General features: G+C 41.4%; 2 protein-coding genes across 3 annotated transcripts; both read left to right on the forward strand.

Annotated features, from left to right (window-relative positions):
• Positions 1–7387: 7387 nt before the first annotated feature.
• LOC148017584 (uncharacterized) lies at positions 7388–128725 on the forward strand. 2 transcript variants are annotated; one of them, XM_087662929.1, is made up of 11 exons: positions 7388–7753; positions 7835–7937; positions 8126–9017; positions 9135–9475; positions 9796–10062; positions 10292–10582; positions 68741–69097; positions 69313–70164; positions 113357–113698; positions 126536–126829; positions 126922–128725. In XM_087662929.1, the coding sequence occupies exons 1-11, from the start codon at positions 7689–7691 to the stop codon at positions 127534–127536; spliced, it is 4419 nt and encodes a 1472-aa protein (XP_087519055.1). In that variant the 5' UTR covers positions 7388–7688; the 3' UTR covers positions 127537–128725. The 2 variants fall into 2 exon arrangements, with proteins under 2 accessions (XP_087519055.1, XP_087519054.1); XM_087662928.1 differs by having other exon boundaries at positions 8126–9475; positions 10292–10576.
• A 36298-nt stretch (positions 128726–165023) lies between these two features.
• Positions 165024–165841, forward strand: LOC148017585 (uncharacterized). The gene is given in 2 exon segments (XM_087662765.1): positions 165024–165241; positions 165325–165841. Coding segments are annotated over 2 exon segments (735 nt in total).
• Positions 165842–288358: the final 122517 nt, after the last annotated feature.

Here is a 288358-nt window from a genome sequence, read left to right on the forward strand (position 1 = left end):
ATACATTTGAGGTTTGATCTTTTGGGTTGGTAAAAATGAGTGTGTCTCGAGAATATGCCTATAATATGGATGTGTGGTTGATGAGGACATGAGGGAAAAAAATACATTGATCCCCTATACTTTTCTTTCTTTTTTGATATCTTGTGGACTACTAAAATTGGTAAGAAAATCAGTATAGGTATAAACTCAGTGTGATGGCATCACCCTCCCTTCCCCTTGGTTCTCTCTCTCTCTCTCTCTCTCTCTCTCTCTCTCTCTCTCTCTCTCTCTCTCTCTCTCTCTCTCTCTCTCTCTCTCTCTCTCTCTCTCTCTCTCTCTCTCTCTCTCTATGTGTGTGTGTGTGTGTGTGTGTGTGTGTGTGTGTGTGTGTTAGAAAGACAGATCTAGAACATGGTAGGAGCTATGAAGGTTGGAAGATGAATACAAGACTCATGATGACATAGACAATCGATTGACTATTACACAAGTGAATTAGGCTCCAAGATGGAAGCTTGGACTCATAAACACAATCTTGTGTAGGAGATTGACAATGACAATGACACTAATTGAAAGAAGAAAGCATCATGATATATTGCATTCAACTCTTGAAAGTGATAGTCAAGTACAATGCTTTATAGTAGTTGGATAGTAGCATTCTCACTGTGCATATGGGATTTAGGACATCTCTTCCTGGAGCATACATCATTTTTCATATCTTTCAACACCTTCAAACTATGGAAGCCTAAAAACTAATTGTCTAGATTGCATCTATTTAAGTCTTTGTAAATCGACACGTCCAATCCTTCTATGTTAAAAAGACGGATCTTGAGCAACGGTTTAGCTATGCTAGTTGGAACTCATAGACTAGAAGCACGATGATTGAGAGTATTACTCAAGTGAATTAGGTTCCAAGATAGATTATCTTGGACTCATAAACAGAATCGACATGGGACCACCCCCCCTCCCCATGACATGGCACACCCTCCCCCCTCAAAAACCCATGCTCTACCCAATCCCCCCATGACATGGCATACCCCCCCTCCCTCGCTCCACCCAGACCGTGGCACCCCTCTCCCCAAAAACCCCACTCCACTCCACTCCACCCCCCCACCTCACCCACACCCCCCCTGCGACATGGCACACCACACATCCCACCTCACCCACGACATGGCACACGCCCCCCGTGAGACATGGCACATCCCCCCCCCCCCCCCCCCCCCCCCCCCAAAAAAAAAAAAGAAACTATTGCATCTTTGATGTCAGAGGTACAGTGCAATACATCATCAGATAGTCCCCATACAATGATGCCTAGAGCCTTGTTGTTTATCTTTTTCCACTCTTTTGCCTTGAGCTAGACTTCTTCAACAAACCCGTCTTCATCATCTTCCTTCTTGCCATCTACATCTCTTGTATCAACCTCAAAATAGATCCCAAAGGTCTTTCCTCATGAGATGGTACATTGTCTTTTCTTTCTAGGCATGAAAGCCTTCACCATTGAATTTGGCTATTTGCTCAAGTTCAAACATTTTGAAGGAGGTCTTACCTCGAGTATACTCAGGTAGTGTCTATCCTTTTACAATGAGATTGAGGCTTACAAGGGATTTAATCAATTCGGCATTCCACATTAAAAATCTTCATATTTGTCATTGGTATGACTAGGAATTAGCATCCAATGACTGAGTATAGCCAATAAGAGAGTTGAACTTGAAGTGATAAAAAGCACAAGTGCCAAGAAGCACTAGGTTAATATCAAGAGATACTAGCTTGCTTTCAGGCTTCATGTTGCTTGATTTCAGGTGGTCTTCTTGATCTTCAGTTGGATTGCTTGAATTTAGGTGGGTTGCTCCAAATCCTCTTCCTGAAGTTTGACTTGTTGGAAACTTCAAATATGAGTGACAAAACCTTCAGTGTGCTAGAACCAGTGAGAAAATGAAGTGGAAAAGAGCTTGAAGAGTAGTTGGCTATGGTGGATTAGGGTTGCACGACTGGTTTTTTAGTCCATTGCATCTCGTAGACGCAATAACGTGTCGAAATATTTGATGTGCAAGAAGCTTATACGCCAAGATTCAAATGCCCTCTACTCATCACAAGAGCAATGGCGGCTCACAAAAGGAGAACCAATTGTACGACTGGAATCGAGCACAAAATTGACATCAAGCTGAAATTTTCGAAATGACAAGGCAGGGAACGTGTAATGTTGACCTTTGATGTGATGCAGTGATGCACCTGAGCAACAGAGGAATAAATCTCTAGAAGAGAGCTAGTTGAGACAGGCTCTGCTTGAGGAGATCCAAAAACTCCAAGTAGACATGATCCTATAGGCTATGGCTACCATGAAGAGTAAAGTGAAGATAGAGGTGGAAGATGAGACCCTCAGCTGTAACTAAGCTGACCAGAGATGAAGAGAGACTAGAGGAGCGGAGTAGAGCTAAGCCATGCTCAACTAAGTTTTGATACCATGTTAGAAAGACAGATCTGCAGCATGGCAGGAGCTATGGAGGTTGGAAGATGAATACAAGACTCATGATGACATTGACAATGGACTGACTATTACATAAGTGAATTAGGTTCCAAGATGGAAGCTTGGACTCATAAACACAATCTTGTGTAGGAGACTAACAATGAAAATGACACTAACTGAAAGAAGAAAGCATCATGATATATTGCATTCAACTCTTATGAAAGTGATAGTCAAGTACAATGCTTTATAGTAGTTGGATAATAACATTCTGCCTCACTGTGCATATGGGATTTAGGACATCTCTTCTTGGAGCATATATAATATCTCATATCTTTCAACACTAAGTTTAAGGACACCACATTCGTTAAAAAAATGCACAATACGTATAAAATGTTCCTCATTGAACTTGTGAGTCTTACTTCCCATGTGTTGGGGTTTAAGTCCCTAGTACACTCTCAAACTCTCCAAGTGAAGATTGAAAACATAATTTGAGCTATATCGTCCCTATGAAAGAGTGGGAGGACTTGAAATTTTTCATTTGCAATATTAATTATTCTCTATTTTATGTTAATGCAAAGAGTTTGAACAACTAAATTAGTTGCAAGACTATGATATTAAGCATAATGAGCACACATATTGTGCCACTAAGATGTTGCCATTGCCATCATCGGTCATGAGAGTATAAGAGAGAAAATGAGATCTTGGATTATGTCAACTTCATATATAGATAGATAAAAATTGCTAAACTCATTGCATTGCCACAAGAGAAGCTCATGGATGTCACCTATCATGAGGGTCAGCTACATGGAGCCTGTGGAAGGAGAAGATGGAGACACATGGCAAAGCCCTAATCCTATTCAGCCACTCATGTAGGTGCATGTGTGTGGGGTGGAAGGGCATAGGGTAGGGCATAGCCTATAGCCCTACAATCATGGGCACGTCCAAGTTATAACCACCAACACAAACATCAACACAAAGCTCTCTCCAGTCATTCGAGTATCAACCTTCAACATTTTCTTGAGTAGACCACAAGGTGACAAGTTGGCATCTGTGCATGGTGAACGAGCTGTTCTCTTTCCAAAAGGAGTACTACGCAAAGAGATAGGCTAATATGACATCCTGGTCATGCTACATGTGGAGATTAGTGGATTGAGGGCTTTGGAGAGGCGAAAAGGGGGCTATTAAGCTTGTGGGATTAGTTGTTGGCATAGTAATACCTTAGCAAGGAGGCGAGATAGCTAGCCGTGCACTCGCCTCATGCACCCACATACTACCATCATCCTACTCCCATCCCATGAGTTACCTGTAACATTTCACATTTCCCCCTCCCCCCCAACACAGTGTGTGAAATGGGGGACTTGGGGAGGGGGGATTAATAAAACAAAAAAATGAAAAAACTCAAAAAGCCACGTCACTCATTAACTGTCAATATCATGCCGCTATGCTTTCCCATTGCCACCATAGACATCATCTCCCCCTCCAGCACACAGATTGGGCAAACCTCCCCACCATGCCCTATGATAATTGCGAGAGAAAGAGCAGAGGGGAGGGATACCCCCCTCTAAGGCTATATAAAGTCTTAATGCTATAGGCATTAACATTACCTTAGGCATGTCACACTACTCCTGGAGCCGTAGTCTCTTTTATCATTGAGTATGATCATCATCAATAGCCTCTTGTCTAGTCATTTGCTTATATAAGCCACCATTAAGACCCATTTATACTCTTATTGATTGTCTAAACCACATTTGGACTATAAATTCACCATGGCCTTAATTGCCTCTCTCTCTCTCTCTGTGTTTTTCATCACTGGAGGCACAATTGCCATAATGTCCCTCACCCTCTATGGTAAGCACTTCTTTGCAATCTCTTTCATCCTTCCAAGTACAATCTCTATCATCTTATCCTACAGGAGCCCTCGGTCCTCCCCCTTGAACTTAACATTTATTATTATCTTATCCCCTACTATCACCGTCCCTTGGAATGACCATTGTTTCATCTTGCTTTACATGACAACATACGACGTGGTGTAGGAATTTGTGGTTCTGATGTCTATAGTGATGGCAAGCTACCCTTTGATCATCGATGTAATGCATGAATTTGTGGCTCTGATATTTATAGTGATGGCAAGTTGCCCTTTGAGCATCGATGTCTATAATAAGAAAGCTATATGAGGCTTAGATAATATATGCATCATAAGATATGCTTGAAGTCGAATACACTCATGCGATGCATTCAATTTAGCATGAAACCCTATCAATAATGTGGCCCATCTTGAATGCACCACATAAGTGCGTGTGTGGCACAGAGAGAGAGAGAGAGAGAGAGAGAGAGAGAGAGAGAGAGAGAGAGAGAGAGAGAGAGAGAGAGAGAGAGAGAGAGAGAGAGAGAGAGAGAGAGAGAGAGAGAGAGAGAGAGAGAGAGAGAGAGAGAGAGAGAGCTTTTTGTGTATTATAGTAAAGGTAACTTTAAAGGGTATAGAAATAGGAAGAGAGAAAAATAAAAAATGAATGAATATTCATTGAAAAATCATTTTAAAGGCTTGAGAGCATTATCTAGATGTCACCTAGTATAGATAGTCTATTATGTATATTATTTTTTGCTTTGCCTTGGGAATTTTGAACGAACAAGAAGGCTCCAAGCCTATGTACCACAAGGAGGAGTTTGGTATTTAAGAAATAAAAATGGCATTTTTCTGAAGGGCGAGTGGGGATTATATTTATTTTCTATCATCTCCCCCACCAATTAAACACACGTATATACACATGCTCTTTCTCTTTTTCTCTTTTTTAGTTAAATATAGGATATGATCATGGAAAGGGAAAAGTGAGTCTTTGAAAAATTGTATGTGACAGAGGATGATTTTTAAAAAAAATTAGACATATAAAATGATATGATGTTTTAATGATTAAACATGTGTATTCAATGTGTACATGCTCTGAAACATCCACAAATGCATATAAACTATTTAAAAAGAGTTGATTTTTAAAAATTGAACATTATAAAATGGTATAATAATTTTAATGGTTGAACATATTCATGCAATGTATATATACTCTCCGACCACATACAAATGCAAACAGACCATGAACAATATATGCACACATGTACACATGTGCACATACACACACATATGAGATAAAGAAAGATGAGATATAGTAGTAAGAAAAAGAAATGATAGAAAATAAAAATGATGAGAGGGAGAGAGAGAACACACATTTATAAGACTACACACACACACACACACACACACACACACACACACACACACACACACACACACACACACACACACACACACACACACACACACACACACACACACACAACATATGAAAAACAAGAATAAGCAAAAATAAAAAAATGTATGTGTGTGTGTATCATTCATACACATACGCACACACACCTACACTTGCATACATACATTGATTACATATTAATAATTAACTATTAATTGTTATTATGTAAAATCACACTTAATATATAATCAATACATATATGTATAGTTAATATTAATATTATATCTTTACACTCGATTATTATGTATAATTATAATCAATTTATTATTTAAATTAATTATCATTATAATATATATTATAATTATTAATATTTATATGATGTATATATATACATAATATATATGTATAAAATTTTAATTATATGCATAATTATATTTAATATGCGTAATAATAAATAATAATATTGGTACAATTATATATTGATTTAATAATATATTAATATATTAATTATAGTTATTAGTACAATTACATAATTGATTACCTATTACTTAATAACTATTAATATGTTAATTAATTGTTATATATATATATATATATATATATATATATATATATATATATATAATGTATGTTAATGTTTATTTATAATTTATAATATTTATTAATATATACTTATTTTAACTAATATTTATTATGTAGAATTATTTTTAATGTATTATTCATATTAATGATAATTGTAATATACATAATATAATTATTAATAATTTTATATGATTGATTGGATATTAATAATTAGTTATTTATACATCAATTAATTCTTAATCAAAGATGTATAATTGTATTCAATTAACGCATTATACATGCATAATTATGAACATATGTTATTAATTATTAATTATGAGAGAGAGAGAGAGAGAGAGAGAGAGAGAGAGAGAGAGAGAGAGAAGAGAAGAAGAAGAAGAAGAAGAAATTATTCTCAATCCTTACTATATGTTAAGGGGAGGTCGGGGGCTGCTGCCACGTGGCAGCCCCGACCCCCCTTCCCTTTCGGCGGGGGTGCCACGCGTCGGCACCTCCGTCGCCCGCGATTCGCCCGCACCCTCACTCGCCCGCTGCCCTCGCCACGGCTTGCGTGGCCCGCGTAGATCCTCGCCTCGGCCTGCGTTGAAGCCTCCTCGGCCTGCGTGGCGCCCGCGCCTAGTATAGTTTATATAGGTCATAAAATTTATGTAGTGTTTTAGCTCAATATGTGATATAAATTTATGTAATGTTTTAGCTCAATATGTGAGGATAATATGCACGCCATGATATGCTCCATGTCAATAGAAATTGCCATTAAATAGGCTTGATCTTGTTAATGCTGATCTTTTGTTTTATTTTATATACATTAATGAGTGCCATATCCCCATATTTTGAATTTTTGTGCATTCAATATTGTATTAGTCTAAGTTACTAAAGCTTTCGAAATTCGAATTATGTTTCTTATATCAACCTTTAAAAAACCCTCTTTCCATATGAAATATACTTTCAAATATTAACGCAAAATGCCTTGAGAATCTAGACTAGGAGCACCTCGTATAAATTATAAAATAATACAAATAAATAGTATAGATGGAACAAGTCACCATAAAGGTAACCTTAAGAATAAAAGAGAAAGAGAGAGAAAAGAGAGAGGGGTAAGTACTTTCTTGATTCGGGTGGCCAACAGTCTTGGAGTTCACTGGTCCAGGACTTGCAACTGTCAACCCTGCCAAACCCTAATCTTGCACGATCGAAGGGAGAGAAAGAAGAGGAAGAGGAAGAAGGAGAAGAAAGAACAAAGAAATAGGAAGAGAGGAATCAAAAAGCCCCTGTAACATGAAGCATGGAGACCAGAAATGCTTCATATTTTGCCTGAGATGGCTTCCCTTTGACCCCCATCACAGGCTCCCCCATGTGGTCTCCAGGTGAAAACCCCTCCCTTCGCATATTCAATGTTTTTACGGCCTCCTTCACAGCTCACGTAGCAAATGGAATATCCAGGGAGCTGTCAACCAGGGACTCAGAGTGAGGCCGCTGCAGTCCTCTCCCAAAGGTTAGCTTCCGTCAATACAATGGAAAATATCCCATAACACAGGTACTTTGGCATCCATCTCATCTCATTTTTACGTTGCAGGAAGAGGTCCACAGACTTGGTTAGGCAGGCGCAGTTTGCAGCATGCTCTTACCTTGGATTTGATCCTTATGAGGAATTGAATAAAAACGGTCTTGCTCAACAGGTGTGCTTCACTTTTCATCTAGTCTGAAAATTTTCGAAAACATTTTTTCCTTGCATGATCGGTACTCTTTGTAGTTGTATTTGTATATTTGAAGTGCTTGCAAACACGTGCAAGCATGATGAAGGAAATCACAGTAATCACTATGCGTCTTGATTACTTAGCCTGATGTTTAATCTGGCATGACACAGGTGCCGGTTTCCGAGACTTCAGTCCCAGTTGAGTTGCATCTGCATCATCACCACCATCACCATTGTAGAGAGAATGCAGAAATTTTGAAGAGGCCATCCCATATGCCAACTAACACAGATGCTCCTCTTGGAGTTGGGAGTTTACTCTCAATCTGTGATCATATTCAATTGTTTCAAGATGCTTGGCAAGGTCATGGAAAAGTTGATGAAAGATCACATAAGTTCATGTTGCATGGATCGTTGATCAAGAGGGACAATGCATATGCTGGTTGTGAAGGAAGCATTCCATCACACAATGGAAAAAAGGATAAAGTAAGGGAACGAAATGTCCCAAGTGTGGAGAGGTATTGGAATGGGCATAACCCCGGGATAGGTCAGCCCATCTTAGGTAATGATCACCAACAGGTAAATACTACTGCTAGAATTTCTCATTGGGAGTGCAGTGTCATTCAAGAAGAAAAATTAACAAAGGGTTCAATAGGACAGCCAGAAAGAAGCAGGAGTCTGTCAGTAAGTACCGAGTCAGAGAGAGGTCAATGTATGTCATTGAGCAGCATTGAAACAACTGACAATGTGATCCCAAGTGATTTTTCATGGGGTCCCACTTCAAAGTTTGGTTCTTCATGTCAAGTTAACCCAACACCTAATAATCCTAAACCAGAAAGGAACGTTCTGGGTGATTTTAACACACAAAGCAGCAGCCAAGTTCCTTTTTCTGTGCCAGCAAGGAAGTTTGGATCAACTGTTAGCAAAAGAAAGAAAAGTTCTGATGATGCTGACGCCTATGACAATCAGTCATTTTCAGGATCTTCAGATGCAACACCAGTATCTAAGATGTGTCTGGATTCAAGAAAGGCCAATCATACAGGACAAATAGAGCAAACATCTGGAGGTATGAAAAAATTGGCAGTGACAGGGCAGCCTTCCAATTTTCCGTTGCATCAAGGTTGTGAAGTTCCACTCCATGAACAGGAGCACCCAAATACTGACTTGATCTCTCCACATGTAGGGAAAACAACTCATTTCCTACATAAACGTGTCTCATCAAATTGTGCAGAGTGTACTTGCCAACAATCACTTTCAGACCAGTTGTCCTCTTTTGATGAAAAACAAGAGGGTGTGGGAGTTGCTCATGGTATGATGAGGGATGGAAAAGATGATTCAGATTCATCAAGTATAGGAGGTAAGCAATCTTTTCTCAGTGAGAAGATAATAAGTCTGGATGACAGTGAAAATGGTGAAACAAATGGCATGTACATGATGAACAGGCAAGACATGGCTTCACTGAAGAAGCAGGATCAGGTTATACCTGGAAAAAAGGAACTTCACACATCAGCCATGTCTATCAAGGTTAGAATGTTACTAGAGACTCCTTGCTCACTTGTAAAAGAAACCAGATTCATGAACTGTTTTTCCCCTTTTCTGGGTTTGCACTAAAGATGGAGGCAAAGCATTAGACTGAGATTGTTTGCCATTCGCATGGGAAAATCCCTCTTAAGTATGTTACTAGAGACTCCTTGCTCACTTGTAAAGAAACCAGACTCATGAACTGTTTTTCCCCTTTTCTGGGTTTGCACTAAAGATGGAGGCAAAGCATTAGACTGAGATTGTTTGCCATTCGCATGGAAAAATCCCTCTTAAGTATCTCACCAATTTCAAAATTATAACAGGCTGGAGAAGAGTGTGCAAGTAATCCAGTGTCTGCCAGCCTCATATGGGATGGAACACTGGAGAAAAGAGAGTATCGATCTTCTAGAGAGAATGGCATAGGGAAGCATTTCAATAAGTATTCTACAAACGAAAATGTTGAGTTAGAGAATGGCATTTTTATGGAGACTCAGCAAGGCTCACCAGCATTGAAAGATTTGCTTCCTAATGCGACAAGAAGAAATGGGTTTCATGACAGCATACTACAAGGTTGCAGCTTAGCACAAAAGGTCCAAGTTTTTTCTTGTACAGTGCAGTGCATGAAGCGTTTAAACAAACATAAGAAGAATACGTTTTCTTTTGTGAAACTGAGCAAAAATCCCTTGTTTAGAAGGCATGAAAGGGCTTAACAGAGTTATTTTGTAAAACTTGTCAACATGTATCTTGGCTTTTCCTGAATGACAAGCTTGATGAGGTTTTTGTCTGATTAGAGTTGTATATTGGCTATATTTATGAAAGGAGGGAGACCAGCTCAAGACCAAGCAGGATGTAGGAGTCCAGATACAAATTAAGGATGAAGAATTGATAGAATGCAATGCAGACAGGAAAGCTCTCTTACAAAAAAAGTATGACAAAGTGATTCATTCTCAGAAAGGTGCATGTATGGAATCTGCATTTGAAGATTTAAGACACAAAGTGTCATGCCTACCACCAAAAGTACAGGAATCACATTCGCTAAACAAAAAGATGCTGTCAAGTCAAATCAATCATGGCACAGTGGGAATATCTGAGGATCTGATTCAGGTTGGAGTAAGTCTTATCATTTAGGCATAAATTGTGAACTCAAGCATTATTTGAGCAGAGAGTTGTGGGTTACTCAAAAGGCAACCACGTTCTGTTTGTTCCCATTTGCATGTTTGTTAGTTTAGAAATTGCAAACCCTAATATTCTTTCTTAAAAAATCATTTGGAGTCCTCGGCTGTTAATATAATTGCAGCATGCAAGACTGTTTCCAGGTAGTCTGTTGGTGTAGTTCTTTCATGGGACTTAAAAGTTTGCATTGAAACATCCTTGTCTTATTTTTTTCAGCATTAAGAGCTGATTCCATGCAGTCCTCTAGAGTAGTATTTTTCCCCCCAAAAAGAAAGCATTTTTGATCCAAAAGGTATTTGTTTTGTCCCTTTTGTATCATATGGTGGCCACTGGTCATCAGCAAAGGTTGCCAGCATTTAGTTATTCCTATCTTTTCCTCTTGGGAAATTGTTCACTTGCCCAAGTGCCCTTTTACAAGGACGAATTAAGTAATGAAAATGCAATGGATAGATACAACAGGAAAGGGATGCCAATATATATCGAAGACAATGCTGAAACCTGCATGTACCATGTGGGGAAAATTACCCCCTCTCAAACTTTGTATGTTGATGCGGAAGGAGGAGTAGGCTCATGTCAGCTCATGGTGCCTAGAAGCTGATGAAGAAGTCTAAGTAGAAAGCTGGAAGAGCTATGTCAGACAAAACGTCATCGTGGTAGCATCAAGGGATGCGTGAAGCTCAGCCTTGAGAGGGGAAGCTCCATGCATGTTGAAGAAATAGAGTTTAACCAAGAGAGAATATGGAGCCACCAGGGAGTGACCATCAAACTGTGTCTCTAGCCCAGTCAGGATCGATGCATGCTTGCAATGTAGTAGTCCTTAACTAAAATACAAGGCCAGCATGTAAGTACAGAAAAGATCAAATCTGCATATTAGGGCTTCATATCAAGATGTGCTAAGGCTAAGAAAACAATACCAAGCTAAAGTAAGAGGATAATTGAATGGAAGACCTTAAAAATGAGTAGGTATAGTGGAAGAGAAGAAAAGTCCAAAAGGTAATTAGCCTAAGGACAAGTTAGCCTATGGCATTGACTGGTCTTAGCCTATAGAGCCAAGAGTAGGTTAAAAAGCTGGGCTAACCAAAGGATGCACTAGCCTAACATACCCTGGAGGATCTATACAGTTCTAACATAAGGGTAGGGCCACCATCCTGCCCATACTTTTGCAGGTCGTTCCCAAGGGAAATTGTGATGAGGAGGAGAGGCCACAAGGACCATGGACATATCATGAGCTGTAGTAAGAGTGGTTAAATGTGCATGTGGTTTGAAGTCCAAAGCAGGTGGCCCAGAAAGACTAGTCAGTTTTATCTTTAGTTATCTTCAAAGGTGCTGACAGAGGGAGCTGTCCAAAAGCCACATTATGAGCAGGTTGCACTAGGGTGGGTGGAAACTAGGAGAATGGGAACATGTGCTGGAGCAGAACCCCCTCTTGGTTTCCTGGGGGAGTGCTGCCTGGGGGTGTACCTGAGGTTCTCTCTCTCTCTCTCTCTCTCTCTCTCTAGCATGCCAAAAGTGTTTCCTGCACAGTTGGAGCATAGGAGGGCTAGCATGCCAAAAGTGTTGGAGGCACATAAAGAAGGCAAGTGTGCTGTGTATAGAGATGGCAGAGTAGTCATAGCAGAACGGAGGTCACAATGATAGTACGAGCCTATGAGATGCTAAAGATGTCCCCTTGGAATTGTAATGGTTCAATGAGACTTGATGCAGGTTATTTTGAGGACACTTTTCGTGGGATAGACATGGCTATGTATACAACGACACATCAATGTATAAATTCTAGATCACCGAATGTTGTGGGATACAAATGGTGTGAAGGAAACTGCTAGGGTTTGCACTGAGGACACACAGAGCGTACGACCATGTCAGAAACACAAAGAGACAGACACAGACATAGAGGGCAAAACTCAAACCCTAAACGCAAAACTCAAAACTCAAACACAAAAACTCAAACACAAATAGAAGAAGGGAGAGAGAGAACACAACTTTGAAGTGAATGAATGCTGTAAATGAATGTAAGAGTGTACAGTGTGCTCAAGGGTAGAGCAATGTCGGAGTGTGACGTCCACTGAAGACGGATCCCAAGTCTATGACCACCAGTCGGAGTGTAGGGGTGCTGAATAGTGAATGGTAGCAGGCTGGTCACCAAAATGCAGTAGTCTGGAGGCTGGAAACTGGTTAATGCAGCAGTGTACCACCGATCGGAGGCTGGAAACTGTGCACAGTTTGCTATGAACAACAGGCTGAAATAGTGTCCGAGAGTGTTAGGGTCTGCAATGCTGAAAACGCAGGCTGGCTGACCCTGGAGATGATGGACAGCAGGTTGAATAACAGTCTGGGACAGTCTGAAGCAGCCGCTAGCAGCTGAGAGCTGTCGCCTACAGCAATGGACATGCTGAAGATAATGTGGCTGTAGTCGATGATGGCTGGACAGCAGATGGAGGCGGGCTGAAGGCTGGAAACTAGGCGCCAATAGCAGTAGAGGGTGTGTGGGGTGGTGTAACCTGCAAACAAGGATGATAGCTGAATGGGGGCAGCCTGCCTATTTATAGATGTGGAAGGGTGCCCCAAAAATTAGTGTTTCCACTAAACTCTCTCAAACCGCTCCCTGTTTTAGGGTTTCCACTGAACTCTCTCAAACCGCTCCCCGTTTTAGGGTTTCCACTGAACTCTCTCAAACTGCTCCCCGTTTTACTCTAAAATAGCATTTTTAGTGTGTTTTGGGGCTGTTTAAGAGGCTAATTAGCAAGTAATGCATATTTTAGCTCAACATCCTCTCTTAGGCCCAAAATTGAGCTGAAAAGTTAGGCCAGCCATTGTGATGTTTATGTACCCCAAGGCGTCCCACCCCAGAGCAATCAAGGCATCGGACAAAGGGTGCACATTGGCTGCCTAGTGGCCTACCAAGACTACAGAGGTGATGGTTATCTTACCAAGGGAATCCAAGTAGTCACCCCAGAGAGGATAGGGCATTGGACAAAGGGTGTACGTCGGCTGCCCAGTCGCCTACCAAGCCCTACAAAGGCGGATGGAACTACATGGATTTTTTTTTTTTTGGAATAAGTAAAGTAAATTTGATGGGATGTGGCCGATTGAGTAAAAGTGACCTAGAAGACGGGAGTAGGGAGGGTACATCTAACACATCACAAAATAGTACAAGCTAACCCATCCACTCAGGGTGTCGATGATGAGGAAAAATAGGTGATGAGGTATCCATGTGATGAAGAAGGATGGTGGTGTGGTAACAATAGCTGTCGGTGGAAACAGCTTAGGATCCGCGCAAGCGGTGCTCTGGATAATGAGATGCAAAGTATGCTACATACTGAAGAATGCTTATGCAACAGGTGCTACTTGGACAGTCTCCCTCGTGGGGAAATTGTTCACTCGCCTAAGCGCCCTAGTACAAGGATAATGTAATCAGACAATGCAAAGGGTAATGTACAATAGGGGGAAGAAGCCGATGTCGAAGACAAAGTGCTGAAGCCTGTAGAATACCAAGAATGGTAGGAACCGCCTCTCAACCTAGATGTAGATGCCAAAGAAGGAAGATGAGCCTGATGTTGGTCTTCATATGGTGTCGAGAACCATAAGGAATGAAAGAAGATGAAGTGGATGAAGTGGATGAAGCACCCCGCTAGAAGAGCAAGGTAGAAAGTCACCGCCATGAGAGCATCGAGAGAGATACTGCACGATCCACCTCGGGAGGGGAAACCGCCATGCTGGAAGAAGAGGAAGCACTCCTAGGATGATGAAACCATGAAAGGAACGGTGCGCATCCCCACGTCTCTAGCCTAGGGAGGATCAAAGTAATCTACAAGTTAGCCCTACATTGAAAGACAAAACCCTGCAAAAGAGATGAGAATTTGCAAACACAGAGGTTAGTGGTGAGATGCTCCAAAGCAAAACAAAATAGAAAGAAAATCTAACTCAAAGTAAATGCAATGAATGTGTATGTGTGTGAGTAAATGCAGTGGAAGACAAAAAAATGGAAAAACTAAGGATAATGAATCCTATGGGCCCGACTCTAAGAGTGCGAAAAATGAATGCTAGATTGACCTAGGGTATTTGAAAGGACCTAGAGGCATGCGAATTGAAGAAGGTGGCTACCATCACATATATCTAGTAGCAGGGCTCTGCTAAGGGAATGCCTGACGAGGTGGAGAGGAAGGTGAGATGGATGCATGAAGTGCAACGGGATTGGAACCTGCAGACCAATCAGCCAATCCCTCAGGGGTAGTGAAAGAGATAGGCCGCTGAGGTTGTACTCAAGCCACATGTCCAGTAGCAACAACGGGTGCTGAAGGAGCAGATGAAGCAGGAGCGGAAGGCATAGCCCCACTGGACTGTGTAGTCGCAACAGTATGCTGAGGATTTTTAGGTGGAAGACCTTGGGCCTTGGAGCGACACTCCTTGTCCACATGGTCTGGTCTCTAGCAATGTGTGCAAAACTAGTTTTTCTTAGGGAGTTGCTGCCAGATAGGTCTAGATTCTTTGGTTCCATCGGAGGAAGAGGAGTCACCCTTTGATTGGCTTGCCTTTGCATCTAGCGAGTTCTTGCCACTAGTGGTTGTCCCTCCCGAAGAAGAGGCAACCAACCCCCTCTGCTCTGAATAAGGCTGTGATGAGGATTTTTTGTGGACTTGATCATACAGCCTCGCACAACACAAGAATTGGCACTCAAACTCGTAGAAGGTTGGCAATCTAGGTTGGGAGATGATGTATTGAATGAAATTGAATGCTCCGAATAAGGCTGTGATGAGGATTTTTTGTGGACTTGATCATACAGTCTCGTGCAACGCAAGAACTGGCACTCAAACTCGTAGAAGGTTGGCAATCTAGGTTGGGAGATGATGTGTTGAATGAAATTGAAGTACTTGTCAGGCAACTTATTCAAGAAGAATATAACCTGATCGTCATTTGACTTTGGAGAGCTAGTAGTGGCGAACGCGGCAAGTAACCACCTATATTCAGCCAGCTTGACTTTCAGATCATCCTCTTCCTTAATAGAGAACTCTTGAAGCTCAAAGTTGAGTTTGATGCGCCAAGTACGATCACGAGCTGCATAGCGGTTGAGAAGGTGACTCCAATGCTTTGACGCCAGCAGGAAGTTCTGCAACTGAGAGTGAAACTCAGGAAGCAATCCCTGCATGAACTCAACATTGGTTGTGGCATTGTGGGCTCTCCATTGACGGATGTAATCAGGGTGAGCTAGTCCAGGGTTCGGCATAGGCTCTAGACCAATGCCCTGAGACTCAAGCACTTACATGAAATTAGACCAAGCGGTGAAATTTGACCTGTTAAAACGTGTCTTATTCGTGAAGGTATTCTTGGCCGTTGCAACAAGAGTGGTATATCTCGGAGATGGATAGTGTGAAAAAATGTAGTGTGGGTAGGATGGGGGAGTGGAGTACACTTGGGAATGAGCCCCAGAGTGCCCACCTGGCATATGTGTAGTGTGCAAGGTGGATCCATAGGTAGGGATGGGTTGACTAGGCATGGGCATGGTAGCCACATGAGGAACCCAAGGAGGTGGGAGGGGAACACGGTGAGCAGAAGATGGGAATCCCTGTGTAGGTGTAACCCAAGGAGAGTGTGAATATGCACCATAAGTTGAGGATGGAAACCTCTGCGTATGAGTGGTCATAGGATATATGAAGTTAGGGATAGTGAGGGGGATGCCTATCACAGTCGTCCCAGGAGTTATGGGTGTGCTCATGTGTTGAAAGGTGAGAGACACTGCGTTAAAGGGTGGCATTCCCCCTAACGAAGTACCATGGTGCGAAGAGGTAGAGAATGGGGTGGAGAAGGAAAAGGTGCTAGGAGCGGAGATGGAAGATCCAACCCCTAGAGTGTGTGATGTAGATGTGAAGTGTAATCTAAGGTTTTGGAAAGATGATGAGAGGTGTGATATAGAAGAGGGTGGGATGAGAGGAAAGTGAGAAGTGTGTGTGATATGCTCAAATGAAATAGAAGCTGTAGATGTACCTGAATTTTGTCTGCTTCGTGAGTCCCCTCTATTGAAGTTCACATACACAAAGCCATCCGGATCCTGTACCTTAAAAGAAGAAACATGCGAGGGTTTTGATTCATGCAACAAAAAAGAATTGTACAAACCTGACACTTGACCTAGCTGAGATGATGAAGATGGATCGTTAGACGTTCCGAATGCCATGTGTCCTCCATGATCGGAGAGGTGGCCAGCCTCACCAACCGGTTCGGATGTGGTAGCAAAACTGGTAGGAGGGGTGTAAACATCACCATACTTGTTGTGATAGTATTCCTCAAAGTCCTCCTCTGTCATGTTAGTGAAATTTGGTGAAGGTGGAGTGTCATCCTCCTTACCGAGTCCATAATGCCATCTTAGAGCCTTCAATGATAGAGAAGCTTGATAAGACATCATAGGAATTGGAGAAGAACGTGTCTGGGACATTGTGATTCGGTTACGACTCGTATTGTGTGCCTCGCACAAAGACTAGCTCTCCACAATATCTGCAGGATACTCTTTACAAGAGCACCGGCTCTGATGCCATGTGAAGGAAACTGCTAGGGTTTGCACTGAGGACACACAGAGTGTACGACCACGACAAAAACACAGAGACAGACATAGGCACAGAGGGCAAAACTTAAACCCTAAATGCAAAACTCAAAAACTCAAATCCTAAACGCAAAACTCAAAACTCAAACACAAAAACTCAAACACAACTAGAAGAAGGGAGAGAGAGAACACAACTCTGAAGTGAATGAATGCTGTAAATGAATGTAAGAGTGTACAGTGTGCTCAAGGGCAGAGCAATGTCGGAGTGTGACGTCCACGGAAGACGGATCCCAAGTTTGTGACCACTAGTCGGAGTATAGGAGTGCTGAATAGTGAATGGCAGCAGGCTGGTCACCAAAATGCAGTAGTCTGAAGGCTGGAAACTGGTAAAGGCAGCAGTGTACCATCGATTGGAGGCTGGTAACTGTGCACAGTCTGTTGTAAACAGCAGGCTGAAATAATGTCTGAGAGTGTTAGGGCTTGCAATGCTGAATATGCAGACTGGCTGACCCTAGAGATGATGGACAACAAGCTGAACAGTAGTTTGGGACAGTCTTGAGCAGTTGCTAGCAGCTTAGAGCTGTCGTCTACAGCAATGGACAGGGTGAAGATAATGTGGCTGCAGTCGATGATGGCGAGACAGCAGATGAAGGCGGGCTGTAGGCTAGAAATTGGGCGCCAACAGCAGCAGATGGTGTGTGGGCTAGTGTAACCTGCAAACAAGGATGATAGCTGAATGGGGGCAGCCTGTCTATTTATAGATGTGGAAGGGCGCCCCAAAAATTAGGGTTTCCACTAAACTCTCTCAAACCGCTCCCTGTTTTAGGGTTTTCGCTAAACTCTCTCGAACCGTTCCCTGTTTTAGGGTTTTACTCTAAAAGAGCATTTTTAGTGTGTTTTGGGGCTGTTTAAGAGGCTAATCAGCAAGTAATGCATATTTTAGCTCAACAAATGAGAGAGCGTCTATAGACCTCAACCCCGTAGATTAGGAGGAACCAGGGGGTCAGGTGGGGTGGCTATTCTTTATTGTGAGTGCCTCCAAGTCATGATTCACGTGGTGTCAGGAGATGTGCATGCTAGATATATGTGGGTAAGGCTGAGGATAGGGCACCCGAGGGATCTATATGTTGCAATATGTTACTTTCCACGTGCCTCTTCAACATTTGCTATTGGGGAGGGATCACCATTTGAAGTACTACATGAGGATATTACGAGATATGCAAGCAGTGGGGAGATACTACTAGTGGGAGACTTTAATGCTCGAATAGGAAGTGAGTAGTCCGCCTTCTATGATACTGAACATGAAATGTTTAAGGAATTGGCATTGGATGAACTAGGGCTTGTCAGGACATCTCAAGATAAGGAGGTGATAGCATATGGATTGTTGGGTATTTGACTCATGCCTCACTTATGCCTACGCTCATATGGGAGTGTCGGTGATCAGTAGGACACTGGGGCACTTTTTGTTAAATGATGTGGATCTAGGACATGACACAAGCTATGGTGGATCAAAGATGTAAACCAAGTTCATAATGACATGGACAAGTAGAGACAAACTATTACACAAGTGAATTAGGTTCCAAGATAGATTAGCTTGGACTCATAAACACAATCTTGTGTAGAATCGACAATGACAGACACTTAACTGAAAGTACAAAGCATCATGATATTGTGTTCATTTCATAGTCAAGTACAATGCTTTATAGGCTTTGAGTTGTTCCACGCTCCTCACTGTGCATATGGGGTTCAGGACAGCTCCTCTTGGAGCATACATCATTTGTCTATTTCTCAACACCCCCCCTCAAATGATGAGTCCCTACACTTACTGGCTTTTGCCCCCCCTTCATGATAACATGGCCCGGAAGACTAGCTCATAGGCAGCCTAGTCAAGTTAAAGCTTGAGACTTTACATCTTGGCAAGGGTTGTACAAATCAAATTCACTAAGAAAAAGAAAGATCCACTATGGGAAAAACATATGAAAGATACAATGAAAGTTCTTCAAAACAATCTGTCAGAGTTGTTGATGGTAGTGGAGGCATATTCTTCTTCTTCTCCTTCTTCCATGAATTGGTTCTGGTGATGCTCACTTTGCAATTATTGGGCTCTCTTCTTGTGGAAACATTCACTGGCTACATGGCCAGTCTTACCACAATAGTGACATGTAATCCGATCCTTGTTATTGTTGTTGATGAATCCTCGACCTCTTCCTTTAGGTCCAACAGCTCCTTTGGTGTACAAAAGATTGTCCCTAGATGATGAGACATTGTCTTTTGCATTCTTGGTTTTTGCTTTGCCTTCTTCATCGAGTAGTGAGTGCTCAATATCTTTAAGTGTGAGGCTTGGAACATTTCTCAAAGTGGACACAAGATTTTCATATGGATCCTTGTTTACACTTGCAAGCAGTACGGCTACTGCTTCATCTTCCTCAATATTCTTTTTAAGGGATGCAAGTTGAGTTTTTAAACTCTTAAACTTATTAATGTGTATGGTCATAGAAGCACTGTCTTTGATATCCAGTTTATAAAACTGCATGAGAAGTTTTACCTTTGAATTCTTTGCTTGAGTACCAAACCTTTAATCAAGTTCCTCCCAGGCGGTTTTAGCATTTCTAATGCCAGATATATGATGCAGCACATCATCACTTAATCCCCAAGCAATAATGCCTAGTGCCTTATTATTCATCTTCTTCCATTCTTTGGATTTGAACTGGTCTTCTTCAACGAACCCATCTTCATCATCTTCTTTCTTGTTATCTGCATCATCTTCAAACAAGTCCCATAAGTCCTTTCGCATCAGGTGGTACATGGTCTTTTCCTTCCAGGCATGGAAGCCTTCTCCATTGAACTTTGCTATTTGCTCAAGTTCTGCCATGTTGAGCAGCTCCAATAATCTGAGAAAAGACCAGCAAGGGGGATTTGTGAAGTGTCACAAGGAGGTTAGTGTCAACTGACACTAGTTGAGTATCAATAGATACTATTCTTGAGCTTAGTATTGAATGTCGGTGCTTGATCTTCTTCTTGCTTGTTGATTTGAAGTGTTAATCTTGCTGGGAACTGAGTTCAAACTCAGATAAGAGTGGCAGTGTGTGCCTAAGTTGAAGGGAATGAGAAATTGAAGAAAAAATGAGCTTGCACCTTGATGGCTATGGCTTCCTGGATTAGGGTTTTGACCCAGGCCTGGTTTTTTTCAGATATCTAGAGCTAGAGTTGATCATTTTGAAAACTTTTTTTATGGAAATGTAGCTTACTCCATGCTCTACAAGAGCCCCATGTTAATCGTCAAGATCGGGTACAACAGTATGCGCGCAGATCAGCGAAACGTAACCAGGCGCAGTTATGGCAGCGATGTCGAATTTCAGCAATGCCAGGCTTGTAAGCATCCAATATCAGGCTTAGATGTGATAGGCAGAAGCTCTTTGAGTAGAAGAACAATCCTCCTGAAGAAAGCACACTGAAATATTGCCTGATTTGAGAGATATGAGAGCTCAAAGTGAGGTATGTCCTGCAGGCCACAAACTGGGGCTATGGCAGCAACTGACAATAGTGACAATGCTGAGGTCCAGATAGCCAAATCTCATGGATTGATGTGATACAGGGAAGCTTTGTGAGGTGGGAAACAACTTTCCAGAAGGAAGCTCAGAGAGATTTGGTATGTGGAGTGAGATACAGGAGCTTCAAGATGACAGGGTGCTGCTGGCTATGGCTGCCACAAGGTCCAACTGAGATTTGAAGTTGAAACTGAAGACATGAGCTGAATGTGGGCTGGTTAGAGATCACTAGAGATGAAGGGAGACTAGAGATTCAGAGTGTGAGCTGTGCCATGCCCAACTGGGCTCTGATACCATGTTAAATGATGTGGATCTAGGACATGACACAAGCTATGGTGGATCAAAGATGTAAACCAAGTTCATAATGACATGGACAAGTAGAGACAAACTATTACACAAGTGAATTAGGTTCCAAGATAGATTAGCTTGGACTCATAAACACAATCTTGTGTAGAATCGACAATGATAGACACTTAACTGAAAGTACAAAGCATCATGATATTGTGTTCATTTCATAGTCAAGTACAATGCTTTATAGGCTTTGAGTTGTTCCACTCTCCTCACTATGCATATGGGATTCAAGATAGCTCCTCTTGGAGCATACATCATTTGTCTATTTCTCAACACTTTTTACTTTCGGTAGGAGAGGTTTTTCCCCCAGACTTATAGTCTTATTTTCGTATGTGCTTATGTGCTTATGTTACACACTTATGGGCACTTACCGTGTTCGGGTGTGAACACCCCCTACAACCCTAAGGTTTAAGGGTTGTACTTTGTACTTTCATTCTACACTCTTTCAGTCTATTGGATTGGGTGTCGTGCTTCACTCTGTCTCTCTCACTCTCACACTGTCTGCTGCACTCTTAGCTGCACCTCGATCCTCTCACTCCCTCACATTTGGTATCAGAGCAGGGATTCAGCTCAACCTCTCGCCTTGTTCACTCCTATACCAGCAGCACCCAAATTCGCTGAGCTCTTGGTTAGCTTCAGCTTTGTCTGCTGCCCCAACTGTTGGCTATTCAGACTTGCAATCTCCACCATCAGCTCTAGGTTTACCAGCGTGTCCTCCTGCAGCTCGCCACCGCCTGTCAGTCCGCCAACGTGCAGCTCCAGACGCCCTCAGTGCCACCTGTCCCAGCGCGCCACCTGTAGACCCCGTCTGGACCAGTGCTCACCTCGTGTGCTGCGCCACCTGCCTGCGACGCCTTTGTTCAGGCATTGTCAACGACTTCGGCTCCTGCCCGCACGAAACACATTGAGATCCATTATCACTTTGTCAGAGAGAGGCTACATGCAGGTGATATCAGCCCTGTCTATTGTCCTACCACCAGTAATGTGGCAAACATCTTTACCAAAGCTCTTCCTCGTGACAAATTTGAAGCATTTCGCGATGCTTTGAATTTGATATCCTTTGGTGGCGGATGATCCTTGTACTCTTGATCACTCTTCACTCCAGGGGGGTTTGTTGGGTATTTGACTCACGCCTCACTTACGCCTACGCTCATATGGGAGTGTCCGTGATCAGTAGGACACTGGGGCACTTTTTACTCTCGGTAGGAGAGGTTTTTCCCCCAGACTTATAGTCTTATTTTCGTATGTGCTTATGTGCTTATGTTACACACTTATGGGCACTTACCGTGTTCGGGTGTGAACACCCCCTACAACCCTAAGGTTTAAGGGTTGTACTTTGTACTTTCATTCTACACTCTTTCAGTCTATTGGATTGGGTGTCGTGCTTCACTCTATCTCTCTCACTCTCACACTGTCTACTGCACTCTCAGTTGTACCTCGATCCTCTGACTCCCTCACATGGATCCCATTTACTAGCTTTAGGAAGTGATCACAAATTGGCTATATTCAACGGTCTATTAAGATGGCCGGGGGTGGATGTGTTCACTTGTTGGAACAACAAAAAAGGGGCCAATATTGTGGACTATGTAATGGGCTCGCCAGTGTTAATCCCAGAAATTAAGCATTTTGAGATATTTGATAAGCCGATTGGTATATAGCAGCTGACCATACGATCCTAAAATTTACTCTAACATGTAGTTAGAGACAAGAAACATGCACATAGTTACACACATTCCCACATTATGAATTTCTAGAGCAAATGTCGTATATCTATAGTGATGCAGTACGAGATGGCTTAAGCCAGCTAGACCAACATGAACCACTAGAAGATGTTACTAGATCTCTAGCGAAGGTTTTACATGTTGTAGCTTCAGAGGCATTCCCATGTAATATGGGCTCTACAGCAATACACAGATGTATTGCCCCTCAAAACGCTTGGTATGATGATGAGTGCAGACAGACTAAGACCCTCCTACAGAGGGATATTACACTAGAGACATGCACACACAAATAAGCAAGGAATATCTTTCATTGTCTTGTGTGGAAAAAGAAGAGAGATTATTTAGCCAAACTAGAGTCAGAGATGTATCAGCTCTTTTTGAGTAGGGACACTAAGAAGGCATGCAGGAGATTTCATGGGAGACAAGCCACAATTCAGTTGACATCACCTATTGTTACTAAATTGATTGCTTATTACGCATTCTCTATTTAGTAAATTTATGTTAATAAATTAATGAATCCCTTTTCTTTTAAGTGTTGATGATGATCTAGCGTGGCCATGAGACCATTTAGAGACCAGTATTCTTAGTGCATCACTTAATGGGGGTGATCAAAGCATTGTGATGGGCATATCTGGTACAGGTAGTACAAGTTATGAAGGGGAAAGGAAGTGTCTGCCAAGTGTAAGAGTGTACACAAGAACCAAGGAGTTACACATAAATGAAGATGGATTGAGTTCCAAGAAGAGGAAGTGCATTAGCATTGTGTATATATATTTATGTGTGCATCCGGGGATGCTTGAGAATGTTTACTTGTGTGTAATGAGCATTGCATTCATTTGGGGTCATCCTCTCCCTTACAAGTCAAGGTTTAAGGTCTTTTTTCTCTTAATGAATTAAGGAGAGAAATAATTCTTTCACTAAGAAAGACGAGAGATGTGATCCTCTGGAAGTGAGGAGAGAAGTGATTTTCTCTTTCTAAGATCTAAGATGACACAAGCTTTTATGTGGAAGTCAATCTTAAGGTTGAGGCCCAAGGCAATCTAATGAACTCTCCTTATCTATGGCTCAAGGTGGTTGCATGGACCATAAGTTAAGAATAGAGTTTAAAAAGTTGATTTTCTTAAAATAGACATGGTGAATCCATCTTTAAAATATCTCGCAATAGAAAGCCGATCTCTAAAAACGGCCCACGAATGACTCTGAAGAAGACCATAAAAGCCAGAGAAAGCAGTCGGGATGAATGAGCACGAGTGATTCCTTTCACCTCCCAGCCTTGCCTAGTATATTGCTGGCCAGACCATCGTGATCCGATTGCCAGCCGTCAAACCTTGGTGAGTCCTACTATTCTTGGACTCTCTTTAGTTCTAGGCTCCCCTTAACCCCGTTCGGGCGCCCAAGAGCCCGGACGGTCATCCTCGTGCGTGTTCCCCTTGATTTACCTTAATGTCACATTAAATGTCACTTTAATGTCACATTCAATGTTTGTGACCTTAATGTCACATTAAATATCACTTTAATGTCACATTAATGTCACATTTCCTTCCCCTTAAGAATTGGTTTCGTCCTCGAAAACGATACTTGGAAGGTCTAACTGTAAATTGGGAAACTTTTTCTTTAAAGTACTTACTCGCTCCCATGTTGAGCTTTCTTTTGAACAATCTTTCCACTTAACCAAACATTCTTGATAAATAGTTCCTTGTTCGCCTATTACGAACATTTAATATTCTTTCTGGTTCATGTGGATTAGATTGGTCATTTAATAGCTCCTCAATGTCATCATTTAAGATTAGATTATCCAAATCACCCAGCTTCTTCCTTAATTTACTTGCATGAAAAACTGGATGTATTTTACTACTAGCAGGTAGTTGGAGCTTGTAAGCCAATTCTCCCACCTTTTTAAGTATTATGAAAGGACCACAATACCTCGGTGAAAGCTTTGGACATTGTCCCTTTTTCATAGTTTTAGTTTGTTCAGGCACCTTAAGATAGACCAATTCTCCTTCTTCAAAGGAGATGTCTCTTCGGTAAGGATCTGCATATGCTCTAGCTCGATTTTGAGCCTTTTTAATATTTTCTTGAGCAAATTTTAACATACTATTCATATCCTCCAAAAAGTCTTTAGTTGCCTGAACCTTTTCCTTATGCAGTCCTACTGCAAAAGGAGCTCTGGGCTGAAACCCATACATTAACATAAATGGACTATATCCAGTGGAAGAGTGCTTGGCACTGTTATATGCAAACTCTGCTATCGGTAAATACTCTTCTCAATTAGTTTGCCTTTTACTTACATATGCCCTAAGCATATCTTCAAGGATTTGGTTAATCCTTTCAGTTTGCCCATTTGTTTGCGGATGATCCGCCGTACTCATGCTAAGTTTAGTATCCAATTTCCTAAATACCGCACGCCAAAATTGGCTATCAAATTTTCTATCCCGATCAAAAACTATATTTGCCGGAAGGCCATACAATCGGTATATGTTCTCTACAAACAATCTAGCCAATTCTGGTGTTTTAACATCAGTTGAAGTTGGAATGAACCTAGCCATTTTGGTTAACCTATTCACAATCACCTACACAGAGTCGTGCCCCCTCTGTGTTCTGGGTAAAGCAATAATAAAGTCCATGGAGATACTCTCCCATTTGCCCGAAGGAATCTCTAGTGGATGGAGAAGTCCTCCCATTTTCAATCTTTCAGCTTTATTAACCTGGCATTTATTACATTTGATCACATAGTCAAGGACATCCTTATTCATTCCAGGCCAATAGAACTGCCTTTTAATAAGACTATAAGTCTTATTAACTCGTGGATGTCCTGCGCTAGGGGTATTATGACACTCAAAGAGTATCTGGCGCCTTATTTCTATATCTTTCGGGACACATACCCTATCCTTGTAGAGTAAATAACCATTATCAATTGTAAAATTCTGCCACTTGAATCCAATTTGAGCAATCCCTGATGCTCCATTTCCTTGTTGAACATCGTCAGATATTCCTTCCTCAGTAGAAGCACTTTCATTTGGATCCCCATTTTTTATTGCTTCCCATATATTGGAATATGCCAGATCAACCTGGCATTTTCCTTTTAAAGATTCAAGCAAGTTGGAAGTGAACTGAGTAAAACTCAATTCATTAATGATGGGCATTCTGCTGAGTGCATCAGCTACTATATTATACTTTCCTTTTCTATATCTTATCTCATAGTCGAACTCTTGGAGGAGTTCGGCCCATCTGGCTTTACGACCATGTAAATCCGGTTGATCATTAAGCCTCTTAATGCTTTCATGATCCGATAAAATCAAAAGTTTGGCACCGTACAGATAGTGCCTCCATTTCTTCATTGCATGTACTATTGCATACAGCTCCCTCTCATAAACAGAATAATTCTGTTTTGCACGGTTTAATTTCTTGCTTTCAAAAGCAATTGGTCGACCTTCTTGTAATAAGATCGCGCCTATCGCCTTATCACTGGCATCAGCTTCAACCAAAAATGGTTTATTGGGATCCACTATTAATAATACTAGAGCTGTAGCAATAGCTACCTTAAGTTTTTGAAAACTTTCATTTTGGTCTGTTCCCCAATTAAAACTTTTTCCTTTCCCTTTAAGTTGGTCAGTCATTGGAACAACTATTTTGGCATAATCTCGAATGAATCTACGATAAAATCCAGATAAACCTAGGAAGATCTGCAGCTCTTCCAGGTTCCTTGGAGATGGCCATTCAATAATTGCCCTTACTTTTTCTGGATTCATGTTGATTCCCTCTTTCGAGATAATATGCCCCAAATATTTGACCTCTTGTGCAAAGAATTCACATTTAGTTTTCTTCGCATAAAGGGAATGTGTTCTTAACAGTTGGAATACTAATCGTAAGTGTTCCAAATGTTCTTCTCTTGATTTACTAAAGATCAAGATATCATCCAAGAAGACTACTACAAAATGTCCTAGATAGGGCCGTAAAACACTATTCATCAGCTTCATAAAGGTAGCTGGTGCATTAGTGAGACCAAAAGGCATCACCAAAAAATCATAATGCCCGTATCTAGTACGAAATGCTGTCTTGGGAACATCTTGTGCTTTAATTCTTACTTGGTGATAACCTGATCTTAAATCTATCTTTGTGAAGAATTTTGTCCCTTGTAATTGATCAAAAAGTTATTCCATTCTGGACATAGGAAATTTATTCTTTACCGTTATTTTATTAAGTGCTCTATAGTCAACACAAAGTCGCATAGAACCATCTTTTTTCTTTACTAATAAAATTGGTGAAGCCCAAGGTGAATTACTGGGTTGTATAAACCCTTTATCAAGGTAATCCTTAATTTGTCTTTCAACTTCTTGATGCTGTGTTGCACTTAACCTATACGGTGGTTTAGAAATAGGGTTTGCATCTTTATTTGTGTCAATTGGGTGATTTATATCACCCCTATCTGGTGGAAGGCCACTTGGTAAATCAGAAGGAAACACATCTTTAAAATCATCTAACAAACTACTTAATTCATTATTTACATTCAACTCACAAACATAAGAAAATTGTTGCTTTATATTACAGAAAGTGAAAGTGTTCTGTACAGGAAGAGACCATAACATATATACCTCACAAACTTCCTTCTTTATCAACTTCTGAACTTAACTAGAATACATCAAAGGATTATCAGATACTTCATGTTCACCTTGAATGACAAAAGTCTTACCATCTCTTTCAAATTCCAATGTATTATGATGGTAACTACGTTTTAAGGATGGTTCCAATCCCCATAGCCACTCCCTCCCTAGAGCAATATCAGCTCTTTCCATGTTCATAATTTGGAAATCAAGTTTATCTTTATATCCTTGAATCTCAATTTCCAAATTGGATACCATTGTATCCCATATTTTATTGTCTTGGCCTTGCATCATACGAACAACATATTGATACCCACTCTTTTGTTGGGGAAGTTTCAATTTTTTGACAAGTGCATAGTTAATAAAATTATGTGTAGCAGAGTTATCAATCATGACTCTAACTCTCTTTCCAGCTATCAATCCATGTACTCTAAGTAAATCATGTGGCCCAAAAGTAGGCTGCTACATAGAAGTTGACATACAACACTTGTGTTGTACATCCATGTGCAAGACCTCTAAAGATTTGTACTTTTCATGCCCCTTTAATTCTAAGGTCTGCACTACATGGATTTGTTTTTCTTTTCCCTTGCCCTTGTCCTTATCCTTTCCTTTGTCTTCCCCCTTTTTCTTTTGAGGGCAATTCCAAGCAGCATGGTTAGAGGATAGGCAATTGAAACATAACTTTAATTTTTTGGCCTTATCAAAGTCATCAGGACTTAACTTTGGCCTCATATATGGTTTCTTTTTAAAAGGTTGTTTTTTACCCTTAAAGAATGGCATTTTCCTTTTAAATTTGCCCACAAATTTTGAGGTTTCCAATTCCTTAGACGGGCTCCGTATCAGTGAGACTAGTGAGTGTACCTGGACGCACATTATCTTCATTGATTAATGCAAATTTAATTGCCTCTTCCAGCGTCTTAGGTGAACTCCTTTTTACTTCCTTTTTACAGGCTTTATCTAGTCCCCTAATGAATCCTCTTGTTTTTTGAAATTCATCTATTCCTTCCAATTTGAGGATTATCTCACGATATTCCTCCAGATATGTCAGCAGGGGTCTTCCCTTTTGTCTGACATAATCCCAATCTTCCCAATTTCTTTCCATTTCATTTTCAGGAAGGAATTCTTTCAAAAAGACGGATTCAAATTAAGCCCAAGTTTCAGGTATTTTATTTGCCTCCTTTAAAGTTCGCCACCACTTATATGCTTTGGGCCCCAAAGTTAAACTAGCCTCCAGTGCTTGGAGATGCGGTGGGGTATTTTAAAGTTTATGTAAATCTTCCCATTTTTGGAGGAAATTAAAGATTGTATCTTTATTTCTATCTTTTTCCTCCCCGTGAAACTGAGGGGGTTTCATATCCTTTAGAACTGGATTATCCCTCAACTTGTGGTGGGGTTCCTTAGGATCTCGCATAGTCACATCTAAATCTTTCGATGAAGATGGGACATCCGAGGTTTCTATTTTATTTTTATCTCTTTCTAACAATAAAGTTAATTGAGATTTTATTTCAGTGAGTGTTTGGGTTAAAAATTCCATTTGAATCCCCTGAGCTTGCACACGAGCAGTAAGATCATCAAATTGTTCTCGTGTAGCAAAAAATTCTTCCCATTGTTCTTCTTGCATCTCTGGTTCATGGGGATCTACCATAGGGTGGTCCCCAGAACTAAAACCTTCCATTACTCCCTCTTTTCCTTTTTCTGCCATTAATATAGTGGAATTTGAAAGCAAAGATAAGAAATTTGCATACAAAGTAAAGTACTTCCCTGGTTTTAATGACAGGGCAGCTGCTGCTGGATTTATTAGTAAGCCCGAAGAGTGAGGAACAATCCTTATCTTCCCGGACTAGACCAGTCACGCTGAAAATGAAGTTCTTCGGCAGAAAACGGGACGATCACTTGGACCACAAATATGTCTTTTATATGTGTGACAAATCTGACTGATTTCAGTCCGTTGGTGGCAATTTAAATGCTGGCTCAGTCGGGAGGAAACAATATTACTGCAAAATTGCTCTTTGAAGATAGCTGTGTGACATATATAGCCTGAATGCTATCTGGTACTTATCATCACGACTACAGCAGTCGTCTTCATGTTTCGCCTCACAGCTGACGCCTTTTTTACATTTCGCCTTTCGTTGACCACAATCGGATCCCTTTTTGCCTCACGCCGGGTCGTTTTGCCTCACGCGTGGTCGTTTCGCCTCACGTCGGTCGTTTCGCCTCACGCCTGGTTGTTTTGCAAAGCGTCACACTTACATGACGTGGCACACCACAAGTGACCACTTCGAAAAAATCTTCGACGGCTCACGAATGGCGGGCGACTCTCAATCGATTGGCGACCTGGCGGGTGACGGGTGACCTGACGGATGATGGACGACCTGACGAGTGACAGACGACCTAGCGGATGACGGATCATGTCCGTTGATCCATAGGCTCTGATACCAATGACAGATGACTCTGAAGAAGACCATAAAAGCCAAAGAAAGCAGTCGGGATGAATGAGCACGAGTGATTCCTTTCACCTCCCAGCCTTGCCTAGTATATTGCTGGCCAGACCATCGTGATCCGATTGCCAGCCGTCAAACCTTGGTGAGTCCTACTATTCTTGGACTCTCTTTAGTTCTAGGCTCCCCTTAACCCCGTTCGGGCGCCCAAGAGCCCGGACGGTCATCCTCGTGCGTGTTCCCCTTGATTTACCTTAATGTCACATTAAATGTCACTTTAATGTCACATTCAATGTTTGTGACCTTAATGTCACATTAAATATCACTTTAATGTCACATTAATGTCACATATCTGGTGCTAGTTGTTGGCCTAGGTCATCCATTTGGCCATAAGTGTCAGTTGGTGACACTAGAGAAGTGGCGTTTAATGGTACCTAACACCAATCTGATGGTCAAAGATGGCGCAAAGACACTCGCGAATGGAAGTTGCCTAGTCAATTTAATTATTGGACAGTCATTATTTTTCAGGGCACCAAAATAATTATTAGATTAATATTCAGTATTTAAAGACTGAAAATTAATATTTAATTATGAAAAATGCTGAAAAAACCATTTGGGAAGGTTGCCATTTATAAAAAATGCCCATGCAAGACTAGAAAACATCTTTAGAGGCTGGGGAGAGGCATTTTTATAAATTCAGCCTGCAAGAGAGAGGGAGGAGAAGCTGCTGGTTTGATTTGCAGCCATTGGAAGACCTTTTGAGGCAGCCAGGGGTAGAAGAAGACGAATCAACAGCAGGAGACAACATCTACAGGCTGTTGAGATAGGGCAACAGTAGTAAATGACTGATTTTCTTTAGTTCTTTGCATCTACAAGCTGTTCCGGTAGGGCAGCAGCTGCATTTGACTGATTTTCAGTCATTCTTCGCGACAAAACTCTGAATTTTCTCTCTCTACAGCTTTCCCTCTCATCTCCTTGCCATTTCACAGCTTTTCTCCGAAGATCTCAGCATTTGGACCCTTGGAGACTGAGAAATTTCAGATTTCTCTGCTGTAAGCTCTAATCTGCAACAGAAATTAGGGTTTAGCAGTAGCCTCGGGAAGCGTGTCAGAAATTGGAAGCTCCAAGACTTGGGCTCAACAGGGCTGAAGCTGTTTTTAGCCTATTAAAGTGGAGGGACCAATAAATAATTGAATTTGGGGCATTTTCCATCTCCATCAAAGCAGGTGAAGGCCAATTGATTGCCCGAATCAAGGGGCAAATTAGATTGAAGACTTGCTCGTCACTTTGGACAGCAAGGGGAGTTGAAATAGTGAAAGGGATTGGGAGAATCCCATTGTAAATCAACTTTTTCTTCAATGAAGCTAAAGAAATACCGAAAGGGGCACCAATTTTGGGGCCAATCAAGTGTGCATTGTCCAAGATCAGTAGGTAAATTTGTATTTTCAGATTTGCATTTATTGTTTGCTGCTGTAATTAAGTTGTAATTAGTGATTTACCACCCTATGTGAGGAGGAAGGCTGGTTACAATCAACCCTTTCAATCTTGGCACTCAAGTCTCTCTTCAAGAAGAGAAGCACTTGGAGCCTATAAAAGGGAGGCTCGAGAAGGAAAAGGAAGCATCACTTTGCATGCATGCAAGAGGAGGAGAGAAGGCGGTTCGAGTCTCACAAAGTACTGCGGAAGCTCTACTGAAATCACGCACCAAGATGAGAGCCCTACACATATTGTGTAGGAGAGAAGAAGAGAAATCAAGAAGATTAAAGGAGCCAATTTCCAAGTTGTGCAAGTGGTCTTGCTGGTTGTATACCGTGCAAGGATTTGTTTAAGTTCACGCTTACCAACCCTTGAGTTGTGCAAGTGCTGCGGAAGCTCTGCTGAAATCAGGTTCCAAGAGGAGATCCCTACACATTTGTGTAAGAGAGAAGGAGAGACTCAAGAAGGATCAAAAGGTGCCAACTTCCAAGTTATGCAAGTGTTAGCCGGTTGTATACCGTGCAAGGAACCGCGATCTTGTTCCCAAGATCTACAAGTTAAGAACTGGTTTATGTGTAACGGAGGAGCTTGCTCCTTGTCAATATTATAACTCCACAAAGGGGGGGGGGGGGGTTTACTGGCCCATCTCCTAGTCCCTAATGTGTTGTCAATCTCTCTATCTCTCTCTCTTTCTCTCTACATCTTTCTTTTCTCTCATCTGTTCTCTCTTTGCGCCAGCATGATATTCACCATATATCTTTTAAGCATATAATAAGGTCGAGTGTGTATCTCGGATCTTATAACACCTATGGTATGGCATGAACCTGATAGGGCACTGTATGATGTTTCATCACAAGAGTAGATACCTTCTCCATCAAACTCTAGGCCAACACAATGTGGTTTCTTTATGGAAAAAATGGTGGGATATGCTAATTGGAGGTTGAAGAATGGGAGAGCACATGATCAAGATGGCCTTGTGGTAGAGCATTTTGCACATGCATGTTAGGCATTGGCCCCTATCTTGGCGAATCTCTTCAATAAAGCCGTATGTGAGGGTTTTCCCTGTAAGTTGGTGTGACCACACAATAGTGCTGATTTTTAAGAGTGGAGATCCATTGGTCGCTAATAACTACCGTGCTATTATGATTGGCCACATGCTAGCAAAGATATATGCCTCTATTGTGGAACATGAGTTGAGTTGGTGGGCTGAAATAAAGAAAATACGGTTTGCAGGACAAGATGGCTTCCGCTGTGGATACAACAAGCTAGACCATATATTCAAGCTAAGGGCCTTGATTGAGGAGGGACGATCACGGAGACAAAAAATCTATTGTTGTTTTGTGGATTTTCACAAGGCTTTTGATATTGTACCACGTGTAAGACTCATGCAAAGGTTGCGAGCCATTGGGGTCCTAGAGGATATGCAGGGGTGTATTCATGCATTGTATGAAACTGTAACAGGGAGAGTATGAGTGCCTGGAGGTACAAGAGACTCAATGTCTAGCATGGTTGGTGTAAAGCAAGGCTTTCCCCTCTCTCCTTTACTGTTTGGACTGTATATTGATGAGATTTTTGATTACATACAGAGATGGGGTGGTATAGGAGCCAGCTTGGCTGGGGTACTGATACCAATTTTGTTATATGCAAACGATATGGTGCTCATCTCAAATTCACCCGAGGGACTACAATGACATCTAGATGCATTGCATGTGCTCTTTGAAGATAAAGGTCTCAAGGTTAATCTTGGAAATACTAAAATTATGGTCTTTAACACCTTGGCAGCTTGGGTGACACATTCAGAGCATTACTTTATGTATGACGGTCAGCCTGTGGAAATGGTTAGACAATATGTATACCTTGGGGTCACTTTCAAAGGGCCACAGTTTTCATGGAAGGAAACTTCAGAGGCTAGGCTTGCACTGGCGTATGCAGCTTTGGGTACCCGAGAGCAGCAGTGTGCACACATATAGTTTTAAGAGCCTCGTACCAAATTGTGGCTTTTTGACACTTTAGTTATGCCCACACTACTCTATGGGGCAGCCATTTGGAGCCCAGGACTTTATCATACTAGACGGATGCCACTAATGGACTATGATGGACCGGAAGCACAACATTATGATGGTTGGGAATATATGGAGAGATCGCTGGTCATGATGATAGCACGTATGATAAGGGCAAAAGCCTCGGTACCACAGGAGATCATCCAAGCAGAATTGGGCGGTGCATCCATGGTAGTTGAGGCATTATTCCAAGCAATTACTTTCCTCCAGAGGATATGGCAGCTCCCTAAAGATCGATACCCTAGACTAGCCTTGGAGTTTTCAAGACAGCTTGCAATAGAGAGAGATAGACAGTGTTGGTATGCACATACGAGCATGTGGCTGAACTTACATGGCATGAGTACAATACAGCTTGCAATAGAGAGAGATAGACAGTGTTGGTATGCACATACAAGCATGTGGCTGAACTTACATGGCATGAGTACAGACAGACTGCCACCGTTTGATTACAGCCTTGATTGCCCTACTTTGAGTCTCAGCTGTGTAGAGCTGAATAGTGTGATTAGAGCAGATATCACTAAAGTGGAGACAAGAAGGACTTGGTCCAAGCCCCCTTTCCCATTAGTCATGAAAATGGTACAATACCAATGCCACTTCTTGCAACTCTCTCATGATGGTCTCATAGTGAGGCCAAGATACATGGATGCTCAACTCTCCCATGGACTCCGAGTTGCTATTGGTCAGATTCGCACCTCATCGCATCAGTTGTTGATTGAGATAGGTCGATGGAGCCATATTGCAGCCAATGAGAGAATGTGCCAACTTTGTGGATGGGAGCCAGAAACGGAGGAGCACTACATCTGCAGATGTATTGTATACTATGATATCCGAGGGCCGCTATCATTGCCTCTTTAAGGAGGGCTTTGGACCACTAAGACGGGTGATGGACTATGAGGACCAAAGATGTTTAGGTCTTTTCTTATTGGAGCTCTAGCGGCGTAGAGTTGTATTGTTACGGGACAGGAGGTGACCCCAGCCTCATCCACCCCTCCAGAGAGCAGACTTTTTCAGTGTAGCTGGACCCCTAGCTGCTGCCACCCCAAACACTACATCTCCTACTGATAGGCGTCATCGAGGGACATCATCAGGCGGCATCACAATTGACAGAGCTACAGCATTACGTAGAGCACGACGCCCTAGAGTACCTACTCGGCGACATAGGCATGCCCATATGCGTCACATTCACATCATGATTGCTTGTCATAGATGCAGATTGGCGCGCTGACTCAGTCGGAGGTAGCTTGCAGAGTCTTGGTGGATTCCATAGACTGAGGAGAAGATACTTTACACGCTTTTAATCTTTTTAAACCTAGTTTTTTCAGCTTTTTCAGTTCTCCATACTTCTTATACCTCTCATCCCAATCCACCATGTAGACCTACACATTTATCTCTATCTCTTCTTCTTTGATGAGAGATGATGATACCAATTGTATTGGTTATGTTCTCATAGGCCATTCTAGCCTTTTAGAGACGTTAATAGATCTTATCTTCTCTCTCTCTAGGTTCTTTTCATAGTATACCACTAATCATCTATTAGCATGTCACACTTGGATACCTAGTGACAATCAATATTGTACATGGTTTTGTCTCATAGGCTGATTTTGGTCTCAAAACACACACACACACACATACACACACATACACATATATATATACACATACATATATATGTTGTCGCATTTATGGTGTAGAAAGTGTTCCAAGCCATTTTTTTTGGACTTGCCTTCTGGTCTTAACAGTTCTTATCACCTTCAGATTTTCCCTCTATAGAATTGGACACTAGAGTCCCTTGTGAAGTAGGCGATGTGGATGAGGAGGTCTTTTTGTGATTGTTGGATTGGATCATGCAGCTGAGTGCAACATTGTAGTTGGCATTGAACTCATACAAGGTTGGCTCTTGAGGCAATGAAATAATTTGCTGCATAAGATGGAAGTTTTTAGGTGGCAGCTTGTTTACAAATGATAGTAATCTGACCTCAATGTGCGATTGGCGGTGAGCACACACCTATATTCAGCAAGCTTGACTTTTAGATCATCTATGTGGAGAAAACTTGGAGCTCATGATTGAGTTGATTTGTCAAGTTCGATCTTTGGATGCATAGCAGTTTTAAAGATGACTCTAATGATAAAAGGCTAGGGAAAAGTGTTGTAATTGTGAGTGAACTTAGGTAGTAACCCTTGCATTAACTTGAAATTTACTTTGCCATTGCAAGCCTTCCATTGATGGATATTATCAAGGTGGAGAAATTATGTTTGAAGGTGAAGTTTTTATGGCAGGTTGGGGTATATGTGCCCAATGATGCCTCACATCGATGTGATCTATGGGATTGTTTGAAAGCAAGCTTGTTCCTTGGTACACCGGTCTTGCTCATGGGTGACTTCAATATGTGTGTTGATCCTTCACAGTCTACCTCTGAGCACTCAATGATGGATGGATCAGAAGGTTGTGTTGGGTTGTGGGTTGACTTTGCATTGGCAACTCTCAAATAGGATCTTTGATCTTGGCTTTGTCCCTTAGTTTCGGGATTTTCCTTTCATGCAGCTCAGTATATATTGTCTTGGATTTGCTTGATTGTATGTATGTTATGCAGGATGATGCTTTCTTATTGGAGATTTTGGAGATGAGGGTGTTGCAATAATACACTCTATCCAATCACTTTCCTCTATAGTTTGACATGCTTAGACAATCTATTAGCCCCTTCATACGATTTTTGGGTGGCAGGCTTGGAAAAGGTCTAGTGCTGCTCTCAATGTAGGCGCCTTTGGGTGAGTTAGCCCCCTATCTGGCGGTAGTGCTATGCAATGCCCCTAGAGATTCAAGAGAAAGAGACCTAGGCAACTTTGGTCCTCGTACTCTATAACACGGTGAAGAGTTCAAAGCTATCACAAAAGAGGTGGTGCCATCATCCTCACATGTGATAGTATACTATACATGTGTATATGTTGTGCTCCTTTGTCTTGGGCTTTCAGACATGAGGCTAGAAATCCTATCTTCCAATGGGATATTTATCTATCTGCTTGTGTCCATATGTAGCATGTGAGAGGAGGTGCAAATCTACCCAATATCAGCCCCTATGCTATGAGAGAGATGGGTTTCCATATGGCCAAGTAGTGAATCCATTAGTAGAAAGTCACAAGAAGTGACTTTGGTAAAACTCCATCCTCAATCCTAGAGGGAGTGGTGGATGGATTCATGCCCACTTTGCCTCAATCCTCAAGATATCAACTCCCATGGTACTATGAATCCTCTTTGATAGTCCCCTGTCAGAAGTGGAGCAGCGGTGGAAGCATAAACATGTGCTGAAATAAACTGCTGAAACACAAGACAAAAAGAGAAAAGAAAAGAACACGATACAGATGAGAACTCAGATGTATGCACGGGAAATGGAATCCATATATCTGAACACGAGACAGTCGCATACAACAGTGAGTCACTGGCTGCGTGGGCACTGGCACTGGCTCCTCTCTCCACAGAGTCTGCAGATGGTGAAGATGAAGTGACTGACTCAGGAGGAGCCACTGAGTATAAATAGGCTGAAAAAGTGGGGAGCAATAATACTGGTCGGACAGCATTTAATGCTGGCCGACTGGTGCATAAAATGCCCCGATGGCATAAAATGCCACACCAGAAAAATACCTAAAATACCTAATAAAAATGCCCAGCCCAGATCAAGCTCAGACTCACACATGAGCTGACAAATACTCTGCTAACACCCTCTCTCAGATCATGAGTAATCTGATACAATAGAATAGTACAATGAAAAGGGATCAGAAACTATACAACATAGAACCACCAAGTAGAACCATGGATACCCAAGCAGTGGGTGATCAAGCCACCACCAAGGTGCCTCGGAGAGAACTTGATGTCGATGTCGATCGTACCAAACACCTGAAAATAGAGAAGATCATAGCATGTCTCTGTGTCCATCACCAATGTCTCGTAGTAGCATACAAGACCATCCTGTCAAAAATGCCTCTGAACATAGGTGACCATGGATTCCCTGCCTTTGGCCAGACCGCCAAAGTGTCCCCTCATGTGAGCTCCAGACGAAAGCCTCCCGCTCTCTGTCAGATAACCAGCTTAGCATGAACCTGGATGTCAACCCCAGCTCCAGGATTTGATTCCGCCAGACTGAAGTCGATGCGTCAGGGACGTCCCTCTCTGGAACCTGTGCACCTGTATAAAAATATAGATGAGGCGCGGTTGCCCCATCTGAACACCCGCTCACACTCCCTCTCTGGCACAAGAGAGTCATGAGGGATGACCTCATCACCACCACTAGAAAGCAGCCGAGGAAGGGGCCACCAAGCCCTTCCCGCGATCCGAAGAAAAGGATCCCTTCCGCGCCTTGGACTTCACCTTGGTCGGAGGATCGGAGTCGGAGTCTGATGAAGGAGAGAACTCATCGGTAGAGTCAACATCCCGCTTCGTCTTCTGCTCCTTCTTCCTGGAAGCCGCTAACTTCTTGTAGTCCTTCCGCAAATGTCTCTTCTTGCCACAGTGGTAACACTGGGCCTTCGACTTCTTCTTTCCGTCACCCCTCTCTGAAGCTATATAAGCCTCACCTCCATAATGTGCTGGAAGCCGCCCCTGTAATCTCAAGGATGTCTCATGCAACTTAGCATCAGGGGAAGTGCACGGAGGAGCCATATGGAGAGGATAAGAAGAGAAGTAGAGAAGAGATGGAATTTAGAGAGGAAACACAGCCAAAACACAAGCACAGACTATAGAAAAAGAGAGTTCACATGCAATATAACCCAAAATCTGATCAATAGAAGACAAAATCTGCTGCAGAAAGTCAAAAAATCAGTCAAAAACTGCCAAAAACAGAGAAAACGGCCTGAAGGAACAGCCACCCAGCCACGAGAGATGCTGAATCAGCAAAACGCAGGCTGTAAACTGGAGAAAAACAGGTAGAAAACTGTCGCCAGCAGCTGCAGATGAAAAACGCAGGCAGCAGAGGGTGCGTAGGCAGTAGAGGGTGCGGAGGCAGCAGGCGATGGCAAAACTGCAAAAAACGCAGGCTGAAAACAGCCCCAAAACAGGTCGCCTGGCTGCGACAGCAGTCGTCTAATCAGCAGGGGTACAAAACAGTCCTGAAATCAGCAAGAAAACACAGCAGAAACACACATCCTGAAAACTGATACCATGTCAGAAGTGGAGCAGCGGTGGAAGCATAAACATGTGCTGAAATAAACTGCTGAAACACAAGACAAAAAGAGAAAAGAAAAGAACACGATACAGATGAGAACTCAGATGTATGCACGGGAAATGGAATCCATATATCTGAACACGAGACAGTCGCATACAACAGTGAGTCATTGGCTGCGTGGGCACTGGCACTGGCTCCTCTCTCCATAGAGTCTGCAGATGGTGAAGATGAAGTGACTGACTGAGGAGGAGCCACTGAGTATAAATAGGCTGAAAAAGTGGGGAGCAATAATGCTGGTCGGACAGCATTTAATGCTGGCCGACTGGTGCATAAAATGCCCCAATGGCATAAAATGCCACACCAGAAAAATACCTAAAATACCTAATAAAAATGCCCAGCCCAGATCAAGCTCAGACTCACACATGAGCTGACAAATACTCTGCTAACACCCTCGTGCCTGTACATGGCTTGTCATTATCTCATATAGTGCAACTGCCCATTGTGTGCCCTTTGATACTCCAATATCCTGTAGTTTGTGCATGATGCGTGTACGAGGCACTGTATCAAATGCTTTGCAGAAATTCACAAAGTAGCAATAGATCCTCTTGTGTCAGGCTTGACCCTCCTTGATAATGGATTTGAGTGTGAGGATTTAGTCTATCGTGGTGTACTCATGTTTGTCCTTGTGCTCTCTTACTCTGCATCTCGGCCCACTCAGTAAGCTCATGATCCAATAATGATCATGGCCAATGTATAGCTGATTGTGATGGTTCTGTCATTGCTAGGGATCAAAGGATTGCTACTCTTAAGGAGTGAGATTATAGTTTTGTCTGACTAGCTCATAAAGAACCCCTTAGATATTGCTCTATTGAACATGTATGCCAATATGAGTCCTAATATATCATAAGCATGTGTGAAATGTTTTGCCACTAGGCTATTGTTACATAAGGACATATATTTTTGAAATTTCACTTAATATGTGGATTAATTTTTAATCACATGGTTAAGTAAATGTTGCACATGTGAGGTGTAATTGGAGTTAGCGTAAATTTACGAGCGCGAGGCTCGAGAAAATTACGAGATGTCAAAGGCAAAAGTTGCTATAAGTTATGCTGTATAGGTACTTGGTGGTTTTTGGTGCCAGTTGTTGGCCTAGGTCATTCATTTGGCCATAAGTGTCAGTTTTGGTGACACTAGAGAAGTGGTGTTTAATAGTACCTAACGCCAATCTGATGGTCAAAGATGGTGTAGAGACACTTAGAAATGGAAGTTGCCTAGCAATCTAATTATTGGCAAGTCAGATTATTGTTCAAGGCATCGAAATAATTATTAGATTAATTTTCAATCTTTAAAGACTGAAAATTAATATTTAATTATAGATAATGTTGGAAAAACCATTTGCAAAGGTTGTCACTTGTCATGCAAGTTTGAAAAACGTCTTTAGAGGCTAGGAAGAGGCATTTTAGTGCATTCTGCTTGCAAGAGAGAGAGGAAATGCTACTGGTTTGATTTGCAGCCATTGGATAACCTTCTGAGGCAGCCAGGGGAGGAGAAGACCACTCAAAAGTAGGAGAAAGCAACTACAGGCTGTTGAGACAGGACGACAGCAGTAAATGACTAATTTTCTTAAGTTCTTCACGAAGAAAGTTTAAATTTTTTCTCTCCCCAGCATTCTTTTTCATCTCCCAGCCTTTCTATAGCCTTGCTCCGAAGATTATAGCATTGAGATCACGAGAGACTGAGAAATTTCAGATTTCTTTGCTATAAACACTAATCTGCATCAAAAATTAGGGTTTAGTAGAAGCCTTGGGAAGCATGCCAAAAATTGGAAGCTCCAAGACTTGGATTCAACAAGGATGAAGCTGTTTTAAGGCAAATTCAAGTGGAGGGACTAGCAAATCAATGAATTTGGGGCATTTTTCATCTCCATTAAAGCAGGTGAAGGCCAATTGGTTGCTGAATCAAGGGGCAAATCAGATTGAAGACTTGCTGGTCATTTCGGACAGCAAGGGGAGTTGGAATACCAAAAGGGATTGGGAAAATCCCACTATACATCAACTTCTTTTTCAATTAAGCTAAAGAAATACCGAAAGGGGTGCTAGTTGCGGGGCCAACAGGGTGCCGATTGTCCAAGATTGTAAGTTAGCATTTCTCAATTTTGTAATAAATGTTGCTATTGTAACTAAGTTGTTATTAGGGAATTACCACCCATCCAGGGAAGAAAGGCTGATTTCATGGCTCCATTGTTGGGATACTACTCAATCTCTTGATTTGGTGGGCCCAAGGCACTTGATTGCAAACCAAAGCTTTGCGCCAATGCTGATTTTTATTCTCAACTAAGAAATTACAACAATATGTCTTCATACAATAAGATGGACTCAAGGGATGATGCCTCTCAGTATGAACATTCACATGGGAATGAAGGAAATGCAATGCCTGACCTTGAACAAGGCTCAGACCATGGACAACAAGTTGAAAATGTTGCTATTAGGCAAGAGGCATGGCCTTCAGGGCATAAGGAGGCTAATGACCAGCAAAGTGAACATGAATACCAGTTCATCAAGAATTGGATGAGGACAGTAGCAAATCTCTTTGGTGAATTGGCAAAGGATCCTCAATTACCCGATTTTTGAATTCTTCGGAGAAGGATAGCAAAGACAAGAAGAAGAAGACGTCTTCAACACCTTTGGGATAGCAAGGTGCACCGAAGATAATGCCAAACCCTTACATTTGAAGCTTCCAAAGATGCTAATGAAACAAAACAATTGGTACCTACGGGGCAAGGAATGCAAATGCAAGCCCATCACAGAAGTGCCAATTCAATGGATTTTGGACAACTAGGCATGCATGCTATTATGGGACAACCAAGATATTTTGGTGGAAGCACGATTTTTCATGCTATGGTTGGACAAGAACCGCATATGGGAATGTATGGCACAAATCCCTACGGTATGCAGCAACCAATGCATAGTGTACAAGGCCCAATGTATCTGGGTATGGGTGAAAATATGCAAAACCCTATGTATGGCAGTATTGGCTTCATGCCTGGGGCACAAAGTAGCATGCTTGGTATTGCATTTGCACCCCCGAATGCTTATGGAGCTTAAGGAATGAATGTTGGTCATGAAATGCTTTGTTTGGTAGTGGTTTTGATGTAAATTCAGCAAATGCACCCTTTTTGCAGCAGCTAATGTATGACAAATTGACACCCAAAGGGGCAGCAAAAGACTATGATGAGGATGGAAAAGCAGTGAAGTTTGAGCCTTCAGTGGTACACAAAATAGACTAAAAGCTTTGACTTTCATTCAGCGGGTTGATGCAACCTATTCAAGAGTCAACTTCATTGAGTCCTCAAAGATTCGAAAGGTAGCCACTTTCTTAAAAGGGAATGCATTACTGTGGTGGTCCACTCTCTTGATGCAAAGTAGAGCATCGTCAAGGTGGGTACAATTTAAGCAAATATTTTCATTGAATTTGTTGATCAGTACCTTTGAGGTGGACATCATGACAATGTAGAATAAGCTGGATGCTAAGGAATGTAAGAATTTGGAGTAATATAATAAGAAGTTTTAGGATGCATTGTTGCATATTACTTTTTGCATTAAATCCATTGTGTCTAGCATGTCTAGCTTATAGAGAGTGCTACTACAGCTGGTACTTTGCTGCATGGGAAGGATTTGGGCTTCCTAGAGAGTGGGGAGAAACCTAATAAAAAGTTGTTTAAGGCTGAGAAAAGGGGCAGATCTGAAAATTAGCATGAAAAGAGGCCAAAATAACAAAGAAGGGGCTTGAAAACATTGGCCCAACGTAGGGAATTGATGGTTGCAAATAAATGTTTTATTTGTGAATAGGAGGGTCACATTGGAAGGGACTATCCCAATAGGTAGCATGCTGGAAAATCAGGGATATTCTAAAGGAAAGAAGCCCAAAACATCAATGGATTGGTGCCCGATGTTGTTAGTGATCATCCCAATGATGATGCTATTGAGCTGTGTAGAGCACGGGGCAAAATTAGGAATTAGCATGGATTGATTTTCTTTAATAATGGGCACGAGCCAACTTCATCTTTGTTGACATGGCATCTCGTCTAGGCAGCTTGTCTAGGTATCAAAGAGGATGAGATGGGACCCATGGGGAAAGTTGGAATGGCATGTAAAGGCTATGCAGAGCTTGTTACACTACTCATTGGAAAGCTTTGGTTGCATATATACGGAAAGATAGACAACGAAGAGTTCTTCATTGCTCCACTTGAGGGTTGTGATGTATTGCTTGGTATGCCATGGTGTCACCGCATGTATACAATGATTGATTCTCGTGCAAAAAAGATCACTATTCAGAACTGAGGATCATTTGCCAATTGCATAAACATTTCAGCTGCTGTCCTCAGTTGATCTTTTTTTTTTGCAAATAAAGTGTGGCTAATTATATTACTTTAGAGAAACCTTGAATACAAAGAAGTGCTCTTGCTCAACAGACTAGTTGGAGTTGATACAGAGTCATAGAAATATCAAATATACAGGCCTCTTAGGGCAGTCTAGGGGGGATGGGGGCAAGAAGCCATGGAGGGGGGGTGTATTGCCATTTGGGGTTGCCTGCCTGCATCATGGAAAACAAGTCCTAATAGCCCAAAGTGCGCATGAAGTGAAGACGGAGCTCCTGATGAGCTCGAGACTCGCCCTGCATTTGGTCCCATCGGCCGTAGAAGGGGTTGGATAATGGAGGTCGAGAGCTCTACCAAAGTCGCATGTATAGCAAGTCTCTCTCCTCCAAAAACCTCTTGATACTGCGCCTTCCCGATATGCCATACAATGAGACTCCCTACGATCTCCCACACCTCAGAGCGGTCTGTTGTGGGCTCCAGTACCTGGCGGATGGGTAGAGCCTCCAAGTCGGCTACTGCGCATGACCCAATCTCAATAAGGAAGATCGTGTCTTGCATCCCAATCTCATATAGAAGGTGGTGGCCTTGGTTGACTGCCTGCCAGCAAAAAGCTCCCCCATGAGATACATCCAAGGCTGGGTGCTATGCGGTAGAGGATGCGGCATGCTCCTCTCCGCACTAGCTGCGCCGCCTCACAAGACTAGAGGCAGTGCTTTGGAGTTTCCAGAAGTTGCTGTGTGCAGTGTTTACATCCTCCATCCTTTTTCATTTGGGTTAACCAACTCTCTACCGCTAGGCCTCCATGTGCCACCAGCCATACAAAATATGCTACCCTCCTTGGCCTGCAACTATCCCATAGGCGGCGCCAGAAAGTTCATCGGAAAGCATCTGTGATGCTGTTCTCTGCCCAGTAAATGCTACGTGACGGTGCCCAGTCCATGTCCTCCTGCATCAGCATGTGTTTGCCAATCCTGACTGTGTACTCTAGGAATTGTAGTGGCTTCTTGGCGACCGCAGTGACTGGCTATAGCCACTCTCTTGGATCCCACTCTAGCTCGTCAAGTGGTTTGCCCTCCCAAATCCTGAGGCGCCACTTCTGGAGCTCCTCCCAGAAAACATAGGGGTCCAGTCGCCATGTCTTCCCCTGAAGGCCCACCACCTGAATCCTCCTCCATGAAAGAACAGCTATCCCCTCATCCTGCTGCCCTTTGTGAAGGGCCAGCTGCCCCCCCTCCTGAACGGTGAAGAAAGTCCCATGCGAGGCGCCGCTCACTCTACTTGCCACCTGTAGAGGGATACTTGTCGGTGAAAACTTAGCAGCCCATACCTCCCCGAGCTCTACCGGCTCTCGTACCGGGGGGCCAAGCCACTCCTGAGGTATTGCTGCGTCAATCTCCCTTCTCCTTAACTTGACTCCTCTTTGACAACTTGAGGCCCGTTGCAATACCTCCTCGTCCACCAACTTGTACACCTCCTGCCAGGTCTGATGGTGTGAGCCGGCGGGCCGGCCTCCCAATCGGCCCATTGGATGTGGGGGTGCTCGCCGATCTGTATCCCCTCTTGATCTTTGACCTGGGGGTTCTAGATCATCGACTGACGGTCTATCTCCTCTTGGCAACCTGGGGGGCTTTGAATTAGGGCCTTACGGAGGCCTTGCCGTACACGAAGTAAGCTACGTAGGAAGGGGGATCTGGGGGGCATGATCTGGGCCGTCGTGAAGATCCATCTCAAGGACAGTCTCCAATCCCCGCCAAGCCTCGGTCTGCACTCTTGGAGACCCTCTTGTAATAGGACCTTCCAGCTCTGCCCTCTTGGTGTGAGACCGCGAACTATAAGCTTGCCCAAAAGGGTCATACTTTGATACTTTGGGTCAATGATCCCAAGCCCTCCCTCTGATTGATGCCCGATGATGGTCGCCCACGCCACCTTGGCCTAAGAGTCCCTAGAACCGTCCTACCCGGCCCAGAGGAAATTCCGTACTAGGTGGCGAAGCTGAGCAACATAGGACAAGAAGAAGCACCAACATGAGGTGATGTACCAAGCCGTCGCTAGGAGGACTTGGTTGACCACCAGGGCTCGGCCCGCTAGGGAGAGGCGAGCAGTACTCCAGTAGGTCAGCTTTCTCCGAATAGAGTTGAGGACTGGGAGAAACTACTGGGTGGGGGTGATGTCGAGTCTCACTTGGAACCCTAGGTAGCGGACGGTTTGCCCTTTGCACACCCATCTAAATCCCAAGTGGACGCCCCACTCTGTACTAGAGTCTGGGTCTGTAAAGAAACCAACCGACTTCCGCTAGTTGATTTTCGCTTGTGCTGTAGTACAAAACACCTCGAGAGCTAATCTCACTCTCTCCAGCATCAACTCATCATTCTCTATGTAAAGTGCTGTATCATTTGTATACTCTTGAGTCTAACAGCTCCGTCTCCTCTCTCACTGGAAGTTGGAGGCCACATAACCCACTCACTCGTGATCTGAGGAAGTGAGACATCGCCTCTGTAAAGAGTAGGAATAGATACGGGGCTAGTGGGCAGCCTTGCCATACCGATCTCTCCAACCGAAACTCCTCCCCTCTCCTGCCACCTATGAGAACCCTGCTGGTAGCTGATCTGTAGAGTGCAAAGATCCCATGGATCCATGCGTGGGGAAAGCCCAACCTCTCCATGGTGCCCTCCAAGAAGTCCCAGTCCACCCTGTCATAGGCTTTCTCAAAATCCAAGAGTAGTACAACCAACCCCTGCCCACTGTGCTGGGCTTACTCTGTCGCCTCAAAGAAGGTAAAGACATTGTCTAGGATGCTTCTATCCCAGACAAAACCTGTCTGTGTGTCATGAATGATGTGTGGAAGCATAGGGCGGAGTTGCCTACCAATCATCTTTGCCAGTGCCTTATAGGCAACTGGCGATAGGGTGATCAGTCTCCACTGGGATAGCTCCAACCAGTCTCCCCCTTTGGGGAGAAGATTGATAAGACCTGCCGATAAACTCCCTGGCATCCGACCTGAACTGAAAATCTCTTGGAAAGCTAGTAGTAAGGGGTCCTTTAGTACCTCCCAGAAGGTGATGAAGAAGGCCTTAGAGAGGCCATTCTCTCCCGGGCATTTCTGCCTGTCCTGTGTGTGGAAAGACTCCTCTAATCTCTTCTCTGTGAAGGGGGCTAGGAGGGAGCGTCCCATCTCCTTTGTGATGAGGGACGAGACGTGATCCCAGACCTGCTGTTTGCAATGCTGTCCTCTGACTGAGGTTATCTTCTGTTGGAAAAGGCATCTATAGTAGTCGGTGACAATCTCCATCACCTTGTCTGGGCTAGAGGGAATCCTCCCATACTGATCCTGAAGGCTGCGTATTTGCTCTCTTGAGGTGCGGGGCTGGTGTGCCTGAAAGAACTCCCTGCACATCGTGTCCCCCTTCTGCACCCAGAAGGCTGTTGAGGTGCGGAATGAGAACTCCGAGCACATGTCCTCTAGTCCGGCGATGGTTGCTCTTGCGTGCACCTCCTTTGCGTGGAGGATGGGATCCCTTGGTGTCTCCTATAATAATCTTTGCGTGGTTGCTAGGTCTCACCAGAGTGCTCTCTCCTCCTCCTAGCACTGGTACCTTGCCTGTAGGGCTGCCTCTTGTAGATACTGCTCCACTCGGCTAAGACCTCTGCAACCTCCTCTGCGATCCGGTCCCTCCTGCTCCACTCCCTAGTCCAAATCTGCTCAATCTGTCTCTTCATCTCCTCTCTCTTGTAGATCGAGCCAGGGATCTGATAGGATCGTGTACTTAGGAAAGATGCTTGGGGATCAAGTGTCACGAGGACCGGGCAGTGATCGGACAGAGTGGTGCTAGCCAAGTGCCCTATCCGGCCTCCACGAGAGCATCCCCACTCTCCCACATAAAACCTATCCAACCGCTCTAGCAAGACTCTGCCTGGCCTCATGTATCCCCACGAGAAGTCCAACGACCTTTCCCTCTTGTGGAAAGCTGGGTCTCTCCAAGCATCGCGAGCTTATATAGCCAATAGAAAGACCTCCCATACCTCCTACTCCTCCCCAGCCATGCCATGGTAGTTTCTGCCTCTACCTTGCTGGTCCTCTAAGGCCTTCAAGTTGTTGAAGTCTCCTCCAACAATCCAAGAGTCCAAATTTGGGAGTCCTGCTGCAATCTCCACCCAAAACCTGCTGTGTGCCCTGACCTCAGTGGGGACATAGACATTGAGGACTCCGAGGCATGAGTCCCCAATATCCAACGTGATCCATAGAATCCTCCTTGCCACAATCGCCCCATGATTCCATATGTAGGCGGTAAGGCTCAGGCCAATAAAGGTGCATACGCCTTCACGCCTGCCGTAGGCACCGATGGCGTATTCCCAGTAGGTGTGTGACCTGCTTGGGAGAACCTTCTCTACCCGATGGGCTTGGGCGGGGGTGAGCTTGCGTTCTTGCAGAAATAGGATGTCTATCCGTTCCGCAAGGGCCGGCTGCAACTCTTGCCGAACAATCAGCTTCTTGGAACCATGTGCCCCACTGTAGAAGAGACTATTCACATTCCAGGACGCAAGGTGTAAGCTCATGGGGAAACCTGTGACTGACCAAATAGGCATCTGTTCGGTGTGGAAGCTGCTGATGAGGAGGAAGAAATATGGGGCATGCAAGTATACTTTGCCGTAGGCCTGGATGGCGAACTCGATGGTGGCCCTCGGGCAGACCATAGGGGTGATAGATGCTCCAGGTGGTACTACTAATGCATCTATTAGCCATGCTGAGAGTCGTGACTTTGTACACTGGTAGAAACGGGCCACCCATGCCAAGGGCTACTCGATCACATCCATCGGAGCTCTCCACTGTGTAGGGGCTTGAAAGATAATGCTCAAGTGTGGGACCTCAGCACCAGCCCACCAGTTAATGTCCATCATGCAACGTGGCCACTGCCGTGCAAACAGTGCTAGTCCTCCCATCCACTGGGAGATGTGGTCCGTCACTTGACTCTTCACCTCCTCCTCTATCTGTGTCCTCGTCCAATCCCCTGAGTGAGAGGAGTGAAGGAAAAAAGTGTAGTTTGGTCCATCCAATGGTGCTAGTAGATGGACCTTGCCCCTCCTTGACTTACAAACCACAAAGATCCCCACCTCCAGAGGTAGTGGAAACTCTCCGTGCTTTGCAACTCTTAGGTAGGACCATGGGCCACTGCGGAAGAACTCCTGTGGTAACAATTATGCCTGGCTCGGGAAAGTGTGATGGGCGGCAGGGGCAGATGAGCTGGTGGCTGTGTGAGGAGGGCAAGACTGCTAGTGCGAGGAGGATGTAGGCGTGTGTGGCTCATCACCTCTTGTGGGAGAAGGGGGGGTGGGTTTGGGGGGGGTCACCTATACCGAGTGCGGATCAGGGGGGGTGCTTGGCAGGGGAGGTGGTGGGGAGAAAGAAGATCGAGGGATGGTGGGGTGGTCGGAGGTACGTGGTGGGTGTTGGGGGGGGGGACTAGTGGCCTTGGAAGAGGGGGGCGTGGCCTAGTGTCAGTGGGGGATCCATGGGAGGTGGGGGGGGGGGGGGGGTTGGGTGTGGGGGTTGTGGAATCTCAGGTGAGGTAGTCTGTGGCGTGGGTGGTGGATGTGGGGGACTGCGGTCCTACCAGGTGGGGCGGGCAGGGGGGGGGATTGCAGAGTGCTCTGTCGGGGGGTCGTCGCTCGCCCTCTCACTCCTTGCTATCGAGGTTGTCTTTGAGGAGCTGGCCGTAGCCCCCCTTGACGTCTCCCTCTTTGTCGTCTCTAAACTTGTGTGAAGCCGTCACTGTCCACCTATGGGCCTGTTAGCGGAGCCGCCTTGGCTCTAAAACGTGTGCAATTTGCTACCAGATACCCAAAGTCGTGGCAGCGCAGGGACTGCCCTAGTTGCCCAGTCACAATGACCTTCTGCCTCAATCTCCAGGAACTTTGGTATATTCTGTGTCCCTTCATGGCCACTCATACCTTTGGGACTCCTGCAGCTGTCACTGCATCAGTAAAGGAGGTAGAAAGAATTGCGCTGAAGAGTTGTCCAAAGTCCTCCACTAACTGGCGGTACTCTACCGCCAGTCTGGGGAAAGGTAAGGTGACTGGATGTCTGAGAAATCTGTTATGGAGCTCAAATGTCTCCACTGTGAAGCCGCCATACCAGGGAGCCATGTAAGTGACCCCCTTCGCAGAGGCATAGGGTGAGCTCTCCACTAACTCACGAGCTGCGTCCGCAGAGGTGAGTCGAACCATGAAGATCCCTTGGCCCATGTTGATTGCCTCCAAGATCTGGGATGTGCCAATATGTAGCGTGGAGTGGAGCCAATCTTGTAGTTGGGCCCTCGATGGGGAGTGTCCAATGACCTGACCAAAGATCGCTGTTTCTTTCAACTCCAGCTCTGTGGCACGGACGGCTAAGAGCTATTCCTCAGAGAGGATGATGCGCAAGGTGTTTGACTGGGGGGCATTCGCAGAATGCATCGGCGTCTGACTAGAGGTTTCCATTGCGCGTCCCTGCTGAGAACCTACCTATCACATTGCTGTGCTACTGGAGGGGGGAGTTGCTGCAGGGGGAGGGAGCAATTGGAGGGGGGGGGGGGGGGGAAAGGGAAGTTGCTGTTTTCAAAAACAATGGTATGTCTGCCTGGCCAGGCCTCAAGGCGGAGGAGGCAGGGGCAGCGCACGGGGGGGGGGGTGTGTCAGAGTGCAGTGATGCAGAAGCGTGGGACCAAGACTGAGAGAGAAGAGAGAGAGACAGTGGAAGATGAAGATCTGCTGTATAAAGTGTGCTGTATACAAAGATATGCAGATATGTATACGGATGCAGTGCACGGGACTGCGTGTCTCCACCTCGACGATGCAACTTGCTGTTCACCTCGAAGTCCGCTGCAGTCTACATGATCTCCAACCTGAAATCTGCAAACAGAGATGTAATTTGCACGAGCCTGCAGCCTGAAACCTGCGATCAGAGATCGGCTATAAATAGCCAGAAAATGGGTGCCAAAAATAGGCAGGTCGTCGGACTGCCATGTGGCAGTGCGACTGATCAGTCGACCTGTACCTGGTCAGTCCGACTGTACGGACAGGATCTGATCGCTAACACCCCCTCTCAGAGCCTGGACGGGGCAAAAGCCTGAGGGATCTGGCATGTCTCCAAAGTAGAGCCTGGGGAAGCGCCTTCGTAAACAAATCTGCAAGATTGTTCTCCGTCTTGCAGTACTCCACAGCGATGGTCTCATCCAGAAGCTTCTCTCTGATGAAGTGGTACTGGATTTCTATGTGCTTCGTTCGGGCATGGAAAACAAGATTCCGTGCCAAGGCAATGCAACTCTCATTGTCGCATTGCAGCAAAGTAGGCGAGGCTGGGGGCAGCCAAGCTCCTCCAACAATCTCCGAAGCCACACAGCCTCACATGTGGTGGAAGACGCGGCCCCGATACTCCGCCTCAGTAGACGAAAGGGCTACCGTGGGCTGCTTCTTGCTACTCCATGGATAACACCTGCACCCAAGGTAAAACAGTAACCTGAAGTAAACCGCCGGTGGTCCACATCACCAGCCCAATCCGAGTCGCTCCAACCTGCAAGTACAAGATCTGAACCACCTGTGCTTGCTGGATAATGAATCCCTAAATCAAATCTCCCCCTCAAATACCAAAGTATCCTCTGGGCAGCCTGCCAATGCACTGTCTGAGGTTCACTCATGAACCCCGCCAAGAGCCCAACAGCAAAACAAAGATCAACACGAGTGTTGAGGAGCCAAATCAATGATCCAATCAACTGACGGTAGCGGGAAGGATCCGCCATGGGAGAAGCTGAATGTGAAGTGGCATTCTAGACTCTCGCCCTGAAGCAATAAGGGCGGAGTAGAAAGCACCGAATCGTGGCGGCAACTAGGACAAAAGTGTGATCGCCATGTCTTCGGAGGAAATCGGCTTCCCTGCATTCTGAACCTGCATCTGAAGCTGTCTAAGCTTGTTGATGTGCTCCCGCAACGAAGAAGACTTGTTCACGGACAAGGTCCTTATCTGCACCTCCAAAGAAACCCGCTTCATAAGGGTCATCCGGTTATACATCTGATCAAGCTCCAGCCATATCTCCCGAGCCACCGTCAAGTGCTCGATGTGGGCTATCACGGCTGTAGTACAAGACAGAAAAAGAAAAGAACAAATCCGGGCATTCACTTTGTCCCAGTGAGACTGTGCCTTGGCCAACTCCGCACGAGCATCGGAAGAGAGTTTGGACTCATCTCTCACCGAGGGCCGGTCCATCTCCTCCTGTACAAGCTCCGCCAAATCGTAAGACTCAAGGATGGCCAACATCATCACACACCAGATGCGGTAATTGTCGCCATCGAGCTTTTGATCTGCGGGAAGAGCCGGTAAGATAGGCACCTTCCGGTCCATGATCGTCTGGAACTCCAAGTCAATCTCTGTAGACATCTTCACCTGTAATGCCTTCACAAACACAAAAGCAGCCCCCTCTGACTATGAAAACACAGGTTGCTAGGGCTCTTTCTTCCGCGTCCCGAACCTTCTTCACCCCCGCTGGAGGCGATGAAAAAGCAAAACCTGCACTTGAAGACTGAAAACTCAGCCTTCCTCCTCTTCAAACAGCAATAAACAGCAGCAAATCCACCAACTGGACTCCTTCCCCGCGCGCCCACGCTCGCTTCCGCCTTGTTCTGATGCGCAACCCTCCCGCTCGCCCTCGAACGCTGGAAACACAGCCTTGTGTCGCGATGGTATCTCCTCTTCAGGTTGGTTCTTCACTCAGTCAACCCTTCTACACTGCTCTGATACCATGTCAGAGTGCAGCGATGTGGAAGCGTGGGACCAAGACTGAGAGAGAGAGAACGCAGAGAGAAGAGAGAGAAAGAGACAGTGGAAGATGAAGATCTGCTATACAAAGTGTGCTGTATACAAAGATATGCAGATATGTACACGGGCGCAGTGCACAGGACTGCGTGTCTCCACCTCGATGATGCAACCTGCTGTTCACCTCGAAGTCCGCTGCAGTCTGCATGATCTCCAACCTGAAATCTGCAAACAGAGATGTAATCTGCACGAGCCTGCAGCTTGAAACTTGCGATCAGAGATCGGCTATAAATAGCCAGAAAATGGGTGCCAAAAATAGGCAGGTTGGCTGCATTAAATGCAGCCGACTGACTAGGTACAGGTCAGACTGCCACGTGGCAGTTCGACTGTACGGACAAGATCTGATTGCTAACAGGGTGAGGGCGGGGGGTGGATGGCAGAGTCTTGCTTGGCAGGGGGGCAGCTATGGGTGTAAAGAAGGCAGAGCGGGGGACATGAGGGATAGGCACAGGGGGATAGCAGGGTGGGTGGGCGGGGGGGTAGGGGTGCAGGGTGGGCGCAAGTTGGGGGGGGCTGGTTAGGGGGGGCAGCTGGTTGGTGGGCGCAACTGGAGAGGGGGGTGGTCGGGCATAGGCGGGTAGCAAGCACTGGCGCAGTGCAGGGGTAGGTCGGGCGTAGGCGGGGGGGGGGGGGGGGTGGGCGTAGGCAGGGGGGAGGCCGGGCGTAGGCAATGGTACAGCGAAAGCGGGGGCAACGTTGGTGATGTGACGTTAGGCGTGCTGCGGGCTGCGGATAGGAGACGATGAGGCGGGAGCAGAGGCGCAGGTAGGCGGGATATGGTAGGAACGGTGGGGGATTGGCACGAGAGAAATGGCGGGTGTGGGACAGCAGATGCGACGCCACGGGCAGGGAGTTTTTCCTTCAATTGATCTTTAAACTGGTCTCATCAAATTTCTCTTCCTCTTGCTGATCATTAGCTTCTAAAGGCCTAGAAGGATCCACATTTTGGTCTAAACTAACATTATCGACATGCTGTCCATCTTGTGTGTCTTGTCCCAGATTAGGCATTGCATTTTCCCCAACACTTTGCAAATTTTTAGATCGAGAGGCATCAACCTTGATCCCATCTCATTATCTAAAGACATTCTTAATGTAATTCTCAGCTGAAAACAATTTCAGCACTAGAGCAAAGCTTTTGATCTTCAATCAGGTGCCTCAAGCCCACCAATTTAAGGGAATTGATGGTATCCCTACAATGCAAACTTGAAACCAGCCTTCCTTCTCGGATAGGTAGTAGATAACCTAATTTAACACTAATTACAACAAGCATAAAATTCACATAAACTGAAATGTGTACTTTACCACTTAAATCTTGGACAATGGACAGCCTAATTGGTGGCGAAGGCCTGGAAGCGATGAAACTCCGAATCATTGGTAGTTGGCTCGATAAGAAAATGCGTCATGTGGTAAAGGCCATTAGGTTGTGCCTTGTCGCTAGCAATCACTAAACTAGTTTGAGATTCAAGGATCTCGGCTATGGTCCCTGTGAAGAAAATTGCTCACCCCAATTGGTAAAGCGACTGAATAGACAATAAGTTCACCCCAAGCTTGGGAACATGATAGACATCATCCAGCGAAATGAGATCTGGATCGTGGTTAGTGGAAAAATTGATGCCATTGTGGGCTTGAATCTTGACCTAAGAGTTATTTCCTATGCGGACTCTCCCTGTTGCAGGGGCTTGGGAAAGGAAAGTGTCCTCTATAGGGGTCATGTGATGAGTGGCTCCACTATCCACAAGCCAAATAGGTGCTGATGTGCTCGGTTGTGATGAGTATGCCTCTGTAGTCACCTCGTTGGCAGGCAATTCGCAGATGTGAACGAGACTTGCATTCAATGTCTCTAAGGAGACGGTGTGGGCCTTTGTAGACCGGTTAGACAAACCCTTTGGAGTTGAGTAGTTCATCGACTGTGATGGTTGACCGGTGGTAGTGTGGGTTTGGTCTCACCATTGCCCTTGCTGGGGGTTGCCACCGCCTCGCTTTCTTTATTGGGGGTTACCCGACTAGGGTGCAAGGGTCTGATTCTTGGATTTGGGCTGTGTGCCTCTTGCCTTAGATTGTCACTCCTCGTCATAATGCCCAACCTTTTGACAATGTTGACAATACCTATTTTTCTTAGGTACATTTTGCCATCTAGGTTTGAGAGTTGATTGCATGGTTCCTTGGGATTCACTAGCCTTATTTTGATTTTGATTTGAATTGGAATTTTGTATGCCCTTGCTCTGCTGCCCTTTTGAGAAGATGCAACAAAAGCCCCCTCTATTCGACGACGTGTTATGAAATTGATCGAATAACCATGCGTAACGCAATAACTGACACTCAAACTCATAAAATATACGCATCTAAGGCTATGAAATCACCTACTGCACAATGGAAATATTTTCGTGGTAGGTTGTTAAGAAACATGGTAATCTTATCATTAGAGGACTTAGGAGCCCTAGTGGTTGAGAGCTCAACGAGGGGATGCTGATACTCAGCCAGGTTGACTTTAAGTTATCCTTGTCTATGATTTTAAAATTTTGTAGGTCATGATCTAAATTGATGGGACAGGTCCCATCCCGAGTTGTATAGTGGTTAGTCAGGTGTGGCCAACTCTCGGATGCTAAGTTGAAATGCTGAAGTTGAGAGTGAAACCGAGGCAATAAGCCTTGCATAAGATCGATAATAGCCATGAGTGGACAACCTTGTCTGGAACAAGTGGGGAATTAGATTGGGGTTTCAACCCTTGCACTAAATCCCATACATTCTAAGAGTCTAAGACATCCCTTATCAAGTTTGACCAAGTGGTGTAGTTTGAGGTGTTGAAACATGTCTTTTCATTAAAAGCATGCTTGGTAGATGAGGAGCTAAACCATTAGGTGTTTGGGAAGGTGGATAGGTGGGGTAGGGTGGAGGATAAGATGGTGGTGGGCATGGTAGATAAAAGGGAGGAGAGGGTAATGGTGAATAGGCAGAATGGGGCTGCTGATGTTCAATGAGTGCCGATTGATGCGCATGTATCGAAGTTACTATAGTTCCATATGGTACCGAAGGTGGAGGTGGAGGCATTGGGACACAATATCCCTATCCAAATGTTAGTTGGGGCACAATGTAATGACGGGATGGTCCACTAGGTAATGCCATAGAGGCAAACTACAGTACCAAACGATCCACACTCGAGTATGTCTGGGATGTACTCCTAGAGGGATAACCTGAAAGTGTATGGGAGGTCGAGCCTCCGTCACAGGTTCACCACTCGGAAATGGGTATGTAGAGGTCCTAAAGGTTGTGCCTAAGTGTGTAGTACCCCTTGGTGTGATGTGTGGTGGTAAATGTGGTGTAGTTAATAGAAGTGGAAAGGAAGGTGCAGTGGAATTTGAGGTAGGGATGGGTGGGAGCCCAAATAGATTAGTAATAGATGTTGTGGGAAATGTTGTTGGTTCCTTTTGTCCATTAAATGCATTAAAATGCACCTACTTCAAATTGACCATGAGAAACAAAATTGTTTAAAGAAAAAGGAAGGGAAGGAATACTTACAAATTCTTATTTCAGCTTCTTACCTAGTTTTGAGTTTATAAAGAAATATGTTGTAGGAGAGAGAATGAATGCAAAGGCAAGCACGATGATGATGGCGACATCTCCTACTGATGGTGATTGGATGTAGATGTTGGCAATAGTGTAAGGATGTCTTGACAGCAACAAATGCAAGCTTTCTAATGATGGCGACAGTTGTAGGAGGTAAGTGACAGGTGGAGGAGATGGGAATTAGGTGCTAGATAGATGCAGACTATGATGGGAAGCTCTAAGTGCGATGTCATCTATGAACGGGGTGTGGATAGTGGAGATAAAACTCTTGAAACTTGCAAAAAGGAGATTGAGGGAGAATGGTGGATTGCATGTCTATTCATAGAAAGTTTTTGGGCATCCAAAATCGGGTTTGGCATGTGGGACACAGTAACTCTCTGGGATCGTCTTTCTTTTTAAAATTAATAAGGTTTCTTCATTAGTTAAGTGTGTTTTGGGGCTATCAAATTCAGGCTAATGCATTTTTAGATCACAAAGTTTTTGATCCTCTGCTCTCTATGTCCTTATTCCTCCACCCTGGACTCCTTAAGCAGTTACCATGCCCACATTTGGATCCACTGTGCACACTTCTTGTATGCATAGTGCACACTTTGAGATTCCTTCCCAAGTCTACTGCACTTCTCCACTCTATCCCCTCTATCCACCCAACCCACATTACACATCTCTACCTCTAGCACTACCACTCTTGTTGCAACAGCCAAGAATGCCTTCATAGATAAGCAATGAGTCGAATTTCACCACTTGGTTGAACTCCATGCAACAAGTGCTTGAATCTCAGGGTCTTTGGGACCTTGTTATTGGTATCGAGGACTCTTGATTAGCTGACCTTGATCACATTTGTCAATGGACAGCCTGCAATGCAACGATCAATGTTGAGTTAATACAGGGGTTGCTTCTTGAATTCCATTATCAGTTACAACATTTTCCCCTTACATCTCAGCTTTGGCATCATCTCATTGACTGTTATGTGGCACGAGATTGCACTCAATGTATCAATCTCGATTTTGAGCTTCAAGAGTTTTCCATTAAGGAAGGGGCTGATTTGAAAGTCAAGTTGGCCGAATATCAACGGTTACTCACCAACTTTGCTACTATTGGCTCCCTGAAGTCAGGCGACGGTGAAGTCACGTTTTTCTTGAACAAGTTGTCAGACAAATACTTCCATTTTATCCAACATATTATCTCACTACCTAGATTATCAACCTTCTACGAGTTTGAGTGCTAGTTCTTGTGTTACATGAGGTTGCACGATCAAGTACACAAGAAGTCCTCCATACACATCCATTTAGACGGGTGATGGTTAGTTGCCTCTTCTTTGAGAGGAAAAACCAACAGTGGCAAGAACTCGCAAGATGCGAAGGCAAGCCAAAACAAGGATGACACCCTTCCTCTGATGGAACCAAAGAAACACGACCCCTTTGGCAACAAATTTCTAGGAAAAATAGGTTTTGCACATGGGCCATGTGGGCAAGGAGTGTTGTAGGAAGACCCAGGGTCTTTCACCTAGAAAACCACAACAGATTACTCTGACTACAGCTGGTTAGTCCAAGAGGGCTATGCCTCGTGTTGCTGCACCAGCTATTGCACTTTACATATCCATTCCTAGGGCATCCATTGCCTCTTCTAAGACCACTTCACCATCTCGTCAAGCGTTTCATTGGCAGAGCCTTGGTAGTGGGCGTATGCAAGGGTGGCCATACACTTACCCTTTCTCTTTTTTAGACTTTCGCTACATCCTTACATACTCATTGCATTGCCCTTAGCTTTGCTTTCCTTTATTTTTTGTTTTGTTTTTGAGAGCATCTCACTACTCAACTTTGTGATTGTAGATTTTGATCTCTTTTGTAGGATTTTGTATTTCAGTGTAGGGCTAACATGCAGGTTTACACCAGTCCTTCCTAGGTTGGAAACAGGAGCTGTGCACCATTCCTTTCATGGTTTCATCTATTTGAAGTTTTTCTCTTTTACCAGCATGGAGGCTTCCCCTCACGTGGCCGATCCTGCAACATCTCTCTTGATGCTATCATGGCGGTGAATTCTATCCTTGCTTTTCTAGTAGGGATGTTTCATTATCTTCATCCATATGGTTCTTGTCACCACACTAAGTGTGACATCCTTAGGCTTATCTTTTTTCTTTGGTATCGACATCAAGGTTGAGAGAGGGTTTCTACCCTTTCCGGTATTCTATAGGTTTCAGCACTTGTCTTTGACATTGGCCGTCCCCCCTTGTTATACCTTCCCCTATGCATGGCATGATATCATTATCTTTGTACTAGGGCACTTGGGCAAGGGAACAATTTTCCCAGGAGGGACAATATTCAAGTGGTACCTACTGCATGAGTATTCTTTAGCATGTAGCATACTATGCATCCCATTGTACAAAGAACCATTGGACAGATCCTAAGCTGTTTCCACTAGTGGATTACACCACCCTCCTTCTTCACATGATACTTCATCACCTTTCCTTGGTCATCGACATTCACGAGCGGATCGGTAAGCTTGTATTGTTTTGTGATGCATTGGGTGTACCATCCCTACTCTTGTCTTTTGAGTCACTATTACCTAACTGGCCGCCACCCATACAATTAACTTTTCACAAAAAAAAAAACCCAAAACAAAAGTTTACTGTGGTTTCATCTGCCTTGTAGGGCTTGGTAGGCCATTGGGCAGGCAACTGACAAGCACCCTCTGTCTGATGCCATGTCTTCTATGGGGTGCCTACTTGGACTCGCTTGGTAGGATCACCATTGCCTTTGTAGTCCTGGTAGTCCATTGGGCAGCTATTGTGCACCCTTTGTCTGATGCCTTGGCTGTTTTGGGGTGGGACGCCTTGGGGTAAATGTGACTCGACTTCCCCTTTAAGCTCAATTTTGGGCCCAAGTGGGGGTGTTGAGCTAAAATACACTTTACAACTATTTTTGATGTGTGGTTTGAGAGAGTTTTAGTGGTCCCCCAAAATCCTAATTTTTGGGGCACCCTTCAACATCAGTAAATAGACAAGCTGCCCACCATTCAACCTTATCCCTTTGGTGTAGGTTTTCACTCTCAGCTACGTGTGATCCATTTGCCATTGGCAGCCCATGAACTCCCTCCTTTTTCCTATGTTCGGACTCCCCATCAGCCAGGCAATAGGTGGCAGCCCTCCATCATCATCAAGTGTTAGCCCTGTAGTCTACGTTTGGCCTTTTCTCCCACAGGTGGCATCTCGCAACCATCATGTACCTGTTGGCAACCTTCTTCTCCCTGGTGGTGGCCATCCTACAGCTGCATTTGCAGCTTCCTGCTGCCATCTTTTGCTATAGGCATCATTCTTCCTGTCACCTCTTTGGAATAATGCCTCAACTACCATGGGTGCAACACCCAATTCTGGTCGGATGATCTCTTGTGGTGCCGAGGCTTTTGCCCTTATCATACGTGCTATCATCATGACCAGCTATCTTTCCATATGTTCCTAGCTATCATAATGTTGTGCTTCCGGTCCATCACACTCCATAAGTGGCATCCGTCTAGTATGATAAAGGCTTGGACCCAAATGGCTGCCCCATAGAGTAGTGTGGGCATAACTAAAGTGTCAAAAAGCCACAATTTGGTAAGAGGCTCTTGAAATTGTATGTGTGCACACTATTGCTCTAGGGTACCCAAAGCTGCATATGCTCGTGCAAGCCTAGTCTTTGAAGTTTCCTTCCATGAAAATTGTGGCCCTTTGAAAGTGACCCCAAGATATACATATTGTCTAACCATTTCCAAAGGATGACCGTCATGCATAAAGTGATGCTCTGAGCGTATCACCCAAGCTTCCGAGGTGTTAAAGACCATAATTTTAGTCTTTCCAAGATTAACCTTGAGACCTTTATCTTCAGAGAACACATGCAATGCATCTAGATGTCGTTGTAGTCCCTCACGTGAATTTGAGATAAGCACCATGTCGTCCGCATATAACAAAATTGGTATTAGTAACCCAGCCAAGCTGGCTCCCATACCACCCCATCTCTGTATGTAATCAGAAATATCATCAATGTATAATCCAAACAACAAAGGAGAGAGGGGACAACCTTGCTTTACACCAACCGTGCTAGGCACTGAGTCTGTTGTGCCTCCAGACAATCGTACTCTCCCTGTCACAGTTTCATACAATGCATAAATACACCCCTGCATATCCTCTGGGACCCCAATGGCTCACAACCTTTGTATGAGTCTTGTATGTGGTACAGTATTAGAAGCCTTGCGGAAATCCACAAAACAACAATAAATTTTTTGTCTCTGTGATCGTCCCTCAATCAAGGCCCTTAGTGTGAATATATGGTCTAGTGTGTTGTATCCACGGTGGAAGCCAGCTTGTCCTGCAGACCGTATTTTCTTTGTTTCAGCCCACCAACTCAACTCATGCTCATATGGCCAATCATAATAGTACGGTAGGGTTTAGCGACCAATGGATCTCCACTCTTAAAATCGGCACTATTATGTGGTCACACCAACTTATTGGAAACCTCTCATATACAACTCTATTGAAGAGATTTGCCAAGATAGGGGCTAGTGCATAACATGCATGTGCAAAATGCTCTGCCACAAGGCCATTTTGATCATGTGCTCTCCCATTCTTCAACCTCCAAATGGCATATCTCACCATCTTTTTTGGAAAGAAACCACACTGTGTTGGCTTAGAGTTTGATGGACAGGGTATCTGCTCTTGTGATGGAACATCATACAGTGCCCTAGCATTTTCTTGCCATACCATAAGTGATGTCAACTGAATTGGGGGCTCTCTCCCATGAAATTTCCTCCATGCCTTCTTGCTGTTTCTGTTCAAAAAGAGCTGATACATCTCTGACTCTAGTTTGGCTAAATAATCTCTCTTCTTTTTCGGCACAAGACAACAGAAGACATTCCTTGCCTGCTTGTGTGTGCATGTCTCTAGTGTAATATCCCTTTGTAGGTGGGTCTTAGTTTGTCTTTACTCCTCATCATACCAAGCATTTTGAGGGGTAGTACATTTGCGTATTGTTGTAGGGCCCATCTTACATGGGAATGCCTCTAAAGCTGCAGCATGTAAAACCTTCGCTAGAGATCTAGTGACATCTTCTAGTGGTTCATGTTGGTCTAGCTGGCTTAAGCCAGCTCTTACTGCATCACTATAGTTATGCGACGTTTGGTCTAGAAATTCATAATGCGGGAATGCGTGTAATTGTATGGATGTTTCTTGTCTCTAACCACATGTTAGAGTAAATTTTAGGATCGCATGGTCGGCTGTCATACCAATCAGCTTATTAGATATCTCAAAATGCTTAATTTCTGGGATTAACGCTCGCGAGCCCATTACATAGTCCACAATGTTGGCCCCTTTTTTGTTGTTCCAACAAGTGAACGCATCCACCCCTGGCCATCTTAATAGACCATTGAATATAGTCAATTCGTGAGCACTTCCTAAAGCTAGCAGATGGGATCCATATGAGAGAGAGAGAGAGAGAGAGAGAGAGAGAGAGAGAGAGAGAGAGAGAGAGAGAGAGGAGATGCTCAATGGCCCACCCTTGTAAGGTGCCACCAATGATCCATGGTGCTCAACATTGTAAGGCCCTCATTATGAGGAGAAACCATGTGTGAGCCCGGAATCCCAAAGTTTGTTCTGTACATGTGTCCAGTCCGGACATTGGTAGAGTCTTGACTTATAAGTTGGATGAGGTGTATGTGACCATATGGCAAGAAGGTGACTGTTATAGGTCTAGTCTTTGTGTTAGATAGAGTAGTTAAGCTGGTAGCAACTCGAGACACACTACATTGAGTTGTGGGGAGTAGGAGTTATCAAAGACTCTGGGGGATCCCAGGAGGGTGAGTAGCCGCCTTGACAGGGGTGAGGTGGCAGTGCCTCTAGCCTAATGGTAAAGAGAATATTCCCTAGCTGACTAAGGAAGGTTCATAATATGGTCGGATAGGCCGGCTATACTACCTTCTTGGGCCATAAAAGAAAGACCCCTCCAAAGCCATCATTAACCTATCTTTCACTCAATCAGAGTTCTTTTGGCTAGCATTAAGTTCTTTGCCTATCATTTGTCTAGATCACCATCTAAGCTTCACAGTGGAAGCATATGGGTAGACAAAGCCATCTTCGTATCAACTTAGCTTTTGTTTGCTGCACCGTGTAAATTTTACATGAGAGAGAGAGAGAGAGAGAGAGAGAGAGAGAGAGCGAGAGAACTTCTTCTCCTGATGGCTTAGTGTCATCAACTATCTTGTAATCAAGTAATCTTGTATTTTTTCGTAATTAATACAATTACCTTTTACGAAAAAAAGAGAGAGAGAGAGAGAGAGAGAGAGAGAGAGAGAGAGAGAGAGAGAGAGAGAGAGAGAGATTTTACGAAAAAAAAGAGAGAGAGAGAGAGAGAGAGAGAGAGAGAGAGAGAGAGAGATTGATTGCATCCTGGCAGGAGATCTTACGTTTTTCAATTTGACGCCCTCCTGAGATTCACAAGGACGCGAATTCATTGCAAGGAGAAGTTTTGGCCTCCTCCAGATTGTTAGATTTGCCGGACAAAGATTTGCACAGACTCAAGTTTAATCGGATGGCTCGTTTGGGGTTGCAGATAGAATTTGACGGTGTTATTCTTGGGCAGTCCCGGCTTTACTCTTTTCGGCGTATTTGTTAACACTTTCGGGGACCCGGAGGATATTGTGACATCTAGTCATCCATACATGTCAAACTTCAAAGGTTCTCTCCTTTACCAGTGCTACAGCCATTGTATCCATGGCATGACTGGAAGTTTGTGATACCGGATGATTTTGAGAAGAGGTTTGCTAACCAGATATACGATTAGATGGTGGAGGCCAAGAGATGGGTCACCAGAAAAGTGAATAAATTATGGCATATTAGGGATGGCAAAAAGAAGTGGCAGGAAAGATTCCTTCAGCTTTGGAAGTCCAAGGTTCCCTATCAAGGGAAAGTCTTCTTGTGGAGACTGCTGATTGGTGGTCTTCCAACTGGAGAGGTGCTGCGTGCTTGAAAGATCTTTGTTGGTCGTTGTGTATTTTGCACTACATGTAATGAAACATTGCTTCATCTTTTTGCCTCTTATCTAGTTGCGCGATAGATTTGGTGTTTTATTTCTCGCGTGTGGCTCTTGGCGACTTAGCTATGCATAACAACCCATTCATGGATTGTGGGAAAGCTGCCCCTCATGCCTTCTTTGCATTCTGATCATTCCTGCCTGTTCCAGCTCCTAAGATGGACTGCCTTGTGGCATATTTGGCATACTCGGAATGCCTTTATTTTTGATTCGGTCTCAGGCATCCAAGGTCATGTGGCATGTATTTGAGGTTTAGTGCTATGGTAGATTTCTTCTATGATAGCAGGTCATGTGGCATGTATTCGAGGTTTAGTGCTATGGTAGATTTCTTCTATGATAGCAGCCCTGACCTCGTTCCTCCTGACATTGCTGCCTCCTGGCTCGCTATTGTTCGCTCTACACTAGCAGTGTGATTTTCTCTTTGTGTTAAAGTCCTGATAGTCTTTCATCACTTTCTTGGATGACCTGATGGTCTGATGTAAGAGAATGTAAGAGATTTAGTGAGAATGCTGACCAGATGGTCTGATGTATATATTTTTCAGAGAGAGAGTTCTAAGCTGACCTGATGGTCTGATGTAAAATATTTACTTAATTTAATTATCTTCACGAAAAAAAGAGAGAGAGATTCCTTGTGGATACCGTGACTTATGGGGCTAGATTGAGAGGGTGGTGTAGCCTATGCAACCCTTTCCTGCATGTGACTCTGATTTTCCTCGGCAAGTTTGAGATCTTGCTAGCCATCTTAATCTTCAAAAGGCCTTGGCCAATCAGGTATATCATCTCATGATTAAGGATCATCATTGACTGGTGACCAAAGTCAATTTGGTTTGGGGTATACATAAATCTAAGACTTGGTGAAAAATGACTGTGATGGAAGGTTGGTTGAACAAGACTACTCAAATGTGAGGTTTTTCTTTGGAGAGTGCTCATTGGTGGACTTCCCCTTGCCTCAGCTCTTTCAAAGTACTAAATATTGAATGCAATTACTTTTTTCGCACGACCAATGTGAAATCCTCGTCATAGATTTATTTCCTGTCCTTTAGCCGGGGAAATCTGGATCCTCTTGTTGGATATTTTGAGAGCTGTGGTTGGCATATCGCTATGCCCCTTTAACTATGTTCTTGCCAGGGCTAAATATCCCACTCCAACATAAGCACACATGAAGATTTTGTTCCATTTTTTCAGATTTTGGGGTTGTTGGCATAATTGATTCACTTGGAATGCTTTCATCATTGACTCCACCATAGGCATCTAGGGACATGTTGCTAGTATCAAGGGTCTTCTATATAGGAAGTTAGATCTCGTTTAGCATGTTGATATTCTCCCTAGGGAGGCATTAGCTTGTTGGCATATGGCAATCTCTTTTGCTTCTCTGCAATGACTTTTATATCTTTCTTGTGATTTAACTTTTGTACTCTTGTGATTTGATACGATATGATATAAACACACACACACACACACACACACACACACACACACACATTGAGAGAGAAAGAGAAAGAAAGAGTGTATTAACGTCTTTTAAAGGCCAATGTGGCCTATGAGACCAAAGCAATACATACAATGATTGTGTGTTTCTCATCCGAAATGAGAAAAGATGAAAAACATGCCTATAAGATTGAAAAGTGAAATAATGTCCTATAAAAGGAAAACATGTGGATGATCTAAAAGTAAATGTAGGAGAGAGAGAGAGAGAGAGAGAGAGAGAGAGAGAGAGAGAGAGAGAGAGAGAGCAAACTGACGTAGCTCAATTGGTTAAGTTGAATGCATGGTGACCGTAAGGTCTTGAATTCAATTCCTACATTCTATGTGGTCACTCAGTGTAGAAACAGGGAGATTTGAACCTAGGCTAGTGGGTTAATAAAATAAGTGACGTGACTCACCACTAGGGTAGTCACTTGATTACACACACACACACACACACACACACACACACACACACATACACACACAGAGTTGAGTACGCAAAGAGAAAGAGGGAGATACACACATACACACACACCCCAAATAGTTCTCCATGCTCTCATTTGGTGGACACGGGACAACTAGCTGGTCTCTCTCTTCCCTTTGGCAAACATTTTGTGAGCCAATCGTTAGTAGATAACACGTTCATGATCCTCAAAGTAGAATGAGAGAACCTCCACAAGGCATTGGATGTATGGAAGCTTTTTGGGCAAGCCTTTGGTCTTTGTATCAATGCAGCCAAATCCTCCCTCATCAGCTGTCCTAAACCAGATTTGCAGTCTTTGCAATGGCACGATGGTGATCCCTTGTGGGAATGTTATGCGGCATCTGGGTTACCCCTAGGCATTGATTCTCAGCCCAAGCAATTGTTGCAATGGATTTCTTAGAAATTGGAGGCGAAGTTTCTTTACTTGAAATGGTAGGCCTAGCCTTTCCATGCCTACCTTAAAGTGGCATAGTCCGTCATGCTTCCCACGCTTATTTTTTGCGGCTCTTGCCTTAGACTTCCTCCACCTTGAGGGATCTTACTAGACACATTTGCTTTGTGCTTTGGAAAAAGGAAAATTTGCATGCGGATATCTCGTGGATCTCTTGGAGCCATGCTTGCACTCCTAAAAGAATGGGTGGTGAGGATATTCTTGATGTGCGCACTTGCATGGTTGCTCTTTGATAGTCTCTCTTTCGTGCCACAAGCATTGATTGACACCTTTGGGTCTTTGTTGCCTGGTTCTTTTTGGAAGAGCAGGGCATGGTTCATGGTTATACGATCATTTGTGGTTCTTGGTGGTATATTCTTAATAATGATGCTCCCTTTTCCTTATCCTCTTCCTTCTTGATCGCTCATCTCATCTACTTGTGGAAGTTGGTTTTTCAAAAGGCCTAGGGGCACCTTGCGGAGGATCGTTTGGTTGCTAACCCTTTTCAAATGGAATTGCTTGTAGTGTCCAAGTTGATTTTATGGGATGGGAAGCAAGAGGCTTATCCTAAATTTAATTGTATGGTATGACTGGGCTTATCTTTAATTTCTAATGTCACTTTGGTGAGTTGCCGGGGGTTGATGTCTTTTCACACTGTTAGGCGGCTTTTTTGCATCGCTTGAGGTTATAGGGACTTGTGGGACCACCTTTTGATGATAGTGCAGCCTAGAGAGCCCTTTCTTGCCCTTGTTTTTTATCATCCTTGGTAGGGTTGGGACCTTGAAGGTTGATTCCATCTTTAAGTGCATCTACTAGTGTTGAAGTAAAGAAAAAGGAAGAAGAAAGTGTCAGATGTGGTAATGATGTATCTACTAGTCATTTGGGATTTGACGAAGACTCCATGGAAAAGGCTTCAGCTAATCAAGTGGGCCACCTTATGATAAAGGACCAGGTCACTAAGGCCAATATTGTCTGGGGCCAAGTTATATTAACGTCTACAAAAGGCCAAGTTGGCCTATGAGACCAAAAGGTTACATACAAAATGTATGGGAAGTTTTCCAAGTCCCACTAAAGCTACTATCTAGTGTTATGGTGAACTAGGTGAGTAGGTACAAAATGGTATACAGACTTGATACAATCTAGATGCAGTTCAAGTGCAGTGTGGAACTGCTCATGGAGCATGGTCATCTTAAGATGTCCCGCATGGGCTTGTCTAGAGAGAGAGAGAGAGAGAGAGAGAGAGAGAGAGAGAGAGAGTTGGTAAGATTGGATGCTTAATGGTCTGTTGTGTTTAGGCAACACATTAGTGAATCAAATACACCACTTGCTTTTATGAGACAAGGATTGGTTGGCTGAGAAGGGCAACAGTACTTGGGGTCTTCATAAAAGTAACACTTGGAGGAAATTTGTGGTGATGGTGGGTTGGCTCAAGTAAAAACCCTTTAAATACAACGTCTTTATCAGCCAAATGTTGGTTGGTGCTCTTCCTCTTGCCTCTACACTCTTGAGATGTCATATCTTGAATGGCTGCTGTTTCTTTTGTACAACATGTGAAGAAACGTCTAGTCATTGATTTCTTCCTTGTCTGTGGCAAGAAAAGTTTGGTCTTTGTGTCTGCTATTTGGTCTCGAGTGGTAGGGATGTCGATGTCTCTAAAGGACTGGGTTTTTGGACTGCACAAGCTCTCAGATCCTGTGCAGCTATATATGAAAGTTCTCTTTCACTTTTTGCACTTTTGGGATTGTTGGCACATGTGGACTATGTGGAATGCATTCATTTTTTATTCTGTAGAGTAATCTTCTCAGACAACCTCCTAGTGCTCGTACTCCAGACTCATATAGTGCTAGTATTCCCTATCTCATCTCAGTCAGAACCTCCGGGATGGGCTTCAATTTTGTGGGGCGAGAGGTGAGTGGGGTGTTGTGCTACCGTGAAGGGTTTTGGGGTTGCATCACTGCATGAGCACCAGAAAAGATACGGTGACATAGTGAACTCCCTGCCCATTGGGGGGAGGTGTTAAGGTGGACTGTTGTGATGTGTTGGCTTGGCTTGTAACAAAGCGATACTGTGTCGTGCTGACTTCCATGCTGCATAACCGTGTTGAGGTGGGTTCCTAGCCGAAAGGGGGAGCTGTGATGTTCTGTGTCGTGGCGAGTTGTGGTGTCGTGTCTACTTGAGATGCCGTGTTGAGATGGTCGGTGCGCAATGCTTGAGGCTAGGACCGAGGGGGATCCCTAACACAACTCTTGTAGTCTTTGCATGAGTCTAGCATGGGGTACGGTGTCAAAAGTCTTGAGAAATCCACAAAGTAGCGGTATACTCACCTCCCTTGTGCTCTACTCTCCGCAACGATGCCTCGGAGTGTGAGGATGTGATCAAAGTATGAAATATCATGTCTTGAACCCTGCCTGTCCACACGTCCTATGTTGGTGCTTCTTTACCCATTTGCACACTACCATGGGGTATGGTGTCAAAAGCCTTGAGAAATCCACAAAGTAGCAGTATACTGACCTCCGTTGTGCTCTACTCTCCACAACGATGCCTCGGAGTGTGAGGATGTGATCAAAGTATAAAATATCATGTCTTGAACCCTGCCTGTCCACACGTCCTATGTTGGTGCTTCTTTACCCATTTGCACAACTCATGCTCTAGTATAGATCCATAAAGCTTGGCTAGCACGTCTAACCATGACCGTCCGATAGTTTGTAGGGGAACATGGGGTCTCCAGATTTTAGGACTGGTACTCTAGTATTCTAATAGGGAAGTGTGCTTAGCTACTCTTTACAGAGTTCCTTGTACTTTGTATTTGGCCTTAGGGTTTTTTCTCCTAGGCATTATTAATAGAATTTTCTTTCTTTGAAAAAAAAGAAGAGATCAACCATAGCCTCCATGGGAGATGGGAGAGCCTTTAGTATCTCATGGCTTTCCTTTCTCCTTTATCAAACTACCTCAATTGCACCTTGCCAATGGAAGTATGTTGGTGGTGTTATAAGAAAACTCCATCAAATACCGTTTCAATTTTGATATATAGCATTTCAAAAGATCCTAAAAGTACTAAAACAGTGGTTTCAAAACTTTTGCAGTGTGCCAACCTGAGTGCATTCTGCAATGCAACACATATTGTGCAATGGTGCATGCATGGTTGGCTAGAACTTGACCGTTAATGCATATACCTTGTCTCCAAAAAATTGACACAGCTTTCCTCATGTATGCACTATGATTAGTCCCAACTCCCTCTAGTCCATGCATTGGTCACTGCCCGAAAGAGTGGTGCTCAAAATTTACTGCTTGAAGGATCTTACTGGACCTTTTCACTATCCTGTACTGCTGGCTGCCATGAGCAAGGGCCTGCTTTGCTTGTAGTTGGCAACCACTCTGATGCTTCTATGGATTGTTTTACATTCATGCAGTCCATGCATTGACAACTTACTGAAGAAGCACACCTTTTTAATTGCTTCAAGATTGGTTGCTTGCAAGATTCAACCTTTGATCACACAAGATTCTCAATGCCAGTATCTGTGCCACCTGCCATGTCCACTTTGGTGTAATAGACATCATCACTTAAGATAAATTCTGGATAATTTTTTGCAGGCGAATTTTTACTGGTTGAATGGATGGGTGTATGCATTTTACAGGAATTAATAACACATTAGCAACAAGGATGATGCAACACAATGTCAATTACAATCATGATCAACAGCCCTTCAGTTACTCTGAATAGGAGTAGATTGTGCCAGTTTCTTGCACTGCATATTTTAACTGTTGAATTTAAGGCGCGAAATATTTCCTTGAAGCATATCAAGATGCCCGTCTGGTACAATGATGGTGCATCTAGGAAAAGAGAGGGGTGGTCATCCCCCATAGCCAGCTCAGCAGCAGCAATGAGGGCAGCACAAATGATTGTTTACTGTTCTGTGCATAGGATGATTACTAAAATAAACAGAAAAGCTTGTTAAGTCAAATTCTTTTATTAAAAATTGGCTTAATTTTTTTAGGCTTGTGACACTGGAAACTTTGTGCTGGAAAGTTTAAATTCTGAGACAGAAATAATCTATAAAGAGTCATTTCCACAAGCCATAAGTGGTACTTTGAGAGTGCATCAGCAGCTGGAGCTAGAAAAATCCAGGCATGAATCTTCAAAAAAGGATCTGGAACAAGTGAAAAAAGATTATGATGAGTTCTTGAGAGACTTGGGAACACCGAATTGTATGCAACGTTCAAGTCTTGAAAAGGAGGCTTCTCCAAAGCACCTTTTATCTGTTCAGGAAAAGGATAAGAAAAGACTAACAGCTGAAGTGGAAGCTCGTCTTGCTGCAGAAGAGAAGGCAAGGTTGTATGAAGTATCAGCAGAGGTAAATGATTCTTTCAACCTGAATGCAACCTCATACATCTCTAATTGTATCAGCAAGCCTACGTGAGTGTGCACATTTATCAACATGATTCCACTTTATATAACTGAAATAAACTACTTACTAGATCATTGGAGGAAAGACAGTTTTACAGGATAAAACATTGGTTGAAATGGACCGGTTATGCTTTAACAGATGCTTTATGAAAATCTTGTCAGGCTGCAGAGAGTAGACTTTTACAGTTGCTTGATGAACGTACCAAACTACACTTGAAATTTGATGAAGAACTAGAACAAAAAGAGGCTGAGAGGGTCAGATTACAAGATCTTTTTGAGAAAGAGAAGCTAAAAAGCGAAGCTGCCAAAAGAGAGCTGCAGGAAGTGAGGGGCAAGTTTGCAGCTCTTATTAGTAGAACACCAGCCTCTCCCAAAAGTCTGCAAGAAGTAGTTTGTGAAAAGGTGCTCACACCAAGATTGCCTTCCGATGTTGTGAGTAGACAAATGGATATATTAGAAAAACATGAGATACTAGAGAAGAAAGAGGAACAGTCGGGCCCTTCTGGTAAATGCTCTAGACTTTGGAGGAGCTTTGAGATCTTGCAAGATGGAAAACATTTCTTACAGGGGAGAAACACATTATCGAAAGAGGAGGGATGTCTACTACTACAAGTGCGACAACGAGAGTTACAACTGAAGACTGCAGAAGATGCTTTTCAGGAACTTGAGAGAAAACTAAAGAGAGTAGAGATTGACAAAGGTGCAGTTAAAGGAAACCTAGAATCAGCACGAAACCACAAAGATGTGAAGCACGTTGAAAAGGCTATCCAAACTAATTGTTGGGATGATGGAGTGTATGAGAAATATAGTTACGTCTACCAGTCCCCTATTTTTGAACATGCAAAGCTCACTACAAGCAAACCCAGAAAGATGGATCCCGAAGCTTTATCCGAAGTAGACACTGATGGCAGAGCATTGAGCAGGAAGGAAGTAAGCGAAGATCAGACGGACATGGAAATCCGACAGCTTACAGAAGAGCTCAAAATCATAGGGGCAGACATGTTGAGTCACAAGGTATAATAAAATAACTAGGCTTACAATTGTTGGTTTCTGTCAACTCAGCTTAACTGTACACCTGCAGAGTATATTTTATAACCAATAATTGGACAGCTAAGATATGAAGCATATGTGCCGACTTAATTATCAATCAAGATCCACATTCATGCATGTACATGTATTAGCAGCAACTATGCTTGCAATTATCCATCCACGTTCTCATGTGTGCACATATGTGTCCATCTATACATATATGTTTAAGCACATGCATACCTGGTAATCCAGTCATTTCAGTGCTACGGCCACTTTTGCAAATGCTGTAGAAATTCTTATATAATAGCTATAAGCTCGGTGATGCAGATGCTTCTTGTCTTGATCTATTTCACCTCTGGTTTTTAACTCTTTGGAGTAAACATTGCTATGAACTATTCTCTTTGTACATTTGTGATATAATGAACATTGGTTTTGCAAAAAGAAGCATGTGTTTATGGATGCATGCATGCATATGGGTAGTCTATCCCCCACGTGCATGCACGAAGAAATATGGACTCATAAATCATCTCACATGTGGTATGCTACTAGCTAGGGGCTTGCCCCATTTGGGGTCTCCTACATGGTAACATAAAATCATTACAGAATGGAGGGAAAAAAAGAAAGAAGTAAGGTGTATAATGTCTGCAAAAGGCCAAAATGGCCTAGGAGTCCTCACTCTTTGAACATGGTACAATTGAAGATGATGCATAGGCTCTCTACTGCTATTGTCACAACCACCTTCACTGCCTTGCCACTTGCTCCTGGCAGCTGCCCGTGTTGCTGTTGCCTTATCCACCTGCGTCTCCCCTACTGCCTCTCTTGATCTGCCCCTCTCTGCTCCACCTGCCTGTCATGGTCTTTATCCTCCTCTTTGCCCTCTTCATCCTTGCTGCCATCTCACCGCCACTGCCACATGACTGCCTTCCTTGCAGCTAGCTCCACGCCTGTGGTGACAGTCTGCTGCACTCCTTTTCTGCTTCTTCATGCCTCTCCACCCCCATCCCTGATTTATGTTCTTGCAGCTCTCCCCCTTTGTAGCAGCTTTCCCTCCTCTTGGTTGGCCGGTAGCTCACTTGGGAGGTCCTTGGAGAAGTGTATGCAATGGAAGCCTCGGGTACAATGTTGGGTTGCACCCAAGCCTAACACGTTGTGTATGGTTGTTTTTGAGGAGCAGCTCTGAATGGTTTGGGCCACAGAGAAGTTGGAGGACTCAGGAGAGGGCAATCTATGGACAGGTTGTGGGTCACTCACTTTCTTGGGCACAACTTCATGATTGCTCGGCCCTACCTTTCATATTAGCACTTTGTGTATAGTTGAGGTTGTGCTGATGGGACAAGGTATCTTTATGGTTCGTCTCACTTCTACAGATTTAGCATAGGAGCTAGTTGATAGCTCACTTGTGGTTTCTGCTAAAGAGGCTATTAACACGGTCCCAATAATATAATGGTTTCACTGTCTCTAGTTTTGGATTTGTATCCTAAGTGCCCTCAGCACCCTTCTCCTCTCCTCTTTCCAGGCCTTGCGGTGGAGTATCAGTATTTGGTTGACTTCAGATGTCGCTTTTGCACCATGCTCCCTGTTCCTTTTGCAGATGTAGTGACAAGTGCAAGGGTACTGAAGGTATATGTGGTGGTCTCCAAAGCCAAGAAAATACGTACAGAGTTGCAGATTGTGGCCAGTAACTCCTCACTTGGACATCAGATAATCATCAGAGGGCAGCCGGGTTAATGTCTTAGTTGTCATGCTTTTGTACATCAGCTAGTAGAGTGTATTCAGTTTGGGTGTCGGCTTGGCAAGAGGCCACTCGCTACATGAAGTTGCACCTAGCAGCCTGTCCTACGCTTCCGCATTGCTGCACTCTAACATGCTATCAGAGCAGTGAAGATGGACTGACTGAGGGCTGAACCTATCTGAAGAGGAGATTTCAGCACGACACAAGGCTGCGTTTCCAAGATTCGAGGGCGAGTGGGAGGGCTGCACATCGGATCAAGGCGGAAGTGAGTGTGGGCGTGCGGGAAAGGAGTCTAATCGGTGAATTTGTTGCAGGTTATTGCTGTTTGAAGGGGAGAAAGGCTGCGTTTAAGGCCTTCCATTGCAGATTTTACCTTTTCATCGCCTCCGGCGGGTGAAGAAGGTTTGGGCAGCAGAGGAACCAGCCCTAGAAGGCTGTGTTTACACAATCAGAGGGGGATTGGTTTTGCGTTTGTGCAGGTATTGTAGGTTAACATGTCTACAGAGACTGATTTGGAGTTCCAGGCGATAATGGACAGGAAGATGCTTGTCCTACGGGCTCTTCCATCAGATCAAAAGCTTGATGGTGACAATTACTGCATCTGGCGGGTGATGATGTTGGCCATTTTGGAGTCTTATGATTTGGCAGAATTGGTGATGGAGGAGATTCACAGGCCCTCGGTGAGGGGTGAGTCTAAACTCTCTTCCAATGCTCGTGCGGAGTTGACCAAGGCCCAGTCTCATTGGGATAAACTGAATGCCAAGATTCGATCTTTTCTGTTTCTGTCTTGCATCACAGCCGTGATAGCTCACATCGAGCACTTGACGGTGGCTCAAGAGATATGGCTGGAGCTCGACCAGATGTACAACCGGATGACCCTGATGAAGAGGGTTTCTTTGGAGGTGCAGATGCGGACCTTGTTTGTGAATAAGTCTTCTTCGCTTCGGGAACACATTAACAAGCTTTGGCAGCTTCACATGCAGGTTCAAAATGCGGGGAAGCCTATTTCCTCTGAAGACATAGCGATCACTTTACTGTCCCAGTTACCACCACGATTTGGTACCTTTTATTCCGCTCTTATTGCATCAGGGCGGGAGTCGACTCTTCCCACCGAAGAGTTGGTTCCTATGGTCTTGTACTAAGAGAAACAATTGAAGGGACAAAATGCTTCCAAATCGGACGCTTTGGTTGATCAAGCCTCTCAGAAGAAGGGGAAGGACCAAAAGAAGAAGGAGGACAACAAAGCCAAGAAGGACAAGGAGAAGGAATCGACTTATCATATTTGTGGTAAGACTGGTCACTGAAAGAAAGATTGCCCTGACAAAGATAAAAAGGACACCAAGAAGAAGGACACGAAGGATTCTGGAGTAGTGGCTGCACCCTCATCAGCTGCTTTTCTACACTTAGCAGTCATTGAGGACTCTATTTGAAGAACTCTGATGATGCGATGACAGCTCTCGAGTCCCCAAGCTCGAGAGTGGATTGTGGACAGTGGTGCCTCATGGCACATGTCTCCTTCCGATGGTGTTGCCCATTTGCGACCTTGGCGTGGGCAGATTCTCATTGGAGACAACTCTTCTGTGTCTATTGCTGCGCGGGGTGAGATGCAGCTTATTCCAGATGGATGTGGTGGTACCCACACTTGCGAGGTGTTGCATGTGCCAGGCTTGGGGTATCATTTGCTTTCGGTCCATAAGATTTGTACTCTTGGTCTCTTGGTGGAGTTTGATAGCGATACTGTTTGCGTCCTTGATCGTGGATCGAGGAAGGTTCTCTCTACAGGGTATGAGGAGGATGGCATCTACAAGTTGAAGCCTTCCACAGCTCTTACCTCTCTTCTTCTTACCTCTTAGACACAGTCCGAGCTTTGGCATGCTCGGTTTGGCCACTTGAACTATGAGTACCTTCAGAAGGCATCGCGGGGATCGTTTTTGCCGGACATAGTGGTGAGCCATCAGCCATGTGTCTCTTGCATTCGTGGGAAATTGCATCGAGATGCGATTCCCAACAAATCTTTGCGGTGGTCTACTTCACCCATAGAGCTTGTATCTACGGATCTTTGTGGCCCGATGAGGATGGAGTCCTTGAAGGGGAGTTTGTACTTCATGTTGATCGTAGATGACTACGACAGGATGACTTGGGCCTATTTCTTGACTTTGAAGTCAGAGGCTTTCTCTCACTTCAAGGATTGGCTTCTCTTTAGGGAGAACCGTTCTGGTCGGCGATTGAAGACCTTGTGTTCAGACAAGGGAGGTGAATTTATGTCTAATGAGTTTGCTCGTTTTTGTGCAGATAGGGGCATTCACGAGGAGTTTGCTAATACCTGCACTCCCCAAGAGAATGGCATTTTGGAGCAGAAGAACCAAAGTGTGATTGAGATGGCGCGCACCATGATGGAGCATCGACAAACACCTCAGTTTTTGTGGGCCAAGATAGTGGCTACTGCAGTTCATATCCTCAATCAATCTCCCACTTTTGCCGTTGACAGGATGACACTTTTGAGGCTTACTTTGGGACTAAGCGTGATGTCTCTTATTTCAGAATCTTTGGGTGTGACGCTTATGTGCACATCCCGAAGACACATCGTGACAAGTTCTAGGCGGCTTCTCGACGACAGGTTTTTGTTGGTTACAACTCCTATTCCCAAGGTTATCGTCTGTTTGATCCCATCAAGTGGGATGTCTACATGAGCCGAGATGTGTGGTTCGTGGAAGTTCCGGCCACAGAGGGAGGTGAGGAGCACCCCGTTTTTGGAGATCCAGGGGAGAGTTGGGCTCCCGAGACAATTCCTTTGGAGCTAGAGTCTTTTGATGGAGATTCTTTTTCTGATTTAGAGTCTTCACTTCCCCCGGCCACCCCCGAGGAGCTTCCGCTGGTTGATGTTCCCGAGTCTTCAGCAAACGGAGAGCGACGGGGAGAGGTCCGGCCTCCTCCTCGTTGGGCCCATGACACACTCCGCGATTCAGGGATCGAGGGGGTCCCTGAGGAGTGGGAACTGCAGGATGGACTGCGGAGGTCACTAAGAAACCGGGCACGTTTTTCAGAGCTTGTTTGCTCCAACTATTGTTTGGTGACCCGTGTTATGCAGGATCGTGAGTCCACTTCAGTGAAGGAGGCTTTGCAGTCTGATCATTGGCGGAAGGCTATGGAAGCCGAGTTGGAGGCTATTGTTCTTGAGATCCCACAGCCCCCACACCTATCCCCACATCCCATGCTTCTCCCCCCTCCCCCCCCCAACACACACACACACACACACACCCGCGCCATGCACCTCCGTCCATCCCACCATCCCTCGATCCTCTTCCCCTCCACCACCTCCCCTACTGAGCACCCCCCCTGATCCACACCCGGTTCAAGTGATCCACTCTAGACCCACCCCCCCTCCTTCCACAGGAGGTGATGAGCCACACACGCCTACATCCTCCTCGCACTAGCAGTCTTTCCCCTTCCATACAACCACCAGCTCATTCGCCCCTGCCGTCCGTCATACTATCCCAAGACAGGCACAACTGTTGCAACAGTTCTTCCGCAGTGGCCCATGGCCCAACCTAAGAGTTGCGGAGCGCGGAGAGTTTCCACTACCTCTAGAGGTGGGGATCTTTGTGGTTCGTAAGTCAAGGAGGGGCAAGGTCCATCTACTAGCACCACTGGATGGACCAAACTACGCTTTCTTTCTTCAGTCCTCTCACTCAGGGGAGTGGACGACTACACAGATAGAGGAGGGGTTGAAGAGTTAGGTGGCGGACCACATCTCCCAGTGGATGGGGGAAGAAGGACTAGCATTGTTTGCACAGCAGTGGCCTGGTTGCATGATGGACATTAATTGGTGGGCTGGTGTCGAATCCCCACACTTAAGCATTATCTTTCAAGCCCCTCCATAGTGGAGAGCCCCGAGGGATGTGATTGAGTGGCCCCTGGCACAAGCGCGTTTCTATTGGTGTATAGAGTCATGACTCTCAGCATGGTTGATAGATGCATTGATAGTACCACTTGGAGCATCTATCACCCCTTTGGTCCGGTCGAGGGCCACCATGGGGGACCGGAGTTCGCCATCCAGACCGGCGGCAAAGCGTACTTGTATGCCTCATAGTTTCTCCTCCTCATCAGTAGCCTCCACACCAAAAAGATGCCTGTTCGGTCAGTCGTCATAGGTTTCCCCATGAGCTTACACCTTGCATCTTGGAATGTGAGTAGTCTCCACTACAGTGGGGCACGTGGTTCCAAGAAGTTGATTGTGCGGCATGAGCTACAGCCTGCCCTTGCCGAATGGATCAACATCTTACTTCTACAAGAGCACATGCTCACCCCCACCCAGGCCCAACAGGTAGGGAAGGTACTTCCGGGCAGCTCGCACACTTATTGGGAGCACGCCATAGGTGCCCACGGCTGGAGTGGAGGCGTATGCACATCTATTGGCTCGGGTCTCACCGCCCGTGTACGAGATTGTTGGGATATAAAGGCCCGGTAACCTCCGTGTATAGTACACACACATTGTACATGTGAACGCACCCTTTACGTGCCCTAAGTATAAATACATTTTATTCTTTGTGTACCAACACATTGTTGGTACACTCTTATCGATTCGTACTTTCACTCTGCTCACACTCTCTCCAGCCGTCACACTCACACTCACTCCTACTCGACCTCCATCTCTCTCAGCTGTGCCCCTCTCTTCCAACAACTGGTATCAGAGCCCAAGGTATGCTTCTCGAGAGCAAGGCATAGCTGACACGTCGTGGAGGTAGCTCGAGGTAGAAGGCCAGTGGAGTCCAGCTGACTAGGCACCAGAGAAACCAAGCAGCAACGGCCAATGGGCAGTGGCAGGTCAACGGCCTAGAATTGACAGGCAGTCGTGTGTAGGGTAGTCGGGCGGCAGGCGACTCGGCATAAGAGTGGGCTAGTCAGTCTTGACTAGTAGACGCAGACGAGAAGACAGGTGTTAGTCACTGGTTGGCGACGGGCAAGCAACGACAGACGAGCAGCGACCAGGCAGCAGATGACCCAGCGAAAGGTGTTGCGTCAGTCGTGACGTGACGGACCGCAGGTCAACGGACCCCCTCCCTTCGCTTTAAAAAAAAAAATCCCTTTTATCCTCTTCCTCTAGTCAAGACAGTTGATGGGAAATCCAAGTACAAGGCAAGGCTAATTGCCAAAGGTTATGCACAAAAGGAAGGAATTGACTTCCAAGAGGTCTTCTCACCTGTTGTGAAGATGACCACTTTACGTGCGCTTTTTGCTCTTACTGCTGTTTTGGATTTAGAGTTGTATCAAATGGATGTAAAAACAGCTTTTTTGCATGGTGTCATTGATGAGGAAATCTACATAAAACAACCCGAGGGCTTTGTAGTTCCTGGAAAAGAGCAGATGGTGTGTAAGCTAAAACGCAGCTTTATGGGCTGAAGCAAGCACCATGGCAGTGGTACAAAAAGTTTGGCACTTTTATGCTATCTCATGAGTTTACACACAACTATGCAGATCATTGCTTGTACATGAAAAAGGATACAAATGGCAGCCCCATCATACTTGTTTTGTATATCGATGATATGTTACTAGTTGGGAAAAGAAAGACTAGCTTGGATGCTCTCAAAAATCAGTTGAAATCAGCTTTCTCCATGAAAGATTTGGGAAATGTAGAGCATATTTTGGGCATGAGGATTCGTAGAGATAGAATACAGAACTTGTTGTTTTTATCTCAAGAAAAGTACATTGGAAAGGTACTGGACAGATTTAACATGGTTAAAGCTAAGCCTTTTGGGGTACCCTTACCTACTTATCTCAAGCTTAGCAAAGCCAATAGCCCGAAAGATGACGTGGAAGCAAATGCTATGAAGGGAGTTCCTTACGCATCAGCTTGTGGCTCTCTTATGTATGCTATGGTTGCTACTCGTCCAAACATTACTCATGCAGTAGGAGTTGTTAGCAGGTTTATGTCAAATCCTGTCAAAGCACATTGGGAGGTTGTTAAGTGTATTCTTTGATACCTTAAGGATACACAAAGAAAAAGTATTTGCTATGGGCAGGGTGCACTTAGTTTGCAGGGTTATTGTGATGCAGACATGGCAAGTGACTTGGACACTCGTAGGTCCACCAATGGGTATGTCTTTACAGTTGTTGGTGGGGCTGTTTCTTGGTGTTCCAGGTTGCAGAACATTGTTTCACTGAGTACCATTGAAGCTGAATACATATCAGCTTACTGAAGCTTCTAAGGAAGCTATATGGTTGAGCAGACTTGCAGATGATCTCGGCATGTCTATGGATATTGCAGTTTTGGGATGTGATTGCTAGAGTGCTGTGTATCTGGCTAAGAATGCCATGTATCATTCACGCACAAAGCATATAGATGTGCGATATCACTTCATCAGACAGATTCTCGAAGATGGTCAAATCACATTGACCAAGATTAAAATACAAGATAACCCTGCAGATGTTCTCACTAAAAGTCTAAGCAAAGCTCAGCACGAGCATTGTATTCGATTAGTGGGAGTTGGTTAGCTAGAGGTTCATATCGGACCTTAAGTGGGAGGTTGTTGGGATATAAAGGCCTGGTAACCTCCGTGTATAGTACACACACATTGTACATGTGAACACATCCTTTACATGCCCTAAGTATATATACATTTTATTCTTTGTTGGCACACTCTTATCGATTCGTACTTTCACTCTACTCACACTCTCTCTAGCTGTCACACTCACGCTCACTCCTGCTCGACCTCCATCTCTCTCAGCTGTGTCCCTCTCTTCCAACAGTGACCATGGGACGATAGTGGAAGGGAGGGTTCTATGGATCAGATTGGATATTGGAGACTTGTGCCTTGGAGTCCTCAATATCTATGCCCTTACGGAGGTTAGGGCACACAACAAGGTTTGGGTGGAGATCGGGGATGGACTCCCAGAGGTGGACTCCTGGATCATTGGAGGTGACTTCAATAACCTGGAGGCTTTGGAGGACCAACAAGGCAGAGGCAGAAACTACCAGGGCATGGCTGGGGAGGAGCAGGAGGCATGGGAGGTCTTTCTACTGGTAGTAGGAGCATGCGATGCATGGAGAGACCCTGCCTTCCACAGGAGGGAGAGATCGTTGGACTTCTCTTGGGGATATAGGCGGCTAGGTGGAGTCTTGCTAGAGTAGTTGGATAGGTTTTATGTGGGAGAGTGGGGAGGCTCTCGTGGAGGCCAGATTGAGCAGTTGGCAGGCACCACGTTGTCCGCGATCATTGCCCGGTTCTCCTGACACTTGATCTCCTAGCATCCGCCCTAGACACACCATCCTGTCGGATCCCTGACTCGATCGATAGGAGGGAGGAGGTGATGAGATAGATTGAGTAGATTTGGACTAAGGAGTGGGACAGGAGGGACCAGATAGTAGAGGAGGTTGCAAAGGTCCTAGCCGAGTCAAGTAGAATCTGCCAAGAGGCAGCCATACAGGCTAGGTAGCAGAGCTGGGAGGAGGAGAGAGCACTCCGGTGAGACCTTGTAGCCACGCAGAGATTATTATAGGAGGCACCAGGGGATCCCACCCTCTACGCACAGGAGGTGCACGCGCGAGCAGCCATTGTTGGCATAGAGGATAGGTGCTCGGAGTTCTCTTTCTGAACCTTGGCAGGCTTCTGGGCGCGGAAGGGGGATATGATGTGTAGGAAGTTCTTCCAGGTTCACTAGTCTCGCACCTCAGGAGAGTAGATACGCAGCCTTTGGGATCAGTATGGAAGGACTTGTTTTAGCCCAGATGAGGTGATGGAGATTGCCACCGACTATTACGCGCGTCTTTTCCAACAGGGGATAGCTTCAGCTAGAGGACAGAGATGTAGACATTAGGTCTCGGATCGCATCCCGTCTCTCGTCATAGAGGAGATGGGATGCTCTCTTCTAGCCCCCTTCACAGAGGAACTAGAGGAGGCTTTCCATACACAGGATGGGTAGAAATGCCCGGGAGAGGATGGCCTCTCTCAGGCCTTTTTCACTACCTATTGGGAAGTGGTGAAGGACCCTACTGATGGCCTTCCAGGAGATTTTCACTTTAGGACAGATACCAGGGAGTCTTTTAGCAGGCCTTATCAGACTTCTCCCCAAAGGGAGAGAGCGGTTGGAGCTTTTCTAGTGGAGACCGATCACCTTATTGTTAGTGGCCTATAAGGCACTGGAAAAGATGATTGGTAGGAGACTACGCCCCGTAAATGTATTTACCTTCTTTGAGGCGACAAAGTGGGCTCAGCACAGTGGGCAGAGACTGGCTGTACTACTCTTGGATTTCGAGAAAGCTTATGACAGGGTGGACTAGGATTTCCTAGAGGGCACCATGGTGAGGTTGGAATTCCCCCAGGTTTGGATTCGCGGGTTATCCGCCCTTTACAAATTGGCCACTAGCAGTGTTCTCATAGGCGGAAGGCGAGGAGAGGAGTTTCAGCTTGAGAGATCGGTTTGACAGGGCTGCCCCCTGGCCCCATACCTGTTTCTACTCTTTGCAGAGGCGATGTCTCACTTCCTCAGGTCACATGTGAGCGGATTACGCGGCCTCCGACTTCCAGTGAGAGAGGAGACCGAGTTGTTAGACTCAGAGTAAACAGATGATACAACACTCTACATTGAGGATGATGAGTTGATGCTGGAGAGAGTGAGGTTGGCTCTTGACATGTTCTGTTTTGCAGCGGGAGCGAAAATCAACTGGTGAAAGTCGGTCGGTTTCCTCACAGACCCGGACTCTAGCACGGAGTGGAGCGTCCACCTGGGATTTAGATGGGTGAGTAGAGGATAGACCGTCGGGTACCTAGGATTCTTGGTGGGACTTGACATCACTCCTGCCCAGCAGTTTCTTCTTGTTCTTGACTCTATTCGGAGGAAACTGACCTAGTGGAGCACGGCTCGCCTCTCACTAGCCGGCCGAGCCCTGGTGGTTAACCAAGTCCTCCTAGCGACGGCCTGGTACATCGCCTCGTGTTGGTGCTTCTCCTTCTCATGCGTAGTGCAGCTTCGCCGCCTAGTACGGAATTTCCTTTGGTCAAGGTCAGATGGTTCCAGGGATTCCAGGGCCAAGGTGGCGTGGGTGACCATCATACGACATTGGTCAGAGGGAGGGCTTGGGATCATAGACCTAGAGTATCAGAGTATGGCCCTGTTGGGCAAGCTAGTTGTCCGCGGCCTCACACCAAGTGGGCAGACCTGGAAGGTCTTATTGTAGGAGGGTCTTCAGGACTGTAGATCGAGGCTTGGCGGTGAGTGGAGGCCGTCCTTGAGATGGATCTTCACGTCAGCCTAGATCACCCCCCAGATTACCTTTCCTACGCAGCTTACTCTGCGTGTGGCAAGGCCTCGGGAAGGCCCTGATCTACAGCTCCCCAGGATGCTAGGAAGAGATAGACCATCAGCCGGTGATCTGGAACCCCTAGGTCAAAGATCGGGAAGGGGCATAGATCGGCGAGTGCCCCCACACCCAGTGGGTTGGTTGGGAGGCCGGCCTGGCTCATACCATCAGGACATGGCGGGAGGTGTACAGGATGGCGGATGAGGAGGTGCTGCAGCGAGTATCAGGTTGCCAAAGAGGAGTGGAGTTGAGGAGAAGGGAGATAGATGCAGCCATATCTTTGGAGTGGCTTGCTCCTCCGATACGAGAGCTGATAGAGCCCAGGGAGGTATGGGCAGCTAGGTTTTTACTGGCAAGCTTTCCCCTACAGGTGGCAAGTAGAGTGGGCGGCACCCTGCAGGGGACTTTCTTCGCCGTTTAGGAGGGGGGGCATCTCAGAGGGCAGCAGGATGAGGGGATAGCTGCCCTCTCGTGGAGGAGGATTCGGATAGTGGGCCTTCAGGGGAAGACATGTGAACTGGACCGCTATGTTTTCTGGAAGGAGCTCAAGGAGTGGCCTTTGGATCTGGGAGGGCAGACCACTTGATGAGCTGGAGTGGGATCCAGGAGAGTGGCTATGGCCGGTCACTGCGGTCGCCAAGAAGCCACCGAGGTTTCTAGAGTACACTCCTACAATTGACAGACACGTATTGATGCAGGAGGATATGTATTGGGCGCCGTCACGTAGCAGGCACTGGGCGGAGCACAACATTACGGAGCCTTTCTGACAGACCTTTTGGTGCTACTTATGGGATAGTTGGAGGCCTAGGAGGGTGTCGTATTTCTTGTGGCTAGTGGCACATGGAGGCTTGGTTGTGGGAAGTTGGCTTGCCCAGATACAGGAGGGAGGTTGTAAGCGCTGCACACAGCAGCCTCTGGAAACCCCAAAGCACTGCCTTTGGTCATGTGAGAGGTGCAGCTTGTGTGGAGAGGAGCATGCCGCATCTTTCGCCGCATAGCACCCAGCCTTGGATGTATCTCATGGGGAGCTTTCTGTTGGCAGACAGTTAGCTAGGGCCGTCACCTTCTGTATGAGGCTGGGATGTAGGACACGATATTCATTATCGAGGCAGGGTCGTGCGCAGTGGTCGGTTTGGTGGAGGCTCTACCCATCTGCCAGGTACTGGAGCCCATATCAGACGGTTCGGAGATATGGGAGATCATAAGGAGTCTTACTGGATGGCATATTTGTAAGGCGTGGTGTCAGGAGGCTTTCAACGGAGAGAGACTTTTAGTACAGGCGACCTTAGCAGAGCTCTGGACCTCCATCATCCACTCCCTCCGCAGTCGTTGGGATCCGGTGCAGGGCGAGTGCAGGGCTTGATAGGAGCTCCATTGTCATTCATGCGCACTTGGGGTGGCCAGGACCTGTTTTTTGTGATGCAGGCAGGCAACTCCGGTTGGTGATACCCCCCCCACCCCCACATGGCTTCTTGCCCGCATACCCCCCTGAGAATAGCTGCCACATCTTCCATAGCTCCTCCAGTGAAATTGGTATCTTCATCCATTATTGCTGCCCAATGTTTGGCACCCTCCCTCTGGTTGCGTTCGGCATCGTTGTCATTGCTAACCCCTCTTGTTGCTTGCGTTTGGACTCTACAATCCCAAGTTTCAGGTGGCAGCCCTTCGTCTGCGTCAAGCAACAGTTTGCAACCTGCGTTTGGTCCTTCTCTCCACCTAGTAAAAGCTGGTGACTATCTCTATCCTTCTGCTAGCAGGTTCATTGCTACGCTTGCAGCTTTCTCCTGCCACCCACATCATATAGGCATCATCCACTATTGTCGCCTTAGTATCCTAACCCGCTGGTGATCAACGTTCAGTGTTTTCTTTGTCTGTTGCACTCCGACTAGTGGTCATAGCACTTGGGATCCGTCTTTGATGGATGTCACTTTTTGACACTCCATTGCTCTGTCCTTGGTCATTCTGTACACTCTTACATTCATTTACAACATTCATTCACGTCAAAGTTTCTTCTCTTTGTGTTTGAGTTTTACGTTTTGCGTTTGTGTTTTACGTTTTGCGTTTAGGGTTTGAGTTTTGCTTTGTCATTGTCAAAGTCTTTGTGTTTCAGTCGTGGTTGTACATGCTGTGTTTCCTCAGTGCAAACCCTAGTATATCTTCAGATGGTATTAGAGCTAGTGCTCTTCCAAAGAGTATCTTGCGGTGATTGTGGAGGCTAGTCTTTGTGCGAGACTCACACGTTACTCAATTTTGACTCATAATGTCTCAGGTACCTTGTTCTAGTAATCCTATTAAACCCGATTAGGCTTCTCCATCATTAGAGACTCTCAGAAGGCATTATGAACTTGAGGAGGAGGTTCACTCCACCTCTTGCCACCCTTTGACAATGTACCTTACATATAACCCCACTTTACCATATCCTTACACTCTAGGATGGCTATGATGGGCATCCCCCTCAGTACCCTTTGTTGTGCTAAGAAATGCATTCCATGTTAATTAGCCACTTAAACAGCCCCAAAACAAGCTTAATTTAATGAAAACCCTAAAGGGGGGAGCGGTTTGAGAGAGTTCAATGAGACCCTAATTTGGGAGGGTCCATCCTCATCTATAAATAGATAGGTTGCCCCCATTCAGTCTCAATTCCTTTTTGTGCAAGTTTCTCACCCTTGAGTGCAGATTTTAGCCAGCAGTCCACACACAGGTGGCTGTCCAGCCCTAACAACTACTGCCACACCTTCCTCTACATTCAACACTCCTCCATGAGCATTGATGACATTCTTTTATCCTCCTCTACGTGTGATTGGAGCTGGCTGACATTGGCGACAACATCCACAGTTTGTGTTTGGTGTCCTCCACATCAGACGATAGTTTCTCCATCAGGTGACAACATCTTCCACATTAGGCGACAACTGCTAGCCCTCTTTCACACTTGTCTTGCTTGCGTTTGGTGCTCAAGGCCCTCCTCACACTTGTGTTTGCAGCATCCTCTTCATCCTACACTCTGATTGGTGGTCACAAACTTGGGATCTGTCTCTGGTAGACGTCACTCTCTGATACATTGCTTTGCTCTTGGGCACACTATACACTCTCACATTCATTTAGAGCGTTCATTCACTTTAGAGTTATGTCCTTTCTCTTCCTTTGTTTGTGTTTGAGTTTTGAGTTTTGCATTTAGGGTTGGAGTTTTGCTTTGTGTTTGTATTTGTCTCGTTGTGCTTTTGACGTGGTCATACACTCTGTGTTTCTCTTAGTGCAAACCCTAGTGGTGCCTCCACACTTTTCTTCACACCCTTGGACACCCACAACCACCCCACATGACCTTGTAGACGTAGGGATATCCATCCTCTGCTTATGGACTTCCATTACACATCCCTTGGGTCACTCCTACACAAGAATTTCCATCCTTTGCTCCACCAGTCCTTATTGCTTCACCCTGGGCTTCTCATGCGGTAACCATGCCCATACCAAGTCTGTTGATGCCCACATTTGGAACCATTGTGCACACCTCTCGTATGCATGGTGGACACTTTGGGATTACTTTCCAAGTGTACCCCACTCCCCCACCCTATCCACCCTATCTACCCTACCCCCATTACACATATTCTCTATCTCCTAGCACTACTACTCCTGTTGCAATGACCAAGAATGACTTCACAAACAAGGCCGGTTCTAATAGGTCAACTTTTACCACTTGGTCAACTTCATTCAACAAGTGCTTGAATCTCAATGACTGTGGGACCTCATCGTTAGTATCGATTTTTAGGACCTTGGATTATCTCATCCAAATCACATCCATCAATGAAGAGCCTGTAATGTTGCAGTCAATGTTGAGTTAATGCAAGGGTTGCTTCCTAAGTCTCACTCTTAGTTACAACATTTCCCCTTGCATTTGAGCACTAGACTCATCTCATTGACCTCTATGTGACACGAGATCGCACTCAATATATCAGTCTCGATGTTGAGCTTTAGGAGTTTTCCATTAAGGGGGGATGATCTGAAAGTCAAGTTGGTTGAATATCGGCGGTTACTCGCTGAGTTTGGCACTACTAGCTCCTCAAAGTCAGGTGAAGATCAGGCCACGCTCTTCTTGAACAAGTTGCTAGACAAATACTTCCATTTTATCTAGCACATTATCTCACTATCTCGATTGTTGAGCTTTGATGAGTTTGAGCGCGAGTTCTTGTGTTATGCGAGATTGCACAATCAAGTCTACAAGAAGTCTTCCACACGCATCCAGTCGGAGGGGCAAGGGTTGGTTGCCTCTTGTTTGGTAGGGAAAACCAATAGTGGCAAGAACTTGTAAGATGCAAAGGCAAGCCAAAACAAGGGTAGCACCCCTTCCTTCAACAGATCCAAAGAAACAAGACCCCTTTGGTAGCAAATTTCTAAGAAAGATAGGTTTTGCACACATTGCTAGAGGTTGGACCATGTGGATGAGGAGTATTTGTGAGAGTGCACAATAGACAGAGGAAAGTGAACACAGAGAGAAGACAAAAAGAATATAGGAGAGAGAAGGAACTGTGTGACTACAATGCTTGAAGGTACTAGGCTGCAACAGTCATCCCCAACATGTAGCTCTACGCGTCAATGTGGGTACTAGATGGTAATAGGGGGATGAGAAAATGAGGATAGCTAGCTGATCATGAAGGATTAATGATGGATAATGAGAGTGGGAGGGTAGACCATCTATACATAGGCAACAATAGGGAAAATCCTAAATGTGGTCAAACCCTTAAAAAATAGCCAAAAGTGCACAAAAAGAAATGCACTAATATGCACTCCATCTTACATGTCCAAAATACAAAAAATGACAATATTAGAGCTCCTTATGTCCTTATCTGATTCAAATTGAGGCTCCCAGCCAGGAGATGACCACATTAGACACACATGACTGCTAACATCCCCTCTTAGATCCTCGATGTGGTGGAAGGTCAAAGGAGATGTGGATCTGAGGGTGGCAAGAAGAGTGCCAATTCTGATGTAGTCAGTTGATGAAGAAAGCGAGCCAAGGAGCAAGACCCCTCTCCATATAAGAATTTGAGCAAATGGAAGGCCACCAAAGGACAGAGGTAATGGAGAGGCCTCGAATGGATCACGCTAGAAAACTCTAGTTGGGAATGGGTAAGCCAAGCCTCTAACCCAACTATGAGACGATAGTGAGGAACTATCAAAGGTGCCATAAGCTGCATAGAAACAACAAGGACCAAGGGCCAAGTGGGAGGGGATGGTGGCTTGATGATGAAGAAAAGGGGTAACTGTATAAAAGAAAGGCCCAAAGTAGAGTAGAAACCTTGAAGAAACTCCTCACGATCCTTGAAAGCCCCCTTCAAAACACAAAGGGTTAGGAAATCCACAACTGCATCACCAATATCGTCCCCCTCTAAAAGGAATGGAAGGTAGGAGGAAACCTCCAAAGGAGATGGTGGAGGAGGATGGGATGGAACACGTGGGATAAATGGTGCATAATCAGGAATGGGTGCAGCCATAGAAAGCTGCCTCGGAGGGCCTTGCACAATGGAAGGGGAATGGATCATAGATAGCCCCCTTCCCTACCAACGTGTCACAAAATTAGCTCTTGTAGAAGAACTTAATAAAGATGGCCGGCTTGGTGAGGATAACACGGGTCTCGAGTCTAGAAGGACCATGGACCGAGAGGAGAGAAGCCCAAATACAGAACAAGTAGGGTCTCAAAAATGGAGCTCAATGGACGGCTAGACAATAGAGGAAAGGTGCCAACACCACTAATAGGCACTGAAGAAATGTCATCAGTAGTGATGATATCCTTTGACGGATGGAGATCCTATAATGAATCACCTTGGGGAGTCATAGGACTTGATTAATCACTATCAATGAGCCAAGGCTGCTTAGAAGATGAGACAATCGAAGAAGGCTTCTCCACCTAATAAATGTGTAGAAACATTGACTCCGTGGAAATAGTAGGTGATAAAGTAGAGGTAGACCAAGGCTGTGCTGTAGATCCACCCTTCGCTCTCGGATGAAGGTAAGGGTATATCCTCTAGTACTTGTCCTCAGGGTGTAAGGTATTCCCGCAATAAGGACATGTTGGATATTCTCTACACTTCCCCACAAAATTTGTATTAGAGTCAGAAGATGACTCCAACATCTTCCCTTTTCCTTTCTTTTGCTTGGCTTGTCCTATACCTGTAGATAAATCTGCATAAGTATGGCCATGTGCATGGGCTCGAAAGAATCTATCTCAGTGTGATTCGCATCCTGCTCAAGCACCAATGGGACTAGCTCCTCCCAACAAGTGAGAGTCTCCCGACTACAAGAAGTGAGAAGACTAGTGTAGAGCACATCGTATATTGGTGACAAAAGATGTGAGCTAAGTGTCATAGCTAAGGCCTCTGAAGAAATGCATGTACTAAGAAATGAAAGCTCATCCTGAATCTCCTCCATCTTGTTGATGTGATTCCTTATCGTAGCGGAATCTACGACAGAGAGCTCAACTCAAGAGATAATTGATGCCCAAATGTTTGGATCTAAAAGAGAAATGCTAATCTCCTCCAAATCTCTGTAGTGCCGCGGAGATGTCTAAGATGCATGAGCATGGAACCTGTATAACTCAAAAGGAGAGAAGAGCGGGCTATTGCATCAACCAATCCCATAAAGTTGTTGAATTCGGGGTCACATCATCATGAGGATCCATGGTAGGTCAGGGTATTGGGACAATAACAAAATCCCAAAGGTCGCAATCGTCGAGGAGACACTCCATGTGGTTGGACCATAGAGGATAGTTCATCCCATCTAGCTTGTTGGATGTGGAGAGAGAGGGCAGGGCTAGCACTTGCTTAGGAGATGCCATCAATGCCAATCGGGGACTAGAAGCCCCGGAAGAATATAACAGGAAAGAGTAATAAGATGGTGGTCGGTCTTAATGATCCCAAACTACATGATCCTCCATAGCATACATGTCAGCCATAGATGTCCTCCAATTAAGTACTTGCAAGAAAACAAAGAAGATGCTGCATCAAGCCACGGTATAGAAGAAGACTGATAGAGGCAAGGTAGATGGGGAGTATTTGACACCCAAGGGAGCACACAATGTGGGTAGAGAGAGGGAGCAGTGAATGAAAAGGAAAATAGGTTTTCAACTTGTAAATGCAGCCAATCCAGGGGCTGGTAAAGGACTCGGAGTGCCCAGAAATTGAGTCCCTGCAATAAACACAAATCTGCCCTGATGTTGGGTTGCAATGGAGGCTGCCCCAATGAAATATGATGTCATCCAGGTCAAAAGAACCTCTCCAGTGTGAAACACAGTAAAACTGCCCACTTGTCTAGCCAAGAAGCTGCCACCTAGGTCTGAAATATGGCACCCAAGTTTGTAATATGGCCGCTTAGTCTGAATAATGGCTGTCCAGCACAGAAAACAGGCCGCTTAGTGCTGAGGACTGCCCGGTAGCCAATAACACAAATTTGAGGGGGGGTCATCTGCATAAAATGCAGCTCAGAGGCTGCAAAAAATGCTGCCCAGAAGTAGAGGAGTGTCACCTGGCTGAAACACAGGCTAAACTTGCTGCACCTGTGTTGGAGGAGGGGCTGCCTGCAAAATGCAAATGGGATATACCAAAAAATGGGCCGTCCAGCGCTGAATAATGGCTGGCCAGCCTGCTAGAAGGCTGCCTAGCCTATCAGAAAGCAAAACACAGGTTTGCTGCCCCCCAAACTGGCGATGAAGATGTCTGGAACCACGAACAGGGTGCTCCTCTTCAAGATCCCCGGCTCCCACGCATGGCTTTGATACTATGTGAGATTGTGCAACAAAAAGAGGAAAGTGAACACAGAGAGAACGAGACAATGAGAATGTAGGAGAGAGAATGAACAATGTGACTGCAAGGGCTGAAGGTATAAGGCTACAATAGTTAGCCCCAACACACAGCTCTACGCATGATTGATCATGAAGGATCAATGATGGATAATGAAAGTGGAAGGATAGGCTGCCTATATGTAGGCGAAAAAGAGGGAAAACCTTAAATGTGGTTAAAGTCTTAAAAAATAGCCAAAAGTGCACAAAAAGAAATACACTAATGTGCTCTCCATCTAAAATGTCTAAAACACATAAAATGACAAACAAAGATGACGTGAGAGCTCCTAATGTTCTTGTCTTGACTTTGACTCAGGCTCACAGGTAGGAGATGACCACACGAGACACATGACTGCTAGCAGTGTTGTGCCAAGGCCCAAGGTCTTGCATCTAGAAAACCACATCAGACTGTTGTGACTGCCGTCACTCCAACTAGCCGGTCCAATGGGGCTATGCCTCGCATTATTGCACTATCTGTTCCACCTTCGTGACATACCTACATATTGCTTGCATCGCACTTTGCTTTGCTTTCCTTTACTTTCAGTTTTGTTTTTTGAAGCATCTTACTACTTATCTTAGTGCTTCTAGATTTTGATCTCTTTTGTACGGTTTTGTATTACAGTGTAGGTCTAATATGCACGTTTGCACCAATCCTTGAGTTGGAGACAAGAACTATGTGCTCTTTCTTTCATGGTTCCATCTATTTGAAGTTTTGCTCTTCCAACATGGACGCTTTCCCTTCCACGGTCGATCGTGAAACATCGCTCTTGATGGTATCATGGTGGTGTCTTCTACCCTTGCTCTTCCAGTAGGGATGCTTCATCATCTTCCTCCATATGGTTCTCCGCACCACGTGATGACCGACATCCTCAAGCTCCTCTTTCTTCTTCGATATCAACATCTAGGTTGAGAGGGGGTTCGTAACCTTCTTGGTATTCTACAAGTTTCGACATTGATTTTTGACATGGGCCTTGCTCCCCTCCTCCCTCCCCCCCTCCCTGTTGAGCTAAAAATGCATTAGATTGACTTTAAAAACCCCAAAATACACTTATTTAGTGAAGAAACCTTTCTATTTTAAAAAGAAACGCGATCCTAGAGTGTTACTGTGTCCCATATGAAAAACCCTAAATTGGGTGCCCCAAACTTTCTATAAATATGCATGTGGCCTACTACTCTCCCTCGATCTCATTTTTGCAGGTTTTAAGAGCCGTATCTGAAACCAACCTTTCTTCTTGGAAAGTGTGGTAATTCCTTGATTAAGCTCTTAACTACAACAATCAGCAAATGAATATAACTTGAAATACACAAATTACCTTAATAATCTCGGACATTGGACACCTTGTTGGCCCCAAAACTGGTACTCCTTTTAGTATTTCTTTAACTTGATTGCTAATGGAATAAGTACAAGCTGAGATTCACAATCTTCTTTGTTGTTTCAAAAAGTCTCTTTGTTGTAGCAACAATCAGCAATCAATTCGGGCCAATTGCCCCTTGATTTTTCACCTAGGAACCACCAACTGTCCAAATGCTGCCCCAAATTACAATGAATGGGCTGACATCTGAATTCCCTGATAATTACACAAATTTTAGGTGCTGAATTCAGTGTACAATGCCTTCACCAATTGGCGTCTCGAGGTAGCTATCAAACCCTAATTTCTATAGGAAGTAAGGATTTATAGCAGATATCTCTTTGCTGTCCACCAAATTTGACTAAGATTTACTCAAAATGATTGAGAAATGTTGAGACCTCTCAAGAATGGGTTGGAGAAGGTGAGAGAAAGCTAAGATGAGAGAGAAATCTGATTTTCTTCGCAAGAAAACCCTAAATTTTGCCTGTTGCTTGCTCTAACTTGCATTTAATGCAGCTACCTATCGTCAAGCACTTGCTAGACACCTCCAAAATGCTATCACCTGATAAAAAATGCTATTGCTAGCCCCTGGAAGGTGACTCCCTACTATCCCCTGCTTGTCGAGGTCCCCAAATGGCTGTCTTCTGTAGCAAATTGTTGTTCTCTGATCAGAAAATGGACCAGCAGCTCTCTTCTTTCTCTCCCAAGCTATGAACTGACTAAATGGCTGAGACCCAGCCCCCAAAAACGTTTTCTCAATTTGCATGGGTTTTTTTGCCAAGTGGCTGTTAGCAGTCATGTTTGTCATGCCTTGGCATCTCCTGCCTGTGAGCCTCAGTCTGAGTCAGACGAGGACATTAGGAGCTCTGACATGTCTGTCATGTGTTATGATGGGGGAGGCTAGTCACTCTTGACTGGCTGTCTTAGGTTGTGTATTTCTTTTTGGCCTCTTTTAGTGGGCAGCCACTGGCTGCCCGGCCACTTTTTGGTCACTGTTGTGGGGCGCCCATTTTAGGGCACTTTTAGGGTTTGCGCCCATTTTAGGGTTTGCGCCCATTTTAGGGTTAGGGTTAGGGTTTGTCCGTTGCCTATATATTGGCAGCCCCCCTCCCCACTTGGTCAGTTGTCTTCTTGCAGATTCCGACACTCCTTCTCCCCCGTGGTGGTGCTGCCATCGTCATCAGCCTGATCTGGTGCCCTCACTGACGCTGTGGGCTGCGTGCAGGGACTGATCAGTCCATTTCAGTGTATTCAACATTCATTTCAGTCAGTGCAGATTTCTCTTCCTTATTTTCTGCTTTCTCTCTCTCTCTCCCTCCGTGTTCGTATCTCCTCTTCCGTTGCGCACTCTCACATGGTATCATCGCCAAACTGAGAGTACACGGAGCTGAGTTTTACGCGGGAGAACACCCACAACTCTGCGTTTGCTGGTCAAGACGCCTCCAACAGCTGAGGCGTCATCCTCTGCACCATCTCCTTGATCAGGGCGGCCTGTTTTGGTATCAACAAATTTGCGTTTGCTGCTGGCGCCTTCTCCAGTGGCTGCCACGTCATCACCACCCTCTTCCTGCCTGCGTTTTCAGCCTGGGCGGCCCTCCTCCAGCTGGGCGACACCCTTCCAGCCTGCGCCTTGTTGTTCCATCGTCCGGCGGCTCTTTTCCTGCTGGCGACTTCTTCCCAGGCTGCGTTTTCAGGCAGGCGGCTGTTTTTCTGTGGTGATTGCATCATCAGCATTTGCGTTTGACATCATCCTTGCGTTCTGTGCAAGGCGGCCAGCTCAGGAGCTTCTGGTGTTTGTGTTTCGGCACCGGCAACCTTCCCTTGTTGTGTTTTGGTATTTTGCAGGTTTAGAAGATGTCTTATCATCAGTTTACAGGTTTTGATGACTCAGATGATGAGCTTTTGTCTCAACACTCATCTGAATGGAGGCGTGATTTTTATCGCGAGGCTCGTCATACGGAGTCTATTCCTCGTTCTCGTCCCCGTTCTATTCATGTATCTCGGCAAGCCCCTTCCAGTGGGCCAACGATGCAGCCTTTGGTACCCCCTGTACAGGAATCCGTACTTCCTCAGCTGCCCAAAGAGGACCGGTTGGATGGCTCCAACTTTTCTCTATGGTCCTGCAAGGTGGAGTGTATCTTGGACTCCTTCGATCTTTGGGAGCTTGTTTCTGTTCCTATTCCCTGGCCTGAGGTGGATCTCGCAGATGGGACATCTATGGATCGTGCAGCCTTATGGGATCGGCTCAATTCTAGAGGCAGATCTTTCCTCTTTCTGAGTTTGCAGGATTCTGTCCTTGTTCATGTTCACAGGTTGAAGACTGCAGCGGACGTGTGGAGAAAGCTCGCGTCTCTCTATAAACAGAAGACGTTTGCCCACCGGATATCTCTTGAAACGAAGTTGCGGATGCTCGCTATTGATGATAGTCCTTCCATGAAGGACCACATCAACAGATTACAGGATATGAGGGACGAGCTTGCATCCCTCGGTCGGACGATATCTTCTGAAGACATGGCTATGATTCTTTTGACTCAGCTGCCATCGCCTCGGTTTGATGTCTTCTACACCAGCCTTCTTACATCGAGGACCCGTGAGAAGCTTCTATGGGAGGAGCTATCCCCGCTTGTCTTGGAGCATGACGAGCGACTCAGAGAGGTCAGTGCTAGTGGATCCGACTCCACTAGAGCTTTTGTTGCAGGTTCGGGAGGACAGAAGAAGAATAAAAAGTCAAAGGCTAAGAAGAAGGACAGTTCTTCAGGCTCTGACTCAGATTCAGAGCGACCGAAGGGCCCACACTGTGAGAAAGGGACACATCCCAAGGAGAAATGTTGGAAGAAGTACCCTCACCTTCGTCCGGGAGCGAAGGGTGGATCTACATCGGAGCCTTCCTCTACCTCTACACCAGCTGTTACCCATGAGTCAGTGTTCCTTCATATCCATGCTTTGGAGGAAGATCTTTCTTCCGTGGCTGCAGTGTCTTCTGCGCAGCCTTGGTTAGTGGACAGTGGTGCTTCGAGTCATATGACTCCCCGAGGTGATTTGTTACAGGATCTCCGTCCATCAGAGGGTTCAGTCACTGTTGGTGACATTTTATCGGTGCCTATTAGTGGTGTTGGCACATTGCCTTTGGTTACCGACCGACCTTCGAGCTCCTTTTCACAGGCCCTACATGTTCCGGATTTGGGCCTTCCCCTCCTCTCAGTTTATGGCCTTACGAGGCTTGGCACACGAGTGATCTTCACCGAGCATGCCGTTGTTATTGAGGATTCTTTTACAGGAGCTGTCTTATCTACAGGTTGGCAGGAGAACGGGCTTTACAGGCTCCATTTCCCTTCTTTGATGCAGGGTCCTCCGAGGCAGTCTATTGCTACACCCGTTCCCGCTTGTGCACCTTCTATTCCACAGGTTTCTTCCCATCCCCCACCTTATCCTCCGGTGGTTCCCTCGTACCCCCCATTCCTTTCAGAGGGGGACGATCTCGGTGATGCGGCTGTGGATTCCCTGGCCCCTAGTGTTTTAGAGGGGGATTCCCAGGATCGTGAGGAGCTCCTTCAGCGGCAGTCTACATCGACGGACTTCATCGACCTTGGCATTCCTCTTGCCACCCCAGGATCCGTTTCTCCCTTGGCCTTCAGCCACATCCAGGATCTGAGAGGGGGTGTTAGCAGTCATGTTTGTCATGCCTTGTCATCTCCTGCCTGTGAGCCTCAGTTTGAGTCAGACGAGGACATTAGGAGCTCTGACATGTCTGTCATGTGTTATGATGGGGGAGGCTAGTCACTCTTGACTGGCTGTCTTAGGTTGTGTATTTCTTTTTGGCCTCTTTTAGTGGGCAGCCACTGGCTGCCCGGCCACTTTTTGGTCACTGTTGTGGGGCGCCCATTTTAGGGCACTTTTAGGGTTTGCGCACATTTTAGGGTTTGCACCCATTTTAGGGTTAGGGTTAGGGTTTGTCCGTTGCCTATATATTGGCAGCCCCCCTCCCCACTTGGTCAGTTGTCTTCTTGCAGATTTCGACACTCCTTCTCCCCCGTGGTGGTGCTGCCATCGTCATCAGCCTGATCTGGTGCCCTCACTGACGCTGTGGGCTGCGTGCAGGGACTGATCAGTCCATTTCAGTGTATTCAGCATTCATTTCAGTCAGTGCAGATTTCTCTTCCTTATTTTCTGCTTTCTCTCTCTCTCTCTCCCTCCGTGTTCGTATTTCCTCTTCCGTTGCGCACTCTCACAGTGGCAACCTTCTAAACCCATTTTTCAACATCATCTAACCATTTAAATAATTTTCAAAATCAAATAATCTTGAAAATTAATTTTGTCTTTATGACACTATCCAAAATTAAGTGTGTCCATCCATAATTAAATTGGCTAGGCCATTTGCAACCTGGAGTAGTCCCCAATCTTTGTTGACCCTTATATTGACATTAATTAATCAATTAATGCTAGTCCCTAGTGTCATTATGGACACTTATTGGCCAAATAAGTCTCCCAAGGTCAAAATTGACACCAACTGACCCCCAAAGGCCAACTGACATAACTTATTATAACTTTTGCCTTTGACACCCATTGCATCCTTGGGTTCCTTGGCCTATTACCATGAAATGATTGCTATATGTATCACATGTGCTAAACAACCTTGTATCTTAATCAAATGTTATCAACAAGATTAAAGTATCTCAAAATTTCATGTTCTCGTGATGATATCTTTTTTGTCCACACCCATTCGTGGAGGACATCATAGTCAGAGTCTTCTTTCGCAGTTTGCTATCACCGGGCACATGTTTCTAGCCTTTGTACTTGTCGTCTATTTTCTAGAGCTATTGTCAACATTAGGGAATTTGTGTTTGCTGCTACTAGGGCCAGTCGCCATCAGTAGGAGCTATTGCCATCATCATCCTACTTGTATTTGCAGTTAGTTTCTCCCCTCTAGATATCGCCATTAGTATGTGCATTGCTGCCACTAGTTTCCACTTATAGCCTAGAATAGTCAACTTGCGTTTATCTGTTCTGCACAGTCGTTATCTTTTCTCTCTTGTCAAATACTGGCATTTTTAGTAATTCTTTCTCCTTTATTGTTGTTTGCATTAGATCGAGTCTTCCTTGGTTGGGTTTGCTCGTGTTCGACACTTGAAGGCACCTTTGCTGTAATTTGTGATCCATTCAGAGTACGATACACTCTACAGCTCATAACCTCTACCTTGATCCCAGAGATAGGACAGTTTGATGTTCATTATTTGCTGTATAGTGTGTTTGTTGTATGAGCATTGTATATTTATTATTTATTTACTTTATTATTCATTATGTTCATTGCCTTTGAGTTACCCTAACCCTAACCTTAATCGTGTTCTCTATTTATCGGTTTGTGCTTTGTTGTACAATTGGTTTCTTGTTTTTGCGTTAGAGCATTTCTTCACATGGTATCAGAGCTAGGTAATCTCTGAGAAACCTTGGCCTTTGATCAAAAAGCTCATCTGTGAAAGCAGGAACATAGAAGAGTCAGATGACTTCGAACACATTCATAACACCACTCCAATCTCCACAAGCAAACATGGAAAAAAACAATCAGGAGTGGGCCTCTTAGCTTGGTACTACTCAATCTGATATGGGTGGAGAATTGTGACATTAATGTGACATTAAAAGTGACATTTAATGTAACGTTAAGGTCACAAATATTGAATGTGACATTAAAGTGACATTTAATGTGATATTAAGGTAAATCTAGGGGAACATGCACGAGAATGATCGTCCGGGCTCTTGGGCGCCCGAACGGGGTTAAGGGGAGCCTAGAGAGTAAGAGAGTCCAAGAATAGTAGGACTCACAAAAAGTGGACGGCTGGCAGAGGAAACACGGAGAGGGGTGCCAGCACTTATCTAGGCGTGGTTGGGAGGAGAAGGAGGACTCGTGCTCAGAGAGGTTTCATCGTTTTTTTTTTCTGTCTTTTCCGAAGCCATCTTTCATTGGTATCAGAGTAGTGTGGATTCCTGGAGATTTTCAACAAAAGGGCAGCGACGGACCCGTAAAGCCAGAAGTGCCTGCGATCTATTCAGTCGACAGTCGACGGGTAGCGACGGACCCGTAAAGCTGTTGGTCAAACATCGAGTGCCCCGCTATCTATTTAATCGACAGTCGACGGACCGTGAGCTGCTAGTCAAACGCTACGTGACACGTCACGTAAAACTTGACGTGACGTGTAATTTTGGTCACGTAACGTATCGAAAGGATAGTTTTTTTTTTCACGCCTGTTTGAAAACGCGTAATCTGATCGTGGGCCACCGAATCCTGACCACACTTGTCTGTGAATGCCCTCCATGAACACACCAACAAAACACGCATCCTTCTCCTTTTCACAAGCTGAACTTTAAATTATTTTCTGATACATGTTTGATCAGTCGACTGCGTGTTCGGAATTCTTCTTTTCAGCCTCGACTGTATTTATATCACAAGTACAGGTTCAGCAGAAAGCAAATTCAGGAAAAGAACATTGATGGTCTGCGTGATTATTAAAGAAGGGAGCTGAATACTAGTCGTTCTGCAAAGAAGCTCCATTTTCTGCGTGACCGACTTTGTTCGGACTTTGTTCGGGCGATAAAATTTGTTCCTTACTCTTCGGGTTTCTTTCCAAACCAGCAACCACTGCCTGCCATTAAAATCAGGGAAGTACTTTACTTTGTATGCAAATTTCTTATCTTTGCTTTCCAATTCCAGTGTATTAATGGCAGAAAAAGAGAAAGAAAGGGTAATGGAAAGCTCTAGTTCTGGGGACCAACCTATGGTAGATCCCCATGAACCAGAAATACAAGAAGAACAATGGGAAGAATTTTTTGCTACACGAGAGCAATTCGATGATCTTACAGCTCGTGTGCAAGCTCAGGGGGTTCAAATGGAATTTTTAACCCAAACACTCACTGAAATAAAATCTCAATTAACTTTATTGTTGGAAAGAAATAAAAATAAGATAGAAACCTCGGATGTCCCATCTTCATCGAAAGATTTAGATGTGACTATGCGAGATCCTAAGGAACCCCAACCTTATCATAAATTGAGGGATAATCCAGTTCTAAAGGATATGAAACCACCTTAATTTTACGGGGAGGAAAAAGATAGGAATAAAGACACAATCTTTAATTTCCTCCAAAAATAGGAAGATTTACATAAACTAAAAAATACCCCACCACATCTCCAAGCATTGGAGGCTAGTTTAACTTTGGGACCCAAAGCATATAAGTGTTGGCGAACTTTAAAGGAGGCGAATAAAATACCTGAAACCTGGGCTCAATTTGAATATGTCTTTTTGAAAGAATTCCTTCCTGAAAATGAAATGGAAAGAAATTGGGAAGATTGGGATTATGTCAGACAAAAGGGACGACCCTTGCTGACATATCTGGAGAAATATCGTGAGATAATCCTCAAATTGGAAGGAATAGATGAATTCCAAAAAACAAGAGGATTCATTAGGGGACTAGATAAAGCCTGTAAAAAGGAAGTAAAATGGAGTTTACCTAAGACGCTGGAAGAAGCAATTAAATTTGCATTAATTCATGAAGATAGTGTGCGTCCAGGTACACTCACTAGTCTCACCGATACGGAGCCCAAGTCTAAGGAATTGGAAACCTCAAAATTTGTGGGCAAATTTAAAAGGAAAATGCCATTTTTTAAGGGTAAAAACAACCTTTTGAAAAGAAACCATATATGAGGCCAAAGTTAAGTCCTGATGACTTTGATAAGGCCAAAAAAGAAAAGTTGTGTTTCAATTGCCTATCCCCTAACCATGCTGCTTGGAATTGCCCTCAAAAGAAAAAGGGGGAAGACAAAGGAAAGGACAAGGACAAGGGCAAGGGAAAAGAAAAACAAATCCATGTAGTACAGACCTTAGAATTAAAGGCCATGAAAAGTACAAATCTTTAGAGGTCTTGCACATGGATGTACAACATAAGTGTTGTATGTCAACTTCTATGTGGCAGCCTACTTTTGGGCCACATGATTTACTTAGAGTACATGGATTGATAGCTGGAAAGAGGGTTAGAGTCATGATTGATGACTCTGCCACACATAATTTTATAAATTATGCACTTGTCAAAAAATTGAAACTTCCCCAACAAAAGAGTGGGCATCAATATGTTGTTTGTATGATGCAAGGCCAAGACAATAAAATATGGGATACAATGGTATCCAATTTGGAAATTGAAATTCAAGGATATAAAGATAAACTTGATTTCCAAATAATGAACATGGAAAGAGCTGATATTGCTCTAGGGAGGGAGTGGCTATGGGGATTGGAACCATCCTTAAAACGTAGTTACCATCATAATACATTGGAATTTGAAAGGGATGGTAAGACTTTTGTCATTCAAGGTGAACATGAAGTATCTGATAATCCTTTGCTGTGTTCTACTGAAGTTCAGAAGCTGATAAAGAAGGAAGTTTGTGAGGTATATATGTTATGGTCTCTTCCTGTACAGAACACTTTTACTTTCTGTAATATAAAGCAACAATTTTCTTATGTTTGTGAGTTGAATGTTAATAATGAATTAGGTAGCTTGTTAGATGATTTTAAAGATGTGTTTCCTTCTGATTTACCAAGTGGCCTTCCACCAGATAGGGGTGATATAAATCACCCAATTGATATAAATAAGGATATACATCCTATTTCTAAACCACCGTATAGGTTAAGCGAAACACAGCATCAAGAAGTTGAAAGACAAATGAAGGATTACCTGAATAAAGGGTTTATTCAACCCAGTAATTCACCTTGGGCTTCACCAATTTTATTGGTAAAGAAAAAAGACGGTTCTATGCGACTTTGTATTGACTATAGAGCACTTCATAAAATAACGGTGAAGAATAAATTTCCTATGCCCAGAATGGAAGATCTTTTTGATCAATTACAAGGGGCAAAATTCTTCACAAAGATAGATTTAAGATCAGGTTATCACCAAGTAAGAATTAAAGCACAAGATGTTTCCAAGACAGCATTTCGTACTAGATACGGGCATTATGATTTTTTGGTGATGCCTTTTGGCCTCACTAATGCACCAGCTACCTTTATGAAGCTGATGAATAGTGTTTTACGGCCCTATCTAGGACATTTTGTAGTAGTCTTCTTGGATGATATCTTGATCTTTAGTAAATCAAGAGAAGAACATTTGGAACACTTACAATTAGTATTCCAACTGTTAAGAACGCATTCCCTTTATGCAAAGAAAACTAAATGTGAATTCTTTGCACAAGAGGTTAAATATTTGGGGCATATTATATCGAAAGAGGGAATCAACATGGATCCAGAAAAAGTAAGGGCAATTATTGAATGGCCACCTCCAAGGAACCTGGAAGAGCTGCAGATCTTCCTAGGTTTATCTGGATTTTATCGTAGATTTATTCGAGATTATGCCAAAATAGCTGTTCCAATGACAGACCAACTTAAAGAGAAAGGAAAAAGTTTTAATTGGGGAACAGACCAAAATGAAAGTTTTCAAAAACTTAAGGTAGCTATTGCTACAGCTCCAGTACTATTAATAGTGGATCCCAATAAGCCATTTGTGGTTGAAGCTGATGTCAGTGATAAGGCAATAGGCGCGGTCTTATTACAAGAAGGTCGAACAGTTGCTTTTCAAAGCAAGAAATTAGACCGTGCAAAACAGAATTATTCTGTTTATGAGAGGAAGCTGTATGCAATAGTACATGCAATGAAGAAATGGAGACACTATTTGTATGGTGCCAAACTTTTGATTTTATCGGATCATGAAAGCATTAAGTGGCTTAATGATCAACCGGATTTACACGGGCGTAAAGCCAGATGGGCCGAACTCCTCCAAGAGTTCGACTATGAGATAAGATATAGAAAAGGAAAGTATAGCTGATGCACTCAGCAGAATGCCCATCATTAATGAATTGAGTTTTACTCAGTTCACTTCCAACTTGCTTGAATCTTTAAAAGGGAAATGCTAGGTTGATCCGGCATATTCCAATATATGGGAAGCAATAAAAAATGGGGATCCAAATGAAAGTGCTTCTACTGAGGAAGGAATATCTGAGGATGTTCAACAAGGAAATGGAGCATCAGGGGTTGCTCAAACTGGATTCAAGTGGAAGAATTTTACCATTGATAATGGTTATTTACTCTACAAGGGTAGGGTATGTGTCCCGAAAGATACAGAAATAAGGTGCCAGATACTCTTTGAGTGTCATGATACCCCTAGCGCGGGACATCCAGGAGTTAATAAGACTTATAGTCTTATTAAAAGGCAGTTCTATTGGCCTGGAATGAATAAGGACGTCCTTGACTATGTGGTCAAATGTAATAAATGCCAGGTTAATAAAGCTGAAAGATTTGAAAATGAGAGGACTTCTCCATCCACTAGAGATTCCTTCGGGAAAATGGGAGAGTATCTCCATGGACTTTATTGTTGCTTTACCTAGAACACAGAGGGGGCACGACTCTGTGTGGGTGATTGTAGATAGGTTAACCAAAATGGCTAGGTTCATTCCAACTTCAACTGATGTTAAAACACCAGAATTGGCTAGATTGTTCGTAGAGAACATATACCGATTGTATGGCCTTCCGGCAAATATAGTTTCTGATCGGGATAGAAAATTTGATAGCCAATTTTGGCGTGCGGTATTTAGGAAATTGGATACTAAACTTAGCATGAGTACGGCGGATCATCCGCAAACAGATGGGCAAACTGAAAGGGTTAACCAAATTCTTAAAGATATGCTTAGGGCATATGTAATAAAAAGGCAAACTAATTGGGAAGAGTATTTACCGATAGCAGAGTTTGCATATAACAGTGCCAAGCACTCTTCCACTGGATATAGTCCATTTATGTTAATGTATGGGTTTCAGCCCAGAGCTCCTTTTGCAGTAGGACTGCATAAGGAAAAGGTTCAGGCAGCTAAAGACTTTTTGGAGGATATGAATAGTATGTTAAAATTTGCTTAAGAAAATATTAAAAAGGCTCAAAATCGAGCTAGAGCATATGCAGATCCTCACCGAAGAGACATCTCCTTTGAAGAAGGAGAATTGGTCTATCTTAAGGTGCCTGAACAAACTAAAATTATGAAAAAGGGACAATGTCCAAAGCTTTCACCAAGGTATTGTGGTCCTTTCATAATACTTAAAAAGGTGGGAGAATTGGCTTACAAGCTCCAACTACCTGCTGGTAGTAAAATACATCCAGTTTTTCATGTAAGTAAATTAAGGAAGAAGCTGGGTGATTTGGATAATCTAATCTTAAATGATGATATTGAGGAGCTATTCAATGACCAATCTAATCCACATGAACCAGAAAAAATATTAAATGTTCGTAATAGACGAACAAGGAATACTATTTATCAGGAATGTTTGGTTAAGTGGAAAGATTGTTCAGAAGAAAGCTCAACATGGGAGCGAGTAAGTACTTTAAAGAAAAGGTTTCCCGATTTACAGTTAAACCCTCCAAGTATCGTTTTCGAGGACGAAACCGATTCTCAAGGGGAAGGAAATGTGACATTAAAAGTGACATTTAATGTAACGTTAAGGTCACAAATATTGAATGTGACATTAAAGTGACATTTAATGTGATATTAAGGTAAATCTAGGGGAACATGCACGAGAATGACCATCCGGGCTCTTGGGCGCCCGAACGGGGTTAAGGGGAGCCTAGAGAGTAAGAGAGTCCAAGAATAGTAGGACTCACAAAAAGTGGACGGCTGGCAGAGGAAACAGGGAGAGGGGTGCCAGCACTTATCTAGGCGTGGTTGGGAGGAGGAGGAGGACTCGTGCTCAGAGAGGTTTCATCGTTTTTTTTTCTGTCTTTTCCGAAGCCATCTTTCAAGAATCATCAGACTACCATGGAGTCCACATAACATATCAAATTTTTGCCACTGAGTATAATCTCATCCTTATGTATAGAGCTCAGCAAGAGGTTGAAGATAAGCCTGAGTTCTCTCCTTTAGATTTGGTGCACATAACTAATGATCTTTCAGGACCTTTAGAATCTCCACTACAAACTGCCGCAAGTGGAACTTGGCTCTGATTACACATCACTTTCACCATACTTTTCTCCAATGCCAAGTACAAACCCCAATTGTTTTAGATTCTATGCCAACTGATTTTGTATTTTTTGTTGGATCAAGGGTTGTCAAGAAGAGACTCTTGAAAACAGGCTTTGGTTTTTGAGTAATGAGGAAGATAGATACTTCTTCATGAACTCAAAACTAGGTAAGAAGCTAAAAGAAGAACAATATTCCATCTCTTCCTTTTCCTTGAAATGATTTTATTTCTAATGGTCAATATGGAGTAGATGCATCTTCATCTAATGCACTTAATGGACAAAAGGAACCAATCATGTTTTCCACAACAAGATCCATCACAAATCCATTTGGACTCCTAGCCATCCCTCCCTCATCTTCGAGTGCACATTTCTCTCTGTTTCCATTAAGTGCACCACATTATGCACCAGGCACCACACTAGGGGATTCTACATTGTTACTCTACATACTCATTTCTGAGTGGTGTACAAGTGACAAAGGCTCGACCTCCCACAGACACTTTCGAGTTATCCTTTTGGGAGTGCATCCCAAACATACTAGAGTGTGGATTGTTTGGTATCACAGTTTGCCTCTATGGTATTACCTAGTGGACCATTCGATCATTACATTGTACCCTAGTTGACATTTGGACGAGGCTATTGTATCCTAGTGTCTCCACCTACACCTATGGTATTATATGGACCTCGTTTTTGTACCTCCGCAACAATCGACACTCATTGGACATCAATGGCCTATTTTTTTCTATCCACCTTTACCCCCTACTCCTTTTTATCCACCCTCACTACCATCATCTTATCCTCCATCTTATCTGATCTATCTATCTTCCTAGACACCTCATGGTTCTAGCTCCTCATCTGCCAAGCATGCCTTTAATGACAAGACTCGTTTCAACGGGTCAAACTACACGACTTGGTTAAATTTGATGAGGCATGTCTTAGACTCCTAGAACGTATGGGATTTAGTGCAGGGGTTGGAACCCTAACATGATCCCACTCTTGTTTCATATGAGGTTGTCTGCTCATGGAAGGTTCGTAACACCTCCACTATTGTTGAGCTTATGCAAGGCTTATTACTTGAGTTTCACTCTAAGCTTTAGCATTTCAACTTAAGCATCTGAGCGTAGGGCACACTCGTTGTGTGGCTCGGGATAGGACCCATTGCATCAATCTGGATCATGAGCTCCAAAACTTCAAAATCACAAACAAGGATGACTTGAAAGTCAAGTTGGTTGAGTATCAACCTCTCCTTGCGGAGTTCTCAACCACAGGGGCTTCTACGTTCTCGGACGATAAGGTTACTATATTTTTTTAACAAGATGCCATGAAAATATTTCCATTTTGTGTAGGAGGTGATTTCACAATCTCAAATGCCCATATTTTTTGAGTTTGAGTGTTAGCTGTTGCGCTATGTACGATTGTTCTATCAATTTCATAACATGTTATCGAATAAGGAGCCTCTAGTTGTATCTTCTTAGAGGGCGCAATAGGGCAAGGATAAACAAAACTCAAATCAAAATCACTCAATCTACATTGAAAACTTGGATGGCAGAGTATACCTAAAAACAATACGTATTATCAACATTGTCAAAAGGTTGACCATTATGACAATGAGTCTATCTAAGGAGAGGCAAACAACCCAAATCCAAGAATCAGACCCCCGTACCCTAGTCGGGTAACCCCCAACACGGGAAGCAGGGTGGTGGCAACCCTCAGTAGGGACAGTGGCGAGGCCAGACCCACCTTGCCACCAATCAGTCATCACAATCGGCGGACTACTCAACTCCAAAAGTTTGACTGGTTTGTAGAGGTTTACATTGTCTCCTTAGAGACATCGGATGGCGAGTCTCGTTAACATCTGTGAGCTGCCTCCTAACAAAATTTTTGTAGAGGTCTATTTGTCACAGTCAAGTACGCTAGTACTTGTTTGGCTTGTGAATAGTGGAGCTACCCATCACATGACTCCTAGAGCGGATATTTTCATTTCCCGAGCCCCTGCATCTAGGAGTATTCTTGTAGGAAATAACTCCTCAATCAAGATTCAGGCCTATGGTCACATCAGTTTTCCATTGATCTGGGTCGAGATCTCACTTCGTTGGATGATGTTTCTCATGTTCCCCAGCTTGGGATGAACTTGTTGTCTGTTCAACAACCTTGCCAGTTGGGACGAGCAGTTTTCTTCACAGTGACCACAATTGAGGTTTTAAGACTCTTAGACTGGTTTAGTGATTGCTTGTGGTAAGGTACATCCAAATGGCCTTAACCACATGACACACTTTCTTATTGAGCCGACTACCGATGATTTGGAATCTAATCACTTCCACTCTTTGGCCGTCATATGGGAGCCCACAAACTCTGAGCATCTTTGGCATTTTTGCTTAGGACATCTTGGCTACTACTCTCTCTATGAACTGTCGCGTCAAGGGATGGTTAAGGGTCTTCTACGCCTAAAACTATCTCAAGAGGTTTGTAAAGCATGTCCTTGGTAGTCTATCACTCATGTTACTAAACCCCTTAGGCTCATTCATGTAGATCTTTGTGGTCCCATATCCACTGTTGCCTTAAATGGTGCATTGTACTTCTTTTTGATAGTGGATGATTTCTCTAGATACATGTGGATGTACTTCGTCAAGCATTAGTCGGATGCTTTCACTTATTTTAGTGCTTGGGTGTTACTGGATTCATAACTAGACTGGTCATTGTGTGGATACTATGAGGAGTGATTTTGGTGGCGAGTTTATCTCCCACGATTTCTATAAGTTTCTACAAGAGTAGGGCATTGTATGCCAACTCACCTCTACCAACTCTCGTACACAAAATGGAGTCATAGAGCGTAGGAACTGGATAGTCTTGAATATGGCATGCTCTATGTTGTGCGCAATAGAGCTCCTTGAGCGGCTTTGGGTCGAGGTTGTTAACATATTAGTGTACATCCTCAATTGATGCCCGATTGCGGCGGTACCTAAAAGACTACGTACGATACATTTTTTGCCTCTCGACCTGTGATTTCTCACGTTAGAGTTTTTGATAGTTGTGCTTATATGCACACTCTTGGTGACAAGATAGAAAAGCTCATCCTTCGAGCAGATCTCTTGATTTTGTGAGCTATTTGTTCCAAGTGAAAGCCTATCCTTTGTTCGATTCTCGGATGAACAAGGTGATTGTTAGGAGGGATGTCATCTTTGATAAGAGGGGCATAGTGTAGTCCTTTGCATGGACTCTTTGTCCTCACCTTCACTCACATCATTTGAGATCATTCCTCGAGCCGGATCTATTGCCCGCTCTTGATCTTCCTACATCAGATTTCACTCCAAAGGGCCGCCTTGGAAGGTTTGCTCAGCTCGCTCCATAGGCTTCATATGCATCACTATTTACAGTTGATTACATTACACATTCTGAGTTAGATAGTGGCAGAAGGCTTTCTAGGCTTCTCTGTGGTGTAAGGCTATGGAGAACGAAGTGGATAGTCTTGATTGCAATGGAACTTGGACATTGGTGGATTGTCCTCGTCATAAACTGGTCATTGGGACAAAGTGGATTTTTTAGGACCAAGCTAAAGGCTGATGGTACTTTAGACAAATATAAGGCTCGCATTGTAGTGCAAGGTTTTAGGCAAAAGGACGGCATTGACTATGAAGAAACCTTTGCATCTACCACTCAATTGATATCATTTTGTCTGCTGGTTATGCTTTCCCGCTCACTACGGTTGGCTGATCCATCGGATGGATATCAAATTACCTTTCTAAATGGTTATTTGGAGAATGAAGTCTATGTAGAGTAGCCTCCCGACTTTTCTTCCGCTGACCAAACTGACAAAGGTATTTCATTTGCGGAAAGCTCTTTATGGGCTGAAGCAAGCACGGAGGTCTTGGTACCACAAGATGGATGAGTTCTTACGGACTTATAGATACCATTCTACCTTCTATGATCCAAATCTACATGTGTGCACCACTGGCACCCCTTGGACATGGCATATGGTAGCTCATTACCATTTCACTAGAGAGCATGTTGATCTAGGTACCGTTTGCCTAGATTTTGTACTATACATTGATAACTTAGTAGATATTTTGACCCTATAATATTTTCTATTGCGGATTGACTTGGGTATACCCTCCTCTACTTCTTCAGATTGATGGAGAGAAGGTACTCTCCTCTTACTTCTCCTTCTAGTTTGAGAGGGGGCGGTTTCCTTCTCTTGATAGTGATTGTGATGATGCTTACGATTTTTCACTTTCAGACATTTATTTATTTTGTGTTATACATTATGGACATTTATAACTTCATCCACACTGTCAGGATGACATGATTGTAAAAGAGTGCTTAGACAACTAAACATTCCTCTGCGAGGGCACTATCTAAGTGCACCGTTGTATCGCGTTCTGTATGAGCATGGATACTTGTATCTTCCTTTGCATTATCCCATGCATTTGCATTCTATTCATGTAAACGTGTATCTGTGCATATTGATCCTTTTCGATTACCCTTGGAGTGGTCGACTTCGGATTCATCATATTCGTAGCATTGCATATGGTAGTCTCTAAAGGCAATTCTTTTCTGTGCTTGTATACTTGCTTTGCTTGTCTTGCTTGCTTACCTGTCTTGCCTTTCTCTCCACATATTCTTCATATGATTGGCACACATACACACACACACACACTTAGAAATCCGTAGGTATCTATCCTAGTAGTGTGTGGGATTGTTCTACTTGTTTTATGAAGGCAGTGGGACTATTCATCATTCTTTTCCTGTACTTTGAGACACATTGACTCCTTGGGATGAAAATTGATTTGGAATTATCACTTAATGCTAAATCTTTTGTATAAATTACACCAAAAGCTCTCAAAAAAACACACACATATACACAAAGTCTACTGTTGATTCCATTCTCCTTGGTAGGACTTGGTAGGCCCCTGGGCAGCTGATGTGCACCCTTGGTCTTATACCCTAGCCTCTTTGGGATGATCACTTGGGCTTCCTTGGTAAGATAACTATCGTCTCTATAATCTTAGTAGGTCATTGGGCAGTCGACGTATACCCTTTGCTTGATGCCTTGGCTACTTTGGGATGAATCGCCTTGGGGTACAGAAAATAAATATCAAGGGATTATTTCTCATGGCTCAGTTTTTGGACCTAAGAGAAGACGTTGAGCTAAAAATGCATTAGCCTGACTTAAAGAGTCCCAAAACACGCTTAATTAATGAAGAAACCTTCTTATTTTAAAAAGAAATGCGATCCTAGAGAGTTATTGTGTCCCATATGCTAAATCCTAATTTGGGTGCTCCAAACTTTCTATAAATATAAATGCGGCCCACCACTCTCCCTTAATCTCATTTCTATAGGTTTCAAGAGCAGTATCTCTGCTGTTCCCACCCCATTCGCAGAGGACATTGCAGTCAGAGCCTTCCATCACAGTTTGCTATCATATGGTGCCTGTTTGCACCCTCTCTACCTGCCGCCTACCCCCTGGAGCTATTGCCAACATCAGGAAATTCGCGTTTGTTGTTGCCAGGGCCAATCACTATCATCTGCATCTAGTTGCCATTAGTAGGAGCTATCGCCATCATCATCCTTCTTGTGTTTACAATCAGTCTCTCTCCTCTAGCTATTGCCATCAATATTTGTGCTGTCACCATTAGTTTCCACCTGTTGCCCACCACAATCAACTGGCATTTACGTATTCTGCACAATCACCAACTTTTCTCTCTTCTCGAGTACCTGCGTTTGTTCTCTCTCTTGCACTGCTGTTTGCATTAGATTTAACCTTCCTTGGCTACGTTTGCAAGTGTTCGACACTTGAAGGTTACCTTTGTTGCGATTTGGGATCCATTCGAAGTACAACACACTCTATAGCTCATAACCTCTGCCTTGATCTCAAAGATATGAGAGTTCAAGGTTCAATATTCACTACATAGTGTGTTTGTTGCATGAGCACTGTATATTTATAATTCATTCACTTTATTATTCATTGTGTTCATTGTCTGTGAGTTATCCTAATACAAACCCTAAATCTGTCCTGTATTTATCAGTTTATGCTTTGTTGTACAATTGGTTTTGTGTTTTTGCGTTTAGAGCATTTCTTAACACCATTCGAGGGATTCTAAATTGTTTTCACTTATGGATTACACCACCATCCTTCTTCCATGATACTTTATCACCTTTCCCTCATCATTGACATCCTCGAGTGGATTGGTAAGCTTGTACTGGTTAGCGATTATTGGGTGTACCATCCCTACTCTTGTCTTTTGGGTCATTGTTACTTACTTGGCCGCCACTCTTACCATTAATTTTCAAACAAAAAAGAAAAAAATAGCCTAATGTGGTTTCATATGCCTCCGTAGGGCTTGGTAGGCCACTCAGCAGCTAACAAGTATCCTTTGTTTGATGCCCTCTCCTCTCTCAAGCAACTACTTGGACTTTCTTGGTAACATAATCATTGTCTTTGTAGTCTTGATAGGCCATTGGGCAGCTGCCGTGCACCTTTTGTCGGACGCATTAGCTGTATTGGATGGGACGGCTCAGGATAAAACTTGCTGGCCTCTTCTTTTGGCTCAATTTTGGGCTTGAGAGGGGGTATTGAGCTAAAACATGCTTTACACTTAATTAACATCTTTAAAGAGCCTCAAAACAAGCTTAATTAATGAAAATTGCAAAATTGGTGTGCAGTTCAAGAGAGTTTTAGTGATTCCCAAAAACCCTAATTTTTGGGGGCACCCTTCGACATCTATAAATAGACAATTTGCTCACCATTCAGTCTCACTCCTCTTGTGTAGATGTCAGCTATTGGCCTTTATCCACATGGCGGTCCTATCCTTGCGACCGCTGCCACACCTTCCATAGCTCCTCCAATGCTTGGCGTCTTCATCCATTGTTGTCACCTAGTGTTTGGCGCCCTGCCTCTAGCTGCATTCAGCATCCTTGTCATTTCTAGCCTCTTTTGCTGCTTGTGTTTGGACTCTACGGTTCCAGGCATCAGGTGCCAGGCCTTCCTCTGCATTAGGCGATAGTCTGTAAACTGCGTTTGGCCCTTCTCTCCACTTGGCAGCAGATGGTGGCCATCTCCATCCTTCTAGTAGCACCTCCATTGCTGCGTTTGCAGCGTTCTTCTACTGTCCATATCATCAAGCATCATCCAGTGTTGTTGCCTTAGTCTCCTAACCCTCTAGTGATCAGCATTTGGTGTTTTCTTTATCTTCTACTCTCCAACTGGTGGTCACAGTTCTTGGGATCCGTCTCCAGTGGATATCACTCTCCGACACTCCATTGCTCTGCCCTTGGATATTCTTCACACTCTTATAATCATTTACAGCATTCATTCATTTCAGAGTTTCTTCTCTTTGTGTTTGTGTTTGTGTTTGAGTTTTGAGTTTTGCGCTTTGCATTTAGGATTTGAGTTTTGCTTGTCATTGTCTAGGTCTTTGTGTTTTAGTTGTGGTCATACATGCTATATTTCCTTAGTGTAAATCCTAGTATATCTTGATAAGGAACTGCATACAGGGATGTATGACACAACTCCTTATGGTATGCAACAACTAATGCGTGGTGTACAAGGCCCAATGTAATTGGGTATGGTTGGTAATATGCATAAAACCCATGTATAGCAATGTTGGTATGATGTTGGGGCACAAAGTGGTAAGTTTAGTAATATATATATGTAGCCCAATGTGTTTGGGACTCATGGTATTAATGCTGGTCATGCAAATGCTCCGTATAGTGTTGGTCATGAGGGAAATTGGAGCTATCAATGCATGCAATGCATGGAAAAATATAACTTGGTATGGCTAGTAGTGTGCAAATTCCCATGCACAATCATATTGCAATGGTCCAAATTATGCAAACAAGAATGTTATCTAATGCATCTAGTGCTCCTAGCATGTTAGTTGGATATAATGTTACATATTAGTTAAGTTGGAATTGCAACAATGTGAAAGTATAAAGAATGGCAATGCTTCAGAGGGAAAAAGACCTAGAACCTAGTGGAGGTTTTGAGGCAAGTAAAGTTAGAGGTAAAGTTTTTATATGCTTCTTGGTGAAGCTTTAGCATTGTTTCACTTATGAAAGAATGCAACTGGATGGAGGAGGATGACCTGGTAGATTATCCTCAGTGATACACTTTACCTATTTTAGTTAGAGCCGATTTTGGATTGGGCTATTTCAAGTTTAGGAGAGCATAGAAGGTTCAAAGTATTGTCTCCTGCTGAATGGGAAGGTTGCATCTCCACCCCCTAGTGATGGACAACTTAGTTATGTAGTAGATCTTGGATGTACTTGGTGACAACTTTTTACCATTGGGATCACTATTCAGTGCGCTAATCATTATGAGTCCGTATACATATAGTATGGTTTGTATGTAGGCTCTGAAACTATACAATGGCAAGGTTATTGACATGTATGAAAGACATGAAATGTACATTTGGATGTGATATACACTTGCAAGACATGTATGGGATACATGGATGGCATGCAATGTACATTTGCATGTGATAGAAGAGAAGTACAATTGCATAAGTTACATGTGATTTGTAACTAATGTATGCTTTATATGACTATCATGTGGTACATCATTGCTATGAGGTGTTGTTTATGCTCAGTTTATGCATGATAATGCCTTAGTGATTAGAACAATGTTGGGTTTTGGCACGTGGATGCATCCCTTATGTTTGTGATAGTGGTTATGATTCATTTGTGTGGTTTGTAGCTTGTTTAAGTGATTGGAATTTCACATGCAAAGGGCATGAGTATGGTTAATTAATAGGTGCACATGTTGTTTGACTACGATGTCAGCATGTATTTTTAGTAGTGGCAATGGATGTTTTGGCACATTATAGTGTGATTTCAAGGATTTCAAAGGGGTGGTTTGTCACAAGGACGTGAAATTTTATTACTTTTCTTAGCATTTTATTAAAATTTAATTAAATGTACTAATGTGACTTGTACATGTGAGGTGCAAGCTAATTATTTCACAATGCGGGGCCTAGGACCATGAGATATTAGTTGGATATCAAAGGCAAAAGTTTTAATAAGTTATATTTGACAAGTGCTAGTTCGTACAGAGTCTTAGATTTGGGACTAGACTACTTTATTGGTCACTAATGTTAGTGGTTGTGGTTTACATGCTTCCTTTGCTAGTTAACATGTGGTCAAGCTGAGCAATTCTATAGGTGAAATGGTTATCAATCCTCAAGCTACTGTGCATATGTGCAGATATTACTTTATGAGTTTGCTTGGGCTGCAATAATCTCTTTCAGACAAAATTTTGGCATCCGTTATTTGTTTTGTGAATTGGTTAAAATTCAAGTTTTGCCAGATATAACTAAGCAATTAGATGTAGACGTATGAAGTCACTTGCCCAAAGGACAAGAATCCTAGGCAAGATGGTCTCACTAATGAGTTCTTTGAGACACATGGAACTCAATTAGCCATGCCTTTGACGGCTCTATGTTGGCATGTTTGGATAATGTGAAAGATGCCGGCCTCTTGGAAGGAGGGTGTTGTTAAACTAATACTCAAAGTACCGTTCCCTTCTACTTTGAAACATTGAGACCGATTTCCTTGATGAGCAGTGTGTAAAGATCTTTACGAAAGTCTTGGCTATTAGATTCCATGAGTATCTTCCTAACATTGATGGATTTATGAAAGGAAGGAATATTATCCATAGTATCTTGAATGTCCAAATGGGGATAGGCTATTCACATTGCACAAAAAATGAGTAATTGGTGATGGTTCAATTTGATGTGCTTTGGCTGATGAAAACTTTATATTTCTAAAGCCTGACCATGATAATATTCGGAGAGCAATAGAAACATGTGACTTGCTTGCCCTTGCTTCAGGGATTCACATTAATGCCTTCAAATTGGCTGTTATTAGCTGCACAGAAACTGAACTTCATGCCTTCTGCCTTGGGTTGGCAAGATGAGGTGGTTCCTTTGGAGACATTTGGGCCATCCTTTGGGGTAAATGTCTCTGCTAAGAAGTTGCTTGACTTGATCTCTACATGCATCATAGCTATGTTTGTATATTGGAAATTGCAAGCCTGGCCTTTCCATGTACGTTTGAAAGTTGGTCAGACAATTATGGTGCCAATGGTTTCATATTTTTTACAAGTGCTTCCTTGGTCAAAGTCTCGAATCTTGTTATGTGGGAAATCACTCAGCCTATTCGCTTCTTGATTTGGAAAAAGGTTACTACATGATTGGGCATTTCTTGGATCTCCTGCAATCACTTCTGCACTATGGAAAAAATGGAAGCTGGGGCTGTTTTGGATCTGGAGACACATATGATTGCTCTTCATTGGCCTCTGTTTTGGGCTGTGTGAGGGATGGCAGCCCTAGTCTTTGATTGCTAGGTTTTTATCATAGGTCATTATAGTTCTAGACTTCTTGAAGCTACAACTGCTGACCCCCTTTCCAAAAACCACCCTTCTTGTAGCCACATGTCTTGCCCAGTGGTTGCCACAATTTACGTTGCCACAACCTTTCTCGCTTCTCCTGTCTTGCCGAAGTCTTGGCTATCCAATCCTCACCTGTCATCAACTGTCAACACAGTCCTTGTGAACCTCTCCCTCATTAGCGCACACTCTTCGGCCTATTGTCTTTACCTGCTCATCCCTATCGTCACTGCTAGTGCTTGCCTTGCTTGGCTAGAATTGCCACTGTGCCACTCTCCCCCCCTTCTTTGTGCCACTTCCACATGTTGCAATAGCCCAGCTCTACGACATCCACTCTGTTGCTTATATGATTACTTAATTATGCACATTGTATATCACCTTTTCCAATCAGAGTTTTACTGATTTCGAGTGCACCATTTGACTTACAAGGGGTTGATTCTCAATCCAATGAAGGGTGGATAAAGTATTAAAAGATATTGGATTTTGCATTGGCGTCTTGAAAGATTTTTGATTTTCAAGGATCCTCTTTCAAGCTTCTTAATGATGTCTGATTGTACTAATACAGATCCAGGAAAGCAATTTAGATCTGGTCCCTGTAGGAGCTGATGGATCTAAACATCTCAACCTCTCATTTGATGCTGCAAATAAGCAAACAGCTGAGCTAGAAATTACCAACAAAGCTCTTAAAAGGAAATTGAAAGAAAAAAACGCCCAATTGAACAAGATGTTAACTCAACACACAAAAGAGCTGCAACGGCTTCAGAACTCCTCAAATCAGGCAGATCAAATGAACAAACAGTTAGCTAGCAATCTAGCCAGTACAGAAGCAAAGCTTTCAGAAGTTCAAACACATTATGATGGCCTGCTTACATCTGCAGAGTGTCAACTTAAGGAAGCATTAGCAGATGTAAGTAGCCTGATTTGTGAGTATTATTCTAGTTGTTTTGTATCATACACAAATATGCTTCCGTGATTGCATGCTTGCTCACAGATTTTTTTTTCCCAATAGCATTCTTGCTTTATTACTGTTTCTAAAGTTGAGGTCTATTCACATGCCATCTGCAGCTTTTCTGTACAATATGGGGCCAAAATATGTAGTAGAACATTTGCATCTTTGTTCTATTCATACCTGTGAATCTCTTCTTCATCATACAGATGAATTGGAAACAATATCATTTTAGCATGCAAGCATCAATGCTGCATTGGACATGCAAAAGGAGGGTCTAGTTGATTGATCTGTGGGTAGAAATGCATCAGGACTTTAGACACAAGACTTGAGTCCAAAAGTCATATATTTTAAAGCTAGTCCCATGACTAGCAGGGTTTTTCCTGGATCCATGGATATCTATTAGAGGAGTTCTAGGGTTTTGGCTTGGAGCAAAGACCATGACTGATACACAGGGTCAAAACTTGGTATTTTGGCAATGAAGGCAGGTGTATCATCATGGAGTAATATATGATAGCATGAAAAACCAAAAATTATGACTATGTGGTTGTTTTGAGGGTAATGAGCTTGAGGACCTAGTATCAATCCACTGGGATGGACTATGTTGATCTTCTAGAATGACTGGCATATGATGTGCTTTGGATTGAGAAGAAACTGATGATGTGGATTGGGGATTAGTGGCCCAAGCTAATCCTGATGTGGTAGGATGATGACATGGCAGCATGCTTTAAATCAGCACCAAAAGCTTGCATGCAGATAAGGTGGTGGAAAAGCATGTATGTGCTTTGCTTTTCGTGGAAGAAAGCAAAACAATTATGTGGATGACAACAATGAGGACCAAGAATCCAGGAAAAGCAAAAGCAATTATGACCTGTGCAAGGTGGCAGCTTTGGTGGACACCAACTTGCAGGCAGAGGAAAAACAGAAGACCTAAATATCCGGTGTTGCTTTGTTGAGGCTACCATGGCCTTGGCAATGATGAAAAGGAAGAGAAAGCTTAAGTTTTAAAGCTAGGGAAAAGCGAAGAGCTTTATGAGCATCCCAAGGAGTATAGATGGAGGCACTGCAGCTATGATGAGGGAGGAATCCACGAAGAATATGAGATAGAGGTGAGCTAGTGTGGCAAGAGTGTTCTGGAGGTGAAGAGGAGAAGAGAAGCGTGGATGTGCTGTGTTTAACGGAGCTGAGACAGCTGTAGGCCAGAGTGTTGAAGCTCAAAGATGTGAAGATCATGGTGGTGGTCTTGAAGACTGAGTGTGTGTGGAGTTGAAGAGTTTGAGGCGTGTTCATGGTGGTGTGGATGCAACACATGGAGTCGTCCTTGCAGATTGTGAGATTTTGGAGTGTTAGATCTCCCTAAGATGATGTGAGGATTCCTACTTGCCCACTTGATTTGGAGCTGCAGAGGATTCCGATGCTGATGCTCTTGGTATATGAACATTGGGTGGAAATTTTGATTATCCTGGATGAGGATTATGAGTACAAAGGTGCTATTATTTTTGATGTTGAGAGTTGCTTTGTGTTTATTGTGTCCAAAGAGAGGACACTATAATCCACAGATTGAGACCTAAAGATTATGATGTTCTACCCTGTTTTGAGCTACAAGGAGGCTATATGTATTTTTTAGCACTGGCCTTGTTTCCCGCTTCTACTGGTTTATGTGGTATGGTTTTTGTAGTCAATTGGGAGTTCTTGCATGACTAGTGACTTGGGTGGTGTTCTGTATCTCTTGTCTTTTCAGCATCACAGCGACATGTAAAATGATTGTGCCCCATCAACTCACTTGATCTTGTGCTCTCAAATAGACGTCAACATATACATTGGTTCTTTCTTAGCCTTTCTTCCCAAGTTACTTATAGCTATTTGCTTAGGCAGTTGGCTTGCATTTGATTCCACATATAGATTTTTTTTCATATGTTTCTAAAGGCAAATGTCGACACATAGCAAAGAATGATTGGAGTATGAGATGGACTCTATTGTGCAACTACTTGCAAATTACTTGCATAGAGAAGGGATTGAGGTAGTGGGTCTACCAAAGGAGGAGCACTTCAAAGATTGGATTAGGACCTTGTGAGTGGATTTGAAGGAACCATTGTTTGGAAAATCCAACTTCTTTGACCAAATTGTGGAGGATCTAGATGAGCAGGATTAGAGTACCACGTCAATGCTTGAAATTTGACATGGACAAGGGAACACTCCGACCTTTCTCATAAGCTTCTAGAGGAGACTAGGATGCCTTTAAGAAGAAAAACATTGCTCTTTTCATTTGGCTTCCAGCACATCGTTTTAGGTGAAAGAGAACTTTCTTTTGTTTGGCTTAAAGGCACAAGTTAAAGTAGGTGTGTGGTTTGGGAACAATAGAAGAATGGTCCCCTATTTCCTGTATTAAGACCCAAGTAAACCCAAAGAGGTTGCATTTACGATATTAGTTTTGCCTAAAAGGTATGTGGGAAACATCGTAGACTACTATTCGAACCACAAAAATTAAGGCATGCCTTAATGTCAAATTGGCATGGATTAATCCCGATTCCCTAATATAGACTCATTAATACAGCCCCAAAAAGCCATTAAAAGCATTTCCAAAAATAAGAGGTTCTATTTTGAACAGTGGGAGAAATGCCCAAAAATTCTCTATAAAAGAGTATATTGTGGGCATCCAGTCATCATCTCACACTTTTGTTCTTTCAGCCAGCCATCTCCACCTCCATCATCTGCTGCCATTTGCTATTCATGTCCCGTTAGGGGCTGTTATTATTGTTCCAGGCTGCTGTTCTGCCTCGGAGGTACCCCCTATGCTGCCGTAGCTGTCATCTGCTACTGCCTACACCTGCTGCCATTACACACAACCAGATTTGCTTTTTCAGCTAGATTTGGATACACACGCCACTGGAGACAGTCACCAGTTGTTGCCTCTGCAAACATCACCATGTGCTTCTGCGTTTTTGCTCAGTAGTCTGTGTTTTTACTGCCTGAAATCAGCATGTTGTCATTGGCATAATCTGCATGCTCTACCGCCAGTGCAGCTGCCATCTTAGTCGGAAAATGTTGCATTTTACTGCCCAGAGTCATCACCAACATCATGCTGTCCAGAGGATAGCGTTTTACTCCCTCTCCTACTGCACACAACATCATCAGTTGACTGATCCTTCTGCTGTGTTTTGGGATCCATCTCGGGTACAACCCTTGCTGACATCCTTCTCTATCTACTTCTGCCCCAATCCTTGAGAGACTCAAGTTCGAGGCCCCTCATTGAATCATTCATATTCTTCATTCATTCTCATTGAGCAATTATAGATCGCATTCTAGGATATCGATGGACATTATAGTACGTTGCATTATAGTAGGTCAAAATTGGTCTCTAATCTCATAGGCAAAGTGGGAGCTTATTGCTAGCGTCATAGTGGTACATTTGGATAGCTAGATGTTGTTGGTCCACTAGGATATCTATGGACATTATAGTAGGTCGCATTATAGTAGATCAAAGTTATTCACACACAAGATTATTCTTTACTCTATCCATGTGGTGCTGATACATTGCTGCATGCTTTAGTGGTGCAGGGCAAGCCGCAGCCTTCAGAGCTACAAATGAGTGTATGCAGCTCAGACAACTTGTTACCAACTTGGGTGTTAAACACTCATCCCCTACCACTATTTACACTGATAGTCGGAGTGCTTTGGCAGTTGCAATGAATCCAGTCTTCCATCCTCACAAAAAGCATGTTTAAGTGCATTATCATTTCAGCAAGATCAGCTTGGCGTATGTGGTTATGCAAGGTAACTTGGCAGATTTATTTATGGTCCTCACTCATGAGAAGCTTGAAACTTTTTACAAACCTTTGAACGTTCTATCCTTTCGAGCTTGCTTTGCCGTATCCTTGTACTTGTTCATGCCATTACTCTTGGAGGGATTTGTAGCATATCCTATGGGAATGATGTGTGGATGCACTTTGGACCATGTATTCTTTTGTATCCCCTTGTCTTTTAATATCTTTAATAAGAGAGCTATGAGCTTCTTTCTTGCTTCTACATTGTACTTCTGTTGTTTCTTGTGCTTTTGCTTCACACTCTTGCTACTGTTTCCAATTGGAGGGAGGAACTGCAAGGGCTTTAACAGCTAGGCACTGCGTGCAGTATTGTGCAAACTGGAGGGGGATGTGAGCAATGCATGTCCTAGGTGGAAGGTGGGCAGAAGGGATAGAAGGCTGTGGAACCAGTCCATGATGCCCGGTGGTCCAGATCAGCTACTTGTCATGATGTTGTGGATCAGCCAAACAGGTTTCTGTTCTGTGTATTCAAAAATGAGGGAGAAGGTGAACTATATGTCACGTAATGGAACGCTTGATTTCCACTTTGAAGGGTGACATTTCCTCACTGGTTGGGTGAAGGAGTGGTAATATGCACCAGTATAGTGAGAAGCTAAGATACCAAGTACTCGTCACTCTGGTACTAGTAGAGACAGGCCACCTAAGGAATTTAGCCACTCAAACATATCCATATGGAGTTGCCACTTCTAGGTAGATGGGGCTGACTTGAAATGTTCATCATGCACGCAAGCCACTTCTCGATGAGGATCTCTAGCCTACCCTTGTCTAGCCACTACAACCTGTGCTCTTTGGTCTGGGTCTGGCTCTGGCTCTTGATTTTGCCTCCACATCTGATGGAGTAATTCTGTCCAGTTGGAAGAGCCTGGCTCTGGCTCTTGATTTTGCCTCCACATCTGATGGAGTAATTCTGTCCAATTGGAAGAGCCAGACATTGCTCTTGAGTTGCAGGTGACAAATATCCCTACCTTCAAAATGGAGTGGGATCTCTACATGGTTTGCTATGCGTACATTTGACCAAAGTCCTTAGTAGAAAAAATCTTGCAGAAAGAGCTAGGTGCACTGCAGGAAACATCTGTACATGAAGCAGAGGACTCAGCAGATCACACAACTTTGCTTCTTCCCCCCCTATCCTAGAACAACGCTGACAAATAGAGGGAGGGTTAGATAAGCTGTAAGGTATGCTCCTTGATAAGGAAAGGAGAGCTAGAAGGGGGCAGGGAGGAGGAGAGATAGAGCTCGTTAATGGGATGGGGGAGGTGGAGGGTGAACAGGGAGTACAATTGCCACAGGGCTGTGCAACACTGACAGCCTGGCTTGCCACTGAGCACCTACCAAGCGTACTCTAATTCCTTGCCACTACCACTATGATGCTGGATTGTGGTGAATCCCTCGTGTGCCTCATATGGATAGGCTCTGCAAGATCTGTGGTCCCCTGCTGCATGGACTTCTTTTTTTTTTTGCAAGTAAAATGTGGCTAATTATATTACTCAGAAGGCTGAATACAATGAAGTGCACATGCTCAACAGACTAGCTAGAGCTGATGCAAATCACAAATCCATCATGTATACAAGCCTCTCAAGGCAGTCTGGGGGACATGGGGGCAAGAAGCCATGGAGGGGGGGGTGTATCGCCATGTGGGGTTGCCCACCTGCATCTTGAAGAACAGGTCATGGCCACCCCAAGTGCAACAGACTGTCTAGAGCTGATGCAAATCACAAATCCATCATGTATACAAGCCTCTCAAGGCAGTCTGGGGGACATGGGGGCAAGAAGCCATGGAGGGGGGGTGTATCGCCATGTGGGGCTGCCCACCTGCATCATGAAGAACAGGTCATGGCCACCCCAAGTGCACAAAAAGTGAAGCTGGAGTTCTTGACGGGCTCGAGACTGCACCTGCTCCCATGGACCGCGGAGGGAGTGGATGATGGAGGTCCAAAGCTCTGCCAAAGTCGCATATATTGAAAGGCACTCCTCGCCAAAAACCACCTGACAGTGTGGCTTCCAAATGTGCCATCCTATAAGACTTCCTATGGTCTCCCATACCTCTGAGTGTTTTGGTATGGGCTTCAATAGTTGGCAGATGGGTAAAGCCTCCAAGCCGACCACTGCACAAGACCTAGCCTTGATGAGAAAAATCGTGTCCTGCATCCCAGCCTCATACAAAAGATGACGGCCCTGGCTAATTGCCGGCCAACAAAAAGTCCCCCCACGAGATACATCTAAGGTTGGGTGCCACACGACGGAGAATACAGCAGGCTCCTCTCCACATGAGCTATGCCTCCTCGCAAGACCAAAGGCAGTGCCTTGGAGTTTCCAAATGCTGCTGTGCCAATGCTTACAACCTCCATCGTGCTGCATCTAGGCCAACCAACTAGACCCCCATGTGCCAAAAGCCAAAGGAAATACGACACCCTCCTTGGCCTCCAGCTATCCCATAGGCAACGCCAGAATGTCCAACAAAAGGCATTCGTGATGCTATGCTCCGCCCAATATCTCCTATGCGAAGGTGCCCAATCTATGTCTTCCTGCATCAATACATGTCTACCAATCGTGGCTGTGTACTCCAGGAACCTCAGAGGCTTCTTGGCGACCGCAGTGGCCGGCCATAGCCACTCTCCAGGATCCCACTCCAACTCATCAAGTGGCTTGCTCTCCCATATCCAAAGGCGCCACTCGCGAAACTCCTCCCAGAGCACATAAGGGTCCATTCGGCAGGTCTTCCCTTGGAGTCCGACCACACAAATCCTCCTCCATGAAAGGACAAATATCTCCTCATCCTGCTGTCCTCTGTCAAGAGCCAGATACCCCCCATCTTGCACAGTAAAGAAGGTCCCGTAGGAGGCACCACCTACTCTACCTACCATCTGTAAGGGGATACTTGCTGGTGAGAATCTAGCAGCCCACACCTTCCCAAGCTCCACCGGCTCTTGGATCGGGGGATCTAGCCACTCCTCAGGGATTGCTGAGTCAATCTCCCTCCTCCTTAGCTCAGCTCCTCATCCTTGACATCGTGATGCCCGCTGTAACACCTCTTAACCCGCCATCCTATACACCTCCCTCCACGTCCTGATAGTACGAGCAAGGCTAGCCTCCCAGCCAGCCCACTGGATGTGGGATCGCTCACCTATCTATATCCCTATCTATATCCCGTCCTCATCTCTGACTTGGGGGTTCCAAACCATCGGCTGGGCGGTCTATCTCCTCTTAGCATCTTGGGGGTCTCTGAACTAGGGCCTTGCAAAGGCCCTACCACACTGGAAGTAAACTGTGGAGGAAGGAAGATTTGGTTGGCGTGATCTAGACAGTCATGAAGATCCATCTTAAGGATGGCCTCCAACCCCCGCCAAGCCTCTATCTGCACTCCTGGAGACCCTCTTGCAAAAGGACCTCCAGGTCTGCTTGCCTGGTGTGAGACCACAGACCACTAGCTTGCCCAAAAGGGCCAAGCTTTGGAACTCTAGGTCAATGATCGTAAGTTCTCCCTCAGACTGATGCCGGATGATGATCGCCCATACCACCTTGGCCCGGGAGTCCCTGGAACCGTTTGAGCTAGCCTAGGAAAAATTCTGCACTAGGCGGCAAAGCTGAACCACACAAGATAAGAAGAAACACCAACAAGAGGTGATGTACCAAGCCGTCGCTAGAAGGACCTGGTTGACCACCAGGGCTCGGCCTGCTAAAGAAACTGTTGGGAAAGAGTGATGTCTAGCCCCACCTGGAACCCTAGATATCGGACGGTCTGCCCCTTGCACACCCATCCAAACCCCAAATGGACAGCCCACTCCGTGCTGGAGTTAGGATCTGTAAGAAAACCAAGCGAATTTCGCCAGTTAATTTTCGCTCTAGCTACCGTGCAAAATACCTCCAGAGCTAGTCTCACTCTCTCCAGCATCAGCTCATCATCCTCTACATAAAGAGCGGTATCATTTGCATGCTCTGAGTCCAACAGCTCAGTCTCCTCCCTCACCGGAAGTCGCAGGCTACGTAGCCCGCTCACTTGTGAGCGAAGGAAATAGGACATCGCCTCCGCAAGGAGTAGGAATAGATATGGGGCAAGAGGGTAGCATTGTGGGACAGATATCTCTAGCCAAAACTCCTCCCCCTCCTGCCACCAATGAGAACCCTGCTAGTAGCCATGCGTGGGGGAAACCCAACCTCGCCATGGTGCCCTCTAAGAAGTTCCAATCAACCCTGCCATAGGCCTTCTCAAAGTCCAGGAGTACTACCAATCCCTGACCACTATGATGAGCCAACTCGGTCGCCTTGAAAAAAGTGAATACATTGTCTAAGACACTCCTATCTTGGACAAAATTTGTCTAGGTGTCATGATGTCTAGAAGCATGGGGCAGAGTCAACTCCCGATCATCTTGGTCAGGGCCTTATAGGTTACTGCCAAGACAACAAGGTGATTGGTCACCACTGGGATAGCTCCAACCGATCTCCTCCTTTGGAGAGGAGATTAACAAGACCTGCCGATAAACTCCCTGGTATCCGTCCTGAGCTGAAAATCTCCTAAAAGGCTAGTAGTAGGGGGTCCTTTACCACCTCCTAGTAGGTAGTGAAGAAGGCCTTAGAAAGACTATCCTCTCCCGGGCTTTTTTGTTCATCTTGTGCATTGAAGGCCTTAGCTAGCTCCTTCTCTGCGAAGGGGTCTAGGAGGGAGCGTCCCATCTCCTCTGTGAGCAGGGGCGGAATGCAATCCCAGACCTGCTATCTACATCGCTGTACTCTGGCTAAGACTGCCTCTTGGTGAAAAAGCTGTCTGTAGAAGTTAGTGGCAATCTTGAACACCTCATATGGGCTAGAGTGAATCCTCCCGTATTGATCACAAAGGCTGCGAATTTGGTCTCCTGAGGTGCGAGGCTGATGCACCTGAAAAAATTCCATGCACATCGTGTCCCCCTTCTGTGCCTAAAAAGCTGTTGAGGTACGGAAGAACTCAAAGTGCCTGTCCTCAAGGCCGGCGAGGGCTGTCCGTGTGCGCACCTCCTGCATTTGGAGAGTGGGATCCCCTGGTGCTTCTCGGAGTAGTCTCTGCATGGCAGCTAGGTCTCGCCGGAGTGCACTCTTCTCCTATCAACTCTACTGCCTAGCATGCAAGGCTACCTCCTAGCAGATCATGCTCGACTCAGCTAAGGCCTCTGCAACCTCCTTTGCGATCCAGTCCCTCTTGTTCCACTCTCTAGTCCAGAGCTGCTCAATCTACCTCCTCCCTTCTATAGATCGAGTCTAGGATCCGACAGGATTGCGTGCCATGGGCTGAAGCGGGAGCATCAAGAGTGAGGAGGAACGGGCAATGATCAGACAAAGTGGTACCAGCCAGCTGCCCTACTTGGCCTCCGTGAGAGCACCTCCACTCTCCCACATAGAACTTGTCTAGTCACTCCAAAAGAGCTTTGCCCAACTGCCTGTATCCCCAAGAGAAGTCCAACAACCTCTCCCTTCTGTGGAAAGGTGGGTCCTGCCAAGCATCACGTACTCCTACTGTGAGGAGGAAGACCTCCCATGCCTCTTGCTCCTCCCCTGCCATACCCTGATAATCTCTGCCTCTGCCTTGTTGGTCCTCTAAAACCTCCAAGTTGTTGAAGTCTCCTCCAACAATCCAAGAGTCCACCTTTGGAAGTCCTGTTACGATCTCCACCTAGAACTTGCTGTGTGCCCTAACCTTAGTAGGATCATAAACATTGAGGACTCCAAGGCACGAGTCCCCTATATCCAGTCTGATCCATAGGACCCTCCCTACCACAATCATCTCGTGGTCTCCTACACAAGCGATGAGGCTCGAGCCAATAGAGGTGCATACGGCTCCACTCCTACCATGGGCACCGATGGAGTACTCCCAATAGGTGTGTGAGATGCCTAGAAGTACCTTCCCTACCGGATGAACCTGGGAGGGGGTGAGCTTGTGCTCCTAAAGAAGTAAGATGTCAATCCTTTCGGCAAGAGCAGGCTGCAACTCCTGCCGAACAATCAATTTCCTAGAACCACGTGCCCCACTGTAATGGAGGCTGTTCACGTTCCAGGATGCTAGGTGTAGACTCATGGAGAAGCTTGTGATTGGCTGAACAAGCATCTGTTCAGTGTGGCAAGTGCTGATAAAGAGGAAGAGCTATGGGGCGTATATGAGCCAAGATAAGAGGCACAACTCTGTACACTAGTAAAAGTGGGCAGCTTGTGCGAGGGGCCACTCGATCACATCCATTGGTGAACTCCACTGTGGAGGGGCTTGAAAAATAATGCTCAGATGTGGGACCTCGGCTCTGGCCCACCAGTTAATGTCCATCATGCACCCTAGCCACTGCTGGGAAAAAAGTGCTAGTCCTCCCATCCACTGGGAGATGTGATCTACAACCTGGCCCCTTACCTCCTCTATCTATGTCATTGTCTAGTCTCCTGAATGAGAGGTCTCAAAGAAAAAAGCATAGTTTGGTCCATTCGGTGGTGCTAGTTAATGGACCTTACTGCTCCTTGACTTGCGGACCATGAAGATCCCCACCTCCAGAGGTAGTGGAAACTCTTTGTGGTCCACAATTCTCAAATAAGACCACGTACCACTGTGGAAAAACTCATGGGGGAGCAATTGCGCCTGTTAAGGAAAGGTGTGACGGGCGGTTGGACCAGATGAGCTAGTGGCTATGTGGGGAGGGGGGGGGGGGTTGGGCTGCTAGTGAGGAGAGGCTATGGGCGTGTGGGGCCCGTCACGTCCTGTGGGAAGGGGGGGAATGGATGGGGGGGGCGGGGGGGGGGGGGGGGGGGGGTGGGGGGTGGGGAACACATGTACTGGGTGAAGATCGAGGGGGGGACTGATCGGTAGGGGAGAAGGTGGGGAAGAGGACGAGTAAGGGGTGGTGGGGGATTGGACATATGAGGCGAGTGTGAGGGGGGGCGAGTGGCCCTAGAGGGGGGAGGCTATGGGATAGGGTCACCGGGGGATCCATGAGGGGGGGGGGGGGGGGGGGGGCATGGGAGCTGGGGGATCTTGGGTGGAGAGGTTGAGACACCTCAGTGGGTGGAGGGGGTGGAGCCCTGTGATCCTATTGGGTGGGACGAACAGCAGGGTGCTGCGGGGTGTTCTGCCGTCGCTCGCCCTCCTGCTCTCTATTGTCGTGGCTGTGTTTGAGGGGCTTCTAGCTAAGGCCCCCCTTGCCATCTCCCTCTCTGTCTCGTCACTGGACCTGTATGAAACCGTCAACATCCACTTGTGGTTCTGCCGGTTGAGCTGCCTTGGCTACGAAACGCGTGCAATCTGCTGCCTGATGCCCAAAGTCATGGCATTGCAGGTACTGGCCAAGTTGCCCTGTCACAATAACCTACTATCTGAAAGAGTGTCTACGTGCCTCAATCTCAAGAAACTTGGGTATGTTCTTTGTATCTTTTACAGCCACCCATACCTTCGGGACTCCTATGGCTATCACTACATCCGTGAAGGAGGGAGGAAGAACTATGCCAAAAAGCCATCCAAAGTCCTCCACTAACTGATGATACTCTACTGCTAGTCCGGGGAATAGAAGGGTGACTGGGTGTCTAGGAAATCTATTGTGGAGCACGAACTCCTCCACTGTGAAGCCACTATAGCAAGGAACCATGTAAATGACCCCCTTTGTGGAGGCATAAGGTGAGCTATCCACTAGCTCACAGGCTGCATCCACGGAGCTGAGTCCAACCATGAAGATCCCCTGATCCATGAGAACTGCCTCCGCAATCTGCGTTGTGCCAATGTGCAGCATGGAGTGAAGCCAATCCCGAAGCTAGGACCTGGCTGGAGAGTGTCCTAGGACCTGTCCATAGATTGCTGTTTCTTTCAATTCCAGTTCTGTGGCATGGACGGAAAGGAGCCGTTCCTCAAAGAGGACGACGCGCAAGGTGTTTGACTGGGGGGCACTTGCAAAATGCTCCGGCGTCTGACCAGAGGTTTCCATTGCGTGTCATTACTAGGGGCTACCAATCTAGTTGCTGTGATACCGGGGGGAATGTTGCAGATGGAGGGAGCAACGAATGCCAGTGGTATGAACGTGCAGCATAGGATGGAGGCACCAGAGCAGATCGACTGGGGAGGTCTTTCGTGCGTGAGGCAGAGGGCAGAACCGCCACAGCAGGCCGCATGGACTTCTGCCTGAGTTGTCAGGCCAAACTCTTGACACCAGAGGGAGTGGTGTGCAAAATTCAAATGATCTGTGGCCAAGATTGAGGTGTCACCTGTCACAATCTCGATGGCAAAGGGATTTTGTGTAGGTCCATTGGCGCCAACCCTGGCTTTGGGGCACCTGCCCTGATTCAAGCATTTGCAAAAGAAGCAGGAAAAAACTTATTGATGAGGCACCCTTCGTCCTCTACTAGATGATTGTACTCCACTAAATCTAGGAAGAGGAGAGTGGCCAGGTGACAGGAAATGCTATGGTGCAGGTTGAATTGATCCACACTCAAGCCTTTGTACTGAGGATTGGCATAGACGACCCTGATGTAACTAGAGAAGCCTTGACCAACTCCGTAATGGTGGACCAGGAAAATCCATCGACCAAGCTCTCAGGAATGTATGAGGCGTGGATTAGAAAAGTGTTCTTGAGCCAATTGCAAAGATGAGTCTGTTAGGGTAGTGTCCCACAGATCTGTGCAAGGCTGCAGTCTTGGAGTACTGCTCCATGGCTTGAACTACCTGGAACCAGTCTTCTCTGTAAGGACAACATGCAAGGTAAATGACTCGGAAATGACGACGGTTTTGGCAACATTGAGCAATGCACAAGAGAAATGGGAATAGGAGAAGCCTGTATGGCAGGCAGGTGGAGGAGCTGAAACAATCATTCTTTAAATTTAAGTAGGTGTTTTGTAATCAACTAGCATTCAGTTCTGTTTGAGAGGTGTGCAGTTTTGTTGCATTTGCTAAATGCAAAGTTAATTTCAGTCTCATCAAGCCTCATGGGGTTTTGTTAAACATTTTGGTTTGGTGAATTCCTACTCAAGTACTGTTTCTGCTTAGACGGAGCTCTTCAAGAAGACAGTGGATGAACTGCACCAAAAACTTTCTGAAAGCGAGAAAAGATTACTGGAGTTCAAGGATTCAGCAGAACAGCAGGAGTGGCAGCTAACAGATTTGAAAAAGAATCTCCAGGAGTTGCAAAATGAGAAAGGTACTTTAGCAAAGGATAAAGCTGACCTTACATTAAAACTGCAAGACTTAAGCAAAGAGCTTAATGAGCAGACAGCTCGTGTCGCTGAGTATCTCAGTATCAACGAAGAGCTTTTGGAGTTTGCACAAAGGAAAGAAAATGAGGTCTGGTTTCAGCTGTTTAACTGTTCAGGTTTCTCTTATGATGAAAAGTGTTCATAGCACCAACTGAACAGATGTTAACTGCTTTATTACAGGTGAATTCTCTCAATCAGCAAGTTCAGATTCTTCAACAGCAGGTCACAGACAAGGGGAATGAAAATCTGAAGGTACAAAGTGACCTTGAAAAGGCAAGAAAAGAGATGAATGAGGTGCAAAAAACATACAACTCTCTTCAGTCTGAACACGAGGTTTTGAAGGCTAAACTTAGTGAGAACAACCTCCAACTGCTTCAACAGGAAGGGACAATAGGAACACTCACTAAGCAAATGGCTGATATAATGGAGGGCCGTGATTCAATGCTGGAAGAGGCTGCCCAGTTCCACGGATACCTGCAGAATGCCAAATACAAGGAGTTTGAACTTGAAAATGAGTTGAGACAATCCAATCTTGTCATAAAGGATCTTGAAGAAAAACTAAAAAAGATGGAATCTGAAATGTTGAAGTCAAAATCAGAATTGGCAGACACAAGAAGGCAAAATAGTGTTATTCAGAAACTAGCTGAAGATAAGGGTCAAGAAGCTCTGGACTTGAGGAAGTCTGTTAATGAGCTCAGAAAGAAAGTTCAAGATTTAGAAGAAGAAGTTCTGCTGAAGGAAGGACAAATGGCAATACTGAGTTCATACCGTGGGGATCCAGAGTCAACTTTTTAAGGGCCGCTTTGGGCTGAAGCTTGCCCTGTCACCGCAAGGAAATGTTTTCGTATACCCTCCATTTGTAAGCTTATCACAGCTGTTCTACATCACAGTTTTCTGTTTTTGCAGTTTGGGTGAATTCATCATGGGAACTGCAGTCCGTTTGTGATAAAAAGAGTGGAAAGCATGTTTGCTTGAAGGATCTTGTTCATCCAAATCGTGCAAGTATGAAGCTAATGTTGATGGCAATGTTCATAATCACCCAGCCATTGTACCCATCAAGGATATGGAGGAAGGAGAATGAAGCATGTGCATTACCTTCAAGATTAGCTGCCTACAACTGTTTAGCGAATCTAGCATGTGTGATTAGCAGAACGGAAGTGCCATTGATATTGTACAAGCTTATAGTTTCCTTGTTCAACAACAAAATTCATGAATGAGAAAAACTGGACGACTGCAAATTCTTCATATCAGTAAGGAACTGAAAAGGTTTACCTTAGGCGAGTCTCAAAGGTTGTAATTCTTGTAAAAGGTAGTGCAATGAACTTGCATCCTTCAAATCTTTGGACTACAACTCAGCTGTTTGCCATCACTCATGGTGTATGGTTGTGCATGTGCTCCATGTCTAAAGTCCTGGGGGACCTTGTTATATGTTAAGATCCTTTATTGTGGGTAGTGATCTCAACATTAGAACACATTTCAAATACAAGTACAAAGCAGCCCTGTAAGGGACTTCCATAGCCAAAATATACACAACATCAGAACCCATTTAACATAATGGAGTGGGCAATTGCAATGAAAATGGCACTGGCAAATGATGCAGGGAAGACGAAACTTCATGGATGTTCATCTGAATTTAGTGCCTTGCGTTCTTACTAAGCCTGAAAGCAAAACCGAAGTGCTTGAAAGGATTTCTGTACCATTCCTTTCATGGAGTACTCCACTCCCGTCATCCTAACTGCATCTACACTGCTTTTGAGCCACACCCGTTTGTATTCATAGCATCATGCAGGATCCAGCGAATGTCATGGTAGTGAGCCCGCCATACCCATACTCCATGGCTCTTAGAGTAGTGATTTGCTTGTATTTATTAATGGCTCGTCAGAAGGCAAAGTAGCAATGTCCTTGCTCAGAAATCTTACTGTATGGATTACACTGCTGGATATTTTCCATAGTCGCATCGGTCTCCATGTCTTCATTTCATCAAATGTCCCTTTAAATTGAAGCTCAAAACACTAATATAGTATTGGGTGAATCATGCAAACGTAAAATGCATATACAACAATGAATGTAATCAGCTATAGTTTTAAAGGGAAATATTATTTGAGTCTAATATAGTTTTGGGTGAATTATGCAAACGTAAAATGCATATACAACAATGAATGTAATTAGCTATAATTTTAAAGGGACATATTATTTGAGTCCAATATCAACACTTGCCATGGGTATTGTCGTGGCTGTTTTTCAAATGCGAGAGTGCGATTCTCCTTTTACTTGAACCAAGCTCAAAAGAGCGAATAATGAACCAAACAACAAATTCGACTATTGTCAACTTGTATACATGAAGATTGGCTATCTAACATGATCTTTATTGAGTATGCCTTCTTTGGCATGTCTTAGAAGCTAAAAATCCTAAACCTTGATGTAAACATGCAAAATTTAACATGGTGGTATTCACACAAAAATCGACAAAGGTGTATTCATTGTATATGTATAAGGAAAGGGGACCAAGTAGATGCATATGTATGTATGTACATAGTAGCTTTTGTGAGGCATTGTAAGATGCACTCATTCATAAATGTATGCATTGCAAACACACACACATGCATGTATCTACATGCAAGTATGATGTATGTATGCATCCATTCATACACTTTGTATATATAAGCTTTTCACAATGCACAACATCTTAATTACTATATGGAAGAGTTGTGTGACAAGGCGACATGTAATTCTTGTGGGTACTATAAATGTTTATAGCCACCTAGTTCACTCTACCCACAATAAGATGTGACACCTTCAAAAGTGAGCTAATCCTTCACAAGAAGGGTAGAAATGGAAGAAAATTAGTTTATCCCTTAGTCTCTTCTAACATAGATTTTGTGATTTTATCAATGTCATTCAACTTGAACAATTCGGATTGTCTTTCGAATTTTCAATATTACTTGGTTTACTATCATTAGGTGGAGGTAAGATCTCCTAACAATATTGTTTTGGGATGTCTTGATCATCGCATGATAAACACGATATCGGTTATATAGCTTTTTTGAAGATTCTCCTATTGGTATATTTGAACCTATGCAATGTATTATAACTCGTTGAGATTATTTTCTTATTTAATGCAATACCATTGATATGCTAAGGGCCCCCATTGATGTGAAGCAAATCAAGGTTTCTTATAAACTAGTTTTCAAGTATTTGTCTCCTTAAAATAAAACGTTTAAGTGTTTTTCGATTTTAAACCGTTTATTAAATCCTCTCACAATGCCTCATACAAGTAGAGCTTCTATGAGGTTGTCCTTGGGAATTGAACCTAGCTTCTCATAGAATCCACATAGATGCCTTATGACATCTCTAAACATTTTAGGGTAACTTTAGGCATTTTAGTTGTAAGGATACACTGTTGGGTACAAGAATTGACTAATTAGTTTTGATACTTTCAACCTCCGATTGGGGAGATCATATAGTTGCCCACTCACTGACTCACTCACTCAATCCCCAACTGTTGTCTTCTAGAATCTTGACAACTACTTCAACAACAAGGTTTTTTTGCTTGTTTATTTATGAACTATACATATTGCAAATTCCTATATGAAGCTTGAGTTCATCGTGAATACAACAATTTTTGAACAACCAATTTGTGTACCAAGAGAGATAATATTCAAAGTGCAAAGTGTCATGAGTGACGTGGTGGGGGGACTTGCTTGAGCTACTACGCCTAACACATACCATACTACAAGAGAAAGCTTGCTTAAGAACACAAGAAGAGAGATAGAGACCAAAACATTTTCTTGCTAGTTTCTTGTTTTTCTTTCACACAATACAATATACACAAAGTATAGATAAGATACAACATAAATGAAAGTGGTCTACTAAGTCAAATATTGCATAGCTAACTATACTAATAGGATGGTACTATAACTATGCCAATTGTAAATAGGTATAACAAATCAAATATAATAGGTGATAAGTCAATGACCATGTGAGGATCATAATGATTATCGACATGCTAAGTGTAGACGTGCAGATCCATCTAACCAAGTAGTCCATCATTAATGATTGCACGTGTTGAGCTTGCTATCTCACCACTCCCCCTCAAGCTCAACTACATCTTTGTAACTCCAAGCAAGCTTCAAAAATTTCGAAGCTTCTTTGCACCCAATGCCTTTGTGAAATGTCAACTATCTAATCATGTGTGTTGTATACCAAGTCACTCTCTCCTACATATACCTTCTCTCTCACAAAGTGGTAATACACCTTGATGTGTTTTGCCTTAGCATGGAATATTGGGTTTCTAGTTGACTATATGTTGCTCATGTTATCACAATCAATGACAACTAAACCATCTCCTTGCACATCTAAATCAATCAATAACTTTTGTAGCCATACCACCTTACATGTTGCCATAACAACATCTCTATATTTAGCCTCTATACTCGATAAATCAATTGTAGGTTACTTTTTGCTTTTCCACGTAATTGTTTTACTACTAAGAGAAAACATGAATCAGTTGGTAGATATTCTATCAGACTTGTTATCCCAATTTGCATCTATATATCCAAACGCTTATATATCCTTATCTGTCTTATTATTTTAAAAATTCCATAATGTAAAGTGGACTTCATATACCTCGATATGTATCTACTTGCATCTAAATGAGGCTTTCTAGACATTTGTATAAATTGACTGAGAAGGTTTGGCCTTGTCATAGTTATGTAAATCAGACTTCCTACTACTATCCTCTCGAACATAGTAGGCTTTTCTATCTCATCTCAAATATCAACACTCAAATTCACATTTTACTCCAATGGCATTGAAAGAGGCTTATATGATGTCATACCATACTTGGATAACGTATCTAAGTCACTACCTTTGGGACAATCATATACCACCATCACATTTGATCATCTTAATACCAAGAAAGTATCTCAGCTCACCCAAATCCTTCATCTCAAACTTCTTATGCAAATAGCTCTTGACTACAACAATCCCACTGTCACTACCACTGTCATCACCAACATAGATGACTATGATAACCAAACCTTCTTCTCACTTTCTCACATAAGGTGAGTGATCAACATCAGACACATTAAAGCCAATGTTGACAAGGTCTCTCCGATTTTGTTAGACCATACTCTAGGTGCTTACTTTAGCCCATGGAGCATTTTCTTTAACTCGCACACATATATGGGATACTCTAAATCCTCAAAACTTGATGGTTGCTCTATATACACCTCTTCTTACAATTCACCATGCAAAAAGACATTCTTTGCATCCATTTGCTGCAAACTCCAACCTTTGGCTACTTTCAAAGCAATCACGCATCTAACAATTGTGCGATTCTAACACCTGGACTGAGTATCTCTTCATAATCTATGCCGTATATTGAGCACAGCCTTTTGTAACCAACCTAGCCTTATACTTGCTAATAGAACCATTTGCATTATGCTTAATTTTGTAGACCCACTTACAACCAATAACTTTCTTCCCCTTAGGCAAAGGTACTAGATCCCAAGTCTTATTGGCTTCTAATGCAACCATCTTCTCATCTATTATGGCATCCCGATGAGCATGATCAACAGCATTCTCAAAACAAGTGGGCTTAACATTCTCAACCACCTTTACCATATAACCATAATAGTGGCCTACATAGCTTTCAAAATCAAATAGTTTAATATGGTATCTAACCCTGCTAGACCCGTGTATCACTTGATGACTTTGTGGAGCCTTTACATTACCATGTGCTCTCTGTATACCTAGTGTCCCAAGTGAAGGAATATCAAGCTCATCATCCAAAAACATCATATTGGGAAAAATGGGAATTTCCCATAAGTTTGAGACATGTGGTCAAATCTTTGGATTTTTCATAACTTGAACACTATAACTCCAAATTGAGCGCTCTATAGCTCAATAGATTCCATTTTTTAAGCTCTTTCCAATGATAGGTCACATCATATGGTTTTGAGAAACTTATGGGCATGTTATCCAGGTGCCACATTTTTAGTATTCAAAAAATGGGAATTGGGAGATTCCCAAACTCACTAATATTGTGTTCAAACTATCTGAACCGAAGGAATACTAAGCTCATCATCCAAACTATCTGAACCATTGGAATCTCCATCAAATCCCAAATGACTAGGAGATACATCATTACTATCTAACACTTTCTTCTTCCATTTTTCTTTACCTACAATACTTTGTAGATACATCTAAAGATGTGAGGCTACTCCTTAGTCTCCCTAGTCCAAGGGCTAATTGTATATATAGTACTAGATGACATTTCTCGCCCACTAAGACTTTATGATTCTTATTTTTCTTTTCACATAGCTATCATGATCATCAGCATCATCCAATGTATCACCACTAGATGCATACCAATTGCTGATCTTATCAAAGATAACATCACTGCTCACTTTGAACTCACCTATGATAGGGTTACAACAATAATATTATTTTCTGCTCTAAAGAGTATCCACTCTCTCTCACTATCCCATCAGACCTCAAGAAGTCATTGAACTCATTAGAGAGGTATTCTCCCCCTCCATCGAATCTCAATCACTTAACTTTCAAGCATGTTTTTTTTTTCAACAACATCCTTGAAGATTTTGAAGTGCTCAAATACATCACTGTTTTTCTACATAAATTACACCTTTAGCTTTCCTGAACAATCATCAATAAACATGACAAAATATTTGCTGCCACCAAGAGATATGTTTTGTGTAGGCCCCTAAAATTTTGTATGCACAATATCAAGTATATTCATGTTCACATCTCTATCATGCGAAAAAGCTTATCTAGCTTGCTTATTACCAAACTGACATGCTTCACACACTTTATAAAATTTGGTAACCCTAAAAGCAAGCAATCTTGTAACCAAGCCTTTGGACTACATTAATTTTAGCCTTTTCACATTTGCATGTCCAATACGTTTGTATCATATTTTAATGTCTATAACCACTCTTTTTCCTTTAGCATACATAGTAGCATTCACAATAGGAATTCTAGCATCTAAAGTGAAGATGCGGCCAACTCTACTTCCTTTTGTGACCAACCTGCAATTATCATTAAAGTCTGCCATAAAATAACATTTTGCATTAAATCAAACATACAGTCTTTACTCTACCATTTGATCAACATACAATAAATTCTTTGTGATAGATATACATGTAATACCATTCAGCATGACTGGTTATATGATTAGATGCACTTGAATCAACATACCATGTATCATCATGTGTCTCTTTTCCTATAGATAATTCATCATATGCTATATAATAAATAGACGCCATTTTTGTATTCATTCTATTGTGAAGATGATGCATAGTTTTCTTGTTGCAATTTACTACTGTGAATATCATCCTTCTTAGCACAACAATGGGCTGCAATATAACCTATTTTTCCACAATAATGACAAACAATATTAGAATTACTAAAACCTCTTCTACCATCCACTTCTTCCTCTAGATATTCCCGTGTCTCTAAAGTTTCCACAGTCTCTTGAAACCTGCATTTCATTGAACTACTAATTTAACCTTTTTTTTTTGTCATCACCACCATGTTCCATACCATGGCCTTTTGAAGAGGATCTACCACGTCTGCTTCTTGAAGTTGAGTAAAATACTTGGACTTGTTTACCACTTCTTTCACACGATTCACTCTGCATGTTGATCTCTTCAATGATCATGAGAGAGGCCAACACATCAAAATCTAGAAATGGCTTTCATACATATACATAAGTGACAAATGATTTGTAAGCCTTTTCATTATTAAGACCACCCAAAGTAGATGATACCAAATCATTATCATTATGTATTATATCAATCGTTGCCAAAGCATCTGCAGTGCTTCTTACCTTCAAAACATACTCATTGATAGACATTTTCTCTTTCTTTAAAGTATTTAGCTCTTGCTTCAGCTAATCTTTCATACATTTGTATTCACAGACACATATTTTCAAATGTAGTCTATGCTACATGTAAACTTTTTATAATTTTAATATACCCCAACATAGTATTATCAATGACTGCAAATAGCTAATACATCACCTTTTTATCTTTAGCATTTCATTTTTTCCACACTTTTAACTTAATTGCAGTCGAGGGTCAAAACTCTGGCTCCTTTTATTCACCTAAAACAAATTCTTCAGTTGAAACAAACTCGAAGAGGCCTTTTTCAATAAGGAAGCTTGTCACATTGAACTTCTATGATGGGTAGTTGTTCTTGTCCAGCGTCAAGCTTGAAGACTACATGATTCTTTGATAGGTCCAACTATAAATTAGCAATTGATTCTTGATTTCTAGGATGTTGTTTCTAAACTTTTCAACAACTACCTCCAATTTGCTCAAGCACATATGTAGTCAATAGACTCATCAATTCAACTTTTGGTTTATTTGTATTGGTATTTTGCCTTCATGTATGATCATTCTCATTCAGATGAAAAGCTAGTACCATAATTATGCATTAATGTTGAAATTGATATCAAATTTGAGCAATTGAATCTATTGTACTTTCATGCTCATTCTTATCCCACTATGTATTTGGTGTTATTGGGGCATATGTGTTGTCTTTAGTTTGTTAGAACCCTCCAATATATTTTACTAGATGAAAATTGTTCACTAGAATGCTTGAGAATTATTCAAGTGATGAAGGATAAATATGTACATTAAATTAAGAATTATCACTTCCTTCCATTCTCCTTCACATAAGGATGATGATTTTGTATTCCATTTTTCTTAATACAATCATCCTTTTCCTCTAGGGTGCCATTCAATCCATTGTTGTATGTATTATCAATGTCTTTATTGTGTTGATCTGGTCATTTCTTCAACAATAATTAAAATGTTGTAGACTAGCAAGTATTCCTTAAGTGATTGTATTTATACGTAGCTTGTTAGTAGAAGTCAAATTTAGATGTCTTGAATAACATGAAGATCATGGTGAGGTTGTGTGTTTTTTTGCATGGTGGTTTTAGAAGAAGCTAATCAAGATAGATGGTTTAGAAAAAAATCCAATTTTACTACTTTTCAAGGGTCATGAGGAATATCCTTACCTGTGTGGGGATATGTTGAGTTCTTGAAATGATTGTAAATTGTATGATTTTTCTTTTTATTTTTTATGATAAAACACGTGTGATATAGGTCAAGACATTAGTCAAGAGATCACCTAAATTCATTCTGCTAGCAACATGAAGTTCTTTCTCTATCAAGATCCTATCTAAGTATGGATTCAACAGGACATTGTTCTCTAATGGTTTGTTTCATGTCAAGGTCAGTACTCTAAACAAAGTTGGGGCCATATAGGTGGGGTCATATTCAGAAGTCTTGATGGCATGTTTTTGCTTTGCATTGATCATAATTTGACAATCCATGTGTTCCCATTGGATGCGAAGAGAGTACCATTTTTTGTAGGAAATTAGACTCAAATTCAGCTAGCTTTTTCAGCTCATCCAATTCGTTGGAAAACATTGGAACTTTGCTTTTCTTGAAGGACATGACTAGCAACTGGTTTAAGGAATTTTCTCAGGATGTTTTAGTGGCAATCAACTCATTTGAACTTGTGGAATTTTTTGTGAATATGAATTCAAATTCCTCCCAAGAACAAGGCAAAGAGCGTACATCATTTGCTATGTGTTCTTCAAGCATGCCTAGGTCCAAGTGTTCATAGCTTCTAGCAAATAGTGTAAAAGTTGAGTCTACTCATTTGATATAAGTCACTACATCATATTGTGTATTCATGGCAATATTGAATGCCAAATCAAGAATTGATTGGCATTGATAAGATGGTTTAAGGCCTATGGGGGTGGTTGTGGTTTGATTGGACTAAACTACTGAGCTATGGTGGTCTTTGCTATGAGTTGGCCATTGGAGTGTTTATTATTTGTTGCTTGTGATGGAACTTGCAGTTCAGGGGCTGTGTTTGTCTCTATTTGTATAGTGGATGGTGCATTGGAGGTATTAGGGAGATGCCTATTGGTAGTAGGTTTGACTTTTGGGTGATAGACCCATTGAGTATTCATGAATTGAGCATCTTCTTGCTCACTTTGGTTTTTATCTCATGCTAGCTCACAGGTATGTGGACATTGGTTAGAAGGTTGTAGTGGATGGGCAAGTGTGTTGTTTGTTGATTTAGGCAACCACACCAAGGTGAGGTGTTGATGTCATAGAAACCTTGGACACACAATAGGGCTTTTGGAACCCATCACGATTTTGTGTAACACCAGCTTTTTTGCTTAGGTCTAGTGTATGGGACATGAGAGCCATGAAATCTTGCGGATGTGCCCTTGTGGTAGGTTGCGATTTCTGCTTGGGAACCCGCTTGGTTATCTAAATTATAGCTTTGTTTGGGGCTTCCAAGTGTTGCAAGTATCTCCTATTGGATGTCTATGTGGGTTCACTATCCCCCTTCTTAGGGACGACACTAGGTTTAACTACTAGTGGTGCTATGGACTTTGATGAAGCCATGGTGTCCTTGCTGAAAGTCATGACTATCCTAACATTGCCTATGGCAAGGTGGATGCACCGAGAGTCATAGTTCACATTGCAGCAAGTTTGTTTCTTGAAAGCATGACCCAAAATTGATTCATTGGCAACATATTTTTTGTTAAATAGTACATAAAAGATGATCAGGAGGCTCTAGAAACCATTACTTTACACTTTCCTAATTGAGGATAGGGATACCCCCCAAATGGGCTGAGTTTGGCATTAGTTAGAGCTGACCAATGAGGGTCCAATGATCATATGTGAGGATGTTGTTGTTAGCTCTCCCTCATCGATTAATGTATCAAAGATATGTACCTTTTGGGAATTTACTATTATACACAAGTAGGTTGGTGCTACTATTTCTTTGTCGTCATCCTCTATGCTTGTGATTGTCGCCACTCTAACATTCATAGGTGGTGTTATCATTGGAGGCACGTGTAGTGGGTGTGATGGATGGTAGTACTTCTTGATGTGACTGCCGTTGAAAAAGCCTATACCCTCTCCTTTTAGGGTTTCAAGCTCCATGTTGCCTATTCTACTAATGTTGTAGACTTTGAAAGGTCCAAACCCCCTGAACTTTATTTTTTGTTTGTGATCCTTTATAAAGTATAACAACACAAAGTCTCCTCGTTTAAAGTTGCTTTGTTTGACAAGCTTGTCAAACCAACTCTTATATCATACTTTTTTACAAATTAGGGTATATATTGCAAAGAATCGGGTTTCAAATAGGTGTTCTAGTTCAACTATGCAATTTGTCCATGCTTCCTTACTATTCCATCTCTCTTGGATCGCTATTCTCAAGCTTGGAATGAAGAACTGTATTGGTAAGATTGCTTTAGTCCCAGAGGTCAGCTTGAATTGTGTCTATCCTATGGCCCTTTTATAGGCTGTCTTCTTGTAAGCCCATATTGCTACCATTAGCTTGTTGTCCCAATCACTACATGAGACAGAGACCACCTTAGCTAGGATAGTCACTAGGATTCTGTTTGTGGCTTCAGCTTGCTGTAGTGCTTCACAAACTTAGTTGCATTATGGAATAGTGTAGGCCACCACAATTGGGACTGGAGCACCTTACATGATGTAGTGTCCCCATTGAAGTGTCCTCCAGCAATTCCAACATGGGCTTCTACAAGTACATTATGCATCTCATGCTCATAGATGCATCTCCTCAATAGTCCATCCTATGCTAATCGGTAGAGTTGGCCGGCAATTAATTGATAGGGTTGAATCCTCAGAATTAGATGTTTTAGCCTAGCTTTCTCAATTGGACATTTAGGCAATCCATGTTCTAGGATGTGAACTATGTCATCTGCCCAATAAGGTGTAAGGCCTGCTCTAAACAAATCTCTTTTGTCGCATTGGGCATTCTAAACAAATGTGCGTCGGGTAGATTGTCTACAATGCCTTGTTCAGCCGCTTCTCCTCTGGTTATAGTCTCATGGCCATGTAATGTTGTTTGCCCTTGCATACTACCATAGATAAGTAAAAATCTAATAGCAAAAGCAACTATCAAGTAATGTGTCCCATTGCACAAGATTTGGCCACAAGATAAAGTAATGCTTGATGGTAAATAAAGAAAGTAAAGGGTGTAGCTAGAAGATAATGTCGAAATTTCATAACAGCAAACACCATAGCTTGCACTTCCCATTCTGCTCTGGAGTAGTTCATTTCCATCTCATTGGGTAATCCAAGTTATGCTCTACAAGTTGGCACAAAACTGCTCCCACAGGTGAACTTTGATGCATCAATGTGTACATGGAAGGTAATGGACCAATCTGGGACTCATAGAATATGTGTGATTGTTAGAGACTTTTTAAATTTTTTGTAAGCACCTTGATACTCCTTAGTCCACTCAAATACAATCAACAGCTTGTAAAGTGGTAATGCAATGAGTGCATAGTTCAATACAAACAATCGATAGTATCCCATATGGCCAAGGAAGCATTGAAGTCCCTTGTAGTTGGTTGGTGGCGATAAATGGACAATCACTCTAACTTTGGAAAAGTTAGTAGCAATGAAATTTTTTAAGACCACATTCCCTAGGATACATCCATGCTTTAGCAATTTGACTTCTTTAACTTTAGCAGGTCCTTCGATGGGTTTACTAGCCTGTCTTGCTCATTTGATGTCTATCAATACCACTATGTGGTCACCCTTCTTATACTTAGTGAAGCATTTGGATAGGTCATGTGGTTTCTTTTGTCATTCAATTTCAGAGGACTTGGACTATTTTCTTCTATGCCTTAGATGGACCAAGAGGTCATCTTTGGTGCATCTAGTCTTAGGTGGTTGTGGTGTTTCTAGATCAATTTTAGAGTTGATTTTTGACTCAGAGTTGAACTCACAGCCTTCATTGGAAGATGGAGTTTCCCATGGTGGCTGTAGCTCCAAGATTGATTCCATTCTAAGCAATGATGTAGCACCTGATTGCATTAAACTAGCTCACTCATGGTCCACTACGTCTAGGTGCTCTAAACACATATGAACACAATTTGCCTTTAAGAATCCTCTTTCCATTCTAAAGGTATTGGCCTCTTGGGGTTTAGAGTCTTCTCATATATGCTCAATCACTTATCCCTATGTGTCATATTCTAGGGTTTCAGATTCTTTCTCACTTTTCTCACCACTAGATCCACAATCTTCATACTCAGAACTGGAATCCTCATACTTAAGCTATTCATCGTTCCCATGACTCCTATTCATAAGATGTTTCTCATCCACATTGAGGGCCTAGTTGTACAATAGATTTAGGTTATGTACCTTAGTCCATTGCCACTCCGAATTCTCTATGAGATTCTTAAGAGGTTCAAAGTTTGTAGCTAGGTTACCAGGCTAGCTCTCTCATCAAGTACTCAACAATTCCATGGAGTTTCAGCTTATTATTCAATACATGGTAGGTGATAGTAGGTGGTGGTTAGGTGGTGGTACTCATGGCCATCATGCAGAGAGGTACTGATGATGTGGTATCATTCTTGGGTAACTTAGAAGCTATGACTCCATTGGGTTTGCTAGCTACTTCTACAGCTTGCCGATAGTCATCCTCATTGTTTGAGAATGGCAAGTCGATGGTTGCCAATACATGCATCCAATCATGCTCATCCTTAGGGAAAGGAATATACTTAGTTAAGTCTTCATGTTCACACTTTTCTTTTGAGTCACCTTTAGCATTGTAGAGTTAGCATCAAGGTTAACTAGTGAGGCTTTCCAAGTGTCCATCTCTACTTGGTTTTTGTTCTATTGCCCAAGAATATCAGTCCATTACCCCAATCCTCTATCACTCGGGCATTTCTCATCCACGACCTACCTAAAAAAATATCGTAGTCCACCCCTTCACGACTATGAAGTTAATTGAGAATTGAACTCCTTCTATCTTTAGAGGCCACTCTTTTCGCACTCCAAATGGTTTCATTCCATTTGCTATTGTAACATTAAACTGTGTAGTTTCCACTAGTGGGTTTCCCCAAGCTTGTAGAACTGCATGGCTAAGCACACTAAATCTTGCTCTTGTATCCACAAATACTTTCTATGTGGTATCACCTAATGCAATAACATGTAAGATTGCATGAATTTCCATGCCCTCCCAAAAGGCATTCACTTTTAGGGATCTAGATAATGGGTTCAAGGTTAAGCTTGGTATATGTGTCTCTGCGTCAAGGTCCTACAAGTTGGTCGCTCTGTGTTCATTGGGTCTTTCCACCCACTACTTCACCACTTACCATAGCATGGGGTTTTACCAAATCAATTCTCCTAATGGGCAAGGTTATAGAAGTTGATATCAATGTTGTGAGCAAATTTCCAACATTTCCTTTTCCCCTAATTCAAGGCCTTTCTACCAAAGCTCTTGGGTAGTTTGTCTGTTTGTGATATCTGGGTTCTGCTTGTGTGGTGCTACACGGGGTATTGATGTGCCTCTTGATCTTATGTGTGCAAGGAAGATTGGTGGACTCATGCTAGAGAGCTCGTTAATCTCATCCTCCATGTGCTTATGCTTCTCTCACCTACTATTTGACTTAGTCCATGACTTCTAATTGGTGTTTTGGGTTAGGATATTCTCCAACCTTGGCACTTCCCTTTGCCACTGTCTTAGGAGTGGGGGATTTTGCCTATGCATCCATAACTTGTTTCCATTTGGTCAATGTGGTGGCACTATCACTTTTGAGTGTTATCTTGGCATTCACCCCCTTCCTTCTCCTTCTCTATCTCTTTTTTCCCTCAAACATTACATCTAAGTTGCTAGGTCTAGATAATAAGATACTGGCTTGCTTTGTTTGGGCTCAAGTCATCATGACATTGAATGGGATTGGTGTGGCTTCATCATTAGGCATTTTGATGATAAAGAGTCCAAGAGGTACTAGTGGCACAATTGTTGTACTAGTGGAGGGTTTCCATCTAGGGCAATCAACATACAGGAGTGTAGTGCATTCCGTGAAGCTGAAGCACAAAAATTAGTCTTTTAGAAGGATGGTAAAATTCATGCAACCGAAACCGGGCTTCCTCTTGAGCCAAATTTCGGTAATGGTGGCATGAAGAAAAGAGTGGAGGATTTGGCAACAAGAACAACCTATGCAGCTGTTGATGCAGCTACCTATGGGCTGCAAATTGAGCCAACTAATGAAATTGTTAAAGCATGTAAAACTGATGCAAAATCTAAAGTGTGGATGCAGGCCTTAGATTGTATGGAGCAAGGCAAGGCAAGCAAAGATGATTTAACTATTGCTAGTCAATGCATCCGAGGAAGAACCGGATGGACTGAGCCAGTTGATTCATTTCCAGCTTTCGCTCGGTTGGCTGAAATTAATAATCATGAAGCTATGATAGAAGAAAAGAGAAGAAGAGATGAAGATGTTTCCGGTCCCTCCTCTTCGGGGCCAACTAAACGTGTGACAAGAAGTAAACCGGATCAACAGAAGGCTACTGAAAATCCACCACCGCCAGAGCTTGATATGGGAAATGCCCCACAAGCAAAGAAGACGAAAGGAAAGAGAAAAGGCAAACATCCCGGCTACAAGCTGCAGTCTGACATAGAGATTGCAACGGATCTCAAGCGGATCCTAGAAGAAAGGATTCTTGGAAGCAGAATTGAATTTACATTAGGTGAAATTCTCGGAATTGCAAAACAAGGATTTCATGATGTAATAATTGATGTAATTAAACGGAAAAGACAATATGTTGGTGAGGAAACTGAAGAATCTATGCATGCTTTTTTGCAAGCACTTCATGTGTATTTGCAAGATAAAGAAAAGCTAAAAACTAAAGGGATTCGATTGGAGGCAATCAAAGAATTGATTGCAGCCATAGAAGCCAAAGTTGAAGACATCTATGAAGCAGAAATTGAAGAAGCTATTGCAAAGAATGTTATGGTGGGGTCTTCTCAATCCAAAGAGCAACCCATGCATAAGAAAGAAGCTCATCTTCACAACATGCAAGAAGAGAATGATGCTCATTTTATTCCTAGTAGTCACTACTCCCGTACCCATTGGGCAAGGGCGACTACCAAAACCGTTGTCAAGATTGGAGAAAGAGAGACTCCATGCATTGCCCTTATAGACCATGGCTCGGAAATCAACGTCATGTCAAGAAGTCTCTACAAGAATGACGGATGGCCCATAGATGTGGACCCAGGATGGCCCATGAAAGCAGCCAATAACTCCTCTAGCAATCTCTATGCGGCATGTCCTTATGTACAAGTTACTATTGGTAATGTAAAAGATGAATTTCATTTCTTTGTTCAAGATTCCTACAGCTATCCTATCATTCTAGGTCAACCTTTTATTTCTAAGTCTCGTTTGGAGACAAAGGCCCTTGATGATGGTTCATCATATGCTCGGATAAGAAGTAAGGATAATGACAAAGCTGTCCAATTTTTGACTGTATGTGTAAATCATCACCGGAATAGAGATCGATTGAGAGATCATCTTGTACATCCTAATGCCCGAGAATTTAAGGGTTTTCAGGTAGCACTGATGTAAGTGGAGGCTATGGCGGTGCTTCATGTCATAAAAATTTGCCTCCGCATGTAAAGGGGGCTATGCCAAAAGCTGACTTGCAAGTTTTTACAGCCAATAGTGTGGGCTGTTATAAATAGTTTTCAGCCATGAATAGGGCTGAAAGAAAGCATTTATGTCATGTGGAACGAGAGCTGAAGCAAATTGATGTTTTGGGTGAAAATGAAGAAATTTCAGGGCTATTTCATGGGCTGATTTATAATGATACATTGACTGAAATACATGCAGCTATTCATGTAGAAAATCAAGCTGGAAATCAGTCCATACAGGTATCACATTGGATATTTATGATATAATTCAAGAATTTGCAGATCAAGAAGCTTTTGGACAGCCAAACAAGGATGAGGTAAGAGTAGAAACAAAGTATAAGATAGTTGACAAGAAGGTCAAGCCAGTGGCTACTCCACTATCTCCTGAAAGTGAAGGACTGGCAGAAAGGGCATCCAAACAGCCAAGCCTTCGTGATCCCAAAGATATTGGCCACCAATTTACAGTTGAAAGTTTACAAGAGCTAAAAATTGGTGAAGACTCTTTTCTCTTACCAGTTGAAAAGCAAATCTTCATGCATATATTAAAGAAACATGGAAAAGCTTTTTCATTTCAACCACATGAAATTGGCTGTGTGGATCCAAGTGTTGTGGCACCAATGGTGATCTTCACAATCCCACACGTTCCTTGGAATCTTAAACCAATTCCGATACCAAAGGCTCATTTTCCTAAGTTACTAGAGCTTTTAAATGAAAAGATAAAGATGCAAATATTGGAGCCATCTCCAGCTTCGTATTCCAACCGATGGTTTACTGTGCCTAAGAAGAATGGATCTTTGCGATTCATTCAAGATTTATAGCCTGTCAATAAATTCACTATTAGAAATGTTGGTTCGGGGCCAATTGTTGATGAATTTGCTGAGGCTTTTGTAGGTAGAGCAATTTATTCCATGGGAGATTTATATTCGGGTTATGACCAATTTTAGTTTTCTTTGGAGAGCCGAGACATTACCACAATGAAGACGCCTCTTGGTTTAGTCCGCATGTGTACTCTACCTCAAGGAGCTACAAATTTAGTAGCTCACATGATGAATGCCATGCATAAAGTATTGAGAGATTATATTCCCCAACTAACTCTTCCGTTCCTTGATGATATACCAATCAAAGGATGTGAAATTCGTGAGAAGAATGAAGAACTCAATGAGCTTGGATGCCGCAAGTTTGTTTCCGATCATATTAATGATTGTGCTCAAATCTTGTCTAAATTGGAAGAAGTCCTCTTACTCTTTCAGGTGCTAAATCTGTTTTTGGAGTCGAAGAAGTTCTTGTGGTAGGGCATATGTGTGGTCCATATGGCCAAAAGCCTTCTCCAACTAAGATTGATGCTATCAGCAAAATGCGGGAAATATGCACAAATGTTTTGGAGGTGAGAAGATTTCTTGGAGCATGTGTTTTCTATCTTATTTGGATCCCACATTTTGCTCATGTTGCTGAAAATCTTTATCAACTGCTAAGAAAAGGCCAAAGGTTTATATGGGAAAAAGAGCATACTCAAGCTATAATTAGAAAATTGAAGAAAGCTGATTTCTGCCCCCACCTTAAAGAGGGCTAATTACTCTAATGGACAACCTATCATACTCATAGTGGACACAATTCCTATTGGGATAGGATGGGCAGTTGTTCAAGATGATCTTGAGGGCAACAGATATGCAATTTGCTTTGGAGCGAAGGTTCTTAATGAACGTCAAAGAATGTATGCTCAAATTAAAAGAGAACTTTGGGGAGTTGTAACTGCAGTGAAATGTGACTGGGAGTACTTCATGGGTGCACATGTAATAGTTGAAACAGATTGTCTTCCACTCTTGGGCATGATTGCCAACTGCTCCACTCCCGACATAGCTATGCTAAGATGGATAGCCTATATTAAATCCTTAAATCTTGATTTGAAACATCTTGCAGGAAGAGATAATCCAGTTGTTGACATGCTTTCGCGTGCTAGATATAAGGATGAAGAAGAGATGATGGATGAGGAAGAATCAGAGTCTATATTTGCTAAAAATGATGTTGTAATTGCAGATTCAGATCTGAAAACAGCAAGTACAGTTGTACCTAATGATGGTTCAGCTGTCAAAAATGCAGGTACATCATTAATTACAGTAAGTACAATAGGTTCAGCTGCTGTAACAAAATTTACGGGGCAGCAAAGAAAGAAGAAACAACCATGGAAGGACGGTGGGAAGCTAAAAGACAGCATGCTCAATGTTTTGTAATGGTTTGTTCGCACTTTAAAGAAGAATATTATGCAGGTGATTGGCTAAAAATTGGCCAATTTTTAAGCACTATGACAAAGAAGGAAGATTGGACTAATGAAGAGTTCAAGAGAATCAAGAGAAAAGCTTATGGCTTCTTTCTCAAAGATGGCTACCTTTGGAGGCATGCAAAAAAGAAAGGAAGAGCATCTGTTCGTGTCTTAGGAGATAAGAAGACTCAAAGACAGGTCATGCAAGAATTTCATGAAAGCCTATTGGCTGGTCATAGAGGCATATGGGGCACTTTTGCCAAAATGAAAGAGAAATTTTGGTGGCAAAACATGTATAAAGACATTGACCATTTTGTTGAGTCTTGTCATGTTTGTCAAATGTACTCTATGGTTAAGCATAGAGATGGGCTTTAGCCTACCTTTCCTCTATCCATTCATTACAGATGGGTTATTGATTTAGTAACCATGCCTACAGGAATTTGGAACATGAGATATCTAGTACTTGCTAGAGAAGACCTCACAAATCAGGTGGAAGGAAAAGCCTTGACAACAAAGTCCACTCAAGCTGTTTGTAGATTTTTGCTTGAAGAAGTATTTTATAGGTATGGCTGTGTTGCCAAAGTAACTGCTGATAGAGGAGAATTGGATGCCGATGAGGCTCGCATTTCTTTGCTCAATTGGAAATCAAGCTATCTCTTACATCAGCCTACAATCCTGAAGGCAATGGTAAGAGTGAAAGAGGCCATCAGCCAATTCTCAAAGCATTGGCAAAATCTTGTAGAGGAAAGATAAGAGAATGGCCTAGAATGCTTCCATTCGCGTTATGGGCTGATAGAACTACCCATAGTGCAGTAACAGGTTATATGCCAGCTGAACTAATATATGGGCAGCCACCTATTATGCCTATTGAGGAGTCTATTGTCACATGGTGTATCTTGCCTTGGGATGAAGGCATAAATAGAGAAGAACTATTGATTTTGCGCATTAGGCAGCTTGAAAGAAGGCCAAAAGATGTCAAGACAGCCATTGAAAGGCTGAAGGCAGCAAGATTGAAGAATAAGGAGAGGTTTGACAAGCATTATCGACTCCGTCCAAGAGCTATTCAAGAGAATGATTGGGTACTTGTCTATGACAGCAGCTTGGACAATCAATATAGTGCTCATAGGAAGTTAGCCAAGCGATGGTTTGAACCATATGTGGTGAAAGTAGTACATGATAATGCTACTTATACTTTGGCTGGAATGGATGGGACCATGGTCAAGGTACCAATAGCCAGTAAAAGTATCAAGCTCTTCAAATGAAGAGAGCCTTCTACTTATGAGCTTGATGACTTGGATGTGAGCCATGTACTTGAAGACAAGAAAGATGAAGAAGACTTAGAGAATGAAGATGAAGATATGTCAGAAGAAGAGCCTCCTTAACCGCAATTTTATGAAATGGCACATGCCAGAGGATGTGCAGGTTAGGAGGGGGTGAATGTCAAAGAGTTTTTTGTAAATCATATAATTCTTATGTTTGCAGAAGAACTTATTAGGATTCACATGAGGAACTTTCATACATAATTCAGTCATTGTTACCCAATAACTAACTTAAATATCACTTAGTTTCATAAGTTCTTTTGTAACTGTCATACAATTTTCAATTGTACCATGTATATTGACAAAAATTAAGTCTATGGGAACCCACAACTTGATCAACTGGAGGTAATTGACAGTTTGCAGGCTAAGACACATTGGTTCAAGAGGAAAATTTGGTTAGAAATCAAGAGAAGTGCCAAAAGTCCACTAGGTTTGTGTGGGACCTGAAATAATGGTCTTATATGACTTATAAGTGACCTAAATGGTCAAAATGAAGAGTGGGAGCTGAGGAGGATGCATCCCACATTTTTCGGTGCAAAAAACGGGCCTGCATACCTGTGGCAGATGGAGGATGAGCTGTGGGCTATGGTGCATGCTCCAAAGCATGCAAACTCAAGGCAAACTAAAGCTGAAGAAGGAGATACAAACAAGGAAGGTAAGAGCTCTTCTTGCCCGTCCATTTGGTATGACGAAAATGAGTGGTATGACAATCCATATAAGGGGGAAACCTAAGAAACAGTATTCAGCCTACTCTTATGTACGTCTTCTTTCATTCTTTTACCATATTCATGGTCCAATGAAGCCTGTCTTGTACCCAAGTACTTGAGTGACTTTGGGGGCAAGCAAAGGGGAGGATTTTGAAGGTGTATGGGCTGTTTTGGATTGAAAAAACCAGTCATAAACAGGGTAGCCCACTGTTCTTGTCCATTTTGATGAGTAAATGAGTGATCTATGTGATTGTAAGAGAAGGAATTGACCTCTTAATATCAGGGCTTCATTTGTGAATGATTAGTGAAGCTTATTCTTGGGATTATGTGCACTTTTGGAGCTTGATTATGGGCTGGAAATTACTGTTTTAAAACAGGGCTGAAGTAAATTTTATGCTTTATCAATGCAATTCATTAATTTTTGATCTATGTCTTGGATGTACTTGAGTCTACCATCAAAATACTTGTATCTTGGAGTTGTTATCCATTCATGTTCATGAAATAGAAACCGTTTGAACTTGCATTTGGAATATGCATTTGGATTAAATATGAGATTATCCCTAAATATATGCATTTGATGTGATCAAGACAAAGTCTTTCATTCCATTCATGTATGCTAAATAAAAGAAAAAGCTTGAGATCTTCTTCTTCAACTAAGTCATCTTGAAAATCCAAATCTTATCAAACCCCAATCTTTTCTCCTTCTCCTAACCTTGAATCCCACACTCCTCTTTTGCTCTAAACCCCAGTGGAAGACCTTCAACCCCCAACACGATGACAACGGCACCATGATAATTCCTTCCCTCTATACTCATCTCAACCTGAGCCCACTTCCTCGTATCTGGACTCAATCTATCTAGAATGGATTCTTTGTTTACAAGACCAAACTTTTGGAACATGTACACCTCATGAGCAATATTTTGAATTACATGCACCCTAGAAATACTATTGGAAACAAACATAATCATAAATATGAGAATATAATCATAAATATGACAATGAGAAGCATAGTTTAAGGAAGAATACTTACACATTGGTGGTATCCAATGCGAGTAGTAGCTCTACTTCTCCATTGGCACCTCAATGAATTGGCATCGTACACAAATATGAAATTGAGCATTGTTGGAGTACTCTATAATTGAAAATCGGATAAAATAAGAATAGGATACATATATTCAATGCCCACATGTATAATGGAAAAAGTATAAATGATTACTTACTTTCTTTGATGCTTCTCCACCATGTTTTTGGCCTATGGTTTCCATCCCAAACCAAGAACTTCTTGCCCCTAAGATCTTGCCATTCTCTCCCAAGATCCATCTCAAACTTCTCATTTCTTTGACGCCAAATCGGACCCCAGTCAACTAGATTGTTGGCTGTCACAGGTATGGTCTCCCCTCTAGGACCCACAATTGACACAAGGAAGTGTCCCATAGTCTCTAGATAACTAGTAGAATCAAATGAAGGAATCAACCACTGAGTATCATCTGTGGCAGATCTGACTACCTCACGAGCCACCAATCTACAAAGAGGCACGATAGGATGCAATGTTCTCTTCTTGACATAAAATTGGCTTAGTACATCCTTCATCAAGCCTAGAGAGACTTGCTTGCCTAGTTGCCTTGAGCGCTTTTGTTGTTTTCCATCCTCGGCCTCCCCTTGAGCATTATCACCACTCATCTTTTCATTATCGTCCAGACCCTCATGGTGCACATTGGTCTCTATAAACACATATGTTAATAAACAACAATAAAAAACAATAGTAGCAAAGCAATTATATATATACCGATAAATAACAACGAGTAACAATAAGCAAGAGTGACATATAAATGAAATGAACATATAAGTGACTACTTGTCTGCTCAACAATCTCGTCAATGGTATTGGAGTCTCCATCTACTTGTGCTTCATCATTAATGAACACACATATTTTTGGAAAACATCCTATCTTCTTTGGAGGAGTGTCCAAAGGTCTCACACGTGATGATGCTTCCTAGTCGCCTAGGAGCACATCCCGAACGTAGCTTCATGTTGATCTAACATTTACTATGATGTGAGACATATTCCTTTCTCTTGCCAGGCACTCTTTTTGGTACCATAATATGAAATCTGAGCATAAACCACAAAGAAAATTAAAATTCATGATGCCATTATGTACTTCTTAATGTTTTTGGTATCCGCTTTTAGCAGAGTCACAAAGTCAGCACATATAAAAAATCAAACAACAATTCCATATAGACATACACATAGATTTTTCTCCACAAGATTACCAATACTAAGCCTATTCGAAAAATATTGTATTGTATTTATGTTCTAGGTTTCTCTCACACTTTGCCGGTGGCTCTAGCTACTAACAATGGAACAAACCTTGATGATTGGTTCTATCAAGAAGTCAAAGAAATCTTTTGAATCCCCTTAAAAGGTCAAAAGACTTAGGGTAGTGACTTGGATTTGTATACAAACCCAAAAGATGATAGCAATAGTGAGATAATGAGAATTTAGATGAGGATGATGGGAATAACCCCTAAAATAAAGGATAACATCAATAAATCATTAAATGGTACTCGCAAATGGTACTCTGTAGTCTCTAGCTATAGATCTACTACAATAACTCTCAAAATGCAAACCAAACTCTCATTAAGGCAATAATATGTATAGAGAACCTTTGTTCACACCGAGGTTGTGAATCTTTAACTTATATCATTTAGAACAATTAACTTGTGTGCATCACAATGAGATTAAGTTAAGATATCACAATGTCATAATTTGGGCAATGGGGGATATTGGCAAAAAGTTGTAAATGATAGCCACTAGTAGCTACATAGAACACATCTGGGCCAAAGACATTGAACAATCCCTTAGGAATGACTTTCAATGTCATAGGACTTAAGAGTATTAAATCATTTAATGTCCTAGACTATAGCTTGTGAAAGGTTTCAAGAACTTTCAAGTTTATAGAATTTAGGAATTTAAACTTGATGTTGGTCAATAGCCAAAACTTGGATAGGGCTAAGTATTTTTCTATGTATTGAATTAAAAGTAGCTAGAAATCTAGTTGTAAAGGCTGAGATTTCCCATGTAGATTTGTCATGTCAGAATGAGCCATGATCAAGGCACGCAAGGTTGGAAAGGGGCTTGTAAGAGGATTTGCAGAATGTGGCCTGATTTGAGTGACCATTCTGGGCAATCGACAGCAACTTCAGGATAATCTAGGACTGGTGATTACTGTAGGAGACGCATATTGGGCATGCGACCTGATTTGGAGACCCTTTCTCAATAGACAACAACTTCTGGATACTCCTTAGAGGCAGCTGACTGCTGTTGGATACTATTTGGGGTAGAAAAATAAACTCTCTCCTACATTTCTAGGGTTGAAGCCTTTCTCTATTGTATTTCAGCAACTTCTAGCATTAATAAAGAGAAACACCATAACATGCATCAAGATTAGATGTTAGGTTGTCTCTTTTCATGGAGTTTAGCCTAAAGTTGGTAAAGTGTTAAATTTATTTGGATTATTTATTTTATGTAACAACTACATGTTGCAATCATTTGAAAAATCAAGGTGCCACCACCCACCTCCCAAGAAAGACTAGTTGCATGGTTCTATTGCCAGCATACATCAACTCCCTTGAGTAAGTGGGCCAGTGGCACTTCATTACAAGCTAGATTGCAATTAAATTGCTAGAATTATTCTCACCTAGCATAAAGTGAGCAAGCATGTCTTCAAGCAATGAAGAATCTCATTGTGGTGATGTCTCTCTATTTGAGGAATCAGAAGACAATGGAAGTAATGCATTGCTTGATCATGGAATGAGCATTTAGTATGGGAAACATATTAAAACTGTAGGGTCTACCTACACAAAGGCACCAGCAAGGGGCCCAAAAATTTGCTAAAATAACATATAATCAAGAAGAGTACTCCTTGACAGATCTGTGAAAGCCAACATACTAAAAACTACAGGGTTTATCTGCACAAAGGCACCAGCAAGGGGGCCAAAAATTTGCTAAAATAACACATAATCAAGAAGAGTACTCCGTGACAGATCTCTGAAAACCAACACGATGAATTCCATGTCTAGGAGCCCGGAGCAGCCTCAATTTCCGAGAGGAGCTCAGCCTTCTTCCCCTTCAAAGAGGCTTCCAAATAGCAGTCTTCCACTTGAGCATGATGTTGAAGAGAAGATCATCAAGCAAACAATTAACTCAATAGACCGGGAAACATGTAGCCATCATGATGATGACCGGATCAGGCAATGGAACATTAAGCCTCAGAGAGCCAACATTAGTGCCATAATTAGGAGGCGCCTCAGCCTACTAAGCTGATAGGCTGAGCCCTTACACCTACTTGAGCTTAAAGTAGGGCTATTGAGTGCATCATAATATCATCCTCCCCACCAATTTTGAGGGCTGAATAAATTAGCAAGATAATAGCGGCTTACAAATGGAACTACTACTGATCTGAATGTGTGGATTCTCGAGTCTGACTATGAACCACACCTTGAGTCCCTGACGACACACCTTCATAGTGCCCTTACAGATGCATTGTGCCTTCTTCAAACCTCATTTGCTAAGGTTTCCAACCCCTCAGTGCTTCTATAACTCACAAATGGTCCGCTAGCCATGATTGTCTAAGTGAGCTTTCTGCACGAACTGTAAGAAGACCATCTCATCCAAAGAAGATTTCTTGATGAGAGGAAGGAGTTGAACTCACTTATCGTACGTGCAGACGATTTGGGCTGCTCTTGTGGTCAAAAGCCCTTTCCTTTCAAAAGTTGACCCACCAAATAATAAGGCCTTAGGGTCTACCTACACTTATGAGGACATTTGTGTCACCCACCCATTAAGGTTGCATTGCCTACAATCAATCATGTGCCTTTCTCTTCCAAATTCATTTGATTGTCCATGGTGCTAGAAAATTTCTTGATTGTCCATCGTAAAGGCCATCAAGGCCATTAAAATTGGCAATTCTCCAAATGCAAATTTTCAATTAGAATTCATCCAAATTTTTCTAATGGAAATTTCATCTAGTTAAAGATCTCTAGATTCACCTAAGTGTGATTCACATTAACTGATTCTAGTTAAAGATCTCTAGATTCAAATTTGACTGATTGATATTATGGTCAGTTTATCTAGGTCAAAAATCATTCAATTGAGGACACGTCTTGAAATTCATCAAATTTGCAACCTCCAAATTCATTTGGTCATCTGATTGAACAATTCCTAAAAGCAATGATTTGGTTTTTCTTACCCTTAACCATTAAATGACCGGATTAGGAAATAAACATTTGTCCCAGACTACTCAAGTTTGTGCATAGCAATAAAATAAAGGGTCTTCCAACAAGAGATATTATAATCCAAAACTTCATATAACCATTTTTTATAGAAAGGTAAAACTGATAACTACCTTCAACAATTATTTTTTATAGAAAGCTAATGCAATAATTATTTTTGTATAGAAAGCTAATGCTACTTTAAAACAAGAGTCTATCCTCGTTGCTTTACAATGGAGTCTATCCTCTGTAGCAAAATATGTCTACTTACACGTGCACACACACACTCTCTTGTATCCTGGCCTATGTGCTTGTCTCACCTAAAATGGTAATATGATCATAATGTGCAAATGATGGGACCTAAAATGGGCCGGCTCTGGCTATGGCACTAGCTAGACCTCATGCATACGACAGACAACCCCACCACATGGCCCCGCGGGCCAGGAGCATCTAAAACTCACTTTGCACTAAATGCTCATGACGATTTTGCGTTTGTACCCAATATGTAGTCCAATGTTCATCTTCCCTTCTTCTCAGAGGGAGATACCGTAACATATAGGCATAATGCCTTGTAATACACACATAAGGAAGCACCTCTTGGCTAATTGCCGCGGTTCCACTGCGACTCTCCTACACCTCGGGGATTGGCCCCAAGATGCATCACTAACACATATAACATTCGCACTGACTCCACTCTTTCATAATTCAGTGTTCTAGGATATTTTAATTTACCTCACAAAACTATCCCCAACGGAAGCACCCGTCTAAACATATAGCTTGGGTTTCCTATCCTCTCAGCATTGGTCAAAGGTTATCAATCAATTGCAATGCATTCCAAGAGATACCACGTGGCATGCTTGATGTAAGGTGTATGAAAATTGTGCACAGCCATTTTATGATTAAAAAACCAGCCATGTGAGGTGTGAAAAATAGCCCTTTCATGAATTTAAACTAGGCGTTATGTGCTGCGCTACTTTAGGGACTAGCACTGGAACTTCCATGCCACTAGTCGCCTATGTTTAATTATGGAACGATCCCTAAATGCTATGCACAAAGAGGGAAATCAAAATTTGTATCTTTTCTGCAATTAGATCATCACACAAACTTCATCCCCCCCTTACCGTTTAGGTGTTGCTGCGGTGCATAGGTGTAAATGGTTATTTTGTGTCATTTTTGTATGAAAAAACCAATAAACACATACTATAACACAAAGGACGAGGCCAAACTGAGGCTTGACCTCATGCTTTAACCTCACCAAACATTCACGCACATAAAATTTATTTTTTTATTTTTTTTGAGCGCAAAGACCCCAATTTTCTTTATTTTTTCCTATTTTTTTCTATTTATTATTCATGGAAAATAGGTATTTTCTGATTTATTTGTGTTGGCTTATTATTTTGACTAAAACTTAACATTTTCTCTGATTTATCCAGTTTCCACTCCTTTCTCCCAACTCAGAATCGAAAAGAACCACTAATTTCCATTAAAAATGACATTTTATGGGTTTTAAAGAATCAATAATGGCTCTAAATCATTACCGGTTCTGCATTTTAGTAGTTACAGCCCTCAAACATGATGCCAACAAGGTTCAAACAAAAATTCATCACATATGAATAGCATTTGGACCATGAAACAACAAAAACAATCGAATTTCTTTGTAAAATTGGAGCATACCGCATGTTTTGTGTGTTGCGGGTTTTTTAATAATTATTCTGGGCAGTCCGCGGACCGGACCAACAACCATTCTTTAGTGCTGAACCTCTTTCCTCAGCCTCCTCTTCATCTTGAAGCAATCCGATCATAGCCGAATAAGCATTCTTCAGCCCCTCTTCTTCTTGATTTCTTGCACATGAATTGCCTCTATGCAGGAGAGAGAGGGAGGAGAGAGAAAGGCTGGTTTTTTATCTCCACAACCAGGCAACCAATTGAGGAGCGGAGATCAGTGATGGAGAGTGAAGATCAAGGATAGAACAACCATGAGATCAGTTGGGGGGTTTGCTTGTAGGTGCCATAGCCCCCCTCCTCCGCAAATAGAATAATGGTGCCCTCTCCTTCTTCAGGCGGCGAAAAAAATGCCCTCCCCCCCCACGTTTTTGGATTTTGGGCTCCCCAAAGGGTCACATCCTTTGGGCTCTCCTAAAGTCCATTCTCACATTTACCATTTTGGCCTTTGGCCTTCCGGACACTCCCTTTTCCATGTCTGGTGTCCGATTCTTGGTGTGAAAAATCTTGGGCATCCATCTTGAAGCCTTCCACTGCCGAGAAACTCTCAAAGCCTCGTCTGTCATGCCAAAAAAGTATGAAAATTCTCAGATTGCCGTCTAGTGGCTCTTTTAAGTACTTTCCAAGCATTGGCTCTTAAAATCGTACCGATTGCCACTGGCGCCTTCGACGAAGCCTATTTTTCCCCTGAAATTCATAATTTTTGGCTATTTTTAAGCACTTCTCGACATCAAAAATCATCTGTCATTGGCGACTACGGGATAGGGCGACTCAGCCCGTCGAATCCCATGAATAGATCTGCACATAAACAACAAAAAGGAGCATCAAGCTGATCCAAAAAATACACAACACAACACATCACAGCTCATACCCGACCGCTTGATAAAACCAAGGCATGAAATCCACGAGGAGTAGGCCCAGCGTAATCTGTTAGAAGGCCCAAAGCTAGTCACTAACCGACTGCTCCAACACAGCCAAGCTAAAAAGAACTATCCAAGAGGTTGCCCTAAGTGGTGGTCTGAACTACCTACCTAACTAAGGACAACTCAACCACGAGCTCCTACTAAGCGAGGACTCCTATATCCTGATCAAAAGGTATTATCTTTTAGCACAGTTTTTCCCTTTTAGCGTCTGATTGTCCATACTCAGGCATGTAAAAAGGAGGGAGCTGAGCGTAGTGACCCAAGGAGAACACGGCATCGGCCTCAGGTCCTTGTCTCGGAACCCAAGAACCTACCAAGCCCTCGCAAGGTGACACTTAATCCTTTTCTAACACTCACTTTTATTTTTGCTCCAACCTTCATTTATTTTCTTCTTTTATGGCAAGATGTCATCCCAAGGAAGGGCAAGGGATTGGCCCCCGGTCTGACTCGTCCCCAGGAACCTACCAGGTCTTTGCAAGGCGATGAACTACTGCTCAAGGATTTTTTGTTATTTCCTATTGTTATAGGGGTTTAAACCCCTTTTTACACACCTCTGTATATTCATATATTGTCTTTCAGATCTTTAGGGTTTTGTCTCTTTCCATCATTATTTTAGTAGGCTTTTCTAACTGCCTCACAACTAACACGAACTCCTAGAACGGGACCCACAAAGTCAATGCCCCACTTCTCAAATGGAAGGATAGCCATGATAGGCGTAAGTCATCGCTTCCTATCCTCTCTACTGTCATGCCTTCGACAGGTATCACATCTCTTAACGTACTCAAAGGAATCCTAGAAAATGGATGGCCACCAATATCCATCTCTTAAAGCTTTCTGTGCCTTTAACCGCCCAGCAAAGTGCCCTCCACAAGCGGAGTCATGGCACTCTTCCAAAATAAAGGAAACCTTGTCAGGCATCACACATCGGCGATAGATATCATCAACACCCTGCCGATATAATGTACCTGCAATCAAGGAAAATTTCAATGCCTGCTGTTTAATTTTCCTCTTCTTTGATTTTGATAAAGTAGCTCTAGTCTCTCCCGTAGAAAGATAGTGTGTTATAGCAGCATACCAGGAGGGAATAGATGATGTATCAATCTTGAACAAAGTCTCCATGTCACTTCCTTCAACCACAACCTCTTTTGGCTCTCCGAAATCCACAAGACACTCTACAATGCCTTGAAGCTTCGGCGGCTTGCTCTTAATATCATAATCAAATTCTTACAAAGTGATTAACCACTTTGCTAAACGGTCAGGCGGTTGTAACTTATTCAACAACAATCGAAGCCCTTCCGCCTTCGTATAAAAAACCACCCTCTCATAAAGAATGTAGTGCTTGAACTTTTTGGTCGCAAATACCATCGCAAGGCACAACTTCTCCATATAGGTGTAGTTAATTTTCGATATTCCCAACTTTCGACTAGCAAAAGCTATCGGATGGTACCACTTTTTCTCCCAAATTTGGGCCAAACAGTAGCTAATACTATACATGGTTGCTGCTAAAAATATATAGAACATTTCACCCCTTTTTGGTGCTTTTAAAACAGGTACTTTGGCAAGCTCCTACTTTACATAATCAAAAGACACTTTGCAAGCATCACTCTATGTAAACTGACAGTTAAAAGACAATAGGTTTGTCAGCGGCAACGTTCTTTCTGCCAAGGCATTGATAAATTTCCGATAATACCCTATTGATTATAGAAAGCTATGCACTTCCTTTGGAGTACGTGGTGGACTCATGGTGACTATGACCTTGATCTTTTTAGGATCAGTTGTAATCCCTACAGAACTGACCACATGGCCTAACAAGAGCCCATAAGGGACTCCGAAGACGCACTTCCGTAGGTTAAGAGCTATGCCAAATTGTCTGCAACGCTCAAAACATTTCCGTAAAATGATCAACTGTCTATCCCTTACAGTGGCTGTCCCCAGATCGTCAATGAATACTTTCAACTCCTCTGGGGAGATGTCACCAAAGGTCTTGTCGGCTGTTCTTTGCCACGAACCAAGTGCATTACACAACCCAAATGCCATCACATGGTATGCAAAGGTACCGAAGACTGTAATAAATATCGTTTTTAGCTTGTCTTGCTCAGCAATCACCATTTGGTTATACCTTGCAAAGCAGTCCATAAATGAATAGATTTACCTACCTGCTAGTTGATCCAAAATTTGGTCAATAAATGGCAATGGGTAGTAATCTTTAATAGTCTGTTTATTCAGCTCTCTAAAGTCTACACAAAGATGGATTTGATTATTCTTCTTCTTCCTGATCACAACTGGTGAACACCATTCTGTATGTTGAACAGGGAAGATCAAACCCGCTTTCTGCAACTTCTGCAGTTCTTCGTACAACCCGTCCCTTAATTCAAAAGGCATACGCCTTACTTTTTGACGTACAGGGTGGGTACCTTCCTTTACAGAAATAGTATGCATAGCTAGACTGGGAGGAATACCCCGAAGTTCGTAATAGCTCCAAGCAAAGATATCGCGGAACTCTCAACGAATTAAGAACACATAATCCTCTCTTTCTTTCGAACTGAGCATGGACCCTAATTTAATTGGCCACGAATCATTTAGCGTACCAAGGTCCAGCTCAATAACGTCCATGTCTCTTATTCGATAATGAGGCTTTATCGACAGGTTATCTGATAAATATCCTCTGTAGTGGACCCTTCCTTAGATCCATCGCTCGATGATGTCTCACTACCAGATGGATCATCTACTATTTCTAGTTCAGTGGAGGATAGTGGAGCTCTCTCACTCTGAGGAGACTCAAGGTAAGCATCCACTATTACACAATGGACACCTCAACCTAGAATCACTCGACCAATGGGTATATTGACTTGATAGTCTGTTCGTAAGATCCACGGCCTATCTAATAAAACTCAATAGCTAGGATGTCCTGCAAACCTTATCACCCTAAAGTCCAGATAGCATTCCATGCTCGCAACTGTAACGTGGACCTTAGTAATGCAACCTTTTGGTTGTCTCAGACTATCATCAGCCATCCTAAGAAGTGTGGAGCCATCTTTTTGGATCTCTAGACCTAACCTCTCCATCAAGTCTAAACTTATGATATTGATGGAGGATCTAGTGTCCAAAATAGCGTGCTCCACTAATATTCCATCCACATATGCTGGAACCCTAGGACAATGCTTTTTAGCATGATCGAACCAATCTTCCCCCACTCTAGCTATGCCCAAAGGTTCTACTATATACCCTATACGTAGGATTTTCTTGAATTCCTTGTGTACTCTTGGAGAAAGTTTAATCAATTGCAGGAGATTCACGCCTGGTTTGACTTTGCAAAGGAAACTTGCTAGATCAAAGTCGTGATAATTAGCCAAAGTTCTCTTCTCACGCCAAACCATTCTCTCCTTTGGTCTTTCCATCAGCTTTGGTGCCTCTTTTTTAGCCTTTACCTTCTTTTGTGGCAATTCTTTATCCTCCTCGGGATGGACTTTACTACCAACAGGTCTTAACGGTCCACCTTCCATATCAGGATTCAGGACTCGCTTTTTCCTAGCATCTTGTTTAGGGCTTCCCTCGACAGGTTTTATAATTCCTTTGTCACCCTCTTTAATCTTTTGACCTCTTGTTATGGCTTGTAGATTAGAAGTTTCAGCATCATTGAAAGGTACAGCCTCAATAAGGCTGACTCCACTGCCATGAGGTAACTCCTCTACAACAGCCTTTCCTCTTTGCAGTATTTGCCTTGGTCCATCATCTTGCTGGAGATTATTCCATTGTGTGCGATGCTTAACTAGACCTAGTTGTTTATTCCCTTGTTGGAGAGAACTGATCTTACTCCAACAGGTGGCCGCTAAGTGGCCAGACTTCTTGCAAATATCATATTTGACATTTGGGCAATTCTTAGGGAAATGTTGGCCCCCACACCACTTACAGCTGAATCTTGAGGGGCCACCCTCTTCAGGGCGTCAGCTCCCTATCAAATTCTGTTGCTTCTTAAGAAAATTGACATCCACAGCTATTTGTCGATACTATTTAGAGATCATATCAGTGTAGTGCTTCATCATGTCCTTAACTTCACCAAGGACATTAGAAGCACTTGACTCATAGCCGCGATCGTCAGTCTGTCGCCCCATGGGCCTAATCACTTGATTAGGAATCAGCTGTGCCGCTGACCAATTGGGACAATATTAGGATTCATTGTTTGGTTTCCACCACTATTTAGTGAGGCCGCCTGACTAGCCATAGGCACAGTCATGGTAGGAGGAGCTAGTAACATAATAAAATTTGACATAATACTCCCTCAGCCACTCGTATTTAACATGGGGTCCCCTTGACTCCCATTGGTCAAGGCCAAATTATTACCATTCCAATTTATCCTTGCTACATAAGCTGCTTGCAAACATGACTCTACTCCTGCTTGGGTAATGGCAGTGTCAATATCGGCCAAAGCGGCACTACTCAGCTGCACTTGGATATTAAAATCAAATCCATGTAGAAAATATTGCAACTATGCAGCTGTTGGAATGGGAATATAAGCATTAAGTTTGCGAAGAACTTGCTTTAGTTTCTTGGCATATGCCTGGACATTCTCATTTGGCTCTTGGCGTGTTACGTTTAGAATACACAACCAATATTGTCCGCCCTTCTTAGGGGCAAACTCCCTACGGAAGTAGTAAAGAATTGGGTAGTGCTAGTTATGGTTCCGGCTTCTAGGCCCTGATACCACACTGCCGCTCTTCCTTTTAACATCATGTTGAAGAACATCATTAGGTGTTCTTCGTCTTGGATTCGATAGTTGAACATGAGCATTTGAAACTCCTTAATGTGGAGTTCTCCATCTTCTTCTGATAACCCATGGAAAATGGAAAATGGTGCTCCTAATGCCGCTAAATCCAATGTACCTGTTGGAATTGCAATAGGTTGTGCCATGGCTATAACCGGATTGATAACAGGAGTTTGTGTAGGCAACACTACACCCCCACTTGTTGTGGGTAGATTAATTGGAAATAGGGAAGTACCAAGACTTCCACTTGAACTCGAAGAGCTACTCATAACACCTAGGTTACTAGAACCATTGCCCCTTATGCGTAACGGGCTGGTCCTTTGAGGAGAATAGCATCTTACAATCTCCAACTGCCGTCTAGCCCTCTCAACATGTTTTGCTTTTTGTATTTCGGTTTGACGGTCCTTGTCAGAGGACATAAACCAACTATTTGGTCTCTAAAAACCCTAGATTCGAGAACCACCACATGTTGACGGCTCCCGATAGACGCACCACTGATGGGACCTAAAATGAGCCGGCACTGGCTATGGCACTAGGCGGACCTCATGCATACGACAGACAACCCCACCACATGGCCCCGCAGGCCAAGAGCATCTAAAACTCACTTTACACTAAATGCTTATGACGATTTTGCATTTCTATCCAATATGTAGTCCAACGTTCATCTTCCCTTCTCCTCAGAGGGAGATCCCATAACACATAGGCATAATGACTCGTAATACACAGATAAGGAAGCACCTCTTGGACCAAGATGCATCACTAACACATATAACATTCGTACAAACTCCACTCTTTCATAATTCAGCGTTCCAGGAGATTTTGATTTGCCTCACAAAACTTTCCCCAATGGAAGCACCTGTCTAAACATACAGCTTGGGTTTCTTATCCTCTCAGCGTTGGTCAAAGTTTATCAATCAATTGCAATGCATTCCAGGAGATACCACGTGGCATGCTTGATGCAAGGTGTATGAAAATTGTGCACAACCATTTTATGATTAAAGAACCAACCATGTGAGGTGTTGAAAACAGCCCTTTCATGAATTTAAACTAGGCGTTACGTGATGCGCTGCTTTAGGGACTAGCACCAGAACTTTCGTGCCACTAATCGCCTATATTTCATTATGGAACGATCCCTAAATGCTATGCACAAAGAGGGAAATCAGAATTTTTATCTTTTCAGCAATTAGATCGTCGCACAAACTTCATCCCGCCCTTACCGTTTAGGTGTTGCTACGGTGCATAGGTGTAAATGGTTGTTTTGTGTCATTTTTGTATGAAAAAACCAATAAACACATACTATAACACAAAGGACGAGGCCAAACTGAGGCTTGACCTCATGCTTTAACCTCGCTAAACATTCACGCACATAAATCTTATTTTTTCATATTTTTTGAGCGTCAAAATCCCAATTTTCTTTATTTTTGCTATTTTTTCTATTTATTATTCATGAAAAATAGGTATTTTCTGATTTATTTTTGTTGGCTTACTATTTTCACTGAAACTTAACATTTTCTTTGATTTTATCCCATTTCCACTCCTTTCTCCCAACTCAAAAGCGAAAAGAACGACTAATTTCCATTAAAAATGACATTTTATGGGTTTTAAAGAATTAATAACGGCTCTAAATCATTACGAGTTCTGCATTTTTGTAGTTACAACCCTCAAACATGATGCAAAAAATATTCAAACAAAAATTCATCGCATATGAACAACATTTGGACCATGAAACAACAAAAACAATCAAATTTCTTTGTAAAATTGGAGCATACCGCGTGTCTTACGTGTTGCGGGTTTTTTAATAATTATTCTGGGCAGCCCACAGACCCGACCAGCAACCATTCTTCAGTGCTGAACCTCTTTCCTCAGCTTCCTCTTCATCTTGAAGCAATCCGATCACAATTGGACAAGCATTCTTCAGCCCCTATTCTTCTTGATTTCTTGCACATGAATTGCCTCTATGCAGAAGAGAGAGGGAGGAGAGAGAAAGACTGGTTTTTTAATCTCCACAACTAGGTAGCCAATTTAGGATCAGAGACCGACAATGGAGAGCAAAGATCAAGGATAGAATAGCCATGAGATCAGTTGGGGGGTTGCTTGTAGGTGCCATAACCCCCCTCCTCCACAAATATAATAATGGCGCCCTCTCCTTCTTCAGGCGGCGAAAAGAATTCAACCGCCCCCCCCCCCCCCCCCTCCCCCATGTTTTTGGATTTTGGGCTCCCCAAAGGGAGCCCCAAAGGGTCACACCCTTTGGGCTCTTCTAAAGTCCATTCTCACACTTGCCATTTTGGCCTTTGGCCTTTCGGGCACTCCTTTTTCCATGTCCGATGTCCGATTCTTGGTTGAAAAATCTTGGGCATCCGTCTTGAAGTCTTCCACTACTGGGTATCTCTCAAGGTCTCGTTTGTCATTCCAAAAAATTTATGAAAATTCTTTGACCGCCATCCAGTGGCTCCTTTAAGTACTTTCCAGGCATTGTTGCTTAAAATCGTACTGATTGCCACCGCAGCCTTCGACAAAGTCTATTTTTTCCCAAAAATTCATAATTTTTGGTTATTTTTTAGCACTTCTCGGCATCAAAATCGTCTGTCAACAAAAAAAGACAGGTTGGCAGCCCCCCCATCCTCTCCATGCATGCAAATGATGGTAGGAAGCATATGCAAATGACAAGATCCTTAGTGAGTTCACATGTACACCTCCCTTATGATCTGCATATGATCTTGAGTGAGAGAGAAATACATACACATACATAGAGAGAGAGAGAGAGAGAATGTGTGTGTGTCTTGGCTTGAATCAATCAAGGTTTGAGAAAGAGGGGGGGGGGGAGACACAAAGCTTTGTGAGAGCGAGAGCAAGAGTAAGACATTGAAAAATCAAGAGTTCATGTTGAAAAACGTCTTCTTTGGGAAGACAACATTCTTAAGTAGGATTATATCGGGCTCTTGCTACCAAGGTAGTTGGCGGTGACTCTAGAGATTATATTACTAAGCTTGGAGGATCGTACTAATGAATGTGTAAAATGTCCTAGTAAACAATCCAAATATCCTCCTATGTCATTTTTATTACATCTCTCATGCAAGTCTCTCACTCACTCTAATGATTTTTTAGATTTATTGAGCCGTCACTACTAAACGTTCTCTATGATGTGTCATGAATGGATAGTCCTTCTATGGCTCTTAAATTTTGATGATTCTACTAATTCATTTATTAGTATTCTCAAGTTACAATGACGGCCATCCACTACAACTTTTACATTATTCAAACCCTCTCGAGACTTCCTCTATGATGCCCTTTTTCCTTTGCACCCTCCTTAATTCGAGAGTTATTGCCTTCTCTTTAACAAATCCACATTGTAAGCTCAATATAGAGTTGTCTTATTTTTCATCAATTTTCAACCCAACAGAGAGCACAACATGTCAAGTTTTGCCATTTTGTCATGGAGAATAGCTGGTGATTACATAGAGCACAGGGTTTCATTAAGAAATGGAGAGCTTGTTCTGAGGAGAACTACCTACAGAATCTATTGCCTCCAACACAAAAATTTCAAGGGTTGCAAGACGTTGTAGAGCATGAAGGTGGAGCAAATAAGGTCAATGTGTCTCCAAGATGGGATCATGAAGGGCACTACATGATTAGTAGTACACTATCAACCACCTACTCCATCATGGACTCAAACGATTGTGTGTATGTATCTGATAGTATTGTCAATAAAATGTGGTGCTGGTAGCAAATCAACTCTAGTGTCTCTTGATATACCCTAAGATGATAGCAAGGATTTGACCAAGTGATAATGTCAGAAGCTAAATACAATGACAAAGGTGTGCACATAGGGATGCATGACACAAATATTGACGAGGAGATGCATGTGGGTAGCAAAAGCAAGGATGTGTGTTCCTATGATAAGTCCATTGTGGCCTTCATTGAGGAGAAAGCTAGGTCAGGTAGATTGAAAAAATTACTAGCACTTTATGGATTTCTACAAAAGGTGGATGAGCTCCCAAGTGAGTGTAATGGTATGATTGCTTTTGAGCTTCTAGCTACACAAAGTAAGAAACGAATGATGGGTATGGAACAGAAATATGATGGTCACCTTTGTTCGCGGCCCTCACAAAAAAATATGGCAATAGAGTGCACAGTGTGTTTGCTATTGTCTTGGAAGTCTTCAATGTCCCAAGGTAACTTGTCCTTACTACATATTGAGAGAACATACAATGATTTTTTTTCCATGGTCATTTAGATAGACATGTGAGCATGGGCTATCCTGCGAGTGAGGGAAACTCCAAGATAACATGTCACTATTGTCAAAAGGTTGTTAGTTGTATAGCCATTTGCAGATGCTCAATATATTAAGTGTTGCCATTAGACCCTACAATGACATGGTTGATGATTCATGTTGGGGAGCATGCTCACAATGTTCAGCACGGCACAAGGAGGGAAACCATTGAAAAGGTACGGAGCCTTGTCCGCATAGTCCTAAAGATTGAAAAGGGAGGCCCACGAAAAATATAGATGCTAGTTGCTCGACAGATGTTGTTTGAATCTTTGACAAAAGAAGATGAATCATAGGCGACTGAGGTCACAAATCTTAATCATTTTTTAGAAGAAATGATGCCACTGGTGTAGAATAAAGGATAAGCTTGTGTATCGTTACTTTGTACTAATGTTGTATGCCTTGCATTTGAAATAACCATTTAGCAAACACATAAGTTCAAAGGTATTGTTTCATAAGAGAGAGCTAATCAAGTTTAGGTCATTGGTGATGGGTATGCCAACATACTTCTTTTGCAAAGATAGTGTGTCTTTCCATTTTTCCATGGAAGTAGATTTCCTAGGCATTCCTAGGCAAGGTCATGTCAAGAAGAAGTGCTTCTTGTTTAAAATTTCCACTAAGGGACCAGCATCAGGGGTGAACTTAGTGAATCGTATGAGGCGAATAGGAACTGAAGATCTACGAAGTGCATGGGTGCACTTCGATCACACCCATAAGGTTGATGGATGGGCAACAATGTCTTGTTCTATTTGTGATCCTAGGTATGCGATAACATTATTATAGCTTACATTAAAATTGAATTGTTGCTAGCAAATAGTATGCTAATGTATTAATCATCAACTAGCATGAGAGCATTGCATGTGATTGCAATATGTGAATTTAAAGAGGAGGACAAAGAGTCTCAAATCTTGTTTTGGGAAAAATTGAATTTCGTCATGGTTCAATGTGGTCATGATCCTCCTGACTTTGTTGGATTCATATCCGATGAGGCAAGTGCAAATTGGTTGGCAGTAAGGGTTGTATACAATGGAGGATTGCATAACATAATGGAAGGGAGATAGCGCTCTTGTCCTTTTCATTGGGAGTAAAGTTTACAAAGGCATACCAAGAAATTAGTCACTATAGATAAACAAATGCATCACATTGAAATGTGTGAAGCATGGAGGTTAGCAATGACAAGTCAACATGCATCTCTTCACGCCTTTGCTATCCGAGATTGGTGGGCACAAAATGTAAACAAGGATAACATTAAGGCTTTGGATAGGTGTGTGATTAAGAAAATCATTGCTATCAATTTTATGTCATTCGACGTGTTTTTTCCATTGCTACTCAGACGTTGCTACTCAGACGGCATCCCCTAGGCCTCAAACGGCCAAGTTCTGTAACCAATCCCACTCAAACAATCGAGTCACTTAAGTCCACCCAAACACAGTTACTCGGACTCGGAAAATCCACTCAAAGGGTCAAATCGGTCCACTTGGAGGACAGCCAAATTCGGGCTTGGATGGCCAAATCGTCCTCATGGACACATCTTCTCAGACTTGGATGAATGCCTCGTTCAAACCCACCATTCGAACAAGCAAAACCCACCACTCAAATGGCTGAATCTAGGACTCAGACGGTCAAAGACTTGCAACTTGAACATCCCAACTAGAAGATTACCAAGGCCAGGACACATTCTTAGGGACCATCTAGACCCCCCAAACATATCAAAGGCCTCTAACTAAATATTGAGTGATCATAGTTGGATCCCAAACCTCTGAGTGTGGCCCTAAAACTGACCAACACCAGAATTTTTCCCAAGGCCCAAGAATTGACCAAATTAGCCAATCACTTTGCAAGTTGCTATCCAATAGAGACACTATTTGACTACTTGGTGGGTGTGTGAATGATTTCATTGAAGGTTGGACATTGCATTGTATGCACTTGGGTGTATGAGAAAAGTGAAAAGCTTGATTGTGCACATCTCACCTTGCATTGCACCATCTGAGCGTGTGAGTAGGCATAAATTGGCGAAGTGATTTCATTAACAAGAAGCACACTAAAGGGAAATTAAGCTAAGAAATGAACCCACCAGTAGGACTTGTAACACCCCTAGGACCACAAAAACAAACCAATAAACCCATCATGGAGAAGTGAACAGCCTTAAACCACAATTAGGGACGTGTCCTTAACTGACCTAATCACCCTCATTGACCCCCTAGTGGTTGGAGAGACCACCAATATGGGAGGGACTAGCACGGACACAAGTAAGGAAGACCTCAATCCAGGTGATTTCTGAGTTGACATATAGCAACTCATATCATGATACGATTATCAAATGAAAATAATGCACCATGGAAGATTCATAGATAAAAGTATAGCTAATGAGAGGAGGATAGAAAGAGTTGCCCTACAATGCTTAACTAGCTACAAAGCAACGTGCTTAGAGACTACACCAAGAAATAGAGCTTAACGAGGCCCAATGGGTTCTTGCCATCGCACGCAAGAACAAAACTAGTGGAAATGCTGATAGGGAGAGAGTGTTAAGAGGCTAATCTTACATTGAGTGAGCTTCTCACAAAGTGACTCTGTTAGATAACACTATCGCAGAGCAAACTAGAGTAGCCCTAGCAACTTCATTGCTATAGCTATATTGGCCAAATGTTAGAAGCCATGTTAGAAGCCAAAATAAGATACCTATAATTGCAAAGAAACTTAAAAAGTATCAAGAGGAATTAGAGCAAGTGTGGCAGGCAAATAGTCTCATGGACCCTACTCAATGTGCTCAAGATTTTGGACTCTACCTAGGAGACAAGGAACAAACTTGGCTTACTAGCCTAGACAATGCTGAGCACAACAACTTCAATAACCTCAAGGATCTTTGCATCAAAATATTTCTGAGACCGGATATTTAGGCAACCTCATTGTCAGGCTAATGAATGCCAAACAAAAAGACAAAGAGGAAATCAGAGACTATATCACTCACGTGAGAAGTCTCTACAAGAGGATTCCAGCGGCAGAGTACCCCAATGAGAGAGAAATCTCCAATGTGTTTATCAATGGAATTCAAAATAAGGAGCTCTATAAGGCCTTAGCTAGGAACTCGAACTTGCAAAGGGATGTGTTAGCTAAGGTCTTTGAAGAGGCTGTACATGTGGGTGACCTACTGAGAGAGAGAAGCTCAAGAGCCACATTGCAAGAGAACAACACCTCTTAAGAATACTGAGAGAACCACAATCCTTACTGAGTGGTCAAAAAGCCATGGCATGCAAGATAAGGGAAAAAACATTAGCTGAAACCAAGAAATTGTTGACTTGAAGTTAGAGTTGGACAAGCTACAAGAGATGTTGAGAAGGCCAATGTGATCCCACATGCAATGTGTGCATTATGTGGAAATCATCTTCCAGCTGAATGTCCTGACCCCATATCATAGCATTGTGCTAACTACATTAGGTTTGAACATGATGCGTTGCCCTATGAGTTTCGAAGAAGGCTTCCATATCCAAAACCCTATACTCATCTCTGATATCCAAGGAATAGGCAGCCCAACTTTGGAAGGGGAGCTTCATTAGCTCTACCAACACCCTATGACTCGAAGCCAACTGCCCTTAGGATGGACATCAATCCCATAAGAATCCCAACGCCACCTGGACCCATAGTGACCCATCCACCAAGAAATTCTTTGATACACTTTATATAGGAGCCACGAGAGGATGAAATGTATTTGAACCTTTATGTCTCCTATGACGAGGAGGGTGATCCTATACTTATGGATTTTCAACTAGTGCCAATTATGGCTTTAGGAGGTGAAGAGGTAGAGGTCTAGGAGGTGGCCCAAACCAACAACCACTAGCATATTGGAATTGTGGACATCTCGGGCACATTTTATCTTGCTACTCTGAAAAGGAGCACACAATTAAGGACAAGGTTGACTTAAGATGTACACAGTGTGGAGATACATCATGTTGTAGGCTATCACACCACATACAACGTCTTTTGAAGCCTTCTCGTACGAGTCTTTGGGCAGTTATCCATCCTCTTTCTTCCACTTTCACATCAAGCCTTTCCACCTTGGAATTAATCTCCGTTAGATTAAGATGGAGATCCCACATGCTCTTGATCAGCTCGTCCATGACATCCTTCTTTGGAGGTGGAACATCAGGATTTCTTGGTTGCTTGGCCATAGAGACAGGAGGTCGAGATACAGGAACAGGCTCCTTCATGGATTCAATTGGTGCAGAGGTAGATCCCCACCTTAGACACATCCGCTCTCTTCAAGCAATCATATTAACTGCTTTAGTGGCATCACTCCAAGCAGTCTTCAAAATCAGAGTCAAGATCTTCAAGTCAATCAGTTAGCTTCTCTTGAAGAAAAGGATCCGCAACCTTTAGAAATAATTCAATCTTCTGGCTTTCCATACCCTGCTGATCATCGGGATCTAGTTGAGCAAATTTGCTTTCAAATTCACGGTGAAGAGTGAAGGCGGTTAGTCTCTTATTGGGCTTTTCAACCCATTCAGTGAAGACTTTCTTCGTCATGAGGCCAGAATCTTCAAGAAAAAATTCTTCTCGAAGATCCTTCTTGAATGCAGACCATCCCGCATCTTTTTGAAAAATACCATGAATCCGGTCCTGGAGCCATGCACGGCCAAACGGGCAAAGTATGGGCTCCAAGCATGATGAGGAACTCCAAAGAAGACCATCTTGTCAGTATAGAGGCGGATAAAAGAGGACACATTTTGCCCATTAAATTGCTTGAGCTCCTGCCCAACCGCTTCCAAAGCCTTAATGGCAGCGGCATCATTTCGCTCTTCATCTTGTCTCCGTTGTTGTTGCAGTTGCAACTGCTGCTGAAATTGCAATTGTTGTTGTTGGCTTTCTTGCATCAGATGAACCAACTTCTGCAAGGCATCTCCTCCCGAACTTGATGATTCTCCCGTTGTACTTCCTCTTCCGCAGCAGCTGACCTTCACGTCGGGTTCACCACTGTCGTCCTATTGGGGGTTGAAGGTCTTCCACTAGGGTTTAGAGTAGAAGAGGAGTGTGGGATTCAAGGTTAGGAGAAGGAGAAAAGATTGGGGTTTGATAAGATTTGGGTTTTCGAGATGACTTAGTTGAAGAAGAATATCTCAAGCTTTTTCTTTTATTTAGCATACATGAATGGAATGAAAGACTTTGTCTTGATCACATCAAATGCATATGCGAATAATAAGCCAATACATTTAGGGATAATCTCAGATTTAATCCAAATGCATATTCCAAATGCAAGTTCAAATGGTTTCTATTTCATGAACATGAATGGATAACAACTCCAAGATACAAGTATTTTGATGGTAGACTCAAGTACATCCAAGACATAGATAAAAAATTCATGAATTGCATTGATAAAGCATAAAATTTACTTCAGCCCTGTTTTAAAATAGTAATTTCTAGCCCATAATCAAGCTCTAAAAGTGCACATAATCCCAAGAATAAGCTTCACTAATCATTCACAAATGAAGCCCTAATATTAAGAGGTCAATTCCTTCTCTTACAATCACAGATCACTCATTTAATCATCAAAATGGACAAGAACAGTGGGCTGCCCTATTTATGACTAGTTTTTTCAGTCCAAAACAGCCCATACACCTTCAAAATCCTCCCCTTTGCTTGCCCCCAAAGTCACTCAAGTACTTGGGTACAAGACGGGCTTCATTGGACCATGAATATGGTAAAAGAATGAAAGAAGACATACATAAGAGTAGGTTGAATACTGTTTCTTAGGTTTTCCCCTTTTATGGACTGTCATACCACTCATTCTTGTCATACCAAATGGACGGGCAAGAAGAGCTCTCACCTTCCTTGTTTGTATCTCCTTCTTCAGCTTCAATTTGCCTTGAGTTTGCATGCTTTGGAGCATGCACCATAGCCCATAGCTCATCCTCCATCTGCCACAGGTATGCAGGCCCATTTTTTGCGCTAAAAAATGCGGGCTCCATCCTCCTCAGCTCCCACTCTTCATTTTGACCATTTAGGTCACTTATAAGTCATACAAGACCATTATTTCATGTCCCACACAAACCTAGTGGACTTTTGGCACTTCTCTTGATTTCCAACCAAATTTTTCTCTTGAACCAATGTGTCTTAGCCTGCAAACTGTCAATTACCTCCAGTTGATCAAGTTGTGGGTTCCCATAGACTTAATTTTTGTCAATATACATGGTACAACTGAAAATTGTATGACAGTTACAAAAGAACTTATGAAACTAAGTGATATTTAAGTTGGTTGTTGGGTAACAATGACTAAATTATGTATGAAAGTTCCTCATGTGAATCCTAATAAAGTTCTTCTGCAAATATAAGAATTCTATGATTTATATTATGAACAAAAAACTCTTTGACACCGCTCCATGGTATAACTCTCCTTGTAGTATGATATCTCAACTTGTATGGAATGTGCTTTTCTATCTCTGGCTATAATTTTATTTTTGTTTTGGTATGATAGGATAAATTCTGTGCCTTTATCTCAAAAGAAACTACGAAGGTTGAGGCTCTTGGTATAGATGAGGCAGAGAGGAAGAAACGATTAGATAAGTCTATAAGAGCGCAAGAGGAGTGCCTCAAAGATAGGGGTTACAAGTACTTATGCATTGCCAATCCCCAAAATGGGGATGATTTCTTTAAGTTTTTATTTAGGTAAGCTACGTTTTCTCTCATACAAGGTTTACATCAAAATCACTTCCTATATGTTATGACCGTTGTGTTTCTTTTTGAGAACATGACTATTCCCAAGTGGAATACATTCTCAAAGGGTCTGGGTACATGTTGCATGGATCTTGCCGGTGAGTATTTGGCCGACGAGGGATTCTTGGTTAGTATGTGCTTGGCAGAGCATATAGGTGAGTTCATTATGGATGCAGCGAGAGTGGCGCTTGTGCGTCACCGCAGTTGGATGCTCATGTATAATTCCAAGGCTTATCGGCACCCTATTACTAGAGAGGCAGTAAGAACAAAGTTGGATGCTTTAAACATATTATTATATGTTGCAAACAAGGTTTGATCACTTATTCTATTTCCACTCATGAATAGGTACTTGATCTTACAATGTGTCTTTGGCATCATGTCGGTCATGTTGTACCTTGCTACGATAGAGAGGTTGGGGAGAAGATTTCAGAGAGGTTTTTTCCAGCATATCCTAGCTACATGCTAGATGATTATGTCTTTCCCATAGATATTGATGGTGCCATCCTTAGAGGTGGGGTGGAGAGGTCTCATCTTTTTTATCGGTAAGTAGTTTTGTATGTTTTTACTCTTAGGTTTCATTGTATAGTTATTTCATTGTTTCTACTTGCATGGTCACAAAAATTTTGTATCGTAATTGGTGATATGGTTAGGTGGTTATTGGCTACATTTACAAAGCACTACGTCTATGTTTTGGATGTGTTTGCAGGGTGTGGTGGTTTGGCACAGGCCAGTGCAGAGGAGATGAGACACTGTGTGTGCCTAGAGCTAAATGACGTGCTCTATGGGGAATGTTTATCCACCCTTGTATGTGGACCAGTATTGTGGAGAGAGGGTTATCCACCCTTGTACTGTGCTGAGGGAGAGAGGGAATGTTTATCCATCCTTGTATGCGAACTTATTACATTGTTTAGTCTGACATTATGCTTTGTGGTTGATTGTGTTGACAGCATATCATTCAACTATATTGTTGGCATGTGACTATATTGGTTTTTCTTTCCCTATCATTACTTTAGCTAAGGGATCACATGCATTAGGATATTTGATTTCGTTGGATATGTTGAGAATATGCCATGTTGGTCTCATTTTCTTGATGTGTGTTCATGTAAATACAAATTGTCATACTATTTTAGTAATAATAAAGAATTAAAATTTTATTTTTATGCCACTTCATGTCTATAGTTTGTATGACTATGAATTAGTAATCATGCTATGAATGTATGTTGCACGAAAAAGCTCGAAAAAATGAAAGCTCACAAAAATAAAATCCCCCTTAGTCATCACCAATCTTCAGCAAGGTCTCATCGGTCCTCTATCTTCCCTCTAACAGTGTATGTATTTCTCCCTATCTCTTTTTACCAAAGACAATATTCTCTCTCTCTCTCTCTCTCTCTCTCTCTCTCTCTCTCTCTCTCTCTCTCTCTCTATGCTGTTGACAACTACTGTACACAGAAAGCAGCATCTACCGGCGGTTGGAACAACGGCCTGGAGCTAAAGACTGAACTAGGGAGGAATCAACAGCAGACAACATTAGCTGAGCCTAGAGCACGGACCTCAACTGCGACGTTGAAAGAGCATGGACCTCAACACTTCGCTGCGAGATCCGGGAACGAACAGCCTTAAAGTAGCATCGACCAGCGGTTGGAACAACGGCCTGGAGCTAAAGACTGAACTAGGGAGGAATCAGCAGCAGACAACATTGGCTGAGCCCAGAGCACGGACCTCAACTGTGACGCTGAAAGAGAACGGACCTCAACACTCCGCTGCGAGATCCGGGAACGAACAGCCTTGTGACAGAATTATCTTGTTGGAGCTTTCAAGTAGCCATGTACAGTCTTAATCAAGTTTACAGATGCAGAAACACGAAAGCAGGCCTCCATTCGTAAAGAAAATGGTCTCTCCTCAACATTTCCTATCTTTCACAGTAGAGAGACAGTAGCAGGGGAGGTGTGGATAGATCCATTGCCATGCAAGAGAGTGGAGCACTTGGGTGTGAAAGTTGAACTTCTTGGGCAAATAGAGTTGTATTTAGAAAGAGGTCATGTATACGACTTCACATCTTTGGGCATTGGAGGATCTGGCATTTCTGCTCTCGCTTTTCATGCTCTAAAACAGCCTGCCCAACCTGGGGTCACATACATTCAGATTCGTAGTGTGCAGGATTTTTCTGTTCTTCCAAAGGGTTACACATTGTCAAGCTTAGAGGCATTGCAGAAGGAAGGCTCCTGGAATGTGCAAGCTGGGACAGCATTTGTGGATGTGCAGTTTCAGGAGGAGGTGAAAAGTGGGAAACTTTCTTCATTGAAGGTGGTCTCTCTGACATTCAACAGGTCTATCGAGGGGGCTTTTTCCCCGTGAGGCGACATGCCTCTCGAGCTCCATAACGTGGAGCTTCTAATCAGCCAAGCTATCAAGGAGGTGAAGAAAGATTTCAAGAAGGATGCGGATAATGCCTTGAACCAAGAAACCCGCCGGCTCCATGAGAGGATCCGGCGACTGGAGGAGATGGTGAAGACACTCACGGAAGAGAAGAGGGATCTCAAAACCGACCTGGACAAGCTACAAACGGAAGTGTCACATCTACGGGAGGCAAGAGAGGACGCGGATTTCAAAGTGGACCTCCGAGAGGCTATCACGAAGGAATGCCGAGAGGACCTCCAGGTATGCATTAAAACCGAAGTTGAGGCTTCGAGAGAGGGATGGGAGGAAAAAATCAAAGCAAACATGAAGGAAGAATTAGAAGGGAATAAGGAGGGGTGGATTGAGGTAGTGAAGAAGAACATTAAGAAGGAGGTCCAGTAAGAAAATAAAAAGGAGGAGGTAGTTCGGGTTCAGGAGACCTTAGAGGAGGAGAGGCTCAGGAACGTGCGTAGATTGAACGTGCGTATTACCGGGCTCCCCGAAGGGGCCTCTTCGGAGGAGGACGCACGCGGGCTATGCACCCGACTAGGGTACACGAGCATGCCCTTTACTCAAGCATGGCGTGCAGGATGAGATACTACCAAGGTTAGAGCTCTGATATTACATATGAGCACACCGGAGGACAGAGCCGCTTTCTTTCGAAAGTGGATTTCGCTCTGAGGGATGACTAGGGCTCCCATCTTCATGGATGAGGACCTGACTCAGATGCAGATTGCACACAGACGAGCATGCATGCCACAGATACTCCAAGCACGTAGAGAAGGCCGTAAGGCCTTCTATCGAGATGGCCATATTTTTATAGATGGATGCTCCACCAAATAGGGGGGCGTGGCCTATGAGACGGGGCAGAGGACTGTACAGGAGACCCCGATACGTGTGGCAGTTTGGAACTGCAACGGCTCCCTATGGTCACGACCAGACAGACTTGAGGAGATTTTACTCGACCATGATGTTATATGCCTCACAGAGACACATGAGAGCCCAGAGAGAGGGCTCCCACGCATTATAAGATTTGAGTGGGTATCTACATACCGGGCTACTACTAGGCAGAGCACATCTAGGGGCTCAGGAGGGGTGGCAGTTCTATTCCGTCAGGGGATACAGAGACATATCCAGTTAGTGAGACGAGATGAGGAGGCCAGTTACATATGGATCAGAGTGCAGATATCAGATGAGAGATGGATCTATATGGCAGTATGCTACTTTTCACCACGAGGGTCCAGATATGCTACTACGCAGGGTGATATTCAGGCCAAAGATTCCCCCTCCCCTTATTCACAGCTCTTAGAGGACATTATTCTGTATTCTAGTTTGGGTGAGGTCTTCCTTATGGGGGACTTCAACGGGCGCACACAGAGCCGACTGTGTGAGAGTTTTGATATGGAGCAGCCAGAGATCATGAGAGCATTAGACCCTGAGGAGTTGGGGATCAGTAGGGAGTCAGCAGATACTGGGCCAGACGCCACAGGGTATGGAGGGCATTTACTTGAGCTTGGTAGTAGACATCATCTCGTTATTTATAACGGGATGGCACAATGGCCATATTCAAGAGGTCTTACATGCTTCCCACATGGGGGGGGCGAGAGTACTGTAGATTATCTACTCGGACCAATCAATGGGATGCATACTATCGAGTCCTTCGGCCTTGGAAGACTTCCACTCGATGCCGATCACACCTTTCTCAGTTTCTCACTCCTCACCTCATTACCATCACCACCTGCAGATATCATACCCCACATGCATACTACCATACACTTCACTCATGAGCTCTCACATGTTTACTCACAGCATCTGGAGGAGCACATCACGTCACTTGATCCATATGCACCCCTTGATACACTGACCACTGATATCACACGCATTCTGCATGATTCTGCTACACTCAGTTTTCCACATCACACATACACGCACCCCCCTCGGACCGGTACCATGCCACAGAACAGGTGGTATGAAGATGAGTGCAGAGATCTACGTCGACAGCTACGCGATTTAGAGGCCAGAGGAGAGATCACACACAGATAGGCGCAGAGACACATGCACCGCTTGACCCGCCGTAAAAAGCGGAAATGGGAGGAGGAGAGATATTGGGATATATACCACCTTCTTATGAGCAGAGATTGTGTAGAGGCATGGAGGCAGATCAGAGAACCACGCTCACCCACACCGATACATGACCCTGCAGTATGGCATGGATACGCACAGAGTTTATATCATGTACCCGCACAGCCGCTGATACCCACACCATGTACACCGAGACCAGGTATTTCATCCTTTTTCACCACTAGTATGGTGAAACATGCTATCTCACGGTTACAGCATGGCCGCGCTCGAGACCAGTTTGATCTTCAGGCAGAGCATATTATATATGGCAGAGACACATTGGCTCCACTCATTGCTCACCTCTTCAACCGTGCATTGTCTGAGGGGTTCCCTGACTCGTGGACAGAGCACACCATTGTACCTATCCACAAGTCAGGGGATCCTATGGATCCTAACACATATAGGACCATCATGATTGGGCCAGTTTTGTCCAAACTTTATGGCACGGTGATGGAGGAGGAGCTCAGCACACTGGCAGAGAGAGAGTGCATGCGCACACCCGGACAGGCAGGGTTCAGACGGGCATTTTCTACCATAGACCACATCTTCACTCTCCGTTGTCTGATCGACCAGACATGAGTGAAGAAATAGAGATTGTACTGTTGCTTTGTGGATTTCCGCAAAGCCTTTGACATGGTTCTGAGAGAGAGGCTTTTCAGATGCCTACTTGATCTGGGGGTGGATGATGACATGATGTGGGGTATTTATGCACTATATGAGCGGGTTACTGGCAGAGTCAGATGTCCGGGAGGTATATCAGATCCCCTTGTGAGCACCATTGGTGTGAAGCAAGGATGCCCACTCTCACCGACTCTATTTGGGCTATACACTGATGAGATAGCAGAGTTTATTCAACAGTGAGCCGGTGGAGGTATAGATCTCAGTGGAGCCACAGTTCATATCTTACTATATGCAGATGACATTGTATTGGTCTCAGACTCAGCTCAGGGATTACAGCAGCATTTATTAGCATTGGATGATTTTTGCATACAGAGAGGCATGACAGTGAACCTTGGTAAAACCAAGGTTCTTATATTCCATACATCAGCCCAGATACGTAGACAGAGTATTTTCATGGCAGTAGGAGGGAGTATTGAGGTCACTGGATCATATGTATATTTGGGAGTCACCTTTACAGCAGCTTCAAGGACTTTCTTGATGACACAGGCAGCTCGTGACCGCCTCACTAGAGGATACTCAACATTGGCTCTTATGGAGCGACAGTGTCATCAGGCACATTTCCAGGAGCCCCGCACCAAGAGATGGCTCTTTGATACTCTAGTAACTCCAGCACTGATGTATGGAGCAGCTATATGGGGGCCAGGCCTTGCCGATTATGTATGGACATTGATGGAGAGACCTTAGGTGATCATGATATCTAGATTGATTCGCAGCAAGGCCTCAGTCCCACATGACATTGTGCGAGCAGAGCTTGCCACACCGCCCATGCTAGTCGAGGCATTATTTCAGACAGTCTGCTTCCTACACAGATTTCAGGATATGGACAGAGATCGCATTGCATATAGAGTATATATGGCATCTCAGGAGATGGCTCAAGCGGGGGATACCACATCATGGTATGCACAGACTAGAGCTTGGTTTGACAGACATGGGCTGGACATTGATAGACTCCCACCTCTTCTATATGATACTTAGGCTCCCACTTACACCCTCTCTCTCTCAGAGAGGAACAGAGTCATCAGACAGGAGATATGGCATATTTATATACAGAGGACATGGGTCAGCCCTGCACAGCCACTGCCATCGAAGATGGCACATTATTATACACAGTTCTTGAGGATATTAGAGCAGGGATTCATAGAGATTCCGAGATATATGCAGATCTATATGCCACATCGATTGACAGCTCTTATTGGACAGCTCAGGGTATCATCACATCAGCTTATGATTGAGAGTGGCAGAGCCAGTGGCATCCCGCGGGAGGAGAGGATATGCCCCCTTTGCAGATCAGAGGTGGAGAGTGAGGAGCATTTTGTTCTCAGATGCCCGGCATACTCAGAGTTGAGATCTAGATACACATTGAGCAGCTCACTTCAGGGATGTATGACTGATATGGATCAGAGATCATTTGGTCGTTTTCTGGGAGAGGCATGGCACATCAGAGAGCAGAGCACACAGTGGGTCCCAGTTAGAGAGGGGCCCACCTAGACGACTATTACACAGTTCTTTCAGACAGACAGAGTGAGAGGTACTATACCAGCCTCCAGCCAGACCTCCGGGCTCACACTACAGCAGGTTGAGGACTAGCGTACCCAACGCTGCACGAGGATCCATGGGTTTCGGACCCCACAGCCACACCGACAGGAGATCCGGAGGATTCTTGATCTACATCGACAGCAGACTGAGATCCGACGACACTCGACACATTGGATCTCAGATCTCCAGTTTGCTCTTTCTCCACCGCCGATGTACCACATCCTGCATCCAGGAGGGATCACCTACTATTAGCGACTTCGACGACTGCTACTACATCCCAGGATAGTATATCTCCCTGCATCTGTTACATATACACATCGCACCACTTTATCACAGCCGACAGTTGTTCCCCTATCACAACCGACATTTGTTCCCCTTTTGTAGCCATTATCTGGAGTACCAGAGCTACATATGCACATACACATACACGACACTTATCACACTCACAGCACCGTATTTTTAGTTTCCAGTTTTTAGCTTTTCATTCAGCACTTTTATTTTGGATAGCTGGACCTCATCAGTTGTATCACAATTTGTCTCATAGGCCAGTTTTGGTCTTTAGAAGACGTTAATATAACTTTCTTTCTTTTCTTTCTCTCTCTCTCTCTCTCTCTCTCTCACATAAGATCTCTATGTTCCATGAACTCTTTCTCTCTTCTCCTCTAACACCCACACTTAGTCTACTTTGTACTCCCTCTCTATCCATCACATACACACACACACACACACACACACACTCTCTCTCTCTCTCTCTCTCTCTCTCTCTCTCTCTCTCTCTCTCTCTCTCTCTCTCATAAGATCTCTATGTTCCATGAACTCTTTCTCTCTTCTCCTCTAACACCCACACTCAGTCTGCTTTGTACTCCCTCTCTATCCATCACACACACACACACACACACACACACACACACTCTCTCTCTCTCTCTCTCTCTCTCTCTCTCTCTCTCTCTCTCTCTCTCTCTCTCTCTCTCTCTCTCTCTCTCTCTCTCCCCATGGAATCACATTATATTTTCACTTTGGTTAATGCATTGATTGCCCTCTCTCCCTCCCCCCCCCCTCTCTCTCTCTTAGGATTAAGAGTTGAGCACAATGATTAAGCTCTAATTAACATCTTATGTGATTTTATGCAAGTTTTCAAATAACTAAGCCTTCAGTATCTAGTCAGCAATAAGCAACGCTATCAAAATATTATCGAAATAGGAAATCCAATATACACAAGGTAACCAACTAGTCATTACAATTATTTTTTCAGGTGCACCAATCAATCCAATGGGTCTCTTTTTTAAAAAAATTGACTAGTAAAAATCAATAGTTTAAATTTAAATATTCAATTTATAGTGTGCACTTGGTTCTATTTGCATGGTTTCCCAACCCTTGTGTCAAAATTTGAATCCTAGTTGAAGGCTGTAGGAGTGGGAGGTGACAACTCTAATGTTCGAAAAGTAAAAAATTGTTTGTTAGAGATATACCTCTTTATAGTTAAGACGTAAATTCAAAATTCAAAATTTTAAGGTATTTAATAGTATAACCAAGAGATTTTGAATTGACTAAAGCTTAAATGTGATCATTGTGAGGTTAAATACTTTACACCATAAAATCAGGATCTTGAAAGCATAAAACATTGGGTTTGCACATGTGTAGTCAAACCTTCTCTCAAGCTTGACCACATGCTCATGCTTCTTCAAACTATCTTTTAGATAGAAGCTTGGTCCTAAGCACATGGAAAAGCTCTACCTTCTTAAAGATAGCCCACTGATAGAAGAAGTGCTACAGGGTTGACCACATAGCTAAGCTCTACCTCAAGGAGGAAAGAGAGTCAAACCCTATCTTTGTCTTTGAGACATCTTAGGAGATAGAGCTTCAGCACACACTAAAGCCCATAATAACCATCTCTTTTTAACACACCTTTGAGGTGTCTCTAGGATAGAGCTTAAGCACGTGATCAAGCTTGAATAAACCTCTCTTCCTTTTGGGGAGGAGGGGGGAGGGGGAGAGCTTGGTAAGAGAGAGCTTGGAGACATGACTAAGCTAGTGGTAATCCCTTCCTTTATTAAGTGGCTTTAAGATGTCCTTGTGCCACATCTTGTTGACCACATGCTCAAGCTTTCCCAACCCTTGTGTTGAAATTCAAATCCTAGTTAAAGCTTGTAGAAAAGGGAGGTGACAACTCTAATGTTTGAAAAACAAAAAATAGTTTGTTAGAGATGTATCTCTTAGAACTTAAAATGTAAATTTGAAATTCAAAATTTTGAGGTATTTAATAGTACAACCAGGAGACTTAGAATTGATTGAAGTTTAAATACAATCAATGTGAAGTTAAATACTTTACACCATAAAATTAGAATCCTGAAAGCATAAAACATTAGGTTTGCACATGTGTAGTCTCTCAAGCTTGACCATGTGCTCATGCTTTTTCAAACTATCTTTGAGATAGAAGCTTGGTCCTATATAGAATCACATGGATAAGCTCTACCTTCTTAAAGAGAGCCCACTGATAGAAGAGGTGCTACAGGGGCTTGAGCACATAGCCACAAGCCCTAGCTCAAGGAAGAAAGAGAGTCAAACCCTATCTTTGTCTTTGAGACTTCTTAGGAGATAGAGCTTGAGCACACACTAAGGCCCATAATAACCATCTCTTTTTGACACAACTTTGAGGTGTCTCTAGGATAGAGCTTGAGCACGTGATCAAACTTGGCTAAACCTCTCTTTCATTTGGGGAGGGGGGGAGAGGGGGAGGGGGAGGGCTTGGTAAAGAGAGAGCTTGCCAAGCTAGTGATAATCCCCCTCCTTTATTATGTGGCTTTAAGATGTCTTTGTGCCAGAGCTTGTTGACCACATGCTCAAGCATTCTTGACATGTGTTGAAATTTGAATCCTAGTTGAATCCCGTAGAAGAGGGAGGTGACAACTCTAATGTTCAAAAATAAAAAAAAATGTTTGTCAGAGATGTACCTCATAGTATTTAAAATCTATATTCAAAATTCAAAATTTTGAGAAACCCTATATTTGTCTTTGAGACATCTTAGGAGATAGAGCTTGAGCACACACACACTAAGGTCTATAATAACCATCTCTTTTTAAAACACCTTTGAGCCATCTCTAGGATAGGGCTTGTTGAAAGATAGGCACGTGAACCCTATATATACAAGGGTGGATAAGGGTAGCTAGGTGTAAATGAGCTGGAGGAAAAGGGAGCAAGGGGAAACCCTAACCCTAACTTCTCTAGAAGCTATATAAACTGCCTAAATATCACTCTCATAGTAGAGGAGAGTGTACTAGTTGTACTTGTGAACAACTCACTAAGCAAGATCTGCTTCTTGTACTTGAGCTCTCTCTCTCTCCCTCTTGGGCACACTCTCATGCTTCCACTCTGATATTCCAGCATGGTATCATATCCAACCCTGATCCAACAAGCTTCCTACAGCCATATCCTAACCTAAGTGCACAAGAAGACCTTTTGCCTTCTCATTTACCTTCTTCTCCGCCATAGCTAGCTTGACCCCATGACCTTGGAGGAGCTAGTGTGTGCAAAGAGGCAATAGTAGCTATTGATTTATTTTGGAGAATTCACCCCCAGCTCAAGGTGCTCCAGCACGATGTATCAAATGAAAAGATTGGGTGACGAGGAGTGTAGCATTGCTGAGTTCTCAAAAAATGGCACAGTCTTGGCAACATGATGTTTCAGAGCCTGGCACGATCAGTAGGCAGTGTAGCGCAATCACTCCAGCTACCATAGGACTTTCTTAGCCCCCTTAGTGGACCATTTCCCTCTAAGAGGGTTTGACCTAATTCCTCTCCTATTGTTTGCTATGATCAAAACCCTAGTTGTGGGTTTCCTAGGGCACCCATAGCCAGGAAGCTTCAAGCTTTTCTATTTTCACTTTTTTCAATTTGGGAATCATTAACAGTGATTCTAATCACTAAAGCATATGCTACGAAGTGTGTTCCTGATCTCTGAGCAACTCCAACACTCGGGGGATAGCATAATCTCATTGAGAAGCCAACTCTCAACACTGGTCCTCAGTCAAGTATTTCACTAAGCTTGACAAGGTAAAAACCTAAAAATCTCAAGTGGTCTTAATCTTGAGATGAGTTCTTTTTAGCATTGAAAAGGCATTTAGTGATAATAGTTGCTACTGCCTTATGATGAAAAATGAACATGGATGCAATTGAAATCTCCTCGGACTCTTCACCAAGTGTTGAAGTTATTGATCGACCATGCACAACCAAATATTCATCCATTAAACCACAAGGTGGGGAGGAGCCAAAGGTCCAATCAAAACTCATCTCATTGAAGCCCAAGAAAATAGTAAAACCTAAATCAAGGGTTTTCCAAAGGAAAGGACCACCAAAATCTTACCTTGAGGTACTACATATGTATGATTTTCAACCTTTTTCATCCTTACAGTTTTAAAGGTAGTTATCATTTGTAAGGCTATCATTTCTATCAGTTGGTTCATAATTGGCCATTTGTAAAGGACTAGACACTACCATTGCCTAGGGCAATTGGTAAGACCTTCCTATTATGGCCATGGCTTATGTAGATGTTAGGCCTCGAATCCACAAGTTTAATGAAAAAGATTTCCAGCCCTGGCAAGTCTTGGAGAAATATAAAATGATGGAATGGGGCTGCTGGCCCTTCATAAAAGGGACCAAAGTTATTGATCCATCAAATCCACTTAATGTAGACGATGATGAAAGATCTCAAGCCATCATCATGCTTCATCTAGATGAATCCCTAATTCATCATATTGGCCAACTCCTTTATTATGTGGCTTTTGTTAGAAATCAAGCTCAAGCTCTATGGTGCTACAGGGATTCATCCAGATTTTGTGGTAATCCCCTCCTTTATTATGTGGTAATCCCCTCCTTTATTATGTGGCTTTTGTTAGAAATCAATCTCTCAATATTTCCCCATCCTTCTTTATGTCATGTGTGACAAACCGACTCCAGCTAGATACAGTTGTTCATGTGTGTGTCATTGAATAATTCAGTGTAGGGTTAGTCTAACCTTAGTCGAGTATTGGTCAGTTAGACCTAGAGTAACACTTACTCTTACTTTGTGTTTTTTAGAGATTGTGTGGAATAACAAAAGAGTATGGAATATGAGCTTGAAGGCTCTTGAGTCTGCTCCACTCTTTGTCTGTCTCTACCTCTCTTCGAATATGGTATCAGTGCTTAGTCTGTGGTGGACTCTCAGGAGCAAGAGGAACTAAAGAAGATCTAAAGAAGTTGAAGACTCAGGTTTGTCAAAGGTCAAGCTAGCTGCCATTGTTTCTTGAAGGTATGCACTATAAGGTTGTGGTCTTCGTTGGATGAAATGCTGGCAATGGCTTGTTGGGGAGACTTGTAAGACTTCATTGAGCACATTATAGTGCCTGATCATCATCATTATCTTCATCATGTGGTGTTGGGACAAGATTATAGATCTGTGTGACTGTGCCTATTGTAGGCTGAATCTCCATTGCCCACAAATCAACACATTGGCTGTATTCTAAGTGATAGAATGCTTGTTTATGCCCTTTGGGAGGTGCTCAAAGATTGTAAAAAGAAGATGCACTGATGGGAGCTCATGTGTCAGCTGTAACAGTGATATACAGATCTGAAAATAGTGAAGACCTATTGTCAACAATGATAGGGCAGCATATACTTGACCTTGGTTGATGCATTGAAGTCATATGACATGTACCTTGGCCATCATTGAAGCATAGGCATTTACTTGAAAGACATATGTACTTGCTCCTATGCATTGAAGCTGCAATTTGTGACAAAATTACTATGATCTAAGAGCTTGTGACAGGCTGAAAAATGTCATGAATCTATAAGAAGCAAGCACTTAATGGTCTTGGAGTATTAGATGACTTTGGTTAGTACTATGTACCGGATGACCTGGCATATAGCTTGCAGATGTCTTGTGGATCAAGAAGGGAGTTGAATGCAAAAGTTTGAAGCTGGAAATTAGTGCAATCATATTGTATTGTCTGGTTATAAACAAATCATGTTCTATGCCATTGGTCATTGAAGACAGGAAGATTATGATTACCTGAATGCTCATGTATTGAACCTAGCACTTCAAGGTGAATGTATGACATGATTTGGGGCTGTGTTGGAGTTGGAAAGATGATTTCACTTAGTATTTGTTGATTGCAATCATTAAACAAGATATTTGACACTTGTACTTGGTGGTTATGCATTGATTTGTGCCCGTATGCTTATCTTTGGACTGCTACATGTACTAGAGGTTTTTTATGAAGGTTTGGGACATCTATGACATGTATATGACTCAATTTTGGTACTAAATAAGTTTACATACAGTCTGTAAGCTTACAGACTGTATGTATGCATTTTGACAATAAGGTTGTAGAAGATAAAGCTGAAGCAACTACATTGCGTATGCATTGACCATTGTACCTACAGGAGGGACTACCTATTTGTGGATGTTTTCTGAGTTGTCATTAGATTGAAATACACTTATTTTATAGTGAACTTGTTGCAGAAAAACTTTCATAAACAATTAAGGACTTCACTTGGTCAATCACACTTGTTGGTTTGCAGGAAGTTAGGCATTTGGCAAAAAAATTCTATTGCAACATGGCAAATTCATGGGGCAGTGACAACATTACACAGATTGTCGGTGAGAAGTTGGATAATAAGAATTTTTCCTTGTGGAAGTTCCTTATGAAGAATTTCTTGGTCGGCAGAGGATATCGGGACCTATGCATAGGTGATGAAGCTGAACCTGAAGTGCATGAGAGGAACCCAACCAATGATCAGAAAAGAGCTCATAAGCTATGGATGCAAGGTGTTGCACTGGTTTTCTTTATGTATATCTGATGCTATGGCAATACAAATCACTGGATGTGAATCCCTGAAGGATGCATGGGACATACTCATGAAGAACTATGGAAATGTAACACATGCAAGGAAGATTCAGCTGAACAGTAGTTCAACAACATGTCTAGGAATGCCAGGAGCATTCAGGTTTATACGACAAAAGTTAAGACCATAGCAGACCAACTCGCCATCATTGGATCAAAGGTGTCTGAAGATGATATGATTGTTGTCACACTGAATGGACTAGGCAAAGAATACAAGGCTTTCGATACATCTATTTCTATTAGAGTTGAACCCCCTGATTGGGATGAGCTAGTTGCTTTGTTATTGCATGAGGAGGTAAAGCTTGGATTGAATATAGGTTCTAGTGCATCTCAGGGCAGAGACATTGTTTTATACTCTAGCCAATGTGTGGCAGAGGTGGCAAAGGCCGTGGTTTGTTTTGAGGTCATGGTGACACTCGGAATACCTATAGACAACAGCATTAGGGTATTTGGCATGGCACAAATACATAGGGCCAGCATGGATCTAGCGGCTTTAGAGGCAGGGGAAGATCACCTCGTGGTATAGATGGTGGATTTGGTGGATTCCTGGTGGTCAAGAACCTTTGTTTACAGCCTCTGATCGCGAAGGACCGCCCTGTAACGGTGGAGGACCACTCCTACATCCTCTTCTCCAAGTCGTCTTCTTACAATAAACAGAGATAAGTTTCATAATCTCATAAGCTTAAAAGCTTTATATAAATCTTATAAAGCTTAAAGAAGATTAAGAGCTTCAAAATTTTGATTCGATGGCAGCAGAGCGGCCTTTCTGTGATTTTCGCGGTGTAAAAAACGGCCCCTCCCCTACAATTCGACGATTTTAATCACTAAGCTTAAAGCTTAGTTACCTAAGTACTAAATCACATAAAGCTCCACAAACTCTGCAAGTTTTGTGAGTCTGCAACTCTGCAAGTCCAGCAAGTAACCTGAAGTCAGAACTGACTTGTGCTCAAAACTCCTATAAGGACTGTTCCTACGCAGAAGCACCGAACTGCAAAGTTGTTCCCTGGAAGGCTCTGTTCGCATACACAAACTTGTTGAACCAGTTTCAGCATACCCAGAAGGTCAAAACACGGATTTTTCAAAGATTTCGAATTCCGCAATTGCCAAAGACGAAGATCGTGAAAGCCAAACAAAAATATATAAGCCTTGTACACCCGATCTTCAGCTACGCTCATCCCGCTAATTGGATTTTGAGAGTGTGAGGTCTTTTGAAGTTTTGCAGGATAACGGAACAAAATATGGATGATTTGATGGCTGAAGGCGATCTTCCTAAACCTATGATGGAACAAAAGTTGGATTTAATTATGATGTAGTTGGATGAAGAACAAAGAGCCCGGCAAGCATTGCAAGTTCAATTGGCCAATTTACAGAGATCGACTACCGATAAAGAGGAACCACAATCCGAAGATCTTATCCGACGTACCATTGATGCGACTCTCGAAGCTCAATCCATCCGCAAAGAAACAAAGCTAAGTAAAAGAAATTTCAAATTCCATACTTTCAATGGCACTCGAGATGGAAAAACTTTTCTTGCATTCATCAGTCAGTTTGATGATTACTTTCATGAGGAAACATACGCTGAAAAAGATAAAATCAAGTGTGTCACTAATCATTTAGTGGATAGAGCATCTCTTTGGTGGACCGTGGTTCGTAAGAGCATAGATTGTTCCACTACTTACGAAAAGATGATGAAGTAAATGGACCTTGATTGATTCTTCTAAAATTTGAATTGAATTGCTTAGAACCATAGTTACCATTTACTTGAAATTGTTGTGGACGCTTGTCTTTTCCTCGAAGCTTGTCTTCAGTGTCATGAGCTAAAGAAATTGCATCTTCAAGAGTTGTAGGCTTGAACATATTGACTTCAGCGTAGTAATGCCCAAGTAATCCAGACATATACTTGCGCTTGTGAGTCGCTTCAGGTATGTCTTCAAGCATGCGTAACTCGAGTAATGCATTCCAAAAGCGTTCGGTGTACTGAGGAATCGGCTCACGATCTCTTTGCTGAAGAAGGTCCCATTGCTTTATGGCTTTGAAGGAGGTAGGTAAGATGGAGGCACTTTGGCCGCAGTTGAGTGCTGAAGGGGGAGTGCAGATTCCTCGCACTCCTTGGGTTTTATCCACCAAAGAAGAGCGCATTGTAAAGCAAGTAATCAAGTCTATCCGCACTCCGATGGGTATGATGCGTTCTCTTAGGTCCGCATTTTCTAAAGATGACCAATTGTCGGGGCTAAAATCCCATGATTGGCATAAGATATGTCAGGTTTGTGAACAGAATGGATTGTAATTAGCGTGGGCATTTTGCAATTTGAAAAGTGGCCATTATTCATAATGCTTTCTCATTTGTGGCAGTTTCTTCTCTTGATTGCGATCGCAGGATGCCTTACTCCAGAAATTCGTGGGGCCATTTACAAGTTGTCGACTTTGGTGCAATGGATCTCACAGAAAGAGATTAAGACGTCCTCTATTGAATCCAAAAGGCAGGGAGCAGTGGAGACGGTCTGTCTCTTTGAGAAATACCTGCCCACTAGCATGCTCACAATACAAGTTCACCTTCTTGTGCATCTTGTGGACGAAGTGGAGATTGTTGGACTTGTCCATACGTGATGGATGTCCTTCCTGGAGCGCTTCATGAAAACCCTAAAAGGCTTTGCTTGTTTAATGTTTAAATCACTTTCTTGTTTGCTTGTTTAGGAGAGGAAATGAGAGAGAAAGAGAGAAAGAGAGGGAGAGGGAGGGGGAGGGGGAGGAAATGAGAGAGGGAGAGGGAGAGGGAGAGGGAGAGGGAGGGAGAGTGCATTCTCTCTCTCCCTCTCCCTTTTGCTTGTTAAAGATTTAAATCACTTTCTTTTTTGCTTGTTTAGGAGAGGAAATGAGAGAGAAAGAGAGAAAGAGAGGGAGAGGGAGAGGGAGAGGGAGAGGGAGGGAGAGGGAGAGAAAGAGAAAGAGAAAGAGAGGGAGAGGGAGAGGGAGAGGGAGAGGGAGAACCTGCTTTGTCATCGAATACCAATCAAAACCCTAAGCCATCCTCACAGCCAAATCCTAATATTCCTAGACTTCCTGCCATTGCAAACAATGTATCTAAAGCCAAACCTATAGTGTGTTATAAATGCCATCAACCTGGACATCTAGCAGCCAATTGCCAATCGAAGAAGCCACCTATCCATATCAACTATCTTGGAGCAATGGAAGATGAAGAACATGAAGAAATGCGTCACTTTATGGAAGATGAAGATGACATTACTACTCCTTCGGATACTTTACTAGGTATGCCAACTCCACATTCTTTGTTGACAATGAAATGTTTAGTGCATGGAAAAGAAAAGATCATTTTGCATGATGATGGTAGTACACATGATTTTATTTCTGCAAAGTTAGTGAAAGAATTGAAGTTACAAACTGTTCCTACGCATTATCGCATTAAAGCAGCATTCTTAGGCACAAGGTATAATGGAACACAAGAGGTGCATGATCTAGAAATTCAAATTGGTGAATATACTGAAAGAAGGAATTTTCTAGTTGTACCATTACAGTCCAGTGATATTATTTTAGGTATGCCTTGGCGTCATCAGCATAATCCTGATATAGATTATTCCACGCATTCAATTAATATTCATTTTCAAGGAAAACATATTACATTGTATGGTATGCATGCATCTAATGCTTTTCCATTGCTTACTCATACTCAAGCTAAACGTGCATTACGCAAAAGTAGTAAATCTTATCTCATTTGGGTGAATGAACTACAAACTAAAGAAAAACATATGCACCCTAGGCATAAAGAATTCCTTGCACAATTTAAAGATTGTTTTGCTGAAGATCTACCACCTGGATTACCTCCTTCACGTCCTGAAGACCATAAATAGATTTAATTCCTGGTACACAACCACCTTGTAAAGCACTATATAGGCATAACCAGATAGAGCAAAAAAAAATTCAAAATCAAGTTGAGGAATTACTAAATAGAGGATTGATTAGACTTGGTAGTTCTCCATTTGGCGCACCTGTTTTGTTGGTAAAGAAGAATAATAATACTTATCGTATGTGCATTGATTATCATGCCCTAAATAAGATTACTGTAAAGAATAGATATCCAATTCCTAGAGTCGATGATCTTTGGATAAACTACAAGGTTCTGCCATATTTAGTAAAATAGATCTTAAATCTTGTTATCATCAGGTGAGATTAGATAAATCTGACACATATTCAAGACTGCATTCAGAACACAATTTGGTCATTATGAATTTTTAGTGATGCCTTTTGGATTGACTAATGCACCTGCTACATTTAGTAGAATGATGAATCGTATATTTTTGAAATATCAGTATTGTGTTATTGTATTCTTTGATTATATCTTGGTATTTAGTAAAAATTAGAAAGAACATTATGAACATCTATCCTTGGTTTTCAAGTTGTTGAAAGATAATCAATTGTATGCTAATCCAGAAAAAAAGTGAGTTCTTTCAAACAGAAATTGAATATTTAGGTCATATTGTGTCATTACATGGTATCAAAGTTGACCCTATTTAGGTCATATTGTATCATTAGATGGTATCAAAGTTGACCCTAAGAAGATAGAAGCAATATTGAACTGGCCAATACCTAAAAATGTGCATGAGTTACGTTCTTTTCTAGGTCTTGCTAGTTTTTACAGGAAATTTGTGTGAAATTTTTCATTATTTGCTTTGCCTTTGACTAAACTTTTAAAGAAAGGTATTGTTTATCATTGGTCTGATAATCAACAGAAATCTTTTGATTTATTGAAACATGCATTAACCCATGCTCTTGTATTACAACTACATGATTTTAATAGACCATTCTTTTTAGTAGTTACTGATGCTAGCGGATCTGGAATAGGAGCCGTACTTATGCAAGATAATCATCCCATAGCCTATTCTAATTGTAAACTGAAACCCTCCGAACTTAAATATTCCACATATGATAAAGAATTATTAGCTATGGTACAAGCTTTAAGACAATGGAAACATTACTTAATGGGTTCTGAGTTTATGATTAAGACTGATCAACAAACTATTAGACATTTACTTAGTCAACCTCAAATATTTGACCGACATATCAAATGGGCAGCTTTTATTCAGAGTTTTCATCCCATCATTCAATATCAACCAGGTAAAGAAAATGTAGTGGCCGATGCATTAAGTAGAAGACCGACCATTCATAATATCTCTGTTATATCATTTGATTCTCTAACTCCTATGAAATATACTTATCATCAGGACATTACTTTTCATGCTGATTGGAATAAATTAGTTGGAAATAACTGGATTCCTATTGATTCACTGTCTTATAATGATGGATTCATGTTTTATGAAAAAAGATTATGTGTTACAGTTCCATTCAGATCTTTTGTTTTGAATGAGATTCATTGTCCTCCATATCAAGGTCATAGAGGTATCATATCTACTTTGCGTACATTCACTAAAGATTTTTATTGGCCGCATATGGACATTGATGTATCTAACTTTGTTTCTGAATGTTTGATTTGTCAAGGAGTTAAGAGACATCATGGTAAACAGTATGGATTACTTATGCCTTTATCTATTCCATCAAGACCATGGGAATAGATTTCTATGGATTTTATTACTAGTTTACCTAATACTAAAGCTAACCATGATATGATTTGGACTGTAGTAGACAGATTTAGTAAACAAGCATATTTCATTCCATGTAAGAAAACTTTAACAGCATCTCAGGCAGCACAATTGTTTTTAAAAACTATTTTCACTAATCATGGATTACCAAAAGTTATTATTTCTGACCGTGATTCTAGATTTTGTAACAACTTTTGGATTACTTTGTTTGCTAACCTAGGAACGAAGATTGACTTTTCATCTGCATTTCATCCTGAAACTAATGGACAAACAGAAGCCACTAACAGTACTATTTTAGATCTTTTACGTGCTTGCACTATTTCTAAACCACAGACATGGGACACACATTTGCATTTACTGTAGTTTGCATATAACAATACACCACACACATCTACAAAGAAAGCACCATTTGAAGTGATTTATGGTTATAGATTGTCTACACCTGTTGCATCTTTATCAAATAGAATTCAGAGTACTGATGATATTGCTAATATGCACGCTACTATTTTTGATGAGGTTAAAGACATGATTGCCAAAGCCCAGCAATCGTATACAAAACAAGCCAATAAGAAAAGACAGGCAATGAATTTCAAAATTGATGATTATGTTTGGTTGAGAATAGAAAAACGTAGATTACAAAGTGTAGATAAACACCCAGTTGTGAAATTAGCACCTAGATTCTATGGACCATTTAAGATTATTCACAAAATCAATGACAATACATTCAAGTTAGGATTACCACCTCACTGGAAAATTCACAACACATTTGACATTAGTTTATTACGACCCTTTAGAGGCCAATTACCTGTACACCCTGTTTATGAAAACCCACCTTTGTTAGATGAAGAGACTGAAATACTTGAACCTGAAGCTATCCTAGATACTGACTTTATGACCACTAGAACTGGCCGAAGATATTCTAGATATTTAGTCAATTTTAAAAATCATCCTGTTGAAGAGGCCCAATGGATGCACGCTAGAGACTTCAATGGTATCCCCACTTTGTTAGCTCCACATTGAGCTAATCGCAATTGAGGACAATTGCTATCCCACCCTGGGGGTATGATGCCAGGAGGCATATTTCACGGTGTATTCCATGCCACGGTGGATTCGGTGAGGTTTTACGATGGATTCCATAAACTTTGTTGATCGGGGCTCATACACAAAGTGGTTTCTTTGTGCGAGAAGTTGATGGGGACGCCTATCCTTTTCGGGCGTTTCATTAATTTAGTGTGTACATGGGTGATTCCATAGCGGGTGATTCCGCAAAATACATATTAAATTAATAAATGTTTATGAGTTTAGAGTGCGCACTCGTAATAAATTAAGGTTAGGATTGATTTCTAACCAGTTGATTTATTTATGTAGCTGAAGACTGCTAGGTATTCACTTTTGTCGATTTAATTGTATTATTTTACAAACGATTGTGAATGCTTTAGTTGATGTGTAGAGATAGCAGTAGTGGCAGAGGAAAGCATTGGAGGATAGCGTGTATTCGAGTTGCCACTTATATTTTGATGGGCGCATACCTTAGGTATGGCGCCTATATTTTGTCGTGCCTATTTATTGAGGTGTTGGATATTTATTTATTATTTTGTATGCGCATGGGTGTACGATTATGATATTTGTATTTGGACATTGTATTGGGTATGCCTGACTCTTTGGGCGCCCGCCCATTAGCTTTATTTCTATTTTGTGCTAAAGCAAACTCAAAAGCCAAAAGCGTGCTATTTTGTAATTTGGGCTATTATTTGAGCTTGAAGAGGATTAATGCATAAAATACATGCTTTGTGGAGCGCTCACACAAGGCATGGGGGGAGATTGCACCCACTTGGTCTCTTGTTTATGTCCTGCATGCTTTCTACCTTGAGTTTTGTGCAAAAAATAGAGTTCTTTTGTTCTTGGGTACCTTCTGGCATTCACTACGTGAGCATACAGCGTCCGATCTGCGCACCAGTGGTATCAGAGCGAAGCTGAGATCGAGAGCTTCCAATCTCTACCCATCTTGTGCGAAGGCAGAGCTCCTGGAACGATCGAGCTCTACGGTCAGTCTCATCACAAACGGTCGATACGGGTGGATTCCTGGTGGTCAAGAACCGCTGTTTACAGTCTCTGGTCGCGAAGGACCGGCCTGTAACGGCGAAGGACCACTCCTACATCCTCTTCTCCAAGTCGTCTTCTTACAATAAATAGAGATAAGTTTCATAACCTCATAAGCTTAAAAGCTTAATATAAAGCTTATAAAGCTTAAAGAAGCTTAAGAGCTTCAAATTTTTGATTCGACGACAGCAGGGCGGCCTTTCCGTGATTTTCATGGCGTAAAAAACGGCCCCCCCTACAATTCGACGATTTTAATCACTAAGCTTAAAGCTTAGTTACCTAAGTACTAAATCACATAAAGCTCCACAAACTCTGCAAGTTTCGTAAGTCTGCAACTCTGCAAGTTCAGCAAGTAACCTGAAGTCAGAACTGACTTGTGCTCAAAACTCCTATAAGGACTGTTCCTGCACAGAAGCACCGAACTGCAAAGTTGTTCCCTGGAAGGCTCTGTTCGCATACGCAGACTTGCTGAACTAGTTTCAGCACACGCAGAAGGTCAAAACACGGATTTTTCAAAGATTTCGAATTCCGCAATTGCCAAAGACGAAGATCGTGAAAGCCAAACAAAAATATATAAGCCTTGTACACCCGATCTTCAGCTACGCTCATCCCGCTAATTGGATTTTGAGAGTGTGAGGTCTTTTGAAGTTTTGCAGGATAACGGAACAAAATATGGATGATTTGATGGCTGAAGGCGATCTTCCTGAACCTACGGTGGAACAAAAGTTGGATTTAATTATGATGTAGTTGGATGAAGAACAAAGAGCCCGGCAAGCATTGCAAGTTCAATTGGCCAATTTACAGAGATCGACTACCGATAAAGAGGAACCACAATCTGAAGATCTTATCCGACGTACCATTGATGCGACTCTCGAAGCTCAATCCATCCGCAAAGAAACAAAGCTAAGTAAAAGAAATTTCAAATTCCGTACTTTCAATGGCACTCGAGATGGAAAAACTGTTCTTGCATTCATCAGTCAGTTTGATGATTACTTTCATGAGGAAACATATGCTGAAAAAGATAAAATCAAGTGTGTCACTAATCATTTAGTGGATAGAGCATCTCTTTGGTGGACCGTGGTTCGTAAGAGCATAGATTGTTCCACTACCTGGGAGAGTTTCAAGAAGAAGTTTATGAAGAATTTCCTTCCTCCACAATTCCATGAAAAAGCCATAAAGCAATGGGACCTTCTTCAGCAAAGAGATCATGAGCCGATTCCTCAGTACACTGAACGCTTTTGGAATGCATTACTCGAGTTACGCATGCTTGAAGACGTACCTGAAGCAACTCACAAGCGCAAGTATATGTCTGGATTACTTGGGCATTACTACGCTGAAGTCAATATGTTCAAGCCTACAACTCTTGAAGATGCAATTTCTTTAGCTCATGACACTGAAGACAAGCTTCGAGGAAAAGACAAGCATCCACAACAATTTCAAGTAAATGGTAACTATGGTTCTAAGCAATTCAATTCAAATTTTAGAAGAATCAATCAAGGTCCATTTACTTCATCATCTTTCCGTAAGTCTTGGGAAAAACCACCTGCTTTGTCATCGAATACCAATCAAAACCCTAAGCCATCCTCACAGCCAAATCCTAATATTCCTAGACTTCCTGCCATTGCAAACAATGTATCTAAAGCCAAACCTATAGTGTGTTACAAATGCCATCAACCTAGACATCTAGCAGCCAATTGCCAATCGAAGAAGCCACCTGTCCATATCAACTATCTTGGAGCAATGGAAGATGAAGAATATGAAGAAATGCGTCACTTTATGGAAGATGAAGATGACATTACTACTCCTTCGGATACTTTACCAGGTATGCCAACTCCACATTCTTTGTTGACAATGAAATGTTTAGTGCATGGAAAAGAAAAGATCATTTTGCATGATGATGGTAGTACACATGATTTTATTTCTGCAAAGTTAGTGAAAGAATTGAAATTACAAACTGTTCCTACGCATTATTGCATTAAAGCAGCATTCTTAGGCACAAGGTATAATGGAACACAAGAGGTGCATGATCTAGAAATTCAAATTGGTGAATATACTGAAAGAAGGAATTTTCTAGTTATACCATTACAGTCCAGTGATATTATTTTAGGTATGCCTTGGCGTCATCAGCATAATCCTGATATAGATTATTCCACGCATTCAATTAATATTCACTTTCAAGGAAAACATATTACATTGTATGGTATGCATGCATCTAATGCTTTTCCATTGCTTACTCATACTCAAGCTAAATGTGCATTACGCAAAAGTAGTAAATATTATCTAATTTGGGTGAATGGACTACAAGCTAAAGAAAAACATATGCACCCTAGGCATAAAGAATTCCTTGCACAATTTAAAGATTGTTTTGTTGAAGATCTACCACCTGGATTACCTCATCACGTCCTGATGAACACAAAACAGATTTAATTCCTGGTATACAACCACCTTGTAAAGCACCATATAAGCATAACCAGATAGAGCAAAAAGAAATTCAAAATCAAGTTGAGGAATTACTAAATAGAGGATTGATTAGACCTGGTAGTTCTCCATTTGGCGCACCTGTTTTGTTGGTAAAGAAAAAGAATAATACTTATCGTATGTGCATTGATTATCGTGCCCTAAATAAGATTACTGTAAAGAATAGATATCCAATTCCTAGAGTCGATGATCTTATGGATAAATTACAAGGTTCTGCCATATTTAGTAAAATAGATCTTAAATCTGATTATCATCAGGTGAGATTAGATAAATCTGACATATTCAAGACTACATTCAGAACACAATTTGGTCATTATGAATTTTTAGTGATGCCTTTTGGATTGACTAATACGCCTGCTACATTTAGTAGAATGATGAATCGTATATTTTTGAAATATCAGCATTGTGTTATTGTATTCTTTGATGATATATTGGTATTTAGTAAAAATAAGAAAGAACATTATGAACATCTGTCTTTGGTTTTCAAGTTGTTGAAAGATAATCAATTGTATGCTAATCCGAAAAAGAGTGAGTTCTTTCAAACAGAAATTGAATATTTAGGTCATATTGTGTCATTAGATGGTATCAAAGTTGACCCTATTTAGGTCATATTGTGTCATTAGATGGTATGAAAGTTGACCCTAAGAAGATAGAAGCAATATTGAACTGGCCAATACCTAAAAATGTGCATGAGTTACGTTCTTTTCTAGGTCTTGCTAGTTTTTACAGGAAATTTGTGTGAAAATTTTCATTACTTGCTTTGCCTTTGACTAAACTTTTAAAGAAGGGTATTGTTTATCATTGGTCTGATAATCAACAGAAATCTTTTGATTTATTGAAACATGCATTAACCCATGCTCCTGTATTACAACTACCTGATTTTAATAGACCATTCTTTTTAGTAGTTATTGATGCTAGCGGATCTGGAATAGGAGCCATACTTATGCAAGATATTCATCCCATAGTCTATTCTAGTTGTAAACTGAAACCCTCCGAACTGATAAAGAATTATTAGCTGTGGTACAAGCTTTAAGACAATGGAAACATTACTTAATGGGTTCTGAGTTTATGATTAGACTGATCAACAAACTATTGGACATTTACTTAGTCAACCTCAAATATCTGACCGACATATCAAATGGGCAGCTTTTATTCAGAGTTTTCATCCCATCATTCAATATCAACCAGGTAAAGAAAATGTAGTGACCGATGCATTAAGTAGAAGACCGACCATTCATAATATCTCTGTTATATCATTTGATTCTCTAACTCCTATGAAATATACTTATCATCAGGACATTACTTTTCATGCTGATTGGAATAAATTAGTTGGAAATAACTGGATTCCTATTGATTCGATGTCTTATAATGATGGATTCATGTTTTATGAAAAAAGATTATATGTTACAGTTCCATTCAGATCTTTTGTTTTGAATGAGATTCATTGTCCTCCATATCAAGGTCATAGAGGTATCCTAGCTACTTTGCATACATTGACTGAAGATTTTTATTGGCCACATATGGATATTGATGTATCTAACTTTGTTTCTGAATGTTTGATTTGTCAAAGAGTTAAGAGACATCATGGTAAACAGTATGGATTACTTATGCCTTTATCTATTCCATCAAGACCATGGGAATAGATTTCTATGGATTTTATTACTGGTTTACCTAATACTAAAGCTAACCATGATATGATTTGGACTGTAGTAGACAGATTTAGTAAACAAGCATATTTCATTCCATGTAAGAAAACTTTAACAGCATCTCAGGCAGCACAATTGTTTTTAAAAACTGTTTTCACTAATCATGGATTACCAAAAGTTATTATTTCTGACCGTGATTCTAGATTTTGTAACAACTTTTGGATTACTTTGTTTGCTAACCTAGGAACGAAGATTGACTTTTCATCTGCATTTCATCCTGAAACTAATGGACAAACAGAAGCCACTAACAGTACTATTTTAGATCTTTTACGTGCTTACACTATTTCTAAACCACAGACATGGGACACACATTTGCATTTACTGTAGTTTGCATATAACAATACACCACACACATCTACAAAGAAAGCACCATTTGAAGTGATTTATGGTTATAGATTGTCTACACTTGTTGCATCTTTATCAAATAGAATTCAGAGTGCTGATGATATTGCTAATATGCATGCTACTATTTTTTATGAGGTTAAAGACATGATTACCAAAGCCCAGCAATCGTATACAAAACAAGCCAATAAGAAAAGACAGGCAATGAATTTCAAAATTGATGATTATGTTTGGTTGAGAAAAGAAAAACGTAGATTACAAAGTGTAGATAAACACCCAGTTGTGAAATTAGCACCTAGATTCTATGGACCATTTAAGATTATTCACAAAATCAATGACAATGCATTCAAGTTAGAATTACCACCTCATTTGAAAATTCACAACACATTTGACATTAGTTTATTACGACCCTTTAGAGGCCAATTACCTGTACACCCTGTTTATGAAAACCCACCTTTGTTAGATGAAGACACTGAAATACTTGAACCTGAAGCTATCCTAGATACTGACTTTATGACCACTAGAACTGGCCGAAGATATTCTAGATATTTAGTCAAGTTTAAAAATCATCCTGTTGAAGAGGCCCAATGGATGCACGCTAGAGACTTAAATGCTTTCCCCACTCTGTTAGCTCCACATTGAGCTAGTAGCAATTGAGGACAATTGCTATCCCAACCCGGGGATATGATGCCAGGAGGCATATTTCACGGTGTATTCCGTGCCACGGTGGATTCCGTGAGGTTTTATGGTGGATTCCGTAAACTTTGTTGACCGGGGCTCATACACAAGGTGGATTCTTTGTGCGAGAAGTTGATGGGGACGCCTATCCTTTTCGGGCCTTTCATTAATTTAGTGTGTACATGGGTGATTCCATAGTGGGTGATTCCGCAAAATACATATTAAATTAATAAACGTTTATGAGTTTAGAGTGCGGACTCGTAATAAATGAAGGTTAGGATTGATTTCTAACCAGTTGATTTATTTATGTAGCTGAAGACTGCTAGGTATTCACTTTTATCGGTTTAATTGTATTATTTTACAAACGATTGTGAATGCTTCAGTTGATGTGTAGAGATAGCAGTAGTGGCAGAGGAAAGCATTGAAGGATAGCGTGTATTCGAGTTGCCACTTATATTTTGATGGGCGCATACATTAGGCATGGCGCCTATATTTTGTCACGCCTATTTATTGAGGCGTTGGATATTTATTTATTATTTTGTATGCGCATGGGCGCACGATTATGGTATTTGTATTTGGACATTGTATTGGGTATGCCTGACTCTTTGGGCGCCCGCCCATTAGCTTTATTTCTATTTTGTGCTAAAGCAAACTCAAAAGCCAAAAGCGTGCTATTTTGTAATTTGGGCTATTATTTGAGCTTGAAGAGGATTAATGCATAAAATACATGCTTTGTGGAGCACTCACACAAGGCATGGGGAAAGATTGCACCCAATTGGTCTCTTGTTCATGTCGTGCATGCTTTCTACCTTGAGTTTTGTGCAAAAGGTAGAGTTCTTTTGTTCTTGAGGACCTTCCGTCATTCACTACGTGAGCATACAGTGTCTGATCTGCGCATCAGTGGTATCAGAGCGAAGCTGAGATCGAGAGCTTCCAATCGCTACCCATCTTGTGCGAAGGCAGAGCTCCTGGAATGATCGAGCTCTACGGTCAGTCTCATCGCGAACGATCGATACAGGTGGATTCCTGGCGGTCAAGAACCTCTGTTTACAGCCTCTGATCACAAAGGAGCGGCCTGTAACGGCGGAGGACCACTCCTACATCCTCTTCTTCAAGTCGTCTTCTTACAATAAACAGAGATAAGTTTCATAATCTCATAAGCTTAAAAGCTTAATATAAAGCTTATAAAGCTTAAAGAAGCTTAAGAGCTTCAAAATTTTGATTCGACGGCAGCAGGGCAGCCTTTCCGTGATTTTCGCGGCGTAAAAAACGGCCCCCCTACAATTCAACGATTTTAATCACTAATATTAAAGCTTAGTTACCTAAGTACGAAATCACATAAAGCTCCACAAACTCTGCAAGTTTTGTAAGTCTGCAACTTTGCAAGTCCAGCAAGTAACCTGAAGTCAGAACTGACTTGTGCTCAAAACTCCTATAAGGACTGTTCCTGCGCAGAAGCACCGAACTGCAAATTTGTTCCCTGGAAGGCTCTGTTCGCATACGCAGACTTGCTGAACTAGTTTCAGCACACGCAGAAGGTCAAAACACGGATTTTTCAAAGATTTCGAATTCCGCAATTGCCAAAGACGAAGATCGTGAAAGCCAAACAAAAATATATAAGCCTTGTACACTCGATTTTGATGGCTGAAGGCGATCTTCCTGAACCTACGGTGGAACAAAAGTTGGATTTAATTATGATGTAGTTGGATGAAGAACAAAGAGCCCGGCAAGCATTGCAAGTTCAATTGGCCAATTTACAAAGATCAGCTACCAATAAAGAGGAACCACAATCTGAAGATCTTATTCGACGTACCATTGATGCGACTCTCGAAGCTCAATCCATCTGCAAAGAAACAAAGATAAGTAATAGAAATTTCAAATTACGTACTTTCAATCGCACTCGAGATGAAAAAACTGTTCTTGCATTTATCAATCAGTTTGATGATTATTTTCATGAGGAAACATACGCTAAAAAAGATAAAATCAAGTGTGTCACTAATCATTTAGTGGATAGAGCATCTCTTTGGTGGACCATGGTTCGTAAGAGCATAGATTGTTCCACTACCTGGGAGAGTTTCAAGAAGAAGTTTATGCAGAATTTACTTCCTCCACAATTCCATGAAAAAGCCATAAAGCAATGGGACCTTCGTCAGCAAAGAGATCGTGAGCCGATTCCTCAGTACACTGAACGCTTTTAGAATGCATTACTCGAGTTACGCATGCTTGAAGACGTACCTGAAGCGACTCACAAGCGCAAGTATATGTCTGGATTACTTGGGCATTACTATGCTGAAGTAAATATGTTCAAGCCTACAACTCTTGAAGATGCAATTTCTTTAGCTCATGACACTGAAGACAAGCTTCAAGGAAGAGACAAGAGTCCACAACAATTTCAAGCAAATGGTAACTATGGTTCTAAGCAATTCAATTCAAATTTTAGAAGATTCAATCAAGGTCCATTTACTTCATCATCTTTCCGTAAGTCTTGGGAAAAACCACCTGCTTTGTCATCGAATACCAATCAAAACCCTAAGCCATCTTCACAGCCAAATCCTAATATTCCTAGACTTCCTGCCATTGCAATCAATGTATCTAAAGCCAAACCTATATAGTGTGTTACAAATGCCATCAACCTGGACATCTAGCAGCCAATTGCCAATTGAAGAAGCCACCTGTCCATATCAACTATCTTGGAGCAATGGAAGATGAAGAACATGAAGAAATGCGTGACTTTACGGAAGATGAAGATGGCATTACTACTCCTTCGGATACTTTACCAGGTATGCCAACTCCACATTCTTTGTTGACAATGAAATGTTTAGTGCATGGAAAAGAAAAGATCATTTTGCATGATGATGGTAGTACACATGATTTTATTTCTGCAAAGTTAGTGAAAGAATTGAAGTTACAAACTGTTCCTACGCATTATCGCATTAAAGCAGCATTCTTAGGCACAAGGTATAATGGAACACAAGAGGTGCATGATCTAGAAATTCAAATTGGTGAATATACTGAAAGAAGGAAATTTCTAGTTGTACCATTACAGTCCAGTGATATTATTTTAGGTATGCCTTGGCGTCATCAGCATAATCCTGATATAGATTATTCCACGCATTCAATTAATATTCACTTTCAAGGAAAACATATTACATTATATGGTATGCATGCATCTAATGCTTTTCCACTGCTTACTCATACTCAAGCTAAACGTGCATTACGCAAAAGTAGTAAATCTTATCTAATTTGGGTGAATGAACTGCAAGCTAAAGAAAAATATATGCACCCTAGGCATAAAGAATTCCTTGCACAATTTAAAGATTATTTTGCTGAAGATCTATCACCTGGATTACCTCCTTCACGTCCTGAAGAACACAAAATAGATTTAATTCCTGGTACACAACCACCTTGTAAAGCACCATATAAGCATAACCAGATAGAGCATAAAGAAATTCAAAATCAAGTTGAGGAATTACTAAATAGAGGATTGATTAGACTTGGTAGTTCTCCATTTGGCGCACCTGTTTTGTTGGTAAATAAGAAGAATAATACTTATCGTATGTGCATTGATTATCGTGCCCTAAATAAGATTACTGTAAAGAATAGATATCCAATTCCTAGAGTCGATGATCTTATGGATAAACTACAAGGTTCTGCCATATTTAGTAAAATAGATCTTAAATCTGGTTATCATCAAGTGAGATTAGATAAATCTGATATATTCAAGACTGCATTCAAAAGACAATTTGGTCATTATGAATTTTTAGTGATGCCTTTTGGATTGACTAATGCACCTGCTACATTTAGTAGAATGATGAATCGTATATTTTTGAAATATCAGCATTGTGTTATTGTATTCTTTGATGATATCTTGGTATTTAGTAAAAATAAGAAAGAACATTATGAACATTTGTCTTTGGTTTTCAAGTTGTTGAAAGATAATCAATTGTATGCTAATCCGAAAAAGAGTGAGTTCTTTCAAACAAAAATTGAATATTTAGGTCATATTGTGTCATTACATGGTATCAAAGTTGACCCTATTTAGGTCATATTGTATCATTAGATGGTATCAAAGTTGACCCTAAGAAGATAGAAGCAATATTGAACTGGCCAATACCTAAAAATGTGCATGAGTTACGTTCTTTTCTAGGTCTTGCTAGTTTTTACAGGAAATTTGTGTGAAAATTTTCATTACTTGCTTTGCCTTTGACTAAACTTTTAAAGAAGGGTATTGTTTATCATTGGTCTGATAATCAATAGAAATCTTTTGATTTATTGAAACATGCATTAACCCATGCTCTTGTATTACAACTACCTGATTTTAATAGACCATTCTTTTTAGTAGTTATTGATGCTAGCGGATCTGGAATAGGAGCCGTACTTATGCAAGATAATCATCCCATAGCCTATTCTAGTTGTAAACTGAAACCCTCCCAACTTAAATATTCCACATATGATAAAGAATTATTAGCTTTGGTACAAGCTTTAAGACAATGGAAACATTACTTAATGGGTTCTGAGTTTATGATTAAGACTGATCAACAAAGTATTAGACATTTACTTAGTCAACCTCAAATATCTGACCGACATATCAAATGGGCAGCTTTTATTCAGAGTTTTCATCCCATCATTCAATATCAACCAGGTAAAGAAAATGTAGTGGCCGATGCATTTAGTAGAAGACCGACCATTCATAATATCTTTGTTATATCATTTGATTCTCTAACTCCTATGAAATATACTTATCATCAGGACATTACTTTTCATGCTGATTGAAATAAACTAGTTGGAAATAACTGGATTCCTATTGATTCACTGTCTTATAATGATGGAGTCATGTTTTATGAAAAAAGATTATATGTTACAGTTCCATTCAGATCTTTTGTTTTGAATGAGATTCATTGTCCTCCATATCAAGGTCATAGAGGTATCATATCTACTTTGCGTACATTGACTGAAGATTTTTATTGGCCACATATGGACATTGATGTATCTAACTTTATTTCTGAATTTTTGATTTGTCAAAGAGTTAAGAGACATCATGGTAAACAGTATGGATTACTTATGCCTTTATCTATTCCATCAAGACCATGTGAACAGATTTCTATGGATTTTATTACTAGTTTACCTAATACTAAAGCTAACCATGATATGATTTGGACTGTAGTAGACAGATTTAGTAAACAAGCATATTTCATTCCATGTAAGAAAACTTTAACAGCATCTCAGGCAGCACAATTGTTTTTAAAAACTGTTTTCACTAATCATGGATTACCAAAAGTTATTATTTCTGACCGTGATTCTAGATTTTGTAACAACTTTTGGATTACTTTGTTTGCTAACCTAGGAACGAAGATTGACTTTTCATCTGCATTTCATCCTGAAACTAATGGACAAACAGAAGCCACTAACAGTACTATTTTAGATCTTTTACGTGCTTACACTATTTCTAAACCACAGACATGGGACACACATTTGCATTTACTGTAGTTTGCATATAACAATACACCACACACATCTACAAAGAAAGCACCATTTGAAGTGATTTATGGTTATAGATTGTCTACACTTGTTGCATCTTTATCAAATAGAATTCAGAGTGCTGATGATATTGCTAATATGCATGCTACTATTTTTTATGAGGTTAAAGACATGATTACCAAAGCCCAGCAATCGTATACAAAACAAGCCAATAAGAAAAGACAGGCAATGAATTTCAAAATTGATGATTATGTTTGGTTGAGAAAAGAAAAACGTAGATTACAAAGTGTAGATAAACACCCAGTTGTGAAATTAGCACCTAGATTCTATGGACCATTTAAGATTATTCACAAAATCAATGACAATGCATTCAAGTTAGAATTACCACCTCACTGGAAAATTCACAACACATTTGACATTAGTTTATTACGACCCTTTAGAGGCCAATTACCTATACACCCTGTTTATGAAAACCCACCTTTGTTAGATGAAGAGACTGAAATACTTGAACCTGAAGCTATCCTAGATACTGACTTTATGACCACTAGAACTGGCCGAAGATATTCTAGATATTTAGTCAATTTTAAAAATCATCCTGTTGAAGAGGCCCAATGGATGCACGCTAGAGACTTAAATGCTTTCCCCACTCTGTTAGCTCCACATTGAGCTAGTAGCAATTGAGGACAATTGCTATCCCACCTTGGGGGTATGATGCCAGGAGGCATATTTCACGGTGTATTATGTGCCACGGTGGATTCTGTGAGGTTTTACGGTGGATTCTGTAAACTTTTTTTACAGGGGCTCATACACAAAGTGGATTCTTTGTGCAAGAAGTTGATGGGGACGCCTATCCTTTTCAGGCGTTTCATTAATTTAGTGTGTACATGGGTGATTCCATAGTGGGTGATTCCACAAAATACATATGAAATTAATAAGCGTTTATGAGTTTAGAGTGCGCACTCGTAATAAATTAAGGTTAGGATTGATTTCTAACTAGTTGATTTATTTATGTAGCTGAAGACTGCTAGGTATTCACTTTTGTCGGTTTAATTGTATTATTTTACAAACGATTGTGAATGCTTCAGTTGATGTGTAGAGATAGCAGTAGTGGCGGAGGAAATCATTGGAGGATAGCATGTATTCGAGTTGCCACTTATATTTTGATGGGCGCATACCTTAGGCATGGCACTTATATTTTGTCGCGCCTATTTATTGAGGCGTTGGATATTATTTTTATTATTTTGTATGCGCATGGGCGCACGATTATGATATTTGTATTTGGACATTGTATGGGGTATGCCTGACTCTTTGGGCACCCACCCATTAGCTTTATTTCTATTTTTTGCTAAAGTAAACTCAAAATCCAAAAGCGTGCTATTTTGTAATTTGGACTATTATTTGAGCTTGAAGAGGATTAATACATAAAATACATGCTTTGTGGAGCGCTCACAAGGCATGGGGGAGATTGCACCCAATTGGTCTCTTGTTCATGTCGTGCATGCTTTCTACCTTGAGTTTTGTGCAAAAAGTAGAGTTCTTTTGTTCTTGGGGACCTTCCGGCATTCACTACGTGAGCATACAGCATCCGATCTGCGCACCAACATATATATATGCCAATGGTCACCGCACGTTTGATCAAAATGTACGCTGCACTAATTCAGAGGATGTGCACTTAAAATGAAATAACAAAGTAAAAAACTTACAAATCAGAGCTATAAAAAGTGCTATCATGCCAAAAAATTAAGTGACATGTGGCACAACTTCCCAAGCAAAATAGTATTTAGTCGCGCGTCTGAAATGAACTACACATTACAATAGCCACACGTATAAACCAATGTTGTTATAAACCGATTTTTGAACCACAAAAGAATTTTTTCAAAGACAAAACCCTCTTTATGCTCAACCACACCAACACAACATTAATTTGATCACAATACAAAAGTATTCTTCTGTGCAAGGGTACCAAAGAAGGTTTCATTGACATCATATACACTCAACACTCAAGAATGTAAGTTTTTTTTTCTAAAATATGAGTAAGTTCTGAATCACTTGAACAATCCTACTAAATCATCCCCAAAAATGCCAAACGTATGAAACGCGATGGGTGCTAGGTTTCTCTTGTCCACATGAGACCTCCTCATGCTTCATACGACTAAGGCCTACAAGTTTTTGTTGTAATGTGGGTGCTAGGTTTCTTTTGTCCATTAAAGCCATACTCGCATTTCATGCATTTAACTTGATGCAGATTATAGAACTTTGAATCTCTTTTAATCTTTTAATTTATAGAACTTCAAGCTTCGAGTAAATAACTAAGCTGAAATGAAAGAATCTCTTTTAATCTTTCAAATGCATGTGTGTTTTTTGAAAAAACATATACTACAAAGTTGAAACTTAAAAAAATTATCAATCAATAAGGATAAAGATGTTTAGGGTAAATAATTTTGCCCAAAAAGTAGTCTAAAGGATGAGTTGATTCTCCTAGAAGGTGAAGATACCTCGTAGAATAGATGTGTTGAACACGACTAGGATTGCCATGTTTGTCATGTGACGTATGAAACATGAATGATGTTATGTTCTTTTTTCTGAGTAAGACCATATCACATTTCATCCAACTTGAGGCTGCATTGTTCTCCTTGTGCCCCTCTATCTTCAAGGCCTACTCGTGTTTCATACCTCTTCGTACTATTTTATTGAGATTGTATTTAGACTTTGTGATTATTGTTTGCCTGTTGCTTCATGATTGTAGATATATTGATATGAGAGATTAGGAGATCATTCCTAATTTGTTAGTTTTTTTTTTTTTTATGTTCAAGATGGCTAAAACTAAGTCCATTGCAAGGAAGCAGAAAGTTGATCCTAGAGGTCTTGCTTCAAATGCACATCAGTCCTATAAGCCTTCCAAACTTTCAAGGAAATCAAAGGTAAGAAGAAGGTTCTCATAGCATGTGAGGTGCCTTAAGGAGATTAGAAGTGCAATGAAGGCACTGAAAAATGCAATTCCAAAGCTGTCTTTTTAGAGGCTTGTCAGAGAAATATGTGCAAGCATAGTCTTCAGAGTTTTAGATGGACTAGAGCAGGTCTCAAGTGTATTCGGGAAGCTGCATAAGATTTTTTGATAGAGCTTTTCCAAGATTATTATATCTGTGCGGCTCATGCACATAGGCTTACAATTATGGATAAAGACATGATTATTCTCAAGAGATTGAGATACATGTTTTCAAAGGTCCTTGAGCCAGTCCCTCTTTTTGATGTTAAGGCTTTCAATATTGAAAAGGACACAAATGATACTGGTCTAAAGGTTGAAGATGTTATGCATGAAAAGGATACAAGACAGCATGAGAAAGAGGAAAAGGCCATAGTAGAGTAGGGAGATAAATGGAGGGAGTTTAAAAGAAAGAAGGAAGAAGAAAAGGAAGCAGAAAAACTCCCATCTTTTGAAGAGGAGTTATCTACCCTTCTTGAAAGGGCTGACCCTAAGGGCTTCAATGCTTCGTGCTTTTTACCTAGCAAGAGATTTGATATGATATTTTTGGACTCTAATTGTGTTCAAATTCTCCAAAATAAAGTGAGAAGTAAATGACTCGATTCTTCTTGTTGGGATGAGGTATAGTTTACCAAAATTTATTTAAACTCGCCATATTTTTTTAGCAATAGACTTTCATGTTAATGCTTACTATCTCCATTCATTTGTTAGGTGTGTAATGCATGAGCCCCCCTTTGATATACAACAAAAGATTGAGGTTCTTGATCCATCCATCTCATATTATATGATGAGTGAGCTTGATGCAAGTGCTTTTGACCATTGGTTCAATTCAATTGACTTTGAATCTTTGGAGCTTCTTCTAATTCCATACAATGAAAAGTAAGTAATTTGATATTTTTTAAGATTTTATGAGATCTTGTTTTGCTAGATTATTGAAATATTTTTGTTTTTAGTTCTCATTGGAGCCTAATTGGAATAGGCTGTGTGGAGAGGCAATGTTTCCTCATCAATTCTATAAAAGGAAGCCATGGAAATGCAAAGTTGTAAGTTATATAATCTAGGGTCTCCTTGATATTTTGATATTTTGGTTGTAGGTAATCTAAATATTTTGATGTTTCTTTTGTAATAACTCTAAAGATTGATTGAAGTGCTAGAGAAAAGGCCTCCCATATGTGAATCTGACTTACTTGCAACAATGCAATATAGACAAGTTGCGGTAAGTTCTTGATTAATATGGTTGGAACATACTAAGAAAATTTATTCTAAAAACTACCATAAACACGTTATTCTTGTTGATTGCAGTGTCCTCTCTCATCAGGATGATATTTACTCTTCTAGCTGGAGAGTAATTGTAAATGCCAGAATATTGGTTCAGTTTATTTATCTCAATGATGATAAACTTATAAAGGTAATGTGAAACATACTAAACTTTAAGATAGAGTTTTATTGCAAAATAGTCCATTGTAAAAAATAACAATGAACTAAAAATATTTTTTTACAAATGTATGACAGTTTACAAGGGATTGCTATACAAGTGAGCATGTTTGGTATATAAGAGCAAAGCTCTTGAAGTACATAATGACCAATTGTATACAACCGACAAGAAGTGGAGGCTTGGACATTGAAGGAGAGGAGGTGTATGTAGCTACAACAGGTGAAGCTATGCTTTCAACAACCAAAGAATCAAAGATAGGCAAAAGGACTACTAGAAAGGATGTTCATTCTAAAAAAAAGTAGCTTTGCCTCAGATTGTAAGCCCTTGTGTATAAGTCATGGAGATGGTTGACAAAAATTTGTACATGTATTTTATATTGATAGTAAAGAGATCTTTTCTTCAATATCCTTACATTGTATATTCTTCTCTCTCCTCATTGATATCTGTAAAATATATATATATTATGAATGTTTATTAATCAGGAAGTGAAATCAGATATACACCTAAATGAATATAAAATGAAATAAAAACTTACTCATTTGTTATTAAGTTGGAACACAAATGAGTACGGTAGTTCAATATCTTCATTTTGTACATACATCCTCACTTGATGTAGCATACATGATGATCTAACCTTTAGGATTGCAATAATGTCCTTATTGTACTAAACATCAAGATCCACTATAGGATCTTTGCTAAAATTATCAAGATTTTGGTTTAAAGCAACCAGACTACCGTCAACATAATGCCATATACTGTAATAAAAGATAAGGATGAAATTTTGAGTAGCAATCATATATTTACAAGCTATAGAGTCTTGATCTATCTTACATATAATTTTCCCTTCTGTCCTAGTGTCTCATCCCTCATCAACAAATTGTATAACATGATCATGTGTTAGTCTCTTCATTGAAAGCATAGCCTTTGATTTTCTTATGTCAGCATTAGAAAATAAGTCGAAAAATATATTAATAGGCATGAACAAATTAAATTTTCTTAGTCTACTTGAGATACTAGGTTTCAATGCTCTCTGTATCTCAGAAAATATTTTACATCTATAGCCCTCACTAGTAGCGGGACTTGGCAAAGTCCAAAGCTTGAAAAATGTGGGAAAGGAAGGGGGATATTGATCCCTACACATGGGGACAATATAAGAATGGTCATAGAAGAATATTCCATTCTCTGCAAGCTCTGCCTTCTTTCTACCTTTGTACATCTCTTCTCCAATCAAGCCATGCATCACATCAATCACATCAACAATAGACTCGACTAGTTGCCATTCTTCAAGATTAGAGGGATAGACATCTACAAGACAAATGAACAAATGTTATAATGGAAAACCTTAAACCAAGTTCAAGAAAAGAAATAATTTAAGAATTAAATCCTTGCAATTTGGTTTATGCATTGGAAGATTTGAACTTCTAGGTTCCAAATATAGCTCTAAATGTATAAACACATATTGCACCGAAACCTCTTTTATGCTATTCTTATTTACTCCAAGCTTGAAATCTCGGATTCTACCCTTCCAAGCAGAGATGAAAGAGCTCTCATATCTTTGCCTTTTTCCATGGTTTTCCTGTTGCATGGTGATCCAATTGCCTTTGCTAATGATTGTAGGAATCCATCTTCCATCTTTTTGGAATGAGTTAAATACTGATATGGATGTGATTTGGGAGTTTGGACACCTTGTTGAAGGTCAAATTTCTATATCCATAGTAGACATAGACATAGAGAGAGAGAGAGAGAGAGAGAGAGAGAGAGAGAGAGAGAGAGAGAGAGAGAAGATTAGGCTACCACGAGAGGGATAAAAGAAAGGAGAAAAAAACATGAGAGGGACGAAAGAAAGGAGGGAAAAAAATATGTGCCAATATTTTTACTAATTTGAATTTAGAGTAAACATGTCACATGTCATTATCATTAATTTAGACATATCATTAAATAAAAAGGTCGGGACTGTATATCATTAATGCAAAGAATGTCATAATCACGAATATAAGAGACTAAAAATAGATATTGATAATACAAATTCGTAATATTATTATATATGTGCCTTTTTGTAAAATATTTTTTTGCCTTTTTTAAAATAGAAGTTCCGTTATGGAGGCTTTGCTCCTATTGGTCTATAGCACTCTCTTTCTATCTCCTAAAAGGTATTTTTGAGACCTCAAAACTCCCCTAATGTTTATCCCAAAGAGATCTCAAAGTCAACAAAATGTAGAGGGTCTATATAGGCTTGAGCACATGGTCAAGCTCTATCCCACCATCTTTACTGTTGTCCTCTCCTCTATCTAAAAGATGCATCATCAAACTCTATCCCATTGTGTTTATAGATTTCCCTTTGCTCTACCTAAAAAAACACATCAGGCTTGCATCAAATAAAGAGGGTTTCTATAGACTCGATTGCATGCTCAAGCTCTCTCTCAAATACATGTGAAAGAGACAAGAGAAACTATGCAACTATCTTGCAAAGCGTCCCTCGAAAATAAAGGATTGGTACAAGCTTGAGCATGTACTGAAGCTCTCTCTCAAAGACATATTCAAATTCATACAAAAAAGACATCTCAGTCAAAGAGAAGTAACTACTGCCCTCCCCCATAAATATAGAGCTAATAAATTCTTGATTAAACTCTTTTTCAAATAGGTGGGGTAGCCCTCTCAATGAAAGAGGAGAAATTTCTCCATGTCCTCAAGGGGAGGGGTGAAAATTCTCTTGAGAAGCTCCTTCCCCATAAGGAGAGGGGTTTTACCAAGCTTGAGAATGTGCACAAGCTAGGACCCAAATACATATTAAAGAGTCATATCAAATAGAAAGGGTTTGGAAACTACCATGCTACACTCAGAGATAGAGGGGAACAACATTATAAAACTCCTCGTTCATAAAGAGAGGGTTGATACAAGCTTGAGGATGTGCCCATGCTCTACCCCAAGGAGATGTCAAGATGACATAAAAATGGAGAGGGTCTATACATGCTTGGGTATGTGCTCATGCTCTCTGCCACTATCTTGCAAAGTTCCCATCCTCTCTATCTCACTTATACCTCGTAATCATATCAAACAAATAAGGTTGACATGGGCTTAATCAGAGTCTCAAGCTCTCCCTCAAATACATCCAAAGTAGAAAGGAGAAACTAGGAACCTATCTGATGAAGTACCTCCCACAAAAGGAAAGAGATGATTCATAATCCATATTGTTCATATGACAAGGATTAGAAAAGTAAAGTGGATGAGAGTCATAAGGAACATGTTTGTAAGAAGATGACCATCTCAATGATAGAGGAGAAACTATTTTGCCATGCCTTCAAAGGGAGAGGGGGAGATTATATTGACAACCTCTTTCCCCATAAAGATAGAGTTCATATGAGCTTAAGCACATGCTCAAGTTCCCACCCAAAGATGTCTTAAAGCCACATAATAAAGGAGATAGTTGATAGATGCTTGAGCATGTGTCCAAGATCTATTGTCTCGGTTTCTTGCTAAGCTCCTTGCACCCAAGTGAAAGTATTGATGCAAGCTGCTTAATATGTGTTTCATAAACATCTTGGTGGAGGGGGATGATTTATACATTGCTATTGTCATTGTGTCTCACAAACCTCTTGGTGGAGGGGAATAAAGCACATGCTCAAGCTCTATCTACTAAAAGAGATGTCCCCTATGAAGAGAGGGTTGATACAAGATTGAGCATGTTGTCAACAAGATCTGGCACAAAAACATCTTAGGAAGAGAGGTTTATCCAAGCTTGATCACCTACTCAAGCTCTATCCTAGAGACACCTCAAGGGTGTGTTAAAAAGAGATGGATATTATGGGCCTTAGTGTGTGCTCAAGCTCTAACTCCTAAGACATCTCAAAGAAAAAGATAGGGTTTGACCCTCTTTCCTCCTTGAGGTAGAGCTTGGCTATGTGCTCAAGCCTATAGCACCTCTTCTATCAGTGGGCTCTCTTTAAGAAGGTAAAGCTTATCCATGTGCTTCTATATAGGACCAAGCTTCCATCTAAAAGATAGTTTGAAGAGGTATGAGCACGTGGTGAAGCTTGAGAGAAGGTTTGACAACACATGTGCAAACCCAATGTTTTATGCTTTCAAGACTCTAATTTTATGGTGTAAAGTATTTAACATCATAATGATTGCATTTGAACTTCAATCAATTCCAAGTCTCCTAGTTGTACTATTAAATACCACAAAATTTTGAATTTCAAATTTACATCTTAACTATAAAGAGGTATACCTGTAACAAATAATTTTTTCATTTTCGAGCATTAGAGTTGTCACCTCCCTCTTCTATGGGCTTCAACTAGGATTAAAATTTTGACACAAGGGCTAGGAAAGCTTGAGCATGTTATTCTATACCATAAAAGCAAAATTGCTTGAAATTGAGACTTTTGATTCAAAAGGAGATGTGGTCAACAAGCTCTGGCACAAAGACATCTTAAAGACAAATAATAAAGGAGGGGATTAGTACTAGCTTGGTCATGTGCCCAAGCTCTCCCTTACCAAGCTCTGCCCCTCCCCAAAAGGAAGAGAAGTTTATCGAAGCTTGATTACATGCTCAAGCCCTATCCTAGAGCTCCTCAAAAGTGTGTCAATAAGAGATGGTTATTATGGGCCTTAGTGTGTCTTAAGCTCTATCTCCTACGACATCTCAAAGGCAAAGATAGGGTTTATCAAAATTCTGAATTTTGAATTTATATTTTAAGTACTATAAGGTACATCTCTCACAAACAAATTTTTGATTTTCGAACATAAAAGTTGTCACCTCCCTCTTCTACGGGCTTCGACTAGGATTCAAATTTCTGCACGTGCTGGGAAAGCTTAAGGATGTGGTCAACAAGCTCTTGCACAAAGACATCTTAAAACCACATAATAATGGAGGGGGATTACCGTGAACTTGGTCATGTGCCCAAGCTCTCCCCCTCCCCCTCTTCCCCCCTCCCCCTCCCCCCCCCAAAAAGAAAAAAACAGAAAAGAGGTTTATCAAGGCTTGATCATGTGCTCAAGCTCTAACCTAGAGAAACCTCAAAGGTGTATTAAAAAGAGATAGTTATTATGGGCCTTAGTGTGTGCTCAAGCTCTATCTCTTAAGATGTCTCAAAGAAAAATATAGGGTTTGACTCTCTTTCCTCCTTGAGGTAGAGCTTGGCTATGTGCTCAAGCCTGTAGCACCTCTTCTATTAGTGGGCTCTCTTTAAGAAGATAGAGCTTGTCCATATGCTTCTATATAGGACCAAGCTTCAATCTAAAAGATAGTTTGAAGAAGCATGAGCACGTGGTAAAGCTTGAGAGAAGGTTTGAATACATGTGCAAACCTAATGTTTTATGCTTTCAGGTTCTAATTTCATGGTGTAAAGTATTTAACCTCACAACGAGTGCATTTAAACTTCAATCAATTCTAAGTCCTCCTGGATGTACTATTAAATACCTCAAAATTTTGAATTTTGAATTTACATTTTAAGTACTAAGAGATACATCTCTAACAAACAATTTTTTGATTTTCAAACATTAGAGTTGTCACATCTCTTTTCTACGGGCTTCAACTAGGATTCAAATTTCGACATAAGGGCTGGGAAGCTTGAGCATATGGTCAACAAGCTGTGGCACAAGGACATCTTAAAGCTATTCAAAGAGAGGTAGAGACAGACAAAGAGTGGAGCAGACTCAAGAGCCTTTAGGCTCATATTCCATCTTCTTTTGTTATTCCACACAATCTCTAAAAAACACAAAGTAAGAGTAAGTGTTACTCTAGGTCTAACTGACCAATACACCCAACTAAGGTTAGATTAACCATACAATGACTTATTCAATGACACACACTTGAATAGCTGTATCTAGCTGGAGTCGGTCTGTCACACATGACATAAAGAAGGATGGGGAAATATTGAGAGCTTGATTTCTAACACTCCCCCTCAAGCTCAACCATTTGCAACACTCCAAGTAGCTTCCTAAAATAGATGAACTTATCTCTACCAAGTGATTTGGTAAAGATATCTACTACCTGGTCTTCAGTCTGCACATGCATCAAGTCAATTTGCTCTGCTAATACCATTTCTCTGATGAAATGGTAATGAACTTCAATGTGTTTCAATCTTGCATGATAGATGGGATTGCTTGCAAGCATAACACTTTGAGACTGACCGTAGAGCTCGATCATTCCAGGAGCTCCGCCTTCGCACAAGATGGGTAGCGATTGGAAGCTCTCGATCTCAGCTTCGCTCTGATACCATTAGTGCGTAGATCGGACGCTGTATGCTCACGTAGTGAATGCCGAAAGGTCCCCAAGAACAAAAGAACTCTACTTTTTGCACAAAACTCAAGGTAGAAAGCATGCATGACATGAACAAGAGACCAATTGGGTGCAATCTCCCTCCATGCCTTGTGTGAGGGCTCCACAAAGCATGTATTTTATGTATTAATCCTCTTCAAGCTCAAATAATAGCCCAAATTACAAAATAGCATGCTTTTGGCTTTTGAGTTTGCTTTAGCACAAAATAGAAATAAAGCTAATGGGCGGGCGCGCAAACAGTCAAGCATACCCAATACAATGTCCAAATACAAATATCATAATCGTGCGCCCATGTGCATACAAAATACTAAATAAATATCCAACGCCTCAATAAATAGGCACGACAAAATATAGGCGCCATGCCTAAGGTATGTGCCCATCAAAATATAAGTGGCAACTCGAATACACGCTATCCTCCAATGCTTTCCTCCGCCACTGCTCCTATCTCTACACATCAACTGAAGCATTCACAATCATTAGTAAAATATTACAATTAAACCGACAAAAGTGAATACCTAGCAGTCTTCAGCTACATAAATAAATCAACTGGTTAGAAATCAATCCTAACCTTGATTTATTACGAGTGCGCACTCTAAACTCATAAACGTTTATTAATTTAATATGTATTTTGTGGAATCACCCGCTATGGAATCACCCATGTACACACTAAATTAATGAAATGCTCGAAAAGGATAGGCGTCCCCATCAACTTCTCGTACAAAGAATCCACTTTGTGTATGAGCGCCGGTCAACAAAGTTTACGGAATCCACCATAAAACCTCACAGAATCCACCGTGGCACGAAATACACCGTGAAATATGCCTCCTGGCATCATATATAAACACTCAGGTTTGAATCTTGGTTACTATTTCTTTCACGTATCTTGTCTTGTCTTCGACTAGCTTTTTATCTCGTAAGCATCACAAGCCAAACCAAGCATATGCTTACAAGAAACCATTTATTCTCAGGAGCAAGGCCTGCAAATATCAGGTATCACACTTTTCTTAATATTTTTCTCTGCAATCTTGAATTTTGAGGCATTGAAGATGTTAGTTGGTTTAAAAGGAGAAAGATACAGCAAGGACTTAGAAATTCTATATTGGTTTTACTTTGTTTTTCTAGCAATATTGGTTTGATAAACATGTAAAATGATGGGGTTTTGATGTTCTTGAGGCATTGTTTTGTTCAAATTTTTCGGATGTATAAAACATGAATTCGTCAAGTTTTTTTTATAAGTTACGTGTGAAACACGATTTTGTGAACTATGAGGCGGTCTGAATCATTATTTTCGTGTTTCATGAGTTGAAAATGTTAAACAAGGTTTGATTGATGAGATTTGGAATTTCATGCTTTCTCTGTTGCATTAAGTTTTAATTCTTTTCTTTCATCTTGGAATAGTAAACATGTAAAATGATGGGGTTTCAATGTTCTTGAGACATTATTTTGCTCAAATTTTTCGAATGTATAAAATGCAAATTTGTCAGGTTTTTCTTATAACTGACGCGTGAAACACGATTTTGTGAACTATGAGGCAATTTTTGTGTTTCATGAGTCAAAAATGTTAAACAAAGTTTGATTGATGAGACTTGTAATTGCATGCTTTCTCTGCTGCATAAAGTTTTAATTCATTTCTTTTATCTTGTATTTCCTTAATTTTCTTAGCAATATTTCTTTATTCTACTGCATATGAGCAAATGTGGATTTGTATATTATGACCCTTATTTTTATTTTCTGAGTAATCAAGATGACTAAAAGGAAGTTTTCATTAGAGGGAATGGAGGAGGAGGATCTGGAGGTCACCGTGATGAAAAGCTATTTGATTTTCTTCATGCAACTGGAAATTCATCTAGATTTATTTACATCAGATATATGCTCAATGTTCCCTTTGATTTGCAAGATCTTTTGAAGGATCTTGAAGATAAACTAAAGGATTTTAAGGTGTTTTATGATAAACATGTGGAAGGCCTAGAGATTGAGGGATTTGTCCATTATAGCGATGTAATGGAAGCTTCTAATGCTGCTAGAACAACTTTGCGAACAAGGTTTAGCCTTGTTGATGAAGAATTCAAGAAGTGCAAAGCAGATTGCCCTTTTCATTAGAATCAGCAACAATGTGTTCTTATACAGAAGGATGTTGGATTTCTTGTATATCTTCAATATATGGATAGTTATTCTTTAGATACAATATAAGAGAAGAAGATGGAGGATACTGCATGCAAAGGCAAAGAAGTTGAAGATAAGGGTGAAATGTTTCAGGAGGATATTGAGAACCAGTTAGTGCAGGGATTTGATGTTGCTTTGTTTAAAAGTGAGAACATTACAAAAGTGGAAGAAAAGGAGATAGAGTTGAGTACAAAGATTGAAACAGGTCCTCTTGAATGTGTCCCAACATTTCTCAATTATCTCGTCAACAAAAGGAGATATGTATTGCTAAATGATATTCAATAACTTTTTTATCTTAGAGAATATTACTACTTGGCAATCCTTGCTGCATGGGGTCAAAATGATAAGGATTTTTTAGGTTATGAAGAGGAATTGCTAGTAACTCTTGATGTTGAGGGAGAGAATTTTCAAGACAGTTCTATAGCCTTGCATTCTTGTATTAATCATATCGTGGAATATGAAAAGGGGGGGATACCTTTAGAGGAAGAGTACTTACAAATTCAATAGAGACTTGGCATCGATAACGTGGGGTATGAAGAGAAACTAAAGTCTCCATTAGAGGAGAAACCAAAAAGTTCAATAAATATATATGATGATAGTCTTCTTGAAGAATATGAAAACCCTAAGGTATGAAAGATAATTCTAAGATATCCATTGTGATTTATATTAGAGTATTTTATGAATTATACACAAATATTTTTGGATATTTATCTACTGACATCTTAGACTATTGTGGTTTATTGTGCAGATAGAAGTTGAAGATGGAGACAACTTTCTTGGAAGAGCCAAGGGCTCAAGGCCATTGAAGCTTGGCAAAAGTCAAGGCCTTGGTCATTATATTGGAAGCTTAAATAATCAAACGGTTGTAATTTATTATAGCAAGTTGTCAAGCTCTCCAAGCTTACCAATAATGGCTTTGAAAGCTATTTCCAAGGTGATTGGATCCCAAGCTTTCAATAGAGGTTCAGACAAGATAATTTTGGTGGAGAAGGAAGAAGCTATAAGAGTTTTTGGCTTCATGCCTAGATATAGTGGATTTAGGGCAGGATAGTTTGGAGTTGTTACCTCTTATTTGCTCTCCCATGTAGGAGATGCCAAGAATTTGAGGCTCCTTCCAAGCTAAAGGAAACAAGAGTTCCTGGAATGTAGAGGTCTCATCGAGTGGGATGAAACAAAAGATTCCCTTAGAGGACCCAGTGAATTCCCTAAAACTAAAGACTCTTCTACAAGAGAGTCTGACTAAAAGATGTTAAGGGTCTCTTGAAACCCATTTTTTTCAATCTCTTTGTCTAGTTTGTAACCATTCAGAATATCTTTGCTTTGCACAAGAGTTTAAATATCCCTCTTTTCTTCTTTGAGTAATAGTGGATATAGTCCTTGCCAAAGATGGTGTATTACATGATGTGATTGTGTCTTTGAGCTTGAATTTGTGCCAAATTTGTCTGTAGAACCATTGAAAGACCTCTAATAAACAGTTTGCTTTGTATCTTCCACCTCCATGTCTTGTGTGTCTAAAGTATTTTTTTCTTTCTTGATAATGTGATTTTCCATACCTTGGGTTGACCAAATACATATCCATATTTCTTGATAAAATATGGAGCATGGTTGTATAAAATATGCTGCATAGTTAACAAATAAAGAAATTCAATTAGAAAACCCTATATGAGTCAAACAAAAAAGAGACATACATATGCAAACTTCTTATCATATAGTGATTGAAGTGTTGATTACCCAAGCTTCTATCATTTCCTTTTTAAAAAGGTTCGGTTGGTTTTTGAAGTCTTTGAGATCATCATCATTCCACTTTGTTTTATCACAATAAAATAATACTTTGTCTAGTGTTTTCCAAACATTGACTATTCTATTTCGAGCTTGTCCATTATCAGCATGATCCTTAACTGCATTATGTAGGCACTTCCATTGATCGTATCTAATAGTTGAGCCACCATTCCTAGATTTTATCTTACCAAGTCTCCCATGAAAGTCTAGGAACCTTCTAGCCTTCACTACACCAATAGATGGCTTTTTGGGGACACAATTTCCATCCTTAGAATTTTGAAGATCTGGTTCAATAACAATATTACCACCATGCAAACCAATTGCAAATAAGACTTTTTCAATCTTTGTTATAGCATCTGTTCTAGCTTATAATGGCTTCAGCTTCCATGCAAATCCTATATAAAGATGAACAAGCTTTTCAATTATCCTACAAAGTGCATGAAGTGTACAGATATGGGCATTCACTAAAGGAATATCTAGGACTGGCTTAAACTGCGGATCCTTGTTGTGCCTAGAGGGAGCTCTATTCCAATTGCTTGAGTTCAACTCTTTGGCTAGGGACATGTAATATAGGCAAGGAGATCTAGAGTTGGCTCCCTTTGATACATTGTACATACATTTAAGTGTCTTTAAGTCTCCAACTATGTGCCACTCAATCTTATAGTTCCCAAATCCTTCAACAAATAGCTCTTCTCCTGCTTGTTGTCTCTTAATAACATTCGGTATTGGTGTTCGATGAAAAACCCAATACATTATATCAAAATCCTTTGTATCTACTTCAAATGCTCCTAGCCACCAAATTTTGTGTTTCGATTGAATACTGAATGGCATTGAGTGGTTGTAATGATCAGATGAAATTTCTCTATTCATCAAGGTAATAGAGATCCTCTCTAGTTTTGTAAATTTTAGAATCTCACTTTCATCAAGTTTAACCACAAATCTAGTCATTTCTTATGCCTCTTCTAGTGACAAGTTATAGAATCTAATCATTAAACATTGTAGGGTGGGCAAGTCAAGGAAAATATTGTAAAATTCATTGAATACAACTTCCTTTTTCTTGCCCTTGAAGCTAGCCTTGATATGGAAAGGCTCACCCAGAATCTCCATTACCTTGTTATTCACTCTTTGTCTCATAGTTCTAATCACAGATGGCCTTGGAAGTATGCAATTACGTAATTGTCCTTGCTTCATATTTGACTGTAAAAGCTAGAAAAGTTGTATATAAGCATCTCGACTGATACCAATATTATCTAGTGTCTTCTGCACTAACTTAGTATCCAAAGAGAGATCCTTTATAAATGACTCCAAGCATTGTTTCTTTGCCTTTTTAAATTTCTACTTCTCCAAAATATCTTTTGAAACTACTGAAGGAAGAAGATGATAATAAAACTGAGATGCTTTGAAAGAATTTCTTTCACTTGCATTCGGTTGAAGAAGAGACCTAAACAAAATCAACATCACAAATCAATATAATTAATTATAAATAAATTCATATTTCATATTTTTAAAATGAAACAAAAATGTACCTTGCTGCTTGGATTCTTTTACTACAACCACCTCCTCCTCGTCTAAGACTCTCAATTTTTCTAAGAGCCTTTTGTCGATTTTGAAGTCCTAAAATAGTTTGCTTTTGTTGATAAGATTTTATGTGTTTCTCCAATAAATGAATCCTCTATTGATAGCCTTCTAGCTTCTGCAGTAACTCGTTGTTATGTTTTGATAAAAGATGGTTCTCCAATTGGAGGACATCCTTTTCTGCAATCAAATTAAGTATATAGCCTAGAAACCCATTATAACCATCACCAATTAACCTCAACAATGAAGAGCTATTATAGAAAGTTGGAGTGCTATTTTTGCTAGGATCTTTGGGATATAGCCTGCCATCTAACCAAAGATTAAGATTCTTCTTTCCTTCAAACCTGAGTATATGTTTCATAGACTCTATAATGGTAATGGGTTTTGTTCTCTTTCTTATTGGTTCATACTCACTATCCAACTCAATATGAAGATGATAGAGAGGCCTTTTACTAGAGCTACAGAGATCATTAGATGAATTATCCATAGCTAAGGATGTGATTAGAAGATTGGATTGAAAAAGTATGCGAATTAGAAACAAGAAGGAAAACGAAGAAGAAACTAGTAAGGATGGGAAAGAAAGAAGAGAGTGAGAATGGAGGAAAGTAATCAAACGTCGAACAAAATTCAAATTGAATATTAGTTTTCACTTTAATGAGGATGAGTAAGATCTTGATTATGACAATATTTGTCAGCTTTATGGCAGCCTAGATTTCTAGGTTTTATGTGACCATGAGAATATCGCGACAATGACTTATTAACAATTTTTAATATATTGACTTACCAAAATACAAAAATTTTTAAAAACCAAAAAAAAATTATTTTCTAAAATATTTTATCTCTCTAGGATCGCTTACAGGGCATTTTCAAGACCTCAAAACTCCCCTAATGGCTTGAGCATGTGCCCAAGCATGCATCAATATTCTCTCTATGAGGGAGGAGCTTGGTAACATTCTTTCCCCTCTTTGTTTAATGTGAATCTCATATACCTTTTAGATAGAGAGGAGGGCAACTTGTAAACATGGTGGGGTAGAGATTGACAATGCATATTTTAGGTAGGAGGAGGGCAACATGTAAAGATTGCTTGACCTTGTACTCAATCATATATAGACCCTCTCCATTTTTTGACTTTGACATCTATTTGGGACCAACATTCTCTCTATGGGGGAGGAGCTTGGTAACATTCTTCCCCTCTATCTTTGAGTGCAGCATGGTAGTTTCCCCTCTCTCATTGAGGTGTTTATGAGATAGATCTTGAGCACTTAATATCTTTTTTATATGGATTTTTGAAATATCTTTGAGATGTAGCTTGAGCATGTGCTTAAGCTTGTATCAACCCTTTCTTACCATGGGAGGAGTTTCACAAGATAGGTTGGTGTCTCCTTTCCACTCCTATCCCCTTTTAGATGTATTCAAGGAGAGAGCTTGAGCAAGTGATCTAGCCTATAATGATCTTCTTTGTTTGCCATGACTATGAGGCGACTTTGAGATAGAGGGGAGGGAAACTAAGCATTTTGATATGACACTTTGATATGTCTTTGGGTTGTAGCTTATGCATCTTCTTAAGCTTGTAAAAACCCTCTCCTTAGGGGGGAGGAGCCTCTCAAGAGTGTTTACCCTCTCCCTTGGAGGGCATTGAAAAATATTCTCCTCTCATTGAGACAACTATCAGACAATGCGCCTCAAGCTTGTATCCAAACCCTATCTATATGATATGACATTTTCATATGCCTCTGGAAAAGAGCTTAACAATATGCTCAAGCTTGTATCAACCCTATATGTAAGGAGAATGTCTTGTATCTGTTGACTATAGCATTGTGGTTTCTCCTCTCTCATTAAGATGACTTTTGTATACAAATTTCTCTCATGGGGGGAGGAGCTTCTCAAGAGTGTTTACCTTGTCAGAGGCAGATGGGAAACAATATTACCAAGCTCCTCCTTTGCAAAGAGGGTTGATCTTGTAACAACCCTTCCTTTCCAAGGGGGAGCTTCACAAGATAGGTTCTTGGTATCTCATTTACCCTCATTTCTCTTTTAGATGCATTTGAGAGAGAGAGAGAGAGAGAGAGAGAGAGAGAGAGAGAGAGAGAGAGACTATGATCAAACCTATAATGACCTTCTTTATTTGATATGACTTTTGATGTGACTTTGATATAGAGGGGAGGGAAATTTGGCAAGATGGTGGAACGAAGCTTGACCATGTGCTCGAGCCTATAACAAGCCTATTTGAGAGAGATAGCTTGAGCTTACGCTCAAGCCTATCACAACCTATATAGATACTCTTTACTTTTATGTGACCTTGGGGTCTTTTTTGGATAGAGCTTATGAAGCATAAGCTCAAGCCTCTATGAACCATCTCTTTATTGGGGAGGAGCTTGGTGATCTTCTTCGCCTTCTATCTCTCTGAGTGTAACATGATAGTTTCTCCTCTCTTATTGAGGTGTCCATGAGATAGAGCTTGAGCACATGCTGCTCAAGCTTGTGTCAATACATTCTTTTTCTATGAATGTCTTAAATATCTTTGAGATGTAGCTTGATCATGTGGTCAAGCTTGTATCAACTCTTCCTTTCCAAGGGAAGAGCTTCATAGGATAGGTTCCTAGTATCTCCTTTCCTCTCAAGTTAGGCTTGAGTACCCATATGTGGGAAGGGCTTGTTTGTATAGTGTGCTAGTCGCCTAGTATGAGCTAGGCTAGAATCCAAAACCCCAGGCATCAAGAGAATTTTAGAAGATGGGGTTTGTCATATACGAGTATATTTATTTGAATTCTAAGGGTTTAGTATCATGTACCTAACATTATGTTCTAATTAAGTTTGTCTTCACAAAATAGAAACTAGTTGAAATATTATTGCATGTAGGGCCATCTAATATTTCCACGCAATAAACGTTAGTTGGTTAGTTCGAAAGTTAGTTAGTAAATTAATAAGTTAATAAGATTACTAACTAAAGACTAACTAAGGTAAAAATTGACTAGCATTAATAGCTAATAATTTTCATTCAATTAAAAATATATTTTAAAAAATCCAAAGTCATAAATTAGACATTTTTCTCGGATTGATAAGGACCGTAGCCACCCTTCACAAAAAGTACAATGTGAATGGGACTTATGAGCCATATTAATCAATAGTATTAATGTGTATAGTTTGAATGGTCCAAAAATATTAGATTCTTTAGGGGGGGGGGGGGGGGGGGGAACTATTATATTTTAGATATCATCCTAAAAAGATAGAACTAAAAATCATTTAAAAGAAAATACAAGTGATGTTTTAGTTAGTTTTGGAGATTTTACAAAAAGAGAAATAAAGAAAAGTGACTGGCAAAATCGCGTGCGCCGCAATCGCAATAGACAGCACTTCGAACATAGAAAAGAAGAAGGAGTGAACTAAGAGCTTTCTAACCAAGTGTCTCAAGTGTCTTGGGGTTTTACCCCCCTTTTGGAGCCAATGCAACCATCAGATTTATGATCTGAGCATCAGATCACTGAGTCTTCTAAGAGCCCCTCCACTCTTGTTCTCAAACTTATCCCCTCCTCTCTAATTCATTATAAATATGAGGCATGGGGAGGCACAAGGGAGAATAAGGAGACCCCAAAAGGCTGAAAGAGAGAGGGAGAGAGAGATTATACCCCTCCAAGAGATTGTGAGAGAGAGCAAGAGAGAGAGAGAGAGAAGAGTTACCCCGAGAGGCTGCACAATTTCTCTCTATCTCGATCCTCGATTTAACCATCTTCTCTTACGCTCTCCCATCTCGAATCTATTCCACCTTCTTAATCTCTTGAGTCTACTTGCGGACAATGGCCTCCAAGTGAAGAATGTTGCGTGCAAATGACAATCCTACAACCAGCAACAGAGCTTTGGGTGAAGGCATCACTATCAATCCAATTGCAATACCAGTCGTAAGTAATGTATTTTCAAATTGATAGATGCTTGTTTTAATGCTCACAAGAGATGCAATAGGCTCTGTACATTGTGGTGCTAGAATAGGTCATTGAAAAGGATAAATCGCATCTCAAATATTCAAAGTTGAAGTTTGTGAAGTGCTTGTATCAAAGGGAGTTAAATTGCACCTAGTTGCTATGTGATGAATCCATGCATAGCATAAGCAACATATGGGACACTAAAGTATTGAGCATCGATGAGTCTTTGATTAATCTTTACTGAGGATAATATTATTTAAAGTTTGCAAATGCATATACATGATACATACATGGGAGAGATTATGTGAACTTTACATCGATGACATGCGACTCCTTGCCCTAGGAGAAAAGAATATAAAGCCAAGAAAAAAAATGATGCATAGTAGAAAAATGCTAAAAGATAATTGTCACTTAGAAAAGAGGCATAAATGCTCTTGCTAGATTGATTAATTTTCATTGGAATGATAGGATTTACGTCATGTATAGTATTGGAACCTTTAGCATATGCCTTAGGCTAAAGGAGGGAATATTAAGTAAATTCTACTCTTTGGCCCCAAGGGGGAGAGTGAATATGCGATGGAATTATTGTCGCATCTATTATTGTATTGGTGCGCAGATCGGACGCAGGTAGCTCACGTAGTGAATTCCCAAAGGTCCCCAAGAACAAAGCACTCTACTTTTTAGCACAAAAACCAATGTAAAAACAAGCACGACATGAGACAAGAGACAAATTGGGTTGAATCTCCCCCATGCCTTGTGTGAGCGCTTCACAAAGCATGTATTTAATGTATATTTCCAATCTTTTTGCTCAAAAATAGCCCAATTACAAAAATATAACAAGCTTTTAGCTTTTGGGTTGCTTTCTACCAAAAATAGGAAAATAAAGCTAATGGACGGTGTCCAAAGAGTCTGGCACGCCCAATCTCAATGTCCAAATAAAAATAACATATCCAGGCGCATAAGCGCATACAAAATAATAATAAATAGTCGATGTCTCTATAGACATAATCAAAATATAGGCGTGGCGCCTATCAAAATATAGTCGAAAGATCGGAAACCCGCTAGACTCCAATGCTTTCCTCTGCCACTGCTGCTATCTCTACACATCAACTGAAGCATTCACAATCGTTAGTAAAATAACACAATTAAACCGACAAAAGTGAATACCTAGCAGTCTTCAGCTACATAAATAAATCAACAGGTTAGAAATAAATCCTAACCTTAATTTATTACGAGTGCGCACTCTAAACTCATAAACGTTTATTAATTTAATATGCATTTTGCGGAATCACCCGCTATGGAATCACCCATGTACACACTAAATTAATGAAACGCCCGAAAAGGACAGGCGTCCCCATCAACTTCTCGCACAAAGAATCCTCTTTGCGTATGAGCCCCGATCATCTAAGTTTACGGAATCCACCGTAAAACCTCACGGAATCCACCGTGGAATATGCCTCCTGGCATCATACCCCCGGGGTGGGATAGCAATTGACCTCAATTGCTATTAGCTCAATGTGGAGCTAACAGAGTGGGGAAAGCATTTAAGTCTCTAGCGTGCATCCATTGTGCTTCTTCTACAGGATGGTTGTTAAATTTCACGAGATATCTAGAGTACCTTCGGCCAGTTCTAGTGGTCATGTAATCAGTGTCTATGATGGCTTCTGGTTCAAGGATTTCAGTCTCTTCTTCTAGTAAAGGTGGGTTTTCATAGACAGGGTGGATAGGTAATTGTCCTCTAAATGGTCTCAATAAACTAATATGAAAGGTATTATGAATTTTCCAATGTGATGGCAGTTCTAACTTGAATGCATTGTCATTAATCTTATGAATGATTCTAAATGGTCCGTAGAATCTAGGGGCTAATTTAACAACTGGATGTCTATCTACACTTTGCAGTCTACGTTTCTCTATTCTAAGCCAAACATAATCATCAATTTTGAAATTCATGGCTTGTCTTTTCTTGTTGGCTTGTTTGGTATATGATTGTTGGGCTTTAGCAATCATATCCTTTACCTCATCAAAAATAGTGTTATGCATAACAGCAATATCATCGGCACTTTGTATTCTATTAGACAAAGATGCAACAGGTGTGGATAATCTATGTCCATAAATAACTTCAAAAGGTGCTTTCTTTGTAGATGTGTGCGGTGTATTGTTATATGCAAACTGTAATAAATGTAAATGAGTATCCCATGTTTGAGGTTTAGAGATAGTGTATGCACGTAAAAGATCTAAAATAGTGCTATTTGTGGCTTCTGTTTGTCCATTTGTTTCTGGATGAAATGCAGATGAAAAATCAATCTTTGTGCCTAGATTTGCAAACAGCGTAATCCAGAAATTATTACAAAATCTAGAATCTCTATCCGAAATAATCACTTTCGGCAATCCATGGTTAGTAAAAATAGTTTTCAAAAATAACTGTGCTGCTTGTGATGCTGTTAAAGTTTTCTTACATGCAATGAAATATGCTTGCTTACTAAATCTATCTACAATTGTCCAAATCATGTCATGGTTAGATTTAGTATTTGGTAAGCCAGTAATGAAATCCATAGATATATGTTCCCAAGGTTTAGATGGAATAGATAAAGGCATTAATAACCCATACTGTTTACCATGATGTCTTTTTATTCTTTGACAAATCAGACATTCAGAAACAAAATTAGACACATCTGCATCCATATGCGGCCAATAAAAATCTTCAGTTAACATACGTAATGTAGAAATGATACCTCTATGACCTTGATATGGGGGACAATGAATTTCATTCAAAACAAAAGATCGGAATGGAATAGTAACACACAGTCTCTTTTCAAAGAACATAAATCCATCATTATATGACAATGAATCAACAGGAATGAAATTATTTTGGACTAATTTTTGCCAATCAGAATGAAAAGTAATATCCTGGTGATATGTGTCTTTCATAGCAATCAAAGAATCAAAAGATATGATAGAAATGTTATGAATTGCAGGTCTTCTACTTAATGCATCAGCAACTACATTTTCTTTTCCAGGTTGGTATTGAATGATAGGATGGAAACTTTGAATGAATGAAGCCCATTTGATATGACGGTCAGAAATTTGAGGTTGACTAAGTAGATGTCTAATGCTTTGCTGGTCAGTCTTTATCATGAATTCTGAACCCATTAAATAATGCTTCCATTGTTTCAATGCTTGGACAACTGCTAAGAGTTCCTTGTCATAAGTGGAATATTTAAGCTCAGAGGGTTTCAGCTTAGAACTAGAATATGCTATTGGATGGTTGTCTTGCATTAGCACAGCTCCTATTCCTGATCCGCTAGCATCGGTCACAACTAAAAAGAATGGTCTATTAAAGTCAGGCAATTGTAGGACAGGGACATTGGTCAATGCACGTTTAAGTAAATCAAAGGATTTCTGCTGGTTTTCAGTCCATTGATAAACAATACCTTTCTTAAGAAGTTTGGTCAATGGTAAAGCAAGTAATGAGAAATTACGTACAAACTTCCTATAGAAACTAGCAAGACCAAGGAATGAGCGTAAGTCATGTACATTTTTAGGAATAGGCCAATGCAATATTGCGTCAATTTTCTTAGGATCAACTTTTATTCCTTCTTCTGATACAATATGACCTAGATATTCTATTTCTGTCTTAAAGAATTCACTCTTGTCAGGATTTGCAAACAATTGATTTTCTTTCAGTAATTGAAAAACTAATGATAAATGCTCATAATGCTCTTTTTCACTTTGACTGAACACTAAAATATCATCAAAGAAAACAATCACACAATACTGATATTTTAGAAAAATACGGTTCATCATTCTACTGAAAGTAGCAGGTGCATTAGTTAATCCGAATGGCATAACTAAGAATTCTTAATGGCCAAATTGTGTCCTGAATGCAGTCTTAAATATGTCGGATCTATCTAACCTCACCTGATGATATCCAGATTTAAGGTCAATTTTACTAAATATAGAAGATCCTTGCAGTTTGTCCATAAGGTCATCAACTCTAGGTATAGGATACATATTCTTTACAGTGATCTTGTTTAATGCTCAGTAGTCAATACACATCCGATAAGTATTATTCTTTTTCTTGACTAGGAGCACAGGTGCACCGAATGGAGAACTGCTAGGTCGAATTAAGCCTCTATTTAGTAATTCTTCTACTTGAGTCTGGATTTCTTTTTGCTCTATTTGATTGTGCCTATATGGGGCTTTGCAAGGTGGTTGTGTGCCAGGTATTAGGTCAATCTTATGGTCTTCTGGACGTGATGGAGGTAAACCTGGTGGTAGGTCTTCTGCAAAACAGTCCTTAAAATATGCAAGAAATTCCTTATGCCTAGGGTGTATATGAGTTTCTTTTGCGTGCAATTCATTCACCCAAATGAGATATGATTTAGTATTCTTGCGTAGTGCACGTTTTGCTTGAGTATGCGAAAGCAGTGGAAACATATGAGATGCATGCATACCAAATAATGTAATAGATTTTCCTTGAAAATTTATATTCATTGTGTGTGTGGAATAATCTATATTGGGATTATGTTGGTGTCTCCATGGCATTCCTAGAATAATGTCGCTAGATTGTAATGGGACAACTAAGAAATTTCTTCTTTCAATATATGGACCAATTTGAATTTCTAAATTTTGAACTTCTTGTGTGCCATTGTACCTAGTACCTAAAAATGCAGCTTTTATGCGATAGTGCGTAGGTACTGTATGCAATTTCAATTCCTTTACCAATTTTGCTGAAATAAAATCATGCGTACTACCGTCATCATGCAATAAAGTTCTTTCTTTTCCATGCACCATACATTTCATAGTCAACAATGAATGTAAAGTAGGCATACCTGGTAAAGTGTCGGATGTAGTAGTAGGATCATCTTCTTCTTCAGTGAAATCCGGCATATCCTCATGTTCGTCCTCGTCCATAGCTCCAAGGTAGTTGATATGTGCTGATGGCTTCTTTGAATGACAATCTGCTGCGAGATGGCCTGGCTGGTGACACTTGTAGCATACGATAGGCTTGGCTTTGGTCACATTATTTGCAATGGCTGGGAGTCTGGGTATATTTGGATTTGCTTGTTGGATAGGCTTAGGATTTGGATTGACAGTGGATGGTAATGCAGGTGGTTTAGGCCAATTCTTGCGGAAAGATGGTGATGAAAAACGACCTGGATTAAACCTTCTGAAATTTGAATTGAATTGTTTAGATCCATAATTACCGTTTGCTTGGAATGGCTGTGGTCGTCGATCTCTTCCACGTAACTTATCTTCAGTGTCGTGAGCTAAGGAGATAGCATCTTCAAGGGTAGCAAGCTTGAACATATTCACCTCAGCGTAGTAATGTCCAAGAAGTCCAGACATGTACTTCCGCTTATGGGTCGTCTCTGGTACGTCTTCAAGCATGCGTAGCTGTAAGAGTGCATTCCAAAAACGCTCTGTATACTGTGGAATAGGCTCACGATCGCGTTGTTGAAGTAAATCCCATTGCTTGATTGCCTTCTCATGAAATTGCGGTGGTAGAAAATTTTGCATAAACTTCTTCTTAAAATCTTCCCATGTAGCAGGACATTCTATGCTCTTGCGGACGACAGTCCACCAAAGTGATGCTCTATCTATCAGATGATTAGTAACACACTTGATTTTATCTTTCTCAGGATAAGTTTCCTCATGGAAATAGTCATCAAACTGGCTAATGAATGATAAAACAGTCTTTCCTTCTCTTATGCCATTGAAAGTGCGAAACTTGAAACTTCGTTTACTTATCTTGGATTCCTTGCGAATGGTTTGTGCTTCAAGAGTGGCGTCGATGGTATGGCGAATCAGATCTTCAGCTTGAGGTTCTTCTTTATCAGTGGACGCTCCTTGTAGCTTTGTCAATTGCGCTTGCAAGGCTTGCCTAGCTCTTCGCTCTTCGTCCAATTGCAGCATGATAAGATCCAGCTTTTGCTCCATGGTAGGCTCGGGTAGGTCGTCTTCAGCCATAGGATCATCCATAAGTGGGGTAGTCATCCTGTAAAACTCAACAAACCTTTCTCACTCAAAATCAGTTAGCGGGATGAGCGTAGCTCAAATTTGGGGTTACAAGGCTATGTATTTTTGGGTATTTTCTTCTTCAATTTTCAGAAATTCTGAAATATTTCTGTCTCTGTTTGCTGAAAGTACTTCAACGAACTTGTAGATAGGTAAAACAGCTTGCTGCGAACAACTTTCCAGTTCTGAGTTTTTGCAAACGAACAAGTCTTCTAGGAGTTTTAAGCAATAGTCAGTTCTGATTTAGTCTGACTTGCAGAGTTGCAGACTTAGCAGACTTGCAGGGTTGTTGACTTGCTGGACTTAGCCGATTTGCAGGACTTGCAGTACTTGATTAGTGTCGACTTGCGAAACTTGTCTTCTGATGCGCAGGACCCGGAGTTTACAGACTTCTCTGCCTTGTCTGACTTGAGAATAGCTTGATGACTTAAGCTTAATTTATTAAGCTTAAGCTTAATAATAAGAAGAAGGCCGCCGTTTTTCTGATCGTGGGGGGGGGGGCCGTTTTGATTCCACGCAATTTTCGGGAGTCCTCCTCTTGGCAACGATTTGTTGATTTGAAGCTAATCAAGCTTCTCTAATACCCTTAAGCTTTATGATTAAGCTTTTGATTAATAGGATTAAGAGCTTTTCTCACAGTTTCATCACGACTTGTTCATGGAGTTGAGGGAGTGGTCCTCCGCCGACAGAGAGTGGTCCTTCGCGATCTGAGAGTGGAAACAGGGGTTCTTGATCGCCAGAAGTCTGCCTGTATCGACGGTTCGCGATGAGATTGACTGTAGAGGCCGTTTGTTCCTGGAGCTCCGCCTTCGCCCGAGATTGGTAGCGATTGGAAGCCCTTGATCTCTGCTCCGCTCTGATACCACTGGTGCGCAGATCGGACGCAGGTAGCTCACGTAGTGAATTCCCAAAGGTCCCCAAGAACAAAGCACTCTACTTTTTAGCACAAAAACCAATGTAAAAACAAGCACGACATGAGACAAGAGACAAATTGGGTTGAATCTCCCCCATGCCTTGTGTGAGCGCTTCACAAAGCATGTATTTAATGTATATTTCCAATCTTTTTGCTCAAAAATAGCCCAATTACAAAAATATAACAAGCTTTTAGCTTTTGGGTTGCTTTCTACCAAAAATAGGAAAATAAAGCTAATGGACGGTGTCCAAAGAGTCTGGCACGCCCAATCTCAATGTCCAAATAAAAATAACATATCCAGGCGCATAAGCGCATACAAAATAATAATAAATAGTCGATGTCTCTATAGACATAATCAAAATATAGGCGTGGCGCCTATCAAAATATAGTCGAAAGATCGGAAACCCGCTAGACTCCAATGCTTTCCTCTGCCACTGCTGCTATCTCTACACATCAACTGAAGCATTCACAATCGTTAGTAAAATAACACAATTAAACCGACAAAAGTGAATACCTAGCAGTCTTCAGCTACATAAATAAATCAACATGTTAGAAATAAATCCTAACCTTAATTTATTACGAGTGCGCACTCTAAACTCATAAACGTTTATTAATTTAATATGCATTTTGCGGAATCACCCGCTATGGAATCACCCATGTACACACTAAATTAATGAAACGCCCGAAAAGGACAGGCGTCCCCATCAACTTCTCGCACAAAGAATCCTCTTTGCGTATGAGCCCCGATCATCTAAGTTTACGGAATCCACCGTAAAACCTCACGGAATCCACCGTGGAATATGCCTCCTGGCATCATGTATTGTTTGGGAAAAATACAATTAGTATTGTTGGTTGATTGAACAACACCCTAAATGTTTTTTTTTCAATCAAGGGATTGTTGCATTGTGATTTTGATAAATATTCCAAGGCTTGTGTTGATGGCAAATGCATGGCAGGGGTCTGTAATGACAAGTTGCCATGGGAATAAGTGAATGTTTTTCTAGAATATGATATTAGGGCTGATTGCTTTGATTGTGCTTGAATTTGAATTGGATTAATTAAGGAATGATATTTTGCACGCATGTATCATCTCCGAGATCACATTGCGGATTATCCCGAGAGGGCACTGCTCGATTCACAGGCTGATGGTCAAGTGGTGAAAAGGTCAACCAGGAAATTGGCATCTCACTCCTAGACCGCATGTGGATCAGGTGGAGCTCTGGACACCCCTTGCCTGTCCAGAATGGAGTTGGAGATCCCCGTGAGCCCAATGTCTGGGACGTTGGAAGATCCTATTCTAGATAAAGGATGAAAATTTCGGTGCTCTGAGATTTGGACCAGGTACTTCTGTTGGAAAAAAGGGATACATAATTCTCCTGTATACGCAGGAGACAAAGATGAACTTAAAGATAAGTTAAGGAACTTGTTTGATAAAAGGACTGTTTGTTTTGTTTTTCTATATGTGTTGGAAATGACGTGAACGAACTCTATGCCCTAAAAGGCTTAATTAACGAAGCTGATTTTAAATGTCGTACATAAATGTGGTAGGACCTAATTAGACAACTAAAGCTATAGAGGAAAGTGTGGTGGATGTGACTTGGGTCTGTCCTATAGAAGGGTGGTCACGATTAGCTGGGAACTTTTCACAAAAGACGTAATAACAAAACTGTGAAGACCTAGAGTCAGTAGAGTTAGAATCCCAGTTTATGTTGTTTTAGGGGAGCGGAATGGGACTATGCCTTATGGGCAGAGAGGTTGAGCTTCGCATCCCTCTTGTTTCCCCTTCTCCATGAACCAAGTGCAGCATAAATCCCATTCGACTCTATTGTTCCTACGAAAAGTTGTTCATCTGGTGCTCAACGCTAGCTACTTCCTTAAGACTTGGCTGATAGGAAAGAAACCCTGACTTCAGGTCGGTCCTAAGTGGGAATGGCCAGATACTTTCTCTTTGGGGCAGACTGGGGAAGACCTAGATCGCAAACCCTGTGACATTCCTTGCCAGGTGGCGCTTTCTAGACTCCCCTCCCAATGGGTTGCTAAGACGTGTACCACAAGTGGACAAGCCGACACGTTACAGTTGGTATCAAAGCAAAACTTCATGATGATACATGATTGATTAATGTTCAATTCATAGACATATCCTGAACAGAAATAACGTGGGTGGTATGGCTTGTTATCAGGCACATTTTACACCCACGAATGCTGACATGCAAGAGAAGAAATTTTTTCTCAAGCAAATTAAGACACTCGAGTTTGATGGAGAAGGGTTAGACGTCGCAACAGAAGCAGAGATATGGATTGAGACGATGGATGACTATTTCTCTACTTCGGGAACTGCCTCCATGAATCAAGCAAGCAATGATTGGAAAACTAAAGCTAGTTGTCCAGGCTCAGTTATGGTGGAAGCAATGGTGCAAAGATCAAGGTATTTCTGAAGTCGCTCTTACATGGACTTAGTTGAAAGATGCTGTACGCGGACGATACCTTCCGCCAACCTACCAGACCTTGAAGATGAATGAATTCTTCAAGCTCAAGCAGCTAGAATTAACCCTGGAAGCTTACTACTCAAAGTTTGTAATCCTACTAAAATATGCGCCACCTATGGATATTGCACAGCAAGTATTCAAGTTTTGCCATGGCCTGAACACTCCTTTGAACCACTGTCTTGAAGCAATGCATCCAACAGACTTGCAAGATGCATTACTCCGAGCGAATCCAATCCTCCAAGAACATAAATCAGGCAATTGTAGCAAAGATGACTTTGGAGAACAGGATAAGAGATGCCATATGTGCAGAGAGAAAGGGCACATCCGTAGGAGATGTCCCTACCGTCAATGCTTCCATTGTAATGAGCTAGGACACATCCAAGTAGACTGCCCTGATCTAAGTCCAGAAGACATTGAGCCTCCAAGAAAACGAAGCTACACAGATGCAGTCTATGGATATATAGGCGAATCAGATGAAGACGAAGATCTAGAGCCCACAACCTTATTAGGAGGACTAAATTTCCTAGAATCTTAATCAACATGTAACACAATTGAGAATAAATCCTAAGCTTGTACCCATGGTTAATTAGAATAATATGAGTGCACTACTTGAAACATTAAGAGTAGCGCAACGGATGCATGGTGGGTCTTCACTAATACGTCATAAGCCCCACTAGTGCTTGTCTTCCCCAGTTTCTCTCAAGATAAGAACATCTCGATTTCCTCCAAGGGGAGGAGGATGTAATATTTCCACGCAATAAAAGTTAGTTGGTCGCTTCGAAAGTTAGTTAGTCAATTAATAAGGTAGTAAGATTACTAACTAAAGACTAACTAAGGTAAAAATTGACTAGCATTAATAGCAAATAATTTTCATTCAATTAAAAATATATTTTAAAAAATAAAGAGTCATAAATCTGACATTTTTCTCGGATTGATAAGGACCATATGCACCCTTCACAAAAATTAAAATGTGAACGGGACTTATAAGCCATATTAATCACTAGTATTAATGTGTATAATTTGAATGGTCCAAAAATTTTAGATTCTTGGGGGGGGGGGGGGGGGGGAGAAAGCTATTATATTTTAGATATTATCCTAAAAATATAGAACTAAAAGTCATTTTAAAAAAAAGACAAGTGATTTTTTAGTTAGTTTTGGAGATTTTATAAAAAGAGAAATAAAGAAAAGTGACTGGCAAAATCGTGCGCGCTGGGATTGCAGTCTACAGGCAATAGACAATACTTCAAACAGAGAAAAGAATGAGTGAACTAAGAGCTTTCTAACTAAGTGTCTTGGGGTTTTACCCCCCTTTTGGAGCCAATGCAACCATCAGATTTATGATCTGAGCATCAGATCACTGATTCTTCTAAGAGCCCCTCCACTCTTGTTCTCAAACTTATCCCCTCCTCTCTAATTCATTATAAATATGAGGCATGGGGACGCACAAGGGAGCATAAGGAGACCCCAAAATGCTGCAAGAGAGAGGGAAAGAGAGAGTATACCCCTCCAAGAGATTGTGAGAGAGAGCTTGAGAGAGAGAGAGAGAGAGAGAGAGAAGAGTTACCCCGAGAGGCTGCACAATTTCTCTCTATCTCAATCCTTGATTTAACCATCTTCTCTTATGCTATCCCATCTCGCATCTATTTCACCTTCTTAATCTCTTGAGTCTACTTGCGGACGATGGCCTCCAAGCGAAGAATGTCGCGTGCAGATGACAATCCTACAACCAGCCAACAGAGCTTCGGGCGAAGGCATCACTGTCAATCAAATTGCCGTACCGTTCGTAAGTAATGTATTTTCAAATTGATAGATGCTTGTTTTAATGCTCACAAAAGATACATTAGGCTCCGTACATTATGGTGCTAGAATAGGTCATTGAAAAGGATAAATCGCATCTCAAATATTCAAAGATGAAGTTTGTGAAGTGCTTGTAGCAAAGGGAGTTAAATTGCACCTAGTTGCTATGTGATGAATCCATGCATAGCATAAGCAACATATGGGACACTAAAGTATTGAGCATCGATGAGTCTTTGATTAATCTTTACCGAGGATAATATTGTTTAAAGTTTGCAAATGCATATACACGATACATACATGGGAGAGATTATGTAAACTTTACATCGATGACATGCGACTCCTTGCCTTAGGAGAAAGAAAGATAAAGCCAAGAAAAAAAATGTTGCGTAGTAGGAAAATGCTAAAAGATAATTGTCACTTAGAAAAGAGGCATAAATGCTCTTGCTAGATTGATTAATTTGCATTGGAATGATAGGACTTACGTCATGTATAGTATTGGAACCTTTAGCATATGCCTTAGGCTAAAGGAGGGAATATCAAGTAAATTCTACTCTTTGGCCCGAAGGGCCTTGTAATATCTCCGCTCAATAAAAGTTAGTTGGTTGGTTCGAAAGTTAGCTAGTTAGTAAGATTACTAACTAAAGACTAACTAAGGTAAAAACTAACTAAAATTAATTATTAATAATTTTTATTTAATTTAAAATATTTTATTTAGAAAAATGGAGAGTCGTAAATTCGATATTTTTCTCAGATTGGCAAAGGACCGTAGCCACCCTTCACGTAAATTACAACGTGAAGGAGACTTACGAGTTATATTAATCACTAGGTGAATGTGTATAGTTTGGATGGTCCAAAAACATTTGATTTTGGGCAAAACTAGTATATTTTAGATATTTTAGATATTATCCTAAAAAAATATATGGAGATTTTTAGAAACTGGATGTCATTTAAAAGAAAAGACAAGTGATATTTTAGTTAGTTTGGAGATTTTATAAAAAGGAAAAAATAAAGAGAGGATTTGTGAAATCGCGCGCACCGCAATCGCAGTACACAGGCAGTGGACAGCACTTCGAACAGAGAAAAGAAGAAGGAGTGAACTGAGAGCTTTCTAATCAAGTGTCCTGGGGTTTTACTCCCCTTTCGGAGCCAACGGAACCATCAGATGTATGATCTGAGCATCAGATCACTGATCTTTCCAAGATCCCCCTCCACAAAGAGCTCCACTTCTCAACCACAAGCCCTCTTCTCTAATTCACTATAAATATGAGGCATGGGAGAGGCATAAGAAAGAATAAAGAGACCCCGAGAGGCTGCGAGAGAGAGGTAGAGAGAAGGATACTCCTCCAAGAGATTGTGAGGAAGAGCTTGAAAGAGAGCTTAAGAGAGAGAGATGAGAGAGAGAGAGAGAGAGAAGAGTCACCCCGAGAGGCTGCAAGGAAGAGAATTAGCTCAATTCCCTCTATCTCAATCCTCGAATTAACCATCTTCTCTTACGCTCTCCCATCTTGAATCTATTATACCTTCTTAATCTCTTGAGTCTACCTGCGGTCGATGGTCTTCAAGCAAAGAATGTCGCGTGCGGATGACAATCCTGCAACCAGCAACAAGGCTTTGAGCAAAGGCATCACTGTCAATCCAACTGGGGTTCCGGTCGTAAGTAATCTATTTTCAAATTGATAGATGCTTTGCTTTGATTCTCGTATGAGATATGGTAGGCCCCATACTATGATGCACGAGTATAGGCCATCGGAAAGGATAAATTTCATCTCACCTACTCGAAAGATGGAGTTTGTGAAGTGCATATATCAAGGGAAGTTAATTGCACCTAGTTGCATATGGCTTATTTGTTGGTAGAGCAATTACAAGGAAGAATTAGCCAAGGATTATGAATGGTATAGTCCTCAAAAGAATGACATTAAAAGATTGGGCATACAAGTGCTAGATTAAAGTATAGTCAAGGGTTACAAATAGCATAATTACTAAAAGAATATGACATTGAGAATCATGAATAGAAAGTACTAGTTTAAAGTTTAGATACTTCAAAAGTACTTAGCCTAAGAGCCCAAATATTAAGAAAAACTAGATTCTAGCTCAATGCACGGCCTATTGGAGTCTAATTACTTGAGATCATCTCGCACTTATCTTATTAAGTATTCACACGTTATGCCTATAACATGTTTGATATATGAGGATAATTTTCTAGTTGTCTCATGACTTGACTAAGAGCTAGTACAAGAAATTGATCATAAGGGTTAAAACTAGGATGTTTTGAGATCCGTTGGATAATGATGACTTTTGCGAATCCAAATCCAGGATTGGGTTACCAATCAAGGTAAGTGACCTATAGAACTTACATCATGAATAGTGTTTGAACCCTTAACATATGGCCTAGCCGAAGGAAGGAAGTGTTAAGAAACATTTTTGTATAGTATTGCTCTTAGATCCCAAGGGGGAGAGCAAATATACGATGGAAATGTTATATCATCTATTCTTGCATTGTTTGGAGAGTATGCAATTGGTTTTGTTGATTGATCGAACAACATCCTAAATGCTTTTACATTCAACTCGTTGTTAGTTGTTGTTTGGATGATTATTCCAAGTGCTTGCGATTTATGGTAAATGCATGGCAAGGGTCTGTGATGACAAGTCGCCATGGGAATAAGGGAATGTTTTCTTGGAAAATGATATTAGGGCTGAATGCCTTGTTTGTGCTTGATTCTTAAAGGATTTAGTTAAGGAAGAATATATTGTAGGGTGGATCACCTCCATAATCGCACCGCGTATTAACCCGAGAGGGCATTGCTCGATTCATGGACCGAAGGTCGAGTGGTGAAAAGGCCAACCACGGGAATGATGTTTCGCTCCTAGACAGCTTGCGGGTCAGTTGGAGCTCTGGACACCCCTTGCTAGGTCTAGAATGGAGTTGAAGACCTCCGTGGCCCCCAACATCTGGGCATGTTGGGAGATCCTATTCTAAATAAAGGATTGAGTTTGTGGTGCCATGTGAATTGGACCAGTTACTTCTGCAGGGAAGAAGGGATACTTCTATTGGACAGAAGCGAAACATAATTTCTCCTGTATGGGCGGGAGACAAACATTAACTTGAAGATAAGTTAAGGAACTTGTTTGAACTTATTTATCAATAGATTGCTTTGCTCTGTTTTCGTGTCTGTGCTATAAGTTATGCGAACGAACCTTGTTCCCTAAAAGGCTTAATTAATGAAGCTGATTTTAAGTGCCACACATAAATGTGGTAGGACCTAATTAGAAAACTAAAGCTATTAAGGGAAGCGGGTGGGCGAAACCCCCGACGGGTCTGTCCTATGGCAGGGTGGTCCCAGAGAACTGGGAGGCTTCTCACAAGTTTTTATCGTCATTCGACCTTTAGGCATTGTTAGGTTAGAACCCGCGCATCCCTCTCATTTTCCATTCTCTTTGAACCAAGTGCAGCATGGGTCTGCTTCGGATTGGGTATCTCTGCGTAAAGTAGGATGTCCAAAGCCCGATGCTAGAATGCTAACAGGAGGCCTTGACGACTAGGAACCCGAATTTCAGGTCGATCCTAGTGGGTTCGATCGTGAACGTTCCGTTGCGAGGCGGATTCGAGAAACCCTAGGTGACAAAAACTCGAAACATTCCCTAGGAGTGCCGAGTAGCGACGCGTAGATTCATTTCTCAATAGACCGCTAAAAGAGTGCCTGGAAAGCCGATGGGCGGGCACCTCACAGGCCTTAGGGGAGAGTGAATATGCGATGGAATTATTGTCACGTCTATTATTGTATTGTTTGGGAAAAATACAATTAGTATTGTTGGTTGATTGAACATTACCCTAAATGTTTTTCTTTCAATCAAGGGATTGTTGCATTGTGATTTGGATAAATATTCCAAGACTTGTATTGATGGCAAATGCATGGCAGGGGTCTGTAATGACAAGTTGCCATGGGAATAAATGAATGTTTTTCTAGAATATGATATTAGGGCTGATTGCTTTGATTGTGCTTGAATTTGAATTGGATTAATTAAGGAAGGATATTTTGCACGCATGGATCATCTCCAAGATCACATCGTGGATTATCCCAAGAGGGCACTTCTCGATTCACAGGCCGATGGTTGAGTGGTGAAAAGGCCAACCACGGAAATGGCATCTCACTCCTAGACCGCTTGTGGATCAGGTGGAGCTCTCGACACCCCTTGCCTATCCAGAATGGAGTTGGAGATCCCCGTGAGCCCAATGTTTGGGACGTTGGAAGATCCTATTCTAGATAAAGGATGGAAATTTCAGTGCCATGAGATTTGGACCAAGTACTTATGTTGGACAAAAGGGATACATAATTCTCCTGCATAGGCAGGAGAAAAAGATTAACTTAAAGATAAGTTAAGAAACTTGTTTGATAAAAGGACTGTTTGTTTTGTTTTTGTATATGTGTTGTAAATTACATGAATGAACATTGTGCCCTAAAAGGCTTAATTAATGAAGTTGATTTTAAATGTCGCACATAAACGTGGTAGGACCTAATTAGACAACTAAAGCTATAGAGGAAAGTGCGGTGGACGTGACTTGGGTCTGTCCTACAGAAGGGTGGTCCCGATTAGCTGGAAACTTTTCTCAAAAGACGTAATAACGAAACTGTGAAGACCTAGAGTCAGTAGAGTTAGAATCCCGATTTATGTTGTTTTAGGGGAGTGGAATGGGACTATGCATTATGGGCAGAGAGGTTGAGCTTCGCAACCCTCTCATTTCCCATTCTCCATGAACCAAGTGCAGCATAAATCTGCTTTGACTCTATTGTTCCTACGCAAAGTTGTTCATCTGGTGCTCGACGCTAGCTACTTCCTTAAGAGTTGGCTGATAGGAAAGAAACCCTGACTTCAAGTGGGTCCTAAGTAAGAACGGCCAGATACTTCCGCTTCGGGGTAGACTCAGGAAGACCTAGATCGCAAATCATGTGACATTCCTTGCCAGGTGGCGCTTTCTAGACTCCCCTACCACTGGGCTGCTAAGACGTGTCCCACAAGTGGACAAGCGGTCACGTTACAATTGGTATCAGAGCGAAACTTCATGATGATACATGATTGATTAATGTTTGGTTCATAGACATATCCTAAACAGAAATAACTTGGGTGGTATGGCTTGTTGTTAGGCACATTTTACACCCACGAATGCTGACATGCAAGAGAAGAAATTTCTTCTCAAGCAAATTAAGGCACCTGAGTTTGATGGAGAAGGGTTAGATGTCGCAACAGAAGCAGAGATATGGATTGATACGATGGATGACTATTTCTCTGCTTCGAGAACTGCCTCCATGAATCAAGCAAGCAATGATTGGAAAACTAAAGTTAGTTGTCCATGCTCGGTTATGGTGGAAGCAATGGTGCAAAGATCAAGGTATTTCTGAAGCCGCTGTTATGTGGACTCAGTTGAAAGATGTTGTACGCAGACAATACCTTCCGCCAACCTACCAGACCTTGAAGATGAATCAATTCTTCAAGCTCAAGTAGCTGGAATTAACACTGGAAGCTTACTAGTTAAAGTTTGTAATCCTACTAAAATATGCACCACCTATGGATATTGCACAGCAAGTATCCAAGTTTTGCCATGGCCTGAACACTCCTCTGAACCACCGTCTTGAAGCAATGCGTCCAACGGACTTGCAAGATGCATTACTCCGAGGGAATCCAATCCTCCAAGAACTTAAATCGGGCAATTGTAGAAAAGATGACTATGGAGATCAGGATAAGAGATGCCATACCTTTGGAGAGAAATTGTACATCCATAGGAGATGTCCCTATCGTCAATGTTTCCATTGTAATAAGCTAGGACACATCCAAGCAGACTACCCTGATCTAAGTCCAGAAGACATTGAGCCTCCAAGAAAACGAAGCTACACAGGTGCAGTCTATGGATATATAGACGAATCAGATGAAGACGAAGATCTAGAGCCCACTAAACCTTATTAGGAGGACTAAAATTCCTAGAATCTTAATCAACTTGTAACACAATTGAGAATAAATCCTACTCTTGTACCCATGGTTAATTCGAATAATATGAGTGCACTACTTGAAACATTAAGAGTAGTGCAGCGGATGCATGGTGGGTCTTCACTAATACGTCATAAGCCCCACTAGTGCTTGTCTTCCCCAGTTTCTCTCGAGATGAGGACATCTCGATTTCTCCAAGGGGGGAGGATGTAATATTTCCACGCAATAAAATTTAGTTGGTCGCTTCGAAAGTTAGTTAGTCAATTAATAAGCTAGTAAGATTACTAACTAAAGACTAACTAAGGTAAAAACTGACTAGCATTAATAGCTAATAATTTTCATTCAATTAAAAATATATTTAAAAAATCGAGAGTCATAAATCTGACATATTTCTTGGATTGATAAGGACCGTAGCCACCCTTTACGAAAAGTACAATGTGAACAGGACTTATGAGCCATATTAATCACTAGTATTAATGTGTATAGTTTGAATGATCCAAAAATATTAGATTCTTGGGGGAGGGGGGGGAACTATTATATTTTAGATATTATCCTAAAAATATAGAACTAAAAGTCATTTAAAAGAAAAGACAAAAGATGTTTTAGTTAGTTTTGGAGATTTTAAAAAAAGAGAAATAAAGAAAAGTGACTGGCAAAATTGCGCACGCCGCAATGGCAGTCTATAGGCAGTAGACAGCACTTCGAACAGAGAAAAAAAGTGAACTAAGAGCTTTCTAACCAAGTGTCTCAAGTGTCTTGGGGTTTTACTCCCCTTTTGGAACCAATGCAACCATGAGATTTATGATCTAAGCATCAAATCACTGAGTCTTGTAAGAGCCCCTCCACTCTTGTTCTCAAACTTATCCCCTCCTCCCTAATTCATTATAAATATGAGGCATGGGGAGGCACAAGGGAGCATAAGGAGACCCCAAAAGGTTGCAAGAGAAAGGCAAAGAGAGAGTATACCCCTCCAAAAGATTGTGAGAGAGAGCAAGAGAGAGAGAGAGAGAGAGAAGAGTTACCCCGAGAGGCTACACAATTTCTCTCTATCTCGATCCTCGATTTAACCATCTTCTCTTACGCTCTCCCATCTTGAATCTATTCCACCTTCTTAATCTCTTGAGTCTACTTGCGGACGATGGCCTCCAAGCGAAGAATGTCGCGTGCAGATGACAATCCTACAACGAGCAACAGAGCTTCGGGCGAAGGCATCACTGTCAATCAAATTGTGGTACCGGTCGTAAGTAATGTATTTTCAAATTGATAGATGCTTGTTTTAATGCTCACAAGAGATACATTAGCCTCCGCACATTGTCGTGCTAGAATAGGTCATTGAAAAGGATAAATCGCATCTCAAATATTCAAAGATGAAATTTGTGAAGTGCTTGTATCAAAGGGAGTTAAATTGCACCTAGTTGCTATGTGATGAATCCATGCATAGCGTAAGCAACATATGGGACACTAAAGTATTGAGCATCGATGAGTATTTGATTAATCTTTACCGAGGATAATAATGTTTAAAGTTTGCAAATGCATATACACAATACATACATGGGAGAGATTATGTGAACTTTACATCGATGACATGCAACTCCTTGCCTTAGGAGAAAGCAAGATAAAGCCAATTAAAAAAATGTTGCATAGTAGGAAAATACTAAAAGATAATTGTCACTTAGAAAAGAGGGAATATTAAGTAAATTCTACTCTTTGGCCCCAAGGGGGAGAGTGAATATGCGATGGAATTATTGTCGCGTCTATTATTGTATTGTTTGGAAAAAATACAATTAGTTTTGTTGGTTGATTGAACAACACCCTGAATGTTTTTCTTTCAATCAAGGGATTGTTGCGTTGCGATTTGGATAAATATTCCAAGGCTTGTATTGATGGCAAATGCATGGCAGGGGTCTGTAATGACAAGTTGCCATGGGAATAAATGAATGTTTTTCTAGAATATGATATTAGGGCTGATTGCTTTGATTGTGCATAAATTTGAATTGGATTAATTAACGAAAGATATTTTGCACGCATGGATCATCTCCAAGATGGCATCGCGAATTATCCCGAGAGGGCACTGCTCGATTCACAGGCTGATGGTCGAGTGGTGAAAAGGCCAACCACGAAAATGGCATCTCACTCCTAGACCGCTTGTGGATCAGGTGGAGCTCTGGACACCCCTTCCCTGTCCAGAATGGAGTTGGAGATCCCCGTGAGCCCAATGTCTGGGATGTTGGAAGATCCTATTCTAGATAAAGTATGGAAATTTCAGTGCCATGATATTTGGACCGGGTACATCTATTGGAGAAAAGGGATACATAATTGTCCTGTATAGGCAGGAGACAAAGATTAACTTAAAGATGTCTTTAAGTTAAGGAACTTGTTTGATAAAAGGACTGTTTGTTTTGTTTTTCTATATGTGTTGTAAATTACGTGAATGAACTCTGTGCCCTACAAGGCTTAATTAATGAAGCTGATTTTAAATACCGCACATAAATGTGGTAGGATCTAATTAGACAACTAAAGCTATCAAGGAAAGTGCGGTGGACGTGACTTGGGTCTGTCCTACAGAAGGGTGGTCCCGGTTAGCTGGGAACTTTTCTCAAAAGACGTAATAACGAAACTATGAAGACCTAGAGTCAGTAGAGTTAGAATCCCGATTTAAGTTGTTTTAGGGGAGCGGAATGGGACTATGCCTTCTGGGCAGAGAGGTTGAGATTCGCATCCCTCTCGTTTTCCATTCTCCATGAACCAAGTGCAACATAAATCCACTTCGACTCTATTGTTCCTACGCAAAGTGCTTCATCTAGAGCTCACGTTAGCTACTTCCTAGAGACTTGGCTAATAGGAAAGAAAACCTAACTTCAGCTAGGTCCTAAGTGGGAACGGCCGAATACTTTCACTTCAGGGCAGACTCCGGAAGACCTAGATCGCAATCCCTGTGACATTCCTTGCCAGGTGGCACTTTCTAGACTCCTCTCCCAATGGGCTACTGAGACGTGTCCCACAAGTGGACAACCGGACACATTACAGTTGGTATCAGAGCGAAACTTCATGATGATACATGATTGATTAATGTTCAATTCATAGACATATCCTGAACAGAAATAACCTGGGTGGTATGGCTTGTTGTCAGGAACATTTTAAACCCACCAATGCTGACATGCAAGAGAAGAAATTTCTTCTCAAGCAAATTAAGACACCCGAGTTTGATGGAGAAGGGTTAAGCAATGATTGGAAAACTGAAGTTAGTTGTCCAGGCTTGGTTATGGTGGAAGCAATGGTGCAAAGATCAAGGTAATTCTCAAGCCGCTGTTACGTGGACTCAGTTGAAAGATGTTGTACGCGGACAATACCTTCTGCCAACCTACCAAACCTTGAAGATGAATGAATTCTTCAAGCTCAAGCAGCTAGAATTAACCCTGGAAGCTTACTACTCAAAGTTTGTAATCCTACTAAAATATGCGCCACCTATGGATATTGCATAGCAAGTATTCAAGTTTTGCCATGGCCTGAACACTCCTCTTAACCACCATCTTGAAGCAATGCGTCCAACAGACTTGCAAGACGCATTACTACGAGCGAATCCAATCGGGCAATTGTAGCAAACATGACTATGGAGATCAGGATAAGAGATGCCATATGTGCGAAGAGAAAGGGCACATCCGTAGGAGATGTCCCTACCGTCAATGCTTCCATTGTAATGAGCTAGGACACATCCAAGCAAACTACCCTGATCTAAGTCCACAAGACATTGAGCCTCCAAGAAAACGAAGCTACACAGGTGCAGTCTATGGATATATAGACGAATCAAATGAAGACGAAGATCTAGAGCCCACTAAACCTTATTAGGAGGACTAAAATTCCTAGAATCTTAATCGACATATAACACAATTGAGAATAAATCCTACTCTTGTACCAATGGTTAATTCGAATAATATGAGTGCACTACTTGAAATATTAAGAGTAGCGCAGCGGATGCATGGTGGGTCTTCACTAATACGTCATAAGCCCCACTAGTGCTTGTCTTCCCCAGTTTCTCTCAAGATGAGGACATCTCGATTTCTCCAAGGGGGGGAGGACGTAATATTTCCACGCAATAAAAGTTAGTTGGTTAGTTTGAAAGTTAGTTAGTCAATTAATAAGTTAGTAAGATTACTAACTAAAGACTAACTAAGGTGAAAAATGACTAGCATTAATACCTAATAATTTTCATTTAATTAGAAATATATTTAAAAAAATCGAGAGTCATAAATCTGACATTTTTCTCGGATTGATAAGGATCGTAGCCACCCTTCACGAAAAGTATAATGTGAACGGGACTTATGAGCCATATTAATCACTAGTATTAATGTGTAAAATATTAGATTCTTGGGGGGGTGGGGGTGGGGGGGGGGAGGGGGGGGGGAAACTATTATATTTTAGATATTATCCTAAAAAGATAGAACTAAAAGTCATTTAAAAGTAAAGAAAGTGATGTTTTAGTTAGTTTTGGAGATTTTATAAAAAGAGAATTAAAGAAAAGTGACTGGCAAAATCACCTGCGCCGCGATCGCAGTCTACAGGCAGTAGACGACACTTCGAACAGAGAAAAGAAGAATGAGTAAACTAAGAGCTTTCTAACCAAGTGTCTCAAGTGTCTTGGGGTTTTACTCCCCTTTTGGAACCAATGCAACCATGAGATTTATGATCTAAGCATCAAATCACCGAGTCTTGTAAGAGCCCCTCCACTCTTGTTCTCAAACTTATCCCCTCCTCCCTAATTCATTATAAATATGAGGCATGGGGAGGCACAAGGGAGCATAAGGAGACCCCAAAACGCTGCAAGAGAGAGGGAAAGAGAGAGTATACCCCTCCAAAAGATTGTGAGAGAGAGCAAGAGAGAGAGAGAGAGAGAGAGAGAGAGAGAGAGAGAGAAGAGTTACCCCGAGAGGCTGCACAATTTCTTTCTATCTCGATCCTCGATTTAACCATCTTCTCTTGCGCTCTCCCATCTCGAATCTATTCCACCTTCTTAATCTCTTGAGTCCACTTGCGGACGATGGCCTCCAAGCAAAGATTGTCGCATGCAGATGACAATCCTACAACCAACAAGACAGAGCTTCGAGTGAAGACATCACTATTAATCCAATTGCGGTACCGGTCGTAAGTAATGTATTTTCAAATTGATATAAGCTTGTTTTAATGCTCACAAGAGATACATTAGGCTCCCTACATTGTGGTGCTAGAATAGGTCATTGAAAAGGATAAATCGCATCTCAAATATTCAAAGATGAAGTTTGTGAAGTGATTGTATCAAAGGGAGTTAAATTGCACCTAGTTGCTATGTGATGAATCCATGCATAGCATAAGCAACATATGGACACTAAAGTATTGAGTATCGATGAGTCTTTGATTAATCTTTTCCAAGGATAATATTGTTTAAAGTTTGCAAATGCATATACACGATACATACATGGGAGAGATTATGTAAACTTTACATCGATGACATGCGACTCCTTGCCTTAAGAGAAAGGAAGATAAAGCCAAGAAAACAAATGTTGCATAGTAGGAAAATGCTAAAAGATAATTGTCACTTAGAGAAGAGGTATAAATGCTCTTGCTAGATTGATTAATTTGGATTGGAATTATAAGACTTATGTCATGTATAGTATTGGAACCTTTAGCATATGCCTTAGGCTAAAGGAGGAAATATTAAGTAAATTCTACTCTTTGGCCCCAAGGGGGAGAGTGAATATGCGATGGAATTATTGACGCGTCTGTTATTGTATTGTTTGGAAAAAATACAAGTAGTATTGTTGGTTGATTGAACAACACCCTAAATGTTTTTCTTTCAATCAAGGGATTGTTGCATTGTGATTTTGATAAATATTCCAAGGCTTGTGTTGATGGCAAATGCATGGCAGGGGTCTATAATGACAAGTTGCCATGGGAATAAATGAATATTTTTCTAGAATATGATATTAGGGCTGATTGCTTTGATTGTGCTTGAATTTGAATTGGATTAATTAAGGAAGGATATTTTACACGCGTGGATCATCTCCAAGATCACATCATCGTGGATTATCCCGAGAGGGCACTGCTCGATTCACAGGCTGATGGTTGAGTGGTGAAAAGGCCAACCATGGAAATGGCATCTCACTCCTAGACCGCTTATGGGTCAAGTGGAGCTCTGGACACCCCTTGCCATGGAGTTGGAGATCCCCGTGAGCCCAATGTCTGGGACATTGGAAGATCCTATTCTAGATAAAGGATGAAAATTTTTGTGCCATGAGATTTGGACCAAGTACTTCTGTTGGATAGAATGGATACATAATTCTCCTATATGGGCAGGCGACAAAGATTAACTTAAAGATAAGTTAAGGAACTTGTTTGATAAAAGGACTGCTTGTTTTGTTTTTTTGTATGTATTGTAAATTAGGTGAACGAACTCTGTGCCCTAAAAGGCTTAATTAATAAAGCTGATTTTAAATGTCGCATATAAATGTGATAGTACCTAATTAGACAACTAAAGCTATCGAGGAAAGTGCAGTGGACGTGACTTGGGTCGTCCTACGGAAGGGTGGTTCCGGTAAGCTGGGAACTTTTCTCAAAAGACGTAATAATGAAACTATGAAGACCTAGAGTCAGTAGAGTTAGAATCCCGATTTATGCTATTTTAGGGGAGCGGAATGGGACTATGCCTTATAGGCAAAGAGGTTGAGCTTCTCATCCCTCTCGTTTCCCATTCTTCATGAACCAAGTGCAGCATAAATCTGCTTCAACTCTGTTGTTCCTACACAAAATGTTTCATCTGGAGCTCGACGCTAGCTACTTCCTAGAGACTTGGCTAATAGGAAAGAAACCCTGAGGTCCTAAGTAGGAACGGCCAGATACTTCCGCTTCGGGGCAGACTCGAGAAGACCTAGATCGCAAACCGTGTGACATTCCTTACGAGTGCCAGGTTGCACTTTCTAGACTCCCCTCCCGATGGGCTGCTAAGATGTGTCCCACAAGTGGACAAGCAGACACATTACAGGTCAACCCAAAATTATGTTTTATTTGAGCTTATCTTTGTGAATTTATCTTGCTTTTATTTGAGTTTGACTTCATTAAGGTATTATAATGAATGTCATATATGAAATTGTCTTTTTGGAGTATCATATTCCACATTGTATATGTTTGTTTTTTCAATGTGTCCAAATAGATTGCTTCTAAAATGACTGGGAAAAGAAACACATCAGTTTGTAGAAGAGCCACCTATAGTGAACTTTGCAGCCTTGAATGTAAGGAGTTGGTACATTGACATATTCAACCCTTCTGGTGTATTTCTCAACAAGACTCACTTATTCATATTGGATCATGTGGATGATGAGCTGAGTTGGGATGATATTGGACAAGTAAAGAAAGTTGCTTTTGGGAGGGTTAGAACTCAAGAGGAGTTGTCTTGGCTTGATGTGAGTGTTGAAAATTTCATTTATCAAGTTCTCCTTGATGTATATGAGGTTGAAAAAATGCTCGAGGAAGTTACTATATGTATATCATCTACGTCACGTGCATTCAAGGCCTATTTATAAATATCCTTATCTATGAATTTTTCTTGAATAAAATATAACCTTTTTCTATTCAATATGTAAATAAATTATTTATATTACACCCTTCTGTATGTAAAAAATGTATAAAAATGGTATTTTTAAAATACATTATTTTGAACCCACATGATGCTCACATACATTCATGAGTAAGTTACCCAAGAAAAAATTCAACAAGTTGTTGAAGATATAATGTTTACTAGGGGATGGGAACTCACATGTGACAGTGAAAGACCAGCCATTGATTGAGCTAGTCAAAGCATTTGATGGTATGAAAAAGACAACCTCATGAAAGAAACACGTTATATCTATCGAGACCAAGATATCAACACAGAAAGAACAATCATCAAAAGAGGGACAACTAGCACTTGTATCAATCATTCCAACTGATCCACTAGATCCAATAACGGAACAAGAGCCTTTATTGATACCAAAAGTTGATGAAAGAAAAGTTTCAAAGCTCAAAAACAAGTCAAGGGCCCGAGGATTGAATGCATATGCAGAATACTTTCCATTTGGATTAGATAGGCAATACTCTATCCCTGTAATCAAATGTAGGGAAGCTCCACCACATTACATTTGTAGGCCAAAGGAGCATGTCTGTGTAAATTATCTACTAAGAAAGTTTCAATAAAAGCCCACTCCAACTTCCTTTTGTGCATATTTGATGCCCATATATAAGAATAATCATGGGGAGATTGTTCCAAGGCCAAGGAAATTGGTGAAAGATGAGGAGCTAGATAATTATTACTACTACATCATGTGTGGTAGTAATAATTATCTAGCTCCTCATCTTTCACCAATTTCCTTGGCCTTGGAACAATCTCCCCATGATTATTCTTATATATGGGCATCAAATATGCACAAAAAGAAGTTGGAGTGGGCTTTGATTGAAACTTTCTTAGTAGATAATTTACATAAACATGCTCCTTTGGCCTACAAATGTAATGTGGTGGAGCTTCCTTACATTTGACTATAGGGATAGAGTATTTCCTATCTAATCCAAATGGAAAGTATATATATTTTCCATTTGAGGTCTCCTTCTAGCTATTGGATTGCCTCCACTTGGTCTAGCTGTTGAAAATATATATGGCAAGTATTGAGAAGGAGGGCGATTTTTTCCTAGACAGATGCTTTGCCTCAAAAATTCTATCTTTGGGCATGTGTATAATTGACCAAACTAAGGGACGTGCTTCGAAAATGTCATGGGATTTCCCAATGTATTTCAAGTTCTTTGAGGCACTCATGCACATTGTAGAGCAAACCATTATGCTTGGCTTTGTGAAAATGAAGAGCTTTGTGGTGATGCAATGAGCCTTGAAACAGGGATCTTGGAAGCATAAGATCTTCTTTGGGATGGCAAGTACAACAAATCATGCACCTTTCAAGCATGTCCCTGACATCATTTTAGTGTTTTTCTTTATTACAAAAGGAATGTGATTATGAGGGTTTTGATACATATTTGAGTATTTCAAATGAAGATAAACCGAATCTTAATATTTACAATCTAGTGGAAGGCGATCTCCAACAAAAGAAGACACACTTTATCCACACATACATAAGAAAATTTTGTAATATTGAAGAGTACATCATGGATGGTTTGTTTGATGGAGATATAGCAAGAGTAGTCCTAGAAATTCAAAGACTTGTGATATGTTTGGTAGAAACACCAAAAATCCATGACAAGTTACACGAAACATTGATGTTATGGACAAAACTCAGCCAAACATTAGAGTTTGGGTAGGATGACCAGAGGAGGTTTGAATAATAAAAGAGGCCACAAGAGAGAAAGGAAAACAAACTCCAAAACCAAGTCTTGCAGAAGATCCAGAAGGTGCGGCAAACCTTGTAGCCCAGGAGGATGATATGGAAATAGAGTAGATATATATTTTGTAGTGATTTTACAAATATTTGTATGAATCTCATATACCCAAATAAAGGGTGATTTGTGTCTTATTTTTTTCTTCTTCTTTTTTGTGTTTTCTTTTTTATGTATTGATAGTTCTTGTGTTTTAGAAATGATATTGTATTAAACTAGTAGATCAAGGTCAATTTTCTATGATTGGACTTAGAAGTACACCCAAATTCTGCCTAAACTTAAGCTCAAGGAAATATCTTGATCTTGGAGGCATTTCAAAGCGTAGCATACTTTTATAGACTTGAGCACATGCCCGAGCTCTACCTCCTTAAGAACTGGAATCAAAGAAACAATCGTTACAAGATTGAGCACTTTGCCAAACTATTTCTCAAAGAGAACTCAAACAGAGATATATGCTCAAGGGCGTAGAAGAAAGCTTGAGCACATGCCCACAACCCAAAGCTTAAGCACATGCTCAAGGTCTACCTACTTAAGGCTTGGGACCAAGAAGAGAGTTGCTATACAATTGAGCACATGGCCAAACAACACTTCAAAAAGAGAGAGTTTGATTAATCTTGGACACATGGCATATACAACTTGACTAATTTATTTCAAAGAGAGTATGTAATTTTGCTTACATATATAGCTTGAAAATTTTATTTAGAAGAGAAATACTAAGTTAGTTTAGGAATATTGAAGTCTTGTGTTGTGCGTAATGTAAGTGATAATGTGAGATCAACTATCCAATCCATTGTGATATTTACTAATCTTTCAACTAAGCAGGATATAAGATAGAGTCACCAAGTCTTTTCAATACTAAGAGGAAAATGGAGGATGGAGTGATGGAGGAATCATTTGGTAGCAACATTAATGTTTCTATAATACTGAGCATAACAAAGAAATCCATTCTAACTGTGGTACTGGATTTGAATGGCTTACTGTTCAAGCACTATATCCAACCATCACCGCTTCATAAATCCATACTATATGGCCATACAAGTATCTAGTGCTCTGACCTAGTTGTATAGAATTCTTGAATATTTTTGCTAGAAAGGTGTAACGTCAAAATTTGGTCAACTACACACGAACATAATGTTGTATCAATGGTTAGAATTTTAGAGTAGAAAATAGGATATAGTTTAGGGTTTTTTGCCATATGGTGTGAGGATCACTACTATAGATATGACAAAATGAAAATGTATAGACCAGGAAAGCTAAGTGTTGAAGCACAGGTCAAGCCCTTGGCAAAAATGGCCATGTAATTTGGGTGTGATGCTGCATAGACCATCCTTTTTTTTATGATCCTTATAAGGGTTGTATTACACCAAGCAGCAACTACATCTTTCTGTCTACTTTTGATATCGAAGAAAAGGATGATGATATGCTTATGGGACATTTACTCCCCTATCTTCTTATGTTGAATGATATGTCTGATGTGCAAAGTGCTATCACAAGCATTCGATATGGGTAGATACCTCTACTTGAATATCACAATTGGTACAACCAAGTCAGAGGAGTCATGAGTGAGTGGGATGACATGAATAATAGATGGTACAACCAAAAATTCCACACAAAGAGTTAGTCTCTTGTAAAAAATCTACAAAGCAGAAGTGTTAGAAGATTCAAGATACACGCTCGACCTTCTTATATACTTAAAAGATATATGGTGAATATTATGCTGGCACCAAGAGAGAACAGATTAGAGAAAAGAAAGATGTAGAGAGAGAGAGAGAGAGATAGAGAGATTGACAACACACTAGGGACTAGAAGATGGGCCAGTACCCCCCCCCCCCTTGTAGAGTTATATTATTGATAAGGAGCAAGCTCCTCTATTATACATAAACCAGTTCTTAACTTGTAGATCTTGGGAACAAGATCATAGTTCCTTGCATGGTATACAATCAGCTAACACTTGCACAGCTTGGAAGTTGGCACCTTTTGATCCTTCTTGAGTCTCTCCTTCTCTCCTACACAATATGTATAGGGCTCTCCTATTGGAGCTTGATTTCAGCAGAGCTTCCGTAGCTCTTGCACCTTCTCTCCTACACAATATGTGTAGGGATCTCCTCTTAGAGCTTGATTTCAGTAGAGCTTCTATAGCACTTGCACCTTCTCTTGTCCTCTTGGAACTTGATTTCAGCAGAGCTTTCACAGCACTTGCTCTTTCTCTTCTCCTCTTGGATGCATGCAAAGTGATGCTTCTTTCACCTCCCCTATACCCAAGGAGAGCCTCCCTTTTTATAGGCTCCAAGAGCTTCTCTTCTTGGAGAGAGACTTGAGTGCCAAGATTGGAAAGGTTAATCTTCATGCAAGATGTGACTGTTCCAAGACCTACTTTGCAGCACAAATTTTGAGATATCTCTCTATATGTTACTCAAATGGAAAAACGTCCAACACAAAAGTTGTAGATCTCACTATTTCCAATTACCACATGCTATTTTAAGATATCAGCTTTCTATCACGATATATTTTAAAAATGGATTCACCATGACTATTTTAAGAAAAGCAGCTTTTTAAACTCTACTCTTATCTTATGGTCCATGCAACCACCTTGAGCCATAGATAAGGAGAGTTCATTAGATTTCCTTGGGCCTTGCCTTGGGCCTCAACGTTAAGATTGACTTTCCACAAAAGCTTGTGTCATCTTAGACCTTAGAAAGAGAAAATCACTTCTCTTCTCACTTCCAAAGGATCATGTCTCTCATCTTTCTTAGTGAGACAATTACCTCTCTCGTTTTTCCTAGTGAAAGAATTACTTCTCTCCTTAATTCATTAAGAGATAAAATACCTTAAACCTTGACTTGTAAGGGAGAGGATGATCCCAAATGAATGCAATGCTCATTACACACAAGTAAACATTCCCAGGCGTCCCTAGATGCACACATAAATACATATACACAATGCTAATACACTTCCTCTTCTTAGAACTCAATCCATCTTCATTTATGTGTAACTTCTTGGTTCTTTTGTGCACTCTTACACTTGGCATACACTTCCTCCCCCCTTCATAACTTGTACTACTTGTACCAAATATATGTGTCACATTGCTCTGATCACCCCATTAAGTGATGCACTAGGAATACTAGTCTCTAAGTGGTCCCATGGCCATGTTAGATCATCACAACATTTGAAGAAAAGTGTATCATTAATTTATTGATATAAATTTACTAAATAGATAATGTTTAATAAGAAATAAATTTAGTGACATCCCTCTAGCTTCTAAATAGTTGACCTCAATTGTAGAGGGGATACATAGTCCTTAAGAAGATTTGGAAAGTCTTGTAGTTCTCTCTCAATCATAAACTGAGCGTCCAATGGGGGATAATTCTTAAACTTAACCAGATGCTTCAGTAATACCTTACCTGACCTTAGAGTATTGTCCTGATGGTGTAAAATTCTTTCAGGCACAAGGAACTCTTTTGTTTCTTCTATGTCTCAAATAAATCTTCCTTGATTGGTTCCATTGGAGGTTCTCCAATATAGGGATGTAGCAAGCTTATATGGAAAGCATTATGAATATTCCAATGACTCGGTTGATCCAAACAAAAAGTCACATCGTTTAGCATATCTATGATCTTAAAAGGGCCATAATTGCAATTAGAAATCTTAACCACTTTACCCTTTTAACCTTTTTGTTTCTTCAAGCAAGCCTTCTCAAACTTAAGAACATATTATCCCAACTTGAGATCTAACTTATGACAATGCTTATCAGATTTGCATTTATGCTTCTCTTGTGTCCTTTGGATAGCAGCTTTTACTTGAGTGAAAGTTGTATCAATATCTCTAAAAAACTCATCTACTACAAAGATCATATCCTTCGTAAGAAGAATGGGTGGTAAATGAGGCTTACCATAGATGATCTCGAAGGGTACCTTACCAGTACTAGAGTGTAATGTGTTATTGTATGCAAACTCTACTAAAGGCAAATAGTTTTCCCATTCTCTTTGATTATCAAAGACATAGGATTTCAAAAGTTCCAACACAATAGAATCACCACTTTCACTCTACCCATCCGTTTGAGGATGATAAGAGGATGAAAACTTTAACTGAGTCTCAAGGTCCTCGAAGAGATCTTACCAAAAGAGGCTAGTCATGCGGGAATCTCGATCACTTATAATGGACTTCGGCATGCCATGATGCTTGAAAATATGAGCAATGAATATCTTAGCCATATGATCGGCTTTGATTGTCTTTCACACATGTATAAAGTGAGCTTGACTGAATCTATCAATGATGGCCTAGATTGCATCATCGCTTGCTTGTGTGCAAGGAAGCTCCATGATAAAGTCCATAGCTATACTTTCCCAAGGCTCATTAGGAATAGGTAATGGCTTCAGTAGACCAGATGGTTTATGCTTGTCATACTTTACTTTTTGGCATATCTTACACTTGTCGACATATCTTTCAATGTCAACTCTAAGAGTGGGCCAAAAGAAATATATTTCCAATGCTTGAGTAGTGGGTAGAATACCCCTATGTTCAACATATGGAGATGCATGTGCTTCATCCATTACCTTGTGTCTCAATGGTAATGCTACACAAATTTCTTGATGATGATACAAATAACCATCTCGAATTGAGTAAGGTGTAATCGATTGACTTAAGTTGATCCCATATGGTTGAGAAGTTGGAATCAATTGCATACATTTTGGGTAAATCCGTGAACTCGTTATGGTAAACAGTTGTGATTGCATTCACTCGAGGTCGCCATGATAGAGCATCTGCTGCCACATTCTTAGTTCTAGATGTGTGGAGGATTTGAAAGTGAAACATAGATAAGAAATTTTCTCAATGCATCTGTTTCTCTGAGATCTTCTTCTGAGTGAGGAAGTATCTTAGACTTTGGTGATCTATTTTAATAAAAAAAATTGCACCAAGTAAATAGTGTTTCCATACTTGAAGAGCATGTACCACTACCATAAGCTCTTTCTCATATATTGGAGCATGTAGCTCATGATCCTTGAGGCATCGTCTCTCAAATGCTATGGCATGATGTTCTTGGTTAAGCACAACTCCAATGCAATCCCCAGAAGCATCACAGTGAACTTCAAAAGGTTTTTGAAGATCCAGAACTATGAAAATTGTTTCTTGAGTTATAAGAAACCTAATTCTTTCACAGGCTTGTAGTTTCCTTGATCCCCAATGAAAAGGCATTCGCTTCTTAGTAAGGTCATGTAGAGGAGATGCAACATACGCAAAACCTGGTATGAATCTCTTGTAGTATGAACATAGGCCCAAGAAACTTATAACTTCATGTATACAGAAGTAGGTGTAGGCCATTCAACAATGGGTCAAATCTTCTTAGGATCCATTCTCACCAAATTGTGAGAAACAAAATGGCCCAAGTAATGAATTTCCAAAAGGAAAATTTCACTCTTTTTAGCATTTACCTATAGTCTATGCTTGTGAAGCTCTTGAAAAACAATAGATAGATGTTTTCTATGCTCTTCTTCAAACTGTGAAAATATTAGAATGTCATCAAAGAAGACACCTGTGAACTTTGAGTGAGGTATGAAAATTCTCTCAAACATTTGAATGAATGTTGCAGGTGCATTAGTCAAACCAAATGGCATGACTAACAACTCGTATAGTCCAAACGTTGTACGAAAAGTTTTCTTATGAACATCTTCAGGTGCTATCCGTATTTGGTGATAGCTGTTAGAATATCAAGCTCTTTCATGTGTATTTGACCGACATAAGCTAGACATAGCTAGTCTGGCTAGATCAGTTAGGTACATTAAATAAGTCAGTTCTACTTCTGGTGTGAATGGTCTTTATGACCTTAGGTTGTATATGCACTAAAGTGTGTGTTGAATGAATAATGAGAAGAATGAGAGAGGAAGCATGTTGCTTCACTCTGAGTTGCTCTCTTTTCTGCATCCATGAGAGTTAACATGGTATCAGAGCCATGAATGGGCTCACTGGTGGAATGCACTGGAAAAGAAGACTTGAAGCTTGAAGACAGAGCGTATCTATGAAGTAGCAAGGCTGCCATTGTTATCTATCAAGGTATGTGTCAGGGTCTATGCATTCTATCTATGCAAGAGCTTGTTATAGGGCAGTCTCTCAGGGCATCATTAAGCACTAGAGTGTGCTCTATGGTCATTATTGTCATCGAATGCTGCTGCTGCACACTCCAGGCCAGTCTACATGTTTGCGCCTGTTGTGGCTGAAGGCATATCTCACTGCAACACAATGCATTGGGAGCTCATCAAGCAATCTACATCTTGCTTATATACCTTGGAAGGTGGTTGAAGGTCTTGGCATGCTAATACTTGGATGTGTGCTTAGTTATGAGCTACATATCTAATCTATAGATCTGAAATAGAAGCAATTCAGCTATAAACAGTGATAGGACAGCTTATATCTGATCTTGGTTGGAGCTTGAAGCTCTCTGACATGCTTTATGGACCTCATTGGAGCCTAGGAGCACTTTGGAAGACATACGTATCAGTTCTCATGCCTTTGAGCTGAAATTTCTTGAAGGAAGTACTCAGATCTAGAAGTGTAAACAGGTTGGAAACCTATCTCAAAACAGTGGGCAGCAAGCATTAGCTTCCATTGAAGCATTACATAACACTTGGCTGGCATTTATCATATGTATGACATTGGATATGTCTGCTAGAGGTTTATGGATTGAGTTGAGCATTAAGTGATCATGAAAGTTGAAGTCTAAGGCTGGTAATTACTGCAGTGACATTGTTTCAGTGGTTGCAAGCAGTAAATGCAATCTATGACTTGGATTCATGAAGACAGGATACCTATAGTTACCCGAATGCTCATGTATTGAACCTAACACTTCAAAGTGAATGTTTGACATGATTTGAGGCTGTTTTGGAGCTGGATAGACTTTGATTTACTAAGAAGTTGCTGATTGCAATCTGTAAGTAGAAGGTTTGATACTTATACCTGCTATCTATGCACTGACTTGTGCCCCATTGGTTATGCTTGGATTGCTACATGTACTAGCAGATGTCTATGAAGGTTTGAGACATGTATGACATGTATATCACTCAGTTTTGGGCTTGAAACCACTGCTGGTCACTCATAGAATTATAGTTTTCAGACTGCATATATGTACCCTGGCAGTGAGGTTGCAGGAGTTCAAACCAAAGTAAATACATAGCATTTGCACTAACTGTTTTACTCACAGGTTAAGCCACTTGTTTGTGGGCTGTTTTGGGTTGTCAGTGGGCTGAAATACCCTGGTTTTTTACTGCAGTTAATTGCAGAAAACTGTCATAAACAGTTCCGGGCTGAAGTTGAACTGTTAAGAAGATCTTGGTTTGCATGTAGTCAGGCAAGGTCTACAACATGGCAAATGCTGATAGAACTGATAATGTAACCCAGATTGTGGGAGAAAAGCTTGATAGCAACAATTATGCAATATGGAAGTTTCGCATGGAGAACTTTCTGATAGGCAAAGGATACTGGGACTTAGTGATAGGTGTTGAGGCTGAACCTGAAGTTCTAGAAAGGAATCCTACAGCTGATCAAAGACGAGCGCATCGAACTTGGACGGAAAGAGCTCGCAGGGTTTTACATTGGTTTTCATTATGTATCTCGGATGCTATGGTGATGCAGATCATGAACTGTAAATCCCCAACAGATGCATGGAATATATTGGTCAAATACTATGGCACAACCACAAGTGCCAGGAATATACAATTGAAGCAGAAATTCAATAACATGGAGAGGAAGAACAGATCCATACAAGATTATGTCAGAGAGGTTAAGACCATAGCAGATCAGCTGGCATCTGTTGGTTCACAGGTTGAAGATGAGGATATGGTTGCAGTGACCTTAAATGGCTTGGGTCTTGAGTACAAGTACTTTAACACTTCAGTGTTTGTGCGGGCTGAAATGCCTGACTTTAATGAGCTGGTTGCATTATTGATTCATGAAGAGGTGAAGCTTGGCTTAGCTACAGGGTCAAGCAGTTCAAAGAATAAGGATACAGTTTTTTACTCGAATCAATGTGGTCGTGGTAGCTGTGGTAGGGGCTATGGATCTGGCAGAGGAGGCCAGCAGAATGCATCCTATAGTAATAGCAATTAGCCATCATCAAATGCAAGAGGTGGTGGAAACTTTCGAGGTAGGGGGAGATCTAACTCCCGTGGCAGAGGCTCATGGCAGCAGTAGAGTCAGTCAGACAATCCAAATAAAGATAAGGATTGTCATTACTACGGAAAGTATGGGCATATTGCAAAGGACTTCTGGAAGAAGCAAGGAAACTAGAAGGGCAAGCAGCATGGACATTATGCTACGTCCAGTCAGGCAGATGACTCTGGTGATAGACTGTTTGCCATGCAATATGTCAAAGATAAGGCTGCTGAAAAATCATTTGATGATGCAGTGTGGTACATTGACTCAGGGGCGTCAAATCACATGACCCCTCATGGTGATTGATTCACAGATATGGTGGTTGAAAAGCATGGCTATGTATGCACAGGTGATGACACGCAGCATGGCATTGAGCATAAAGGCAAAGTGCCTCTTGTGGTTCATAATGGCAGGAAGAAAAACTTGCATGATGTCTTGCATGTCCCTTCAATTACGAAGAACTTGTTATCTATCGGTCAGATGACGGAGTAGAACTTGCAGGTTAGATTCAATAAGCATGGCTGCTTTATTGAAGAGTTTGGCAATGGCTGCAAGTTGATAGCTCGTGGTCACAAGAATGGCAGAATGTTTACTCTTGATGCTTCTTTGCCAGAGCTCAATTCAGCTATGTTTGCCCATGGTTCTGGCACTGTTAGGGATTTGGAAATATGGCACAAGAGAGTGGGGCATGTCAATTTGCAAAGGCTGCAAATTATGCAAAAGAAATAGCTGGTTATAGGTTTACCGAAGTTCCAATATTCAGATATTGGTCATGTATGCAAGGCTTGCCAATTCAGTAAGCAGTCACGATTGCCGTTTGTCATGCATGTAAGACAGAGTACACTCCCATTGCAGTTAGTGCACTCTAATGTTTGGGGGCCAGCTCATAATGTATCTATGGGAGGTTCCAGATATTATGTATCTTTCATTGACGATACAGTCGATATACCTGGCTTTACATATTGAAAACAAAAGATGAGGTCTTTGCTGTTTTTCAGCAATTTAAAGCACAGGTTGAGAAGGAGTTTGAATGCTACATCTCTTGCTTGAGATCTGATAGTGGTGGGGAGTATCTATCAAATGAATTTGATGATTTCTTGGCTGAAAATGGCATTCATAGGCAGCTCACCTACAGCTACACTCCGTAGCAGAACGGAGTGGCTGAAAGGAAGAATAGGGTTTTGATGGAAGCTACTAGGGCCATGATGAATGAGAAGCATATGCCGCTTTACTATTGGGCAGAGGCTGTTATGACAGCCACATACATTCTGAACAGGACTCCCACTGCAGGTATTCATGAGATGACACCATTTGAGAAGTTGTATGGCTATAAGCCGAATGTAAGTCACATGAAAGTCTTTGGATGTCTTGCTTATGTGCATATTCCAGATGAGAAAAGGAAGAAGCTGGATCCCAAAGCGCATAAGTGTATTTTCATTGGATATTCGCAAGAGAAGAAGGCATACAAATGCTATGATCCCTCTACCAGGGAGACTTTGGTAAGCAGGGATGTTATCTTTGATAAGATGGGCTCTTGGTATGTATCACCAGTTGCAATGCCAACGGATATGCCTTCCACTCATGCCTCTACAGTTGATTTATAGCAGAGCACTGCTATGACAGGACCTCGTAGTCAGACAGTATCTCCATGGACAGGGAGATTGAGGAGCTTGCTGTCCACTGACACCAGTATGTCAGTGAGGGGGAGACATGATGTCTTGGACAGCAAAGGAAAAGAGAAAGTTATTGAGGATGCATCCGGTATGATGACACCTGGCAGAATGACTTCTGGCTATGAGTCTGCTGATACTTTGGATAGTGAACTTGGTATTCCGACTGTCTATACGCCTGGCACAAGGCAGAGCAGGTATATTCCGCCTCATGAGAGAGGGGAATCGAGCAGTGCACCATAGCTTCGACGCTTGTAGAGGGTCAGATACCCTATTGACAGGTTGACATACAGTGGCTACCCTACAAAGCATTATGCTTACATGACAAAAGTGATGGAGATTAAAGAACCAGGTACATATGCTGAAGCAGTGAAAGATGAGAACTGGTGTGTAGCCATGGATGAAGAAATGAATGCCTTTGCTGAAAATAAAACATGGGATTTAGTGCCACTGCCTGAAGGGAAAAAGACCATTGGCTGCAAATAGGTCTACAAAATCAAATGCAAGTCAGATGGTAGTGTGGAGAGATACAAAGCCAGGCTAGTCGCAAAGAGGTATGCCCAACAGTATGGACTTGATTATGAGGAAACATTCAGCCCTATTGCCAAGATGGCAACCATTCGCACTGTGATTGCCTTGGCTGCTGCTAAAGGCTAGAAATTGCAGCAGATGGACGTTAAGAATGCATTTCTTAATGGTGACCTAGCAGAGGATGTCTATATGGTTCAGCCGGAAGGGTATGTTCACCCTGATTTACAACATTATGTATGCAGGCTGAAAAAGGCATTATACGAGCTAAAACAGGCTCCGAGAGCTTGGCATGCTAGGATCAGTAACTACTTGCAGAGATTGGGTTTTGCTATTAGCAGGGCTGATCACAGCCTATTTACAAAGAAGACTGACAGTGGCTTGGTAGTGTTGGTCATATATGTTGATGATTTGATAATCAGTGGTGATGATGACTTGGGCATACAACATGTAATGAAGATGCTGAAATCTAAATTTGACGTGAAAGACCTGGGAGAACTGAAGTATTTCTTGGGCATTGAGGTAGTTCCAGCTGACAATGGGTTATGGCTGATGCAGAAGCACTATGCCATGGAGATGCTGAAGAAGTATGGCATGGCTGAATGCAAACCGCTGGATACACCTCTTGATCAGAATGTCAAGCTAGACATGAACACTGGGGCTGAAGTAGAGGATGTGACTATGTACAGGCAAATGGTTGGCAGCTTGATTTACTTGACCATCACTAGGCCTGACTTGAGCTATGTTGTAGGGCTCATAAGCCAGTTTATGCAGAAGCCTAGAAAGCCGCACTTGGATGCAGTTAGATGCATTATGAGATATGTTAAGTCCACTATAGAGTATGGGTTGTTCTATGTCAGAGATAAGCCCTTGTATTGACTGGATACACGGATGCAGATTGGGCAGGTTGCTCATATGACCGTAGATCTACGAGTGGATATGCATTTGGATATGGTAGCGGCATGATTAGCTGGAGTAGCAAGAAGCAACCTACAGTTGCTTTGTCGAGTACTGAGGCAGAGTACAGGGGTGCTGCATTGGCAGCATGTGAGATTTCATGGCTGCTCAAGCTTATGGCTGATTTGGATATACAGGTAGATGCTCCAGTGAAGTTATTATGTGATAATCTGAGTAGTGTACTCCTGGCTATGAATCCGGTCTATCATGCTAGGAAGAAACACATAGAGGTACACTACCATTTCATTAGAGAGATGGTTCTTGCAGGATGAGTTGATCTTATGCATGTAAAGATAGGTGAACAGGTAGCGGATATCTTTACCAAGTCCTTGGTTAAAGATAAGCTCTATGGTTTTAGACAACTGCTTGGAGTACAAATGCTATCTTGAGCTTGAGGGGGAGTGTTAGAATATCAAGCTCTTTCATGTGTGTTTGACCGGGACACAGCTAGTTTGGCTAGATCCGTTAGGTATATTAAATAAGTCGGTTCTACTTCTGTGTGAATGGTCTTTATGACCTTAGGTTGTATATGCACTAAAGTGTGTGTTGAATGAATAATGAGAAGAATGAGAGAGGAAGCATGTTGCTTCACTCTGAGTTGCTCTCTTTTCTGCATCCATGAGAGTTAATAATAGCCACTCTGGAGATCAATGCGACTAAAGATACTTAGTTAGATTAGATTATACAATGTATTAAAGTACTATTCTTTCAATCCTTTTTAATGTAAAGGCTATTATCAATGTGACACTTTGAAATTGGATCTACACTTTGTGTCGATGTATATATTGTATGCATTTTGATATTGATGTTTCTTTTTTACTACAAAAGTGTTAATATCTCTTAATGCCATAGTTGATTCATATGGTATATTGGAGATTATTGGTCAGACTTAAAAATACTTATTGTTTAGGGTTTTACACATCTTTACAACTATTATTGCCTAGGTCATAATTGAAAGAAGAACAAGCATTCTCTCAAAGAAGTACTTGAGAGAAAAGAAGAAGAAGGAGAAAATTGGATTACTGATACATATCTTTGCTCATCTTGAGTACATATGCATCCAAATATGAAGGGAGCTTTCAAGGTGAAAGCATTTGCAATTGTAGATGTATGAAAGAACTGAAAGGGTAAAATTACATATGTATCAAAGGAATGAAAGGGTAAAATTTTAGCTCTCAGAAAAAGGAACAATAGCTCTTAGCTTGTAATAGAGGCATTATTATAACATGTATTCATTCACAAACAAATACATGTTACATACATTGTAACCATTCAATAAAACAATGCAAACAATAAGTCTTTGCAACACCTTGAGAATGAGAAATTTCATGTTATCTATGCTCCTTTACCACATCAAAATCGATCAATTGCTTTTTAAGGGGCATATGGCTAAGTAGCTTGCAGAGGACCTTATTTTTTCTATGGTTCCAAGCACATACTTCCCAAGGGGAGTGAACTATGGAACCCTTGAGTCTATGCATGTACCAAATTTCAATAGCATAGAATGGCTATTGTGTAGTAGTGATATTTTGTACATGGATAGTTCAAGAACTTTAGTTGATATATTGACCTCTTTGAAGCCAAGCACTCGCTCAAATAATGTGCACCTAGGTTGATTTGTACCAATTGCGACTTCTATGCATATGTTCAAGGAATGTGAGAGGTTGAGATGTACTAAAAGCACATGCGTTATAAAAAGTGCATCAAAGGACTACATAACAAGAATTCTAGGCCATAGTTGGACGTCAAAAATTGATCACACCCCTTCACAATATAGTATCAAGTCACAATAATAGACATGGCTTTTAGGTAATATTTCACAACATTAATTGATTATATTCTTATTTTAAGATGCTTGATTAACTCTCCTTTCCACTTGCAAGGACTCTGTTGCACAATTAACTTTATACTTAGTGTTCAAGTATCACATATGGAGGATGCTTAAGGGTTATCTCATTATTTCATTTCACACATTCTCTCTTTACTCTTCACATCCACAACACCCCTCCTACTACCTGTTGCAATGGATACTTGCATGCACTTTGATGAGTGGACCCATGAGACTCACTTTCAAGCCAGGGTGATAAGATTTGTGAGCTTTTCTTAAATATCTTCAACCTAGAATGTGCATGCTCACTATTTGGATCCTCCCCTTTATATTCTAGAAGATTTTGTGAATATCGTTCCCACTTGCACATATTCGATGGAGGGATCCAACATGACTTGGATACCTTTGGAACAACTCGTGTACTTTAAGATGGGAAGAGCCACCAAAAAGTAACGTGTTTTACCCACATGGATCCTTCACACAAAGGATGCATCCTTCACATGGAGAGTACACTAGGTACAACACCTTTGGAGCTCATGGAGTATGGCTATGAATTAACAATCTATCTCCTGCGGTCACCTTTGGACTACATCCCCTCAAGAATTCCCACTCCTTAGTAGAGACCTCTACCCCTTCATGAGAAAAGCTATGATCAAAGCTCCATGTAACCATCGCATAGACATAAACCATGCATCTCCTCCATGCCCTTAGGATATGAGTCGGTCAATAGTGTGTACACTGCGTTGAAATTCCAATCACACTTCTTCCTGATATTTTTTTACATGCTCGTACCTAGAGAGCCACTTCTCCATGGATGCATGATGCAACATACAAAAATGATTCACTTTCTTCTCCATTGCAGCATCCGTCTTATCTACCTCCTTCAAATCCATTTGTGCCCCTGTAGTGTCTCTCTTTCATGTGATGTGGTCCCATAATAAGCTACCCACATTCTTGAAAATATGCATGGGATCCAACAAATTGTTGATCTATAAGTAGGCCCAGTATGGCCAACTCATAGAAAATCAAGGACCATCGCATTCCGTTTGGATGTGACTCCTTGTGGACCATTTTTAACTCGTACTAGCTTTGAGCATTCATTCATGCTGAAGCTCGTCCAAGAAAACCTTCCCTCTATTCAAGACCCTTCGGCAAGAAAGGGACATGTCCTTGATATACCATCTTCTTCATGGTTCATGACCTTCGAGAGTCTAATTGTGGCCCACACAATGGACATGCATGATAACTTGAGATAACCAAACCTGTCATAACACCCCTATTTAGTCAACGCAAACTTGAACAAGCTATGTTAGATATCACCAACAAGAACAGAAGCCCACTTACCTGAGCACTCCCTCAGTCCCAGAAAGTCATGCATGGTCCATATGAGAATGGCTCATATATTGGCAGACCATCAACCATCATGCTTGCTCATGTCTTCCACAGTGACCCCCTCCTCCCACAAAATCTTGAGCTCATTAACTAATGGACAGAGGTAGACATCCATGTTCTTGACTTTGTAGCACCCAGAAACGAGCAAGCTAAGGATCAGGTGTCCTCTATTTGTAGAAAACCATGGTAGGATGTTGTAGTTAACAAGGACTATAGGCCACATACTATAAGAAGTTTAGTGGAGACCAAATGGATTCACACCATCCATAGCAAGACCAAGCCAAAGGTTCCATGGCTCTCCTGTAAAGCCTAGAAAGGTGGAGTCAATGTGGCTCCATGCACATGAATATGTTGATATTCATTGGACTCCATCTGTGGATCTATTCTGCGTGTGCCATGTTGTCAAGCTCGCCATGCCCACCAACGTATGAAATATGTGACATATATGCGGTATAAGTGGAAAGTGTCTAAGATTTTTTGAAGGGATGGTTTGCATTACAATGTCGGATCTAGAGTATGGCAGAAGCTATGGTGGATAGAAGATGAAGGTTAGATTCATGTTAACATAGACAATGAGTAGATAAGTGTTACACAAGTGAAGGTGGTTCCAAGATGGAAGCTTGGACTCGTAAACACAATCTTGTGTGGTGGACTGACAATGACACTAAGTGAAAGAGGAAATCATCATGATATATTGAATTAAAAATGAGAGCAAGTGCAATGTTTTATAGGAATAGAGACTAGGCTATACTTTCCACCACTATGCGCATATGGAATTTTGCATCCTGAGCCCACATTGCTCCATACAAAGAGGCTAAGTTGGGTGTGATTTCCAATATCTCAATACCCCTCCTCAATCACAACCAAAGAAGTACAAAGTGTGTAGAGGCTGTGGAAATGTTGGATCTAGAGCATGGCAAAGAGCCAAAGAAGTACAAAGTGTGTAGAGGCTGTGAAAATGTTGGATCTACAAGTGAAACTATGAAGACATAGAGTTGGAGATAGAATGTCACACAAGTGAATTAGGTTCCAAGATTGAGACTTGGACTCATAAACACAATCTTGTGTGGTTGGACAATGACTCAATCAGACACTTAATTGAAAGGACAAGAGTACCATCATATTATATTACTCATCTTGCAAGTATAATGCTTTATAGTAGTTGGATTGTTCCACTCTCCTCATTGTGCATATGGGATTGAGGACATCTCTTCCTAGAGCATACATCATTTATCATTTCTCAACACCCCCCTCAAATGATGAGTTCCTAAACTTGCTGGCTATTGCCCCCACTACATGGTGACATGGCCCAGGAGATTAGCTCATAGGCAGCGTAGTCATGTTAAAGCTTGAAACTTTACATATTTGGCAAGGGTTTTTACAAAGCAAATCCACTAAGGGAAACATAGAGATCCACTACGGGAAAAACATATGAAAGATACAATGAAAAATTCTTAAGAACAATCTGTCAGAGTTGTTGATGGTAGCAGAAGCATCTTCTTCTTCTTCTTCTCTTTCATTCATGAACTGATTATGGTGGTTACCATTCTACATCTGTTGCACTCTTTTACAATGGAAGCATTCACTGGCTATATGGCCAGTCTTACCACAATAATGACACAACGAGAAGAAACAGTGAAAATGTCAAACTTTGAAGCTTTGGCTATGGTTGCCCACCACATAGATGATAGTTAGGGTTTCATAGATTGTGATAGAGAGAGAGAGAGAGAGAGAGAGAGAGAATTTTGGGAAGCCCTTTCAACCTGAGATTTCCAAATTGGGGATCTTCAAATTCCCTACAAAGATTTGGAGAATTGCGCCTTGTGCTAGATGCTGGATCGGATCAAATCCCTGCCTGCGAATTTTACACCAGTTTCATGTATTTTTGCAATGTCGGGTCCTACTACAGGGCACAATATTGACCTCTAACATGATGAGGAGGAGCATCTCAAGCTGGGGAAAAACTCTCTTGAAGAGAGCAGGGGCAAAGATGCCTTAGTTTGCTCACAGTACCTCCTCCAAGGTCAATAGGTATGATAGTCTACTGGCACAATCTCAGGACAGTAAGCAATAATTTGTGCAATGCTAGGCAGCAAAGAACCCAATGTCCTACTATAAAGTGACATAGAAATCCTTCTTGAGTCAAAGAAAACTTCTTTAGAAGGATGCTTGAAGAGATTTGGCTTATGGAGGAAGATCCAAGAGCTCAAGCAAGAGTAGGTATAGTCTAGCTATGGTAGACATGAAGGTTAGGATGAAGTTAAAGTTGAAAATGAAGTCATGATCTGGATTAAATTGAACAGAGATGACCATAGGTGAAGAGAGACTAGAAAAGCAGTGTATGGAGCTATGCCATGCTTAGTTGGAGCTCTGATACCATGTAGAAATGTTGGATCTAGAGCATGGCAGGAGCTATGGTGGTTGGAAGGTGAAGAGTGAACTCATGAAAACATAGAGTTGGAGACAAAGTGTCACACAAGTGAATTAGGTTCCAAGATTGAGACTTGGACTCATAAACACAATCTTGTGTGGTCGGACATCAGACACTTAACTAAAAGGACAAGAGTACCATCATGTTACATTACTCATCTTGCAAGTACCATGATTTATAGTAGTTGGGTTGTTCCACTCTCCTCACTGTGCATATGGGATTCATGGCATCTCTTCCTAGAGCATACATCATTTGTCATTTCTCAATAGAGGTTTTAGTGAGCAACCACCTGCAAAGTGTGGGCACACCACAAACATGGTAAACACCAGAGGTTGTCGTAGAAAAGGCTAAGTGTGGGTACCAAAGACATGGTGGACATCCAAAGGCTGTAACAGGGGCCTCACAAAGTGCACAGAGACTATAGTACAAGGTTGCATGAGGAGTTTACAAGCTTATGTTAGAAGCATTAGAGCTAGGTAATACAAGGCTAAAAAAGTCTATCAGAATAGAAGGACTGATGAGGCTTTTCCTTCTCTTGGTGGTCTTCTTCTTCTTCTTCTTCTTTTGCTCCATAGTCCTCTTCTTCTTTAACAACAACTAGATAGGCCTTTTGAGACCTCTTCCTAGTATGACAGAATTTCTCTCTGTGCTCGATCTTTTTGCAAAAGTCACATACCAGCTGATATTTATTGCCTTTGTACATGTTAGAACATATAACATTTGTTCACCTTTAGAGGTTCTCGGTTCTTCTTTGGATTTTATCTTCTTTTCTTTTTCTAGCTGTGAGACCTTAATGTCAACTAGTTTAGGACTAGACATGTTGATTAATGTAGTTTACACATTATTATAGTCAAGAGGTAGGCTTTTTAACAACACACCAATACAAATATCTTCATCCATCTTGAGATCAATTCTTGCAAGCTGAGTTAAGAGACTTTCCATGTAGTTTAAATGAGTTGTAAGAGATGTGTTTGATTTCATATCTAGCCTGAAAAATTCAATCAGCAATCCATACTTAGATGACTTTGATTGTGCACCAAACAAAGTATCTAATCTCTTCCATGTATCATTAGAGGTTTCACAAGTATCCACATGGTGTGGATGTGGTTGTCATCCAATTCTAGCTTCATGATGGCGTGTGCTTTGTCATCGTTCTTTTGACAAGTAGCTGCAAGGTTCACATCCCAAGGCTTCTTCTCTTTGCCATTTTTAATGGCCCAAAGACCCTTCTTCATCATCAAGATGATCTTGATGCGGGTTTTCCATGTGTGATTCCTGACCCCTTTGAAGCAAACAGTTGGAGAGTCTTTGCCCATGTTGGAGCAGCAAATTAGCACTAAAACTCTCATATTTGAGTAGCAAAAGATTTATTTGTGTCAAGAGACACAAGGAATGTAGTGTCAAATAACACTTGATAAGTATCAATAGATACTATGCTTTCAAGCACTTGATGTTGAGAGTTTGATGCTTGGAATCTCCCCTCCTTGTTGATTTTGATAGGAAATGCTTGCTGGAAACTTCAATTATCAGTGGATTAGAGTGACATAGGTTTGGTTTGAGTGGGAAGAGAGAGAAAATGAAGTAAAGTTGAAGCTTCAAGTGAGTTGGCTATAGAGTTTTAGGGTTTGCAAGATAGGGGCCTGGTTTTTCTCTTTGTGTGTGCTACGTACTCAATCATTTCCATAACTTTTTTTATGGAAATGAAGCTTAGATAATGGGATTCCAAAGCCCTATGATTGTGGTCAATATCACATTCCATGGAGAGAGATCAGGGCGTACGATCAGCACGGGCATAGTTATGAACGACGTGACAAAATTTAAGCAATGTTGAAGCATATGATGGCCAATGTTGCACTCTGAGGTGCTAGGAACTAGAGGAACAGCTCCTCAGAAGGAAGCACTAAGAAATATGGCCTTTAGAGTGAGATATGAAGGCTCTAAGTGGATAGGGCTAGCTATGGTTGCCAAATAGTGGATATGAGATTTAGGTGAAGAATGGGAGTCATACACTCAAACTAAGCTAGATTGAGATGAAGAGGAACCAAGAGAAGTGGAAGGAGAGCTGGGCCATGATAATTGAGCTCTGATACCGTGTTACAATGTTGGATCTAGAGCATGCAGAAGCTATGGTGGGTAGAAGATGAAGGTTAAATTCATGTTGACATAGACAATGAGTAGACAGTTGTTACACAAGTGAACTAGGTTCCAAGATGGAAGCTTGGACTCATAAACACAAACTTGTGTAGTGGACTGACAATGACACTAACTGAAAGAGGAAAGAATCATGATATATTGCATTAAAAAGGAGAGCAAGTACAATGTTTTATAAGAATATACTAGGTTGTACTTTCCACCACTGTGCATATGGGATTCTACATCTTGAGCTCACACTGCTTCATACAAAGAGGCTAAGCTGGGTGTGATTGCCACTATCTCAACAGTTTGCCCTTGAAAATCCTATCGACACCTATGAGCACCACACTTTGGACATGTCTCCATAGTCTAGTAATCTCCTTGAAATAGCACACAATCGTTGACACATGCATGGATGCTATTGTAGTCCATGCCAAGCTTTGTAACACCAATCATGCATCATCACACAGTAATATATGATACTGTAGCAACCTAAAAAGAAATCAAAAGATGCCTTGAAAAAGCACAATAATTTTTTTAATAATAGATTCAAACAAATCAACGGATCCTAGAATGTACCTAAACAACTCAATCACACTTGCATCACTCCACCCCTACTTTGCATGCACACTTAGGAGTGCAAGCAGTGTCTTCAGGTGAGATACTCAGCACCCATCATATAATGTTGTGGACACTTCCTCTCTCAGTGGGTCAGATGACTCAGCATCCACGGGCATCAATGCATTGATCATTGGCTCCATTTCAGGCTCCAAGATTGAAGGAAGGTCTGAAAGGCCGACAGTCTCGTCTAGTATTGAGGGTGTAGACTGAGTCATGCCCTCCAATTGGTGTATTGACTCAAGCACTCCATTCATCACACACCCACAAACTCTTCTAACTCGCCACAATAGGTGCATTCCTTGGGATGAGGCGTCGGTACATCTAATATTTTTGTATATGATAATCAATTACTTTGCAAATGTAAAGCATGATGGATACACACTTTTCTTACCATTCTCTCAAAATCTAAGATCGTGTGATCAATGATCTCCGATTGAAACTCGCAGAAGTGTTGTACATATTCTATGGACAAGCAATGCTTTCATCTAATTGTTAGCTTGCATTGAGTGCAAGGAGACAGGACACGCTGATTAAGATACACCTCACAATCTTGGACATCACGACCATCATCGTTCTCCATTTGGTCTATGGTATGGCAAACAACAGGTTATAGTTTCCCTCATCGATTATCTTCTTTCATTTTAATCTCTACTCCTCTTTTTCTCCCTCCCTTTATTTATTTGCCTCCCTCAATCTCTCTCTATTCGTTCCTTTTCTCTCCATGTCTCTCTGTATTTATCCATCCCCCTCTTTTTCTCTCTCTCCGCCCCTCTTTCTCTCTCTCTTTTCCCTTTCTTTATTTGCCTCCTTCATCCTTCTTTATTTCTCTTCCCACCTTTCAAATTCTCTTTCTCTTTCTCTTTTTTTTATTTGCATTTCTTCATCCTTTGTTTCTCTCTCTCCCCTCTCTCTCTCTCTCAATGTTTCTTTCTCTCCCCCATCTTCCCTCCCACTCTCACTTCTTCTCACTTTTCCTTTCCCTCCCTTCTTTTCTCTATGTATTTCTCTCTTTTCCTCTCCATTCGCACTCAATGCATCTCTTTACAATCAAAATCAAAGATAGAAAATAGAAAACTTATCAAACAAGATATTGAAAGACCCTATCTACCCAACCCTCTTTGTGCCTCTCTTCCCTCTCTCCCTTTATTTTTCTATCAGTAGGTTCTCTCTAATTCTCTCATTGATTTCGTTTTTCTCTCTCCTCTCTCGCTCTCTATTTGTTATTATCTCTATCTCTCTTTTTCTCCCCCTCTCTTTCTAGCTCTCTCTTTTTTTTTCACTCTCCTTCCTCTCTTTACCTCACCCTTTTATCTACCTCTTCCTTCACTCTCCATTTATTTTTCTCTCCCCCCTCTCTTTCTTTCTCTCTTTCTCTTTCTTTCTTGACTCTCTCTTTGTTTCTCCCCCCCATTGTTTTTCTCACTCATTCTCCTCTCTCCCTCCCTTTCTCTCTCTCTTTCTCTCTTCCTCTCTTTCTTTGTTACCTTTCCTCTTTTTCTCTCTCTTGTTCTCTATTCCTCTTCCTTCCTTTTTCTCCCTCTCTCCTTTCCTCTCTTTCTCTCTCTCTCTCTCAATGCATCTCATTACAAAGAAAAACAAAGAAAAGAAAAGATGGAAACACAAGAACAAAGCAAGAAGAGACAATGTACCTACCACAAAGACCAAGGATGGATTCTTTGCCTCCTCTTCGTGACATCCCTTTTCCTCCCTTGTGCACTTCTCTCTCTTCTTTGCATACGGCAGTGATGGCATCAATAGTGGTGAGAAGCTCTCATTCTCTCTCTTTCCCTCTTCCTCTCTATCTCCTGACAATCTCTCGCTCTCTCTTGAAAATCTTTGCAGCAAATGCCACACTTGGATTTTTTATGCTTTTTTTTCTCATACTGGCATCACTATTTGTGGAAAACCACAATTGCAGCATGAAAATTTTGCACAAGAGGGAGATAGGAGCTCAAAGTACAAGAACAAAATCTTGTTTACTAAGTTGCTCAAGGTACAACTTGGGTACTCTCTATCTCAACTTTAATAGTGATCCATAGGTTGTTTACATAGCCTTTGCCTGGCTAGGGTTAGGGTTTCCCCTATCCTTCAAGCTATTCACACCCATCTGCCCTCATACACCCTTGCTTACGATGGGTTTCAATGCCTATCTTCTAACACCCCCCCTCAATGCCAAGGTGGCATTGGATTACAAAGCATGTAAAATTTCCCCCTCTCAAACAAATGGGATACCTTTATAGATTAGGCTACAAGAGTGTTTATAGGTAGATGGTTTTAAGGACTAAAAAGAGTTGATCATCAGATGGATTAGAGGCATGGTTGACCACTAGTTCTTTGGGCACTTCAGGAATGTTGGGGCATTTACTAGTGATATGTCCTATCTTCTTACATTTGTTACATTTCATTTTTTCAAGATACTTCTTCCAACAATTGTTTACAATATGCCCTTGTTTCTTACAAAAGGAACATTTAGTGAGAACTGTATATACCAAAACTTGATCACGGGAAGTTGAAGATGCCTGACTGGTGTTGTCTTCTTCGTGTTTCCTCTTTTCTTCATCCAAAGAGTATTGGATGGTACTTGCCAAGGTAGGATTTCGAATGTTTGTAAGAGTGGTTACAAGGGTAGGAAACTCCTTTTTTACAGTTTTTAGGAGAATAGCAATAGCATCCTCTTCATGGATTGGAGCTTGTACTGAGGCAAGCTGTGCCGTGAGACCCTTCATGTGAGAGATGAATTTTCCCAAGTCTTCTCTTGATTTATATTCCAAGCTAAAGAGTTCAATTTTAAAAAAGATTTTAGTATTTTTACCAATGGATCCATAGAGCTTTTCAAGCTCATCCCATTTTTCTTTTGTAGTATTTAGTTAATCAACATGATGAATCAAGGACTCATCTAAGTGTAGCATGATGATTGCTTGGGCACGTTGGTCATCCTCTACATCAACCATATTTGCAAAGTTTACAGCTCTAGTGCCTTGAATGAGAGGCCAATACCCTGTCTCCATCATCTTGTACTTGATAAGTACCTGCCATGGGTGGAAATCTTTGCCATCAAATTTGCAAATTTTAGGGCTAACATCAACATAGGTTGTGGCCATTGGGAAGGTCTTACCACTTGCTAAGACAAAGGCAATGTCTAGTCCCTTACAAACTTGCCAATGAATGTGGAAGCAAATCAAGGACACTCTTACAAACAATTGATATTCAAAATTGCAATGAAGAGAAAGGCTGAAAATCATACATATGTAGTACTTCAAAATATGACTTTGGTGGTCCTTTCTTATGTGCAATCTTCTTCCGAGGTTTAATGGTCTTTTTAGGCTTCAATGATGTGAACCTAGACTGGACTTCTAGCTCCTCCTTGTGATATAGTTTAGTAGATGAACCTTGTGTTGGACAAGGACGGTCTATGATCTCAATGCTTGTTACTGATGATTCTGAGGAGAGTATAGTGAAACTCATCTTACTCATTTCATTGACCAAGGTATTTGAAAGAAACCACACATGATATGCAGCAAGCAACACAAGTTTAGGATAGGATGGTCTATGTGTTTATAGTTGTACACATAGCCTTACAAAATGAAGTAGAGCACTTAATAGTTTTAATTTTCTGATGAAAAAACTCAGATTGATTAAATACCAGCAGCAAAATGATTGAACAATATGCTTTAGTGATTAAAAGCACACATCTCTTAATTTATGCTTCTAAAGATAGGAGACGTTAGTCTTGATGAGCTTGGTGATGCCCTACCAAGTGAAAGAGCCTCTGAAATGGAGTTTGAAATTAGTAACTGACTCTGGAAGAGATAACTCAGTGATTAAAATCACTGTTAGTGATAGCAAAAAGATGAAAAGAAAAAACCAAGAAGATCAAGCTTTCAAGCTTGTGGCTATGGATGCCATGAAACCCACAGTTAGGGTTTGACTCTGTGTGGGAGCAAGAGAAGAAGAATTTCAGGGAACCCTCTTGGGTGGAGATAGCCCACTTGGGGGGCTATCCAAGCCCCACAGTCGCCGCCATCATTGCACCTGCTACAGGCCGCGTTGCTATAAGAACTACCCGCATGTTCAGAATTGTGCCAATGTGAAAATTTCCTCAATGTCATCTTCCACATTGCCCAATGTTGCTCTTTGATGTGCCACAACTAGTCGCCTTGTGTCAGGGAAGAAGTTCTTAGTTGAATCTAGGAGCTGAAATGCTCTCCTTTGGCTTCCCTAGGTCCTCCAAGGTCAGGGGGTCAAGCTGGCTATGGAGTTTGAAGGTCCAAGATGAGAGAAATGAAGATTTTCTTGTGCACTTAGTCAGGCTGAGGTTTGAGAAAGTTGAAAGGATCAGAGGAGGCTCTAATACCATGTAGAAAACCAAAGCTGCAGCAAGAAAAGTGTGCACAAGGGGGAGATAGCAGCTCAAAGTACAAGAACAAAATCTTATTTGCTAAGTTGCTCAAGGTACAACTTGGGTACAATCTATTTCAACTTTGATAGTGACCCATAGGCTATTTATATAGCCTCTGCCTTGCTAGGGTTAGGGTTTCCCCTGTCCTTCAAGCTATTCACACCCATCTGCCCTCATACACCCTTGCTTATGGTGGGTTCCTATGCCTATCTTCTAATGTATTCACACCCATCTATCCTTATACACCCTTGCTTACGGTGGGTTCCTATGCCTATCTTCTAACATTAGAAGATAGGCATAGGAACCCACCGTAAGCAAGGGTGTATGAGGGCAAATGGGTGTGAATAGCCTGAAGGACACGGGAAACCCTAACCCTAGCCACACAGAGGCTATATGAACAGACTATCTTCTAACACTATTTGCATCGCAAACAGCATTGCAAATAGCAATGCCACTATATTACATCGTAAACCACCGTCACTATTTGCCCATTCCCTTGTAGTGATTCTCACGCCTCCTCCCATCACAATTTCTCAATGACCTCCTCCCCTCAATTATGATGTTTTTTTCTTTCTTTGTATTTCATTTTAATTTTCCATCTAAAACTCTACCCTTTGAATCTTACAATCCCCTCTCAAATATCTAATTTGCATCTACCTCATAGAAATGACAATTATAGTTGCAAGAACTAAAAACAAGGATTCTCGTAACTATAAACAATTCTACAACACTCAATTTGCAACACAACCATGTCCAAGTATTCCATTGCTCTTGAAGAATTGTAAATTGTCCAAGCACAAAGTTGTACAGAAGGATTAACCATTTTAAGTAAGGTCCTCATTCAATCCTACATCTGAATACTCCATGGGGTGTTACTTACTTGAGTCTTCCAATATAAGCCACCTCATAGAAATCCACCTCTCTATATTCTACAATTTTCCATCAGCTTTAAGATTCTGTCAAGCATGATGCATAACACTCAAGCTATTGTTGTTATTATCTATCGCAATTACTTTGCAACTTCTTATTCTTGTCATGTGGGAAAGTCAAAAATCTAATTGCCAATTGTCCTTCCTTCAATATCAGTCATTGGTGATAGGTATAGAATGACTTAGAGGACCAAGACCATCTTTAACACTCCTAAAGTTATAATATTGCATCTACCTATAGCATTAGGATCATCCCACCATCCTTCTTTTCTTGCCAGACTACAAAGATGCATCCTTTAAAGGCAACAACTACTCATCTGCATGAAATTCATTTGAAAATATGGTAACAATGTGTCAAATGTATACAATTGTTGAAAAAGTTTTGTAATTATCAGTCAGATACTAGGGGTCATCATTCTCCCCCCCTTAAATGCAAAGTGTTCTCATGAATATAGCTATATCACAAATATCATGAACATCCAGCATCACGAGAACACAGCTACTACCACGAGCACCACTATGCAACTTTAAAAAGAAAATCTACTCTCCCCCATTTAATCGCGAAGCGTTCTTGTACGCACAAATACAAGATCTACAAAACTGCACATAGAAAACTAGTAGACATTGAAAAGTTAGAAAATTATGTACTAGTGTCTTAGTATGAATTAAAAATGACAAATGTTTTGGTTAAGTTGTGTAAAAACTTATGCAAACTAGAATTTCCCATACTCACGCTTCCCACTTGAGTGCATAACATAGCTACATCCAATATGCATGGAGCATACCAAAAAAGAAGTGTTCTAGAGTCACAAAGCAACAATAATCTCTTGGGGAGGCAACAAATTTCATGCTACTTTCCTACTATAAATATTTTTTTTGAAATAGCATCATTGATCAGATCAATGCCTATCAAAGAACTCACACAAGGCAAGCTAATACTACAATACCAAAAATAGGACTCCTAGGGTTTAATTGCTCATCCTCCATGTTCTACTAGGACAACCAATCAATGATTCCAAACTCCCATCTTTTCGTTTTTTTTTTTAAATACTTTTTTGTCATAACCTATTAGGTCAAAAGTATATATATTTATTCTCCTTCCCAAAAGGTCCCACCCCAAAGAGGTGTAAGGCATCAGACACAGATGAAGGAAATCCCTATAGCCTACCAGGACCTCAAAGGTGATGGTTATCTTATTTTGTTTTTGTTTTCCTTAGTCTATATGGTTTTTTTTTTTCTTCTTGCTAGAAGCATAAATAGATATTCTCTCTCGTATTTAATTTGTTTTTATTTAGTTTTGAGTTTCATGACTTATAGGAATGATTAAAAGGCTAAGAATTCATCACTATATTGAATTTTCAAACATTTTAGCTCCACAGCTTTGCTCAAGGAATCTAATCTAGCACATGATATCATGCACCTTGCCTAGGCAAATGAAAAGACAAAGATTCCCATAAGTGCAGTATCTCTCATCCATGCTACTTCTAGTCAAAATTTCATGGAGAGAACCTTGTGACTTAGCTATCCTACATCGCTACTATGTAGGCGACAAAGAGATGGGAGTAAAGTCTATTAGATTCCCAATCAGTCACCACATATAGTGAAATTCACCAGTCATGCGCACACACCATTCCATGAGATCACCATGTGGGAAATCTCTCATATATTCTTTACTCATAAGGTCTAGATTCTTCCACTTAAATTTTCTTTCTTTTCTTACTCTAAATCTTTTCAATGAGCAAGATTTATATTTCCTTGCTTTTCTTTATAAAAATGTATAATACTCTGGGTTGAGTGTGAAACAACTTGTATATGTACATGGATATTACAACTCTAAGAATTATTGATATAAGCATGTACTAGCTTTCAAATCAAAATGATAATCAAATCCACATAAAAATCATACACTGACCACTACACCATTAATGGGTTAGATAAATAAATAATGAAACTCCCTTGAACATAATAATTTTCATATGCTCATGTCATAATCTCGATTAGCCATTCAACCCCAATCCTTTGCACTAACTATGTGTTATAGCATTACATATCTCCACCTTATTTTGATTCTCCCACATATAACCATCCATTGAGCTAAGCTTAAGTAGCACTAACTCATAGCACTGAAAGGATTGCCCTAACCATGCGTGCAACTAACTATTTAACTATGTGAAAATTGATCTACCGAAGTACAGTTTGTGAAAAACTTAAAAAATCAAATCACAAATAAATCTTGATGGATGTATGTTTTTTTCATTTTCTAAAAAAAAATTATTTTGTATTTTTTCATTTTCAAAAAAAAGTGGTACATTATAATGAACACAAAAGAATCTAAGAAAACAAAAATATCCACACTCTTTAAATTCTTCCAACACAAATAATAAGTTCAGTCCAAAATCATCTACACTATCAAAATCAAACCTATCAACTAAACTACTCGATAGAGTATGCTCCTAAATAGTTTCTAGCATAGGCACATTAGAGGTCATAGACCCACTATCAGGGGCATCACTAAAAACCTCATCATTGTATCATGGAGTAGAGCCACAATTGCATCATCATAATAGGGCATGGGTGCCAGTGGCAAACACCCTAAAGAGTAGCCCTTAGTCACATCCGTATACCAACAAATATAATCCCAACAGGGACAAGTATCATCTACTTGAAGATCAAGATATGATGGAGTCAGGCGATAGACAATAGCTTGATATCTAGAAAATTACTGCTACTCTCTACCCCCTAGATTGAGTAATGTCACGCTTGAGTGAAAATACACTATCATAATCATAACATTAATACGTATAACCAATAGCATCTTGCATGGTAGTGGTATCATAACCATTGAACATAAGTGTGACATTTCCAACACAAAAGTTGTGCATGCACATAAAGGTGACATTGACATGGTCTACAACCAAATAATGAATGATACTACAAATAAAAATTTACCACAAAAGAAGAACCACAACAAGCCTCTCCCCTTGGTTCATATAAGAACCTATCATGAGTTTGAAAATACAGAATACTATAAGGTCTATCAGAACTATCAACATCAAGATGAGAGTAAAGTGTCAAGATTGTGGGAGAGAAGGAAGGAGTCTCACTTGTAGCTTTCTTGCTTGCACAATGGGGGAATACACACAGAGGTGGAGGTTGAAAACAGTTTTCCTCTTCTTAGTTGTGTAAGCCAAAAGAACTCTCATACAAAGAAATAGAAGAACCCTATATATGGGTCTCAAACCAAAGACAACTAACTAAGGTGGCATACTAACTGAGCCACGAACTAGAGTAGATAAGGATAGCTGTCATCTAGCTATTATTCATGGGCGGTGTACCAACCGCATCTACAACTGACAAGTCGGTGACATAAATGCACAACGGTCACCCTGGCATATCACGAGTGGAGCTCGATATCTCAACACTCCCCCTCGAGCTCAATCCCAATTCCTGCACACCAAGCAGGTCTCTGAACTTGCGCAGCTTCTCTGTGCCCAATGCCTTCGTAAATATGTCAGCTACCTGATCCTCTGTGCTGACATAAACTAGATCAATAAGACCTAATAAAACCCTCTCTCGCACATAGTGATAATGCACCTCAATGTGCTTTGTTCTAGCATGATAGACTGGGTTATTTGCCAAGTGTATACTGCTCATGTTGTCACAATAAATGACAACTGGCCCATCTGTAGGCTGATGCATATCATAAAGTAGCTTATGCAACCAAGCTACCTCACATGCAGCCATTGCTGCACCCCTGTACTCAGCCTCTGTGCTCGACAAGGCAACTGTAGGCTGTTTCTTGCTGCTCCAAGTGACTGCAGCACTCCCAAAAGAGAACACATATCCACTGGTAGATCGTCTATCAAAAATACTACCAGCCCAATCAGCATCAGTGTATCCATGCAGCTGTATCTGAACCCCAGTCTCATAAAATAGTCCATACTGCAATGTGGACTTCACATACCTTAGTATGCATCTAGCCGCATCCAAATGCGGTTTCCTTGGAGCCTGCATAAACTGACTTACCAGTCCAACAGCATAGCTCAAATCTAGCATGGTAATAGTCATATAAATCAAGCTTCCTACTATGCATCTGTACATAGTAGGGTCTTCCAGAAGCTCACCTGCATCTGCGCTCAACTTCACATTCTGCTCCAAAGGAACTGAAATAGGCTTACAGCCTGTCATCCCATATTTGGACAGCATGTCCAATCCATACTGCCTCTGCAAGAGCTGTATCCCACTTGGTGATCTAATCACCTCAATGCCCAAGAAATAACGCAGCTCTCCCAAATCCTTCATCTCAAACTTCTGCTTCAATAGCATTTTCACATGAAGGATATCTTCATCACTATCACCTGTCATAATCAAATCATCAACATAAATGACAAGTAGCATAATACCTTTCTCTGTTTTTCTCACATAAAGTGAGAAATCTGCCTTGGAAATCTGAAAGCCAATAGTGACAAGATACTGTCCTATCTTGTCAGACCATGCTCTAGGTGCTTGCTTCAATCCATACAAGGATTTCTTCAACCTGCAAACAAATTCAGGATGAACAGCATGCACATAACCTGGTGGCTGCTCCATATAGACCGCTTCTTGCAAATCACCATGCAAGAAGGCATTATTTACATCCATCTGATGTAAAGACCGTCCCTTTGATGCAGCCATAGCAATGACTGCTCTTACGGTTGCCATCCTTGCAATCGGACTGAATGTTCTTCATAGTCAATGCCATATGTTTGTGCATACCCCTTGACTACTAATCTTGCCTTGTATCTGTTCACAGAACCATCTGCATTGTACTTCACCTTATAAACCCACTTACAGCCAATTGCATTCTTACCTTTAGGCAAAGGTACCAATTCCCATATAGCATTTTCTTCCAAGGCATCCATTTCTTCATCCATGGCTTTCTCCCATTTTTCTTTTCCCATGGCTTGCTCAAAAGAAGTGGGTTCTGGTTCCTGTATCACTTTGACCATATATGCATAGTGAATGGCTGTAAATCCATCATATTTCAGCCTATCCACAGGATACCTAGCTCTCATAGACCTGCGCAAAGTAGGTTCACTCCCAGGTGCTCTCAAAACATCCCTGGTCTTCCTTACTCCAGGTGTAACAATAGAAGGAATACCCAACTCATCATCAATGCTCTGTTCTGAGCCACTGGATTCACCATCCACATAAGAGTGACCTGCATTCACATCAAACATGGGCTAATCTACCTTCTCTTTTCCTTTTCATGATACCTGCATACCACTATTTGCACTGCCTTCACAAGATTCTCCTAATCTCAATCTGTCTATCCATGGTGAAGAATGTGAACCACTGCTAGAAGACGTTCCAGGTCCACTAATATTTTGTGACTGCTGCTGTGAATTCTGTGCAGCATTACCATTTTGTGCATCTACATCATCAATCACATTTACTGGTTTATACCAGCTACTCATCTCATCAAAAACAACATCTCTGCTCACTGTAAACTTACAAGTAGAAGGGTTATAGCATCTATACCCTTTCTGCTCTGCAGAGAGTAACCAATAAAGATGCACTTCTCAGCTTTTGGATCCAACTTGGATCTCAACTCATATGGCACATGTACATAGGCAATGCAACCAAAAATTTTCAAATGAGAAATATCTGGTTTCCTACCAGTATACCTCTCCTCTGGAGTCATCCCATGCATTGCTGCAGTGGGAGTCCTGTTCATTATGTAGACTGTTGTAGCAATTGCTTCAGCCCAATAAAAATTTGGCAGGTCTTTTTCATTGAGCATGGCACGAGATACCTCTCCAATATGCCTGTTTTTTCTTTCTGCAATTCCATTTTGCTGTGGGGTATGACTACATGAATATTGCTGCTTTATGCCATGCTCCTGCAAGAATCTTGCAAACTCATTTGAGAGGTAGTCTCCCCCTCCATCTGACCTTAGGCATTTTATTTGCAGGCCTGTTTCTTTTTCAACCATAGCTTTAAGAGTTTTGAAATTCCCAAAAACCTCACTTTTCTTTTTCATAAAATACACCCAAACTTTCTGCTATAGTCATCAATAAAAGTAACAAAATAATGACAACCTCCAAGAGATGCAGCTTTAGTGGTCCACACATCAGAGTGGATTAATTCCAATGGCTTCTTACTCTCTTGAACATGTCTAGGAAATGGTTTCCTTGCCTGTTTTCCAAACTGACAGGCTTCACATACCTTATGCATTTCTGCAACCTTGAATTTAGGCAATCCTGCAACAATGTTTTGGGCCTGCATTGATTTAAGTCGTTGTACATTAACATGACCAATGCGTTTATGCCAGATATCAATATCTGCAACTACACCGGTCCCATGTGCAAACATTGCTGCACTCAATTCAGGCATGTCTGCATCCAATGTAAACATTCTTCCCTTCTTCTTTCCTTTTGCTATCAAGCGACCTTTATTTTTCATATCCTCAACAAAGCATCCATGAGGATTAAATCTGACCTGCAAGCCCTGCTCAACCATTTGACCAATAGAAACTAGATTCTTGGTGATATTCGGGACATGAAATACATCGGACAGGTATTTCTTTTTCCCATCCTGCATAGACAAAGAAATTTTTCCAATCTGCACAATAGAATGTGCAGTATCATCACCAGTCTCCACAAATCCTGGTTTTTCCATTTTCCTTGCATCCTCCATCCATTCTGCATGACCTGTCATGTGGTTTGATGCACCTGAGTCAACATACCATACATCGTTGCTTTCTTCTGTACTTGTCACAGAATTGTTCATGTGCTGCACCATAAACAAATGCTCATTTCTGTCATCACCCTGTCTACTAGAAGATGCATAATTTCCTTGTTGCAGTTTTCCATTCATGATGTCATTCTGCTTTTTATAGCAGTCTTTAGCCATATGACCCATTTTACCACAGTAGTAGCATTCAACATTACTGTTTGCATTTTGGCATCTTTGCCATCCACCACGACCTCTTTGGCTCCCCCTGCCTCTAGAGTTACCACGTCCTCCTCCATAGGACTAGTTTTCTTGAGTTTGCTGCATATTCTGATTCCTACCACGACCTCCAAATCGGCCTCCTCTACCTCTGCCTCTACCTCTTCCAGTATTTGAGTAGAAGACAGCTTCTTTTGAAGTTCCTCCTGAAGAAGATGCACCACCATTTCTCTGCTCCTCAGAAATTAGAAGAGCAATCAACTCCTCAAAATTAGGAAATCTTTCACGAACTGAAATGAATGTCCGAAACTGTGCATAATCCTTTCCTAGACCATTCAAGGTCACAGAAACTAAATCATCATCTTCCACTGGCGACCCAATGGAAGCAAGTGCATCTGCAATCTTCTTCACCTTCATGTGGTAGTCATTGATGCTCATATTTTCTCTTTGCACATTATGCAACTCTTGCTTGAGCTGCATTTTCCTGGCTTACGTATTTGTGCTATACATTTTTGACAAAGTATCCCATGCCTCCTTTGGCGTACTTGCATCCTGAATATGCACAATCATAGAGTCTGAAATACTGATAGATAGCCAGTACATAACTTTCCTGGCTCTCTCATGCCATGCTTTAAATGCCTGCATTTGCTGTTGATTGGGAACATCAGGAAGAACTGGTTCTTCTTCATTTCCTGCAACAAATTCCCAATATCCTTTTCCCATAAGGAAATTCGTCATTCTAAACTTCCATGCTTGGAAGTTGTTCTTGTCAAGCTTTTCAGTAACAATTTGTGAAAGAGAGTCAGACGCCATTACAGAACACTGTAAAAAAATTCTGTCACTGCAAAGAACACAACTTCAGCCTCACAAGGGCTAATCTGCAAAACTGACGAAAGTGGTATATGACCACACAATCACTTCCTAGTGACGATTTTGCATCAACAGGCAACAGGGATGATTCTGTAACTCCCAATGTCTCTGCGCACAGGTATACGATGCAATTTCTATAGTAACTTTTCACCGACCTGTAGAACAGTGGTCGCACAGCATAAAACTGGGCCTTTTCCTAAGTGCGTGCAGAAAACTTCCGCCTCCAAAACAGGCCCCGAAATGGCCTCAAATCAAAAAAACAGGGTCGCCAAGGGCTAAAGGCCTTACCCGTAGCATATACTGCCCTCTTGCTTCACCGCGAAGGGCGTCTCAACCTGAGACAATGCACTCTTGCAATTTCCAGCTGTGCTACCTGCAGAGATCTGCTCCCAAAACAGAAAATGAAAGCAACACTGCTCCTCTTACCAGAACACCGCGAGCTTGGCTTGCTTTCTTGAGCTCCTTACCACGAACAAGGCTCTGATACCATGTCAAGATTGTGGGAGAGAAGGAAGGAGTCTCACTTGTAGCTTTCTTGCTTGCATAATGGGAGAATACACACAGAGGTGGAGGCTGAAAACAGTTTTCCTCTTCTTAGTTGTGTAAGCCAAAAGAACTCTCATACAAAGAAATAGAAGAACCCTATATATGGGTCTCAAACCAAAGACAACTAACTAAGGTGGCATACTAACTGAGCCACGAACTAGAGTAGATAAGGATAGCTGTCATCTAGCTATTATTCATGGGCGGTGTACCAACCGCATCTATAACTGACAAGTCGATGACATAAATGCACAATGGTCACCCTGGCATATCACGAGTGGAGCTCGATATCTCAACATAAAGCGCATCCATCCATAGAATGGATGTACATATATCCTATTAACCCCCCTCCCCCCTCCCTAAAGAAAAGAAATTAGATTAGGCAAGGGTTATCCCAACTACTAACCTAACTATACCTAGCTACCCTATGTCACAATATGTTTAAGACATAGCCCATTAACCTTAAATACCTTATTTTTAGTATTAATTATCTTGCACATCTATAGAACCATTATTGTAAACTTTATTAACCTTAAAAGTTCCTAACTAGTGAATTTTAAGCTTTTGGTGAAATTTTTAATAGTGAATATCGTAAAGTAAAACTAAATCATTCTCTTTAAACTCTCGTACTTGAATATTTTGATCATGCCAAGCTTTATGGTACTTTTGCATTGCTTCTAAACTTTGTAAGGCTAATAATCTCTCCTCATCTAGCTATACTAATTGTAAAATCCTATGTTGCAATAATTCAACTTCTCTTACCTGTAGCAAGAGAGCTACTCCATAAAGTAGGCAACTCTTGCTCAATAGGGAAGATTGTATTGGTTCCATAAACTCAATTGAATGGTGTATTTTGCATAGTCACCTTGTAGATGGTTTTGTAGGCCAATAATGCCTCATATAGACACTCATGCCATTTAGTTAAAATTTCATAAATAATTTGATTAGTTACTTCTACTTGGCCATTAGCTCTAGGGTAATAAACTGTTGATTTGCAATGCCTAATCTTATATAACTCTCTCAATTCACTAATTAGACCATTTAAAAATGGAAACCTTGGTCATTCAACAACTCTAGTGGGCAACCAAAACGTTTTATAATATTCTCATACATGAACTTAGCCACCTCAATGGCTTTATCTGTCTTGAGCACTTTTGCTTCCATCCACTTAGTAATATAATCAGTACAAGCCAAAATATATCGATTAGAGTAGTTTCTTATAGATGGATCGATTAGATCCATAAAGTCAATTTCTATTTTTCAAAAGGTGCTAATGCCAATACAAGTGTCAAAGGTATAGCAAAACTCTTAGAAGGTCGACCAGTCCTTTGATATATATCACATTTTCAAAAATAATAATGAGCATCCTTAATTAAGGTAGGCCACCAATAACTAGCTAATAGAACCTTCCTTGCTGTTAATTCACCAGAAAAATGGCCACCACAAGGCTCATCATGCAATGCTTTAAGAACCACTACAACTTCATCTTCCCTTATGCATCGATGATAGGTACCCTCTCTAGGAAAGAATTTATATGGGTAACGCCCTAATAATCTTTAGGAGCATGCTTGCATCAATATCTATCACTTTTTGTGTAACGCCCTAATAATCTTTAGGAGCATGCTTGCATCAATATCTATCACTTTTTGTGTTTATCTGCATCTGGTGGATACTGAGCGATACCAAGAAAATTAGCAATATCTGCATACCATGGAATTTGTGTCTCCATAGTAAAAAGTGATGCATCAAGAAAATCATATTCCACGCCTTCCTCCTTATTTGATGTTAATAATCAAGAAAGATGATCTTCTAAAGCATGAGCTCTACTAAGATGAGTAACTATTTGAAAATCAAATTCTTGAAACAAAACATCCAATGAATTACTTGGCCTAAATTTTTTAAGCAAATACTTTAATGCTTCATAGTCAACATAGAAAGTAAATTTACTCCCTAATAAATAATTTAAAAAATTATATACTACAAAAACCATTTATAAAAATTCTTTCTTAGTGGTGGTATGATTCCTTTCTGCATCACTTAAGTTAGAATTTGTGTATAAATCAAATGATCCACCTTATTGTCATCTGCTTGACATAAAATAGCTTCCACAACATACATAGATACATCTGCATGAACTTTGAAACTTCTTCTCCATCCGAGAGTGGTAATACTAGTCCTTCAATTAATTTTTGCTTAAGAAATTCAAACGCTTCTTGACAAGAAACATCCCACTTAAAAGAAGTATCCTTTCATAGTAAGTTTGTTAAAGGTGATACTACTTCTGTAAAATCAAAAATAAATCACTCGGAGTTGTTTAAGATTTATTGGTGGTGGAAGTGTAGAAACCTTAGCAATTTTAATAGGATCCATGGCAGTACCTTCCTTAGAAATGATATGCCCCAACAGAGTCCCTTTTGGCACTCCAAAAACACATTTATCAAGGTTCAACAAGATACCAACTTCATCATTGCATTCAAATACTTGTGACAAAAACTTAGGCATTTCTTTGACTATTGCATAAATACAAAAGTCATCTAGAGGCACTTCCATCCACTGTCAAAAAAAATCTTGATAGGCTAAAATCATAACCCTTTGGAACATTGCAAGTGCATTGCACAAACCAAAAGGTATTACTTTATAAGTGAATGTACCCCATTTAGTAGTAAAAGTAGTTTTTGATTGATCCTCAGTATGAATCAATACTTGATTATAGCCACTAAAACCATCCATAAAACAATATAGCTCATGGCCTACAACCTTATCCAATACTTGATCTATAAATGGCAAAGGAAGATGATCTTTACATGTTTTACTATTAAGCTTTCTATAATCAACATAGATGCGGATTTTTTCATTGTTTTTCTTTGGCACGACCATAATGGGAGATACCTATTTGCTATATGCAACAGGATATATGAATCTCACATCTAGAAGCTTGGTAATCTCGGCTTTGACCACTTCCCCATATACAAGATTTGTTCTTCATTGACAATGACATACAGGTTTTGTACTTGGTTTCAAATCAATATGATGCTGATAGAGTTCAGCTTTGATACCTTTAAGATCCTTATAAGACCAAGTAAATCCCCCAACATACACTCGTAATACTTCTTCAAATTTTTTCTCGATCATGGGGTTCCAATTGAGCCCCTAAATTTAAATATTTTCCTTTAGCCATTTCTATTTTAACTACTTCCACTTCATGCTCTTCAACATATAAGGAGGTTATTTTGCAAGGTTTCATCTTTAGATATTCCCATGGAGACATTTTCCAGCAAACAATTCCTTGTACTCAATTCTAGTGTTTCTTCCCTTGCATTCACAGAATATGTGCCAAGGATAAAGCCCTATAAGGTACAATGGCCAAGGTAGCCTGGATCTCATCATTAGTTTCTATCTTATAGACATTTGATATAGCAAGTAAGGATTTTCTAGTATATCTTTCGTGTTTTTTACTTGAGTAATGCAAGGTAGTCTTCAAATCCCTATCGGAATTTATTGTGAGCGAGGTTTTGATAGAACCAATTAGACACAAATGTTTCTCTTGATTACATGGATATTGAGCATGTAGCATTCGACAATAACAACGTAAGGTTCTGTTATGCATTTCCAAACATTCCTAATCCTTTGCACTCTAGGACCATTGGTTACTATGAAGCTTGAGGATTAAGGAGTGCAAATCCTCATCTTCCTTTCCTTAAATTTGATGAAACCAAGATAGTGTATATCTTGTTGAAGCTCTATAAAATCATTAGGTGGCAATGGTTCAAAGCATCTAAGTGGAGGTTCACTTCCATCTCTATAGATAGTGAATTCCATTATTGTTTCCTTTGGATGGGGCAACACTACCCTTGCATATTCTTTGTATGCATCTTAGCCGATTTAAATTGGCTTCTATAACTTCCAATCATCTGCTCCTTAGGATAATGGTAAATCTTCCATTCACACGAGCTACCCCTTCAAAAGTGGATGTAGGCTTGTGTTCACTCCAAATTTCATCCATTCACTCATGTTTGATTGAGCATTTTCGATAGATGGGTGAGGATTTGTCCATTTGCAGTGTGTCATTATTTAATTTAGATTCCTGCTCTTCTAATTATATCTCAAGAAATGAAATTTCTTCTAGATATCGCAACTCTCTAAATTGAAATTCTGACTTCTCCTTTTGTAGCTCCAAAATTTTCTTCATCACTTCATTTACTGCAATCATTGCAGCTTTCCACTTGATTTCCAATGTTGTGTTTAATTCTCTAATCATTTTTCAATAACTATCCTGACATTCATTGGAAGTTTGTACAAATCTATTCATCCTCATCATCATATAACATCAGTAATTGTGGACATTTGCAACTATCCTTGTGTCTCCTCTCTCTTTCCTTCTTTTCTAGTTGACAATAGTAAGTCCTTTTGGTTGCAACTAGAAGTTGTTCAAACCCAAGAGGTATAACATCTACCTTACAAGGAAATGTAGTGAATAAACTATCCTTGCATTCATCAAATGATCATCCTCAATAGCACCAATTTCTTTCATACTTGTTGTAGAGTTGGTTGAGACTTCATCTAGATCTGATGTCATTGTCTCATCCACCTCCTTTTCTTCTAAGTCATTAGTGGGAAATACTTTCGACCAATTACATGCAAAAAAATGCATCCCTAAGGTCAATTTCCTCCTTTTCCCTAGAAAATCTAGGATGAACTTCATGAAATAAACCATTCAAACCATTCCTTTGGGTAGTGCATCATTAAAAAATTTATCCTCCCTTGCTAAAATCATTAAGCAGTCCAGGATTGTATCTTCTGATGTAGATAAATAATGGGTAATATCACTATTAGATGAAAAATTTATAGCATATTCATCAATACCCACATGTTCTACTTCATGTGGCTAATGTACCATGTTTACTTCTAATCTTTTAGCTTCTACTTGTCATTGGTTTTTGAATAGCCAGGCATAAGGGCCTTTGTTATTGGTCCTCTCTAATTCTGTATCATGAAACTCACTATTGGATTTCTCATCCATTTCACTAACCACTTCATCTTCTAACTCTCTCAAAAGTCCCTTTGAGATAACTTGTATTTTAACCC

Source organism: Lygodium microphyllum, chromosome 22, assembly GCF_053477565.2.
Source record: "Lygodium microphyllum isolate KBCC chromosome 22, Lygodium_microphyllum_v1.1.10, whole genome shotgun sequence".
Classification (NCBI taxonomy): domain Eukaryota; kingdom Viridiplantae; phylum Streptophyta; class Polypodiopsida; order Schizaeales; family Lygodiaceae; genus Lygodium; species Lygodium microphyllum.

Bases quoted from the DNA above. Each gene is read 5' to 3' on its own strand.
- LOC148017584 (XM_087662928.1), top strand. From the start codon at position 7,689: ATGGAATATCCAGGGAGCTGTCAACCAGGGACTCAGAGTGAGGCCGCT. The intron at 7,754-7,834 runs GTTAGCTTCCGT...TTTACGTTGCAG, and splicing joins GCTGCAGTCCTCTCCCAAAG to GAAGAGGTCCACAGACTTGG. The intron at 126,830-126,921 runs GTCTGGTTTCAG...GCTTTATTACAG, and splicing joins CACAAAGGAAAGAAAATGAG to GTGAATTCTCTCAATCAGCA.